The 288358-nt window shown below is 38.5% G+C and overlaps 1 protein-coding gene and 1 long non-coding RNA gene across 2 annotated transcripts; one reads left to right on the top strand and one right to left on the bottom strand.

The window, feature by feature from the left end:
* Positions 1 to 129331: 129331 nt before the first annotated feature.
* On the bottom strand, positions 129332 to 245350 carry anos1 (anosmin 1). Its single transcript, NM_001113688.1, is given in 14 exon segments — positions 129332 to 133695; positions 135680 to 135821; positions 137559 to 137779; positions 139763 to 139934; positions 143397 to 143485; positions 158112 to 158258; positions 159766 to 159910; positions 161700 to 161905; positions 171296 to 171425; positions 175446 to 175630; positions 182145 to 182367; positions 185751 to 185813; positions 208910 to 208957; positions 244963 to 245350. Coding segments are annotated over 14 exon segments (2052 nt in total). The 5' UTR covers positions 245185 to 245350; the 3' UTR covers positions 129332 to 133636.
* A 1790-nt stretch (positions 245351 to 247140) lies between these two features.
* Positions 247141 to 251778, top strand: LOC116408676. Its single transcript, XR_004221143.1, has 2 exons — positions 247141 to 247324; positions 251272 to 251778. It is a non-coding gene; the product is annotated as an uncharacterized LOC116408676 (long non-coding RNA).
* Positions 251779 to 288358: the final 36580 nt, after the last annotated feature.

Here is a 288358-nt window from a genome sequence, read left to right as displayed (position 1 = left end):
TTTGTGGAAATAAAAAAAAAATAATATCCAGCTTAATCTTAGCAATGTGTAATCATTCTCTTGTGGGAGCTAAAGACCTTCCAGACCTTCCAGCAGTGATGAGCAAATGCATAGAACATACAAGGATCAATTCACTTGCTGCTAAAATGATCCAGTTAAATACATTACATACAGTAAAACCTTTTTGTGATTAAAAATACCATTTAAAACATTAAAAAATAGAAATATAAAATCTACCTTTTTAATTTGAGGATTCATCTTAAAAGGGGATGAAAATTATAATTATTTAACCCAATTTTTTACCTAATGAAAGAAATTGTAATTCTACGTAATACTTGGGGACAAACACATACCTATTTCATCTGTCCAGATTAATCAATGACCCCTTCTACATCATATGCCCCACCACCATCTAAAGTATAGGGAACAGTATTGAGCTCCCCTCCAATATTGCTTGTCCCCTTTCCCTAAGACAGCACAGGATAGGGAAACGGGGTTCCTGACGATCCCTGCACTTTTATAAGGTATTACAGGTATAGGATCCATTATCTGGAAATCTGTTATTTCGAAAGCTCTGAATTATGGGCTCCATTTTAATCAAATAATTAACATTTTTAAAAATAATTTAATTTTTCTCTGTAATAATAAAACAGTACCTTGTACTTGATCCCAGCTAAGATATAGTAAATCCTTATTGGAGGCAAAACAGTCCTATTGGGTTTATTTAATGTTTAGAAGGTTAGAAGTTTTGAGATTCAAATTATGGAAAGACCCCTTATCTGGAATACCCTAGGTCCCAAGCATTTTGGATAACAGGTCCCATACCTGTACCATCTTCTCATTTGCACAAAGGGATAAAAACAGGTGCCTTTTAAAAGTTAATATGCCTCCACTTGGACCCTCAGTCCTTAGCCCTTGGTTAGGTAGGTGGTTCTAAACTTTTCTTTTTATATATTTTTAAATAAATAAGTTGGAACTGCAGGCTTTTCCCAACTTAAACTGAAAGGTGTAACACGCCAAACAGTCAGCTCCCTTCTACATATGGCATGACACTTAGCCTACAGAGACATATGGAACATGTGCAAAGGCTGATAAGGCAGTTTCACTTGGGAAAAAAGCTATGAATTACACTCGGCTTCATGTGTGAAAAGCTTTTTTATGTGTGGAAAACTATAAAACAACTTTTATCAACAATTTATAATTGAAAGCACACTTATTGGCGCTAGCTGTTTTGCTTAAACATTGTGCTTGAATTGAGCTTCCAGAACATGAGACCAATTCTGTTCAGATCTTGAATTTCTATATTGTTAACAGAAGTTCACGTTGTTTAATTCATTGCTTTAAACAGGTTATGCTCAAATAAAGAAGACAGTTGTATATGCAAAACAGCACCTTCAAAGCCCCCACTGTATGTGCCTGCAAACCATTTGCTGTGCAGAAGTTTTTTATAAGCTTGGACTGGCTTTTGAGTTTATAAACTGTCACAGTAATGGGGTGGGGAGATTCAATCACTTATGACCTAATAAATAGTAAAGAGTGAATAAAGAGTGAATCTGTTCCGTTTTGGTAAAAAGTTCATCAAATGCAGCTACCACATGACTTTTTTGACGTGTGTGACTTTTTTTTACGCAATCAGGACTTTTTTGGCCTAATTGTGACTTTTTTGCCTTGACTGAGACTTTTTCCTCAGTCGCCGAATTTTTGCCGCTCCAAATTTTTCCTGATGTTTTGCGAAAAATTTGCCAATGGAGAAATGCGGAATTTCGCCGCAAATCCATGCCTGGTGAAAACATTTGCTCATCAATGCTAATGAATTTAAAATGTTCCCACACTTACCAAAGAAAAACAAATAGGAGTTGCGCACACCGATATCCTTCTAAGAAATAGCTGAATTCATTCAGCTATTACATCTCAACATTTCAGGGATGTCCAGCTCCCTTCTTCAGGATCAATAATATGATTGTGAGAATATAAAGGTATGAAATTTGGATGAGGTGTTAACACCAATGTGAGGCTTGGAATACAAACAATTGACAGAAGGCTTAATAAACACCTAAATTAATGATGCCGTAGTCCATAGTTCAATTGTCGCACTCCAGTTTTCAATAGTGCAGTTCAAGTCAGTTATAATATATAAACAGTTATTTCTATATGGAACCAAAATAGCCATAAATATAATAGAAAAAGTTTACATTGTCAGTGGATCTGTTATCTGTAATCTTACTTTCATTACTTTAATTTTTCTATCCCCCATTAAAATCTAAAAAAAAAAAAAAAAATTCCAGTCTTTGTGAGTAAAATGTAATCCTCCAGATTTTCTCCATTTTTCTCCATTTTTGAGAGTGGATGATGTTTTTTCTGCTGTATATCTATGCCAGTGGAGAAAATGCGATGTATGTACTTGGTCTAAATGAATTTCAGCATTTTTGATTAATGTGCTGGGGCTGTTTACTTTTAAGGTAATGGCACAAAGGGTCATTTTGAGCAAGTTTTCACTCAAAAATAATTGCAAAATAATTGTACTCACTGCTCCCAAATTGGTTTAAATGGGAAACACCTACAAGCACCCAGTGCTGTCAGCTAACTGGTGATTAACATTTAAAATATAGCAAAGGGTATATTTTGACTGATAAACACCTTTCACTTAAGAGCTGTCAGGGCCTGTTTGGCCTTTTATGGATTTGAGTACTGGCAGGTGACATTTAGCACAAATGAGGTATCTGAGAGTCTCTTAGTCAATTTTAGGCACAGTCCGGGGCTAGCAAGGGTTTAGTCAGAACAGAATAGCAGAGTCAGAGACCAGTAGATCAGATCAGGAAGGCAATTTAGAACACACCCAGGCAATTGCAGAATAAGTCCTATATTTGGGCATTGAACCCAGGTCTCTGGTGTCTTTTTGCTTTAAATTTTTGTGCCAAAACTCAGCATGATGACTATGTGGCACTGCAATGCTATGCGAGACAGCGACAATGCATTGTGGCCATGGGCGCAGCCATTTTGGAAGAGAAACAGGGCACTCTTAATTGGATCACTCCAGACAGCAACAGGACAAAATGCTCAAAATAAACTGGCATTAGCTGTGAATGGGAGGCCCCTGCATGTACATGGTGGAACAGTATTTTCATATGATCAGTACTTGTCAGCTAAGGACCTGCAAACACTTGGGCAACATAACACTCCAGAATTGCCCTTTGTGGATTTTGTCTCCCTGGTGAAAAAGGTTCTTATCTTGCCTTGTGGCAGAATGGATACATTTATCATTATATATAATATTGTAGAATACATTATATATTATCACAATAAAATAAATTGTAAAGAGGAAATAACTTATATCTCCTGCGATATGAGAAGGCAGTCCAACTGTTGATTGTTAAAAAGAAATTTCAATAAGTGCCTCATTATTTTTGTATCATATAAGTAGTAATAGTATTAGTTAGCTAACGAACTTAAATCAGTCATCAAGTTTGCCTTTAGAAAAATCTAGCAAAGCTTTAGATGAGAATGCACAATGTTTGCTTCCAGCCTTGAGTTGTCATGTGAGAAAATCAGAACCATCCACTAAGTGAAATGTGATCATGTATTTGAGCTGCAAGTTTGAGCACCTTTCTTAAAATAGTATTTGTTTTACTTGCTGAAAAGAAGGAACCTTGACTGCTGCTTTTAACCTTCAAAGGGACATTTACATATACAAGTTCTCTCAGTTCTGCATTGCTGGTATGAGAAGCCGCCTTTTTATAGTTAAAGGTAAAAAGGTTAGTAAATACTTCAACATTAATCATATCACTTGCACGTAGAGGGGTTGGTTTACTTACATCTGAATGGCAACAAAGTGGGAAAAAAATGTTGAGTTTTGGAAAAGGATCTTTCGGAATGATAATACTAGTACCCCATAGAGCAGTGATCCCCAACCAGTAGCTCATATGCAACATGTTGCTCCCCACCCCCTTTCATGTTGCTCCCAGTGGCCTCAAAGCAGGTGCCCATTTTTACATTTCTGGCTTTGAGACAAGTTTTGGAAGCACAGAGACAGTTTTACTCCAAGCAGAGTCTCCAGCAGGCCAGCAGTCCACATGGGGCTACCAAATAGCCAATCACAGTGCTTATTTGGCATCCCCAAAGAATTTTGAAGAATGTGATTCTGGGCACTTTGTTTACTTGCAGTCACATAGAAGATATCGGAGGAGCGTTTAGATGTTTTGGTGGCATTTGTTTGGGATACTTTAAAATGCATCACTTACAAGACCCAGTGTTGACACAACAAGTCATTGCTTATATTGCACATAACAAGGTGGTGTTCTCTCAAATCTTTTTTTGTCGCGTGTGCAACTGTTTTGCAGTGCCACAAATTTTTTCGCAGTGAATTTTCGCAGAAGTTTCACTAAACAATTCGCCAATGGCGAAATGCAGAAATTTGCTGCAAAATCCATGCCTGGAAAAGAAATTTGCTCATCACTATGCTTTCCATGTTTTACACTAAGCACATTTGTCGAAGGGTAAGCTCTTACATTCACCTTTGTTAAATACAACCAATACAACAATATATCCCATGCACATGAATAGGGAGAGGATACATTTTACTCTTGTAGGAGGTCTACTTACAAAAACAATATCCAAACATGATAGTGCTTGCAAAGAGTCATCTGTGCTGGTCATTTGGGGATCTTGAACATTTAGGGGTATAATTATTATAGTGTGCAAGCCAACATCACCGGCGATGTTGCTCATAGCAAAAATCAGAAATTAGATTTGACAAGTCACCTACATTTTGTATGGGGCCCCAGGTTTTTTCATGGCATCCTTGCATGACCTGAATAATATAGCAGAAGGGTGGTTACTACCCCAAAATGTTACACTTTGGGGCAGATTTATGAACATTAGTTTTTTAAAAAATTTATTATATTTGAATATAATAATTCAGCATCTAAAAGTTCATGTAGTCCTGTTGCAATTCTAGTTTAACTTGAATTCTTTATAAATCAGGCTCCCTGTGTGTGTCTACAAAATAAATAGGGTTATACACCTCTCCCTATTCAGTGTGTACAGCTCCTCATTCTCTGCTATACTGAATAAAGGCTGGTGCTGTTCCAGGAATCTATGGGAGGCAACACTGTCAGCTTTTGGGTTGTGTGCAGGAATCTATTCTGCTAAGGTCTAAGGAGCCATTATAAGAAAGAATAAAGGAAAGCTTAAATATATTTTCTAAGTACTTGCTTCATTCTAGAGATCTATAATATTTTACATTATCCCTATGCAATTATGCAAACCTTGCTTTTAGAGATTATATATGTTTACAACTCTTTGTAAAGAGCATTTAGGGTAATAGTCTCAAGAAATATATGTTACTAATTTTACAGGATGAGTTTCATAAAATATTTTGCAAAGCATGAGAAGAAACTTTACTTTTTTAAGTGTAACCATTAATCTACATTTACAGCCATACTCAGCACAGTAATAGTGCAATTTAATGGAGAATAATACTGCTAAATTTTTATGGCACTATTTTACCACGGCAAACATTTTGCACTTAATGTTCTAGTGCATATCATTTCCCTTACTTTAAAGAAAAAAAAAATCTCATATTGCTCCTTTATCCGTGACCGAAAGACAGAAACGGAGGAAACATAAAAAGAGAAGCCTGATTATTGCAAAATATATTTAAGAGTGACCCTCACATTTCCAAAACCAGATTGAAATCTTTGTTGTCGACGGATGTCATTGACTTACATGAAATAAAAAGGCTGTGTTAATCAAAGTGCTGGCTTTTATCATATGAGACAGCTTTGACCTGTTTTTGGTTATTTTGAAGAGATTATTTATGAAGCATAGAAATAGTTGAGGATTAACTTCACAGAATGCTGTAAGTACAAATGCTATTCATTTCCTATTAGATAAAATGGAGCATTTGATGAACACCCCCCATGACACACATGCAGCGCACATTTTCTTGTTACCTACTCTGTAATAATTCATGTCCACAAAAGGCAATTTACCAAGAATAATAAAATAATTTTTTGTTTTTTTTTACCTTTTCTACAAAGTTATAGAGATATTCACTGTTAGCCCTTCTAAGTGCAGCAACAACACGTGAGAAGAAATTGGATTTGGTGCATTGGGTTGGTTCCACATCTTTTCTTTTTTATGCCATCTGTGAGTTTCCCTTAAACTATGCATTGGGAATTAGCTGCAGGTGGGATGTCCTCGAGATTTACAGTATACTTAAAGTTATTTATTGCTGCCATGTTTAAAACGTTTGCACAGTTCTATTTCATTGCTCATTAAAAAGAACAATAAATCCAATAGAGACCCTCAGCTACAGCTTCTTGAGATAAAAATGTTCAAATAATTCAATATCCAGTCATATTGAATTTAACAAATGACTCTAACCAAAATAAGATATTTCTAACTGAATACTTTCTAATGCCAGGAGAACTTGGAATGATTAATTATATTGATATGGGACCTGTTATCCAGAATGTCTGGAACCTGGGGTATTCGGAATAAGGGATCTTTATGCAATTTGGATCTCCGTACCTTAGGTCTGCTAAAAATAATTGAAATATTAAATAGACCCAATAGGCTTGTTTTGCCTCCAATAAGGAGTAATTATATCTTAGTTGGGATCAAGTACAGGTACTGTTTTATTATTACAGAGAAAAGGGAATCATTTAACCATGAAATAAACCCAATAGGGCTGTTCTGCCCCCAATAAGGGGTAATTATATCTTAGTTGGGATCAAGTACAAGGTACTGTTTTATTATTACAGAGAAAATGAAATCATTTTTAAACATTAGAATTATTTGCTTAATAGAGTCTATGGGAGATGGCCTTTCCATAATTCAGAACTTTCTGGATAATGGGTTTCTGGATAATGGATCCCATACCTGTACCTTTGGCACATGGTGCAATGATATAACAGCAGTCATTCATGGCCAAATGGTGTGTGTGAGTCTGAAAACCCACTCTTCTGTACTATAACTTAAATGTTTTGTTGTTCATTTTTGCAAAATTGAATTCAAACTCTGTCCCCCTGGCCTGGGATGGGAATGGGGCAGTCAAGTATTTAAATCTCTCATTCTTCCAGTTAATGCTCACTACACTGTGTATCAATGAGAATCTGAAAACTTGTCCACTATATGCTAAAGGTGTGTGGAAACCTACCTGTCGAACATCTCATTCCCAAACCAAGAGTATTAATATGAAGTTGGTCCTTTACCCACTGCTCTTCTGTGTAGGCCTTTCACTAGATGTTTATTATTGCCATTTGCTTCCTTCTAAACTTAAGAGGTTGGGATCTGATGTTGTTGGATGCTCAGACTTTGTTCACATTGGCATTCTGATTTATCCATAGGTGTTCAGTTAGGTTAAAGTCAGGCCTGTCAGTGCAGGGCTGTCATGTTTTTTCCATCCCCATCTCAGCAAACCAATTTTGTATGGACATTACAATGGGACACTGTGAAATAGGAAAGAGTCTTGCTTAAACTGTTGCCACAAACACATAACATTATCAAGAATGTCATTGTATAGTATAGTGGAACCTGTGCCAACAATGATGGTGATCAGACTAGTCCTTGGATCAACTTTGTGATAAGCACTGATTTTATTACTGCACATTTGCATTTTCATTAATGTATCATGATTATCAAATGATTATCAAATAGCCAAATATATACACAGTAATATTCAAAAGATCAATCACACATGTTTTAAAATTACCATAAATAATGTAGACTTAGATAAACTTCCATCACTACATATACCAATATGACAGTCACGCAGCCTTTTGCTTTTCATTGGTGAGTAGTGCCAAATAATTATTGTAGGAAAAGTGTTACCTTATGAAAGGTAATAGCATAATTGGAATGGAATGACAGCCAGGAAGTTTCAAATTAAGCTGACAACTGGCACAGGCACAGCTTGAAGCAGGGCTTCTTTACTGCAAAATTACAATATGTGCCCTTATTTTATTACATTATACATTGGCACTAAAATAGTGCTCACCTTATACTTGAGCAAAATGTTACATAAGCGCTAATCATATTGAGAAAATGGTTTACTCCTAAGACTTTTATTATATTTACCAAAAGATGGTCTCTCATACAGGGGTCAACCTTTAGAACTTCAAATGATCTTAATGTGTCCTACTGAAAGAGACTAAAACATTGTGAGGCATGTTACTGGTTAATAAAATATGGGATAACAGCACATGGTAAATAATGCAAATAATGAACTAATTAAGGAGCACTTTTTGAGAAAAAAAAAACATATAGCCCAAGAGGACTGGGGGTAAGCAACTGACAATGGTTTCAAGTTTTTGATCTTCAATACAAAGTTTTAAACCGGCTATTATATATAACTCCAATAAGACTCTATACTATGGGAAGGATCTGGTCCTATCCACCAACAGCCAAACTGGCATAATGTTATTAGTTTTCTGGCAAATGACATGGAATTTTTCCGCAAATATTATTCCCACTGCTCTGTATTGTAGGACTCTTTAATTATGTTATTCCTCCTAACTACTGTATGTTAGGAATATACTAAAGTATCTTCTGTTTTATGTTTGAAAAGATATAGCTATGCATTAGATTGGAGTGACTCTTCCCAACTAGTGATGGCATGGATTCACAGCGAATTTCCGCATTTCGTCATTGGCGAATGTTTCGCGAAACTTCCGTGAAAATTCGCCGCGGAAAAATTTGTTGCATGGAATTTGTTTTTGTTGCGCGTCAAATTGGGCGCAGCCGCATCAAAAAGGGCGCAGTCACGTAAAAAAGACATGGGACAGATTTGCTCATCACTATTCCCAACATCTTTTTGTGGAAGCAGCTGGCAAATAAAGCAATGGTTCTTATTAAATGCACCTCTTAGGCCTATGACATAATATAGAGGGACTGATAGAAAAATGTGATGTGTAAACTACATGGAACATTTGCCATCTGACACGAAATTTCTGTCAAACGTTGCATGCTGTGTCCGCATCCAAACGACTTGATGGAATGACTTTTATTTCTCATTGAAATACACTGCCTGTCGGATGTGGACACATGAACAAAAGACACCATCTGGTTTTGTCTGATCTGACTTGCATTACAGCTGTGGGGATCATATTTTGTAGGATCCTACAAAATCTTATGCTGTTGTGTGGGTCACATAAAATTTGAGCCACAAAAATCTGATCAAAATCTCCTGTGTAGTTTATTCCTTACATTGGAGTAGCACTGATTTAATTCATTCTTTAAAATTAAAATGTATATTTAGACCCAAACACCCTCTTGAAAGATTAATAATGAAAGCCTTGGCCAGCTTAAATTTGAAAGTTGATGTTGACAATTCACTATTGTAGCAGAAAGTTGAAGTTTCAAATTCAATTACTCTGCTTTATAGATAAAAGTGACTTAGCCCATAAGAAAGGAAAAGGCAACTGGTGAAGGGCAGATATTGGACTCAGGCTCAGAGATGCCAATGGCTTAACCTCTGATCCTAAGGTCCGCACCTTAGGCATCAAATATTGATTATACACATTCCAGGACATGGATTTACTGGCTACAAAGTTCCACAGCATATGTAGTGAACTGCATATAATTATTAGCACATTGAGGAGGTCCAGCATTACAACTGCTATCTTTACTCACATTTCTGCAAAGAATTTCTAAGAGTGGCCGTGCAACCTGCATGTAATAATTACTTTAGAGGTGGTGGTTGGACTTTCTTGGAAAGTAAAATTGTCCACAACAGTAGAAACTTGGACATATCAATCATATATATGTTGCATTACTTAGAATATTGTTATGTTAGGACTTTATACCAGTGGCCATTCCAGATATGGGATCTATTATTTGTAAATCCTTTACCCTTTTACGTTTGGGCACTTCTGTAGTGTCATCTACTACAGAAATAGTTTTTTTTATATAGTTCAGACACAACAAATATTGTACATATACCACTAACTGTAAATATAGCATATTTTATCAACTTCTAGCTTTAACATATATACTGTATATATTAAATATATAAATATAAATATATATATATATATATATATAAATCAGATGCAACTGAGCCGTAAAGAAATGTGAAACTGATGCCTGAAAATAACAGATATTTATATATGTGCAATTTTTTTTAATGGTCTAAAATAAAGGTCACATTTATTAACATAATTCCCCTGCTTAAGATGGAACAATATATGCCCACCGATATCTGAGTACTGACCTTTGGGAAATTTTCTTAAATGTTAAAGTCAAAGGTTATGCAAACATCATATAAGAGGATGACACTTTGTTCACAGTGTTGACATTTGGGTATTATACTGAGCAATGGTATAATGTGGTTGTGACATTGTGCAAGCCCAAGAGCCAAAAACATATGGTTTCTCTTGAATTAAACATCCACTATTTACCATCTGGTCAACATTTTATAGACTGCTTCTATGCATATAATTTTAAAGAAATATATGATGGATGTATTTCACTGGGAACATGACATTTCTAGCGCTATTATGTTTTTTTTATCTGGGAACCAATATTTTGCCATAGGTTTCAGAAATGCTAAAGCACTGTGATTGAACTTGTCTTGATATGTGGTATGTAAAACACAATTGCTTGAGTTGCATAAATACATGAAAACCTCAACATACTGCTATATTTAAAGAACATTTCATTTAATAATAGTAGGTCAGATATGGGAACATCAAATAAAAACCCGACAGTCATTTACTAGGACAGACACAAAAGCAATAGCCAATGTCTTCAAATAAGATTTATGAAGTCCATTAGACCAATCAAAGTTAAATGCTGGCAGGTTGCTGACGGTTACTCCACTGATACAGTTCCCCACATATTTTAGTAAATGTGCCATTAAGACTGCTATTGAGTCTAAGCCACTTTACGTAGGCCTTCCTAGCATAGAGATTTCAGTCTGTTGCCAGGAACATATGGAGCCTTCATGAGACATTTTATTAAAACTCAGGCAGAAGCAAAGTCAGAGTCAGGCAAAGGTCAGTGGCAGGCAGCAAAGAATTGTAGTCAAAAAGTCAGGCAAGGAGTCAAAACCAGGGAATCAATCATATACATAGCTTAGCGAGGATCTAGGAACAGAGTAGCACCTTTTAAGTTTGAATTTGGCGCCACTAGTGACATCAGCACGTCCGCTGACGTCATGACACATGTTACTGCGTATGTGCGCCTGTGCGCCGAAATGTGTCCACAGAGGCTACACGCAGGAGCGCGCCTAACTGCAGGAGCCCGGGGACCGGTGCGCATACAGGTAGGGACTCGCACCAGTCGGCCAGGGCTCCTTACAGGTGCACTTGGTCCCCCATCTACATTGACGAGTCTATGTCCTTTTAGGTGGTACATTTTTCATGATCTGTATTAAATCAACTATAATTTGAAATACGATAGTTGCTACTTATATGTCTGGACTAATTGATCCAACCTTCTCAACTTGTAATAGATCTAATAGAAACCAAATGCGAGAAAAAACACCCATTTCACCCATTTGGGGTGATGAAAATGTGAGAGAAAGACACAATTGACTTTGGTGAAATGTGGCCGAAATATCACCATTTTACTATAATTTTTCAGCAAAACATAATGGGACAGTTTTGCTTATTTCTACTAAAGAATAATTGACATGTTAACATAAATCTGGAAGTGAGAGGTCTAGGGGCTATTCAGATTTTTTTAGTGCTAAAAGTCACTTTTCCAAGATTTACTATGCGTCAAAATGGCTGAAAACCCAAATCCGACAATTCACCTGCTAAAACTTGCCGAGATCATGTAGAAGTCAATGGCAGATGTCCCTTCCTTTCTCTGGAACATCCTTCTTTTGCTTCAAAACTTTAGAGATCTCAGATTTTTGATGCTGGTTTTTTGTGCAACAATTTAAAAAAAGTCACCAGTTGAAAAATGTTTTTGCTCTTCTGCGACTTTTCCCACATGTGCTATTTGATGCCATTTGCTGCTTTTTTGCACTGTATTGAGTTTACCCCCAGTGTGTTTTATTTTCGCCTTAATGTAGATTTATTAAAAAGTTATAAAATGTGATGACAAGCTTCCCGAAAAACTTATTTTAAAAGGGATATATATTTTTTCTATATATATAGGTTCCTTATGGGAATTTTTTTCAACTCCGAATAAAAGGGAAAGCACTGAAAATATTACAACTTTTCATGTGATGTGGTGCAATCAAGCAAACATTGCATGCATTTTAATGTGCCGCCTTAAGGTGTCAGCCAAAAGTCAGCTGGTCATAACCTCATCTTCTCATTTACACATTTTCCACATGAATTGTTCCCCTTGTATCTATTCTTCTTCTAGTTTTATGTGTTAATATATTGGAATGTTAAATGTGAAGTAAAAAGTCAATTGAAGGGCTAGACTTCAACAATAGTAATATACTGTATTGGTACCAAATATTAGTGTGTAAAAACATTGCTGTAAAAAAAAAAAAAAAAATATATATATATATATATATATATATATAAATAATATAGTGTAAAATGTGCACACCATTTGCAGCAACAAAACCTGGGTGCTACTAGAAAGAACAGAATGCCGCACCCACAGGTACTTCAAAAAAGGCAAAAAATGTTTTATTGATCCAACGTTTCAATATTTATAAAGATAAATCTTCAAAAGAACCAGCACTCCATATACCCGCACTATATATAGATATAGAATACATTGCTTATGCAATAAAAGGTGGAGCAGCGCACCTTTGCTTTTAAACAGGTAACCAATAAAAACTAACTGTTAATTGGTTGGTATGGGCTACATGACCTGGTACAAGAAGCCAATATTTCATCATTTTACTTGCATTCCATATCAAAGTACTGGGATTAATCTATCCCTGATATCCTTTTTGATAAAACAGAAAAAGTGCCTATAGATACCAGCTCTGCATGTAGAAAGAGGCATCCCTTAGGTGTAAATTTATTGATAACGAAATCGACTGAGATTTTGCCACTAAACATGGCATAATCTGCATAAACGGAAACCCCTAATATTTTTGGAAAGCTGTGATTTGCCTCTTTTCCTATGATTTTGCTCAGTTAAAAACAACTTGAAAAATTATAAATACATTTGGTACCTAAAATCTGTCAGAATGGTGTAAAATTCAAAGAAAAGGTATCTTCACGACTCAAGCAAATGAATAGGAAAATGTGATTTGTGGCTTTTCTGCTATTTACGCTTGACTTTATTTGAACATGATTTACTCATTCTTGATTTTTCATAACTATCTCTTGCGATGGCAAAACCATGAATCAAAAATGTAACGGTTGTTAGTTAGTCCTGACTGGTTATGGTAACGGTTAATTAGTCCTGATTGGTCATGACTAGCAGCAACTTGTTTACTGTCATTTTTCATAAAGTATAGGATTGCTTTTTAATGGCCTGTTTGCTCTCAGCACTACAGGGTTTATTTCTAAAAAAAATACCCACCCCTAATGATGAGTGAATGTGTCCCGTTTTGGTTCGTGAAAAATTTGCAAATCTTTTTAAAGATTTGGGAAACAGCGAAAATGTTGCGCATAAAAAAAAAAATGTAAAAGAGTGCGCAACATTTCTTTTAGCGTGGGTGACAATTTATTGTTGCTGGTGACAATTTTTTGACATGTGGCAAATTTTTCTACTACAAATTTTGTCGCCGGTTTTGTGAAAAAAATCCACCAACAGCGAAATGTGGAAATTTGCCACGAGTCCATGGTTGCCAAATTATTTTGCCCATCTCTACCCAACACCTTAGATCAGTGCTGTCCAACTGGCGGCCCGCGGGCCGCATGCGGCCCGCGACCCCCCTCTGTGTGGCCCCCCACCTGTCTGGCTGCTTTGATGGCTAACCTTTGTGTATTACCTTTAAATGGTATCAGTACTGAGATTAACTGCCCCCCTGCATTGCTCACACCTCAGATTCAGGCTGTAATCCCCCTGTATTGTTTAATCATGTAATCCCCTGTACTGTTCACACCTTTTAATGCCTTCATTGTTTTCCCCCTGCAGTGTTCACACCTCAGGCTCTGGCTGTAATCACCCACATTGTTCCACTGTTCACACCTCAGACATTCCCTCTGACACATCCAGCATTGTGTCACTGTATGCTGCCTGTGTGTGCAATAGGGCAGGCATAGTATGGCACACATAGGCAGGGGAGGGCAGGAATAGTATGGCACACATAGGCAGGGGAGGGCAGGAATAGTATGGCACACATAGGCAGGGGTGGGCAGGAATAGTATGGCACACATAGGCAGGGGGGGCAGGCATAGTATGGCACACATAGGCAGGGGAGGGCAAGCATAGTATGGAACACATAGGCAGGGGAGGGCAAGCATAGTATGGCACACAAAGGAAGGGGAGGGCAAGCATAGTATGGCACATATGCCTCCCCTATGCTGCCTGTGTTTGCCATACTCTGCCTTTCCTATGCTGCCTGTGTGTGCCATACTCTCCCTGCCCTATGCTGCCTGTGGAAGGTGAACCTGGCAGGGGTTTGTTCCTGGAGTTTGGCATTTGGGAATAGTTATTATATGGTCCCCAAGGGGTGTTATTATATGCTGGGGGGTTGCTGTGCTATCCACAGAAGAGGAGGAGGCATATCGATTTAAGTGTATGACATAATATAATTCTTTCATATATAAATTAAGGGTGATATCCCTTCAGTGAGCACCAACCATTGGGTTTTTGCTGTGTTGCCACCATTAATGTGGGGATGGTCTTAAAAGCTCTTGTGATAGCATGGGTGTAGTTTGAAGTGGGTGTGGTTTAAAAAAGGGGAGTGGTCAAAACTGGCTTCCATTATCGGCCCTCCACCATGTAGGCAAGAAAAATTCCGGCCCTCGGTACCACAGAAGTTGGACAGCACTGCCTTAGATAATTTATCTTTATGCTCTGCCCCCAGAAGTCCCTCAATGCAATTTATATTTTTTGCTCTTAAATTTGGACCCATGATGGTCCCATCATTAATTATTTTTTAAAACCTTAATTATTTAATATCTAAATAATATTAAATATGTATTTCAAAAATAATTATGTAATATTAATTATTAATTAAAATGCACAGCTAACCTGTTATTTTTATTTTATTACATTTTTTACATCATTTTCCTCAAGGCTCTATAATATTTGCATGGCCCTGCAGAATTGTAAGGGCCTAAGTAAAGCTTATATGCAGATAAAATATTTTATTGTTAGCGGAGCATTTTATTGAGACATTTACACAGAATAATAACTTTTATTTTAACTGACTTTGTATGCTAGTGGAATTTGACTTGGCATTGCATTGTGTGTATACCTGCCAAAAATGATCTGGTAAATGTATTATATTGAGAAATATTTTCTTTTGAGAGCTAAATTGTATTTTTGTATTATTTCAGTGTTGGTAGTTGAATAAAGAGGTTCATGCCTTCTATTTATCATTGCCACCAAAGAAGTCAGACGCCTACATTCTGAATTTTTTTTGTAACAAATTAAATTTTATTGTGCATTTCTTGGAATTGTTCATATAAGATTTCTTCTTAAATATGTCCCATTATTGTAATGTAGGCTGAGAATGTGTTTCAGTGCAATATGCACAGATCTGTGATCACTTGGTTACCTAATTCAAAGCAAAAGTAAAGACATCACTTAAGATGGCCATACATACAGTATTAAGACTGTATCAGCTTGATTTGCCACTGCCCAATATGCACAAACTCAGGAGAAAATGTCTGAAGGTACAGGTATAGGATCTATCACCCAGAATTCTTTGGACTAGGGGGTTTCTGGATTGGGGATTTCTGTAATTTTAATCTTCATACTTTTAATCTACTTAAGAACATTTAAACATTAAATAAACCCATTAGGATTGTTTTGCCACCAATATGGATTCATGCAGCTTAGTTACCATCAAGTACAAGGTATTTATTTAATATTACAGATTTTTTTATTGAAAAAAAAAACACTTTTGCTAAATTAGAATTATTTCCTTAAAACAGACTCTATGGGAGATGGCCTTTATGAAATTTGGAGCTTTCTGGATCAGTGGTCATGTGTACTGCTGCACGTGACCACTTTCTGCTGTTTGTAAGTGATGTCACTTCCACCACATGATGCCCTTCACTCCCCAAGTCTCTGGTGGAAACTTGGGAGATTAAAGCTGCCTCTTTATAAATATGGCCCTGTTCTTTATACCAGGTTTCCAGATAAGGGTTCCCATATTTGTATTAATATAAGTTTCATTTATGTGTAAAGAATTGTTTATACCTTGACCATCCCTTGGATTACTGCCACCCAATATCATATTTTTTTTCAAGCAACAAATTGGCTATTCCGGGTCTTTCAAAGAATAAGCTAAATCTGATATGTTGAATTGTGGAATACAATAAGCAACTTTGTTACTCTTCCTCAGCATTTGTCATGACAGGTTTTATACATGTAGGCAATTCTGACTTGTCAGTAAAATGTCAGAATGAATGACTGCTAAGAATATGGAGCAAACGGAATAATTTGTATGTGCACCAACAAGGGGGCATTTAAAGCAATCTGAAATGCTGAATATTTTAAATTGGAGTATATTGGCCGTAATGTGGAAAAAAATCAAATGGCTGTAAAATTGTGATTTGTCAATTACATCTGCTTATAGAAACTAATTTTTTCCTGAAGGATTTCCATGCATTGGTTTAGTTGTCATAACATATTTAACAGAGACAAAGCTATGAACATTCCCAAAGAACAGAACTCAAATAACATTACAAGCATTCAAGCCTGCTAAATTCCTTTGCGTGACATACATTTTGACTTTATCAGGGGTATTATTTAGGAATTATACATGACATCAGTTGGATACGGTAACATTAGCTGACTAAAATGAGTTCACAAATCCACTAGAATGTCTAACTTTTGTTTCAGTGTTATTCTCTATTTTTCCTGATTACCCTGGGTCAGATTTAACAGGTCAACGTTTTCATAAGGATTCAATCTAATTAAATGTCAGCGAGTACTGTTGCTGATGGTTCTTTGATCTGAGATTAATATATAGTCTAAACTCTCTTTATCCTGCCATTTTGCATTCTTAAAGACTTTGATTTTAGGAAGCATGCCCTGAACTTTTCTTTCGTAAAAACATATTCTGTTGATTTCTCTGTTAGTTTGTCTGCTTTAAAAAATTTAAACTATGTAATCAACAATTTTACCTTCAGAAAATAAAGGCATAAAAAGAATCACTACTGGGGATTTTCACTGTGTAAAGAATAAGTGTGCTCATGCAAACAGTTCACCCATTGACTTGCCTGACTGAAGCTGATGAACTGATGCAAACAAATTAGGTTAAACCATCTGGCACAAACAGTGAACTTACTGGCATGTCTATGGTTAATGTGCTCATAATCCATTGCTACAGTGATCTTAAGCACATCCTTGAGGTTAATGTGCTCATATTTTTTTCAGTAATATAGCTGGCATGTCTGGTTAATTATGGTTAGAGGTTGCGGTAAAAGATCTAAAAAGGTTGCTCTAAGCACAGAGCATTTTGTGGGTCCCCAAGCTTCACTTTCACGTAACCTTGACACAGCCCTGCTTGTCTGTAGTAATGAACGAATCTGTCCCATTTAGCTTCACCCAAAAATTTGTGAACCTTTCAAAAGATTTGCGAAATGGCAAAAATGTTGCGTCTAAAAAAAAATTGGCATGAGCGACAATTCTTTTAAAGCGGGACAATTTTTTTTGGCGCAAGGCATTTCTTTTTGACACGAGCGACAATTCTTTTGACATGTGAGACAATTCTTTGATATGTGAGACAATTCTTTTGCCATGGCAAATTTTTCTGCTGCGAATTTTGTCGCCAGTTTCACAAAAAAAATCTGCCAATGCCAAAACATAGAAATTCGCCCCTAATCCGTGCCTGCCCATCACTATTAGTCTGTGTACATAGCAGAGGGTGGGTGGCAAAAGCTAACAGGAGTGGTGGTAGTGTACACATCAGTGGGTGCTCTTATGTTTTTGGTGAGCCACAGTTACCCCTTTAGGCATGACCTACATGGTTGCTCTGTGGCCAAGAAAGCTGTGTTCTGCACCTTCTGCATCCACATGTAGGTACTCAGTACAAAAGCACTAAGGGTTGTAATTAGGCACTCTTTATTCCTCTTGAAACTTTTTCCAGCCATTAGTAAATTACCCCTGCATTCCTACACCAAGTGCTGAGGTGGTACAAAATAATGGCATAGATTGTTGATTCGGCTTGAAAAATAATGACAAAAAACTCTTTAGAAATAATTCAAAAAAAAAATAATTCAAATAAATAAATAATTTGAATAAATAATTCAAATAAATTCAATGATCATGATGTATGGTGTAAATAATTGTGTGAAGGCATTTATTTGACACCTTTTTTAGTCAATTAACCAGACTTAGAAACATGCCCTTAGTCCTGTTCCCTTGACTGAATAGTTCAGGATCCTGCCCATATACTGTACATAAGTCAATAATAATACACAGGAAATACCGCAGAAACAATGCAGTTACCATAATGAACATGCCAGCTAAGAGTCAAATTACTATGTAGGGATCCACATAAACCAGAGGTTTCCAAACATTCTGGGATCCAGGCCAATGCAAGAGGTAAACTGGCTAAAACATGAGCATTTTATTTATCCATGTAAAAGCACTGTAAAATTGTGCAGCTTAAAAAGCACAAACTGATGAGAAGTAGAATGTGGCAATTATCACTTATGTCACAGTGAAGAACAATGGTGTTGCCCAGTTGAGGTAGGTCAAGGCACACAACTTTTTTGTGATTTGTTGAGCTGATATCAGTATACTGTACATGAGTTTCAGAAAATAAAAAAATGTGCTACAAATAGGACACAATCTGCTTTAGATATTGGACAGTAATCCTACTGTTTGCACATACCCATTATAGGCCTACTGCCATTTCTACTGGAGAGCCAAGCAAGTTATGTGTGTTTATTTAGAAATGCATAGCACTACATGTTTCAGACCTCTTGGGTCCTCCCTCTGGTGCAGTACTGCATCAGAGGAAGGACCCAAGAGGTCCGAAACATGTAGTGCTATGCATCTCTAAATAAACACACAGAACCTGCTTGGCTCTCCAGTGGAATTTGGTATTTTTCATATTATATACTGAAGTGAACCTGGCAAACCCACAACCACCGTTGGATTGAGCCCTTCACTGAACTTCACATATGTAGTATCTTACTAAATAACTTGCCTTCTTTTTGTTCTGCCATACAAATGATCTAAAGCTTTGTTGTACAGAGAGAGACTCTCTATTAGACAGCTGAGTGAAAATGCTATAATAATACTATACTATGATGCTTATGACTATTCACCATGACTGTTAACTGAGATTATGGGGCACATTTACTTATCCACGAACGCTCCGAGCGTTCGATCAGTCCAATCGTATTTTCTGTGACTTTTTCTATGCTTGTGCAACTTTTTCTACGCTTTCGCGACTTCTTCGACGCTTGCGCAACTTTTTCGGATTTTTAGTGTGAAAAAATCGGTTTTGCCGCTGTTTACAATCGTTCGGTACCAAAATTCCGTGACTTTCGGATCGCCAATACGATATTATCGTGACTAATACGATTTTTTCGTAAGCATTTTCGTGATATTTGCGATCTTCAGAAATTTGTGTTTCCAATCCGAATTTTTCCCATTCGGGATTCAAACTCGTCTTTTGATAAATCTGCCCCTATGACTGTTAACTGGCCAGATTATTACATTACAGATCATAATTTCTGTTAATTTAAAGATGATTACAACAGGATTTTTTTCCCTGACCTTGAGCCATTAATAGAAAGATCAGTGCAGATTTATTGAGGATGTGGAACCAGAGATGAACTAGACTCTTATTTGTTTTACATTTTTGTGGCTACATCGCAGTGAGCATGTGTTTGGCCATGTCTGCAGAATAAGAAGTATCAGATGCTGTACAAAATCTAGTGCCAGGCTAATCCAGAGCCGGCCAGGAAACATCCCAGAGGAAGACGATTTGTTCATTTGCACACACCCATTCACTTAATCTACATCATTTTGAAAACATTTCTTTACATGATTTACTGTGTTTAGACAAACCTTCAACCGACATATCTTGTAGCAAGGATCATTTTCATTGATTTGTTTCATTGATTTGTTCGGCACTTCAGTTTAATCGTTATTTTTGCCTAACATATTCATTTAGTTTTGTGCCCATAGGCATCTGCTCCTGCACCTACTAAATAGGCAACAAGTAAGGGATGTTGAAGTGGATGCCAATGCCCCACTCTTGTCTCACCCCTTACATTGCAAGTGCAACATGTACCCAAATACACACTTTCCCAACCATAACACCATGACTGAAATGTTGGAAAAAAACAATCACTGTGGGGATTTGCCCCAGTTGCATTTTGTTTTTCTTTAATAAATGACCACAATATTATTTTATTTATTGCTTTCTCAGGAATTAATAGCACATAGACTTCTTACATCACCAGGGCTCTTTTCCAAGTGCTAAATGATAAATGAGCCTTCAAATTCTTTAAACTAGACCTGCCAGTGGCTGTGAATAAAAAAAAAGTCAAAACATGACGGCAGGAGATTGTGACAGGACTGTGCTTTGCAAGAAAAACACCTTGTGGCTCCCATTATCATCATACAAAAGTTATATATACTACAGTAAGCAAACAGACACTCAAGTAGTGGGTGCTCTGCTGTATTGTACTGTTATTCAAATATAAAAGGCAACTAAAAATCCATTGTTTTAATAAGATATTAAAACAAGATATGTGGGAATTTTTTCCCTTTATACTTTATGCCTGCATCTATGTATTGCTGCACAGGGATGCTAAGGTAAAGTGGCCTCATACTGGGAAAAATATAGCCCTTCTTCATTTCTGGGTGCACTCATTTCCCACTGGTCTTGCTTCTTCACTGAAGATACAAAGGTTTGCATCTTCTGGAGGTGAGTTTGATCTTTCCACATGTCCCATGAGTTCTGAATTGGACTTTTACATGATATTGCCAAAACGGGTGACAGATATGTTACTATGGCTAATTTAACTGAAGTGAGATTAGTACTTCATTAGCTTTTCTAAAATAAATATCTATTGGTACTATAATGTAAATTAAATAAAGTTCATGTAGAAGTTTAATGATATATGGTATAAATAAATAAAAAAAACAGACCAGACTTCTGGAAATTCTTCTGGATCCGCCAATGAAATGTATGCAAAGTTTGTTGACTGATTAAAGCACCTATTTGAGTTTTAAAATAAATGGCACCCAAGTGCTCTGTTGCCAGCTCTGTATGTGCCTTTAAAGTTCTTGGTATGGCCCAAAATATATTTTATATATATATAATAATATATAATTATAATATAATAATATAATATCATTCATATCATTCAATTTTGTTTTAGTTAAAATATATTTATAAGGATCAAGCATACATTTCTCTACATTTAAGGTATGCACACAGGTATATAATTCTGTAGGCTTCTTTCTGTATTTTTTAATTCCAGAAAATTATTTTATATGGTATAACCATTATATATAGGACATTAAGACATTCATTTCAATATACATTTTTCACTGGAACTAAGCTTTATCTGCAACTTGCTTTCAAGGTTAAAATGCCCAAATGTTTGCCCTTTTAATTGGCCACTAGTGATGAGCAAATCTGTTCCGTTTCGCTTCGCCGAAAAATTCGCGAATCTTTAAAAAGATCCGTGAAACGGCGAAAAATTCGCGAAACGGCGAAAATGTCGTGCAACAAAAAAAAATGTGTCGCCCGCGGCTATTAGTTTGTCGCGCAGCTATTGTTTCGTCGCCCGCAGCTATTATTTTGTCGCGCGGCTATTGTTTCGTTGCCCGTGGCTATTATTTTGTTGCGCGGATATTGTTTCGTCGCGCGGCTATTGTTTCATCGCCCGCGGCTATTATTTTGTCGCGCGGGTATTGTTTCGTTGCACGCGGCTATTATTTCGTCGCCCGGCTATTGTTTCGTCGCCCGCGGCTATTATTTCGTCGCGCGGCTATTATTTCGTCGCGCGGCTATTGTTTCGTCGCACGCAGCTATTATTTCGTCGCCCGCGGCTATTATTTCGTCGCGCAGCTATTCTTTTGACACGCGCCTATTCTTTTGATGCCCGTGACAATTCTTTTTTGACGCCGGCGACAATTTTTGGACGTGCGGTGAATTTTTCCGCAGCAAATTTTTTCATCCGTTTCGCGAAACAATCCGCCAATGGCAAAACGCGGAAATTCGCCGCGAATCCATGCCTGGCAAAACATTTCGCCCATCACTCTTGGCCACCACTGAGATACAAGAAAGTATATAAAATAATTTTTAATGAAGCAGTGAGTGTAGGACTGGCCAGACCAGCGACAATTTGAATATATTGAAATATATGGACAAACAATCCCTGTTTTGTTTAAAGGGGAAGGCATTTTTGGTAGCTTAATGCACAGAATGTCCTAATGCCTTTATTGACTAGGGGTGAGTGTAGAGGATCTTTTGTCTCGTCTGTATGTATTTTGTGGCCACAGCCTCATTGCACCCCCACCTAATAGTTTAAAATTAGTGGTGAGCACAACTTTCCTTATTTCTGCTATATTTCAGATGGTAGCATGAGGTTACTGCTGCCAAAAGCTGTGCTCTTGTCTTTAGCCACAACAGTAGGTGGCTCTTGGGTTGCCATTGACATTGATTGACATTAGAGGATGTCAGTGTAGCCACACCATGGCTAGAGGCAGGGATTAAAGTTCTAAAAACAGTGTCATAAAAAAGAATAATTGCAGGACAAAATGCTACATTTAAAAAAAGAAAATAAAAAATAATGTATATAATCTTCTTGTATTTTATAACACTATGGGGCACATTTACTAATCCACGAACGCCCAAAAGCGTCCAAATGCGCTTTTTTCGTAATGATCGGTATTTTTGCGATCTTTTCGGCGTCGCCTCGATTGTTTCGTAATTTGCGCAACTTTTTCGTCGCCGTTACGACTTTATCGTATATTTTTCGCGACTTTTTCGTCGCTGTCGCAAAACATTCGGATTGGTTTTTCCACTGTTTACTATGGCGCAATACGAAAAAATCGTGGCGGCGACTAAATAATCGCGCAAAATACGATAAAGTTGCGACGGCACCGAAAAAGTCGCAACAAATACCAAACAAAAAAAAAATCGCAAAATTTTCGTTTCCAATCCGTTTTTTTCCCATTCGGGATTTCGGATTCGGGGATTAGTAAATGTGCCCCTATGCATTCCTTAAATGTAAGAAGCCCATGCCAGAATCATTTTAATAAATAGTTATACAGACAGTACATAGGGCTGGCACTACATACATTTATATGTTCAGATTTCATTGTTAGAAATAGATTACATGTACTTGCAAATGTTACTATTTCTTTTCTCTATCGATTCTTATATAAGTAGTTCCACATGTAAAGTCATTTTCTGCCGCAGTTAATTTGCTATTGAAATGTCACTTGGATGTTATAATTTTATGATGCTGCTGCTAGTTTTAAGCCAATATAAAAATGATAGATTTTTAGCTACTTTTGACATATAACTCCAGGAAATTAGTCATTACAGCTGTGTTTTGGATTCCAGGAAGGCAGCAACTGTGTAATTAGCCTTTAAATACTGTATAATGGATGAAGACAATTTGCTAGGAATTGTCAAAATGTTCTACTTCTTTCCTTTCTACCTATTGAAAGTTAGACAATGCTTTAATACCCACTTGAGGCAAAAATTCACCAGGTCTACAGGTGTGTTTTTTTTTCTTCTTCCTCTGGATCCACAAAAGAGTTTTGTAAAAGGATGAACTTCGTAGACTAATTAGCCAAACCGACAAACTATATTTCTATGAATCATTCTAATGAGCAGAATTTTTGTTATAATGTCCACCCGTTCTATTCATTGTTCTAAATATTTGTTTAAATAACATATTAAAAGGCTCCACGCTTTGCTAATTGTACAGTTTCACATTAAAGTGTATGGAATTTAGTAGAATAAGTCTTATAAACAAAACATTCATGCATTTTGTTTTGTTTACATTGTGATGTATATTGTACTAATACTACTGCAAATAGGAAGGCAAAATGTGGAAAAGGGCATATACAATCCTCATTGTTATTTTCCTTAAGTCATTTAGACATGTTTCCCAGAAATCTACCTCTTCCCATTATAGAAATGACTGTCAATCAGATGTGTTGGGTTGAAGTTCTTGACATTCTAAGCCCCTTATGTTATTCTAAAACAGAAAGCAAGATATGAGAATGACTATTTATAGAATTTCCCATCACTCCCTTTTGCAATAAATTATTTATTTGATAAAAAAAAAAATCTGGTATTCATGAATACTGAAATCCTGTCTGTTCCTGGAGGTAGCTAAACAAGGCTCAAGGTTTATCAAAGAGGAAACAGTGTCCATAGTGCATTGAGAATAATGGACCTTGAGTCATTGGAAAATGATAGGAAAAAAAAATGAAAAGAAAATTATAAGAATGCAATATATAACTTAGAACCTAAGATAAACAAGGATACAACATGTCAACTTGATTGGCCCTCTATCCAAGTCAATAACTAGCCAGGGATTGGCTGTCAACATTAATCAAACTGTGGATATTCTTAGATCATGAGTAAACTATAAGATGATAATAATAAGGTCTACCCCATACCCCACTGTTACCTACTTCTTATTTCCCATGTCCTTTTCCTTATTTGAACTGTTTTGTTGTCTTATATTATGTAAAACATTGGTTTTAAACAGGAAATGTATTTTTCACAATGTGATGTTGAGTTTTGGTAGCCTTTCTGTGAGTCACAGTAGCAAAAATGAATAAGCAGAATTGTAATACTGATTGGGATTTTTCAAATGCATGAAGAATGGGTCTGGACTATAAAGTGAGTAGAGGTAATCACAAGTAAGGTGCATACAATGGGACATCATTGCAAAAGCGTGTCGATTATTTTACTCCCTAAAAAAATTAAAATATGAAGTAAAAAAAATGGTGCTTTTATAAGGATCTGTTATTTTTCTTACATTAACTTGCATTAATGCTATGCATTGCGATCACTCAAATAATCTTTTACAAAGAGCTAATGTGCATATGTATAAAGCTGTAGGTACAATCAAGTCATTATTTTATGCCACTTCTGACTTGGTGTAACCCATTGAAGTCAGTAAAATGAATTCAGGCAGAAAAGATTTTCTGCCATGGCATTAATGTAAAAAGTTGTGTAAAAGAAATGGCACTCAGCACTTTTTAACAGAATTTTATACTGGCTACACAAGTTATCATTGCACGGTTTTATAAATATGGATTATTTTACAGCTGGTACCATGTGTATGACATGTCTGTTCCCCCAGTTGAGGCTTCCAAGATGGTTGCTCCCATGGACAGCATGTGGTTTCCTGTCAATGGAATGCTGGCACCAATGCATGACATCATTATGTCATGGTTTGCCCCTAAATTAAAAAAAAAAGATGCCAAGGACCCGGGTTCAATGCCCCATTGTAGGTCTTTCTGTAAATTCCTCGGCATGCTCTAAATTGCTTTTATTTTTTGATTTAACAGTTCCTGACTCTGCTATCCCATTCTGACTACTCCGACTGCCACCTGCCCTGACCTATGCATGAATTTATCTAAGAGATGCTCTATACCCTTTGCATTACTCATTTTGAACTTATTCTGCCTGCCTGAACTCCGCTTCCTCTTTGATCCAGACATCAACCCCGGACTGTGAGGTTTTGACACTGTTATGTTAAGGTGGGCAAATATGCTTACCAGCTTTTACACTGCTTTTTTTCTTCTTTACTGAAAAATTGATTGGTAAGCGTTAAAGTTCAATTGATCCATAATATTTTAGTCTGCAATTAATGCAATTGATTGTTTCATAGCAATACATGCTAAATCTGCACCCAAAGTTCATATTAAATTTATATTCACCATTGCTCAGCATAACTTGCAATGAGCTGAATATCCTACAACTACAGGTACGATATCTATTATCCAGAATGCTTGGGACCCGGAGATCTTTCTGTAATTTAGATATCCATGCACTAAGGGGCAGATTTATCAAAGTGTGAAATAAAAGCTCACTACAGAAAAACTCACCCATGTTCTATTCATTAGTATTAGTGGTTGTATATACTGTATGGTTTATGTATGTGAGTGTATGGATTGGTAAGTCTGGGTTGTGTGTGCTGGGTTTACTTGGAGGGTTTGAACTTGATGGACTCTGGTCTTTTTTCAACCCTATGTAACTATGTAACAAGGTACTGTTTTATTATAACTACATATAAATCAGATAAAAAAGAATCTTTCAGTCAAAATGTTAAATCTTCAGGGTATCCTGTTCTAAATTAAAAGATCCAGACACCTTTTCCTACTTCTTTGTAAAAAGTCACCTCTTCTATACTGGCTATTTATCTTGTGGAATGTAACATGCAAACATTTTCCATGGTGCAATTCTGTAATATGTTTGACAATAGCTCCATTCTTTTTATTGACACTATCATTGTTTGGAAGGTCATCAGGTTGTTCCCTCAACCTTTCTTTCAAAGGTCTTAAAGTGTGTCCCATATTGTATGACAAGTAGAAATCCTTTAAGTAAACAGGCTGAATGAATTTCACACATCCATATGGCTGAATATGTGGGCTTATCACTAAGAAACAGAATATGTCGTCAGAAGCCTCCACCTATTTTTGTAAAACTGACATAAAGCCTGTTATCTACAGTATATTATTTAAGATATATTATTTTATCTAACAATTACATTTCTTTTCATAGGGACAAAATGAAATTTGCACAGCAAAACAGCATCTATAATACATATACAGTATATGTAATGCAGATATTATTACTACTGAGAACTTGTATTGCATGAGTTATAATACTATACTATTATACTGCAAAAAATGATAAATGAAGAACAAAATTAATTAACATCAAATCTACTTTTACACTAAAAGGTAGTGTGTTGGGTGTTCCATTAGTTAAGAAGAATCTGGGGATTTTTGTGGACGGCAGAAGTGCAGTGTGCTGCAGTGTCAGTAAGCAGCTTCTACAAAAACAAGAATTAATTCAAGGGATTAAATTATCATTTTGCCTCTTTATAGGTCCCTGGTAAGGCCTCACCTTGAGTATGCGGTGCAGTTTTGGGTTCCAGTCCTTAAGAAGGATATTAATGAGCTGGAGAGAGTGCAGAGACGTGCAACTAAACTGGTAAAGGGGATGGAAGATTTAAACTATGAGGTTGGACTGTCACGGTCGGGGTTTTCTCTGGAGAAAAAGGTGTTTGCCAGTGGACATGTTTGCGCTGTACAAGTACATTAGAGCACTTTATTAATAGATAGTGTAGGATCTTTTTCTTATAGAAAAGGATAAAGAACAAAAGGCCATGTCCTTTGGCATAGGCAGAACAAATGGTAGGCAAAAGAAGCCCATTCCTAAGATGCAACAGGTGGTGGTGATAACTGCTTACCCCAGTTTGGCTTTTGTAAATTGATACTGGCCAGCGATGTAATCTGTGATGGATGCGATGTGCCCTCGCACGTCACCATGTGCATCACATCCATTGTGTATCACAAACCCACCAATGCCACTGCTTCACAGCCCTATCCTCAGCATCCCCCCAACCCGCTTGTCACTTTATTGGGGTGGGGAGTGAAGGTGCTTGCCTTTGGCGCCGCTTACACTGAGCCCGGAAATTCTCTTTAGGATTGAAGAACGGAAGCAACACAATTGATTCTGTGGAATGCCTTTCTGGGAAATGTTGTATTTATATATATATATACACATGATACAGATTTGGAGGCAAAATGTTGAATAAGCCACTTATTTATTGTAAAAAAAAAAAAAAATCCCATTAGCTCGTTTTGTATAGGGCCCTTAGCCTGCACTCAGGCATAACCTTTTTTGTTTTCTGTATGCACCAGTTGGGACTTTTGTATTGAAGGGTTGAACCTGGTAGTTGTGAATCTTTTGACAAGTGCATTAAGATATCCATGGGCTTCAACATATTATGTACCAGGTGCCTGCTGCTTCCAACAGTTCCTGTAATGGTTGGATAACAAGAGCCTTTGGGCCCCAGCCTTGGGCTTATTCCCTAGGAGGTTCTCTGCAATTTATTTGTTATTCACTTTTGGTTAGTGTTGCCAGGAAGTAAATCCAGAAGAACTTTAGGTCATTATTGCAGTGTGTGTCACTGTGACATTTGTGCATTATAAATTAATGTAGGAATAATGATAACAATATTAATTTCAGAATTAAGGCAGTATTAAAATAAATAGCTTCAAAAGTAAATGAATATCCCTTTTACAAAAAAACCTTATTTAGTTTGTTACATATTGCTGAAATGCCTTATCTTAAAAATGATCCTTGTTTTTCAAAGCAATCTTAGTCAGAATGTATGAAGCAAATTTTTAAAAAAGAAATTGTTAGTTTTAAATGAAAAAGTCCCATCCATCTCATAGGTCCATAGATGTATTGTATTACTTCTTTTTCCCTAGATGTGAATACACTATTCATAAGATTAACATTGTTACCTAGAGCAGGTTGACAACATTTGATTTGCTTGTTAAAAAAAGTCACAGCTCAGTAAGCACTGGAAGTAACATTAGCCAGAATGGGGAAAATCCTTCCAACTGCTTTAATATATGTGATGAAATAGTGATGACATGAAATGAAAGAAGAGAGAAATTTGGTTGTGGTTCAGTAGCTGCGCACTGCCAACCTTTCCTTTTAACCTTGCACACAAAAAACACAGATTTTCTCTTTTTTCTTACTTTTAGACCAATAATGAAAAGAGATTTGGATAGTTGTAGAGCATTTCTGTTATATTATTATTATAGATCATATAACGCCTCCTGTTTCGGTTGCTGCTTTTTAGTGCTGTGCATGCCTACAGTTAATGAACCTGGGGTGGCCCTCACTGCCCCCAACTGCGACTTATTGGCATATTTCCACCCCTACATGCTGCTACTACTTTAACACTGCCCCCCACTGCTGCTACTTTCAGCCTGTCCCCTAGTTGCCATGTTATGTGATATCAGAGTTGGGCAGGCCAGACCAGGGCAGCAAACTTTACATGTGGTATACTGATCCCTGCACAGACGGAAATCTCACAGATCAAGCTAGAGAGCTTGAAGAGAAGGAAATCTGTGAGATTTCACAGATTGAAAGACAGGAGGGGGACAGAGTGACCCTACAGAAAGTAAAAGGAGACAGCTCTCTCTGTTGGATAATAATGCACCACTAAATTGATGAATATATTACAAGTCACCTTGAGTTCCTTGACCTGTATAAAAATGCCTTTAGCCTCTTGCATTTATATCACATAGGTTCTCTTGACCTCTAATATCTTCATAAATTACAGTAGCGGGTGCGTTATTCATAAAATATGTGTGCTGCTTTTCTTTCCTTATCCAACATTCAAGTGCTCCCAACTGATAGAGAATCTATGGTAGGAGAGCTAATGTTTCTTGATCTTCTCTGCATACTTTTACCTGATCTACCTATGGTGAATGCAGAAGGATGTGTCTAACCTGCCTGGGTAATTTTTCACACATAATGCAGGCCACCTTCCTCTCATGTTACTGTTACCTGCACCTAAAAATGGTGATAGGTCAATGACTGGCAATGAGAGGGGAATGGTGACTCTCAGGGGTTTGGCATTTAAAGCTCATATTATCAATTAACTTTAGAAACAAGATTCTTTCCATGGAATATTGTACAGTTGCAATGTCCATTATCAGAACTATAAGGACACTGGAAAAACAAATCATGCTTTGAATTCAGAGCCTTTGTGTTTTTTGCTGCACTTTATTACTATTTATATCAGTACCTGTAATATTATTAATGACAACAGTTAGTCCAAACAGCAAGCAATACTTTCATGTTACATCAATGATTATCCAGATAAAAGACTGTACCCAGATGTTTGAATGAATTTGAACTTCCTTGAAAAAATGGGATGTGATGATAAGTAATGATATTGTTAGAGGAGTTACCTTCTTTATCATTTCCCAATAAGAACAGTTTCCTAGAAACAAATGACCTCCCTCAGGACTTTTTGAATTGAAACAGTAGGAAATACATTTAATCCAATATGTGATTTCAAAACACAAAGAAAGAAGCATTTCAGCTCACTAATCATGACCCCACTGCTTTCTCTCATACAACAACTTTGACTCAGATGGTTATTTATACTTTGATCCTGTTTCAAGGGTCCTGCCTCCCTTTAAGAACTGCATTGTTCCTAATAGTGTGCCAGTAAATTATGAAAGCAAACATCTAAATAGTTTCTATGGTTCATTGGACTAAGAATAGTTATGTTACAGATCCTCATAGTTATACGTATATATATATATATATATATATATACATTCCAATTGACAATGCGCACTCCTCATTCTTTATAGTTCATTTATTGTTGCATTAAAAACATCAACGTTTCGGTCCAGGTCTAGGACCTTTATCAAGATGTTAAACATCTTGATAAAGGTCCTAGACCTGGACCGAAACGTTGATGTTTTTAATGCAACAATAAATGAACTATAAAGAATGAGGAGTGCGCATTGTCAATTGGAATGAATATGAGCTACAACCATGTGCAGCACCCTTGAATTGGATATGGAGTAAAGTGAGTAATGTGCGGACCTAGTGATACTATATATATATATATATATATATATATATATATACAAAGGGCAAATTTTAACTTGCTTTGCTAACACACATCAGCCTATCATCATTTAGTTTAATAATTAAATACACACAAGGAAAAACTGTTTGGCCAACGGAAAAATTGTTCACATTGAGCATATTTTGTTCATTAAAGACTTTAATTCCATCCCCCCTTAGTTTACTGAACACTTTGTGACAGCCGTAATTTTCATATTATTATGGTTTGCACTTAGAGGTGGCCCTGTGAGCCAAGAGGCCAAGCCTGGAAGGGATGTGGCATCCACAGCGGCAGGTAACATGATACAAATTACTGTCTCCCTTTGTAATGCTACCCTGACATAGATGTTTGTAAAGCCCTGTTGAAAAGATGTTGAATATATCCCTACTGCATTGCAAATATGGTGTGTTCTATTTATCTGGGATGGTAGCCAAGTACAAAGACAAGGGGAACCGTTTTGCAGCATTATTCCACTACTTAAGCTTGTAAAGGTTATTTGTGCAGATAAATATAAGAAACATGTTACATGTGAATAAAGCTAAAGATTTAATTATAGAAGCCTGGAACTTATATCTGGCGTGTAATGTTATTTATGTGATTGTCTTTAAAAATAACATCTTCTGTTTACACTACTAAACCCGGGCCTTGCATGTAGCTTGCCACTACATCCATTGGATGCCATTATCATTATTGAAGATCTAGACATCAGCTAATGGGGTCAGTTACCTCCATCCTGGAGCAGGAGTGGGCATCCTTTGAAGTCAGGTTTTCTGTTAAGGACAGTTTTCACACAGCCTTTCTTATTGGGCAATACATTGGTTTAATGTACTGTATCTTTTAGTAAAATATAAGTACTTACTATAGTTTTTTTTTATATTTTTAGCCTTTATGTATGTACCTGTAGTACCAACATTCTATACAACAATTACAGAGATTAAGACATTCACATTAGTCACTCTCCCTAGTTACAAAAACCTATCAGTATGTTTTTGGAGTGTGGAAAAGAAACTAGAGATGCACCTAATCCACTATGTTCAGATTAGGCCGAACCCCCAAATCCTTCGTAAAGGATTTGGCTGAATACCGCACCGAATCCTATTTTACATATGAAACTAGGCATTTTCATCTCTTTCTGTATTTAGGTCAAACAAAAGCATATTTTCAGTTGATATTTCTGTCCTTCAACCACATCAATCTGAAATTCTTCAAGTAATTCCAGTTTGTCAGACCTGGTTTTTATAAGCAGGACATTTCCCATGTTTGTTCTCTCCTTTAGGTTGTTTTATTTTTTACAATATTTACAGTAAGTAATACAATTGTTAATACCACAAGATCTAATCAAGCATATAGCGGATACCAAATTCTCTTTGATGCTACATTGGAATCAACAATAAAAGCATAATTGCTATCCCAGTATTAAGAGTAAAGAATAGAGCACTTCTGCAATATTAATAAAACGAGCCATGTATGGCATGCCTAGTTAACACAGAACTTCAATCCTCATTGGACTTAATTAAAATGGTGAATGAAAATATTTGCCCCAGGGAAGCCAAGAAAAGTAAAAGAAGCATATTTTACATACTGCTTAACATTAATTGCTATTCATTTCATTGTACATCCTGCAATGTATTCCTTACAAGTTGTATTAAAATATTCATAGCGCAAAATCAACACGATTTGCTTTAAAGTAAACGCACCATGGTAGATGATCGTTGATTTATGGTGTTTTCTCATATCTTCTTGATCAACCCAGTTGTACACTGCACAGGTTATATATACCTTTGGCATTCACCTAGTATGTACAGGTATCAGACCCTCTTATCTGGAAACCCATTATCCAGAAAGTTCCGAATTACGGAAAGGCCATCTCCCATAAATTCTCTGTAATAATAAAACAGTACCTTGTACTTGATCCCAACTAAGATATAATTAATCCTTATTGGTAGCAAAACCATCCTATTGGGTTTATTTAATGTTTAAATGATGTTTTTAGTAGACAGGCAGGAGATCCAAATTACAGAAAGATCCTTTATCCAGAAAACCCCAGGTCCCGAGCATTCTGGATAATGGGTCCTATACCTGTACAGAATAAAACATTTAGGGAGAAAACAAGGTGATGGCTATCTGTTGTACTGGGAGAGCCTGCCATCCTTGTTAGAATTCAGTGTAATAGAGATTGTTCTCACAGCAGAGCAATATAACCCTTTCCTGAGTGTCATTATGGCGCCATCATAATCTGCAGTGCTGTACAATAGCAGGGCATGCATCTGCTTTAGGAGTCAATTCCCAGCATGCTCTTTAAGAGCAGTTGCACTTGGGGCAGTTAAGTGCTGGGTTTTCAGAGCCCTAAGCAGCTCTCATAGACTTTAATGTACCAGGCCTAGTTAATGTCAGGCAAAGGCAGCTGATGGGCTATTATTGCCAGGCTACACCCACATGAGCACATTGGCTGGTACAGTCTGTGGGGGGGCTGCTTTGTCTGACTGAGGCTGCTGGGAAATGTAAAAGTTGCTGATGATGTTACTCAGTGCTCCATATGCTAGCGTCCAAAGGCAGTCTGCCTAGCCCCGGCATCTGGATGGATTATACTGTCTCCTGTTTGTCGTGGGCGGTGTCACATTCTGATCCCTGTGCTGCCACGTTTATATGTTAATCTTTGGGCTGGGCCCTAGCAACCCATTGGCTTGTACAGAGGCCGGGCTCTACCACTGGAAATAGGATTATGTGCGTTGGCTTGAGTCGGCAGCGTTGGTTGCATGCCCAGCATAGCGTTCTCCAAAAGCCAGAGATAGTAAGGATTAAAAATACACGTTGCCGCTGAGCTCCATGTTGAATTCTCATATTTCACATTTCCCCGCATCTGCTGGTAACTGGAGGATATTTACAGTGTTGATTCCAAGGCTCCCCAGCTTTCTTCCCCAGAGCTCTTGTAATATTTTAGGCCTGATAGACCCAGTTTTTACTGATATAATTGTGCCTCAGTGTCCTTTCACTTCTATTGCCCTTTATATAGTGTTGGCGTATTAAGCACAGCCTTGCCTTAAGGAATGTGAAGAATTTGCCCTGTGTGACAGTGGAATATTGTTGTTATATTGTTATGACTGTTGATGATCAATGCTGTAAGCATTGATGGTGCCTGGGTAAAATGTATTACAAGTATGGGACCCGTTATGCAGAATGCTTAGGACCTGGGGTTTTCTGGATAAGGGGTCTTTCCGTAATTCATATCTCCTACCTTAAGTCTCCTAATAAAATTATTTAAACCGTAATTAATAGGATTGTTTTGGCTCAAATAAGGATTAATTATATCTTAGTTTGTATCAAGTACAGGTACTGTTTTATTATTACAGAGAAAAGGGAAATCATTTAACCATTAAATAAACCCAATAGGGCTGTTCTGCCCCCAATAAGGGGTAATTATATCTTAGTTGGGATCAAGTACAGGTACTGTTTTATTATTACAGAGAAAAGGGAATCATTTAACCATGAAATAAACCCAATAGGGCTGTTCTGCCCCCAATAAGGGGTAATTATATCTTAGTTGGGATCAAGTACAAGCTACTGTTTTATTATTAGAGAGAAAAAGGAAACCATTTTTAAAAATCTGAATTATTTGATTAAAATGGAGTCTATGGGAGATGGGCTTTTCGTGATTGGGAACTTTCTAGATAATGGGTTTCTGGATAAGGGGTACTAGTAAAATACCAAATAAAGACTATTCATATTAATATTAATGTCAGTACTATTAAATAACATCTTGCTTTCAATGCTTTTAATTTATTCTGGGTGATAGTCATTTATGATCTCTGCTGTTATAGTTTTGAACATCTTTTATTCTGCTCATTTATCAGTTCTGAATGAAATACTGATCAGCTTTGCACTTATACTGTGTTTGGCTTCCTGGATCTCTAATGGCCTCACTGGGAATGGTCGCTAACTCTAAGGCAAGTCTTTAAACTCAATAGAAAGTACTAAATTTCTCTTTAGCATTGTCACCAATTATTAAATTCACATTTTAGTTAGATTAAGTAAGGTCCAATAAGTCTGGTTGAAATGGCCGAAGCTTAGTTACAACAGTTATGGCAATACATTTTGCAGCCTAATATAGTTTTGTTCTGTTGCTATAAATATTCACAGTATAATCCATGCAGAATATTGCCCTTGGCTTGTGCTGTCTTTTGTTTCATCGCATCTTCCAGTGACATTATAAGATTCAATACAAATCTAGGCTTCTGGCTAAAAGTGAAAAATTGTAAGACAGCTTGAACCGTTGCCAAGTCAGTGAATAATCTCTTATCTTTACAAAATTTTCTGAAGTTAAAATAGAAAACTATATGGCCTTTATCCGGGGGGTCCATAGCTGTAGTTAATCAATGTATAGGCTTATTTGCTTATTTGTTCATATAGAAATGCATGATACAGTGATAAACCATAGAAATAATTTACAACTCTTACATGATGGACGGAGTACCAAAGCATATTGGCATCTACTAAAATAAAAGCCATTTCCATAATCGTCTCAAGAAAAAGTCATCAGAGTAGGTCTTCGCCTCATTACCTTTGCATTTACAGCTCTATGGTTGAAAATACAATACTGCTTAATATTGCCACTGTGACATTTCTGCTAGAGAAAAAATGGCAAATTTCTCATTTACAGCCTGTGCCCTGATTGACCCACTTAGGATGCCATCAGTGGTAATCAGTTGAAACTAGATGAGCCCTGAAGACTTAGTTAATCCCTGCCAATCTAACCTGATCCTGATTACAGAGCTCAGGCTTAAATCCATGTCTAGGGAGGAATACACAGGGGATACTGATGTAAGTAAGCTTTCTTGCAGTATACAATAAGTTCTTGTAGTGGAGCTTTGCAAAGAACAATAGCTCAGTTCATAATAGACGCAGATATTTTTAATAGAATAGGAAAAAAAGGGGCCATGAAAAACACTAATGAAGTATGGGTACCATCATAGAGACATAAACATCAAGGCTTAAAGGTGCAGGGCTGTCATATTGGGCAGCTGGGACTGCTGTAGAAGCTTCTGAATTCAAGGGCTAGGGCAGAGATCCCCAACCTTTTTTTACTCGTGAGCCACAGTCAAATGTTGAAAGACTTGGAGAGCAACACAAGCATCATAAAAGTTCATGGAGGAGCCAAATAGGGTTAAGATTGGCTATTAGGGAGCCTCTATGCACACTATCAGCTTACAGGGGGCTTTATTTGGTAGTTAATCTGTTTTTATTCAACCAAAACTTGCCTCCCAGTCAGGAATTCACAAATAACTACCTGGTTTGGGGGCACTGAGAGCAACATCCAAGGGGTTGGGGAGCAACATGTTGCCCCTGAGCCACTTGTTGGGGATCACTGGCCTAGGGGCACACACACAACAATTATTTTTTTTTATTCAGCCCTGCTTCTGCTACTGGGCAAGAATAAATAGTGTTATAGACTTTCTTTTACTAATACAATTTTAAAAGGTTAATAGGAAGGCCCCAGGGCTTGCTCTATCTATCTATCTATCATCTATCTGTCTGTCTGCCATAAAGGGTAGAGTAGTGTTGGTCATTTATTTGACAAAAGTTGAATCTCTGAATTACCCCTAGAATCTAGAAAATGAAGACAAAAAATGCAGTCTTGTATGTATTCTAATTGAGCAAAATATTGAATATTTACCGTATTTTTCGGACCATAAGACGCACTTTTTTTCCCCCAGAAGTGGGGGGGAAAAGTCCCTGCGTCTTATGGTCCAAATATAGCCTACACATATACTTTAAAAAAAAGTTTTTTTACTTGCCCGGCTCTGTGCGGTCTCTGTGCAGGGCCGGCGCTGTGCGCATGCATAATAGACACTAGCGCGCCCATACGCATGCACGTCATTCAAACTATGGCAGCCAGAGGCGCTGGGGTGCAGCGGTGTGCAGCTGTGCTGTGCGGCGGGGAAAACCATCCTGAGGCCTGAGCAGGACCGCTGGCTGGGAGTTTACAGGTAGGCTGCTTTTACAGGAAATGGGGGCAATTCTTGATTGCTGCTGCTGGTACAGATGGGGGCAATATGTTAGGTGCTGCTGGTTTTAATGCACATAAAATATTTTAGGACACTATTTGTTTCAGAATCTTTTTTTCTTCATTTCCCTTCTCTAAAAACTGGTGCGTCTTATGGTCCGGTGCGTCTTATGGTCCGAAAAATACGGTAAATAAAAATTGTCACCACAACCTGTTAAAAGGGATGTTCACCTTTGAGTTAACTTTTAGCATAGAGAGTAATAGTCTGAGACAATTTGCAATTGGTTTACATTTTTTATTATTTGTAGTTTTTTTTGTAATTATTGCATTTTCAGTTCAGGAGCTCTGCAGTTTGGAGTTTCAGCAGTTATTTGGTTGCTAGGGTCCACTTTACTTTAGCAACCAGGGATTGGCTTGGATGAGAGACTATTGTATGAATAGGATAGGGCAAAATAGAAAAGAAAGCTACAAAAGTAAGAATAACAATAAAACTGTAGCCTCACAGAGCAATAGCTTTTTTGGCTGCAGGGGTCAGTGACCCCCATTCATAAACGGCAAAGGGTTTTAAGCAGAAGGTACATTATTCAAAAACTATAACAAATAAATAATGAAGACCAATTGAAAAGTTGCTTAGAATAGGTCATTCTAAACATATTAAAAATTAGCTTGAAGGCGAACCACCCATTTAAGATTCTATACAAGTCAATGGGAATATGGTTTTGGCTAGATTCCCTAGTTCCAAAGGAAGCAAACATTAAAGCTACAGCATACAATTACATTTTTAATTTCATGCTTACTATTTTGTGGCAACAGTTTCAGTACAATAATGCCCCCTTGCATAGAGTGATATCGCTACCAGACGCGCTTGCTGGGATGGGGGTGGAAGAAATTAACTGTCCTGCACAGAGCCCTTATGTCAACCCAAATGAGCACATATCATGTATATTTATTCTGGTTATTATGTGATCACATTCTAGTCAGGTCACAATAGTATCAGTTTTGTTTAAATCATGTTATTTATTTCCAGATAACCCTTTTTGTGGGATTGCCTGCCTTTTGATGTTGTTTGTATTACCGCCAAGGCATAAGTGCCACAGTGTGTTGCATAGCGGCCTCTTCTCATGAGCTGTGTTTGTTTTAGGTAAGTGACCTGGACAGCTTAACAGTTATATGCTTTGATATTTTATCACAATTACATCACTTTAGCATTCCTCATTGATTAGCACTGCACTAAGCAGTAGGTATAATGTATCACTTTTGCAAGGCGTATGTTTTTAATGGAACATGATATAATTATTTTAGATTTAAAAACCCAAGGAAAGGTCACTATATATATCCATTATTGTAGAATTAAAGACAACAGAGTGAGTAAACTCACAGAGTGAGTAAATATATAGAGATTTACACCCACAAAGCATTAGCAATTGCTAATTATATAAAGAGAAATCCTTCAAAGGGTTATTCCCATATATATATTGAAACAGTGTATATTAATCAAAACCCTGGCAAGGCCTATTATAGTCAGATGGGCCTTAGCTGTGTCTTATATTATACCCCCTAGCTGCAAACACACATAGACATATGTACGTTATTATTGCTCGTAACATATTAAAGTGGTCCTCCACCCAAAACCATTTTTTTTCATAATTAAATAAAATATAATTAAAGCAACTTTCCAATACAAATTGATTAAATATTTTCAATGATTTTAAAGTTATGTGTAAATATAATTCTTATTAAAGGCAATATAGGGCTCATTTATGTCCACAAGTGCGGTGAGCAAAATCGGCATGTTTTTTTCCCCACAATGCAGCATTTTTTCCAAAATTCCAGCTTCATTGCATCACAAGGGGCTGATGCACACACAACCGAGACAAAATTGCATCAGATTTGCCTACATTAATGCATTTGTGCATGCAAGTGGACACAATTGCACAAAAGCGAGCTTGATGTTGTTTCTGGTGTTAGCTATGAGAGTGATGTCTTCATCCATTTCTTTAAGTGTAAGTGTGCCTTGCCTATTGACAGGGGGTAAGAAGGGAACCCTGGAGCTACTACCTGGTCAGAAGGTAACTCAGAGTTCCCCTGCATATATAGGTGGCACATTGCTTAAATGGAAATGGAAGGCAGAAATAGGTGAGCGGCGTTGAGCTAGACTGGGGGGCATACTAGACTGGGGGGCATAACATAAGACAGAGAACATCAGACTATAAAAGGCCTTGAGACAGTTGATTAGTGTACAATTTCAATATATATGTGGGATTCAACAATAGACCTTTTCAAGTTTCCATATTGATCCAGTGCTTCACATTAAAGAGGTTGTTCAACTTAAATTAACTTTTAGTATGACAAAGATATTGATATTCACAGACAATTTGCAATTGTTTTTCATTTTTTATGGTTTCTCAGTTATTTACCTTTTTGTTCGGCAGCTATTCAGTTTGGTATTTACAGCTATCTGGTCTAGGGTCTTGTTTACCTAAGCAAACAGGTGGTGGTTTGAATGAGAGACTGGAATATGACTATGATAGGGACTGAACCTAAAAATAAGGAATTAAAAGTAACCATAATAATAAAATTGTAAGCTCACAGAGCAAGTTTTTTTGCCTGCTGGGGTTAGTGACCCCCATTTGAAAGCTGGTAAGATGTCGAAGAGGAAGGCAAATAGTTCAAAAACTATATAAAAAAAATAAATAATGAATACTAACATTTTTATTTAACCAATTTGTACCACATTCATAGAAAAAAAATCTCTAAGCCCTTTACTGGTGTTTTCATCTCCTCTCCCTTCCTATGAGGCCTTTCTTTACGAACCTTGGATTCGAATCTGCTTGAAGACAATTTACTGTAGAGAAATGAAGGCAAATGTTGAAGTCTAATTCATAATGTATTTCCTTCATCTCTTCAATTATTGTTTCCACCTCCTAAGTTGTCCCTCCTTCCCCATTTTTTCTACTGTCTGTTTCTTCCCTTCTTTTATCTTGTCTACATATCTTTCTCACTGTTTTATTTGTGACACTGTCTTTTTTGGTGAGACTCTAGTTCTGTTCTCCTCTCTCATTCTATCTATGTATGGCTTTTTGTTTCTCTTTTTACATCTATCTACATAGATGATCCACTGGTTTAGATGCTTAGTTGCACAAGTGCAACAAGTTGCCCACTACTGCAGTTGTGCTAAACTGAACCAGTACAGGCCTTTGAATTCAATTTTGTAATAATCTGATCAAAAATAATTAGTTATAAGTTATAAGACCCCCATTTGAAAGCTGGTAAGATGTTGAAGAGGAAGGCAAAAAAAAAAATAATGAATACTAACATTTTTATGTAATAATCTGATCAAAAATAATTAGTTATGTTTTATATATACTGTATATATTACTTATATAAATAAAGTGTTATTCTGTTAACTTTATACTGTATATCTTCATAGATCTTCTGTAAGAATCAGTAAAAGCCACATGAGTTTGCATTATCAAATTTCAAATTTGTTGTTGCATCATCATATTTTTTGCTTACATTTTTATTGCATTTCTGGGTGTCACAATGACACGCAGAGCATACAAACATCATATCAATGTTTTCTTGTGAAGGTAATTTTAAATTAGGCAAGGCTTACAGGCCAACGGAAACATGTACAGTATCTGTCCACGAAGTAAGCAATAACTCCTCAGGACCAATGCAAAAACTTTCAATATCCAGTTTGGTACTTAATCATCTCTAGGAGAATACTATCTGTAATATGAATGGGTTATCAGGATATTTGTGTCAGAATTGATTGTTTCCTCTGGTGTTCTGAGTTCCAAGACTATCGGGCAGGGGATGTATGTCTTCGTTTCCACCAAAGCCACCTTCCTTCTGTTTGTTTCTCCGTGTCTGTATCCGGCAAAAGTCTGCTCATGTTTCTGTGTCTGTATCTGTCTTCGTTTTGTAGGATAATACCTTTCAAAATATGAATTATTCCCAGAAGCTTTAACATTCTTCTTTTAAAATATAGCACATATAATCATCTGTTACCAATACACACTCCCACTGACTCCGGGTGTGCAAAGAGCTCCTCCATGTAGCAGCTAATCAGTAACATGATTTATATTTCAGACTCCAGGCCACTATTAAAGTTCAATGCAAAACTAATCCAAATATCTTTAAAATATGGTCTTGTTTAGGTAGGACATTCACAATATTGAGATTAAATTCAGAGTGTCAAATATTGAAGAAAAAAGTTTCTTTTCTGAGTGAAAGTGAAAATGACTACTTTTAGAAAATGATTTAAGAATGAAATCAGATTTATATATATATATATATATATATTTAATGCTATGATTTTGTTCTGGAAATATATGCATGGAGTCCTGGAAGCATATAACCTGTAAACCTATAACATTTCAGGTTACAGACATTTTCTTACAGATTACAGTATATACCACAAAATAAACACTGCCTCACTTCCTGTAAGATGCTATTTAAGAACTCCTGGTTAGTTCACTGTTTTGATTATTTAACCTATTGTAACAAATATGAATAAAGCTTAATACTACCTTTTTATGAAAAGTTCAACTTTCAAAATGAGCAAACACAGATGTTTGTAGACCTGATAGAAGTCAAGGGACGTGACACTTGCTCATTTAGGCGAGAAGATATTGTGGGGAAAAAAGTTAATCTAGGTCTACGTTTCAGAAAAATCTCAGCTTCCGGTGTTAGTGATTCTTATAACCTACTTCCAGAACTCTTTTATACTCAACATGATCCAGTTAAGAAGATCTTGCAATGCTTACTGGTATGATCCAAATGGAGACCTTGTGCAGACCCCATCCACAGTTAAATAGAGACATAAATGATAAAAGGCTTTGACTGCATAGTGTCCTTTGTCAAGCTGACTGGTTCAATAGAAGATCAGCAGGTTATACTCCTTGGAAGGAAACCTAGTTTCTGTTGAATTGATGTGCTTCATTTGGTAGAACAGATCCATCCACAGTTTTATGCAGTTCTTGTCCAGTAATAAATTCCATTCTTCCCAAGCAAATGCTAATTGAATAGGTCATCATTTGGTACCATAACAGGCCAAGCTTTTGGGTTGGCTGAATTGACCATGTTGGCAACCTATCTCAAATTGTTCATGACTATGTAAAAGAGAAACAGATCTTCATATAATGAGTTCTTCCCTTCCCCTAATTGCTACCTCTTTTTCAGACTTATAGAATAGTTATTATGCATAAGTAAATACCATCTCCCCCTCCCACAATTTATTTGAAGCACATAGGAAGTGCAAGGACAAGCATAGCATTACTGTTAAGTACAACAAATCCAGACATTATGGGGCAGATTTATCAAAATGTGAGATTAGAGGTTAATACTTGAAAATTTCTATTCATTCCTATGGGATTTTTAGAAGCATATTTATCAAATGGTGAGTTCACCCATTGATAAATAGGCTTGTAAAAATTCTATAGAAATGAATAGAATGTGGATAAATTTATATCTATTAAGCTCTAAACTCACATTTTGATAAACCTACTCCAACAAGTAGACACACTGCATATCCAATTTTAGTTGTACAGGTATAGGACCCGTTATCCAGAATGCTTGGGACCAAGGGTATTCTGGATAAGGGATCTTTCCATGATCTGGATCTCCATACTTCAGTCTATTAAAAAATCAATAAAACATTAATTAAATCCAATAGGATTGTTCTACTTCCAATAAGGATTATTATATCTGTTTTATTATTACAGAGAAAAAGGAAACCAGTTTTAAAATTCTGAATAATTTAATTAAAATGGAGTCTATGGGAGACAGGCTTTCCGTAATTCAGAGCTTTCTGGATAACGGGTTTCCGGATAAGGGATCCCATACCAGTATTTACTAAATTTGAGTTAAGCACAGGTAAATCTCACCCCTTTAGTACAAGGGGACCTTATAGAAAGACACACGCAAACTTAAATCCTTAACCTTTTTGTAATCACAATAATATTGCTTCATTGAAACAGAACAGTCACTGCAGAGCTAATATGTCAATAACAAGATTTAGAGACTCATTATGTTTCCCACCTATGTCAGGAGATGATCAGTAATTCGTTGTTAACTTTATTTCTCCAAATAAATGTGGCTTCTCTAAAAAGCTACTTTGCCCAGGTATTAATGCAGCTACAAAATATCACCCAAACATTCTCTTGACTAACATTTTTGATTAAATCATGATGCATAACTTTTAAAAAGTACTGAGCCAATTGCAGAATTAGTAGACCATCAACATTTAAGAAGTTTTAATTTTCCAGTAACCTCATATCAGTTTAAGGATCCTGCCAGCTCTGTCAAAAACTCATTATATTTTACTGGTGTCAATAAGGTCCTTGCAGGATGCCTACGCAGTAAACATTCAATATTTATGTTCACATTATCGCCTTTTTTAATTGACTTATAGGAAATAAGATATAAATCAAGCTTTTATTAAATGCTTTTGCTCCATCCCACACCCATACATAGGGTAGCGGAAATGTAATTTGCTTATCAGAGAAACTCCAATTCATGCTTAACTTTCTCTATGACCTTCATTTTTAACAACCAAATAGAATTCAAAAGCAAAGAAGTATAGGGCTCATTTAGTTACACAAGTCCATCTACAAATCACTAATAAAGACACAACTGTAAACACATAACCACTATTCATAAAGGTAGATTCCTTCATACATGTTTCTTAGTAAGATGTGAGAGCAGGAATGAGCCAATTCAGGTTATTTTGATGAACTGCATGGAAATGATTTTATAAGACAGTACAATTATGGATTGCAGTTAAAGAAAGCAGAGTATATTTCTGATATTTATTGCATAATATCCACTTACAATTGTTCTAACTTGTAAGTGCATGTTTTTCAGTCTAAAACTGCAGACATAATAATAGGCAGAAAATGTCTACTAGCATCAGTTGTTTTGCTCAGCCATTCCACTAGGGGTACAAAGGTACAATAGCAGTGTGATAGTAAAGGCTCAAGAAAAGGCAAGAAATTACTTCATATTGTGGCCACCCCAGCATATTGGATGAGGAGTAAAGCAGACAAGGTTAGCTGAGACCACAAGAACACCAACAGATCCATGGCAATCAGCTTTGTAACCAATGCAACAAGGAAGCAGGTCAACACAAGTCCTCTCCAGGTAAAGGGAGGGTATTAAACACAGGGCATGTGGAAGAGGAGCTCATGGAACACAGAACATGGATCACATCTTTTGTTCTTTCAGGTCAAAAAATTTGCCTTTAAAATAAAAGGATTGCTCCACATTGTTTCTGTTTGAATTGTATCTGCAATCAGGCTGTTGAGCTCTGCCACCCCCAACAACCACATACAACTCTACTTTTTTTATTTAGACAAAGAAAAAAATAATATAAAAAACCTTGAAAAAGACTTCTGAATATCAGTATCTACAGTACATTTTACTAAAAGTTAATTCTAACAGAAAGTTCCCCATTCACATTCTAAATCTGTAAATAGAAAAAATGAATGTGGTATTGATTCTGAACAGCATCTTTGGAGCATATCTGGTCTCTATGTACTCACATACTGCAACTACAGAAATGTAGGATCAAAGATGGATCAAAATAGATTTACATCAGAAAATATCTCCCAATTACTGGCCTCAGCAGTTCAACAGTAAAGAAAGATAGTGGCCTCTAAACTGGGGCCAGATCTGAAATCAGATCATTTAATTAGATTATCTCTAATAGCTGTTCTGTTTCTCATTCATCATCATGTATTGCTCAGAATAGACCGTTAGGGCTAGGTACAGTCCACGCAAAAACACTGGGTTCAAGGAATTCACTGGAGAGCTCTTGGCTTGTTCTTTTACCCCCTGTTTTACATTTGATATCACTTTTATCTGTTTCTCTCCTGCTATTTCAGATAAGCATGCTGAGTGTTTTGAAATATGCCTATTCACTTCCTCAACCCTTTGAATTCTTTTTTAAGATAAAAGGAAAGATTTAAAGATGCAAATTTGTGATGGTTTAGTAGGGGCCCTCAATGGGCAGAGTGAAACAGAAAGAAAGAATCTATGCCCTGCATTAAAGCAAACTGGACAACTTCCATTGCTGATTCCAGCTCAAAATCAGTACAGTACTGGATAATTCCTGAATCTAAACTAAACACATGGGTGATGTGTGGCTCCCAGAATAAAGGCCACAAGATCATTGATGATGTGGCCTAATAAAATGTTGCATCTAGAACACCTCTGGTGCTGTGTTTATTACTTGGAAATAGCAATAACTCCAGGGTTCCCTTTGCAGGTTGTATCAGTAGACCCATATAGACCCAATAGAGCTCATATACCCAAAATGTTGGGCATAATGTTGTCCTTAACTGACGTAATACATTTATTTAGTGTTTCACACATACCAGATAATTGGAAGTCCAGTCCTACAGTGCCTTGGTAATATTAATGATATAATATGGGAGGTGATCAGCTGACTTCTGTATACAGATATAGTTTTCTAATAGCCATATGATGTATGAAGTGAATCGGATGCTAATCAGACTCTAATACAGCTACTAATGCCCCATGCTGGAAGGGATACAATTTAAATATACAGTGGGAAAAAATGAGTGTCAAATGCCACTAACTTGCATTCAATAGGACCAATAAGTATTAATAATAATAATAATAATAATAATTTGCCTTTAAACAGGTAACTAGTAAATGATACCTGCTGATTGGTTGCTATGGGTTCCTGCACCTGGGAAAAAATTGTGCCTTTTACTAAATAAACCCATAATTGGCATATGGGTGCTTGTATATGTAGGAGCATATTAAAGACCTGCTCTCTACATTGTGTTAAGATGACTGAAGCAATCAATCACTCATTATTTATTATTAATAGAAATACAAGTATGTTCACAGAAAATGGTATAAAAATACAGCATGGGCCCACAGGGAAGTAGAAAGAAAGGCTACAAAATAGACATCTGCTGATCAACCCTCCAAAAAACCCTAAACAAATAAAAATATAGTAAATGTCAAATCATGGTTGTCAGATCTGCCCTAACAAAGAAATCCAAAAAACACTAGAGAAAAACTTACAAGTGGCCTAATTTTCTAAAAAAAATGGAAGAATATTTTCTTGAATTCGCCAAGCAGTGACTTTTTTTATCGTTCTTCTAACTTAGCCAAAATCAATAAAAAACTGATAGTGTTCTAAATCCACAACTTCCCAACATAATATCTATTAGTGAATGGCACAGGCACATATTTAATCTTCTCTTTGCTACACAGTAAATTGGCCAAGAAATCCTGGTTTTAATTTCTTCTTGTAAAAAGCCACTAGTCAATGTCTTCTCCAAAAGCCCCGTGACAGGATGGAAGTCATCCCACTAGTAATCATCTTTTCATTAATCATTAAAGGGGCAAATTTCTTTGTGCCTGGTTAAGACTTGTCTTTTAACAGTGTATTATTCATTTTGCTGAGAAGGCACATGGACACGCAGACACAGGATCTGAACCAGGTGCCTGACCTCCCAGGAAACACAGAATTTCCTCCTAAAGTAGATCAAACCTCAGCAACTGAATCCACTCTTCAAAGGGGATGATACCTAATATAGTATGGAGCGGGACAACACCCAACTTTTCATGCATTCAATGATTAACCTTAATTTAGTACATACAAAGAAGGTTGGCTAATGAATCCCAAAGATAGGCCATGCTGTTGCCCAGAATCATATATCAGGTTATGCTCTGTTTTGGCCAGCAGGCTGTGTACTTTATTATATCATAGCGAAAGTAGGGGCCTCAAATGCCGAAGTCTCTTTAAAGCTTATATATTATTTTTACTCTAAATGTTTGCCCTGGTTTCTGGCCAAAGTTGTTTTAATTTTTCCCTCATCTAATCATAGTTCAATTTTCTGTGATGAAATGTAACATACCCCAAAGAATTTTGAAATCATACACCCCGGTTTATCATTGATATACTCCTTAAAGAATTAAGGATGACAGTCTGTTTTTGATTGTAGAGTTAAAGCTCAGAACTATTCCAGTAAAATATTGATGTAATTGATGTAAGACTAATACAGCCAATGGAGGGAAACAATGTGTATGACATCTGTAAGTTATAAGGTCCATCTTGCCACTACCTTAGAAGTAATCGCCATAGCTGATAAAAGTATTGAAACCAGAGATACCTCTCTGATGTAATCTATAACCTCCTGTCTCTTTTTGTGTGCAAGTGTCTTTAATAAGGTAGAGCACATAACTCATGCATGTAGGACCTGTTCTGAATCACCTCGTATGGCTATGAACGGTCTAAAGTTAGGTTTGTTCTCTATATTTGTCCAAAGGCTGTGCAATTAGAAACTGTTTAAGGTCACTCATTTATAGTATTTCCATTTTATTTCTAGATAGACATTTAAATTGCAATACAGATATGCAGTATTTTTAAAGTGTTAAAGCTTGGTTGTATGCACTCTCAAACCCCACAGTGTGCACTGTGTAAACTCCAGACAGAATGAAATGAATTTGGAGGCACAATTCAGTCTTTAGTATTCTACGCTCAGGGCCCTTTCTAAGTCTGCAATAGAAAGAAGACCCCTAAGCTTATAGACTGACAAACAGATTTGAGACATGCAGCAGAAAGCAATGTACACCAGGCTGAACAGAAACATGTGGTTCTATCTAATCTGTAAAATGTTTTCTGTTAGTTAAAAATCCTGAGCCAAGGATGTGTAAAATAATGGCAGTAGTTTTAACTGTCCTAGTTATGTGGAGGACATTTACCCAGAAAGAGAGAGAGAGGGAAGCATGAATGTATTCAAGAGGACTCACCTAGAAACAACTTGAGTTTGCATGTTCATTGCCTCCAGAGTCAAAGACAAACATAAACACTCTCTGGACTAGACAAAAGATTATGCATTAACGTGTTCACCACTTATTGGTTATCTGATTCCTTTCTTTGGCTTCTTAGCATTGGTGATCAAATGTATAAGACAGGTATAAGTGTTCTTATTACAGCCAACACAATTGGGGGGTCTGTTTCATGAGTCTACGTAACCTGTAAACATCAGCCCCAGATGGCTAACTTCATTCTGATGCCCTCAGCCAGATCCCACTCCATTACTATGCAATGACATGTGAATGTGCGCCTCTTAAAACAGGCTTGTAGGGACAAGTTTATCTATTTTTAGTCTTACTGCTCAATTAGCAGTATAATTGGGTGATAAACTCTATACAGGTATAGGACCTTTTATTTTAGAATGAATGGGACCTGGGGTTTTCCAGTTAAGGTATCTCCTATAGTAATGGGCAAAATTATTCGCCAGGCATGAATTTGCGCGAATTTCACCATTGGCAGATTGTTACGCGAAACAGGCGTCAAAATTAGCTGCATGACAAAAAATTTCACCCCTGTCCAAAAATTGCCGCCCATGTCAAACAATTGATGCGTGGGACAAAATAATGACGCATGTGACAATTTTTTTTTTGACGTGTGACATTTTTGCCGTTTTGCTAAATTTTCGCCGAAGCAAAACGGGACAGATTCGCTCATAGCTCATCTCCTACCTTAAGCCTACAAAAAAAATTATTTCAACATTAAACAAACCCGATAGGGTTGTTTTACCGCCAATAAGGATTAGTTATATCTTAGTTTGGATCAAGTACAAGCTACTGTTTTATTATTACAAAGAAAAGTAAAACAATTTTTAAAATTGAGAATTATCTGATTAAAATGGCATCTATGCGATATGGCCTTCCCATAATTTGAAACTTTATGGTTAATGGGTTTCTGGATCATGGATCCCATACCTGTTCAATGATGATTTATTTTTAACTTTGAATTCACTAAAAGGTATGTCTAATTCTATTCCAACACATTTCTATTGACTATAACAATGTTTTCCATGTCTATCTTCCCTTTCAGTGTGTAGTTAGACACTGAGCAGACTGAAGTGAGAAACATGCACTAGTCTACTATTGTTAGCAAAAACGTTTTGGCAAAGGTAATTCTGAATAGACATTCTAATTTAATGTCATATTTGTGTTTATTCATATTAGTATTAGATGATTGCTCTGGTGAGGAAGTTCTGTATAAAGCTCCTAAACAGTTTCTAGCAGCCGTTTTAATAGGATAATTGTTTTCAAAAACTATGCCACACAAAAAAAGGATTGGATTATGGTAACAGAGAGTCTGTGTAAAACGTGAATTAATTTTTATTCACCGTGTGAATTGTTACTGTTGAGGCTGAGCGGCAACTGAAGTTCTTTAGGGCAGCAGCGATGGCTTCACTGCAAGGTGAAGAATGTGCATATGCTTCTCTGAACAGCAAACAGAATTTTCTATATAGCATGAGTATTAAAATAGATTTGCTTTTTTTCTTGAGCATAATTCAGCTTTTATTAACCCAGTTTTCAGTACTTTATAATGCAAAGTGTATTTTTGTATCATTATACCTGAAAAAGATATATTTTGAGACTCAATGTTCCATCACATGGGCATGTAGTGCTAAAGGAACCCTATATATGGAACTTGAAAATATAGTAATTATTTGATGGCAGATAATCTGCCCCAATGTCTCTCCACAGCCTTTTTGTGCTAATATTTTTTTTTGTAATTAGTTTTGGCATTGGCCATTTGGGGATTGGGAAAAGATTGGCTGCAGTATTTTAAGGTCTGTCTTTCAATGCTTTTTAAAGTAGACTTAGTGCTGGGTCCCCACACTTACCATCCTCTTGCAATGGATCGCCTGTGTGGTTTTGACAGACTGGTTGTTCAAGGTCCTGTCTGGGTCAAAACCTTTTGCCCGTCTTTTTGGATGTTGAAAACCCTCTGCCCCCAATGATATCACGTTGCCGAAAACGTCATCACATGAAGTCATTGTGTGATGACATTTCTGGAAACGTGATGTCATTGGGGGCAGAGTTAGTTTATCCGCCGGACACAATGGTGCTTTGCATGATGACTGCACGCCGCCAACGTCATCCCATATGCCCCCTTTGATTTGGTTTATAACCCGGCAAAGGTGGCAACCCTACCAGAAGAAGTCCTTTGGAAAAGGCTGGTACCAGACGGGTATATCCTGTGCCTGGAGAGAGAAAGATCCTGGGATGAATCCAAAATGGAAAAAAAACCACCTGCAGGGGGATCCCAATCTGAGCATCTAAAGGGGCTGGTAGTCACACTCACATCTGTAAGTGCTGGACTTGCCTAAAGATTCCATGTAAAGCACCTCAAAAGACTTTGGACAGAGTATTAACTTTTAAAGTGACAGTGTGCTAAAGGAGCACTTAAAGGTTACAGAGACTGTGTTTTGGGGGCTACATTAAAACACTTTATTCCTTTCGTTAGTGATATAGATTGTGCTGACAAAGTAAGTTATTGAGACCCTTATTGCCATTATGCTTGGAGTGTTTCATATACCTGTATGTTTCCCCTTTCATTTAAGATAAACAGTTATTGAGTTTATCAAAGACTGTGTGTATTATTATTGTTCCTAGTGGCGCCATCTGTAGGAGCGTTCCTGGATCCCGCTAGGTGGAGGCACTGTGCTAAAAAGTACCAGGGACCCAGTCTCTCACAATACCAATGATTCAGGTTTGTCCCACACATAGGGGAGTATTTATTAACATTGAAGAAGAGCTAATCTAGACCAATATTTTTGTATTGTGGGTATCAGATATGACATGTTGCATAATGTTTTCTGCCAAAGCAGTAAATCTGCCAGTTAGTAGGGGGCCTCAAAGTAGGATGTGAAAAGAAGCCACAGCTCCTCCTGTAGTGTTGATCAAGTTGTTGGCCTCAACAAATGGAATAATAGAAAGGTGCCCATACCATATATCACACAGTATCTGTCCATTCAGCCCACAGCTAATGTGTGGAAGATGATGCAGTAATGTACAGCCACCTTAAGCCATAAGCAGGGTGGCATTACACTTTCTAGCAGTCTTTTCTGTTCCCCAGGCCGTACTATCTATCTGGAATGTATTTAGAAAACTTAAAAAAAAAACGTCATGATTTTCTAGAACTTTGAAATATTTTCAATGCCGTCCAAACCCAGAGAAGCAAAAGCTGTATCAACTTGCTTTTCCCAGGGAATATAATATCAGAGCATTGTCTGACCTTATTAGTGTTAGATATGTTTAAAACAATATGTTTCATGTCTAAACGCTTGCTGTTGATAGCTAACATAATAAAATGAAAGACATGTCTAAAGGAGAGCAACTGACAGTTGTTTTTGGCACACAACACACAAATAAATCACATCTTCTTAAAATGCATAATAAACAGACGGGATGATTCTCACCACATTTAGGAGTGTGGTGATCATTCATTTTTCTATTGTGTCTTTAGACTTGTGTAAGAACAGTAAGGTTTTGAGGGCATTTGTACTGTAGGAGACACAAGAATGTGACACTTGGAATTACATGAAAGAAGAAGACATATGCTTTTCATTACAGCATCCCAGAGCTGACTGTAGATGAACCAATTCTAACATTGTCTGTGACATTTCATTTCTACAATATTTATCGTTGCCTTCAAAGTATCTTATTGTTAGTCAGTTATAATTAAATTAGGTTAGCATTTAGCAGTACTTGCTCGGGACAGTGTGACTGGTGTGAATTAAAGAACAGTGTTAATTTGACTCTTCCATAAACATACATAAAGCAAAAGGATTGCACTTGTCACCACTCCGAAGGGAGTTAAAGCTTGTATGCTGGTAATTTTTATTATTTTGTTACTCTTCTGTCTTCAAAGTCTCAATATAAGTCTCTATATTTGGTTTGCACAGAAAACAAGCTATGTACCATGTGAAATTAACCATATAGTGATGAGCGAATATGTCCCGTTTCGCCATAAAATGCGCTAAACAGCAAGAAAATTTGCGAAACGCATTTGTCGCACAATTTTTTTTGTTGCCCACATCTTTTTTGTCGCCCGTGTCTATTTTTTGTCGCCCACGCTTTTTTGACGCGACCATGCTTTTTTTTACACGACGTGCCCTTATTTACGAAACCGCGCCCAATTTGACGCACCCACGCCCATTTTGAAGCGACTTAATTTTGGCGATTTTTCGCACGATTCACTATAAGCATACTCGCGCCTTTTTACGCGCGATATTGCAAGCGTTATTTAACTCGCGAAAGACTATTTCAATGCGGTATTTGCCTGTACATGCGCTAAATTACGCAAATAATCACCGAATATGAATGGTAGCATAGAAATAGTGTATAAAAATTGTCGAAGCATAAAAATGGTGTATATAAATATTAGCCACATATAAATAGTAGATGCTTATAAATAGTAGCCACTAGTGATGAGCAAATGTGTTCTGGTTTCTTTAGTGAAAAATTAGCAAATCTTTCGAAAGATCCCCGAAACGGCAAAAATGTTGTGCGGGCAAAAAAATTGTTGCCCATGACTATTATTTTTTGACACTTGTATCAATTTGTGGATGTGCGGTGAATTTTTGCGTGGCGAATTTTTTCATGCGTTTTGCCATTGGCGGATTGTTTTGCGAAACGCATGAAAAAATCCGCCATGAAAAAATTCAACGCACGTCCAAAAATTCGCTGCGAATCCATGCCTGGCGAAACATTTCATCACTTGTAGCCAAATAGAAATAGTTGCGCAAATGAACGCACGCCATGTTAGCCATACACGCCAATACTTGCGGAAAATTACTGTATTAAAAATGAACATTTCGCTGCAAACTGGCGGCTGCGTCACTCTAGGGGAAACACATACTTAAATAAATAACACTGTAAGTCCATATTTTATTGCAAAAAATCATTTACTGTACTTTTGTATAATTTTTCGCCTGCCTGTAGTAGGTGTTAATTTTCGTATAGCCGAATGCGATATTTAGCGCGCAAAAGTTATAGTGAATCATGCGATCGTATTCTTTTCAGTGCGGAAATTAACGCAAAACGGTAAAACTAGTGCGAGAAATACCCCATGCGAAAATGGCGATTTTTCACACGCGATAATACTATGGTGAATCGCGCGCAAGTTATTTTGCGTTTTTTAACGCGAAAAAGCGTGCGATAATTTTTATCGCCCTTTAGTGAATCAGGCCCTATGTATGCTAATAGCATATATATATATTATTTATATACATTATTGAAGACTGCAACCTTGTTTGCAAAGTGTATTTTCAGATGCAACTCACCATTTTTTGTACCCACAATGCTGCCTCTTTCCCCCATAATTCCAGTGCAATAGTTCCCACTGCAATTGCATCCACTGCACTAAAAAGCATTCTGTTGTACTTGTGCTTTTGGGAATTGGATACACTCAAAACTGAGTGGGGATTGCGTCATTGCTTTACATTCGTGTTGTGGTAGCTCCAGGGTTCCCTTGTATCAATACTTGGGCACTATTCATATGAACAGACGGGTGCAATGAATCTTAGTGCAAATATGCTGAAGAGGTGCTAGCTAAAAATTGCCTATTAAATTGCCTTACTTATAAAAAAAAGTGTATGCATTTTGCTAAGAAATATTACACAATGTTACATAGACAAGTGCTTCCATTTATCATCATAACACATTCAATAAAGATAACCAGAGCACCACAGGTCTATGTTATGACAAGGAGTAGATCTATTACAGACAGAACCGGGGAGTCTATCTAAATCCATCTGAATACTGGCTATTTATCAAAAAAGAATGTTTTGTTTTCTTTTGATTCTTTTGATTTTACAAAAATTGACAAGTTTATTTTTAGTTTTAGTCGGGCATATTGGAATAAAATGCAAGACTTGCTGTTTCTCTAATTAATATGCAATAGTTATTGATATTACATGGTGGAATATAACTTTTGGAGGCTTATTTATCAGTTTTCAAATTTGTGAATTTTAGAGGGGTTTTTTTTTCAATTCGAATAAACTTGAATTTTTACTAAACTGAATTGTTGCTTATTGATATATAAAAAATTGAATATAAAAAATTCAATCAAACAAAACCATGAAAAAAAACTTAAATGCATCAGCTTAGTTTTCTTCTTGACATTTTACATGGGTTTAAAAAAACGCAAAATTTTGCAAAGGAAAATTATTAATTTTTTTGTGCTTTATAAATATTTTTATAAACATTTGAGTTTTGAAAAAACATACCGTATTTTCCGGCGTATAAGACGACTGGGCGTATAAGACGACCCCCAACTTTTGCAGTTAAAATATCCTCAATCTCCCCCCCGCAGCATCCTAAAGCTCGTCCTCCCCAACATCATCCAGCTACCCCTAGCGTCCTCCCCAAAATCATCCAGCTCCTCTAGCATCCTCCCCAACATCATCCAGCTCCCCCTAGCATCCTCCCCAACATGCTCCCCCATATACTTTAGCTCCTCCCAACATCCTCCCCCACATACTTCAGCTCCCCCCAACATCCTCCCCCACATACTTCAGCTCCCCCCAACATCCTCCCCCACATACTTCAGCTCCCCCACATCCTCCCCCACATACTTCAGCTCCCCCCAACACTTAAGCTCCCCACATCCTCCCCCACATACTTCAGCTCCCCACATCCTCCCCACATACTTCAGCTCCCCACATCCTCCCCCACATACTTCAGCTCCCCACATCCTCCCCCACATACTTCAGCTCCCCACATCCTCCCCCACATACTTCAGCTCCCCACATCCTCCCCCACATACTTCAGCTCCCCACATCCTCCCCCACATACTTCAGCTCCCCACATCCTCCCCCACATACTTCAGCTCCCCACATCCTCCCCCACATACTTCAGCTCCCCCAAGTGTCCTCCACCACCCCTGCTGCGTCCGGCTGTTTCCTCCGGCTTTAAACGTAATGGCTTCATCCACCACGCTTCCCGATTGCCTGCTGCTTCCTCCGACTGCTTAGGTTGCGCCCCGTGCGTGCTGACGTGACGCGTATGCACAGGGCGCAACCAATAAAATTAACCGCTGACCCCTTTAAAGCGTTACAGGCTCATTGGTGGTCAGCGGTTAATTGGTTGCGCCCTGTGCATACGCGTCACGTCAGCGCGCACGAGGCGCAACCTAAGCAGCCGGAGGAAACAGCAGGCGAGCAGGAGGGGTGGTGGATAAAGCCGTTCCCTTTAAAGCCGGATGAATCAGGCGAGCGGGAGGGGTGGTGGAGGATGCTGGGGGGCCCTGCAAGCAAGTACCCGGCGTATAAGACAACCCCCGACTTTAACCCAGATTTGTCTGGGTTAAAAAGTCGTCTTATACACCGGAAAATACGGTAATTCAAATTTGAAAGTTTTTGCTCAAATAAATTTGAATCATGGAAAAATGTTGACTTTGTTGAATGAGCCCATTGTTGTTTTGATAATACTGGTATAGGACCCATTATCCAGAATGCTTGGGACCAAGGGTATTCTGTATAAAGGATCTTTTCATAATATGGATCTTCATACCTTAAGTCTACTAAAAAATCAATAAAACATTAATTAAACCCAATAGGATTGTTTTGACTCCAATAAGAATTAATTATATCTTAGTTGGGATCAAGTACAGGTACTGTTTTATTATTACAGAGAAAAAGGAATCATTTAACCATTAAATAAACCCAATAGGGCTGTTCTGCCCCCAATAAGGGGTAATTATATCTTAGTTGGGATCAAGTACAGGTACTGTTTTATTATTACAGAGAAAAGAGAATCATTTAACCATTAAATAAACCCAATAGGACTGTTCTGCCCCCAATAAGGGGTAATTATATCTTAGTTGGGATCAAGTACAAGGTACTGTTTTATTATTACAGAGAAAAAGGAATCATTTAACCATTAAATAAACCCAATAGGGCTGTTCTGCCCCCAATAAGGGGTAATTATATCTTAGTTGGGATCAAGTACAAGGCACTGTTTTATTATTACAGAGAAAAAGGAAATCATTTTTAAGAATCTGAATTATTTGATTAAAATGGAGTCTATGGGAGACAGGCTTTCCATAAATCGGAGCTTTCTAGATATCGGGTTTCCGGATAACGGATCCCATACCTGTAATGATATAACTGTGTAACTCCTAACTGTTTTCTATTGTGACGCACAGTTGCATTTATGAACATTTTCTCCTCTCTGTCACTGTAATTACAGTAGAAATGATACAATTTTATGCACCCACTAACTTTTACTTTTCTAAAACCAGAAATATTCAACAAGAAACAGTGAAAAAAACGTCACCTTTGATTTACATTTAACAAAAAGCGGAAAATGCACAAAAAATGATTTTTCCTTGTTTGCTAAATGTAAATCGAAGGTGGCATAACATTCTATTGGCAGAACTATTCTGTATTGCATAATGAAAGGAAAATAAAAGGGAGAATGAAGGCAAAAATGACTCATTTTTATCAGTAGTCATCTTCTATAATAAAAAGCATGTGACCTAGAAGGTGATACCATAGAGATAAAAGTATGATTTGCATTATCAGTCCAAAGAAAATGAACCCAAGTGGCCTAAAAATGAAAAAAATATTTTTAAACATGGAGAGGCATGCATATCTGCGATGTGCATACAGGAAGGGTATTTGAAAGTTGAATCTCGCCCATGAGTTTTCATGTAATAAACATTCTCACTGAATTGAATCTGGCTCATTATGTGGCAAATTTACAAAAACAATTTAAAAATTGTGAATTTTAGATTAAGAAACAATTTTAGTCTGAGAAAATAAATAAAACAAAAACACCAAGAACAACTTGTATCTCACTTGTATTTCATTTTAGTGTAAATATGTAGTGGATTTTTACATGTGAGAGGCCAATTTACATATTTTCAAGGCTGAGGAAAAAACGTGCTCATGTTTAAAAGAAACTGCAAAACATACAACTTTTTTTGTGCAGTTGTATATTTTTTTGATTTTTTTATTCAAATGTCATTTTTATTATTTTCTTATCAAAGCTTTATTAAGAATATGAGAATACCGCATATTGTCCTGTTACAATCAGTAGCCATATGTAATGTAAGCAGGTTTAGAAAGATAATGGAAGCCTGACAATGACAACAAAATGCCGCTATTACATTTGTTGATCAGAACAGATCTTTTTTACAAAGTGCAGTGCAGGACTTTGCAACCTGTTCCACGCTTAGTTCTACAGGAGCAGGTCTTTGAACTCCAATGCACAGACCTGCGCCTCTTCTGTGAATACAACACTGCATTTGGCAGGACTGGTTTCATGACACTCGGACTGGGTTGGCATTTGGACATCCCTTTGAGAGTAAGTTGCTACCAAAGCTACCAAAGCAGAAGCAATTGCCCCAGGCACACCAGGGAAGTGCATGGGCTCTAAAGAGTACATTGCTCCTTTGAGCTCTTGCACTTGCACCTGGGGCAACAGTAAAGGAGTCTAAACACGTTTCAAGCTTAGTTGACCTTTATAACTTTTTTATACTGAGCTCAATGCATATAATGGGCCAAATACAAAGGGGCTGGACAAAACTGCAAGAACACTAAGGGTTAAAAAAAATTGTAAACCTTATTGCACAAGGAGCAGAGTGCAGTGTCAGTGGTAGCAGGGCAGCTTTATTCTAGTTTCCCACCATAGGGGGAGGTAACAAATCAAATGACATGGAAGCTGCAATGTGTACATAAAAAATTTGGTTCCCCTTGTCACCTGAGCCCTATGAACAGATAAAAGATGTGGGTAAAGGTCCCCATACACGGGCAGATTGTAGCTGCCGATATCGGTCCCTTGAACCGATTCGGCAGCTTATCTGCCCATGTAGGGGCAGAAACAAGGGGCCTGGCCAACCGATATCTGGCCTGAAATTGGCCAGATCGATCAGCCAGGTTAGAAAATTCAGTCGGGTCGGGGACCGCATCGGCTCGTTGATGCGGTCCCCAAACCGACTGCCCCTTGCCGCCAATACGATCAAAATATTTTTTTTAACTACACGCTCCCTGATATCGCCCACCCGTAGGTGGGGTGTATGGGGACCTTAAGGGGTAATTAAAAATAGGATGATTTTCCTACATCTCTCCAAGTTCCACTTCTTTCTTATTATTCTACCCTAATGTTGTTTGAGTACAGTTGTTTCTTCCACCAAACCAGACTAAAGATTTAATATAGACTTTAAAAAAAGTCAGGAAATCAGGAAAAGTCTGTTACTTTATTAAAAAAAAGATGTAACTCTTAAAGCAGTGATTCTGGTAGAAAGTTTGTAATGGAACAATGATCATAACAAGGCTCAACATATGGTAAATTGAAGTTACAATGGCCATTGCCATGGTGCCAGTACTTCATTGACTGCATTACTGCAATACTCTATTGACTTTTTCATACACTGGCAGTATTTATGTTATATGTTTACTATAAGAAATACCAAGGTTAACTATATTGTCCATGGCAGTTTCACTATTCCAATAACATTGGCAATAAACATTCACATTTACATATAGGTATGGGATCTATTATCCAGAATGCTTAGAACCCAGGTTATTTTGGATAACAGAGAAAAAGGAATATCAGTTTTAATAATTTAAATTGTTTGCTTATAATGGAGTCTATAGGAGATGGCCTTCCTGTAATTCGGAGCTTTCTGGATAATGAGTTTCCAGATAATGGATCCCATACCTGTATATGCACAGCAGCCCAGTGTCTCTGAAGCAGACAAGGAAAAGGAACTTTGACATTATAGCAAACTTGGATCATTTCCAAGCCATCACAGTCACCTTTGCTTAATTAAACAATCCTTTAATGAACAAGTCCCAATACAAAAGCTACAAATGTTCTTAACAGGTGCACAATTGACGTCCGTAAAGCCGCACCACTATACTTTCTGTCATATGAAAAAGCAAGTTGGCAATTATTTAAGGCCATTGGCAGACATCAAAATGTGCATTTATGTTTTGTAGAAATATATTTCGTTATTAATGGAAGATGTTAAGATAATCATTAAGAAACCAGTCATTCATTTATTTTATTCTTCCAGCAGAAGTTTAATGACTAAGTTCTGCATATATTTTTTCTGGCTATTATAGGCCAAGACAGTAATTTAGATATGTGAAACAATGTTAAACAGAACAGAGCGATTAAACCTTAAACATTTACTGATTAATACCTTGCTTACTGAAGAGGAAAGTGGCAATAAAATAGGTCACGTCAGTTATTTTATTATGTGAAGTATCTGCATATTATATATTATCAATCAGGAACCATTTTAGCATCACTGAAGTTCTATAACAGAACTGGAGAGTTCATTAAGCACTTCATAAAGCTACGAATCAGTAAAGCATATTACATTTGCTTGTTATAGAGGTTATAAGGGGTGCGATTTAAAATCAGCAGAACAAAGTAAAATAAAAAGGTTGAGCAAAAAAAAATATATATATATATATATAATTGTATATATATATACAGGGACCCGTTATCCAGGGCCAAGGGTATTCCGGATAAGGGATCTTTCCGTGATTTGGATCTCCATACCTTCAGTCTACTAAAAAATCAATAAAAATTAATTAAACCCAATAGGATTGTTTTGCCTCCAATAAGGATTATTTATATCTTAGTTGGGATCAAGTACAGGTACTGTTTTATTATTACAGAGAAAAAGGAAATCAGTTTTAAAATTCTGAATTATTTGATTAAAATGGAGTCTATGGGAGACAAGCTTTCCATAATTCGGAGCTTTCTGGATAACGGGTTTCTGGATAAGGGATCCCATACCTGTATATATATATATATATATATATATATATATATATATATATACAGTATATATATAGGGTATATATATATATATATATATATTTATATGTTACTGATGAACTTAACTTCCCCATAAATGGCCATGTTTTTTCTTGCACCAAATGCATTGGATTCAAAGGGGAGGGGGTTCTTTTTTGCATTTTTTGCCAGTGTTAATAAAGCACACAGTGGAATTCTAGGGCAGATTTGTGAAAAAATTCACTAATCATGAAACTTGCCAAAAAGTTGTTCATTCCTAGTATATAGGTATCCCAATGGTGGCCAATAAAAGGGTAACCATTTGGGGGTTTGCAATTAGCAGGTAAAAGTTATTCCCTATGAAAAATGTATATTGAAGCAGTAGAAATCTTAATGAATCAAATGAAAGAGAGTGCAGGACTGGCCAGGCCAGTGATGACTTTGATGCAGTTGACCAGCTTGAATTATATTGCAATATATGGACAAACAATCCCTGTTTTGCTTAAAGGGGAGGGTATGTCTTAGTAGTTTAATGCACAGAATGTATAGTTATCATGCTATGTTAAAAAATAATTTTCACCTCTCCACAGTTAATTACATTCAGATTATAAACATTGATATGACCATTTGAGTGATTTATGTCACATTGTCAAAACAGATACAAACACAATTGGATCAAATAATTTATTCAATTTTTGGGTTAGGGTTAATCTGTACAAAGGAAGAGTAAAAAAAAAAGACAGCTGCAGGGAAAGAGCAAATAAATGTTATAATGCAAGAAAGCTGCTAATTTGAACTGAGATTGCCTTAATTCCAGCTCACAGTGATTATTACTTTTACATACAGTAAGTACGATAAATGAGCAGGATAAAGTCGGGGAAAGACTTCTTTCCAAAGATTCCTGGCAGCCGCACAGCATACTTTCTTATTTTCAGATCATCTATTTTAACTCTTATTAAGGAGTTCACTCTTGCTATCTGGAAGAGTCTGCAGCCAAGGTATGTATCTGTATGCCAAGATATAATAAATAACATTGGGTATACGCTGCCAAGGAATTCTGGAAAGCTGAAAACTTTCTTAACAGGATTTCTGTACTGGAAGACAAACATATCGGGATGATATTGTCTGTGCAATTACTGTAGGGTCACATTTCTCTAGTTTGGTATTTTTGTCCCCTTGCCCTAGTTTATTGAATTTTAATGGATAAAAAATTACACACTGTGCTTTCCCTTAATAGTAATAAAAGGGGTCATTTACTTTTCCCCTGGATGTAAGTACTAGAGCACTAAGGAATGCAAGAGGAATGTTCGTCTCTTCAAGTACTTGCACCCTGGGAAATGCTCTGTATACTGCAAGCTAGTGTCCTATTAAAAATTCAGATGTAAGAGGCGAAACATGGTAAACGGAGGTGCAGGCCAGCCCTGTCCTTACCGCCTACCATGTTAGGGTTGGGTAGGAGAAGTTGGTCAATTGCTCAGTGCACACCTATTTAAACATCAGAAAAAAGGAATAGCAGATGGTATGTTTAACATATAATGCTCTTTATATAGTAGATGTTCACAAAACAATTTTCAGTTTCAATATACATACCACCAATTGGCCTAAGTGCAGTAAAGCAGACAAAGCAGACACGTATGGATTGGGAAAACTCCAATTTTTCGGAACCCAGTCCTTTGTCAAGGGGATAGAGTAGGAGACACAACCAATCCAACTGTAAGGAATGCAGTCAGCATTGTATTTGTGGGTGCAGTTTTACGTCTTTGAAATAAAGCGCAGAGATCTGTGACAATTCAGAAAGACCAGAAAGCAGTGTGCCAAAGTGCAAAACAATGGCCAATTGGGGGCCTTTTTGACACTTTGCATACTGGCTTCTATTACATTAATGACCTCTAATGTTATACACAGTCCAATAAAGCTGCAGACAGATCACTTCAGCAGCTTATCTGCCTGTGTATGGAGGTCTCCAGTAGGCCAGATATTGATCAGACAAGTCTAAAAATCCTGTTGGGACGAGGAGCGCATCCCCTTGTTGAAGCGGTCCTCGCTCTGATGGCCTGCATCCCATCAATGTCACCTGATATTGGGGCATAGGGTGGGCATATGAGGGAAAGCGACTCTTGTTTGGTGAGATTCCAGTTTATGGCCAGCTTTAGTTGTATGTTATCATATATAATGTAAAACCATCTTTCCACCTAGAAGAGCAATGTTGTATTTGTCTGGCATCCTGAGCACTGGGAAGCCATGGACTTGTGTGTGAGGCATGAGTCTGCTTGAAATGTTCCACTATTGGGCCCTTCTTTTGTGTTGATGTCTATGGGGAAAACAGAAGCAATGGACATTGATAGCAATGTAAATATATTATTAGGGTCAGTCTGTGATTCTGGGGGCCCACAAGAAAACCTTGGACCATGGGACTACTCTCTGAACTATTATTCCTTCTCTCCTCCTTCAAACTCTTTATTAGCCTAGTCTCTTTTCTCTACATACTATACTCTTTTCTTCCATCTGTTTAGTCTGTAAGTTCCCATGCAGAAATAGGAAATGACCATAAAAACAGGTCAAATAGAAGCAAGAGCATTTGTAGGAAAATACAAGTTACCCTCCATCTCTGCTCCTCGTGTTCTCATTGCAAATGAAACCTTGACCAAACTTATTGAGACCTTGTCTTTCAAAAGGTGTAACTAATGATAAGGCAGCCTTTAGATGAACAGAGCCAGGGGAATAATGGTATGCACTCTTGGCATGTTCCTAAATAAATGGTAATTGTTGCAAATCTCTATCCTGACAGCACTGATGACATTGTTAAATGTTGCAGTGTGTAGCACGGCATTGTGAAAAATGATGGAATGGAATACATCGACTTGTTAACAACTAAAATCTTGAAAATTCCAGGTGGTCAGTTTAGTTCTTTGTTAAAAAAGACACATTTTATTAGTATACTACAAAATTAACTTGAAGCATGTGTTCCTCACATTGTTAACAGAATGCATTTTCACTTCTATAACATTTGTTTAAAGATTAAAAGACACAGCATATTGCAGTATAACAAAACAATAATTGGGGAAGATAGCTTTGTACAAAATGAGATTAAAGTGTGGAATGTGAATTCTTTAATAATGACCTTTCCTTTGACTGAACTCTTTCCAGGAAAACTCACTTACCCATGTTGTACTGTAGCGGCGTGTCTATATATAGTCTATATAGAGTCAGTTGCAAAGGAATAGAATTCAAGAATCATGCTTTTCTGGATTTTATTGGATTTTGAGGATTATGCTAATCAATTTTTCTTTTCTTAGTACTCTAGTTGGGTTTTTTTTTCAGACACTCTAGTTGCCTCTATAGATCGGTGGCTGAAGGCAATTGAAAAATCCATCCCAAACCTTTGAAATTAAATGTTATAGGTCACTTTACATTACATTAAAGTAACCTATAACAGCATTCCTCGGTGATGTGTAAAGCTAGGAAGGTTTAGCCAGTGATAGGACCCTTGTCCTGGTTTAAGGTGCTGTAGCAGCTGAATTGGGGGGGCTATGCAAAGTGAGCAGCCAAGAATCCAATGAGCAATGGTAGGTAGTCAGTGTTACACACCAGTACATTGAGTGGATAGATGATGGAGTAATGTAAATATCTGAAGAGTAAGAGAGAAGTAGTTGAGAAAGAATCCAAGATCCCAGAGATAGACATAATTAATAGTGTGCTATTGTCAGCAATGTTATAATGACAGGGAATGTACCAAGCTATTAATAATGTTCTTAATATTGCTTTTGATAGTGGTATATTTTGCCAGTTTGTTAGATTAAACCAGACATCCCCAACCTTTTATACCCATGAGCAACATTCAATTGGAAAAAATATTGGGGAGCAACACAAGGATGCCGAAAGTTTCCCAGGGTGCCAATAAGAGTTATAATTGCCTACTTAATTGCTCCTATGTAGACTGGCAGCCTACAGAAGGCTCTGTTTGGCATTATACTTGGTTTTTATGCAGCCAAAATTTGGCCCAAGCCAGAAATTTAAAAAATTACACCTGCTTTGAGGCCACTGAGAGCAACATCCAAGGGGTTGGGGAGCAACATGTTGCTCATGGACCACTGGATTAAACTAAAGAATGGTCATTGATGACATTTCAGTGTGCAAAGTGCAAATTCCGATATCCTCTTTTTTTATCCACAATACAGGATTTCCCCCCACAATTCCAACTCAATCCATGAAAAATAATAAAGTTCATTTACAAATCAGATGCAAGTTACGGCCAAAATGGTTAGACTGAGAATTGAGTAATCTCTGATAAAATTACATTTGCACCTGATTCTTTGTACAGAATTCTTTGGTGCCTACTGATGCAACACTGTGAGTAGTATGGAATTACGGCAACATTCTGGGAGGAGGTAGCTCCAGGGTTCATTCGCTGTGTCATTCAACAGAAAAATGCAGGACAATGGGCACTTGGCATAGTTATACTGAAGTACAAGGAACATGTTTGGGTGCAAGTAGTTTGGATGAATATGCACAAAATTGCATCCATTTTATCATGACCACACTTGCTGTGTGAATAAGCCCTTTGGTTTACTACTCTATAATCACAGGTACCCCATAATTTAGTGTAGGGAAGTTTGCACAACATCTCTAACTATGGAAGTAAGTGGAACAGGTCTGTGATGTAATCCACATTTTATTTCTACTACTAGAACAAAAAGATAGGGGTTGTCAGATATTTTCATTTCTCCTGAACTACAACTTCTACAGTGTAAAAGCTGTCAGTAATGAGGACATACTTTGAGTTGTAGTTCAGCTGGGAAAGCAATAGGAAACGGACCTAATGTTGCATGTTGGGAGCTGTGTTCCAGCAGTTATTGTGTATCAGGTGCTTGAGCCTGCTTTGTTGCTCTCCACATCACAGATTATAATTCTTGCTCGGCTTAGGAACATTCCGAGGGTTTCCATGGTATAACTCATTTCTCAGTTGAAAAGCGTACAGTAGTATCTCAGTTTATAACTCCTATGAATGTGTCACATTGCCTATGCTAAAAAAGATTTACAGTACCGCACAGATTGTGTAAGGAGAATATCAATGGAAAATGAGAATTTTCTCAAAACATTAACCTCCTCTAAATGTTCTTGACATTCCAGTGTACGGGGGCCAGACAGTATGAAAATCAAAAGTGAATACTGTAGTCTGAATAAACTGTCATTTATTCTAACCACATTCCATGGAATGGGAAGTCAAATAAAATAAAAGCAGTAAAACTCAGTGTAAGCCAGAACGGATGGGGGGTGTGTGATTTATATTTAAATACACAAGCAAAACAGAATAGTTACATTTGGAGCATATTGCTCAGATTTTGCTCAGGCTCCTCTCAGCATACAGTAAGCATATGGCAGGTTATTGCTTAGACAGAACAATGTTATTTTATGTGTTAATAACATTAGATGGGGCCATTTATACAGAGGTGCAGTGAGATACTGAGATATTAAGCACTTGGCAGACTTCATACGTGTCCCAGACAAGAGATAAGATGTATGTGAACTAAATATCTGGTATTTACTGTAACTTGTGTGGGCAAGCTAGCCAAGCATTTGTAGAACTGTTTTGTGCAGGCTTGTGAAATACGCACGTGTCTATCTGGGCTGGGGGCAGAATGGAAATTTTGGTGACATCAGGTGGTAAATGCTGCCAAAACACCTGCACAGATTCTGCTCACTGGGAATGCTCTATACTGAAAAGAGGAAAAATAACACAAATCTTAAAGGACGGGATCAAATAATTTCCTCTGGGTCTTACCATGCACCTCATAAATCCCAGTAGCCTGATGCTATTGGTAAAGAGTGATGACATTATTGTGCAATGGCCAGGTTATCTGCAATACAAAGCTATAATGGGTTTGAATAAATACAGAGACAGCAGCAAAAATCAGATCAGTTGCACTTCCATTGTATTTGTATACTTTATTTAGCCTTGGAGTGCTCCCACAACCTCTTTTTGTGTATTTATGTATTTAGCAGATTTAATTCTGCAGGAAGAATGGCCAAACTTCCATGTGGGTTCAGCACCCCCACACCCGTCCCTTTAATGGTGGTCTTATGCCTTTAACAAGAATGGGTGTTGGTTAATGGGCAGTCTTCTCCTCTACAAGCCGCAAGCGGGGGAGGATTTGGTCTGGGGAACCAGGCAATCTCTCTCTATATAAGCAAAAGGCATGGGAGTGACTAAGCCCTCTGATTCAAACCAGCCCCCAGGTCAAGAATGGGAACAGTGCACGGGAGTGCCAGCCTTTGAAAAATATGACCAGAGGTAAATAGATAGGACCACCATACGGGGTTTACCTTGACGTGGTATTGTGGCTTACCCAATCTTATGATCATAATTTTGTAACTAAAAACCCCTGTTTCTTGTCAATATACTGTACGCACTAGCATGAAACTAATAGACAATTTACTTATGAAACAGGGGACCAGGGAATGTGCATTGATCAATCCCTTTTGTCTTTCTGTATGTTTGTAGTTAATTTGGCCAGATCAGTTGCACTTCCATTGTATTTGTATACTTTATTTAGCCTTGGAGTGCTCCCACAACCTCTTTTTGTGTATTTACAGCAGCAAAAATGGTTTTATCCCGCCCAGACATGTGGGGAGTGGGTCTTATATATATATAAAGGGTATAGCTGGTAACAGTCAGATTGCCACATAAATAATTATAAAAGCCTATCCCCATATGTAATACAAGACACTATGGGGCCCATTTACTAAACAATTTCAAGATAAATTCGTATTTGTTCTAAATTATAGAACATTTCAGAATGTATGCGGAAATTTCTGGAAAATTCCTTGAATATTTTCGTGGTTTTCGGTAAATTCCCACAAAAAATCGTATTTAGCGCAAAGAATGCAAACATTTTGGAATTTAACGCTTTGGTTACGCTTTTATCGGGACTATATTTTCACCAGGTTTGATCTGTCCTGTGCCATTGAGTCCTATTGAAGGTTTCCAAAGACAGCAATGGAAAGCTTCAAAGCCAGAACTGTTTTCATGGCGTTTATGAACTTAACGGCCCGAAAATTTTGTGCCTTTCGGAACGCAATTGCAATATTTTCATACGAATGATAAAAGTATTGTCGAGACATTTTATAACTGCAGAAATTAATGTGTTTACTTCAAATTTATACCATATTGAGTTTCAAGGCCAGAAAAAAAAAACAATTTAGTAAATGTGCCCCTATGTTTTCCCAGGAACAGTAACCCATAGCAACCGATAAGATGTTTGCTTTTAAACAGGTACAAAAGTAAGTGCCTTATGTCACATAACCCCATATGCAAGTTAACAGAGCCGTGGACTCCTCAGCTGATCTGTGACAAACTGTTCAACCTTTGATAAATATCTGCCTCTTTGAGTATTTAAGAAATTGCCACTTTGAAAAACTTTAAAAATTTCTAGATTGCACAAAAAACACAATTGCACTAAATAACATTCCACTAATCATTGTAATGAGTCTGATTTCATTTTGAAACTATACCTCCAATTGAATTCTATGGAAATTTGCCAGCTTTTACAACAATCAGGCCAGATTTAATAAATCTAGATAAATTCTGGTTTGCAAAACCCAAATTCGAAAATAAATTGGGACTTGGAATCATGGAAAAAAAAACAATCTTGAATTTGATAAATCAGCCACTTAGTATTGTAGTAGGGAACTTGGATGCAGGGCCGGAACTAGGGGTAGGCAGAAGAGGCAGCTGCCTAGGGCGCAACCATTGGGGGGCGCCAGGCAGGAACCCCTCCTGCCTACCCCTAGTCTGCTCTCTTAGTCATTGCCCCGCCGCTTGTCATGCGGTGGGGGCAATGATCTACCGCGTCGCAAACCCCGCCCCCCCTCGACTGCGCATGCGCGAAAGTACACGGGGGGGGGGCGAGCTGGCTGACCGAGTTGCCTAGGGCGCCCTGTCGGCTTGGCCCGCCCTTGCTTGGATGTGAAAGCTTTCATCCTGGTATGGCGTCTTGGGCTCCCAACCTGGATCATATTCATGTAAACTCTGGAATAAGGCCCTGCACATTATCATTTGCCTGTATTTTGTACAAAACAGACAGCCTCTTGGTCTTCCCGCCTGCCCCATGTCACTTCTTTTTTAGACACAAGTAAAAATAGCACCACATTTAAGATTGATCATTTCCAAATTTAATGTGAAGTACAAAGTGTCATGTGTTCTGGAAGAAAAGTACACACTAAACACTTGCTTTGTTTTTACTAATTATCCAAATAGTTTCCAGAAGTCTAGATACTTAATTTAAGAAAAAGCAGGAAGCCTGAGCCAATCATCTTTTCCCAGAGATTAATAGAAACATAGAACTAGCATGTTGCATTGCCAGAGGGCTTTCCACTGGACATTTTTACTCACAGATAACAATTGTGTGGTTTTATGGTGTGAAAATGGATAAGCTTTATTTTTGTAGTCATCTGTACTGATTCCAGGGCCCCACATATTTTACTACTTAAATTATGCACCCATGTGGCAGTGTTTATAATTCAAGTTTAATAGGAGCACGCCTAAGATAATAAACACTCCAGGCTTTAGTAAATCTATCCCTATAGAATGCTCTGCTTCATCTTGCCACTTAGTGCTCTCATAACCTTACTGAACATCTCTGGTAAGGATGCAGCCCTCAAATTGACTTTTGGCCCCATGCTCAGCATCATACTTGGGTGTGCGGAGCCAATCGGGGCTGCCATCCCAGGGGCACCCACTTGATGACTGCCCAACCCCCCCCGCCCGCAAATTATACAAAGTTTTAGTGATCAGGGAAGGAGGGTCAGTGGGGGAGCACCAATGGATCGGGTATGGGTCAGCAGGGCCCAAGAGGGTCAGGACCCACTGGGTCCATTAACGGTCTTGCATAGAATTATTCTTTTCATGTATTCTGGCTGGAAAAGTACAGCGAATGTCAAAAACGACTTACTAAATAGACAACATTAAACAGCATCTACAGCGTCAATCCCCAACCAGTGGCTTATTCACCAAACCTTTTGATGTTGCGCCCAGTGGCCTCAAAGCAGGTGCTCATTTTGAATTTCTGAGCTAGTTTTAGAGGAATAACTGTGTACTGCCAAACAGAGCCTCCTGTAGGCTGCCAGTCCACATATGAGCTACCAAATAACCAATCACAGCCCTCATTGTCCACTTAAAACATTTTTCATATTTAAAAGTTGCTCACTGGTTAAAAAAAAAGTTGGGGACCCTTGATCTAGAGGATAACATGTTGAGTAAGTAGTAATAAATAAATACAAAAATTCTTTTGAGTGCAAATGTTCCCTTTTATTTTAATGGCACACTACTGTAAAGTGTCAGTACATTCTAAGTATAAGTGAATCCACATTTCCAAATGTTTTTTTTTTTTTTTTTTAAATTGGCCTGTAAAATCCATTTACAGTGAAAATTCCTTTCTTAAAGGAACAGTAACACTAAAAAATAAAAATGTTTTAAAATAATTAAAATATGATGTACTGTTGCCCTGCACTGGTAAAAGTTGCATGTTTGCTTCAGAAAGTCTACTATAGTTAATAGAAATAGCTGCTGTGTAGCCATGGGGGCAGCCATTTAAATTGAAAAAAGGAGAAAAGGCACAGGTTACATAAGAAGATAACAGATAAACTGTGTAGAATACAATGGGAATCTGCTACTTATCTGTTATCTGCTTAGTAACCTGTGCCTTTTCTCCTTTTTTCAATTTAAATGGCTGCCCCCATGGCTACACAGCAGGGTATTTATATAAACTGTAGTAGTGTTTATGAAGAAAACACACAACTTTTACCAGTGCAGAGCAATAGTATATAATATATTAATTATTTTTATACACTTTCATTTTTTGGTGTTACTGTTCCTTTAAGAAAGTGGTACCTCTTATAGAAGCAAAAATGCACAGTTAATTATAAAGAGAATAACTATCTCATTATGACAAAATATTAGTGCCTCTTCTCTCTCTACTATTTGGGTCACTATTTTCACCATAAAATCATACCCATTTTGAATCAGTTTTAATATACGGTATACGCCCTATGCCTGCAAACTCTAAAGGGCTGATTTATGAATTTTCAGTAACTATGTAACTATGATGTAACTTTGATGTAATTGTGGCATCACTGGAAGCCAGTGTCACTGCAAACTGATTTGAATAGGGCAATTTTTTCTGCAAAACAGAACAGATTTGCTTGTTGCTAGTACGGAATAGCTTCAAGTATAATATTCTGGCTAGTAGCCTCAGCTCATTCACCTTCGGCTCGCAAAAAAATGCTGCCACATTAATTTTTCTTTTACAGGCCTGCGGCATTCAGTCTTCGACTGCACGAGAACCTAGATCCAGATCATTTCTGGGTGACAACCAGGCTGTAGAGTAGAGTGCAAGTCTTGAGCGTAAGTTTGTGTGCACTCTTGTTCATATTTTTTTTTTTGTTTTCACAAATTGTGGTTTTTAGTACAAAAAATCATGGATTTACATAAAAACTTGAAAAATTTATGATAAATTAAGCAGAAAAAAAGACAAAACTACACCATCTAAAAGATGTCAAGGTCATGTAGAAGTCAACAGGAACTATCCTAGGCAAAGTGGGTCTCCACAATGATTAGAGTGTTCTTCACAATTCAAATGTAAGTAACAGCAAAACCAATAAAACATACTTCTACGTGAATCCTAATTCATCAATACTGAGCACTACCATTCTAACTCGCGTAGTTAATTTATCATCAACCTGTGCAGTCTTTGAAATGAATGCTTACATTGAATCAGAAGAATAAGATAAGATAAGGTCTGTTGCGGAAGTGTGGGAGATGGGCTTTGACAACAGCACAAATAAACTGTCTATCTCAGTGTACAATGGGGAAATGCTGAAATAAGCCTAGTGTTGTAGTTTTATCTTCACATTAGTATTTAGAATAACTTGATAAAATGTGCCAAGGGATGGGTGCTTGTGTGTAGGATTATCTTCCAGGTTCCAGGTGCAGAGACAAGAATAAACACTCCCTTATCATTTAATTGCTAAACCTACTGTACTTATAAAAACATGTTTTATTGATGTCAGGTGTGAAGAGTAATGGGGAGTTACAGGGTTTTTCATGCTGAAGTGAATAAGCAGTTGGAATTAATGTCTTTATCATTTGGGATTTACATTTATCACAAATTTGGAATTTCATTATTTTCACATGAAATGGTGTTAGTATTGGTAGTTCAGCTGGGTATGATTAGGCCACACATTCACTCCGTGTGTCATAACGCTGATGGACTACTTTGAGGAAGAACTATCTTAATTAGAGAAAATCCTTCTACTGCCTTTTAGCAGGCGATATGGGCAGGGTCTGACGCTCACTGGTGCTGCGCTCTATAGCAATGTGGGGTTAACAAAAATTCAATCCGACCCTAACCTGCCCTCTCCCAACCCCACTGCTATTTATATACACGTGCCTGACCCGCCCCATCTCTGATATCATGGAGGGGGCAAGGCAGGCACACGTATATAAATATCTGCTGCTGGAGCTGGAGCTTGGGCACAGTTAGGTTGTGGGCGGGGAGGGCAGCAGGACTCGTACCAAACCCGTATGCAAACCGAGGAAGTTGTGTAATAGCCTGAACCTGTGTGACCAGTAGGTCCTGCGAGTTGTGGGCTGGCCTGCACATCCCTAGCATTCTCTAGATTTCCAATCTGGCACTAAGTGCAGAGCACAGCCTGACCCTGGGCACAAGTACTTTCAGAATAAGCATTATGGGGCACATTATTGCACTGATAGAAGAAAGGCACTCGCACACTCTTACCTTTCCAACTTATGAGGCTGTCCGGTGGTTAATGATGGAGGGATCAGCACAACCCACAGCAAATTCACAGACACAACCCTTGCAAGTTTATTAGCAGAAACTGCAATGATTTGGTGTCATACCTCTATGTCCCTTTTGCCCCTTATCAGTACTATAGTTTGCATCATGCAAAAGTTTCATGCATATAACATGCATCAGAATCATGATAATAACGTAGAATTGTAATGCTGAGAGAAGCAACCTGCAATGTTGTAAATTTAGACATGGGTCCTGCAGCATAACTACACATGAGAGGTTTGTGACAACAAACTCAACTGGTTTTAGCATTTAGACATGTTTCATCAGTTGATATAATATTACTGTGGTTAAACCTGCATCTGTCTTTAAAGTAAAGCTTATTGGATGGGAAATAAGAGTTCCTGGGCAATTTTTCAGATTTTCATTCTGATTTATTAAACAATCAGTAGGCCTTCTAGATGAGATGGATGGTTAAGGAAACTATGGGCATGTATTACACCAAACTGGAACTTTCTCCTGGCTCATTACCTATGTCAGAGTTATTCAAAGTAAACCAGTTGTTGCCTTCTTATCCTACTGGGAAGCACAGCACTCTAGGGTTGGACAAGGAATTAGAGTACCTGGGCACATGTTATTTTTCAGGTTTTCATTCTGCTTTATTAAACAACATAATAGGTCTGTATGATGAGATGGATGGTTAAGGAAACTATGGGCATATAATACAACAAATTGGAACTTTCTCCTGGGTCAGTACCTATGTCAGTGTAATTTGAACTGTAACAGTTGTTTCCTACTTATCCTACTGGGAAGGAAACCAATCTCAGATTTTTTCTTTTTCAGTAGTTTCTCATATTCTTTATGATTTATTGCTTCATAATTAAATTTCCACCTAATGAACCGTCAGTTATTTTTAGTGTTCAGTTTCAGACTGGGCACTGGGAGAAAACCTGGTGGGCCCCAGTCCTTATGGGCCCTGCCAACCCAAGACTGCTGCCCTCCTCACCCAACAATGGGCCCCAACACCCCCTGATGTCCAGGATCTGTGCTCCCACCCCTCCTGCTCAATGAAGTGCGCTTGTCCAGGTGAAGAGAGGCGGTTATGCAAGTGCAATGGAGCCAATGGACACTCTTTTCTTGTGCCAAATGTGTTGGAGTAAATGGCTGTTTTTTGCATTAGTAAATGTATAGGTGCATTTTTTGTGTATTTATATCTTGCACAAAAACCACATTTTTTTCCCAGCGAAACAAAACACACGGCAAAATCATAGCGCAGATAAACGTACATTTTCACTACTTGCAAAACCACAAATTCTGCCATAAATCTGTATCAGTCAGAAAATGTGTTTATCCCTAGTGATGAAAAATTACTTTTATCATAGTTTACTGGTAAATATCAATAGTGGTAGTACAGATACCTAAATCTGTACTACCATTATCCAGAAGGGGTCTTTCCATAATTTTGATCTCCATACCCAAAGTCTACTAAAAAAAAAAATCATTAAAAAATTGAATAAACCCAATAGGCTTGTTTTGCCTCCAATAAGAATTAATTATATCTTACTTGGGACTGTTTATTATTACAGAGAAAAAGGAAATCACTTTCAAAAATTAGAATTATTTGATTAAAAGGGCATCTGTGGGAGACAGCCTTCCTGTAATCTGAAGCATTCTGGATAATGGGTTTTTGGATAACGGATCCTAAATCTGTATCTAAATAATTCTATAACAGAGGAAAGAAAGTTGATGTAATGGCAGACAGTAAAACCTCAATAATATATAAAGGTTTTAATTTAATAATTCACAATAACATTTTGTTGTGTATTTGTTGTTGATATTGTTACTCTAGTTTGTAAGTTGTCTAACCAGGCCTGGATTTGTGGCAAGGCCACAAAGGCCGGGGCCTAGGGCGGCACAAATTTAGGGATGGCATGCTGCCCTGCCACGCTTTAACTTCGCTCATATACAGATAACTGGGGGTCTAGGTGCGCTGGGGATTTCTGTGCTTCCAGTTACCAGTGCTCCCTGTGCGAGACTAATAGATATGCTTCTGCGCAGTCCTGAGGAGGGAGTGAGAGGGGCGGCCTCTTGGCACTCATTGGCCAAATCTGGCTCTGTGTCTAACGACACATTCTCTCCGTTTTGATGGCAAGTTGTTTGTTATAGCGTAAATATTATTGTTCCCAGTGAAAGATTCCGAAGACATCCATGCAGATACATATAACAGGTGCTTTGAGATTTTTTTTTCTTTTTTTGGTGGTGCAATATGTGCTAAAGGTTATTATGGTATGTAGAGATCTCGATGCATGGAAAGTCTCAGAGGCCTTTGTTAAAGAGCAAAAATGTGGTTCGTATAAAATTTATGTACTGCAGAAGATAACTCCAGCTGCGAATCCATATCCTTATTAAAAACACATGAAGGCTGTTGCCAGTAATACAAAAGGTTGTTCTACAAAGCATAAACAAGGGACATGATGGAACACAACACAGCCTTTAAAATGTCACTGTTATGCCAAAGGCTTAAACTCTGCTGAAATCATTTTGCATTAATACATTATATTAACGAATTTAGCCGCACCAGGGACCCTGTTTATTCTGGTTATTTTGAAAAGGAATTGACAGGATCAGGCACAACCTATTTGTACATTTTAAACCTTCTGAATGAGATGCCATTTTACTTTTCTTAATGAAATGGAAATTCACAATTTAATTACATTAAAGATTGCCCTGACTCAAACTCTCGTTACAAATGTATTCAGTAAGTTGCAAGATATATAGTTGACTTTATGCTGTTTTTCTCACACTCAATGCTACAAAGTGATGTCTGGTATCTCTTATATTTACACAGAACAGATAACAACTGCAACTTTCCAAAAGTAAATAACCCCTTAAAGTTTATGTCACACAGGGTGTTGCTGCCATGACCTTTCTCAGGAAAATAAAAACCATCGCCAAAATGTGACTTGTCACAGACCCCTTTTGATTATAGTCATTATAGTTAATGGGCATCCCCAGGGGTACGGAAAATGCAAAAATGCAAATTGTGACTCATAAGTGTTCTGTGCTCCAGCGGTGGCGCAGGAAAATGTGTTTAATGTCAGTGAGCTGATATAATGAAACTAGGGAAGATGCATGCTGCAGAGTACATTGGCTGCTATGTGAAATGTGTTGTACCAATTAGTCATGCAGTATAGGTATTTTATACATTAAGGTTATCAGATTTCCAAAGATAAATCTAGGCACAGGTAGGAGCCATACCCACTTTTTGGCTTAACATCACAACCACATATATTGTAAAATATTTCCCTAGAAAAGCTGCAAAATAATTGTATTCATACTCTTTCCTTCAGAAAAGCTGGCGTGGGAAGTTTGGATGATGGGAAGGGGGTCAGGTGACAGAAGATCCTTCCTCCTGTCCAGGAACAGCAAAGAATGGCTGGGAGGGCAGCACTTGTGCCACAGGGATAGCCAATGACTGCTTTTAGAGGCAGGGACATTTGCCAGAGTCAATTTTCCTCTGTGACAGGCAATGTAAAGCGGGGTCAGCCCCCTGAAACGGGAACTGGTGGTAATGTTATTGTAGATGTAACTGTTTACCATAAATTTCTTCCACATTCCCTAGGCTTACATACAGTTTAAAATGGTCTCTCACCAACATGAGGTGGAGTTTAAAGCTAAACGATGCTTTAATAGCTGTCCTATTTAGTGATGAGTGCAACTTTCCCGTTTCACTTTGTTAAAAGTTTGCGAAACTGCTGAAAAGTTAGAGACACGACCACACAAATTTTTTGACAACCGCAACTTTTTTTTATGCAACCGTAACTTTTTTTTATGCAACCGCAACATTTTTGCCGTGACCACAAATCTTTGTTGCAGCAAATTTTGGCAGCAGTTTCACAAAAAAAAATTCAGCAATGGTGAAATGTGGAATTTGAAAGGTGAAACTGCTTGCAGTAGAAGTTAATTATAGGGATCTTTGTACATGAATTACAGGACTATGAGTAGTGAGGTACACTTGTGCAACTTGGGGTAATTTGTCTGCAAAGACAAAATGTGACACGCCCATGCAAGGACTGTTACAAGATTTATTTTTTTAAGATTTCTTTATAAATTCTACCTTGAGGTCAATACCAATGCTACCTACATTGTATGTTGTTCCTATAAAAGGAAATGTGGTGCATTGTTCCTGTGGTTGGGATACCTGACTTATTCCATTACTATCACTTTCAGCTAGCCATGCCCCAATGATGTCAGGTCGCACCCCCTGCTGGCTTCTTATAATGGGATTGTGACATTACAGGAGAGTAAAAGGCGGCGATAAGGAAGGTTATGGGCAACCTGAGACTAATGTTAAGGGAAGACAGGCATTTCAAGCTAAGACAGCAGCAACTTTACAGAGGCAGGGAACCACAGTGAAAGGGAATGATACAAAAATAGAGAACATTGAAAAATGAAGTACTCCTTAGAATGAGTTCCTTTTGTCCTTTAGCAATAAATATAAAGAAAGGCAGTTGTATTTCAGTATCTTGTCAGAATACAGCTTAGACCTTATCGTTCTGAGAATTTGCATTCAAAGTTCCAGAGCTGCCTTGGAATATTATTATCATTTTTTATCAGGCTTGCTTAGTAATCTAAATGTGTTCTTCATTGAGCAATGAAACGTCTGTTTTAAGTATTTATAATATCACCACAAAGTGAAAAATAAATAAATAAATGCATTAGCCTTTTGTCATAGTCTAAGTTTCTGATAAGGCTAAATAATACACTTTAATGTTAAGTAACCAAAATGCAATGCAAATCCTTTAATGCAACGCTCACCAAGCTTATCACAACCTTAACACTTAGGTATAAGCAAAAAAAATTTGCAAGGGTACAGATGTTTCAATTCACTCATTCCAAGATGTAAATGGGTACAAAAAAGTGTCCTAGTTTTGTAAGAAAACATTAAAAGGCAATTTATCATTGTTGGGTGTAGCTGGGATTAAAGTCGTCACATAAGTGATGTGGGGAAACCAGTCAAGTTAATAATAATGGAATATGATTGAAATGCGCTAGCTGCACTGCTGCTCCATACGATGCCTACATACAACCTGAAGAAGGTATTAAATACAAAGCTGTCTGCGCCTGTGCTGCCACCCTTACAGTATAAAGGATCATAGATAGTTAACCCAGTAGAATGATGGGTAAAAGCAATAGTGAAATACACAACTGGCATCCAAAGCTCTGTAGTCCCTCCTAAAGGTGCCCCCCAGACCCTGCTCACAAATAGAATTAAAACCCTTTTTGCTTTAAATACTGCAATACCTCTAATTATTCTCTCATGCTGCAAATGTATGTTAAACTTTTAAGCAATCTCTACTGATCTCTTGTGAAACTAGGATTTACAGCCCACTTACTTGAGCTGAAATTAACCCTGAGAATGGGTTTTTGTGCCCCACCGAAGATAAACTTTCCATTGCTCACCCTGTCAACACGGTATATTATCAAGGGAGACACTGTACAGGCCGAGGATAAATTATTTCTGATATAACTCAAAGACTCCGTAAGGGATTATTTACTCTGTGAAATGCCTGTGTGAATTTGCGTATGCTCGAAAATCAATATTTAAGTATTATGCTGGGACAGAACATACATATATAAATACATACTTTATATTGCGTGTGAGTCCTGTACGCAGCTATTTTGTGATCATGCCATTATTACTCTGTGACAGAAACAACTTTTTCAGAAAGAAATTCCATTTAATTTTAATTTGAAATGGTAAATGCCCAAGTGTTATGAACATGTATCTTATTTATTTATTCATTCATTCAGTTATTCATATAGCTCTGACACATTTATGCAGTGCTTTACAGAGATTTTACCTTAGCCCCTGCTTTATTGGAGCTTACATACTTTTACAGTCTTTTTGGGTTGAAAGGACAAAAATCCATCAAGTTCAATTCCTCCATCTGTGCACATTGTATCATACATCTATACAGACCTATATATATATATTCACATATATACTATACTATACAATATATACTGATATCTATACTAAACTTACTGTAGATATTAAGATCACTATAGTCTTGGATATGATATTATGTTTATCCAAGAAGCTATTCAGGCCACTATTAAAAGCATTAATGGAATCTGCCATAACAACATCACCTTTACAATCTAAGGTGATATAATATTTATTTATATCACTAAGAATAGAAAGCTGCTTCAGATAACTAGGCTCCTATTTGTCTGTGTCTTTAAGTAGAGGGAGTGGGGATGATGGTGGACTTTTCAGATCTGGAACTATGGATATGTAGATGAGACTCGGGTCACATGGGGGTGGGGGGGGTGCTTGGACCTTAGACACATATGTCTTCTGCCTAGTCATAGTCCTAGTTCTAACCCTGTGAAAAATGAAGAGCATTTTTTTGCTTTAAATATCAAAAGTAAAGGTGGCACATGTAACCAGCATAAATTCATTCACCAAGTCGACTAGGTGGTCTGGGTGCACCAACAGCAGTGGGGAAAAAAAGGGGGACATCCAGGCACCCAAAAATAAAAGTAAAACTCATAATTGGCCCATACGTTTCATGCCCAAATGGCACTTGTCATAGACTGTCATCTTTTTTTGCTTCCAGCACACCCGGAAGAGAGACACCTTGGATCAGACTTGGAACTGTGCAAGTGGCAAGGTGCTGGAAAAGAGCAGCCACTAAGTAGCGAGAGCAGGTAAAGTGTTGCAGGTAGTGAGAGATACTACTTGGCTTGACTCTGGTGCTTATCAATTACCCTGTTACCTCCTTCTACTCCAGACTTCTTAGATCCCATACTGTCTGACTGAACAGAAAAACACCATCTCAGGACATTCTAACCAGGAAACAACACCCTCATATGCATAACATAGTGCTTGTTGGATAAGCACCATCCAGCTCCAGCTCTTCCACCCATCAAACAACCGTTGGAGTATCACATCAAACTGTGGCTTAATGCTGCAGTATAGTAAAGTGGCCCATTGGGTAAAAAAATCTCCACAACCTGTTCTATCCGTTTTCAGACCCATCCTTAAATGAAGGTTCATTTAACATTACGAAAGAAGAATATTTTAAATAAGTTCCCTGGAAAAATCGAGTAACTATAATGGTTAAAGAAATTCTATTATACAATTGATAATAATAAAATCTTTCTTTTATTTGTTCCTCTGACCAGATTGCTTCTTCCATAGACTCCAATTCCAATGTTTAAAAATGATTTATTATTTATCTGTAATAATAAAACAGTACCTGCATGAATCTATATTGGTGGCAAAACAATACTATTGCATTTATTTAAAGTTTAAGTTTTTATTTTTAGCTGACTTGTGGCATGGAGATCCAAAGTACGGAAAGACCCCCTATCTGGAATACCCAGCTAGTGGTCAAATACATTTGCCTTAAAGGAAAAAGAAAGTCAAAGTCACTTGGGGGTGCCAAAATGTTAGGCACCCCCAAGTGACTTTGACCACCTACCTTTTACCCCGGGCTGGTGCCCCTGTGAGGAGAGAACAGCACCAGCCCGGGGTAGCTGCCGGCGCTTACTTCTTCCCATTCGCTGCGCGCGCATGCGCAGTAGAGTGAAAAGCTGAACTTAACCATTAAAGTCGGCTTTTCACTCTACTGCGCATGCGCCCACCGCTGGCATTTCAGCAACGGAAGCAGGAAGAAGCGATCCGCTCCAGGTACCCCGGGCTGGTGCTGTTTTCTCCTAACAGGGGCACCAGCCCGGGGTAAAAGGTAAGCAATTAAAGTCACTTGGGGGGTACCTAACATTTTGGCACCCCCAAGTGATTTTGCCTTTCGTTTTCCTTTAAACAAGGCTGCGTCTACAGTCAAAGCTACTGACAATTACATAAAGAATATCCAAAATATATTTTTACATTCTTTTTAAGAAATATAATATATCCAGCAAGTTTAAAATGTAGAGAAATAAATCCAACACATGCATATATTACATTTCCTTCAAAGCTTATTTTGGTTGTTGTTGGTATTATGAAATCCAATGCAAACATCAGTGCATATCCCATAATCATCTCGCACTGAAAGATATATCCTTATCACACAACAGCTCATTGACTAAGGGAACTTGGACTCCCCACAGTTCAGATGTTCACATAGCAAAATGAATGGAAGCTTTCTTTCTGCAGATCTTTCTCCTGTTACCTGCCTAGAGGGAGTAATCTGAGTGTCCCAATGCCCCAATAAAACAGCTAGTTAACAGTTAAAAGCTCACAGGCCTGAATCTCATCATGAAAACTCTGTCTGAGAAAAAAAAAAAAAGCTTTCAGAGAGGTCATCTATAAGTAATATATTCCTTTTCATGTGAAAAACATTTTCTAAAATAACGAAATGGTAATAAGAAGTTTTTCTTCACATTCGAATTGTTACATAAAAGCCAAAAAAAACCAGTAATTGTGATCTTACATAATTCCATATTACATTGTATTACTTTTATATTCAGTCAACTATTCAGTAATACAAATGTTCATATTCTCACTGTCTCTATCTCTCTCTCAGATAGGGATAGAGGTTTGAAGCAGTGCAGTTATATTTCATTTTGTTACCCTATCTGATTATTCTTCATAATCTGCCTCTCTTAGAATTTCTATACAATGTTCATGCACACTGGCTGCAAATAAACCTGTTATGTTACACTGTTTAAATCTAAATTAACTCCTTATGCCTTTTTTGGACTAGCCATAGCCATATGCTTTGGTTAGTGAGGGTAAGTAAGCCTTAGCAAAGAGAGCGAATGAATAGAATTTATGGAGAACTGCCACATTATCAAACTGATAAACTCATAATTGATGATAAAGATGCGCGCTTCAAAAAAAGACGTGTGCGATAAAAAATTAGCTTGACAAGCGCGGTTTGTGGATTTTTCGCCGTTTTACACATTTTTGTGTTGTTTTGTGATTTTTTCAAGAAACGGGACAGATTCGCTTATCATTAATCACAACATCACTAGGAAGGGAATTCCCCAACCTCACTGCCCTCACCATGAAAAACCCCTACGCTGCTTCAAATGGAAGCTCCGTTCCTCTAATATAAAGGGGGGTCTCTGGTGCGTTGATTGTTTTTATGGGAAAAAAGATCCCCCCCAATCTACTGCACTTGTAAAGAGTAATAATGTCCCCTCACAAGTGACAGAGAGCCCTTAACAGTATAACTTCTTCTATCACTTTTACCAATTTAGTCACAAGTCTCTGCACTCTCTCCAGCTCATTAATGTTCTTCCTCAGGACTGGAGCCCAAACCTGCACCGCATATTGAAGGTGACGCCTTACCAGAGACCTATTAAGAGTTAAAATTACGTTTTCATACCTTTTATATGCAAGACAGCACTTAGTTTTTAGCAGTCATGAAAAGACACTTCCTGGAATTAGACAACTTGTTATCTACTTACGCCATTATTAGCACACAATTAATAAAAAAATGCAGTTTGTACCTACACAGAGGCTCAGAGCCGGAACTAGGGGTAGGCAGAAGAGGCAGCTGCCTAGGGTGCAACGATTGAGGGGTTGCCTAGGGCGCCCGGTCAGCTTGGCCCGCCCCTGCAGAGGCTTGATTTACCAATGTTGGTGGAAGTTAATGTAGGCATTGGTACATCACATGTAAATTCCACCACGTTCTACATTGCAAGGTTTGCAATTGCTGGAATTCTGGGATATAACATTGCATTGTGGGTTAAATACATCTCCAACTGCTCATTTTGCACCTCTCACTTAGCACTCCCTTCATAAAAGAGCCCTTATATATCACTAATATAAACATTATTTGTCATTCTGTTGTATTGTGAATGTGTATGAGTAAGGAAATCTAGACACAGCTCCTACTGGGCTAGTAGAACAACTGCTAACGAATATCACAATAGCAGTCAAAGGTCTCTAAACGGAAATAAAAAGTATTTCTACAAAAACAAACTGTTGTCCACATATATTCTTGCCTGCAGCTAACTTCTACAGCAAAGCGCTAGGTTATCTTAATTCATGCATTTGACCCATAGACCATGGCCATGTAGCATCAAATGCATGGGATAACTGACTCGGCTTAATAACCCCTGTACCGTAAACCCATTACTAAAAGAAATGAACAGTACTTAAAGTTGGTATTGAAGAGCTTTATGAAATGCCAACAAACTCTGAACCCTTATTCAAGTGACCTTATCTATTTTGCAGAGGGCAAGCTGCAGTAGGACTGTACGGCCTCATATAGACTGCCTGTCTTTTTAACAGGATAGTTGCCCCCAGGCTCTGAATCTCTAAACTGGAAACCTGCCCATAGTATTAAGTATGGAGGCATCCATATGTAATAAATCTGCATAAATTAAATACACACAGATGCTACTAAAAAATTATTTTTATAAGAATGCATTTAAATAGATATAAGCATTGATGCAGGGAAATATTTAGAGACAATCAGCAGATGATGCTTTAAACAAACAAACATTTCTTGTCTCATAATATTTCGGGGTACATTTATCATGCTATGTTAAAAGTGGAGTAAGTGGAGCCCTGGGCAACATCACTTTTTACACAGCATAATAAATATACCACTTAATGTACTGTCTATTAATAATCTAATTCCTCATTCACTGTAAATGATGAATTTTGACTCAAGGAACTATATTGTGACATACTGCATGTATATACAGGTATGGGGCCTGTTCTCCAGAATGCTCAGGACCTGGGGTTTTCTGGATAAGGGGTCTAAATCTCCATATTTTAGGGGGCAGATTTTTCAACATTTTAGTGGTTTTAGGGTTTTTTGAAACCAAGAATAAACTCATTTCCAAGAAAACCACAAATGTCTAGTCATTTATTAAAAGATCCAATTTGAAAAGGTACCAACATATTACATTGCTGAACAATAAGAGAAAAAATACAAAAACCACGCATTTTTCATGGTTTTTACATTTTCCTACAAAGATTGTTACAATTTGCCTAGGGCAACTCCCATTGGCTTCTACATGACCTTGACAGCTTTTAGATGGCAAAGTTTTGTATAAGTGGTTTTCGTGGTTTTTACGCTTCATAAATTATGGGAAATTCATGTTTATTTTCCATGAAAAAATCGATTTTTAGAGCAAAAAACCATGAACCATGAAAAAAATGAGAACGTTAGTAAATGCCCCCCCCAACTCTTCCAAATAAACATTTAAATGTTAATTAAACCCAATAGGATTGTTTTTGCCTCCACTAAGGATTCATTATATCTTAGTTATGATTAACTACAAGGTACTGTTTTATTATTACAGAGAAAAAGGAAACAAAATTAAAAAAAAAATGAATTATTGATAAAATGAGTCTATGGAAGATGGCCTTCCTGTAATGCAGAGATTTCTGGATAAAGAGTTTCAGTATAATGGATCCCATATTTGCATAGAATTGTGCAATGTTATATAGGCTACAGTAAGAAGTCTTCACTCTGCCCCAAAAATAGACAGAATTAATGACTAAAAAATATTCATAATTCCCCTTCTAGCAAGGGGGTCTATAATTTAAAGGAGAAGGAAATTCATTCTGGCATTTTACTGCCAATAGATTTGCCACAATAGTGCTACCTAGAACAATATATTTATTCTGCAGAAAGCATTACCATAGGTAAAGAACCCTAGAATATTTCTCTGTTTGTTTAAGACAGCAGCTGCCATTTTAGCTTGGTCTTCATAGCTTCCTGCTGCAGCTCTAGCCGTTATAGCTCAGATAACACATTTCTAAGGGAGGGGGGAGGGAGTTCTTAGCATTCTTGAGGGAGGAGGGAGCAGGAGCGCTGTGCAGACTTCGGCCCCGGGAATGAAGGATTTTTCTCTAAGAACCCTAAGAACATGTTTACAAAAAAGGAGACAAGAAATCCTGTGTTTCTTTTGATAGAGGACTCAGTGCAGCTTTTCTGTGAGTGCTTATGGCTGTATTTACATAGACCTTTCTGATAAAACTTACTTAGTTTTTACCTTTCTTTCTTCTTAAGAGGTAGAGGATAATCGTTACATTCAGGATGCAAATAAAAAATCCCTTTTGCCTAAAGCTCAACAAAGCAAAGTTATCTTTAATATAGGCTTTACTTTGCCTTTTAAATAAATGAATGCTTTAACATATACAGTAGGTTTACAAGCAAGTTAATAACCCCTCAAGTACTCAAAATCTCTGATTTGCTGACCCTTGCACTTGGGCAACTAAATTACTCAAGAGATTTAAAGCACCTTATACAAATCAAATATGAATTATAATACCAATTAGTGATGAGCAAATTTTTTCGCCAGGCATGGATTTGCAGTGAATTTTTCGCATTTCGCCATTGGTGAATTGTTTCACGAAACTTCCCCGAAAATTCACAGCTGAAAAATTTGTTGCACAGCAAAAAAGTTCATGTCAAAATAGGCACAGCTGCCTCAAATTGTGTGTGGTCATGTCAAAATGGGCGCAGCTGCCTCAAATTGTGTGTGGTCATGTCAAAATGGGCGTGGCTCCATAAAACATGACACACAAGTTTCAGTAATTTTCCTGTTGTTTCGCAAATTTTTCAGCAAAACAAAGTGGGGCAGATTTGGTCATCACTAATAACAATTATTCTATACAGATACTATTGCAGGTAAAGCCGGCTGGTGATGATTCTGACTTAGTCATAAATATAAGTCAATCTAGAGCCAGTGTTGATTCACACATCTTTTACAAACATGAATTATGCTGTTTAGTGATGAGCAAATTTTTTGGCCAGGCATAGATTCACAGCGAATTTCCGCATTTCGCCATTGGCGAATTGTTTCACAAAACTTACGAGAAAATTTGCCACTGAAAAATTTGCTGTGCATCAAAAAAGTTGCAGTGGCGTGAACAAAAGTAGGGAGTGCATCAATAAAGGGCATGGGTGCGTCGGAATGGGTGTGGGCGACAAAAACGCCGTAAGTGACAAAGAAATTACATAACAAACACATTTTGTGGATTTTTCGCCATTTTGCGAATTTTGCTGCCATTTCGTGAATTTTTCGGTGAAATGGGACAGATTCGCTCATCGCTAATGCTGTTACAACTTTCCACTATCAAATCAAATTTTTTTTGCAGCTTTATTGAAATTACATTTTTGCATATCCAGAAACGGAGCTTTGTTTGGTCCTGGTTTTTCCTTATATTAACCAACTTCAATTCAAAAATACACATGGCTTCCAACTGTGTCGGCTTCCAGTTTATTCAAGGATAAGGCCTTGTTGTGATTAATGTTATAGGAAGAGCTATTATACTATTTTATTAGTAATAAATTAGTCTTGATTTCCTAGTATGAGAAGATTTTTTTTGTCATGAAAGGAGGTCTAAAAAGCTTATATATTATTGCTTTCATTTAGTGATACCGCTAGGCATTACTGCCCCACTTAACTGGCTTAGCCAGGGTTAAATAAGGATATTTGGGGCAGAAATGTTTATAAATGATTAGATGGAATGAAATTACATTACATGTTAAAGACAAACTCTAGATTTTCTATTTGAATTATTACACATAAACCCACAATTAAAATGATTTCTTCAACGCTTTCCCCAATTCTTTAATTTTTCTATAGACAGTTTATTGGAATTTAGCTAAAATAAATGTTAATAATAAAAAAAAATACAACTACAACTTATGGTAAAAAAAATAAATTCCAGGAAAATCAACTGTCTAATAGGAAATTATTTTAATAGTTTTAATTTTTATCTGAATTAAAAAACAAACTTTTGCACTTTTGTTTATACCAAGTGGCCTATGAATGCAGAGTGTGTGTTTAAAAGGCATTAAAGCAATTTATTTTGTAATCCTTGCTATAATAAATGCTTAAACAGACAGTGGACATATCATGGACTTCTGAGGAAGCAATTTATTTTGCTTGAATATAATAATAAAACTGTGCTTGTGAAATACTTTAACCAAACACTTTATATAGGAAAGTAATAAAAACATACATTTGTTAACAGATACAAAATGAAGGCCTATAAAAATAAATACAATTAGTCTGGAAACCCACATGTTGCACCATAACTAGACAGTATAATCGTTTAAAAGCCTGGGGAAGCAATAATGCAAAGAGGATCTCTTTACTATGATTATATTTCAAGGTTGCCCTTTAATAAGAAAGATCCACCTCAAGAAGGGCTGGGGCGCAAGTTCTATCTTCTGACTTTGAAAACATAATATTGCAGACAGGATTAGTCCTTAAGTGAAAAAGAGGCACTTCAAGAATGTCTGTTGAATTTAGGGAGCGGCAGGTAAACTAAAGGTTCGGGTTTCCAGGCTCCAAAAAGATGTACTTGACATCTGCATATGGGTAGAGATGAACAAGCTACAGATCTTTTGTGCGAGAATAATGATTGGTATACAATTTAAAAGGGTAGTTCACCTTTATGTTAACTTAGGGAGGCCTTTTTATCAAGCTTTTAATTAAAAACCCACCAAACTCAATGTGTGCTTATTTATTAAAACAAATCTCAAAAATTTGGTCAAAAAGGTAAAAAAAAAAACTTAAACACAGCTCCAAAAACTCAAAAATCGCTTGAATTTTGGTTCTACATGAACTCGCCAGCTTTTATATGGCAAATTTTTACATTTTCAGTTTTATGCACTTACTAAATCTTGCAAATTCAGAAACCTGAATCCAAATTTGGGAGTTTTAGCACAAAAAAATGTAAATCTTAGCTAAAACTTGAATTCTAACATTGAAAAATATGCCCCTTAAGGTTCTAAGGTTCTAGCTGGCGATATTGGTCCCTTAGACCGATTAGGCCTGTGTATGGGCACTAACAAATTTAGGCCAGATCTCGATCGGGCAGGTTTGATTTTTCGACGGATTGGGGATCGCATCGGCTATGTGATGCACCCCCTGAACCCATGGGCGCCTATACCCCAGAGCCAAATGACCGAATCAACCCAATATTGCCCACCCATAGGTGGTGATATGGGGAGAAGATCCGCTCGCTTGGTGACCTTGCCAACCAAGCAGATCTTAGCATGCATGGCCACCTTTAGTCTTCATTTGTTTATTTTTTTCAATTATTTAGCTTTCTGTTCTGCAGCTTTCAAGGTTTCAGTTTATCTTAGCAGCCAGGCAGTAGTCCCAATGATATACTGGTGAAGGAGTGAGTCTGAGTAAAAAGGTAAGTAATAAAGAGTAACAATAACAACAATATATATAAAAGATATAATAACCAAATAGCATTTTAAACTTCATGCTGGAAAGAAGCAGAAGAGGAAGGCAAATAATTAAAATGAAGACCAACTGAAAAGATGCTATAACATTCTAGAAGTTCAATTAAAAGTGAACTATTCCTTTAAAAATACAACATGCTATACAAGCCCTATTAAATATATTGGTCCTCATTTATGTAATCCTTTTCTCACAGTTATAAAAGTTTAACGAAAAGGATTGATATGTCCATTTGGCAGAATTTTTTTGGCTCCTTTGAGCAGCAGAACACCATTGTTCCCTGCTGAGTGGTTGTGTTTAGTGGACCCTAAATACTTTTTTTATATTAGCAAACTTCTTTCTTATTAAAATAGGAAATAGATACAAATGAAGAAAAAGATCTTGTCTGTGAAGGTCACCAAATGGGAAAAGTTCACACAAGGCTGGATGAGTTTATTTCACTTAAAATGTTTTATATACAAAGGGTGGAATATTTCTGAAAATGATATGGTTTTAAATATGTGGTAAGGGAGAAAAATAAATAAATCCTTACAGGAAAGAAAGTTATACAGTACATCAAACTGAAATAAAATATCCAACTTAAATTGTCCTGTCCTGAAAACAGCAAGTACTCAAAATTATTCCTGCAATTTGAAAAACACATTTGTTACTGTTCCAAAATAATGTCATTGTTTGTATGAATTTTAAGCAATATATATATATATATGTGTGTGTGTGTATGTACAAGCATGATACTCAGTATGGTGCTTTATTCACATTAAACTGTGCATTTATGTGCCTATGGGTGTGTAGGGACCCCTGGTGTTTAGAGTCCCTATGGATGGAAATCCCCTAAAAGTGCTATTTCCCTAGTTACTAGGCAGAAACCTGTGTATCTATAGTAAGTTGTCTTATTTAAATATCTTAGTTATTGGCCCATATAGTTAGTGACCACTTCCTGTCACTATAGTGATTGGAAAAGGGTTGTCTCTGGTCTTCTTCTTTAGCCTTCCATTTTCTGAATCTAGATGTGTCTGAAGAACCTGGGGTCAACAATGCCCAGTACAGAGTTCTGCCCTAGAGAGAGACAACCCTTCTAGAATAAGTTGGGGAACAGGGACCCTGTGAATGAGGTTTAGTCAGATTACAGGACTAGTTGTGTCAGTAGTACGTTCTAGGAATGTAAGATAGTAAGGTATAGCTAAAAAGAGAAGCCTTGTGTTCCTCCGAAGGACTGATAGCTGGAGGTATCTCTCCTTATGCATTACTTGCCTAAAGTGATGCTTAGCATATTGCTTCCTAAACAGTTTCTACTGGAGGGGATCCAGACCACTAGCTGGTAGCCTTAAATGGGTGGTTCACCTTTGTAATTACATTTATATATGGCTTTCCTGTGCCAAAAGAAGCATGTTTGCAATATATATGCATTACCAAAAATGAAAAGTCTAGGAGCTACTCGCCTTGCTAATTCCCAGTGACCCACAATAACCTTTCTGAAGACTGTTGCGATGCAGGGGGATTGCTTACACCGTTCCTCAGTCCTCCTCAGCAGGGCTTTCATCACACTCAAGTTGAGCTCAGGCTTCTGCAGTCGCTGATGCAGTCCAATGAGTCGGTGCATAGATGACAGAAGAGGCACGTGAACATGTGCATCAGTGCTTAAAACTGGCTGTGTCCAACCTGCTCATGATGGAAGCCCCACTGTGGAGGACTGAGAGACAGTATGGCCAATCTTCAGAAAGGCTTATTGTGGTTCACTGGGAATTACCAAGGTGAATATCTCCTAAATGCTTAATTTTTGGTTATGCGTGTATATTTCAAAAATGCTTTGTTTGTATACGAAAGCCATATATACATTTTATGACAAAGGTGAACCACCCCTTTAAAGTGATGTTCCTACATTTGCTCCTGGACTCCCTTGAGGACATTAGCATCCAGGACAACAGTTACCTGCCTTGTATCTCCACAGTGGTGTTACAACCCTGCCCTCCCTGTGACTGTGTCTGATCGCATATAATACTACCTTATTGCTTTGTGAGTCTTAATAAATAAATAAATAAATAATTTGATAATAAAGCCTTTTTTTGTTTGCAAGAACCTCTGGCATCCTATTTTTGTTTCCACACAGCAGCAGAGTAGTATAATTGCACAACCCTTTAGGGAGGGTCTATCAGGGTAAGAGATTTCGGTTTGACCCATGTTCTGCTATTACTAGCTGGAAAGCCATTTTAAGCCAAGATAGGCTTACAGATGATGTTTTTGCTTATATTATATGTGTAAGGATACTTACTGTGTTCGGCGCTCAGTCCGCCGTCGGCATGGTTTTCGGCGCTCAGTGCGTGCCGCGACCTAACCGTCGCGTCGTGCGTACTTGCGCGCCTCGTCCTGGTGCACGCGCGATTATGCGCGCGCATCCATTGAGACGGGTCGCACGCACGGCGACTTTTTGCGAGCACGTACGGCGAAATTACGTGCACGTATATCGTTTACACGGCGTGCGTCTTGACGCACGTCATGTGCATTGCGTGCGTCTTGACGCTTCCCCCTTGGGCTATATAAGGCTGGTTACAATGCCTATCAGTGCCTGGTTATCACGGTCCACTCCCAAGATACCTAGCCTGTTCCTGTACCCAGATACCTCGGGTTGACCCTGCCCTGCTTTTGACCTTCCGACTTCTCTCTGTTCCTAATTTTGGCCTGTTTATCGTTTAAGAACCTCTGCTGCCTGACTCGACCCAGATCTGCCTGACCAAGTCTTCGTCTCATCCCTGTGTACCTCGTTTCCGGCCTCACCGGCTACTCGTCACTCCCTCAGCTCCCTGTACCATCCTCAGGTGAGCTTGGGGCTGTGTGGGGCGCTCGTGGGTCTCTCTATCTACACTCCTGATCCTACCCGGTAAGCCTGAAAATATGGTCATTTAAACAAAGACACAGAAAACCAAGTTTGTGTTTGGCCATTTCATGCTCAGACAATCAAGAAGGAAATCTGCGTGAGATTCCTAATTACGCAGGTTTTCATACCAATCATAAATGTTCAACCAAACCGAATGCAAAATCTTAAAGTTTAAAGACTCTAAAGACTTTAAAGCTTTGGACAACTAAATGTAAAAATTATTTGTTTTCAATGGATGCAGTTTTTTAATGTCTTAAATTTAAATTATGGCTTGGATTCGCTTTCCTATACAAACAAATCTTTTGTGAAGGATTTGGTATTTGGCCGAATTAAAACAATGATGATTCGGTGCATTCCTAAATTTTAGAACTTGCTCCAAGCCAACAGCTCCTACTTGCCAACAACTCTGACTTAATTAAGCTAGTTAAATCATATTTAGCCATAACTATAATCTGGTATTATAAGGTCTCCTGCAGTAGCTTTGTGGATGGCACCATAGCAATAAGGATCAGACCAGGGTATTGTCTACATGAAATTTGTGTTTCTCTCTGTCTCTATGCAGTATATTTTGTATTATTTCCAATTATAGATTAATAACTATTGATTTTAGGTTGTTTAAAAAAGATTGTCATAAAGTCTGAAGAATTGTACAGTATGTTTTTGTAACCAATAAGTGTATTGAGAATATACCCTGACCTTTTAAATGCACTTGAACAATTAGCCCCATTTTACTGAATTGCATATACTGTAATCAAAGAGAAAACGATAGGTGCAACTGGTTCTGTACAGGTTCTGTACATATCTTTTAGGAAACCTATCTCATCTATTTCAGTTATTATTACTAAAGTGATATTTATGTTACGTAAACAGATGTTAAGGTATAGCTAAAGATAAAAAAGAAGAACAATTCATTAAGGCAATATGTTTACTAATTGATTTCACTACAGAGCAAAAGCCTGGGGTGTTGTAACAGATCCTGAATGGAGAAAAATAGACCTATAGAAATACTTCAAAAGGGCTTAAAAGCCAAACCATGTGGCCAATTTCCACAAAAAGAAAAAACTGCCTTGAGTTAGATGAGAGTATTTAATAGGTGAAAGTTTAAACTGCATGGATCATTTTCATTGTTTGACAATCTCGCTTGCAGCAATTTGCTATCGTCATTTAATTATGTCACTTTTAGATACTGAGTTGAGTACAAAATTCTAATTTACTGTAGAAAGAAAGGGGTAATATACTTCTTTGTTCAAACTAAGACAAATGCATGGGACTTGCATTTAAAAAGTGTTTCATATACCTATTAAAGAACCATTTCTTTACTTTTCTTTTCATTTAATACAGTACTTGTATATAGCATAATTAATAGGGAAGGTAAAAAGTCTTTGGCTGTAGGCTTGGCATATGTAAACAAACTGGTACCAATCTCAAATGAATGTTCACTAGTGCTAGAATCTTGACTGGTAATATGTTCAACCTTGAGTTATTGTCAATGGAAGAGCAGAATGATGTAATTTGTATACAATACAACAATTCACATAACAGGAAGTAAATCTTGAAGGGGTGATTTTGTATGTAAATCGAATATGAAAAAAGAAGCTGAAGTGGGAATAAGGCTGAAGACACATGGATACATGTTGTAAGCCGATAGGTAAGTAAATTGTATGTTATATGACTCCTCCTTATGTAAGGAAGAAAGATCGAGGTTTAGCTCCAGTAAAAGAAAAGACTGCTTATTTAATGCAAGTCTTCTGGAAGGGAATAATAATATATATTCTGTTATCCAGAATTATCAGGACCTGCGGCTAAGGGACCTTTCTTTAATAAATCATTTGAACATTAATTAAATCCAATAGGACTGTTTTGTCTCCAATAAGGGGTAATTATATCTTAGTTGGGTTCAAGTACAGGTACTGTTTTATTATTACAGAGAAAAAGAAAATAATTTTTAACTTTCATTAAAATGGAGTCTATGGGAGATGGCCTTCTAATACTTTGGAACTTTCTGGATAACGGCTTTCTGGATATGTATCCCAACCAGAAATGGTGTTACATTAGCATTTAGCAATCTTACAGATCATTAGCATTTAGCAATTACAAATGTGCAAGCAATGAAACAACTTGCTAACAATGACCGCAATATTGTGTCGTTTTATGTATATTGCTAAAATGAAACTTACAACGGGGCAACAAAGTCACCTCACGAAAGCATATTTAACCACTTTAAGATCATTAATTTAAATTAGGACAATAATATATCAGCTAAAAACATAATAATTTTGGGTACAGGGGTTATATACCGCATATAAAGCATAAAGGAGCCAGTGTTACAGGTCTGCTAGCATGGAAAGTGAGGCCCATACAAATTGTTAAGCAAAATTAATACAAACAAGAATGCAGGCAGGGTTGGACTGGGGGGTACAGGGCCCACCGGGCATTTGGATGTTATGAGAAATGTTATTAAGAGATCAAAATCAAGATTATGCCTTGGAGAATGACATCGTAAGTAGTATTCTGATTGGTTTTATGAGGGACAGTTTATGTCAGACAAATACTTACAGTTTACTACAGTGCCACATATTTGCTTGCTTTCTAAACTAAGGTCTGTTGGTCATGGTGGTGCAATCTGTTCATAGATAAAGATATGATTAGTGATGAGCGAATCTGTCAAAAGATCCACAAAATGGCGAAAAATTTGCGAAATGGCGAAAATGTTATGCAGCAAAAAAATTGTCGCCCACAGCTATTGTTTTGTCGCCCGCGGCTATTATTTTGTCGCATGGCTATTATTTTGTCGCACGGCTATTATTTTGTCACGCGGCTATTATTTCACCACACGGCTATTCTTTTGATGCCCGCAACTATTATTTTTTGATGCCGGTGACAATTTTTGGACGTGCGGCAAATTTTTTTGCGAATTCTTTAATCCGTTTCGTGAAACAATCCACCAATGGCGAAACGCGGAAATTCGCCGCGAAGCCATGCCTCGCGAAACATTTCGCCCATCACTAGATATGATGACTAAAGGATTGTGTAGGATTGAAGTAGTGTTCTCCAGGGTTCTGCATTTGGCCCACTTCAAATTAATCTGTTCATTAATGGCTTAGTATTTGCTGGTCCAGAACAGCAGTAAACAATAGAAAAACAACAACAGAAGAACAAAGTAAATGAAAGAAGGCACTTTACTTGGTACGCTGAATATTCATGGCAGATGACTACATCACAATAGCTTCACGTGGGTATTTATCACACCCAGTATACTAGAATCTCTCAGTGTTGGCTCCAAGGGATTTCACACACTACCCTGAGTCCCAACCACTGGAGTGCCTACAGTTTAGTGGTTTTCATCTGGTTAACTCCCCTGCACTATATTATCCTTGGTGGCCCCAACAACTGCTCTAACTTGCTCACACTCCCTAACTCATACTTTTAGAGTGTTCTAGAGGAACTACCCTGCCATTAAAGAACTCCTTCACAGGGTTCCTTTCCATAACTATCACTAAAGTGTCTGGCCTACCTTTGTAGGAAAGCCATAATCACACTCCTACATTGCTGTTTCCCATAATCAGAAGACATTAATATGTCCTCTACAAACAAGCAGGCACACACTTTCATGCTTAACCAGAATCAGGCCAGCCTGGTTTTGGGTGATTTCAGAATTATATATAATATATTCCTACACCATCTTTAATATGTAATAAAAGACACCAAGTAAATACTACCTGCTGATTAGTTGACGGGAAAACTTTTTTTGTTTCTCTCAAAACCCTGGAAAAATTCCCACACTGAGCAGGTCACTGATAGTGATGGTTTCTGAGAACCAATCGCACAGGGGAGTGTGACTGCTCTTAATTGGCTGGAATATCTTATCTATGCTACTTATTTTGATGGGATCAAAAGTAAACCAGTTGACATTCACATTTGTTAACATTTCAAGTTAATTCAAAGTAGAAAAAAAATGAACATTTCACAAATATAAATTCTGATAAATAAAGCCAATAGTCTGAAATTGATCCTCCAAGCAAATACATACAGAAATCCTTCACTAATATTGGAAGCTATATATTTCTAGACCCCCACCTTTTTTAAGAAGACCGATAGTAACAAGTTTCTTATCACAGCCCACACTATCTATGTGAACATTCCCACACACCATAACAAACACAACACCATCCTGTACATAAAAGGAATGTGCTGTTTGCAGCCTTTACACCTGTTTCAGTGTGGGGTACTTAGTGAAGAGAACAACATGCAAAAAAGGAGGCTTTTATATAAGAGAGACCGGACAAAACCTCAGAAGAACAAATACACAGCATCATTGTGAGTGGTAAAAAACACACCAGTTGGAAATCATTTCAATGGCCCTAACCACAGCCTGAAGGTCTTAAAAAATGACTGTGCTCATAAGTAATGTCAGGAATGCATGGAAATACAAAGAACAGTCATTAGGAGTCTTTATTTCTCTTTTCCCCACAACAAAAAAGTCAGGCAAATGACTAAATAGTAAGACTACCTTATTGGCAACATAAGCCAAATGCTTTCCTGAATCCTCAGTGCTTTATTTTATGTTTCAGTAGAATGGCGAAATAGAAAATAAGGCAGAAGCGGAAAGCACATACATAAGTATTAAGGAAAGAGGTGTTGGAATTGAATTGTCTAAATGCTGTACAGTTATAGGCTTTATGGACTGGATCAAGCCAAGGAAGGTGCAATTACTGGGAAATTATGGATGTAGTGGTGTGATAGTATTTTTATCCTGCCTTTAAACCGTGTCGTTACAAGCAACCCACATCCGATAACATGCACAACATGAATGGCATTCCTTTTATTGTCGCTCCCAAGCCAGCAATAAAACACAAATCTTTATATGTAACATATGCATGGATTTTTCACACAAGCTACATCACAGATAAAGAAAGTCAATATACTCTTTGATACTCACACATATGCACCTGGGCATGTTGTACAAATGGGTCTCAATGCATTTACCCCATTAAAAGAAAATAAAGAGAGAGAAAGAGGAGAGGAGAGAAAAAATACAACTCACAACTGCCTATAAAGTTTCCATATGTCTCTATGGTTTATTGTTATAAACTGTTTAGCAGACCATTTTTTTCTTCAGCATCCTCACCCTGAGATTACCTATAAAGTTTTATGGTTTATCCCAGTTTTGATTGTTCAAAGAAGGCTCTGTGTGGGACACAGGATGCTTCTCACAGAGCGCATTTGGACAATGGTGTTACTTTTGGCAATTGGCACGGCCCATATCCAGGGAAATTAACATGTAAAATATACCACAAATTATTATATTCCCTTAAAACATAAATGCATTTTTTGAATTAACTCACTTTATTTATTTATTTTTTAGGGTAAATCGAATGGTGGTTCCATATACATTCCATCATGCTCATGGTAACCATGCATTTGAAAGTGAAAGTTTTTAGGGCCCAATATTATGCACAGTAGAGTGCTTATTTACTATAGCACAAAGCACATGTCTGGTGGGGGTTATTTTATTATTTTTGTTTTAAACTATTGTTTCCCCAACCGGAGTGTGGGTTCTATTAGCACACACTTCTTGTGGGGGAAACATTTTCACAGTGACAGAGGCCCTTCAGGCGGCCATTGCTGCTCAGCACGAAGGTACAAAGGTACATTTGCTAATAACATTCAGTAACTATTTAATAGTAGTGATGAGCAAATCTGACCTGTTTCGCAGAAAAATTTGTATATCAATTCGCAAATCTTTGAAAATATTTGTGAAACTGCAAAAATGACACACATCCAAAAAAATGTTGACGCGCGGTACATTTTTTTGCAGAGAGCGTCATTCTTTTGACGCGCACAGTGATTATTTTGGATGCTGTTCTTGTTGTTGCCGTGAATCCATGCGTTCCGAAAAATTTCGCTCATCATTATTTATTAAGCATGTAAGCACTTTGTTCTTGGGCTTGCATTCCAAAATGGACCTTTTTTATGTGCTATTGTCCCGGGTGCAAGTACAGCATAAGCTGCATTAAATTCACCCCTTAGAGTCTATGCACATAAAAGTTGTAGCTGCAGCAACACTGTCAGACACAGGGGATTGTTATATTGAATGTAACACGCAACAAGGCATTCCAACGGGTGCACTTATGCCACCCACCATCTACTGACTTTGAATAGGGTACTGCCAAACATTTCATTCAGAAAGAAGCACAACTGTGTTCACTTCATTGCATATAAACTCTAATGGATCAAGAAGGCAGTGTACAAAGAGCAAAAAATCAGCACAATCCACCATTCTTTTGCACAAAACCTTCTTCTGTACTTAACTTGTTGCAGGTCTCTGTGATTGATTTCAGTGCACAGAGACCTGCAGGTGTCCCCATAAATACAGCATTACCTGCATTTAGCAGCACAGTATTCATGAACGCATTGGTCTCCCAACTACTACCTGTCCCATAACTTGCATATCATTCAGATGCACAGAGAGTAGCAACAGACAGTAAGGGCCGGGCTGGCCAGCTTCCCACTGATTCTACCCTATGCACCTCATGACAGATTTTTCCGTCTGTTTCTATCTGTTCGGTCTGTTTATGAGCACTAAAGTAACCCCCTCTTGCACTTCTTAGAGCTCTTGCACTTCTACCCGGGGTCTACATAAGTGACTCCTCTAATATATATCTTTTGCCACAGTTTACAGAGATATACAGTAGATTCATTGAGCCTCTTTCACCATATGGAATTCACCTGTGCTGGTTTTACTATGGGAAAATGTTAAAACTGCCAAGTAAATATAGTTTCCCCTGGCTTGCTATTTGCATACTTTACATATATGAAGGCAAAATAATTGCTGATTGATAAGTGTGCTTTTGTTTCATCTATTAATTGGGAACTCCATATGGTATGAGTTAGCTCTGGCTAATGTCTATTTAATGCCCTGAGTGAACTTTTTTCTCTTTGTTTAATTTATCTTGCTCTAATATGTAGGAGTCGTCCTTAGAATAAGTAGAAGCTATTTCGTTTAACCAGTTAATATGTAATGCATTTTACCTTAAAAGACTGTGCTAAGCATCGCAAAAGTTGTGAGTTAAAGAAATAAAAAGCGCCCATTTGTCACGGTCATGTATAACATGCTAGGTATGACCTGTTGCGCAGTATTGTGACTACCACAGTTAGAGACCGAGACTTTAGTAACATGATTTGCAGGAGATATGGTGATTAAGGCTGTTCCACTTGATGAAATATGAAGAAGAAGAGAGACAAAGGTTAGGATGGTATTGATGTCTGAGAGGAAACACCAGCTAGGGACAGCTGTGGATCAAAGTGCCTACCCTTTAACTGTCATGTCTTTGCACTGCAAGGCAAAAGAGGCCAACAACCCTAAATTAGACGACTGAAAACAGAAGTCCAAGCAAGACGGTGAGCAGGAAGTGTCATCAAGTGCAGCTCATTAAAAGCTTCCTAAAACTGGATACCGGCTTCAGGTTAAATTGAATTAAATACATTATAGACAATTGGGTTCATGTTCTGCACCTTAAGGTTGCCATACACGGGCAGATTTCAGCTTCAGATTCGGGTCCTTGGCAGCGTATCTGGCTGTGTATGGGGCCCTTCGACAGGCCACCCAAACCAATATCTGGCCAAACATTGGCCATAACATTGGCCAAACGATTGCATTAGCACAATAAAGCCCAAGGTGGGTCAAATGAGCAAATCTTACCATGTATGGCCACCTTTTCAGAGTTTGTTTACAAAGCTGTCAACCTCACCCCTCCCATTTTGTTGTGAGTTGCTCAATTTTGGTGGCTTTTCCCCAGTCTCCCATCTCCCAATAGCATTCTCCTGATTTTTAGCAAATCCCCCAAGGTCCCAAGGTGAAATCTAGCACGCATGCACAGTAAGCATTTGGCGACATCGCCTGAGCGAATTGCACATGCGTGGGTAGAAATTTGCAGCTTTGGCGCGACTTATGCACATGTGTGTGACTTCCCTTTTGGAAGTGTGGCCCTGTATGTGACGTCACTTCCGCCTAGGGGGAAAAAAAAATTCATTTCAGTGCATCACAATAAAACCCCTATGACAACGAGCAGTAAGTTGACAGCTCTGCATTTACACAGCACTTGCGTCATAGGCATTTGACCAGCGTTTATAAATCCTTTACTAATAAATGGATGTAAATACATTATACACACAAATTGCACCCCTTTAGCATCCATTCATTGATCACGTGCCCCATTTGCTGCACCTGGCAGCTTGCAAAGGATCAAATATGGCTCAAGGTATAAAACAGAGGTCTCTCAAACACAAAGGAGCGATGTATTAATGTCTGCCATGTGTGGGCTCCCTAGCACCTGTGTCCATTGCATTTCCCTAGCTTGCACAAATAGATGTTTCACAAGGCTGGGGTTTGTCCTAGTGGATACCTGAATGCTGCCCCCAGAATTCCCATCATCAATACAGTGCAGCATTGCATTCATGGGTTAGGGGCAGGTCTTTGTGCTGTACTCCGGGCCACGGTGTCTTGTTACATTCACAACAGCCAGAGATGAGGATGTGAGTGGTATTTTGTAGGTTTAAATATTATATTATTATATATATTATATATCTTTTATTCCAATTGAAATTACTGCAATTGCAGCTATTGGAACTCTACTAAAGCATAACATGCTATGAATCAAAATAACACCATCTTCTCAGTGTCGGATTGGAACCCCAGGGGCCCACCAACCTTAGACCATGGGCCCACACTCCAAAAAAAACCCATAATAAAATTACACAGATAGGGGCCCATTTACTAAACTGTTTTCAGATAATTTCGTATTTTTTCTAACTTTTTTTTAACTTATAGAACATTTCGGAATGTATGCAAAAAGTTGGTTAAAATTCCATGACTTTTTCGTGGTATTTTTTGTAGTATTTTGCGCAAAGACTACAAACAGTCTTTATAGCTTTGGTTAAACTTTCCTCAGGACTATCTGTTCGCCAGGTTTGATCTGTCGAAAACCATTGAATCCTATGGATGGCTTCCAAAGCCAGACATGGTCGGCACGAAAATTTTGTGACTTTCGGAACGCAATTGCGATATTTTTGTACGACCGATAAAAGAATTTTTGTGACATTTTAGAACATCAGAAATGATCATGGTTAGTACAAATTTTTACCATATTGTGATTTAAGCCCAAAAAACAATCGGATCTTAGTAAATGTGCCCCATAGTATCTAATTTCAAACCTCTAGCAGGCGTTTCCATATACACAATCCAATAAAATAATAGCACTCGTCATAATGTTATTTTAGGATTGTGAGCGATGCTTAGGGCTCAGTTGTAAGCAGACTTAAATAAAAAAAAATAACCCTCCTGATTAAAATCATATATTTTCAGCTAAAATAATGAGCAGAGCCATTAAGTTAAAGCAACACACTGCCCATGCAATCTCAATAGTACAAATAATTGTTTTTTTAATTCTTCATTTGGCAGCAGAATAAAATGTCCTTTTCTAAAAGCGTAACTTTCAAATGAAAGCTTTAAACAAATAAACCAAAATGTTATGCTTTTCACATAATTTAATTCTGAATATATATACTAAACACAAGCTACTTTTTTGCTACATTTACAAATTAGCCACTTTTAGCATGCTGATTTAAGTTAATTCCCCCTGGGTATTCACTGGAACTAGTTGCCTTTGGATTCTTTTGGAGCTTGTTGCGGGAAAGAGTAAAAAGTGTGCTACCAAAGATTCTCTGTACAGGTATGAGATCCCTTATCTGGAAACCCGTTATCCAGAAAGTTCTGAATTACGGAAAGGCCATCTCCCATAGACTCCATTATAAACATATCATTTTAATTTTATAAAATGATTTCCTTTTCTCTGTAATAATAAAACAGTACAGGTATCGGACCCCTTATCCGGAAACCCATTATCCAGAAAGCTCCGAATTACGGAAAGCCCGTCTCCCATAGACTCCATTATAAGCAAATAATTCAGAATTTTAAAACTGATTTCCTTTTTTTATGTAGAAATAAAACAGAACCTTGTAATTGATTCCAACTAAGATATAAATAATCCTTATTGGATGCAAAACAATCCTATTGGGTTTAATTAATGTTTTATTAATTTTTTAGTAGACTTAAGGTATGGAGATCCAAATTATGGAAAGACCCCTTATCCGGAATACCCTTGGTCCCGAGCATTCTGGATAATGGGTCCTATACCTGTACCTTGTACTTAATCCCAACTAAGATATTATGAATCCTTATTGGAGGCAAAACAATCCTATTGGGTTTATTCAATATTTACCGTATTTTTCGCCCTATAAGACGCTCCAGAATATAAGACGCACCCAATTTTAAAGGAGAAAAATCTAGAAAAAAAAGATTCTGAACCAAATACTGTAGTAAAATATTTTATATCAACTGGATAAAGTTAATTGTCTCTGCATCCTTCAGCTTCCCCCAGGCCCCCCCCCCAAGTATCCTTCAGCTTCCCCCAGGGCCCCCCCAAGTATCCTTTAGCTTCCCCCAGGGCCCCCCCAAGTATCCTTTAGCTTCCCCCAGGGCCCCCCCAAGTATCCTTCAGCTTCCCCCAGGGCCCCCCCAAGTATCCTTCAGCTTCCCCCAGGGCCCCCCCAAGTATCCTTCAGCTTCCCCCAGCCCCCCCCCAAGTATCCTTCAGCTTCCCCCAGGGCCCCCCAAGTATCCTTCAGCTTCCCCCAGGGCCCCCCCCCAAGTATCCTTCAGCGTCCCCCAGGGCCTCCAAGCATCCTCCAGCTCCCCCACGGCACCCCCAGCATTCTTCAGCTTCCCCCAGGGCCCCCAAGCACCTTCCATTTCCCCCCTAACCTACCCCCACCGGCCTCCGGCTCCCGTGATGTCTTCCTCTCTGTGCCGCGGCTCCCAGCAGCTTCTGTGCTTTTATAAGGTTGCGCCCTGTGCGTGTGACGTCACGGGCGCAACCTTATAAAAGCGAGGATGCGGCACAGAGAGGAAGACAGTTCACCGTATAAGACGCACCAACTTTTTCCCCCCAGTTTTGGGGAAGAAAAAGTGCGTCTTATACGGCGAAAAATAAGTTAAATGATATTTAGCAGACTTAAGTTATGGAGATCTAAATTACAGAAAGATCCCTTATCCTGAAAACCCCAGGTCCCAAGCATTCTGGATAACAGGTCCCATACCTGTAGCACTTTATTCAGCACTGCTGTATTCATGTGGGGAGGTCTGTGTGCAGCACATAGGAGTCCCCTTGGATGCTCCTAACTTGTGTGTCTTTAGCTGTTCTGCATTATTTATGGAAAGTTATCAAAATCAATCTGTTAAAAGCAGACCCATATAAAAATGCACACTGCAATGCAACAGTAATTTACTGTATATGCACCCATTGCTACTCATGTTAACTAATGAATGGAGAAATATCAGCATGATAGTTGCAATAGGTCACTATGACCACTCTTACACCCCAATGTCTTCTGTGAATATTATTTATAGATAGAGGATATGGATAGAGGAGCTAGCCTCTCAATTCCCATCATTTTGCAAAGTGTGGTCACATTAAGTAACCTAGGGGGGCATTTCCTAAAGGTCATATTTTTTGTGCAAAAAATACTCAGAAAAAAGGTGTGATTTTATTCATCATTTGTTATGCAACAAAACTGCAACAAATCCAGATCATGTAAAATTAATGGTGGGTGTCCTTTTTAAACTAGAAGATCTTTTTTTGCTTCATGGTTTTAGAGGTTCTCTAGTTTTTTGTCACTTTCATTTGGGCGCAATGCAAAAAATGTGCGTGTTTTTATGGAAAAGTTGTTCAATGAGATAGCAGGCAATATTTGCACGCTTTTGGCTTAATTTAAGGTGCAATAGGGGACAATTGTTGAAGAATGCTATTATCCCTAAATTCTCATTTATAAAATATTTTGATGTAATTCCAAATTCTTATTTTAAGTAGTGGGCAATTTGCTGTAACTTAATGTACTCATTTTACAAAAAAAAATAAAATTTTCAAAAAAAAAAGCACTTATGTTGTTTCCTATGCAATCATTCTCAATTACCCTGATAACTAATCCTCTTAAGAGTTTAAACTCATGCAATGGTAAAGGTAAACATCAAGTTTAACATTAAGATTATTTGGGAAACTATTTATCAAAACTCAAAACTTTTTTTTAATATTAAAGGAGACATCATTGAAAATCTTTTTAATCTTGTAGTAGGCAATGATGAATAATATATGTATAAACTTTCATTCTGGGCTAAAAATAATCATTATCTTTAAAAATGTCCCCTTTACTGGAGTTCCCAGATAGATCTGCTACATGTCTGTGTTTCAGATGAGGGATAGGCATGTCCCTGCCAAAAGCACAGTAGGAGGAGGATAGCCAATCACAGCCCTAAATTAATACAAGTAAAGGGCAACCTAGGGGGAGCAGACTGAACCCAGTAAAAAGAGGGGTCACGTTCCTGCAGAGGAAAGAGGGAGGGTTAGGGATGGTTTGTCCAATTGCTTTTTTTGACATGTTCTTTGTGGGAAAACTGTGTCAGGTCCGGGGTTTCGCCTTTTATCAGAGACTGGAGGGAGGGAGGTAGAGTGAAGGGGGCCTGGATTGGGGGGGGGGGTGGTATTTTCCACAGCATATAGCTTTGGGTCTGAAGCTCATAAAGAAATGGCACCTTAGTTTGGGAGATTTAGAGAACCTCACAAGGAGGCAGCTGTATGGGCTTTGTGGGACTGTACTATTGAGGAAATAACCTGCTGCCTGAAGTTTCTGAATGGCCATAGACTCCCCGGGAAATATGCAGATAATGCTTGGTTAGCCTTCCAAGGGAAACTCTTTGTCAAGGGTAACCTATAGGTCCCCATACACTATAAGATCCGCTCGCTTGGCGATGTTGCCAAGCGAGGGATCTTCACCCAATATCCCCACCTACGATAAATAAAAATAATCCCAGGGCCAAACGATCGGATTACATTTGCGGCCATGGGACAGTCGGTTCGGGGACCGCATCAACGAGCTGATGCGGTCCCCGATCCGACTGGATTTTCTAACCTGGCCGATCAATATCTGGCCAATTTCAGGCCAGATATCGGTCAGCCAGGCCGCTCGTTTCTTCCCATACACGGGCCGATTAGCTGCCGAATCGGTCCAAGGGACCGATATCGGCAGCTTCTATCGGCCCATGTATGGGGGCCTTAGTTACCTGAGTGTGGTGAATAGGTTCTGCCCATGGGATTGTGGGAAGGAAGAGACCACTGAGCACTTTCTTTTAGAGTGTCCAGTATCAGAAGCCCTTTATAGACAGGTTCTGTCTGACCTGGGAATAGGAGGAATCACCCGCTGGATAGAGAAACGGTTTTTATTATTTTTACAGTTGTAAGGTTTTTTCTGTGGTTGATGCAATGTAATAAGTCTTTTGGAAGGGAGGAGGGAACCTTTGAACAAACTGTTGGGAAAAAAATAAGAGAATTATTATTCATTAAAATTAAAGAAGTTTCTTTAAATACAAAATGTTACCACATTTTGATTTCTAACATGTAATTTTTGATACTGTTGTAAGTTGTGAATTGCTGTATTTTGCAATGATGAAAGTTTTATTTTGTTAATGTTTTAATTCTTTAATAAAAATTCCTATCAGGACAACCTAGATGCTGATTGGTTTCTGTCCTACAGTTCAGTTTGCTAAGTGCCGCAGGCTCCCCTGCATGGCCTGGAAAAGAGGCAGCATAAAGTGGAATGCGGCAGGACTAGTAGGGTTTTTGGAGAAATTTTCAATAAATTAGCCTGAAACAACTTTTCTAAGCACATTCATCCTATATTTAGAGGGGCATAAATCTTATTTTTTACACAATATGTCCCCTTTAAAAAACACAGCAGTTTTCCTTCTATATGGCTTCCCTGCTGAGGGTCTTTGTATCAGTAGAAGCAACACAAGCTCTTAGCATTTGCTAAAATTATTCAAAAGAAGCTCTTGATGACTGTGGCAATCTGACTGTATGCATAGAACTTTATGTGGTCAACATGTTAGGAAATCAGAGACCCCTACAGACAACCAGGGGCCCCTGGCCTTTTTTAGGGTTTAATGAGGACTAAGACAGAAGCTGAGCTGGGAAACAGGGAGGACAGGTGTTTGACAAACAGAAACAGTTTATTAAGCACAGGCTGGGTTAACAAGATAGGCAGAAGGTAGGCTCTGGAACAGATAGGGTTAACTGACAGACCAGGCAAGGTACACACTGCATTGCAGAGCTAGCAGAGAAATAACGCAAAGCAGGGTGAAGGAACAGCAAGGAAAAGCCCAAGGCATGGCACACACACACAGGGATTAACAAGGTCCAATATACAGGCAATAGGTCAGGGCAGACAATGCACAGGCAGAGTCAGGAACATGCAAAAGTCTTATCAACAATATCATGATAACAAGATTAGCAGATATACCTACCATGGGCAAAATTACCTAACAAGAGAGCATTGGTGTCCAAAGGCCCTTTATATTTGCATTTTGCACTAATGGGTGGTGCACTGGCAGTGTCCCTGGTGTCTAGAAGTGTGTATGTCTAGAAGTGTGTATGTCTAGAAGTGTGTATGTCTAGAAGTGTGTATGTCTAGAAGTGTGTATGTCTGGCGGGGCCATGATGACAATACCCAAGAGCTCCTGGACGGAAGTAATAGACATTTTTGCAGGGTGGGAGGAAACTCGTGTACATGGAGCAAAGCACCCCAAGCATGCAGAGAACATACAGATTCTTTGCAGCGTTGTGGCTAAAAATGAACAGTGGAGGTGCAAATTATTATACTATAGGGTTCTTTCCCTTTCCCCCTAGTAACTGAATGGCTGTTAAAGGATAACAAACAGTTTAAAACACTGGGGAGTTACAATATGTTGTGTAACCTGCTGTGAGTCTAATCCCTTGGGAGGATGTGTCTCTTCCATCAAAACTGCACCAGGGTACTCCCGCTTACCCGAGTATCTCCTGCCCCAATTGGGCATGCTTCAGAACAGTACAGTTATTTGGCAAAACTACTCTACTCATGAACAGAGTACTTCCCATTGAATACTCTTCAAAAAGGTACCCCAGGCAAGTGCAATTTTAATGGAAGATATGCACTGTTCTGGGCCATAAGGTTAACAATTTGACTCACTGGGGGCGCCAATAGGTTATATTTGCTTCTCTTTTTATGTCATAGGGATGATTGGTGGCCTAACACATTTATAGAAATGGTATTTTAAAACAGCAATGAGTTAGTTTCTCAGACCTTTGCCTTAAAAAACATAACAGTCCGATACTTAGTGCACAATACACCAGGTGGATAAGCAGCTGTAGTAATTAAGAAATAGAGCCAAAAATCATAACATGGGATTTTTGTTTCCAAATGTGTTAAAGATTATATTCAATGATTTGCCTGCAAATTGTTTAGTTTAACCGATCATCCTCGTAAATTCCTTTGATCCTTATTCCTCTGTCCACAGGAAATGTCAGCATTTCTTCATTTCAGCTAATAAAGTCGATTCCGATGTGCATCAGATCTACTGGGAACAGAAACACTTTTTCTCGGGAAACAATAGGAACAGCATAAATTCAAACAGAGTTCTGAAAATGTGGGTCAGGTCTCATTTGAGCTATCAAATTATATTAGTACGCCTCAGTTGGAGAACATTTCAACATTGCAATGTGTAGCTACAATAGACATTAATAGAAGGAAATGAGAATACCTTAAGACTGAATTACAGAGGCCTTTTCAATCTTCTTTCTGGCTGTTTTAGTATCAGTAATCTCCAAGCATGTAATAGAATATCTCTAGAATATACATCACACACAAATAGTCCATCAAACAAGAATACTAATAGAATCTCAGCCATCATTGTTGATGTTTTAAGATCCCATCTTTGTTCATAATGACCCATGTAACAGCGCAAGAAGTGATGACAGTGCTTAGTATGGTATTTAGCCAGATTCCCTAACATAATTAATAATCATTCCCACATGGTTAAATTGCAAAGTCCTGCATGCTGCTATGGTCTGATACATTTGAGTTCCAATATAATATGCCAATACAGGATCCCATACCAGTAATAACAAAATACTGGTACAGATACTACAGGTAAGGGTCTCAACTCTAACCAAAATTAGCAGAACCAGTAAGGAAAACAACCCCTGGAGGACCCCATACCTGTATTACAAATTACAGTAAGTTAAGGGCTCTGGCACACGGGGAGATTAGTCGCCCGCGAACAGGGAGTTTTGCCGCAGGCGACTAATCTCCCCATGTGCCAGAGCCCTAAGAGCTGTTACAAGAAGAGTTTCAATTTACCCCAAAATCAAGTGCATTTGCATTGTTATTTCTTATAGATTATAGAATCAGTTTGTTTTAAAAGGGGTAGTTCACCTTTAAAGTGACTTTTAGTATGATGTTGATGTATGACATTCATTCCAAGACAATTTACAACTGCATTTTTATTTTTAATGATTATTCAGTTATTTGGATGTTTGGTATTTCAGCAGCTATTTGGTTTCTAGGTTGCAATTTACCCTAGCGACCAGACAGTGGTTTGAATAAGAGCTGGACATATGAATAGGAGAGGTTCTGCATAGAAAGATGAGCAATAAAAAGTCACAATAACAATAGAATTGTAGCCTCACAGAGAAATTGAAAGCTGGGAAGAGTCAGAAGAGGAAGGCATATAACTCAAAAACTATAAAAAATAAATAATGAAAACAAATTGCAAAGTTGCTAGGAATAGGGATTTCTATAACTTAATAAAGTTTACTTAACCACCCCTTTACTGTTTTTGGTTCCCCTGAACTGTATATACTGTATGTTAAGGGATATAATGTGTTTGGAACAATGGATGATGGGGGATTTCAAGGGAGGTTTTAAGTGAATACCGTGTGTCAGTGTGGGAATATGCCTGACTTATTAATGCAGAGTTAGACAACAAGAAAATTCCCACATCAGTCAATATGCGCCCATGTCTTTGAAGCAACAGCAATGACTTTCCTCTATGACAAACATCCAGTTAAAGATGGCACAGCATTAAGTGAAGCAGAAGAATTTGTTATGTAATACATCATGCCCATATGCAAAAGTAAAAAGCAGCCTAAGGGGGTTTTATAATAAAAGACACTAAGGGGAAATCATATATGAAAAGAGCAAGAAAAAAATCACAGCAACTGCGACTTTTTCTAATTGTCGCTGCGAATACTCAAAAATTTCAAATTGTTGCACCCAAACCTGTCAACACAAAAAAACAGCGTCAAAAATCTGAAACCTCTAAAGTTTCAAGACAAAAGAAGGGTCTTCAAGGACCTGCATTCACTACTCACCTGTTTTAAAGCAAACGTTGTATTGGCTGCTATTGGTTACTGCTCCTGGGCAAACTTAGTGCCTTTTATTACATAAGTGGGTAAGTGCTTCCCTTTACCTTCCATGAATTCCATTTTTGTCTCGTACAGCATTGATGTTGTTTGCCCTGCAAGCAGTCAGCTCCTAGTAAGCAGCAGCACAAATGTTAGTATTTTAGTACTTTATACTGTACTGATGGCCTGCCCATGCACTGTACTTAGAGTAAATGTTTATTTTTGTACTAAGCAGTTTTTCCTGAGTTTAGAGAACACATGGATGAAAGTGAGCATGCTCTTGAACCACAGGAAGGGATTGAACTACTTCTTCTGCACTGTTTGTAACTTGATTTATTTAGTATTTTTTTAATGGAACATCCTCCAGGGCTGTACAACGTGGGCTTGGGCTGATTGCATGTACCCTGTTCCGTTAGAATAAGGAGAACAGAATGTTTACTTACTAACAACATGGATAGTGTTTACTTTGCTGGAACTGTTTAGCTTTTTCTGTTTGAAGCTCACTTTTTTATTTGTTTTTATTTAGTGGAAACTTTTCCATGATTTAAAAACCATTTACTGTCGACTTCCCATTGCTCTGCATTGACTTTTCTATACAGTGTTAAATGACAAATCATTTCATGTGGATCTGAAGGAGAACCAGAGAACCAGAGGAGCGCTGACTTATTTATGGAGGATGCTAGCAAGACAGGAAACTTGTCTATAATTGACTGAACTTCTGATTTATTTTCATCCAATCTCTTTGTAGAACCTACACTGTGCATGGTAGTAACTCAGCTTCCCTAGCTCTATATTTGAATTTAAGGACTCTGTACTTAATGCCAGCCATATACTTGATCTGGATCTTTTGATCTATTTCCTTTGTATAAAAACACACATATTAAGGTCCCTGAATCTCTCCAAGATCTAAGATAATCTTTTTTTCCATTGATCTCTGTACTATAAGGGCTGTGGCACACGGTGATATTAGTTGCCTGCGACTAATATGCACCTTTTCCCCCAGCATGTTAGCATAGGAGCAAGTAGCATCTGTGCATCGGTTATGCAACAATCAAGAGTCCAGTCTGGCAAATCACAAGTAAGTTACTTACTGCATTTGTGTATGTGTCAATAATGGCAATAGCATCTTCTTAAACTGGTGTCACTTAGAAAGCCACTAAGACCGCCATGCTAGTTACCCGGACCTTATGTCTCAGCCCTCCCTTTTAGAATGTAAGCTCTTGCGAGCAGGGCTCTCCCCCTATTGTCTCCGATCCTCATCCAAATGTAACTGCAATCAATTTTTGTGAATTGTTTATATGTACATGTTAACTGTTCTGTCTTTTGTACCCCTCTATTCTGTAAAGCGCTGCGTAAATTGATGGCGCTATATAAATAATAATAATAAAAAGAAGAAAATATTAAAGTTATTGCCATATCAAAACTGCCGATAGTTTCAGGGTGCAGCTGTAAGCAATTCATTGGGCAGATGCATTGGGCTTGCTGTAAGCCACAAAGGACCATTGTGTATAGCTTTAATGTGCGTCCATTATAGCACTTTGCATTTGTGTTTGTGTTTGTAAATGAGCCTTCAGGTATTAATGTTGCTCCAGCACCTATATTATTGATATATAGGTTTAAATGCATGGATAGCGCAAATAAGAAACCATGCTGAAAAGAACATGCCTCCATAATAAATAAGCCCTCGTGGGTAAATAATAATAATAAATACTAATAATAATAATCAATACCTTGTATAACAATATCCAGTGGGTAATGGTTATCTGTTATCTACTATGTATGGCGATGTTTCATTGTATTTTCAAATAATTTATATTAGAAATATTCTATAAATGTATTGTTTTAATGTAGTGTTCCACATACAAGTAAGGCTATGTCAATATGCCTACATACATTATGACTGTTATTTGTTTTATTTCAGATGTTGCAGAGTTACATTGATGTTATTATCCAGCTTATAAACCTTTAATTTACTATGGAGAGCTGCACTGGTCACTAGGAACACAAAAATAATATCACCAAGAGCATTTGGTTCAAATAATCTCCCTGTATGTCAATCAAAATGATTGACTGCCATATCAGTGCTTCAGCTGAGATATCATTATAAACCTGACTTAGAGTCCCTTGAGAGCTGGATTAGTGGCACATAACTGTCTCATTTTATTGCTCCATTGGCGACAGGACATGTAGGAGTCTACTGGCAAATTCACAATATGATCCAGTATCATTTTACAATATATGTTATTAAAGTTAATAGGAGCAGGTCTAGCCCACTTGTTTTGATGTTTTGACCTGTTCTTAGATGCCCCTTCCCCCAACAGGTTCTTTTTTTAAAATTTCCATGCAGATTAATCAATAATCCTCATGGATGCGTCTGAATTAGTCACATACTTATCAGTCCATCTGTGCTCCTCTGAGGATATCCAAATCTTGCTCTCATGGTGAAAGGGGATGAGGTCAGGTTTGGAAATTCTTCATATTCTGACCAGTCTAATGAGAAGCAGAAACATGGGAAAAGCTTTATATTTGTGAATTTAGTCTCGTAGATTTAGGACTTCTTAACAATGCTCATTTCATTTAATAACTCCTGAAATGAAGCAAATTAAACCATAATGACTCTGATTTAATACAAAGTTGGCAAGATTTCCCCACCATAAAATAAGATTCTTACTGTAAATGGGCTACAGTTTTATATATATTTTTATGATATTCGCACACATATACATATAAACAAATCACCAAATTGCTTCTGTAATATTCATTGTTCTAATTAAACTGCAAAATTGAATAACTGTTGTTTTTATTTTTATAGATTTTAATTAAAAGATCCATGTGGCCAACCAAAAGCCCTCAGGTAACTTTATCACTCCCATGACTCCCTTGGAAAGTACTACCAGCTCAAAATCCTCCAATATCATAGTCCCAAATCACCAAACTGCCTTACAGTGGTTGTCCAAGGGCACATAACAACTCTGCATGCCCAAATTATTTGGTATTATATACAAAGAACTCGCTGTGAACAAAGGTCCCTCTTGATAACAAGCCTCAGCCCCACCCATTTAACAAAAAAACTAAATTTTTGCTTTTGTTTGGGACCAGTAATATTGTATTTAATTACAGATGAATTGTATGTACATACCTGGTGGGATGGAGTGAACAATAAAGTTAAGGCCTAGGAAAAGGGGCTGGTGAAAGAGACTTGTAGTGGATATTAGTGAAAAAGTTCAACCCACACCCAACACTAACCCACAAAATGTTGCCATTGTAGGACCCACACCCAACCCGTACCCATGTCTTTCTGTTCTGTACACTACTATTGTGTGCACCTTAGGTTCCAAGGCAGGGAATCTTAAGGAGAAGAGGAAGAGTGTACGTCCCCAGTCTGACCCGTGCACAACCAAACCTGCAATGGTTGCCCAAATTTCAAACCTAACCCGCTGACTTAAGTAAACCAGCAGGTCCCACAGGTTGCGTGTCAACCCGCACATCACTGGTGGATACATTTTGGTCCCTATTGGGACCTTTTTATATAAAAGGATCATAACACAGTAAAGAGTGACTAACTCAAGAGACAATAGAGCTCATTTTTTAATATCCCACAGAGAAAATAACAAATGCAAGATGGACACCAATTTGCAGCACTTAGGACCAATACACTGTACATTTGCACACATAGGACTTGTTGTGCTTTCCATCTGGATGGCAATCAAACCAGGGGGTGTCCAAGGGGATACCTACATGCTGCCCCCAGCCATCCACCTCATGACTACAACACTGCTGTATGGAGGCAGTACCATATTTATGTGAAAGGCATAGATCTTTTCCCTCTATTCTAGGGTGCAAAGACCTCTGTTTAAAGTGATACTGACTACTTTTCAAAATATTAATGTACATTAAAAGTTATTTATAGGTCATATTGATGATTTTTTTTTTTGCTTCTGTAAGTAATTGTTACTTGAAGTTCCTAAACCTGACTGTTTTGCCAACCTGACTGTCCCTTCTCAACCTGTCAGTTATAGCTTCTAATGCTAACGGGCTACTGCTGCACAAATATGGCAGCCCCCTCATAGAGGAGCAATGGGAATCAGTTAGGTAATGTTAATGCATTGGGCAAATACTTTGATAGCAAAATTCTAAAGCTCATGCAAGGACAGTGTAATGATATATTTAAAAAAAATGTTTAATTTCAGGTGTCAGAATCTCTTTAAAGGGGACCTGTCACCCTAAGAAATAATTCAAAATTATTTTCTATTGTGTTTGTTAAGCAAAATAAACTTCACTTACATTATATAAGTAATAGAAATCTTGTTTCCTTCAGTCCTGGAATTACACAATCACATCAAATAGGCAGGTGCCATTTTGTGGACACTGTTATTAAGGCAAGCTTTGTCTCACCCCAAAATCTTGTGTATGTGCCAGAATGGGGGACCAGATGCCCAGGCCCATGCACTGGCTACACAATTAGATGGTTAGGATGGAGGGGAAAAGTGAGAGCTGAATTGGAAGTACTTGTCTGCCCCGCCTCTATGCCTAAGGTACAGAGGCGGGGCAGGCAGTATATGATTGACAGCTGGGATTTTTAAATGTCTTTATAATGGGTATGGATGTGTTAATTTAAAAATAAATTTGGGTTTCTTGTTTAATTTGAAAAGGACTTTTATTAAACAGCTTTATATGTCTGGGTGACAGGTCCACTTTAAAGGAGTAACCTGCAGGGCAGGCTGAAAAGTGCAGAAAACATGGCACAATAAGTCCAATTATTGCACTTTGCACCCTGCTCCAACATTAGTAAATTAGCCCTTTAGTCAGCCTGTGTATAAGCAGATTCAGCAAACATCATTTAGTAGTAATGTCCTGTGCCTTTTTCAAAGCAACCGTGCAGTATATGGGGCAGGGGGGCCTGTATGCTACAATTCCAATCAATGCACAGAAATGGATGAGTGCATACGCACATAGTGCATCTGGAAACCCGAGAACATTGCTACCAAACCTTTACAGGGTCATAACTATGTAAGGTTACCTCAGTCCTCCTGGGACCAGCTTTATGTGTGACAAAAAAATAATAATAAACAGGGTTTGGAATGATTGACAACCTGTAGCAGAAATGTAACCCTATAAATGTTTACTTTCTTTTGGAAAGTAGATATCAAAGGAAAATAATACTCTGTGACATTTGTTGCCTCAAATAATGATTATGAAATCTATTACTTATATTGGGGGTTTTTGTGCAATTAAAGGTAAAATAGTATCCTTGAAATATGCCAGATATAAATACTACATATTTACACAGCTTTTTACTTTACTATATGTATTTCTACAATCTTCAGCACTATTTAATGTAATACAAGTGTAGTCTAATTCACACTGTGTGATATTGTGACTGTACCTGCTGAACAACAGCCAAATCAGCTCTTGATCTAAATCTCGAGGACTAAGTTTGTAGAACCATAATACCAGCTCAATGCAAATGCATAGGAAGATAATATAAGTGGAATAAAATATATGCATCCCTGTTATAGTTTTCTTTACAGGGCATTGCAGGGCATTCCACAAAATCAGTGCCCTCGCTGATTATATTGAGTCACTGTGTTTTCTGGTGTAGAAGATGCTTTGGTTGAGTTAAGTGTAGTCCACAGCAAGGTTATTACAGAATCCATAGTGGTCCGTTGATATGTAGTGGGTTTTGAGACAGAGCCTAGTCACTGCAGTGGGCTAGTGAGACTGTAGTTTGGGGTCAGGAGCAAGGAATTTCCCCAGCTCTGTTGTTCTATGCATGACCCTAATATTACATGTTACATATTACATGAAGATATTTACTGATGATGGTAAGTTCTAAAGGGACACCAAAGTCCAGATCCAGACTAGGATTCAAAATAGGCCCTGGCATTACACATACACAAGGGCCCCCACCAGCCCCATAAATAGTGACTGCCTATTGGATCTTACAGCAGCCACTCTGGCATTTGCCAGAATCCACAGATTGCCAGTCCAAGCTGCCTAGGTTCCCTCAGAAGTATCTTTTTTTCAGATAAGGATTTTTAGCCCTAAAACTCAAACAACAAAGTCTCCAATTTTCTGAGCTTACTATCCATCGTAAAAATCTGAATTCACCAGCTAAAACTTGCCCAGATTAAGTAGATGTCAATGGCAGATGTCCCTTCCCAGGAGTATCCTTCTTTTGCTTCAGTACAGAAGTTTTTCATATTTGACGCTGGCGGGATAGCACACGCAGCGGCGCGATTTCTGCAAATTGCCCAAAAAAGCCTCGTGAGGCAACTTCGCCGATTTGCAGAGATCGCGCCGCCGCGTGTGCCATCCCACCAGCGACTTACATTTTCACCGGTGGGATGGCAGGTGATGCCAACTCGGGGAGATTAGTTGCCCGCGAACAGGGAGTTTTGTCGCGGGCGACTAATCTCCCCGTGTGCCAGAGCCCTAAAAAGCTATGAATTTCAAAGCTTAATTTGAAGGTTTTGGTGATACAGGTAATACGGCCATAGGTCTGTGTTGCTAAAAAGCTCCCCCAGACTGTATTTTGCTGTACAAATAAAGCAGCTGTTTTGCTTAAGAACCTTATCTCTGAGTCTTGTTATATAAGATAAGGTTCTGGTAGGTAGTAACAATGCCTATATATAACCTGCCTAACTGCTGGTTGATCCAGAGGAAGGCAAAAAACCTCATCCGAAGCCTCTATCATTTGCCACAAAAGGGGAAAAAATTCCTTCCTGACTCCAAGATGGCAATCGGACCAGTCCCTGGATCAACTTGTACTAAGAGCTATCTCCCATACCCCTGTATTCCCTCATTTGTACTGAGAGCTATCTCCCATACCCCTGTATTCCCTCACTTGTACTGAGAGCTATCTCCCATACCCCTGTATTCCCTCACTTGTACTAGAGAGCTATCTCCCATACCCCTGTATTCCCTCACCTTGTACTGAGAGCCTGTATTCCCTCACTTGTACTGAGAAAGCTATCTCCCAATACGTACCCTGTATTCCCGCATGTGTTTCCCTAACCTGTATCCTCATTGAGAGCTATAACCCTGTATTCCCAATTACTAAGAGCTATCTCCTTACCGTATTCCCTCACTTGTACTAAGAGCTATCTCCTATAACCCTGTATCCCTTCACTTGTACTAAGAGCTATCTCCTACCCTGTATTCCCTCACTTGTACTGAGAGCTATCTCCCATAACCCTGTATTCCCTCACTTGTACTAAGAGCTATCTCCCATAATCTATCTCCATAACCCTGTATTCCCTCACTTGTACTAAGAGCTATCTCCTATAACCCTGTATTCCCTCACTTGTACTAAGAGCTATCTCCTATAACCCTGTATCCCTTCACTTGTACTAAGAGCTATCTCCCATACCCCTGTATTCCCTCACTTGTACTGAGAGCTATCTCCCATACCCCTGTATTCCCTCACTTGTACTGAGAGCTATCTCCCTACCCCTGTATTCCCTCACTTGTACTGAGAGCTATCTCCCATACCCCTGTATTCCCTCACTTGTACTGAGAGCTATCTCCCATACCCCTGTATTCCCTCACTTGTACTGAGAGCTATCTCCCCTACCCCTGTATTCCCTCACTTGTACTGAGAGCTATCTCCCCTACCCCTGTATTCCCTCACTTGTACTGAGAGCTATCTCCCATAACCCTGTATTCCCTCACTTGTACTGAGAGCTATCTCCCATACCCCTGTATTCCCTCACTTGTACTGAGAGCTATCTCCCATACCCCTGTATTCCCTCACTTGTACTGAGAGCTATCTCCCATACCCCTGTATTCCCTCACTTGTACTGAGAGCTATCTCCCATACCCCTGTATTCCCTCACTTGTACTGAGAGCTATCTCCCCTACCCCTGTATTCCCTCACTTGTACTGAGAGCTATCTCCCATACCCCTGTATTCCCTCACTTGTACTGAGAGTTATCTCCCATAACCCTGTATTCCCTCACTTCCATCCAGCCCCTTCTTGAAGTTTTCTAATGTATCAGCCAGTAAGACTGGTTCAGGGAGAGAATTCCACAACTTTCCAGCTCTCACTGAAAAAAATCCTTTCTGAATATTTAGACAGAACCTCCCTACTAATCGGAGTGGGTGCCCTTGTATCTGCTGGAAGGACCTACTGGTAAATAAAACATTAGAGAGGTTATTATATGATCCCCTTATATATTTATACATAGTTATCATGTCACCACTTATGGCTCTGGCACACAAGGGAGCTTAGTCGCCTGTGACAAATCTCCCTTGTTGCGGGCGACTAAACTCCCCGATATGACATCCCACGGGCGAAAATGTAAATCGCCGGTGGGATGGCATACGCAGCGGCACGATTTGTGGAAATCGAGAAGCAACTTCGGAGATCGCGCCGCCGCGTATGCCATCCCACCGGCAATTTACATTTTCGCCGGTGGGATGGCAAATCTCCCTATTTGCGGGCGACTAATCTCCCCGTGTGCCAGAGCCCATAAGCACCTCTTCTCCAGTGTAAACAGACCCAACTTGGCCAGTCTTTCTTCATAACTGAGACTTTCCATACCCTTTACCAGCTTAGTTGCCCTTCTCTGGACCCTCTCTAACTCAATAATGTCCCGTTTGAGCACTGGAGACCAAAACTGAACAGCATATTCTAGATAGGACCTTACTAGTGCTCTCTAAAGTGGAAGCATACTCCTCTCCTCCTGCAAACCTTGTTTGCCCTTGCAGCTGCTGCCTGGTATTGCTGTCTGTAAAAATGAGCAAATGAGTGCACCCCTTAGTGTTTATCTAACAAGGAGCTTTACCCCTGGGAAAGCTGAACACTGCTCCTTGTGCTGTGCCACAGGTTAGGCGATAACCTGGGAGTCTCTGGCCCTGAGGCGATTCCTGCAAAGCTGCCCCCCTATACCCCCTGCGCTTACCTTTACAGTGCCGGAAGGAGTCTGGGGTGGGGCTGCATGGTTAGTGTAGAGACCTCAAATTCGCTCTCTTCACTAGCAGAGCTGAATTTCCAATATAAAAATTTGTCTCTTAAAGTTCTAGGAGTGACTTAAAAGTATAAATCTTTTTACTTCTAATTTTTCCCAAAAGTCAATATGTGTTAGAACAGATGTCCCTAATTGTCACATCCCCTAAATGCATAGGCCGCAGGGAATACTGAAAGTGGTACAGTGAAAAGATTATTCCTCTGACACAAAACATGCTTTATCCAGTTTAGGGAGGCACTGAATCCAGGATTCGGTTCAGGATTCAGCCTTTTTCAGCAAGATTCGGCCATATCCAACAAGTGCCTGGCCAAACCGAATCCAAATCCTTAAAATCATGTGACTTCTGGGTACACGAACACAGAAGAAAACAAAAAATTACATGCGCAATTCTATTTAACCTAATTTGAATATGCAAATTCGGATTCGGTTCGGTATTTGGCCGATTCAGGCTTTGACCAAACCCAAAAATAATGGATTCGGTGCATCCCTAATCCACTTGTACATACATATTTATCTAAGGTTTAAACACAAATGTAAATGTATTATTTGCAGAAAAAAAAGGATAAATACTTCCCAAAGTGCATTATTATGTTTAATTCATGTACCAATTACATTGTAAAGGTATACTAACTTGTTTAATTAAACTGGTTTAATTTAAAAAAAAAAAGAAGAATATAAATATATTCTGGTTGCAGTATGACTATGAAGATTTTCATTCATCCAGGTCATGGTACATCTAGTATAAATAAATCTAAAGCAACTGGACTTACTTAACAAGTCCAGTTGCTTTAGATTTATTTATACTAGATATTCTGGATGCAGGTGTTGTTTTCCCCAAGCTGTTTATTTACGCTTACAGATTGTGACTGGTCTGTATATAATTATTGTATTGTTTCCCCCCTGATAATCCTTATAATTTCTTGCAGATCCTTTGGCAAGTAATTTGCCAAGGCAATTGGTCTGCGCATCCACCTGTGTGGCCATATTTTACAAATATGTGACCAAATGTCATCCCAGGTGTGGCAGTTTAGAATCTGCTGGGATAATCCTCTGACAATAGAATGAGTTCAGACTTGGGCTAAGGAGAGGGGTATAACCTACCATCGCAGGGAACAGAAGCAGAAACAAAGGCACTTGTAATAACACAAAGCATTCATAGCCCCGTGAACTTGCTGTTTGCCTGGGCAAATGGAGAATGGGTTACGGATGCAGAGTCTTTAACACGTTCAATAAACAGGGAAATTACAACATAATTACAACAGGGAAATAACTAACATAATATTCTGATTTTTCTGTAGACTACTGGGGCACTACTGGGGATGATGGCATATCTGACAACTTTTCTTCCCATATCCTAAATATGGCCCACACTAAGGGGCTGATTTACTAATCCACGAACGGTCCGAAGGCGTCCGAATGCGTTTTTTTTTCGTAATGATCGGTATTTTGCGTTTTTTTCGTAAATTGGCGCTACTTTTTCGTAGCCGTTACGACTGTTTCGCAAATTGTCGTGACTTTTTCGTAGCGTTATGACTTGCGCGAATTGTCACGACTTTTTCGTAGCCTTCGCGCCGAGTACGAAAGTTTCGGATTCATTCAAGCTTCAGTATAGTGACTTTCCTTGGGCCAGGTTGGAGCTGCAGAGTGCCATTGAGCCCTATGGTTGGGCCTTGGAGCTGCAGAGTGCCGAGCCCTATGGAGACTTTCCTTGGGCCGGGTTGGAGCTGCAGAGTGCCATTGAGCCCTATGGGAGACTTTCCTTGGGCCGGGTTGGAGCTGCAGAGTGCCATTGAGCCCAGACTTTCCTTGGGCCGGGTTGGAGCTGCAGAGTGCCATTGAGCCCTATGGGAGAGCCGGGTTGGAGCTGCAGAGTGCCATTGAGCCCTATGGGAGATTGGAGCTGCAGAGTGCCATTGAGCCCTGGAGACTTTCCTTGGGCCAGGTTGGAGCTGCAGAGTGCCATTGAGCCCTATGGAGACTTTCCTTGGGCCAGGTTGGAGCTGCAGAGTGCCATTGAACCCTATGGGAGACTTTCCTTGGACCGGGTTGGAGCTGCAGAGTGCCATTGAGCCCTATGGAAGTCTTTCCTTGGGCCGGGTTGGAGCTGCAGAGTGCCATTGAGCCCTATGGGAGACTTACCTTGGGCCAGGTTGGAGCTGCAGTGTGCCATTGAGTCCTATAGGAGGCTTCCAAAATCATGCAAAGTCTGAAAGTTTTGCCCGCCGTTTACGAGCGCTCAATACGAAAAAGTCGCGACAAGATACGAGCAAATCGTAACGGCTACAAAAAAGTCACGACAATTCGCGCAAGTCGTAATGGTTATGAAAAAGTCGCGACAATTTACGAAAAAGTCGTAACGGTGACGGAAAAATCGCAAAAAATACGAAAAAGTCGCAAAATGTTCGTTTTCTAATCGGAATTTTTCCCATTCGGATTCGTGGGTTAGTAAATCAGCCCCTAAATGATATTTGCACCACAGGCTGAATGGACAGATGGCTTATAAGTGGCCATACATGGTATGACCACATTTCCATTGCTCCAATCTGCTGTCAGCCTGAATGATCAGAACTGAAGGAGATGAAGAGGAGTTGTGGTTCATTAGTAAATATGGTGCATCAGCAGATGAAATTTACCAGCATGCCCCATCAACAAACCAACTGATTTCCATGGAAGACATAGGGTAAGATTTTTGCCCCAGTATACTCGTAACAAAACTGTATGAAACCTTATTTTGTGTGATTTCATCAGTATGTATATGGCCAGCTTATATCAACAACTGGTGCCAAATTTAAGTTAAAGGGCTCACTGACACAAACAACTGTGCTGGACCGTTTGGGTACCCTATGTAAGTGTACCCTGATCTATGGGGTTGAACTTGGCCTGTTACCGACCCTGCATTGTATTCTGCCTACCTTGACCATTGACTTGGACTTTAAGTCTGTTAACCCCTTGAGTTGGTTGTGTACTTATGCCAATCAGCCTTTCTTGCCTGTGAGCCGTATTTGCCTTGTCTGTATTAGAACCTACAACCTTCTAAATGACTACTTGCCTTGCCTTTGTATTCAAGCATCTTTCCTGGCTTTATCTCATTTCTGCTTTCTCCCTGGTTTATATTTCATCCCTTAAGGAACAGTAGCTAGCAATGAGCAAATCTGTCCCATTTTGCTTTGGTGAAAAATTAGTGCTAAAAAATTCACAGAACAGTGAACCTCTTTGATGCACTCAACTGTTTTTTAATGTGACCGCAGCATTTTTTACACAACCACAAATTCTTTGTTGTGGTGAATTTTTGCGGCAGTTTTGCAAAAAAAGATGCAGAATTTTGCATCGAATCCATTCCCGGTGAAAAAAATAAATCATCACTAACAGTAGACCCTGGAGGTCCAAGTTGGCCCCTAGTTTGTGACAGTATACCTAAACTAGTGATGTGTAGGCCGGGTTCGGGCCAACCTCGGCACATCACTTGTGGGTCGCAGGTGGGTTAGGGTTGAGCTCTTCCACTCACCCTCTCCGCCGGCTGCATCTTCCGGCTTCTGAATTTATAGGCGTGCACCTGACATGCCCTGCCCCTTTTGTGACATCATTGTGGGGCAGGACGAGCACGGGTCCATAAATAGAGGGGAGAAGCCAGGTTGGGTTCGGGTTGGGAGGAGGCTGGTTAGGGTTGGGTGCGGGTTAAGTTTTTCTCGACCTGCGCATCACTTACCTGAACCCATCCCACACATAGGAGTTTGAATTCCAATTCTACAGATTTACAAAACAAAAATGTAAATAATTAAAAAAATATGTTAAATAAAAAGCAACTGAAATATATTTAAAAGCCACTCAACTGACAAAGCTGTCAAGAGAGATGATAACCTGACTTGGCCATCAACAGGCTGAGCCAATCAGGGCCAATGAATGGATCAAACATCAAAGTTGGATCAGCCTTTAGTGTTTTTTTCCAGTTTAATTTTGAGTGTGACTCTTAATCCAGACCTCCATGAGTTGATAAATTTGATTTCCATTGATAATTTTAGTGTGATTTTGTTGTCAGCACATTCAACTATGTAAAGAACGAAGTATTTAATAAGAATATTTCATTCATTCAGATCTAGGATGTCTTATTTTTGTGTTCCCTTTATTTTTTTGAGCAGTATATATATATATATACACATTACAATGCATCGTACTTTTTTCCCTTGCAAATGTGTTTTTCATTTTCTTACCTCACCTATTACTGGAATCTGCAGTCATTTATTTTCATTTGGAAGTTGGAGTCTTTAAAATGCTCAGATGAATGACTAGCTTTTATCCTAAACTATCAATAAAGAGACATTTTATTATTTCTTATTTCAAAATGTTCATTAGAGGCAGAATGAGAATTTGGATTTATGTTCAGTGCAGATTCCCTACTGCTGGTTTGGATTCCTGACAATTTACTGTAATCTGACCGACATGCAAAGAGAAAACATAAAGGCTATTGGGTTATTCTAGTGGTCGTCTCTGGAGCACAACATGGGTCGATATACCTTGATAATAAGCTGAATAAAAGGACACCCTGACATTCTCTGGCTTTCCACCTATGCCTTATTCATTTGTTATTTTATGTTCAATAAAAAAGCCCTAGTTCTGATGAGCTGTTCTTTAACAGGCAATTGCAACCGTGAATATGGTGTGAATGATGTGCGCTCCAAACTTAACATGCAAAATCACTAATGGCTAAAACATCTGTGACCACGGCACTTTTGGAAAAGCTAATGTTGGATTAGACAGCTGTTTCTCTGGAATAATATAGGACCCCACACCCGCTACATATATAGGCCAAACCACACACACTAGACAGGTAATCTAATAACAGGCTTGTTAAGTGCCATCTATTAGTTGCTTTATTAATGACCAGAGAGCAATTAAGGGGTTGCTTTTAGAAAAAAACTTTTAGCCAGTTGGCTGTCTTAGAAAACACCCATGCAGGGTCATAAAAATGGCTTATAGACTTGCCAGCTAGAAGTGGGGTTTTAAACATTAATTAAGAGTCTAAATTAGCCAGGTAGGTTATACTAACTATAAAGAATATTGCTGTAACTAGGCAATAGGAGTTAATAAGATTTGCATTTAATTCATATTAAACTCAGCTATTTTTAAAAATGGAAGGATCTTTATGTTAACATATAATTGGACAAAATGTGTTCTTAAGTTCCCATATCAATTGATATTCATCAAGTCAAGATTTTGCACAACCCTTTCTACCAAAAGTAAGGGAAAATAATCTAGATCAATCACTGATTACAAATACATTTATATTATATAATCTGAATTCAAATACCAAACCTGCAGGACTTAATCAGAATATTTTTATTTTTTTTTAGAAAACAGGACTATAGTAATTACAAACCATAACAACTAGTTATTGCTTGAGCAATACAATTTCTGTGCTTTTGGACCACTGCTAGTAGGTAGCTACTATAGGTAGCATTTACACAATTCAAGAAAATATTATTTTGAGAAATTTACCAGTATGAATTAAATGATGATATTTTAGTTATTTGTAAATATAAGTGTTATTGAAAGCTGGGTTTGCCTCTCTTCACTGCTAGTCCTACAGTAACTGTATATACCACTGAAACAATGTAGCTCTGCTTTAGATAAGGCTCCATTTCCAACAAGTTGCTGCGTTTTATAAAGAATTTTATAAAGCATTTTATGGCAATTTTCATGCCAGAAATTCTTTGCTGCCTAATTCATCCCATTAAGTTCAATGGGTTAAGCTGGTAATACACGCTGCTGATGGCAATTACACATTGCCTACGGTATATACATTCTATAGAAGCACATGTACAAAGCACAGTACTATACTAATACTTACTGGTCATTCTTCTGGGGTAGTTTCTAGTGGTGTGACCAACCAAATGCCCCAAAATAAAATACATGGCTCTTATACACTTTGTTTTACTCATGTGGCAGAACTCCATGTTTGGAGCCTCTGGACTTCTCTAAAAATGATCTCTGACTATCTTTTATTCATACATGTGTAGGATCTAGTCCCCCTCCACTTCCACTGAGGTCTGCTCTTTTCTCAGTACTTTCTCTTCTCTACATCCTGGCATCTCTGTACCAGTGGGGCCCTTACCACTGCCCACAGGGCATGCCTAAGATGGATGTGGGTTAACCTATGTCCCACCAATGCTTACACATACCAGTGTCCTATATAGGTACTATGGGGAATAACAACCACAGGGGAAAGCTTTACGTTTGCCCAGTAGCACATAGCAACCAATATTATGTTTGCTTTTTAAAACAGGTGACCAGTAAATGCTACCTGCTGATTGGTTGCTATGGGTTACTGCTCCTGGGCAAACTTAGTGCCTTTTATTACATAACCCCTTAAATCCCTACTTCCTTACACAAAGAAACAACAAGACCACTTGCATTCACTGCCCACCCCCATAAGTCCCAAGTAAGGAATGTAAGCAATGAATGCAGTCTGCAATGGTGATATCAAGGGATTACTTAGATTAACACTGTCTGACTATTCCAGTGGGCCTGTCATATGATATACTACATGACTGAGGGCTGGATTATATGTAAAAAAAAAAAAAAGGAACCCACAGACCTGTATTCTGTCTATTTTATATGGCTGTGGGTCATTATCCCTTGGAGGCCTCCAGTTGTACCACCCTGACACTTAAGGGCTCCTACTATGGCATTGCAAACTATTGGCCATGCACATGTGGTATTTTATCCCAGAATTCTACCATAATAGTGTATAAGTGCAATATATTGCATGCCACAATATTTATAAAGCAGGCAAAAAATAGCTATTTTTCCTAGTGAATATGTAAGTATTTTCACTTCCAGTGTGGTGATTTCATTAATAATGCCATTGTTGTGCCACACAACACACAGAGTGTGTATTGGGAGCCCTGGGAATACCACCTCCTTAAGGCAAGTTTTTACCCCAGGGCTTCCTGGGATTGTGGGCCCTGTTATCTACATCTCACAAGCAATTTATCAAGGCTGAACCTGCAGACTGGCACTAGTCACAAGCTGCATGGAGGGTGCATAGATGCAAATAAACTAAACTTAAAGGATAAGTAAGCCTTTTATTTTAAAATCCCCTAAAATTACTCTAAATAGACCCCAGAATAACATACCTTTTCCATTGCATGCAGATTTATTTTGTTTCCCTATTACAAGCAACTGAACGGATTTCTTGTTTAGCATCAATCTCTGCCACCTTTTGCTTTCTGAGCATTCCTTCCCTATGAGAAAAAGGTGCCTATAGAGCATTCTCACTGCCTCTGCTTCAATTAAAATCAATCAGGCACATGCAGTAGGCACCTCTTTGAGGTCTTCATAGCTCGGAGAGAGAAGGAATGCGCAGAAAGCAAAAGGGGGTGAAGCTTCACACTAGAAAAGGAAGTCAGGAGAAGAGCTGTAGTTAAACTGGCTGCAATAGAGAAACAAAATAAATCTGGGTGCAGGGAGAAAGGTATGTTATTTTGGGACTGTACAGAGTAATTTTAGAGATTTAAAAAAAAAGGTTTATATATATAAGGTTTATAATGTGCAAATGTCCATTTTGCTTAAATCGTAAGCAGTTAAAAAACACTTATAAAAGGAAGCAAAATCCCTCAAGAGGATTATCATTCTGCATTGGGTCACTACATATGACAGCCTTTATTCACTCCCTCCCAAGTTTGTTAAATGATGCTAAGAGCATCTGTGCCAAAAAGATAGCAGCGATGTAAATATTCTTTCTAGTGAGTTAAAATACAAATTGCCAGAAATAACTAGCAAGATCTTTATGACTATACAAGTACGGATTTATTCTACAGACCCTGTGAAATGTGATACAGAAGAGTCTGAAATACGCCTGCGTTTGCTTGAAAGTCCATTAACAATGGAGGTCAGCATCTTAAATGAAGGCTTATAAAGCTGCTACTTATTAATTTGCTACTTATTAATATTCCTAACATAGCCATGTTCTTCTGATTCCATCCAGATATATTTTGGAGCTGCTAAATGAAGCCAAAGACCAGATATTGTCATAATGAATTGGTGGCCCATGTGTGTATTAACTGGGAGGGTTGAACTCTTTAATCTTTGCTTATGACCGTATGAAAGGCAGTAACTAAGTCAGGAGGTCTATGGAGCAGCCATTACTCTATACATTGTACATTGAACAAATATGTTCCCGGCTGATTCCTGATCTGATTAAGCTCTGGAAGCTGTATTTTAGGCCTAATAATGAAATCCATCAGGTAACAAGTGATTAAATCAGACTTTACTGATGCTTATTTATAGCTGCAAGTCTGGGAAGAAACGTTTGCTTTCATATTGTATTTTGCATCAGCGTAGATCACAGACTTTATAGATTATCACAATGTAACTGGATATGTTGTTACAGGAAAATGCAACCCAACAACTTAAGTAATGCCTTTAAATATAAGCAAGGCAATTAATCTCCTAAACCCAAATACTTACAGAAAAGGATCTAAATACACAATAAAACAGGAACTGTCAGCATCCCTTCTCCGGCATTTTCCCCTATATGGCCAAGGCTTGATATTTCTCTAAAATATTTGACTAAAAAGTTTATAAATTGCATTAGGGGAATTCTGTCATTGGCTTCTATAGCCTTTATACTAGTCACAGGTACTATAAACCCACCAGAGAGCAGTGAGCTGATTCAATAAAACCTGAATCAACAAAGTATGAACATATTGCTCAGTTCAATAAAATAAGAAATGTGACCATACAAGCAGAATACTAATATGGGCCTGCTTGGGGAGGATTTTACACTTAGGGGGCCATTTACTAACGCTTGGATTTTTTTTTCAGATTTGGATTTTTTAGAGCTAAAAAGTCAAACGAAACAAGTTGAGAATTTTCCGATAATTACTATACGACAAAATGTCTAAAAATCTGACAATTCGCCAGCTAAAACTTGCCAAGATCATGTAGAAGGCAATGGGAGATGTCCCTTCCCTAGAGCATATCTTCTTTTGCTTTGAAACTTTAGAGGTTTTGACTTTTTTTGTATGACAATTCAAAAAAGTAGAGGTTTTGGTGCGACAATTAAAAAAAATTAGTTTCTCGAATGTCAGACATTCTTGGAAATTAGTTTATTCTGATTTTTAAAAAGAAAAAAATTAAGAAATGTTAGCAATTTAGGGGGTGATAGGGGCCATACGTTCAATTCAAGTTTATGAGTTGTATTCGAGTTTATTCCGAGTTTGAAAATCGAGTATTTGAGTTATTTTTATTTGCACGAGTACCACTTAAATAAATAAATGTACAAATTCGAAAATTGCCCCTTATTTGGATCTTCATACCTTGTCTACTAAAAAATAATTAAAACATCATTTAAACCCAATAGGATTGTTTTGCCTCCAGTAAGGATTAATTGTATCTTAGTTGGGATCAAGTACAAGGTACTGTTTTATTATTACAGAGAAAAAGGAAATCATTTTTTTAAAAACTTGGAATTATTTTATAAAAATAGACTCTACAGGAGATGGCCTTCCCATAATCCAGAGCTTTTTTTTAACGGGTTTCCGGGTAACGGATCCCATACCTGTATACAATCAAATCTGCCTACAAAAAAAGAAATCAAGGGGTTTTTTTTCTAAATAACAATATTTATTTTAAATACAAGCTAGTTTGCCTGCAGAGCAGAACTTACCTGGAGGCAATGGACTTTGGCATCATATAGAAACAGAATGTTGCCTTTCAGCCAAACAGCTGGGAAGTGCTGCTGCAGACTAAACTTACACATTTTCATTTATTGCCTAATCTGGGCCCTAGTGTACATTGCCCGGAAACATAATGTATAGATGCACGTGTGCAAGATGTGTCCCTTGTCCTGTATTGCATCGTCACTATAGAAGGAAAAAGGCATTTTTTAAACAGTGAGCTTTATACAGAACTCTGGGGCAATGGTTTCAGATAATTAGGCCTTAGTTAAAATAAGGTGAAACTCTCCCATTAATATTTACTATAATGCTAATGAGTTCGGTAAATCTGTAATTGCGGAAGCCACTTTGTTTGCGTGAGTTACTGAATTTGCATCAGAACCGGCCATCCTGGAGAAACTGGTGCCACAGTACATTAATTACTAATTACCCAATATGTTGTTATAGGGAACGGAAGCTTTGAGAACAGCTGACATAGTAGCTTCCCATAAAACAGACAAGGACATGCCAATATATGTCATTGCATATTTATTTTCCTGAACACACAGCTCCCAATGTTTTAACATTAACCTTTCAAATTTAAACAGTGTTGGTACAATGAAACAGCAGCGCTTTATCTTGTAGGTGTTAAAAAGGTCATGTGAAAAATGCTGCGCTACTGCTGCTTTATCAGTTCTTTTCACTCCTATTTGCTTTGGCAGAGTCTCCTTTTTCTTTGGTGAAATCGCATTTCCATTGTGAAAAAAATCAGAGCAGTTTTAAAGAATAATAGGGCCAATAAAATGAAACAATTTTGCATCACCATCATTAAAGGCAATGCAATTGCAATGTATTGTTAATGGGACAACTTTTCCATGTTTATTAAAGTGGTTTCAAAAGTCAGAATCAGAGAACAGAAGGGACAGACAGATACTACTTTCTATATGGTCATTTTTACAAATACATTGATTGCAAAGTTTCTTAGAATTAATTTTTTTTTTATCGGGCAAAATATTATTTTTGGGATCATGGCTCTTTAAAGAAAGTTGTTAGGTAAACATTTTAAAGAGTTGAAATCCTGCTCGATTATTATTTTGATGCCCTGTTATATAGTAAATATAATATTCAAGTCAACACCATAAGGAGCAAAAGGGATTTATGGGCAGGTAGGATTTACTGGTCATCTGTTGAAAACTATGGGTTACTGTACTTGGGCAAATTTAAGGGAGTATCTACTAAAGTGTGATTTTTTTCTGGTTGGGCTTTTTGTTCCAGAAAAACCCAGTTTGTCGTGGTAAAAACAAACAAGAGTTCCTTAAACACTAGCTTTTGTTCAACAATATGAAAAAGTTGCGGTTATTGTGTGATAAGTTGAAAAAAGTTGCAGTTTACATTACTTTTCTGCTACTTTTTTGTCATTCGTGCTTTTTCAGTTCAGATGAACCGCCATTCGTGGAAATGTAATCATTTCAACAAGAAATCTGAAAAAAAAATTTTATTACAGAGTGTATAGAAGTGGAATTCAATATTTGACTCATTCTCATGTCACTGTGTCAAGAATGAGCTTTGTCTGTTGGACTAAACTATGGAAAAGCCATTACTCCTAGGCACTGTCAGATACATTTTCCCTCAACCATATTTACCTTCTCTGGTTACATCTTCTGTTGTGCTACATTTTAAAAGAACATGCAAAAGAAGAGGAAATGTTCCCCCTAAAAGCTGTTTTTCTTTGGGATGGTGTCTGGGTGTAATATACTTTGAAGAGCACAGGGATCAAATCCATCATCTGTAGAGTAAAGTCATGAGATACTCCATGAATAGCCTCAGCTCTGTGATTGACAGGTAATTGCATTGCATGCTGGGGTATGAGTTCAGGTGGCCACCTTTAGCCCCACACCATTCAAAGCTGCTTATGTAAAATGAAACTGGAAGTTTCGTAGGTAACATTTGTCTGTTTGCCAGTTCATTTAGTAAAAAGAAATGTTATGATTAGGTTTGCCAGCTTTAACACCACTGAGAATGTAACACCTTAACAGAATGCTGAGTGCTTAGTACTGTAAAGAGACCATTCCATTCCCCTTTATATATAATCTGCTCTTTAATACACAATTTTGGATGTGTGCTTTGTCTGTCTGACAATAACAGTTAGAAAGCTTGTTAGGGACCTTCCCAACAAACAGCTGTGAATGTTTTAACTAAACATTCTTTATAAAAGCTTGTAAGTGCTTTCTAGTGTTAGACTTCCACCACGGAACTTTCCAAACTGTCAGGAAATGGACCCCCTACTCCCCCTGGAGCAGGGATCCCCAGCCTTTTTTACTTGTGACCCACAATCAGATGTAAAAAGTGTTAGTGAGCCACACAAACATGAAAAAAGTTCCTTGAGGAAGCAAAATATTGGCTATTTGGTAGCCCCATGTGGACTGCTGGCCTGCGGGAGGTTCTGCTTGGAGTAAAACTGCCAAAAATGTAAAAGTAGGCACCTACTTTGAGGCCACTGGGAGCAACACTAATGAGGCCACTAGTGAGTACTGATGGGCAAAATAATTTGTCAGGCATGGATTTGTGCAAATTTCCGCATTTCGCCATTGACGGATTATTTCACAGAAAAAAATTGCCTAAAAATTTGGTGCGTGACAAAAATTGTTGCCCGCGCAAAAAAAATGAGGTGCGCAATCATTTTTTTGATGCCCTACATTTTCGCCGTTTCCGAATTTTCAAGGTTTTTGTGAAAATATTCCCACATTTTTCGGTGAAGCGAAACAGGACAGATTCGCTCATCACTACTAGTGAGCACTATGCACAGGGGATGCACCGAATCCAGGATTTAGCCAAGATTCAGGCAGGATTCAGATGATTCTGTTGAATCCAAGGGGCACATTTTCTAAATAATTTTAAGATAATTTTCGTATTTTTTCTAACTTATAGAACATTTCGTAATGTATGCAAAAAGTTTATTAAAATTCCACAAGTTTTTTTGCGGTTTTGTTAAATTTCCACAAAAAATCGTACTTTGCACAAAGAATATGAACATTTTGGAATTCATTAACGCTTTGGTTACACTTTCCTCGGGACTATCTTTTCGCCAAGTACCATTGAGTCCTATGGAAGGCATCAAAACCAGAAAGGTTTTTGTGGCATAACAAACTTTTTAGCACGAAAATATAGTGACTTTGGCAATTTTGTATGAACGATAAAAGCATTTTCAATACATTTTAGAACTTCAGAAATTATCGTGGTTACTCTGAATTTTTCTATATTGTGCTTTAGGCTGATGCCACACGTGGCGTTTTTACGCTGCGTATTTTCTAATTCTCTCGGCGGCTGAAAAACGCACAATATCATCATCCATAGAAATAACTTGAAAAGACTCGAAGCAAACCACACAATACGTAAATACGCTAGAAAACGCCTTACCACAGATTTTTCAAGCGTTTGCCGAAATAGCAAGCTATTCCTATGTATACACAAAGGCAGCTGCCAGACCTAGCGGAAATACGCAGCGTTTTTACTATTTCGCACTATTAGCACCATGGGAAACGGGATTTGCTACGTCACCAGTACTAGGCTGAAAAACGCCATAGTCAGGAGCTGTGTGGGTTGTGTGGCGTTTTTAGGCTGAGAAAATACGCAGCGTAAAATGGATGTGCCCCCAAGTGTCTGGCTGAACCATATCTGAATGCTGAATGACTTTTGGTCATGTGAACATGGAAGTAAAAAAAGTTTTAAACCCTTCAGCAGCCTAAATTAGGATTCCGTTTGGTATTTGCCTGAATCTTTTACAAAATACAAAATACTTCATAAAATGAACTCTAATATAAAGAAACATAACACATAACATTAAAATCCATTTCCCTCCGAAATAAACCACAGATTTTGTTTTTTTTACATTTAAGGACTGTTTATTACATAAACATTATGTACAAATTCTAACATGGAAATGAGTTATATAGGAGAATATTTACATTTACAAATTTCTTTACAAAATTCTCTTTACACTATCTTTAATTACTTCCTAAACCTTATCAGCGGGAAAAAGGTTGTTACATATATTTAAATAAATATGTGCTTGTCAGGATTTCTACATCCAAAGAGATGCAGGTTGCACTCTGTAAATTACAGTAATGTTTATGCAAAGAACTTAATGAGTTTACATACATATTCTCTTACAGCATAACTTGACTTATACTTTCCAAATAAATTTCGATGTAAACGGTTTTTTTTTTTCAAAATCATGCTTATGACCAATGACACATCTCGACATGCAAACCAATAGAATTAACATTTGCATGAGTTCATTTACAGTTGATAACAATGGTATTTGCCATACATGCAACATTTTATTCACACAGTTGAAATGGATACGATATATATTATTGCATAACATCAATAAAAATATTGAGTTAACACATGTACATTTGTAATGGGGACCATAAAAGGCACCCCAGTAAGGGGGTATAATAAATACCAGAGAAAAGGAAGGAAGAAAAATAGTACACTTCATACAAGAACTAGGTTACAACCATGGATAGAATGATGTTGACAATATTTACCCATACATTCAATGAACACTACGCAGTTTTGTAATGAACCAGCTACATTTCTGTAATATGAAATTCAAATAAAAGAAATAACAGACATTGTCTGTGGGCTGTTAAAAGGCTGCTCCCCCATTATAAAACCTGGTGTCTTCAACAAATTACTTTTTTCAGTTTCTTTCTACATGTTTTTTCAAACACATTTTGTAAAAAAATCAGGTTTATTCCCCACTTTCCCAGCACAGTATTTCTGGCTCTAGACAACATTTGTGCAATATTCTGACTTTAAACTCAAGACCACAAGGGTTGTGTAATCATACTGCTTGGGCTCCTAGACAGTGGGGGTCATTTATCAAAACTGGGCAAATTTGCCCATGGACAGTAACACATAGCAACCAATCAGTGATTGGCTTTTATCAGCCAGCTGCAATTAAACAATATATGCAACAATTTGATTGGTTGCCATGGGTTACTGCCAATGGATAAATTTGATCAGTGTTGATAAATTACCCCCACTATTCTGAAACCAATTAAGCGTTTAATAGCAAAGTCTATGAAACCACCCCCTCCCCCCCAAAAAATATTAAGATCAAACAAAAATTCCTTAGAAGTAAGAAGAACATATTAGGTGACCCTACTAAAAGTCTTTTGTCTAATTAATGTCTTCTTTGCATGGTTTGCATGTTAAGATGCAATTCTGCAACGTTGAGTATTGGACCACAATGATTTTTCCCTTACTTTCGGAATCCTAAAACAAAAACACTCCACTTCCCAACTACCCAATGTCTCTAGTTAAATAAACACAGTGCAACAGGGCCAAAAACAATGCCATATTGGATATAAAAATGGTCTTCCCATGCAGTGGTTCAAAAGGATAGCACTACATTCCATGCATCACTGCATGCATATTAAGACATAATACATTGTTACTAAATAGAGGGTAGGACTTTTTTGCAGAACGAGAAGATACACAAGGTTTAATATAAGAGTCCAAGGAAGGTAACTTTCTCTATTCAGATGTGTAATTCATGATGTGAAGTGACTAATTTAATCTGATGATATAGTAGAGGAAAATGTATAGTGAATATACAGTTTTTCTTCTTAGATTAGGCCTTTAAACACATTTTAGAAATCATAAACAATGTATGCCTTTTTATTACCCTTTATTCTGGGCTACAATGCTTGATAACATTTTCTAGCAGAAAGATTTTTGTGTGTATTTCAATACCTGGGACCACTGATTTTACTGGTAATAATGGTTTTACCATCTCTTACCTCCTAGAAAGCACACTGGTAAAAAAGGACAAAAATACTCCCAAAACAGTTTGATCACATTATTACAGTTATAGCATAGGTGCCTTTACCGTTATTTGCATTACAACACTATAGAAGGTGATGAATACACATGACTATTTACCTAAGACTGTTCATGCTATTTGGACAGATTATTGATGAAAAAGACAGAATTATAATTATTTATACTGAGCTGAAATATTAAATGGTGATTTTAAATTCAGTTTAAAAGGACTTTATAATGATTATGAATTTGGATAAATATATATATATATATTTAAAAATATATTTTTTATAGCCATCATGGTATCAGTCTTGGTTAAATAAAATGGATCCCACTACATTAAATTACTGCTATTTTTATTTGGACTGGCTGAACACAACCTTACTCATCATCTCCCATGGGTATCCCCATACGTTAGCAGAAATGCCAGAGGAGTGTGGACACTTGTTTCATTCACAGAGGTGTCAACCTTAAGTGTAGTGAAGGCAGGGGATGCTGATACAAAGAAATGGCGTCATGTTCACATGTGCGCTTCCGGAAGTGACGTCATACATGCGCAAATGCCCAGTTGATGACGAAAAACTGCATCCTCCCCATGCGCAAATACTTTGGAAACCATAACTGATTGCTTACTGCGCATAATTTGACGCAAATTTTGGAAGATAGCCAAAACATTTTGAGAATAATACTGGGTGAGGGTAGACCAGGGGAAAGAAGGTAACTCCCAAAAAAATAGGGGGGGGGGGGGTTGACTGCTCTGCATAAGGGACATAGTCAACTAAATGGGGCTAAACAGAACTCTTCTTAGTGGGACAACCCTCCATAAAGCTATGATGTACCATTAAACTATGCCAGCATAGTTGTTCCCTGTTACTAAGCACAATTCAGCAAAGATACTTAATGATACAGTCCCCAAACGCCATGTCAGCATTAACACTTAAGACACAGTAAGTGTGGGGCTTGTGTGTGTACATTTTTTTGGTTTATAAAGTATCTAAATATTAAAATGTGCTATATTAATTCAAAACCTAAGTTCACATTCAAAAGCATTCAGTTCAAATACATTTACCAACACATTGCCTATTTATTAGCCTACAAAGCCTTCAACAATGTTCCAATGATGAGTATATTACATGTGTAAATGACTATAATATGTAGTTTCAATGTTTACATTTTCCTCTTGGCACATAATATAAATGTTATTATTAAGAGATTTCATTCTTTGCAATGTATAAATTGCAGGTACTGTTCATACTACGCTATCATTTCACCTAATGCATACTGTGTAACAAGGACTCGGCAGTGCTGAAACATGGGTAGCAAACATTTTAGTTGTTGACCTTAAGGGCAAAACTGTTAAGAATAAGCTTCTTAAAGGGATTCTGTCATAGGAAACAAGTTTTTTTCACAAAATGCATCAGTTAATAGCACTCCTCCAGCGCAATTCTGCATTGAAATCCACTGTTTAAAAGAGAAAAGAGATTTTTTGTATATATTTCATTTTGAATCTGTGGAGCTAGCTATGTTCTTAGTTTTCCAGGTGCTCTTAGCTGCGTGACTTATGCTCTGAAAAATTTCAGTCACTCTTTACTGCTGCAAGTTGGAGTGTTATCATCACCCCTGTGTTCCCCCCCTCCCAGCATCCAATCAGAACAATGGAAAGATAACAAGATAATAGCTCTACCCATGCCCCACCTAGTGGTAGATATGAGAGCAGCACTCAATAGTAACAGACCCTAGTCTGACCATGACTCCTCCAGTTACATTGAGTTAGAGAAACAATAGCTTATCTCAAAGCAGTTGCATTGTGAAGTGCTGGCTCCTTCTAAAAGCTCAGAATATCACCAAATCTTTAAAGAAGAGAAATACCATTGATAGTAATGTTTTACCTATGCAAATAGTAGAAATGCTACATTATTAAAATTAAAAAAGTGTAATAGAGAAAGGAGTGAAGTCCAGCAATACATTACACCCTACATACATACAAGTATATGTAGTATATCCCCACAAACTAACTAGTCATTTCTTTTTTACTTCAAATTTGCCTTTATATTATGGAAAATTTGGAAGACATAGTTTGAGGACCAAAGCAATGGTATTGCCTCACAGAAACGCACAGTTGTCTGCCAGTCTGTGCATCTCTATAACTTCCAATTTAATGCATAATTATTGCATAAAAACTGCACCCAAAAAAACAATGTTGTATTTAGTGATCTCATAACACTGGGCCATGTAGCATAAGATCATGCTAACACCTTAGTCTCTGTCCTTGACAAAGCATTGTCTATGATATTTAGGTAAATTATTGCTTTCATTTTAATTTTTTTCCTCAAGTTCCTGAAAAATTATTTTATGAAACGTTTACGTCATATATACAATATGTAGTATTCACAAACAGATAAACTACCGATGTTATTCATGAAATAAATTGCACCTTGAAAGTCTTATTGAAATACAGGAACAAAGGGAGACACTAGTAGCTGAGAGTAACCGTCAGTATGATGAAAGGAGGTGCTACGCATTGCATACTGGGAACTGACGAGAAATCATAGCTGAGGACATATTGATTCAACCATCAACCTATGATATGCTCAAGAAATTCTTCCCGCCAATGGCTTCCATCGTTTCTTCCTGTATTTTTTTCATGCACAATTTTTTTCTAAGATGGCTGTAATTCAGTATGTGTTCAGTACTTCTCTGGGGATGGTTTGAAGTGGTTAGGTCGGTGCTGTTTAAGATGAGGCCCTGGGAATAGAAATATAGAAATAACATTTGTTAGAACTGAAATGTTGTCTGCATCCTAACAGTGATGTAATAATAATTCTTAGAAACAGAAAGGCTCCGATTCCATATTTTTAGCATTCGGCCAAATACAAAAACCTTCCTTTATAGGTTCAGATTGTAAGATAAAAGTTCTAGTTACACTTTGGGGTATATTTATTATGCTGTGTAAAAAGTGGAGTAAAACATTACCGTGATGTTGCTCGTAGCAGCCAATCAGATGCTTTGCTTTGGTTTTTTAACTGTTGAAATCTAAGTTCTGACATCATCGGTAATGCTTCACTCCACTTTTTACACAGTTTAATAAATATACCCCATTATGTCAAAACATAAGATTAGAACCCCTAGGGCTGTGACACATGGGGAGATTAGCCGCTGCGCGACAAATCTTCCTTGTTGCGGGCAACTAATCTCCCTGAAATGCCATCCCACCGGCTAGAATGTAAATCGCCGGTGGGATGGCATATGTGGCACCGTGATTTCCCGAAGTCGCCAAAGTTTCCTCTCAAAGCAACTTCAGTGACTTCAGCAAATCACGGCGCAGCGTATGCAGTCCCACTGGTGATTTACATGCTAGCCGGGGGGATGGCATTTCAGGGAGATTAGTCGCCCGCAATAAGGAAGATTTGTTGCGCGGCGACTAATCTCCCCGTGTGTCACAGCCCTTCAGTTTTAAACAAACACATTGACATTGCAGAAAATAGCCATAAAGAGAAAATATACCCCCTTTTTGACATGAGCTCATTCATTTGAACTAGAGAACGTGCATGAACAAGATCTCATCTTCCAGTTATGAATATAAATGTATTTTGTTTTTTTACACAAAAAAAGTAAACCATGTAACCTGACAAAACCATTTTCCAGCATCCCTTTGGGTTACAGTTTAATAAAACACCTCATACACCTTGCTTCATTGGGAAGTGATGGATTCTGGGGCTTGAAGTCCCTTTGTTTTCCATATTGGGGTGCCCAGATTCTCTGGAAACAGGGGAACTTCAAGTTCTAGAATCCATCACTTCACAGTGGAACAGGGTGCGGGAGGTATTGCATATTTCTGTCATTCTGTCAGCCTATGGTTAGGGAGTTGGTTTTTGCAGTACAGACAGACTATCATGGTTTCCTTCTGTAGAATCTCAAACAAGGTGAGGGAGGAGTTGCATTTTGCTCATCATTTGTAATTAGGTATGTCTGTGTAAAAATACATTTATATCTATTTTTGGACATTCAGATTTATGCACCTTTTGTACAACTGATTGAATTCATGTCAGAAGGGAAAGGGGTATTTATGCTAAACATGGCAACCAAAATTGTCAGCCACATACACACTGCTCCTCAGCGGCATCAGGGATGTAAATGCTTTACTAATCTTTCCTAGGTAAATATTCCATTCTATAAAGAATGTAAACAAAACAAAAAGAATTTAGCAACAATGACAGCATTGGCTGTGATTGCCAATGATTTCTATGCCGCTTTACACAATAATACACAATTATAGCTTATGCACTGGATATTCTGCCTTTAAACTCTATTTTGTTTACGTTGTATTTATTCATTAGCATTCCACAGGCCTCAGGGGTAGATTTGGAATGTATTTTGATTTGCTGTTTAACTAGCCTGGTTTTTGAGATTATTTTTTATTTGACATTTTTAATTACTTCCCAACATATATGTATATATTTATTTTCTGATGACGTCACTGCATTCATGTTTAAATGACATTTGTGTGATGCATCATTGGTTTACTAATGTGCATATGATTACTCCAAGAGGCAACCGGCAGCTTATTTTAAATACATTTTTCACGTAGAGATTCCAGGGAACATTTACATTTTAAAAAATGCACTTTTCCCTCCATTTTCTTCAGCCAAATAATAATAATAATAATAAATATTAAAATAATTTTATCAAATATAAACTTCAATCTTCTTTACCAGCACTGCTTACTTACGGTGAGGTAGAGGGGGCAGAACATCTGGTGTTCGGAAAGATTTTATTGTTGCTGGGCCTTCTCCTCCGGTCGTCAGTACCTGGACTTCCAATTTATAAAGCATTGATGGTCTAAGATTGTGAACTGTCAGCATGTAATGATCCTGTAATGAGTAAAGGTCAAATAAAATCATAAATAAAAAAAAATACATTTAATTTAAAATGTAAAAAGTGGTCTAAATTATATAATGACACTAAATAAACCAATCAAATGAATTTTCATAATGATATCCTTTATACAGTGCACAACCGAATACTAATTTGTGTTTAATGTACAAGCCTCATGAATAGTTGCTTGTTTTTTATTACCTTAATATAAGAGGGCTAAATGCTCTTAGCACAAAACATTGACTGAACATTAATATATGTGTATAGCTAGTGGTCAGTGAAATATAGGGGCACATTTACTAATCCACGAATCCGAATCACGAATGGGAAAAAATCGTATTGGAACGAAAATTTCGGAAGATCGCAAATATCACGAAAATGCTTACGAAAAAATCGTATTAGTCACGATAATATCGTATTGGCGATCCGAAAGTCACGAAATTTTCGTACCGAACAATTGTAAACAGCGGTAAAACCTTTCCGATTTTTTCGTGCAAACGTCCGAAAAAGTTGTGCGCCGTATGAAAAAGTCATGCGCTGTACGAAAAAGTCATGCGGACGCCCGAAAAAAATGGTGAAAATACGCTCGGAGCGTTCGTGCTTTTGTAAATGTGCCCCATAGTGTTGTTGCCAGTGTTGTCAATGGAACCTCAGCCAGGACAATGATTCTACAATTCCTACTCACAATGTTTAATGGAAGCCAGTTCAGTAGGCACGGTGGCTTGGTGAGTAGCAAACACTATGATCAATTTAGTCAGAATCTAACTGCAGTGCTGGGATCCTGAGCTCAATTCCAGCCAGGGCACTATCTGCAAGGAGTTTGTATGGTGTCTCTGTGGGGTTACTCTGGTTTACTCCCACACTCCAAAAACATACAGGCAGGTTAATTGGCTTCTGACTAAATTAATCATAGTGTGTGTGAATGTGATAGGGACCTTAGATTGTAACCTCCTCTGGGACAGGGACTGATAATGGATAATCCTGTAAAACACTGAAAAGTGTGTGTCAGTGTTATATAAATATAATGCACCATAATTTACATCCTTCTATATGTGCCAGCCTTTTCTCCAACCCTATAAAAGGACAAGAGTTACCCCCGACTTGTTATAGTGCCTTGTACCAGGCCTACCCCTTTACCTGATGCCACGGACAAGTGAATGCAAAGGTGATGCCACCTGACATCAACAGGAAAAATAAAAAAAAAAATCAAGGCCTGCACTCCAACAATCAAAATAGGTCAAGCACAAAAGTAAAACAATCTTTATTTACATAAGCAACATGCAAAATAAAAGCCTATGATTTCTAGTCCTAGGAAGGCACAAAACCCATATAGACTTTTATTTGACAAATTGCTTATTTTAAACAGATTTTTTTTACATTTTGACTGGACCTTCCTATTGGAGTTTGTTGGAGTGCATTGTTGGAGTTGATTTTTTCTTTACAGCATTCCAATCCTCTAAGCTGTAGGTCTGGTGCTTTGCACCCAAATCCAACATTTACATTGGGAGTCTTCACTGCTTCCATCAATTGTGTATCAATTTCTTTATTATCACAGGAATAAAAAGTCAAAAAAGGAAGCAAGGTGTGGCTTCTATGGCAGAATTACATCTGAATCAAGCATGGGCTATACAAATTGCATCATTTAGTACTGTTTACTCAGCAAATACAATAAATAGCACATTTCAGTTACAGAAATTATATAATATTAAGAATATTATATAATATTATCTTACCGCTGGCAATATCTGGGACTGAGAAATGATGCTGTTTGGCAAACTGTTCTGTCGGCTCTCTGTTGTTACCTCTGCCCATGTGACTTGAAAGCCTGTCATAGGCTGATGAAGATTGACTTTGGAGAGTTGCCAAGAAAAGTATCCAGTAATATTAGCCTCTTGTACATTGAAAGTTGCAGAGAGGTTTTCAGGTTTTGCAAGTACCTTGGAGACAACTGGAGCTGAAAGGTATGAGAAAAATGCTAAATACTTGCATAAATAAAAAGTAGAAGAATCTGATAATGTACAGTGCAGAACATATATATCTCTGTTCATCATGTTTGCAACTTATTATTTATTGTACTTTGTATTTACAAGATCTGAATGATACTTTATAAGCAATATAATAAGAAAATACTCTATAGGCATATCTCACACCAAGGTTTGTTCATAATAATTTCCCTGAGATTAAGCAAAAATCATTCAAGAAACATTTTTTTTTACTGTTGGCCACATTTACAAAGGCCTATTACAATGTCTCCATTAAATCAAGGCTCAAAGTTTGTTTAGAGCTGCCCTGTGCTCTAACACCCCACAGAACAGATTGTCAGGACAGTGTTGTTTATAAATTTCAAATGTAGAAGTTAAGATGTAAAGTTCAAGAAACTAGCACTGTTTATTTGCCTATGCTGCACCTTGCCTCTGCTCTTTTACACCTGCTACTATGTGGGAAAATATTTGCCTCTTTGGTATGGGGCACAAAGATTTGAGCTTGACTGTGAATTTAGCAGCATCCCGTGATCAAGACATGGATAGCTTTTATGTAGTGGTTGTAAAGGCAAGGTGAATCCAGAACTGACCTGAAGGGTGAAATCAGATGAAGGTCTCCTTTGGTAACTTGGCCACACAAGCAGGCATGAATAGCTATCTTGAGATTAGATATGGCAGCCCTGGAAACTATATTAATAAGTAAATACCCACAGCAACCACTCAGCAGGTAGCCTTTACTGCTCAGCTTGGTTGCTTTAAGTGGCTAGACTTTACACTTGGGGGCAGATTTACTATGCTTTGTAAAAAACGGCAACACAATTCACCACACATCGCCAGGGTATTGTGTGCGTAGTTGTGCAGAAGCTGTACCAAGTAGTTACATCTAGACTGGAACTAGAAAGTACTTCTGTTGGGATTTTTGTTTACATATATTTTTATTTTATATTATTTTATTTTTGTCCCTTTCTTGTGTTGTGACACAAAGATCACATTTATTGATTGCCTGTGCTGGAGGGAACCCCAACGATAAAGCATTTAATCCCTGCATAGAGGTATTTTACTTACTCTGTAAGGATCACACTTTGGGGCTGATTTACTTACCCACGAACGGGTCGAATGGAGTCCGATTGCGTTTTTTTCGTAATGATCGGTATTTTGCGATTTTTTCGTATGTTTTGCGATTTTTTCGGATTCTTTACGAATTTTTCGTTACCAATACGATTTTTGCGTAAAAACGCGAGTTTTCCTATCCATTACGAAAGTTGCGTAAAAAGTTGCGCATTTTTCGTAGCGTTAAAACTTACGCGAAAAATGCGCAACTTTTCGCGTAAGTTTTAACGCTACGAAAAATGCGCAACTTTTTACGCAACTTTCGTAATGGATACGAAAAACTCGCGTTTTTACGCAAAAATCGTATTGGTAACGAAAAATCCGTACAGAATCCGAAAAAATCGCAAAACATACGAAAAAATCGCAAAATGTTCGTTTTCAAGTCGGAACTTTTCCAATTCGGGTCGGATTCGTGGGTTAGTAAATCAGCCCCTTATTGTTCTTTTTAAAGACTTCCACTGGCAAGTATTGGGTGGCAGGCTTATTTTTTTAATTCCGCCACACATTATGCATCTTCTACACAAACTCCAGGATGCCAACCCTTGTAACTAGGTACAACTGACCAATGACTTAAATGCAAGTGCTAAAGCTCCAAGAAATTTTTAGATTCAGATCAATCCTTTCTTCTGACAATATTTTAGACTAAAGGATAGGATAAATCAGGATCCAAAACCTATCTATGATCTACATGACATTTGGAAAATTGATAGTTCAACATGAAGCCCTTCAGCTTTCCCTGAACTACAGAATTATATGAAAGCCTTCAGCTCAGTCAACTTCACAAAACAGCATCTGGAGGACTAGAAAGCAAATATGTTATAATTAAGACACTTCCATTCTTTTACCTGTATCAGATGGGCAATTTATTTGCTTGTGGGTTTTCCCTTTTAGTGTTGAACAGGGTGGTGTTGTAAAGAAAATACTTTCAGCCTTTAAATGATCTTTGGGTCTTGCTGGATGTACAGTTACTTTGTATTTGCAGGAAAACAACAGAGCCGGTAGTACTATATGATGATCCTATTGGAGAAGATACATAGAAACATTCATAACATACTAAAAGCATATACAATATTGCAGAGTTATTTTAGATCAGAACTCCCTGAATGCTATAGCTCTTGACTCTTGTTAGGTGCCTTAGATTGTTCTTAGTATAAATGTTTTAAAGTGCACATGTATAGTGCAGGTACCACAATTCCATACCATATCAATGCAAAAGTATACAGACATAATGAGAAACCTGCTTAATAAAAGAGATCCTTGCCTTGAGCCCCAATAGTTCAATTGGCATGGACAAGAATAAAAAACATGGTTGCATGTTCAGTGTCTTGTAGACAAAGACATATTTGGGGGTTCAAGAAAATATGCTGTTTAGTCTCTTGGCAATGAGGCTTTAGATGAATTAAAAGAAGCACTCTGGGTATCTGTTATAATGGATGCAAGATAAAGCATGAATTCCAGATAATAGATCAGTATTAGGAAATACAGGATGAAAATGTATTGAAATGCGAAATCCTAAGTTTAAGAAGTAAACAACAGAGATGACAGAGAGAGAGATAGATGGATAGATAGATAATCAATAGATAAATAGATAATTGATAGATACAGAGAGAGAGTGAGAGATAGATAGATAAATAGATAGATGATAGATAGATAAATTTCATGGTAAGTCCCTGCCCTTGTGAGTCGTGGCTTGGCATTCCCCATCCAACCAGCAATTTCTTATTTCCACCATAGATCTCAGTTATTCCACTGATGGGTGAAACTCTACTCAGACTCAGCAAGTTGGCCAAGTCCTAGTTGTGGGCCTCTACCTCAAAACCAACAAAAGGAGTATTTACAACTAGATGTAATTTCAATACCGCCAAGAGCTCTGATTTAATATCACTCAAGATTTAACTCAAGCTACAAAACTCAATTAAAGGTTAAAAAATGATTTCAGAACTATTTGTCTCAAATGCTTTGTAGGTTTTAGAGTATTTGCCCCATTACCAACAAGAACAGGAGCCAACAGAAGCCATTAGTCTGCATGCAATATAGGTATATATTTTTAATGTTTTTAAAATGCCTTACTAAATAGTATTACCCCCCCCCATTTAAGCTAAAAATGAATGTTTTTGAGATCCTAACATTTTGATAAATACTGCAAGTGCCTACATGTTCTGCCAATCATTTCTAATTCATGGTAGTCTAGTTATAGCTGCCTCTGCTAGTACCATTTTCATTTCTCTCTTTTCCTTAGCATTTTAAACACGTACATAGAGATAGAAGAGATTTCTCTTTACATGGGAGTTATGTATGATGAAAGATGAATGGTTATACATCATGTGACCATGGACTGAAATTGGAAAAAGATGTAAAATGATGGATTACTTGCTCTGTGTAAATAATTAACAGCGAATAGGGCACACAGGAGATATTGGTTTTTAATTTGTTTTGATGATAAATGCAGATGTTAAAATTAGAGTTTTGATCAATGATAAACCAATGGAATACACCCATTAACATGAAAGAAATGAAAGAAATGTCTAAGGGACATAATGTTTCTCCTCCGAGTCATTACACATTTTCTTTATGTTTCTTGCCACCCGACCTCCAGTCTTTAGAAAATAGACATTTGTCAGATAACCGGAGAGATCCACATTTATCAAGCTGACACTAAGTTCTCACCAGTAATATCTTTTCTCTATGAATATCCTTGATGAAACTGAAAAAGGATCTTTGCAACCTATTCTTTAGGGACAAATTATTATATATTTTGTCATCCACTTTATCATCAGATAAAATCTATTTAAACCTCTACAATGCTCTATGCAATATGTGATGCACTGAAACTTACTGCAATAAACTGTACGGTTCTCCTAGCAAGCTCATTTGACAGCAGTTATTCTTATCCTGTACAGTTAATAAAGTTTTATTTATAGCAGAACTTATTTTTTATTGCAATCGGCTGTATGCTCTGATGTGTTTAGACATCGCTTTTCTATTGTCTAGAACCTTAGATAATACGTATTAATAATGTGGGCTACAAATTCATGCAGAGGTAACTACAGGCATTTCAAATCTATCTATCATCTATCTATCTATCTATCAATCTATCTATCATCATCTATCTCTCATCTATCTATCTATCTATCTATCTATCTATCATCTATCTATCTCTCATCTCATAGATAGATAGATAGATAGATATCATCTATCTATCTATCTATCATCTATTTATCTATCTATCTATATATCTATCTATATATCATCTATCTATCTATCTATCTATCATATATCTATCTATCTATCTATCTATCTATCTATCTATCATCTATTTATCTATCTATCTATATATCTATCTATATATCATCTATCTATCTATCTATCTATCTATCATATATCTATCTATCTATCTATCATCTATCTATCTATCTATCTATCTATCATCTATTTATCTATCTATCTATCTATATATCTATCTATATATCATCTATCTATCTATCTATCTATCTATCTATCATATATCTATCTATCTATCTATCTATCTATCATCTATCTATCTATCTATTTATCAGGCTTTCTAGAAATGGTGCAGATTTAAGGTGCTAATTACATAAGCAGGATGATATACTAACATAGGTGCTCAACTGAAAGAGGCCAGAGGCCAGAAGCAGCCAATCAGCAAGAAGGAGCTGATTGGTTAACAATTATTAAAGGGAACCTGTCACCCAGACATAAAAAGCTGTATGATAAAAGTCCTTTTAAAATTAAACATCAAACCCAAATTCCTTTTTTGATTAACACATCCATACTCTTTCTAAAGGCATTTTTAAATCCCATATATTGCCTGCCCCACCTCTACGCCTTAAGCATAGAGGCAGGGCAGACGACAACTTTCACTTTCCATGCAGCACTTACTTACCCCCCTCCCTCATCACCATCTAATTGTGTAGTCAATGCATGGGCATATGCATCTTGTCCCCCATTCTGGTGCATACACATGATTTTGGGGTAATACAAAGCTTGCCTTAATAATAGTGTCAACAAAATGGCACCTGCCTGCTTGCTGTAATTGTGTAATTCCAAGAATGAAGGAAACAAGATTTATATAATTTATATAGTGTAAGTGAAGTTTATTTTGCTTGACAAACATAACAGGAAAAAATTTTGAAATATTTCTTAGGGTGACAGGTCCCCTTTAATAGAGGAGTTAATGATAGCAAAAATGCTATTTTTCACACTGGAGTTATTAATTCCAGTGTCAGAAACAGCTTACTGATTAGCATTGGGGATAAACAATTTGGATAGGCCATAGAAGGCAGTACTGACGGCCACTGAAAATGAATGTATTTGGTTGCTCAAAGCAGTGTAGTCCTTTGGCTCAGATTACTGGCACTAAAGGAGCACAGAACTGGCTCTTGGTTTGGCTGGTTGTTTAATCTATGCCACAATCATGTTTACATGTTTGTATAAAACCATTATTTCAATACCACTTACTTGAGTTACTGCTTTTTCTGGCCCTTTGGTCTCATTATGTGCACACGATTCAGGAAACCACTGGACATGGTAGAGCCCTAACATTGAATCTGAAAGTAAAATACACAAGTAATATTAAGAATAATATCAATTATAAGCAAATATATCCTGCAAAAATTCTAGGTAGATAAATTAGCTAGAGATTATAAAAAGCATTAGTGCCATATTTGGTCCAGGGGGTTCCAGTTACCGATGGTAATTATTTGTCTCTCTATAAAAGTAACAAGTCAGCTGCTCTGAAGATACATAAATCCTGGTAGCTGCAATAAATCAAAAGCTTATCAAAACAAATATAGAGTGGAACTATCATTGCAATGGTTTCAATATGTTTTAAATACTTTCGTAAGTAGAATATATGAAAATGATGATGAATTTTCAAGATAATTAGTGTCAACTCCCAACTTCCAGAAGCAGCTCTGATCTCCTCCGAAATGATGATGGTGCTGAGGCTGCTTCTTTGGAAGCAGAGAGCACTGCCTCGAGTGTAGTACCTTTAGAGACAACTGCCCTGCTTACAGTATCCATCTGGGCAAGAGCTTTTACCCCAGTGATCCCCAACCAGTGGCTCAGGGGCAACATGTTGCTCCCCAACCCCTTGGATGTTGCTCTCACTACCCCCAAACCAGGGAGTTATTTTTGAATTCCTGACTTGGTGGCAAGTTTTGGTTGAATAAAAACAAGATTTACTGCCAAATAAAGCCCCCTGTAAGCTGATAGTGTGCATAGAGGCTGCCTAATAGCCAATCTTAGCCCTTATTTGGCTCCTCCATGAACTTTTATGGTGCTTGTGTTGCTCTCTAAGTCTTTTTACATTTGACTGTGGCTCATGAGTAAGAACGGTTGGGGATCCCTGATTTACCCAGATCAGTACAGTGAGAAGAGAACTTGTCCCCATAACAAGCCTGCACTGAAAGCTGCTAACAGAAAAATCAGGCAACAGTCCCAGTCACATTGTGCCAGAGGACATCAGCACTGCTGCTGGGGGTGGAAAGGTAGTTACCAACCAAATATCTTGAAAATAGCTCGTAATTTGTTATACATTATATTTACAAAGAACCTTAAAATGGGATCATTTGAAACATATTGCAAATCATTTTAATTATAGTTCCCTTTTAAGCTATTAAATTAGTCATTGACGTCCATTGAAGTAAGCATTCACGGCACGACTTGTACTTTTAAGCCCAAATGATGCATTCTTAGTTGACCTTAAATGTGATCTTCACTGCTGTAAACCATTTTAAAACAAGGGGAATTCGATTAACAAGGTAAAAGTCCTAAATAGCCTTTCCATGTTGTACAACTGGTGTTTGATCAAAGAACAAAAGGCTAATTTAGAATTTCATGGCAACGGTATGTACAACAGCTGCCTCGCTTTAAAATCTATCTTAATGACTTTCATCACCATTACTGGATCAGAGATTTATAAGATGCATAACATTGATGAAGAGATATTGACTGAGTGAGATTTTATAGGAGAAAATGAAATACTGTTCTGAATATTGACTGCAAGATGCACATTTTCCATTTGCCAATAAAATCATTATACCTTGAGATTTACTGTATATAATAGATGTAGTTATGCTATTTTGTGATGCAGAGGGAGGTAGCTTAGTAGTGTTATGATCAAGAAAAATCCACAAGGAGGAACAGACTGCAAACATGGACCCATCATTAGGATTTATCATTCCATTTACAGTACATATTATTATTATAAAAGTAGAAAGGCAGAATGTTCCACACAATCAGTTGTTATCCAATTAAAGGTCATCATGCAACCAAAGTGATTACCTAAAAATGACAAAATAAAACATTTATTTTCACTACTTTTTATCTTCACACTATTCTGTCTTCTTACAGTTGTACTAACATCATTTTCCACAAAGCATTTCATTCTTGGAGAATGTAATGAATGTAATTACCAGCAAAATATGTACAATATGAGCAATTTTATCAAAAGGACAAGGAAACCCTGATTCACTGGGAAAGTGCCAATATGTTAGACATCCCTCAGTGAATTGAATTGCTAAATTTTTCTCAGGCGTTGCTAGGGTAGACTTAGAAGCTTATTTATCAATGTATAATTTTTTAAAATTTGTGAATTTTAGAGTTTTTCTTTTCTTTTTTTTAATTTGTAAAATTTTGATTGGATTTCTACATAAGTCCAACTCTGAAATTTACATTGGTTATATATGTGTTAACATATTTGGCAAATAATGAGCATAAATCTCAACATACTGTTGTCATACTTAAAAGGGAAAGGATACAAGTGTCTATGCATTGTCTATTGTCCATAGTGTCTTCAGCATTGCAGGGAGTTGGCGTAATTTTCTAGGGCAGTGATCCCCAACCAGTGACTTGGAGGTAACATGTTGCTCCCCTTGGATGTTGCTCTCACTGCCCCCAAACCAGGTAGTTATTTTTGAATTCCTGACTTGTTTTGGTTGAATAAAAACATGATTTACTACCAAATAAAGCCCCCTGTAAGCTGATAGTGTGCATAGAGGCTGCCTAATAGCCAATCACAGCCCTTATTTGGCACCTCCATGAACTTTTATGGTGCTTGTGTTGCTCTCCAAGTCTTTTTACATTTGGCTGTGGCTCACGAGTAAGAAAGGTTGGGGACCCCTCTTCTAGGGGAAGGGGAGAAATTCAAGACAGAAAGTGCTGTTTTTTATATGTCATCTTTTAGCTGCATGTCTCAGTCTAAAAGGAAAGGCTATCGTCAGGCAGAGTCACATATATTCAGTTATGAGTATTATACAATTGTTACCTAATGTACTAACCATACACATAGCTAAAATGGGTTTTTTTTTCAATTTAAACAAACATGATTGTTTGCTTATTTATTAAAAAACGTGTATATAAAAAAACTTCATCAAATTAAACAATTAAATAAAACTTGAATGCATTAAATTTGTTTCTTCTGTTCATTTGCAATGGGACTACAAAAATTCGAAAACTTGGGGAAAAAAAGGCATATATTTGCCTAGGATAACTCCCACTGACTTCTACATAAACTCACAAGCTTTAAGATGCCGAAGTTTCACATTCAAGCTTTTTGGATTTTTTGCACTTAATGGAAACCATAATTCTATACCATAATAAAAATGTTACCTTACTGTGCATCCGTAACTCAAGGAAGCAGATATCTGGACAGCAGGATTGCAGCACTGTGTTAAATTTTCCCCCCACAGCCTTGTATTGTTTTGCTAAAAAAAGCACCAGTCCAGTGGAAAAAACTTCCATCCACTGGGGGGGGGCAACATATTGGCACCCCACAAAGAATCAATGTTTTCTTGTACTTTAATATAGGTTTTAGCAGCACATCCACCAGAGAAAAAAAAGTGCATATCTTCTAGTTTGTGCCAACTATACTTTCCCACGAGTGATTTCCCTGTTGATATGTTGTAAATCTGCACCAAATGCTTTTTAAGAGCGCAGCTGCAACTCTACTCAGTTCCTCTGCAACTGCGGTATTTTTCCTCTTCACAAAATGTGCCCTATAGGTGCCAATATTTCCTATGGAAACATTTCTATGTAAAGATTAAATATATCCTCACTAGATTATGGTGCTGATTTACTAACCCACGAATCCGAATCCGAAAAATTCCGATTGGAAAACGAACATTTTGCGACTTTTTCATATTTTCTGTGATTTTTTCGTCGCCGTAATGACTTTTTCGTAGCCGTCACGACTTGCGCGAATTGTCGCAACTTTTTCGTAGCCGTTGCGATTTGCTCGTATCTTGTCGTGACTTTTTCGTATTGAGCGCTCGTATACTGCGGGCAAAACTTTCAGACTTAGCATGATTTTGGAAGCCTCCCATGGCACTCTGCAGCTCCAACCTGGTCCAAGGAAAGTCACGATACCGAAGCTTGAATGAATCCGAAACTTTCGTACTCGGCACGATGGCTACGGAAAAGTCGCGACAATTCGCGCAAGTCGTAACTCTACGAAAAAGTCACAACATTTTGCGAAAAAGTCGTAACGGCTACAAAAAAGTTGCGACAATTTCCGAAGAAATCGCAAAATACCGATCATTACGAAAAAAACGAATTCGGACACTTTCCGGACGTTCGTGGATTAGTAAATGTGCCCCTAAATATGGCTGCTCCAACTGACTTAAGAAAAAAAAGGCCCCCTGGGAAGACTATGTCAAGGTATTTTATTGAAAAAAAGAGTGAATGTAGATTATGAAAAAGTATGGAAAAGAAATAATTTTTTGAATGTGGAGAAACACTTTCACAAAAATGTTTTCAGTTTTTTCATGTAAAAACTCAAATTTTTCTCCATTTATGAAAAATGCAAATGTAAAAAAAATACCATTTAAAAGCTGTCGAGGTCATGTAGAAGTCAATGAGAGTTGTCATACAAAAATGTGAGGGTTTTTGTTAAATCAGCCCCTTAACAGCAAATAACTAGTGGGCAACTGAAAAGGGGACTGGCAAATTCATATTGCGTACTGTAAACTGTACAACAGAATTGTTTTACTTGGTTTTGCAAAGACCTAAACCACCTATTGGGAAGTCTCATTAACCAGAGGGCTGTGTTTACACAGATAACATCTTTCTGCATGAATGTGCCACATAGTGGGAATAAGCAAAGGCAAAAAAAAAAAAACCTACCGGGATCTAAGCAGTTGTCATAAATCCGACACTTTTTTAATTCAGGACCAGTTTGAGTACATATAGGCTCTCCATACAGAAGCCCTTTCCCCCTGATGTCTCACAGCATGCTTAATCTAAAACTTCCCAGCCAGTGTGATAAAAGTCCTGAAATATAGTATCTGACGTTTATACGAATCTGAGAACCCTTTCACTCTATAGGGATTTGTCATAGGAAAAATGTTGAATGTTGTCAGAAAGATATTAAAAATGCCATCCCTGAAACCAAATACTCTGAGAAACATGAAATTCTTACTATACTCCTCAGTCTCCCGAAATCACTCTGCAGCCCAAATATGACTAAGGTTTTTATTTTGTTCAAAACGCGTAGAGCATTTTTAATGGAAACCAAAGGTATCTGTACATATAAGTGAGTATTCGGTTGATAAAACGCTCCTTCCCGTGTCACTGAATCAATTAAAACATACAGACATTATTTTGTTAGGATGTACTAGAAGCCTGATTTATTCTACAACATGGATATCCATCACAGATTTCAAAAGAATGACAACAAAGATTTTAAGGCATTCAATAATGCTTTGAAGATATCCCAGGTTTTATCCATATGTGTACACACCAGAAGTTTCAAAAAATCTTTCGTTTGTGTTTCTTGTAAAGAAGGAAATCTTCCATAATTGTTCTAAATGTATGCCTATATATTCCAAGTCAGGAGTGACAAGGTATATCTCATCAAGACCACATGTTTCCAAACAGAATGGGTGGCCCTGTTTGTTGGTTGAATCTACGTTTAAATTTCATATATCAGATGTATTAGATGCCATCTGGGAATGTGCCACGTGTGTCTACAATAAGATAACAGCAATACATCATTTCTTAATATTAGCTTTGATGTTTTTTTGTACTGTAGCTATGCATACACCGCTTGCTACACAACATAAAAAGCCCTCTATTCGAATGTCGATAGCTAGTTGATGTAGTTTGTTGTTTTAGTGCTGGCTTTGAAAAGCTAAATAATGTGTACATTGTGCTTCTTTTTAGGGAAATTTTAGACTCAGACCACAAACTGTAATCAGCGCTACCATATACAGGTATGGGATGCATTATCCGGAGACCTGTTATCCAGAAAGCTCAGAATTATGGGCCATGCCATTTTAATCAAATTTAAAAAAAAAAATTAAAAAAATGATTTCCCTATCTCTGTAATAATAAAACAGTACCTTGTACTTGATCCCAACTAAGATAATTAATCCTCATTGGAGGAAAACAATCCTATTGGGTTTAATTAATGTTTAAATATGTTTTTAGTAGACTTAAGGCATGGAGATCCAACTAACAGAAAGGTCCTCTTATCCAGAAAATACCAAGTCCCTATCATTGTGAATAACAGGTCCCATACCTGTATACATATCTCCATATGATGCTAAAAACAGGTTCTGCTTACCTACAATATTATAACTGAATATCATCACTACACATTACACCACAACATATCATGGCAATGTCATATAATGTCATAGAACTAATTTAAATATTAATACAGTGGTATTGCTGCTCATTGTGAGTCATTTGAGCCATAAAGTTTGCTCCAACTGTGCAATGGGTGCTATATATGTCAGTCACAGAGATAAAGGAATACTATGTTTATTAATGTTGCTACTCTCTTCCTTGGGTAAGAAAAAATCCGCTTGTACATCTAATTGTTCTCAAAAAGATTACAAATTGCCAGATCTATGTATTGTGCTCAATGGCCAAACACATGAATCGCTCACCACTTTGACTAAACCAATGTTTGGCCAAATCAGGCAAAACCAGTCTAGATCCAGTTTATTTGCCACCAAAAAAGGTGAGATTAGTTAAGGAGACAACCCATGCAGCTAGTGATTATATGGATACATTGATGATATTTTGAGCTAAACAGATGAACAAAAATATTAAAATGGGATTTGCCCAGTTCATACAAATTCTGATTAGAAAGTGGCTTTAAATGAACCAAGCACATTGGCAGGTCAATGTAAATCAGCATGATTTCCCAGCATTATCTTACTGTGAGTAGCAGCTTTAGATAACTTTACTCAAAAGTATTACCTAGTTAATGGATTGCACAGGATTTACCCCCGTTGTGCTAGATGAATGTATCAAGCTATCAGCTAATAATACACAACTGTTAACATTTCGCTAATCTATCAGCTAAACCCCATAAGCTTAGATTGGTGGCACCTATAGCAGGGCAGGCATCTGAAGGTACTTATAATGTATTTATTTTTTAATGATACAATTTATTAGAGGTAATTTATGACTGCAAGTGCAGTGAGCAATTGCAATTTTGAGTGTTGAGATGGCACTTTAAATTCTGGTTGGCGTTATTTCTGTTCTGTTCTTTTGGCATCTTAGAGTTTTGCGACCATGATATTAACATTCTTTATTGTAATCATATTATTTTGCTTGCATTTGCCATTATAACTGGGTCCTATAAAAGTAAGCTTCATCTAAGCGAAGACAACTTAAATGAATAGCAGTACATTAATGACAAAGCTAGGAATATCTATATATTTATAGGCAACAGGAGGAAAGCACAAGGCAGACGAAGGGAAATATACAAGCATATGTGTTTTGTTAATTTTTGTAGGCGCAGGAGTTTTAAATATTTTGGGAGATAAATAAATCTCTGCCATGCAGATAAGACACATACCAGAATGTTAGCTTACATTACATCATTCTCATGAATATTTTCAAACACAATATCCTTTTTTTATGCTTTGTGATTAAACAAACCCATGAATTCTGTTTTTAATTATTTCTATTTAACGGATCCTGCTATTCTGCCCCCAGTTTCCCTTTCTTTTCTTTTCTGGACATGATTTAATCAATCAATCTGCAAGATACTTTCAGACATAGGAAAATCTGTTGTTTTTACTATAATGAAGTCTTTGTGTGTACAGCTCAGTGACATGTCTCGCGAGGCTGCATAACACACAGACAAAATGTTATGTAGGAGATTGTATGGAAGATTAAATAGACTGACGGAAAACAAAAACATTTACAAACCCAATAATAAAACCCATTGTTCTATTTATTATATGTAAAAGTACAAATCAAACAGGGTCCATGAGAAGATATATGGACATATTTGTTTAATGTATAACCAGTACTGAATTCATATGTGGTTAATTCCATTGGAGGCAATAATAAAGGGACCAAAAATGTCTACATAAAACATCTTATGCTGTAATACAGGGGCCCCTAACCTTTTTTTACTCGTGAGTCACATTGTGAGATGTAAAAGTGTTTGCAAGCCACACAAACATGAAAAAAGTTCTTTGGGGAAGTCAAATAAGGACTGCCATTGGCTATTTGGTAGCTCCTGGTCTACAGGAGGCTCTGCATGGAGTAAAACTGTGTCTTTATGCTTCTAAAATTTGTCTCCAAGCCAGAAATGTAAAAATGGCCACCTATTTTGAGGCCACTGGGAGCAACACCAAAGGGGGTTGATGAGAAACATGTTGCCCACAATTCACTGGTTGGGGATCACTGCTGTAATGTTTCTCCTATAGAAAATCACATAGCAAATAAAAAAAGGGCAGAAATGATTTTTGTGCCATTATCAACACTTGAATTCACATTTTTTGCAACCAAAAGTCCCAAATTATGGTTTTAAAAACTTGAATGTTCAATACTTAATAAGCGCAAAAATTCCAAAAAGCTTAGACTCATATTTGGCATCTAAAACCTTTCCAGTTCATGTAGTCATGAGTCATGTAGTCATGCTCAATTTAAGTCATTTAAACAATTTATTCCTGACCTATTGAAAATTATGGATAGAATACAGATTCAATGAAGTCAAGGTTTTTTTTTTCATTCGATCCAATTTTTGTATTAAAATTATTAAAAGTTATATAAGCAAACATTCGATTAGTAAGATTTTGAGTTCACTCGAATTGAAAACTCTAAAATTGACAAATCTAAAAACTAATAAATGAGCCTTCCCATCAGTACATTCAAACATTGTATTCAAAAAGTGAAGCGATATTTCAATTGGAGTTTCTTTGTGAGTTAGTAGAGTTAGTAGACCCATTAAAAATGATGGATAGAATACAAATTAGATGTATCCAAGTTTTTTGCCATTTCCTTTGATAAAGTTTTTTGTATTAACATTTTTCAATAAATAAAAAAACATTTATGTTAGTAAGGTTTTGAATTTATTCTAATTAAAAAAAAATCAAATCTGAAAATGATCAAATTTGAAAATTGATAAACCTTTCCATTCGTATACAGGTATAGGACCCGTTATCCAGAATGCTTGGGACCAAGGGTATTCCGGATAAGGGGTCTTTCCGTAATTTGGATCTCTTTACCTTAAGTCTACTAAAAAATCAATAAAACATTAATTAAACCCAATAGGATTGTTTTGCATCCAATAAGGATTATTTATATCTTAGTTGGGATCAATTACATGGTACTGTTTTATTATTACAGAGAAAAAGGAAATCAGTTTAAAAATTCTGAATTATTTGATTAAAATGGAGTCTATGGGAGACGGGCTTTCCGTAATTCGGAGCTTTCTGGATAACGGATTTCCGGATAAGGGATCCCATACCTGTATTTGAACATTGTATTCAAAACGTGCAACTGCCTTTTTTTTTTGTTTTTCAACATTTGGCATAGAAAATCTTGCAGATCCAATTTGATGAATGTAGTTCCATGCCAAATATACAGGACTAAAACAACTCTGTGATATGCCTGCAAGACTTTATCAGTTGTTTTGATCGTCAGCAGCTGTCATAGACATGATATCACCCATTCATATGAAAGGGAAATGACTGCCAGTAGGTCAGTGGGTTCTACTTGAGAGGAAAGCGGTGATCAAAGCACCCCATGTGCCATCAGCCTAAGGCTCCATCCCAAAGTCTAACAACAGATAAGACTGTTAGGTATTTCACATTCAGTGACAGATTCATATGTTTAAAGTATCAGCATATTTCACAATGCTAACTACCTTATTAACCATTAAATATAACTCAAATTACAGTTGAAAAATGATTTACCTACACAACTTTTAGGTTTGAAGAAGCCAAACGTTCGGCAATTTTAACCCTTGCTCAAATAATTCCTATTCAATTTCTAGTTTAGGTGAAAAAGCAAAACAAAAAAAGTAGTTGTATTCAGCTTAATGGAATTATTATGTGTTATCCTCAAGAGCATTCATTCTGTTAGACTTTGAAATATTTTTTATTATTCATTTTTTTTTTCATTATTGCAAATCAAAAGTGAAACGTAAATGCAAGATTAACCAGGATCCAATAGCAACCTACTGGCATTTAGCTTTCAATGGATCACAGCAGTAATTAGAGTAGATTAATAAAAATTAAAAGGGGTTATTTACAACCGTGGATCAAAATTCCAGTGCTTAGTGCATAGAGCAGCACTAGAATAATGCACAAGGTAGGGGTGGGTGGGAGAGGAGGACACCTACGTGCCTCTCCCCATGCACCCTTTTTGATACTGGTGCAGCCTAACGCAGTCCCCACTAGATTCAATAAGCAGTCTGTAGGTCTCTGTGCTCTGAGAGCAAAAGTCTGGAGCTAATCGCATAATGCTCTACACAGTGGCCAAACTGGCCGATTTTTGGGCACTTTGACAACTGCATAAGGCACTGTAAAGGAGCCCTAATATCTGACTGGTTTTTCCCATATATTCCATCAAGTGTTTGGTCATTCAGTTTGTATTTGGGAGTTACTAAACACCATGTGCCACACATCCAGAAGCAAGACATACAGTAATACAGTATTTGTATTGTGCTGATTGCATTAGAAGCTCAGCAATCCCTCTGCTGCTTTGCTACTCTGCTACGGAGCAATGATTTTAATGTTCTAGTAAGTGTCAGTCTCTTCAGACACCTAATATATAGGATACCCTTAAAGGGTAGTGTGCCAGATAGTGTATCAACCTACAAGCTAATAATACACAACTATTAACATTTCCCACAAATAATAGGTCAGTACAGTCATTTTACCCTGTGCCACACATGCTAAAGAAAGACATAGAGTAATACATTTCTATATTTGTATTGTACTGATTACATTAGAAGGTCAACAATCCCCATAAAGATTCTGCCCACCAACTCTGCTTTTTTTTACACTATGGAGCAATGTTTTTCATGTTCGAGCAAGACGTCAGTCTCTTCAGACGCCTAATATGAATTATATCCTTAAAGGGTACTAAAAATAACAGGTTTTGCTTACTAGTCTCAGACTTTGTTCTACGAAGCATAATAAAGATATATCAGTGCAAAATAGGCATTTCTGCTCTCAAGCTATATTTACTTACCTGTTCCTAAAAAAATCTATTTCTAGGATTTCCTTGAGTCAAAACATCGGGTCAGCAGATAAAAACAAGCAAAGCAATTCCCTTTCAGTGTAAGCTAATACTATTAAAATAAAGGCTGTGCATTATAGCCAATAAATACTGTTGGTATTTCTATCCACAAAGGATTCTTGGTGTTCTCTAGTTTTACAATTTTGTGATCTATTTTCTCTTTCTTGCTTTGAAAATCCTTACGGACATAATTGCCGAACCCAGCCTTCCTCCCTGATTAAATAGATTCAGTACAGAGCAGAACCAATTACTGCAGCCAATTTCTAATTCAGAGACTGTGCATTATGTTGTGCTACATTTTCCTGAAGGCATAAGTACAGGAATTATTTTTGTATCTGTTCTGCCAATAAAGTTTGCTTCCAGCCATATTTATACAAATATGGCCCATTTCTTATGCCAAGCTTCTTAACTTTAAAACATCCAGCAAATGTCAAGATGTAATAAAACAGAATAACTTAGTTACCTAAAATGTTGTTTAGTTTCCAAAGGTAGAAATAAACTACATATGTCTGTATAAAAGCCAAAACAAGTTTAAAAAGACATGATTTTTTTAAATTAGCATTATATATACTCCCACATATATATATATATACTGTATGTGTGTATAATATTGGATTGATAGTATCCATTCAATACAAAAAGTGAAAATAGCAAAGAGTTTATTGGTCCTCTTAGATTTGATAAACGTTTAGATAAATGTAGGGAATATGAAATGGCCTTGTTTCCTGTAACACTATTTTGCAGATGGCCCACTGTTTGGTTCCGAGAGCCTTCCTTGTTTTTATCCAAATTGGACTTGCCCAGTTTCCAAGTCTCTGCAACTCCTCATAGAGCACATGTTACAAGGCACGTTATGTCCTAACTCAGGTTGACCATTGCTCTACTGGTGAAGGAAGGGTTAACCACGCTTACCCTAAATAGCCTCCTCGTTGGAGCATCAGATTGCTCTTCTAAATACCTGACCCTTTCTCTCACTTCTAGATCAATCTGTTACAAATCAATCCTAATGCTGTGTTCTTCTACTGAGGCTAAAGGTGCCCATACACTATAAGATCCGCTCGCTTGGCGATGTCGCCAAGCGAGCGGATCTTTACCCGATATCCCCACCTACGGGTGGGCGATATCGGGTAACAAGCTGCTTTAAAAAAAAATCCGATCGTTTGGCCCTGGGGCCAAACGATCGGATTACATTTGCGGCCATGGGCAGTCGGTTCGGGGACCGCATCAACGAGCCGATGCGGTCCCCGATCCGACTGGATTTTCTAACCTGGCCGATCGATATCTGGCCAATTTCAGGCCAGATATCGGTCGGCCAGGCCGCTCGTTTCTGCCCATACACGGGCCGATTAGCTGCCGAATCGGTCCAAGGGACCGATATCGGCAGCTTCTATCGGCCCGTGTATGGGGGCCTTAACTCTGCCTCAAGCTCTTTTGGCACCAACCACCCCCTCCAGCAAGTGGGGTCCAAAGAAAGAGGCCAAGCACATGGTGGCTTCCCTTTTAAAGACATGGGGAATCCTGACACCCTTGTCCAACTAATAAACTGCCATGAAAATACTTTTGACATGGACAGGGAAACAATGCACCCTTCCAACTGCAAAACAGGACAAGCACTTAGATGTCTTTACCCTCATGGGACTGCCTGAAATAAAGGTGAGCAAAACTTTTACCATCCTACATTACCTTTTTTTTGTGATCTTTTTTTTTAATTTATTTGTTATTATTTAGATAATTACAACAAACCTTGAGAAAACAAGCAAAATATACATTACCTTTTTACAAGTAATTTAGTGCCTTTTCCAGTGGAACTTACTAAATTTGCTGCCATATTCATACAACACACAACAGCAAAGCTTATGAGGAGTCATTTAACTTGCCTGTATGTTTTTAAACTATGGGGGGATACCAGAATATCCAGGAAAACATATGGGAAGAACATATTTCAAAGTGAATTTGTGCTCAGTAAAACATGGATTGTCCCAAGTTTCCAATAATTCTTCTTCAAAGGTTGTTACTTAGAAAATCTAACAAAGCATCCTGACATTTTTGAGGACATATAGGATTGTCTACCATTTAGACCGTTTACTAACAGCCAGATACAGGCAATTTATTCCAAACTGGCCCTGAATTGTTTAAGTAAGAACATTTAACAGTTAACCTTGTTAAGATCTGATGGCTGGCCTGAGTAATTTGTAGAATCTGATTAGATGTGACAATAGGAAAGCAACAAATTACTCTTCATTATCACTCCCCTTAATAAGCACTGCGTACATTTGTGGTGCTATGTAAATAAGTACCATACAATACATTAGGTCACAGGCAGGCAAATATATGACATTCAGATCCGCAGTTAGATGCAGTAGTTTAAAGGTGCCCATACACGTTAAGATTCGTTTGCTTGGCGAGATCGCCAAGCGAGCGGATCTTCACCGATATCCCCACCTATGGGTGGCCCTGGGACCAAACGATCAAATTATATTGGCGGCAATGGGGCAGTCAGTTTCGGGGACCGTCCCCGATCCGACTAGGTTTTCTAACCTGCCCAATCGAGATCTGGCCGATTTCAGGCCAGACATCGGTCGGGCAGGCCCATCAGTAGTCTCCATACACGGGCCGATTAGCTGCCGAATCGGTCTAAGGGACTGTTATCGGCAGCTAGAATCGGCCCGTGTATGGGAACCTTTAGACTCAGCTTTGCTGAACAAAAGATACAGAACTGACAAATTACTGAATAAAGGGAATAGCACACATAGGCTTTGTTCCTCTGAATTCTTTCTCAGTACCAAATAACAGGAATTTAATCCAGTCCTATTACAGTGGGGGGTAAATTCTTTCTTTGCAAACGGTTTTCTGCGACTTGTCATATTGCCCACAGAGTTGTAAATAAAATGCTATAATTTGGTTATGGACTATTCCAAGATGGTGCCTTGTGTTGCGTATTATATTCACATATGCTAGCATTTTATACTCTCACCATCACCATTAGTCAGAGTTCCAAAAAATGTATGTTTCGCAGAGACCTTAAGGTATTTAGACAAGTGATGTGTGTTGCGTGAATGTGTTAGGGGCCTTATACTGCAAGATCCACTGGGGCAGGGACTTATGTAAATGATAAACATCCCTGTAGAGAACTGCGTAACATGCTGGCGCTATATAAATAACAGGGTAATAATGACAAGTTAAACCCGCATGCAGTACTGTGAATGTGTATATTTATTCAGCTATGTATTCCCTAATTTTCATTCCAAGCTGTCCAGAAAGTAAGTTTATTTATCTCTCTGGTTTTTCAGTCATTGACAGATGCCTGTGATTGGTCCACATACTTGTAATTATGAGCTCCATTCAATTTATGATAGCAAAGGATTTATAAACAATGACATAGAAAATAGTGGGCAGTTTCCTAGGTTAGGCTCCCTGTGAATAAAGGGAAATTGTTAGTAAAATGAGATTTACACTTCCCTCTGTCAGCTAAAAGGTTAAACGAAAGGGAGAAAGAAAAAAAAATAATGGATTTATAACCATAATCCTGTTTCCATTTGAAAACAGATGGCACCAGGTTTTAGCCACAAATGGTTGCAAAAGAAATGTTTTTGCTACAGAACTGCACAAGGTTAAACAAATAAGATAACAGCATGTATCTGTTAATGTTAGGATTTCCAAAATAAACTGTCTCCTCACCTTCAGTCTTTTTCCAGTATACTTTGACCTGCAGTTGATTGTCTTGGTAGAACGGAGCCCCGATTTCCAACATGCGAGCAGTTCGCTTCCTTTGGGGCGGTGCTAATATATCGGTCTTCATTTTGCTTATTTTTGATATTTGATCCACTGCGGAAAAAAATAAGAATTTACTGAAAATACATTCAACTTCAATGATATGAATATTATATCAACAATTAACACCACAACAGAGATTTCTCAATTTCTGCACCAGTGGCCTTTGCTGAACAGTTTAGAACACTTAATATTTGTATATGGAGTTTAACAATCTTTTCTTAAAAGATAAGGAAAAGCCTGAGACACTGAAGGTTGGTGCCAGTTGGCGGTGCCAGGCCTAGCAGTGGGGGAAAGCATGCGGGTACATGGCAGGGGACAGGTACTAGTGTTGAGGGGGCAGTGAGGGATAAGGGCCCAGAGTAGGGGGAAGGCAGGCAGCAGACATATATGCCTGGAACCCCATCGTTGCCATGCCTCTTCTGCCTACCCCTAGTTCTGGCCCTGCCAGTTTGTTGGGCACCCCCCAGTGTCTCTACTTGCTTGCCTCCTAACCCAGGCCAACACTCCTCCTCCTCTTTTATAGCCCTCCAGCTAGGGTGTTATTGTGCAGAGTAGGCTGCTGCCATCTTCCCCCATGTACCACTTATGTTGCCACCTTTCTGCAGTTTAAAAATTCCAGTCACTCTGAGAGGGGCAGGCCCTTGGGCAGAACAATCCCATAAAGGAAGGGGCAATGATGCAAAGGGGGATGGAGGCAACTTGGGGGCTGTATAGCAGACATTTATGGAGCATGGAGTATATGCCTGAGCTGGAAGAAGGTTTTGGGGGCCACTACATTTGTAACACTGACCAGCTAGGCTGGTGAAATACTTGCCAGGTGACAGCCCTATGTTCCTCCTTAAGACACAGCATAACATTCTATACTGTGCCAATAAGATGCAGGGCATGACAGAGAAGTTGAAGGAAGATTGTGGGAGCCCTTACTGCAGAACAGCAACTGCCCCAGTGACTCAGACTTGCCTTGTCCTTTAAGAAAACATTGTTAAGTGCTATATACATATATTACAATTAACAAGTGTTTTAAACCCAGTAGGTAGTGGTTTAGTTGTCTGCAGGGTGGGTAGTAGGTATCTTGCCCCTGTTTTTCAGTCAGCCTGCTCTACCAAAATAAAGCCCAGGCTGCTGCACTTTTGAGAAGGCCTGAGGAGCTGTGCTGGCCTAAGGTAAGAGGTAAGTCATTAGGGCTATATAAGCATATAAGCTCTCTTGTCCGTTTATATGGATAAAACACTTAAACAGATAGAAAATAGATAGAAATGTGATTATTTAACAAGTTTTGGACACCTTAAGAGTAAGCAAATTTGCCTAGGTCTAGTATCCCACAACAACCAATTAGATGTCTAAAAACCAATACATGCTACCTGTTGATTGGTCATTATGGGTTACTAGACCATTAGCAAGTTAGCACCTTTTATACAATTACTTCCATTGGGTCTACTGAGATATGCAGTGCAAAGAAACAAATCAATAAGGCATCAGGTACACTAATGCAAATAAATATTTATCCCTCGTCATTAAAATCAGATATGATCCATGATGCCAGATTATCAGTACTTACAGCTTGTGCTTGGGGGGCTGGTGGAAAAGTAGAGTGAGACCTTGCCACTTTTCAGGCGCACTTGTCCCCAATAGGTGATGGCTTGCAGCTCAACCATGTAGTTGCTATTTGCTTGGAGACCGTCCAAAGCCACAGAGTTCTGAGACTACAATCAGCCACAAAAATAAAGATACAGTGAGAAAAGAATGTTTCAGTTCAAAGAGACGCAGAAATCCAGTGACTGCACTGCTAGGCTTGCTTTAAGGCAAGCACTAATGAACAAAAGCATAAAGTGAGCCTACTCCTCTCCCTGTTTGTATTACTTGGAACTTGTGCGGAAGAATCAGTGGATATCATTTCCTCTTTGATGTTGCCTTTGACTAATGATGGCATCATAATATATTTAATGAGGGGTAACAACTGTCATAAACAAATTCTAGGACAGCGGAACTGAAGGTGGCTGTACTTGCTATGTAAACTGATTTTCTTTAAAAAAAAAAAAAAAAAAAAATCACAAGACGGATGCAGCAGACATCAAAAGAAGTACGGCAGGGATGACACATTTCTTTAGTAATTACTGAAAGTCTGTTTTGTTTTTTTAAGGTAAGCTTTCCCTTTAGTCCCAATTGTCCCGATCTTTACAATGCGTGGATTTAGGGATTTCCATCGCTATTCTTTTGATTTTCTAAAGCCTATTAGTGTATAACAAATGTAGTAGCAAAGAGTTCACCTTCTTGTGGCATTACATCACTATGACTAACTAAAATGTGCACCCACACATATAAGGGAATGTATTAAGCCACTCGTCTGCCTCTAGAAGAAAAAAATTCTATGGTAAGCACGTAATAAAACTTCCCACTAGAGAATTCATTACTCCAGATCCAAGCCGATCTTTAAAAAAGCACATAGCACATAGCTACCATGTACAGAGGGTCAGGAAGTAACCTGACCAACAAAATCCCACACATACACATATACTACCTTCATGGATTGGATTTTTACTACTATTATTATCATTTACACTGTAATTATAAATATTTATTCGTATATTTAATCAATTATGTTGAAGAAGACTGTGCTCTCCAAGGCTTTATTATACAGGTATAGGATCCCTTATCTGGAAACCCGTTATCCAGAAGTTCCAAATTACAGAAAAGCCATCTCCCATAGACTCCATTATAAGCAAATAATTCTAATTTTTAAAAATGATTTCCTTTTTCTGTGTAATAATAAAACAGTACCTTGTACTTGATCCCAACTAAGATATAATTAATCCTTATTGGAGGCAAAACAATCCTATTGGGTTTAAATGATGTTTTAGTAGACTTAGGGTATGGAGATTCAAATTACGTAAAGATCCCTTATCCGGAAAGCCCCAGGTCCAGAGCATTCTGTATAACGGGTCCCATACCTGTACTCTATAGCCAGCATTTAATGGTTACTTAATGTTAAAGGGCACCTATCACCTAAAAATTGTGTGGGCTCTGTTAGTCTGAACCTCTGTCAGAGGAAACTATTTTTAGGTGATAGGTGCCCATTAAGGTCCTTCTTCTATTTTAGGATTTATTATGAAATTGAAATAAATGTGAAGTATATTTGTCACCTTTGTGCTATGGTTCTGTGTTAAAGGGCTATGGGAGGTATATACTGTATGTCTAAATGACAACACTCAATAGAAAGTCACCTATAGTGACACCAGCCATGAATGATATTATAGCTACATTGTATTTATAGTATAAAATCCACCAGAAAGGAGACTGATTCTATAGACTTCATTCTATGGCACCATAATTTAAATATAATCTGGCCCTTGAACGCTTGGTATGGGATTAATCGGCTCACAACTTGTAATAAATTGGACATCACTGTGTTAAAAGATATGAAGTGAGCCTCTACATGGAGCAAAGCAGACTTATTTCATATTATTCATCTCACAAACACCCATTTTCCTTTACCCCTTCTGTTGTCTTTCTCCTTTTCTTTTTAGCTGGGACGACAGATTTCCTGTTAGCTGTCCAACTCCAGAAGACTTTATAATGGTGCACAGGGATATCCGGCTCCTCTGGGAGATCCCATGTGATCCTAACGGACACAGTCCCCTCATTGTTTGTAGTTAAATTGGAGATCCTGAGATTTGTTGGAGCTGGTGGAGGCGAAGGATCTATAAAAGGGAACATTATTGTCAAAGTTCAAATAAAGCAAAGCAGTTAATTCCCTAACTGCAGAGCACTGACCCCATGCAACCCCGCTTCAAATCCGTAGCACCATATTTGGTAATGATAATATCATTGTGAAGGAGGTGTAAATTGTGGCCTCCACTATGGCTGTGTTATGGGGCCCAATAATTGCCTACTGTACCAAGTCAAGCAATGAAGATCTGTGATTGCACAATCAGTCAGACCCACAAAGAATTCTGGGCACAAAGCTGTACTACTATTGATGAGCAAAATTTTGCACCACGTGTGAATATTCTGCATTTTACCAGTGGTGGAAAAAATTTTGCAGCAAAAATGTTCATCACAAAAAATGCCCCCTATAAAATGCCCCTTATAAAATGCCCCTTATAAAATGCCCATAGACTCCAAAGTATCCTGGTGTGAAAAAGTCACTGCATGCAAAAAGCTGGCCATAAAATAAAACTCCATTCACTTCAATGTGTTTAATGAATTTTTTATGGGACAGATTTGCTCATCACTACGTACTAATATAGGGCAACTATAATAAAAGGTGCAAAGTTTGCTGTTGGTCTACTAACCTCTATCAAAAGTAAGTAGCAGTTAGTGCTCCTGATAAATGATCCCATACATGTAGTCAACATCTCTAACTAGTGGGAAATACACCCAATGCTCTGTATTTTACTACAGTTACAGTGACCTACTGCTTCAAATAAGAAATCTTTCATTCACCAGGGCTAGAACTAGGGCTAGGCAGACAGGCATATGTCTTTGGCACGGTGCCCAGGTGGGGCACAATTCCAAGATCAAAAGCCATCTACTAGTGAGGAGGAAGTGAGGCTCAGTCAGGAAGATGGGTTTAACTGGTTAGCAAGGTGTGTGGCAGCTAGTATTGCCTTGGGTTTTAATACTACTTGCCTGGCCCTGCATAAAAACACAGTAAAGTGCAAACATGTAGATCAATTTGTACACCTATTATTCTTGTTTGGCATGTTTCCATTCATATTAATATGATTATTAACCTTGCCTTATCTGTGATATTCCCCATATTTAATAAAAGGAAATACACTATTAACTTGTGCATACAAAAGAGTACAGTTACAGTTTCTATGGGTAATATTCAAGAATATTCCAGCCAATCTCCTCCAAGGCCTGCAATCCAACTAGTGTCACCGATACAAAGAAATGCACTCATGCAGAAGGAGAATGTAGTTATTCACGTCTTCATACTTATTCTGTGCCTTATTTTCCTACTAAAAATAGTTTAATAGCAATATATTCTGCAGTACTACACTATTCTTGGTAAACTAGCGCAATGCTATAGTGCTACTTCCCATTCCCCTACATTTACTAAGGTTACAAATGTCTCTTGACAAGCAGTGGATATCAAAACCATCCCAGTCTCATGCAATAAACCAGCACCCATCACCCTGTCACTAACAGGTAGAAAATGCTAAAAGCAGACCACACTCGCGCTTCCCACTGATTAATGACATCAGCTCTCTCAGGCCAACTATAAGCCGGAGGATCTTATGCTTATTATAAAGAATGAGCACTGAAGTCATCACTAGATATGGGAGAAGGCTAACGAGGATTAGAAAAAAAAAAAAGATTTCACCATATTATTTTGAAAAAATCATTAAATGAATGTGAGTCGAACGTACTCAAAAGCATATCACATGAAATCTTCCCCTTCTTGACCTGGCGCTAAAGACTATTGACGTCAGCAGCACCATTATCCTGTTAACTGAAATAACCTTTAAGAAACATCAATAGCCAATTATGACTGTGTAAATGTTTTTGTTTTCCTGTTCCTGTCTACATCATAAGAGGATCTCTTCTCATTGTGATATATATTAGCAGGGCATGTCCCTTTCTTGCTCTCACTGTCTCTCTTTTTCTTTCTCTTTCTTCCGTCTAAGTCTCTCTATGCAATAAATGCACACGAGGGAGTTAAGTTTAGCAACCAATTTGCTAGTAATGACTCTGAGAGTTTCCATTTATAGAATGCGTCTACGGTTAATTTGATATGCTATAATACAGTCACAAAAAGAATGTGAGGCTCACTCAGAGCAAAAAATAGCTCGGCCAAGGAGTGTCACTCCTACACTGAGAACAAAGAGACTCGCAAGTTGAAAGCATTGAAGAAAAGCATGATGTCAGGCATTCTATCACTTTAACTTGCACCTGGGTGTTTCTGTGGTGCCTAATTAGCTTGTTAGCATTCCCACACTCACTGCAATAGTCAAATAAGCAAAATAATCACTGTGGCCTCTATGCGTTTTTAAGGTAACCAACCCTCCATTACAGAGCTAAAGGTCTTATTCTTAGCGCAACAGATGTGGGGTGGGGGATTGATGAGATACAAAGAGAAGTAACAATTATTTCTGTCTACGGTGACTAATATAGCTCATCAGTTATTTAACTATTTCTGTTTTACTTAAGTAATTGTGTAATCAGTATTACAAACAACAGAAAAGGGCATTTATTTTATGTCAACATATCATTATAGTTCTATTGAGGATAAGTTATTGTTTGGAGGAACATATTAAAGTGCAAGTAAAATGTAAGCCAGGTATGTATTATTAGGACTAGCATTGGGTTACTGTCTATTCACACAACCGGCAGACCGATGTATGTTAAATTACAACCCATCCCCATGTAACCACATTTTTAGTCTAGGTTCCTTCATTCCTTCTCCTCCTCTAAACCCAGAGCGCCCAGGATTCAGCATGAGAATATCACATACATATAAGGTACCTTTCGCCACATGAATTATGTCTCAGGCTTAGACTGGGTGGATGATATACTACACGTTATCAAATTAAAGTCCTTCTGTCACTCTTTTGCCCTATAATCACAAAATCTATTTATTATATTCCACCAATGATCCTCCACTAATGGATTCACAACCCCACTTTTTATCACTCCCAGTGTGTCCAACACAGGGCAGGAAGAGAAGATTCAGTGCCATGCAGTGTTTGCACAGTTGGAACTCTTACATAAGTTTCCACTTTCATCTACTCCATTAGGAGTACAGTAGGCAAGGAAGGGTCTTCTCATCATTTAAACAGAGCAGGACCTATTTAATTCTTGTATGGGTTATGTAATCTGGTGCCCTGGGCAATTTGCCGTCACCTTGCTACACCCCCTTTCCTTACAGTCTAAGGTCTCTGTCACATTTATACACACTATGGTCAGAAGCTAATTAGCCTGCCTGTATATTTTTGGATTGTAGAAGGAAGCCAGAGTACCCAGAGGGTTTTCAAGCAGACATGGCTGGGATTGAAGTCAGGACACATACAAACTCCATGCAGATAGTGCCCAGGCTGGGATGGAACTCAGGACCCCAGTGCTGCAAGGAAGACTGCTACCCACTGAGCCACCATGTATACATCCATCTATTGTGCAGTAATGATATGAATAATAATAATGATGATATCACCGACATTATTAACATTATTATTATTAACATTTATTTAAGCTCCAACATATTCCGCAGCGCTGTACAATAAGTAGGTTTCATACATTGGGCATACAGAGTAACATATAAAGCAATCAATAACTGATACAAGAGGTGAAGAGAGCCCTGCCCAAAAGAGCTTACAATCTACAAACATTTACTTTGACCTAACAGTACAAATGCTTACATTTGGGAAACAAAGAAACTCTCTGTGTACTTGGGATATGGACAAAAAGTGGCACTCAGGACATACCCTCTTGGTGCATTGGTAGCTTGGTGGGGAGGCAGATAACAGATATTAGATTCTAAATTATAGTAATACTGGCATGAATGGCCTGTAGCCCTGTACAGAAGTAAGGTATTTGGCTCAGTTGCACAACTGGCACTTTGGCACACAGCTCCAGATTAGCACAGGAGTTTTTGTATGGAGTTTTAATGTGTGCCATTATATACCAATATAGCACCTTACACTGTGTTTAAATTGAGGAAATTGCTTCTTAAAACTGACTATAGTATGTGTGAACATGATAGGCACTGTAAGCTTCACTGATCCACAGACCGTGAATGATGTTTAATGTTTAAAAAAGCAATTCTACTGGATTACTTTTCACTAATTATAAAATAACTTCTGAAATGTGGTAATTGTTGCCTTAAAAAATCAACCCAGAATACACTAAAATGAAACTATTTTTATAAAGGCTCACTAGCAATTTGCATGAGAATCCTGAGTTTGTTATGGCAAGGGCGAGCCTTTTTATCTTTAATCATCCTGACCTTCAGACCTTGAGTCTCACAGCTATGCTAAAGACACGTTTTCTACCACTTAGAAATGTTAAAGACATATCTTGCGCTATGACCAGCGAGTGACATATACAAGCCAGCTGCTCGACATTAGAAAATCATTAGTCCCAAGAGGAAGCGAGAAAGAGTTTTATTGAGGGGAGTGGGTGTCTGTTCTGGTTTTGCTAACACTTAGTAATATGCCCATGAAATCACTTTAACATGGGACTTTACTTCCATGGAAAAAAAGGAATTGGCTGCTTTCTTTCCTAAAGAAGAACGAGAAATATATATAGCAAATTTCTCTCTCTAGACAGTATACAGACTAGGACAAAATCAGGATATTCCATGGATGTTTTTCAGCTTTTACATGATAATGTTATAGGATCTGTTATCCAGAAAGTTTCTTTTTCTCAATCATTATATCTTGTACCTGATTCTAAGATATAATTACTCCTTATTGGAAGCAAAATATCCTGTTGGGTTTATTTCATGATTTTTTAGCAAACTTAAGGTATGCAGATCCATCTGGAAGATCTATCTGGAAAACCAAAGGTCCTGAGCATTCTGTATAACAGGTCCCTTGCCTATATAGTTTATACTAAAGCATTGCCAGCGTTACCTCAACCAGACATTTGCACCTCGAAGTCTTCTAACTGTATATTGTATTTTTATATAAAAATGGTATAGTCAAACCTATACTGCAAATATCGCAGTTGCCTTAAAGATATCCACCATGAGGCAACAAGATTTCCCTTTCTGATGATAAATAATACAGATAGTTTTAAGAGTTAAGAGCTATTAATGTATATTATATACAGTGAATAAACAGCATGCAAAGACAATGTTATGATTTATGTAAAATAGGTTTCATTTCTGGTGTCTGTATTTCTTTAAGGATACCCCTCACATTTATATTATTTCTACCAAAGTGCATAACTTTGTGCGTTTCAACATTGAACCTGATTTTCCATTTTGCTGCCCAGTTTTCCAATTTTGCCAAATCAGCATCCTGCATGGAACTTATAGTTTTGCACAATTTAGTGTCATCAGCAAAAATAGAAACTGTACTGTCTATGCCCCCCTCCAGGTCATTAATAAACAAGTTAAAAAGCAAAGGACCAAGGACTGACCCCTGTGGTACTCCACTAACCACACTGGTCCAATTAGAAAATGTTCCATTTACAACCACTCTTTGTAATCTATCCTTCAGCCAGTTCTCTATCCAATTACAAATATTATGTTCCAGGCCAATATTCCTCAATATTATCATTAACTTTCTGTGAGGTACTGTATCAAACGCTTTAGCAAAGTCCAAGAAGATGACATCCACTGCCATTCCAGCATCAAGGTCCCTTGTTCATCATAAGTGAAATGATTAGGGCTTGTGCAGGACATAATTTTGCCCACTGTTTGAATCATAAAATCTATTTCTTTTTTGTTATTTCTTGAGCTAATAAGGGCAAACAGGGAAACTAGAGTTAATCTGTGTTTTATCCTTGCAAGGCAGATGATCAGATCCCCAGTGAAAAGATAATCCCCTGCATAATGGTCTCCTGCTGACAAAACATCGACAACAAAGGGTGAGGGAAGGGATTGTATACCAGTAATTTAATCATCTACATCACAAGGATCAAAAATAGAGAATTGTCTGTGTGCTCCCTGTTTATTAAGAGATAACAAAAACAAAACAATAGGCAAAAAGTATGTTGGGCACAAGCCCTATTCATTAAACTCATGTTGACAAGGGGATATTTTATTTGTTAATTAATGTAGAAAATACAGTAAAGCAGTTATTGGGCAAACTATAGCGTATTCGTACTTTTGTAATACAAGGACTCTAATAACAATAAAAGTTTGTTTGTTTTGAAGAAAAATAAACTCAAAACCCCCAAACGCTGCTGCGCCGAGTGCACCTGTTTTGCCATTAAGAGCAGCTTTTTCCATGTGTCATATTTCTAATAATCTTATTTACTTTTCCCTTCCTGTGCATAAGAAACAGGGGGAATATGTTTTCCCTGACCTAGCCTGAAATGTTCGTAAGTGAAAATCAGATATTTAGCAGATGGATCTGATCTGTATTCCTTTATTATAAAGGCACTAACAGTAGGGGGTTGATGTATTCAAATTCGAAATTGCATTTTTGCTGTGATTCTAGAAAATCAAGGCAAAAAAAAGGAAAGTATGCAGGTATGGGACCTGTTATCCAGAATGCCTGGGGTTTTTCGGATATGGAATCTTTCAGTAATTTGGATTGCCATACCTTGTCTACTAAAAAAACAATTTAAACATTAAATAAACCCAATAGGGTTGTTTTGCCTCCAAAAAGGATTAATTATATCTTAGTTGGGATCAAGTACCAGGTACCATTCTTAATGTATTTATTATTTTTATTTTATTAAAGGTATAGGATCCCTTATCCGGAAACCCATTATCCAGAAATCTCCGAATTACGGAAAGCCCGTCTCCCATCGACTCCATTTTAATAAAATAATATAGAATTTTAAAACTGATTTCCTTTTCCTCTGTAGTAATAAAACAGTACCTTGTAATTAATCCCAATTAAGATATAAAAAATCCTTATTGGATGCAAAACAATCCTATTGGGTTTAATTAATGTTGTATTGATTTTTTAGTAGACTTAAGGTATGGAGATCCAAATTACGATCCCTTATCCGGAATACCCTTGGTCCCGAGCATTCTGGATAACGGGTCCTATACCTGTACTTTGCTTATTATAGATTCTATGGGAATAGATTCTATTGCCTTTTGCAATCATCAGAAATTATCAGATTTCGTGATTCAGATTCATACTTTAATGAATGTGCCCCTATGTGTTCAGGAGGACTTCACAGCCAATCCCTATAGCCCCAGCGAGATCATCATATAAAATTATAAAGAAACAAGTAATCTTACTGTTAAGGGCACCCTTATGTTAGAAACAAAAAATAGCCATTGCATGTCCGTATTCTCTTTCTTGTGTAAAGCAGCTTTATGCAAAGCCCTTCCCAATCCTTAGCCTGCACATAGCAGCAACCAAGAGCTACATTCAGCAATGGAGGTGCCCATTATGTTAGTGGGTGCAGAACAGATAGAACCAGGGAAGGTAAGTAGAAACATAAAGAATGGGGACTTCTATAGTACAGGTCTGGTATAAATGAAATAAAATTGTACAGCAGCCCTATATACTTAAATCTAGTGACAGCCCAATCTCCTCTTTGCATTACTAAACCATCTGTGTCCTCAAAATGTACACTGTTTAATAAATAAAACAAACTAAAAAAAAATCTGAGTACATTTATATATTTGATTTTCAGCAGTTAAGCAAACCCCATAACTAAATGGGTACTTTGTCTTCTTAATGGACACTTGCTTGTGCAATGTATTGATTTCTCCTCCTGTTTATGTCTGACTGTTAGCTGGAGTGTGAGAGCAGATAATGGCAGGACGGCAGCTGACACAGGGGAACATTTGACCTGGCTTTATCTCTACTGACTAAGTTGGAATGCTTCCTGATTTCAGGATTTATTCTGTGTTATGAATTATTGCTTTTCCTGACAGAACTTGGCTGACTGTGCTACCCCAGTGAAATGTTTGTTTTTATACACGGCCCCTTTCAATTTTATAGTCTTCCCTTTCCATTCACCAGCTGCTGTGGAGAAAAAAAACTAAATAAGCCACCTGAAATAAACTGCTTTAGCAATAAGAAGAAATAAGACCTGGTGTTTAACTTAGAAAGGACTAAATATATCTTCTGAAAATACTGTAAACCCAACATATTGATAATCTTTTATTACGGCACTTGAGCAAAGCTATCATTTGTCTGAAACAGCCCCTCCCCAAGCTCCAACGCCGAGGCTCTTGGAACTGGAAAAACTTGTCACTAAAGGTATTCTGTCACTCACTCAAAAAGAAACAAAGACTGATACAAAGAAAGGAAGAGCGAAAAAGTGACACAGTTCTTGGTACAAACAAACGATATGACAAAATGCAGCATGCACGGATCATGTGCAATCCTGTGGTGCATTCTCCTCCCTTGATCTTCAGTTTGACTCAAGTACAGTGGGAGGTTCAGGTTCCTCTATGATTAAGAATGTCATGAAAAACTGAGATATATTATGCTGCCATGGTATTATATCCCAGCAAAGACTTATACTGGAGGGATAATTCTAATAATCAGGCAGGTGTTTTTATTTTAAAGGAAACATATTGTTTAAAAACAAGAATGTGTTAGTGCATTATACTGCACTAAATATAGAAGGAATGTACTTTAAAAAGTTGTGTTTTGGACTGATTTATTGAGAAATTGCCCCCTCCTAGCACACTGGACAGGAACCAATCATTACGGTGCCTTTGGATATTTATAGATAGCTGGAATCAGAGGGGACTTTGTCCACTGGCTGATGGGGCAAACATTAATAATGCTTTGTTTGTTTAGAAAGTTTAGATATTCTTATCATCCCAGTTTAGACTGCACTATTTATGAGTTACAGATTTCCAAACTATGACACCCTCGGTGGGCACAACACACCGACTGATATGCAAAAAAAATCTGAATGCCAATTTGGGTGAGATGATCAGTACTGCTGTAATGATACACCTAAAACTATAAGTGTATTACTAAAAGTGCAATGTTTTCATATACTGCACTTGTATAACCTTATAGCTAAGCTAAGAGGAACCTCTTCAAAGGGGACTTGAGCATGAAAGTCTAAAAACCAAAATGTAATAGCTATAGCTGCTTTAAACCTAGGTCCCTAAGTGTATATTTTCTCCTTTCCTATTGCTAGTATAAAAACATCTACAAATGGAGCGTGAATTATTGCAAACAATCACACACCAGTGAGCATGGGTGTTTATAACCCTCCAAGAGCTGCAGTTGCTCAGCGAGCGCTAAGACCAAAGCTCCCCTGTTAATTACTCACTGTGTGTATGTTTCCTCCATACAGAAACCATTTTTTCTTTCAATTAGATCTTAAACTTAATGAAAAATTATTGTACTGCAACTCTTGCACACTGCAAGACTAAATACAGAAAACATGTAAAATTAGCCCCATACAGATGTAATCACTGCAAATTGATCATATAGATGGGAAAATAAATAGGCAGAGAAGAAGCAAGGTATGACACTTACCTTTGGATGAACGGAAATGTTTGCTTGGTGCCGTAAAACCCCGGGTACCATGGACATTGACAGCAGCAACTCTGAACTGGTACCACCTGCTTGGTCTGATATCAGAGAGCTGCACTCTTTCATCAGTTATCTGGTAAGGAAAACAAAGGGTAAATTAGCAGGTAGCTGGGAGAAACAGGCATTTCATTTCTGCATCAGGTAGAGCAGTGATCCCCCAACCAGTGGCTCAGGGGCAACATGTTGCTCCCCAACCCCTTGGATGTTGCTCTCAGTGCCCCCAAACCAGGTAGTTATTTTTTAATTCCTGACTTGGGGGCAAGTTTTGGTTGAATAAAAACAAGATTTACTACCAAATAAAGCCTCCTGTAAGCTGATAGTGTGCATAGAGGCTGCCTAATAGCCAATCACAGCCCTTATTTGGCACCTCCATGAACTTTTATGGTGCTTGTGTTGCTCTCAAAGGCTTTTTACATTTGACTGTGGCTCACGAGTAAGAAAGGTTGGGGATCCCTGTAGGTTATAGAAAATCTTCATGTATTCAGGATGTGAAAGCTTTTAATAGACCATTATGTGTTTTTGATGGTACCGCCTGATTTTTTTTTACTAGGGATGGTACAAAATGGTATTACTTTACCCCACATAAGCTTTAACAAAGAGAATGCAAAGTGTAAAATCCCTATATCTGTAAGGAACAAGTATTTTTCCACCAGAATTCCAACAACGTTGTGGGCGCTGTGCCTAATTAATTTAAGGGAATGTTCACCTTTTGCACCAACTGCTGCAATCTAATATCTGTTTTTACAAACTGGGTATAAGTTGTGACAGCCATTAGTGAGGGAGGTGAATGTGTCACTTCCGGCAGGTTAATATGCCACGCAGTGTTGATAATGGTGCTAGTACTGGCTGCCAAGAGTTTCAGCGTTCCTCAACCATTGATACACTTGCACTCTACTTATTATAGGATTCTGGGCAGTTACCTTAGCACGCTGCATAAGTAGCTGCAAGTTGCTAGGATCATGTATGGGTGTAAGTAACTATTGCAATTAGCGTCAATACACTTGATTTGTACCTGTAATTATCACATATATATATGTGTTTTTTCACAAGATGTTAAAGTTTTCCTTTTTTGTGAGCTACAAAGCTAGGCGCTACAGTGCCTTTAGTTGTATAGAGAGGATGCAATGTCATGAGAAAAGGTTGCGGGGGAATATGTACTGATATATATTCCAGTTTGATAAGAATTTAATGGGGCCCTTATTATATGTTGGTTAGTTACTCATTCTGGGGGTATAGTTTTCCTTTAAGCCCTAGCTGCCAGCATCCATTACACAGCATTACTGTTCCAGGCCCCATGTAATTTTGCGTGTAATTGCAGATGATTAGGTCATTATTCATGTGACCAAATGAACTAAATCCTGCAGAAAAGAGTGTTTGCAGACCATCTGAAGGCTTTTTAGTTTTTTCCTTGAGATTAGTGCGTGATATAAGAAAGCCTTTGATCTCGCAGCAATGAACAAATAACGAAAACGTGCAAACACATTTGATCACACACGTTTCGTGATGACAGCCAATGCTATACAGATCAGTACAGAGCGAGAGACACTGGAGTGGGATCAGCATGCAAGATGGAAACATATGGTGGGTGTCAGAGTGAGATTACTGGCAGCAGCCAGAAGGAATGTAAGTGTGGCAAAGAGAAAGGAGACATTAACAGGTAGGAAGCAGAAAATAAGACAGCTATGGGGGATTTGTGTATACAACAAGCTCCGTTTAATAACTGATAAGGGCTGTCAGTTGAAGAGTCACAATTGCTAATGGAGAACTCCCAGCGTGGAAGAAAAAGCAGATACAGAGCAGATCGGCTACTATCAACAAATAAAAGCTTTGTACAGGTTCTCACAGGTTTCAGTTTTAGTTAATGTCATGTAAAGTATTAGAACATTGTGTGCGTGAAAAATAATGTATTTGAACATAGTGTCTGTGCTTTGTGCCCTTCCCTTTTCATCTGCTATGGAAACTACCATATAGAAAAGAGTATATGTTGCTAGTGAATATACATTCAATCATAAATTTTGTAGCCAAGGCAAGCAATACGCCAGTTCCTACCAATAACATAGAAACTAAAAGCTATTTTCCCCCATATTTAAGTCTTTCATCCAGAAAACTAACCCTGGTATATTTTTTTTAAACAGCTGTAAAATTCAGATTCAGGATTTGAATTTTCATAGCAAAATTGAGTCATGCAAAAAATCTATAGGTAAAATATGTTTTTCTTATATCAAAAGAGTAACATTCAAACATTATTATTTATGCCGAGCTTTTTCAGCTTTATTGATCTATAAAACAACTAAACCCACTGCTACTGCTATACATAATGTCCAACCAAGACCTGCACCATAAATAAGTGCTGTTAGAGATTTTTTTTCTCCCTTTTAATTCCAGAAAAGAATAAGTCTTATACACTGAACCTACGAAATGCATAAGGTGGGGGTTGAGAAAGAATCTTGGTGACAGCTATTAAAAGAAGACAGCACCATCAAAGCTGATATGCTGATGGCTGGATATCTCTAAAAACACACCAGAGCATGTATATGCCCGAGCCCCTTGAGAATAAACTGACAGCAGCCCAGCAGAGGCTGCCTAGCTTTGGATCTGCCAAGAAAAGGAGAATATTACTACAGTCCTTCAGTACCAATTTATCAAAATGGTTTAATAACGTTAGGTTTATAACATCGAACTAAAGATGAATGCTTCCAGTATGCTGCCCTTCTAAGCCCCTAAACTGACCAACATGAATTCACATATTACCATTTTAAAATAGACTCTTTATCTCTAAATGGAAGATCATTTAAAAAAAAAACTAGTTACATAATAATCCCATCCCACTCACATGAAAACATTATTTCAGCACTCAATGCATGACTTAAAGAAAGACTTTTGACAACACATAAAATAATCCTCTTCATTAGAAGTAAAGCAAGGGAACATCTATAGCAGTGCTGTCCAACTGGCGGCCCGCGGGCCGCATGCGGCCCGCGACCCCCCTCTGTGTGGCCCCCCACCTGTCTGGCTGCTTTGATGGCTTACTCTTGTGTAAGCTCTAAGTGGTATCAGTACTGAGATTAACTGCCCCCCCTGCATGGTTCCCACCTCAGATTCAGGCTGTAATCAGGTTGTATTGTTTAAATATGTAATCCCCTGTGTTGTTCACACCTTTTAATCTCTGCATTGTTCACCCCCTGCAGTGTTCACACCTCAGGCTCAGGCTGTAATCACCCCCATTGTTCCCCTGTTCACACCTCAGGAGCAGTAGAAACCCACAAATAATCCCTGCACACTGCAAAAAGAACATATACTGAGGTGGTACTTCAATTAAAAAGTTTTTTTAATATATAGTTATTGTGCAGACTGTAGGAGCAGTGCCAGCATTTTGTCACTGTAGGCTGCCTGTGGCACACACAGGCAGAGTATGGCACACACAGGCCAAGTATGGCACAAACCAGCCAAAAATGGCAAACACAGTGAAAGTATGGCACACGCAGGCAGGGTAGGGAAGGCAGAGTATGGCACACACAGGCAGGGTAGGGCAGGCAGAGTATGGCAGGTTTTTGCTGTACTACAACCATTAATATGGGTATGGTCATGTGATAACATGGGTGTGGTTTCAAGTGGGTGCGGTTTCAAAAAGGGGAGTGGTCAAAACTGGCTTCCATTATCGGCCCTCCACCACGTACGTCGGAAAAATTCCGGCCCTCGGTACAACAGAAGTTGGACAGCACTGATCTATAGAGTTTATTATGTTCAAGAAAATATACCAAAACCAAGATTTAATAATCAGATCAAATTGAAAGTGTAGCAATACTCTTCCTTTATGAGTAATATCAGAGTTAGGGGTATCCCTAAATGCTAAACAAAAGCGATGAAATACTCTAACTCCTGTTTGAACTCATGCTGCCCGATGTTTGTAGTTAGTAAAAGACTGAGTCAAGAGGTCATTGGTGAAGCCTACAAACCTGGAAACGCCATCTTCTGGACTTATTTATCTCAAGCAGAAAATATTGAGGCTAATATCTAAATTCAGTGTGGTTTAAACACAGCAGGCCTTCTATATTTATGTTCTATAAGTGCCTTTTAACATTTGCAAACCAACCTGTGCCATTGTTTGCCAGTTACTTGCATCATCCTCACTTGGGTGGATGCCATAGTTCCATCGCCTTTGTACCACATAGATCACTGGCTCAACTGAAATATTGAATTTAGAAGACCATTTAATATCCAGGTGTCCAGGCTGTGGTTCATCGAAGGTAAGCTCTTTCCTAGGCTTTAAAGGGACACCTAAAAGCACAAAACACAGAATTAAAGGTTGACCCACAGATACACACAATAAATAACTGTGACTAAGGGGCACATTTACTAACCCACGAACGGGCCGAATGCGTCCGATTGCGTTTTTTTCGTAATGATCGGTAATTTTGCGATTTTTTCGTATCTTTTGCGATTTTTTCTGCGTCTTTACGATTTTTGTGTAAAAACGCGAGATTTTCGTAGCCATTATGAAAGTTGCGCAAAGTCGCGATTTTTTCGTAGCGTTAAAACTTGCGCCTTTTAAGTGTTAATGCTACAAAAAAATCGCGACTTTGCGCAACTTTCGTAATGGCTACGAAAAACTCGCGTTTTTACGCAAAAATCTTAAAGACGCCGAAAAAATCGCAAAAAATACGAAAAAATCGCAAAATTACCGAAAAAGTTGCAAAATGTTCGTTTCCAATCGGAATTTTTCCAATTCGGATTCGAAATCGTGTCTTAGTAAATCAGCCCCTATGTGTATGACAATGTATGACTTCTCCCAACGCTTTCATTGTTTTACCTTTATATAAAGGCATTATGAGCTTGTCAGTTTTAATTCTGACAAGTTAAACTTTGCCAATAATTACTGTGTGCCATAATTCAGCAACTTGTGTGTTGAAAAGTGCATCGTCTGTTTTACATTAGTGTCCAGTGGCCTCACTTGATTGGACGTAACTCAACCTCACTCTGTTGCCTGTAATTGTCAGCAGATGGACAGCGCCCACGTAAGAGGAAACAAGTGCAAGGGTCCATCGGTTTTACCTCTGAAGAGTCAGAACCACGAACTCCAAAAACAGATGTGCCTTAGACCCAAAGACTTGTCGGTATGTTCTTCATTATGTTAATGACCAATTCCTTAGTATCACATTAAGGAAATTTGTTTTTGAAAATTGGCTTTTATGTTTGACTCAGACATGTCTGAGGCTTTATTTTCAGCAGTACTTTATTTATTCATTATAATCACATGAGATTGCAAGTTGTGTCCAGAAATGAAACTGTAGGTGCTGAGTCTATAATAAATCATATATTTTACTGATTTATACCTGACACTATTCATCTATACTCTCACTGTCTAATTAGAATGTTCAAACACTAGGTAACTAGGCCTAACATTAATATAATTGAATTTGCAATTGAATTTGATTTTAACACCAAGTTAAGAACAGTTATAGGATCTGTTATCCAGAATGCTTAGGACCAAGGATTTTCCAGATAAGGGGTATTTCTGTGAATACCCATACCTTAAAAATCATTTAAACATCAAATAAACCCAATAGGATTGTTTTGCAACCAATAAAGAATAATTATATCTGAGTTGGGATTAAGTACAAAGTACTGATTTATTATTAGAGAGAAAAATGGAATATGTATTAAAATTTTTAATTATTTGAAAAAAAAATGAAGACTATGGGATATGGACTTCCTTGAATTCGAAACTTTCTGGAGAATGGGTGTCTGGATAACAGATTCAATACCCGTATTGGCTAAAAATGTTAAGGGATTTCCAAACAGCCAACCAGTCATCCTAGTTTTTTTAACTTTGCTTCACAGTAATGTTTTTCTGCATTAATACTATTAAATGATAAGATAAATCTAGACATGTAACTGTAAGTGTATTAACTATTACAATCATTAACTAGTATATATGTAAATAAAAAGCAGAGAGGGGGTGCAAGGAATTATCCTCGGCCTTGTCCTTTGCTGAGTATGAACGATGCAGGAAAGATCCAGCGCAGGATAAAACAGGGTGAAACACCCTAAAGGCTAATTTAGAGACTTGTTGTGAGATGAAGTGCCAGAAACGTCACACTGCCATGCAATTCATCAGAGCAGGCTGAACCGGTGCACTGAAAATCTGGGTAAGTTGTAAGGAGCATGCACGTTTATGAATAAGGAGTAGTCACAATGCTGTGTCCTTTGTCTGAACTAGTAAATTGCACGCAAGTTGCAGTTGACATTCTTTTGCAGGCACCAACTATTATACTTGAATTCTGGGGAAACGCTGCATTATGGGTAAATAAACATGGGGTTTTGTATGCGGTTTAGCATCTAGTACATCTAGGGGCACATTTACAAATCCACGAACGCTCCGAAGGCGCCCGAATGCGTTTTTTTCGTAATGAACGGTATTTTTGCGACTTTTTCGTCGATGTCACAACTTTTTCGTATTTTCCCCGACTTTTCTTCACCTTACCGAAATTTTCGGATTGAACGAAAGAAAGTTTGTTGTGCAACGAACGTTCTTTCGTGCGCAAGTGCACTGATCAAGCCCATGCAGACATGCACTGAAGGATCAAAGTCAGAAAGGTTTTCCAGGCGTTTACGATCGTTCAATATGAAAAATTTGCGACGAAAAGTCGTGAAAAATATGAAAAAGTCGCAACGCGACAAAAAAGTTCAGAAATTTTCGTTTCCAATACGAATTTTTGCCGTTCGGATTCGTGGATTAGTAAACGTGCCCCCTAGCATTCAATGGAAGACTCAAATTGGAAAAAACTAATTACAGACTTAATTCAGTATTATTTTTATGTAAACATCCTCTATTTTCCTGATAATTTGGCTTCTTTTTCTATTTGCACCATAATACAACTTGTGTTTTAGAGAATCATATGACCGAAATTACATCACTAAGCACAGGTTATAACTGATGAGATCACTAAGCAGCATTTATAAGGATATAATTTACAGGATAGTCATGGGTCTTGTGTATTATAATAATAATATGGTACTGCATTTTGAGTAGTATTGCTTTCAACAGATAACCCTTTACAAAGCTTAATTTTATTTAATGACCGCCAATTTGACTTTTTAAAATGAGTATCTACTGTCACCCAACAAACCTATTTATTCGCAAATGTGTCATGAATATATTGTGTTCTCCTAAACCATGAAATCTATTGAAAAGGATTTCCCCTTGGAATGTTTCCTTTAGCTCATAGGAATACATTAGTGATGGCATGTGTCAGGCCTTTGCTGTTACACCAATATGAACCACCAGATGTGGACATCTCATTACTGCTATTCAGCTAAGTATTTCCTTTAATTCATGAAGTGAGAAAACTGTGAAATATCTCTCTGGCATTTTGGCTAGAAAATGTAATGATAGTGGTCCTTTATTTGCTATTAAGTAATTTGGATTTTTGCCAGCTAACACCAAAAAAATAAATGTAAATGAATCTTGCTACGGTCATCTTGGTTAACGAACGTCCTGCTCGGTGTGATCATACAATGCGGTGATGTTAGACTTCAGCGGAAAAAAAATAACAGAGCGATTGTCCTATAAAGTTGCCCTGAAGCTTCCAGGATATTTTACATACTCAGTGTCTGAGGATGCAACAGATGTTGTTTTTTACCCCAGTATAACTATGTTTCTAGATTAGCACACAATTAAAATACTAATTTACTATACTAATTTATACTAACACATAAAAGAATCATACCACTAATTATTGTTAATTAAATGTAAATGGTGGTTGACCAATGTGATCTTCTGTACTCTAAAGGCAGGGGATCCCAAGGATGTAGAGGACTAATAAGTAATGGCAATACATGTTTGCTGTGGAATTAGTGTCAGATTGGGCTGGCAGGACAAAGGGAAAAAATCCAGTGTACCCCGCCGACACAGTCACGCTTCCAGGGCCGCCATTGTGGGTATTTGGGTGTTAGGGGGACACGGCTGTGATGCACTTACTCGATTAGCCAGGCCCCCCTGCTGTCAGTGAGCTGTAACCTTCAGAAGTGAGGGCAGTAGCTCCAGTGCCTTCTTTCCTCTAAGTCCTGGTAAAGCTGCATGGGGATAGGATGGGCTGGAGGGAAAGTATAAACTTCACCCATCCAATCCCTGTAGAGCTCTACTGGGACTAAAATGAGCCCCCAGAAAGCTTTGTAGCTGAAAGAAGATGCAGGCACACTAGCTCCTGCTCCCCCTTCCTGAGTCTGCAGCTCACTGACAGCTAATTAAGTAAGTGCAGTACTGCAGGGCCCCTCTTGGGGGGAAGGTTCGAGACTGGGGTGGGGGCCCCTGAGGTGACAGCCCCAGTGGGCCCCAGGCACCCCAGTCCGACACTGTGTGGGATCCAGAAACTTGTACTTAATCCACTGTCTACACTGTCTTCATTTCTTGACATCCACAGATAGATAACAGAGTTAAACCTGAATGAATAAAAATGCATTTTTAAATTTGCCTGATAACGCATTACTTGTACTATAATTGAACATAAATACAGGTGTTATTAAACATTTTTTACAAGCAGTGAATACCACTCATAAAACAGATAACAACAGTTGGTAATTATTAAAATGTCCGAATGCTTTCTCCACACGTGAAATATACATGAGGGGGTTTCAGATAGGTATGCTGTGCACTAATACCCTATAGGTTATTGATCCCCAACCAGTGGCTCTTGAGCAACATGCTGCTCGCCACCCCTTTTGCTGTTGCTCCCAGTGGCTGCACAGTAGGTGCCATTTTTACATTTCTGGGTTTGAGACAAGTTTTGGAAGCACAGAGACAGTTTTACTCCAAGCAGAGTCTCATGTAGCCTAGCAGTCACATGGGGCTACCAAATAGCCAATCACAGCCCTTATTTAGCATCCCCAAAGAACTTTTTTGCTTATGTGGCAACATACATCCGTGCGTGGCTCACGAGTAAAAAATGTTGGGGATCTCTGCTATAATCAGTCAAACACATTCTGTTGAAATGATACCTTTATGTGCGTTGATAAATGTGTTGCTTCATTAAAACTTCAAGGATTGTTGGGACAGTTTAGATGAATCCAAAAACATCTGTAAACTGCTATAAATCTGAATTGGTGATAGTTTCATTATTTACTACCTTGTGGAATAAGCTTTTACATCTGAAGGCATGTGGTGTGATAGGGAGGTCATGGGCATGGGTCATGAGCAACTTTCTGTTGAACCATGAAAAAGACACTACCACACCACCCCTCTCCAAAAACACAGATCAAAGTAATACCCACCACCTTCATTAGAACTTGTGGCTGACAGTTTTGGCAAGCCTGAAAACACTGACAACCTTTAAATATATGTTTTGCTATGAATCATACTTACTGGGCATTACTAATGGTTCTCACCATACTTCCATCATTACAGCACTTCCTCCACAGGTGGTGTGGTTAGCTGACCAGAATGTATTTGTGGGTGGGTGGATGGTAACGACCTTAGATTTTAAGCTCCACTAAGGTAGAGACTTATAACCAATCTCTGTAAAGCACTGTGCACATAACAGGAACATATATATACATATATACAGTATATATATATATATATCTATCGACTGTGTATGTGCACCCGTGCAAAAGAAGTAGAAGCAGGAAGGGGATTGCTCCGCTGTGTTTTAGCAATTTTCAGTATTGTCTATGGCAAGGTATTTCATGGTTACTAAGTCTAGTAGCCGTGAAATAGTAGCTGCTATTAGTAACTCAATGTGTCTTTACCCTAAACTATGGTGCAACAATCAGAACCCATATTTTCTAAATTCCTCATGTTATTCCATGCCCATTTCAGAGAGAAATCTAGCTGCTAGAAAGAGTGGTGGAATATTGGAAGTATGGAAGAAACCAACAAGTAGGACATGCTAAACAAAAGAAACAATATTTTTTGTTCAGTAATGCAGCTTGGCAGGACTATTGTCAACCATAAGTTTTACAAAGGGAGAGAATTATTAACCTGGACTATTTTCAGCAAATTATAAATATAGTTATTATAGTGGACCTGGAGGTGGAAAAAGTCCTATGCATTTAAAAGTGTTTGCTAATGGGGAAAAGGGGTTAATAAGCCTTAAGTACAATAAACAGAGAATGACTCTCATATTCATTCACAGATGTTACACCTGCAAAGTGACAGCTCAAAAGCTAATACCAAATGAGGACTCGCGGTTATTTAGTCTGCTGTGGGTTCATTAACAGTGCAACTGCTTACTCTACAGCTTGGCTATTGCAATCAAATGACATAATCGATCAGCTAAGATGAATGAGCGTGCTAAAACATCAGAAAGGTAAGGGGCGTAATGACCTTGTGCTCTAGCTGCCAAGCTGGTTACTGGAAACAAGTGATAAATGTACTGTAAGTGCAGATAAAAAACAGAATTCAATAAAAGTGGAGAGCATGAATGTTGAAGGCGGACAGGGGGGCAAGTGTGCAATGCAATTATGGTCCCACTAAGAGAATAGGCTTTCAAATCAATATGTATGATCTATTGGTTGATCTATTGCATACGGGCAGGCAGGTGTGACAGGTGGGACTGCTCGCAACAATAAACATAAATACTAATGCCAAATAATTCATGGATGAAGCTGATATCCCTGGTGACAGGTGTTAATGCATATAGCCATATTCAGTAGTAACTTCCCAGAGCTGCCTAGCAGGAATACTGGGGGATACAGTCTTTCAAGTTAACATCAATAACATGAATGAAAATGGTGTCATTTGATTGGATGCAAGTGTTTATTGGGGATTTGAGATCTCTTTTAAAATTCCTACCTTTGTACAGATTTTTAGGAACTTGGCACGTATGGCCACATCCATTGGAACAACACTTCTTCACCCCTGAGCACTCATTATCGGCATCACAGCTTTCAACGCAAGCAGCCGCAAAGCCACTGGCCTTCTCCGGAGCGGGGCAATCTCCCTGCTTCACTGACAGAACTGATTTCAGGAACTCGCAGCTGGTTAAACATTCATAGTGCTTCTTGGGGAAAAGCGGCTAAGGAAGAAAGGGGATAAAACAGACCATGAATACATTTCATGCTTCCTTCTCAAATGTCATGTTTAAATGGTTCCCAATATTAATGAAATGCAATATATGGATAGAATCTGCCATGGGTTTATTAATAGAATCATTTCTCTCACAATATGTACTGGGAAAAGTAAAGGCAGTTATCTTTAAAAATAAGTTATAAGTTGTAAGCTCTCTGGAGCAGACAATTCAATTTTCCAACAGCTCTTAACACATGACACTTAAGGGCAGATTTATCAAAATGGGAGTTTAGAGCTTAAAGGAACAGTAACATCAAAAAATGAAAGTGTTTTAAAGTAATTAAAATATAATGTGCTGTTGCTATGCAAAAAACTGGTGTTTTTGCTACAGAAAAGCTACTATATAAATAAACTGCTGTGTAGCCATGGGGGCAGCCATTTAAGCTGGAAAAAAGGAGAAAAGGCACAGGTTACATAGCAGATAACTAGTAGATAAGCCCCATATAATGGGGGTTTATCTGTTATCTGCTAAGTAACCTGTGCCTTTTCTCCTTTGAATGGCTGCCCCCATGGCTACACAGCAGCTTACTTATATAAACTATTGTAGTCTTTCTGAGGCAAACACACCAGTTGTACCAGTGCAGGGCAACAGTACATTATATTGTTATTACTTTTAATCACTTTCATTTTTTGGTGTTACTGTTCCTTTAATACATAAAAACCTCACCCATGTTCTATTCATTCCTATGGCATTTTTATAATGGTATTTATCAATGGGTGAAAGTTAAAACTCACCATTTGATAAATGCGCTTTTAAAAATCCCAAAGGAATATATAGAATGTGGGTGAGTTTTTATGTATTAAGCTCTTGACTCATTTTGATAAATCTGCCCCTTAGGGGGCCATTTACTAATATTCGTATTTTTTTCATCATTCGTGCTTTTGTTTGCGTTAAAACTCAAATGCTTCATGTAAAAAATGTGATTTTTTTTTTGCCATTTATTATGCATAAAAACTGTAAAATGCCATCTAAAAAGCCGCCAAGGTCATGCAGAAGGTCAAGAACAGGTGTCCTGTATCCAATTGGAAGATCTTTTTTTGTTTTCGGATTTTTCGGATGCTCCATTTTTCAAAAAAATGCAAAAAAATTCAATTTTTTTGCGTTTTTCCCCCAAGTTTTTTGGTTAATGGTTTTTCTAAGAGGCCGTTTAATTATCCACTTGGCATTACTGATGCATAAACCTGATGGCATTAACCTGATGCATAAATGGGTATTTGGAGATGTGAATTTTTATAATGTCCTTTTATATAAACCCCCACGTATAATAAAAGGCACAAAATTTGCTCAGAAGCAATAACCTATAACAACCAATAAGATGCTTGCTTTTAAACGAGTGACTAGTAAAATGCTATGCTGATTGGTTGCTATAGGTGATATGAAGTTAGACAAACATTGCTCCTAATATTAGTTAACGCCAAAGGACTTTTTTATTTTACTTTTTGTGTCCCTTGTGGATACTTTGAGTGCCTTTAAGCCCATATTGTTGCTGTTTATAGATGAAGGTCATCAGCCAATCAAATGTTCTGTCCTGACAAACCAAATGGGACTGTCTGCATGGCCTCTGTATATTCTGCCTGTGTCTTAAAGGGTTTCATCCGGGTGATTTGGACTTTTGATGAAACTGACCCCAGTGGTAGGGACCTTAAACAGTGAGGGGCATATTTATTATGCTGTGTAAAAAACGGCGAGAAAATTCGCCACACATCGCCAGGCTTCGCCTTGTAAAAACGGCGTAATTTTTTACGCGTTTTTTCTTCCACCGGAACTTATGGAAAATAACGGCGTAATATCCGGCATAATACCCGGCGTTCAGACGGCGATCTTTTCCATTTATTTTACACAGCTTTTTACTCCGTTTTTTTGGCGAATTAGTCTTACACAGCATAATAAATACGCCCCTACGTTCCACTTACTTAGATGTGAGGATAAATTACCAGCACGGTTACCAAGAGCAACCAATCAGATTTTACTTTCATTTTGGACTGCTGAAAGCTATTTGCTGATCAATGATCGACAATTATTCAACATCCATTTTGTTACTAACAATGAAAGTGTTAAATATGAGCATAGAGCAAATTTGCAATTGAAATTTAAAACAGAAAATGTGTTAATCAAAAAGAAAGTTTATTCTCTCTGGGGGCCCCAGTTTGCCCTGGGAACTCTTCATCCTTGCCCTATTTAGCAGCTTTTCTTTCCTTCTTTTTAAACTATGCCATCGAGCACGCTTGTCTTCATTACCAGACTTTGAAGTTCTAAATTTAGCCTTAGTCACTAATCAAAGAAGAATTCTTACAGATATAAACAACATTAAAAAGTCTGCAGCTGCACTGCAAGCGCTCTTAGGCAAAAGATAGATGGCTGTATAGCTAGATTATACCTAAAATTAAAGGGGGACTTCTCCAAACCAAAATTTGTTAAAGAGCCCCACACAACACAGAAACCCCTTATATACCTATCACTGTAATCTGTATGAATAATAGCATTTTTATATGTTGAAATCCAGTAGCAAAACAGTTCTTCTCTTTCTGCATCATTTGAAATTCTAGGAGGGGAGGAGGAACTAAAACACTGATGTTACAAATTGTAACAACTTCTCCACAGCTTACAGACAGCATGCAGGAACTACATTACCCACAATGCATTGCACTGTGATGTTCCTTTCCTTATTGACATCACCTGTGCAGAGAATTGTGGGATTTGAAGGATGCAGGCTGAAGGCAGGTTGAGGACAGTCAACCACTGTTCCATTTTATTTAAAAATCTAAAAGTAGTCAGCCAGATCAGCAGGAGAACAGGGGGCTGGGCTTAGGTATCTGTTCCATATTATTAAATGAATCATGAAAAGGCTGCATATTTTTTAACTGATGTATATTGCAAATTTGCTTGAAATTCTGCTTACTATTCCCAAAGCTCAAGTTGTGTTTGGGTGACATTCCCCTTCAAAATAAAACAGCAATAACAATGAACCAAAAAAGTACAAATAAAAGCAGGGGACATGCTGCATTATAATTGTATCATTTAGTAATATATTATTCCCATAGTTCTTATAAGCAATTTATTCAGGGTAGCTGGGCAAAAATTACATATAATGTGTCTTTTTTATTCTTTACCTTGGAGCTCTTTACCCTTTGTCTAATCATATCTAGCCTGGGTAGATGATTATAACATGGTTATTTTTAGCTTATTTGATAGTAAGGTGCGGAAATTGAGTGAGTAGAGGAAATATTTAAAAGAGGATAAAAGAAGGGGTTTTTTTTGCTTTTTTAGTCATATTTTCATACCCACTTTCCTTGAGATATATTATCAAAACCAAAATAAATGGAACATACCTCGCAGAGATTATGGCAGTTATTCTTTCTCAAATCCCAGGTTTCTTTGCAGGGTTCTAAACACTGTTGAGAGATTAAACAGACTTCTCAGAAATTGTCTTTTTCAAGCATGTTCCTTGATTTTAAGAAGTCGAAAACCCACAAAGAAAAAGTTATATTGACACAATAGACACATCACTCACGCGCTCGCTCCATGTTTGTCAGCAAACAAACTTCAAACCAAGTGAAAAGAAACGCAGCCATAATGTAGACATAATATACAGTATTTCTACGCCACTGCTGCTTTTTCTCTCCTCTTTCTTCAAGTAATTAACATGCCACCCGGGGCTGATTGAGTCTTTATTTAGCAGCCTAGTCGTAGATGTTAAATACGTGTTTATGTAATGTCTTTAACCTGAATATCACTGGGTTTAATTTTAAACGCCAGATGCCAAACTAATGTCCCCGTGATTGAGCTGTTTGACAAAATGTATTCATCACGGCATCAGCTGAACATCACTATAGTCTGTGACATGGTAAAGAAAAATTCAAAAATAATTATGGCTCATTAAAACATAGAGATGGACAGGACAGAAAGGTGATGAATGTTTGGCTACTAAATATTTATGACATTGATTTTTTGTTCTGGATGTGAGAACTTTTAATATTTAAAAGGAGGAAAAAATCCCTATTCTTGAAGCCCAAGTCGCCCAGTTACTTTATTCATTCTTATCCCTATGCTTTTAGATCAGTGATCCCCATTCAGTGGCTCATAAGCAACATGTTGCTCACCATTCCTCTTTGATGTCCCAGTGGCCTCAAAGTAGGTGCCCATTTTTACATTGTTTGCTTGGAGACAAGTTTTTACTCCAAGCAGAGCCTCCCACAGGCCAGCAGGCCACATGGGGCTACCAAAAAGCCAATCACAGACCTTATTTGGCATCCACAAAGAACAGGGGATGAATAGGGGACTATACAGTAAAAGTGAGGTGACTGGCTGCTCTTAGACAATAGAGCAAAGGGCAGTAAGCTTGGGAAGTAATGCAACTGACCACCCAATGTCGCTATTCAGAATAGGTCAAGGGTTAAGGAAAAAAAATAATCACTGTTCGGGACTTCTTTTGAGATTTAGTCTTGTAGATTAGTTCTCAAACCACCAACATTCTGGGTGTGAAATAGGCTGTCATAGGCAAAATTCAGTTCACCCAAAAAATGTACATATTTTCTTTATCATGTATTTGCATTGTGTATAAATCGTGCTTCTATTGAATCCTACAGCTGATGGCTTTCCTGTGCTCTGACCTCTTGATATCATCAGAAACACCTTAATAGGCAGGGTGGCACTGGGCCTTTTTATTGTAGTTCTGTTTCATGTCTCACTGTGGGAGCAACATTTTAATAAAATATCCAAACGACGTGATCTCTGTCGGAGGTCTAGTTATTTAAAGCATAGTTTCTATTAATAATTTAATTTCTATTTCTATTTTAGGAAGAGCTCAACATTCAATCAAGATATGATATCAGAAGAGGGTCTGAAACTTTGTAAAAGAAGCAAAAAGTGATGATCTTTCCTGAATGAAAGTTGAATAATGATTCTACTGTCCCAGAACATCTACATTTCCTTTTAAAGACAAATGGCCTATTCACAGGCCCAGACTGGCGATCTGTGGATGCTGGCAAATGCCAGGTGGCTGCTGTAAGATGCCATAGACATTCACTATTTATTGGGCTGGTGGGAGCCTGTCTGGGCCACCGTGTGCTTGAAATTTTGAATCCCAGTCTGGACCTGCCTTTTTGTGTAAGAGAGAGACTTTTCTCATTCTACAATACCAAGTCTTTTCTAACCATTGGAAATTATATGTTACATAGGACGGGCAGTCATTTCAAAATGACTTCTTTTCATAGTTTCACCAACACAGTAATTGGGGTTCTATTTGCTACACTGGTATACATAATGGGTTTTAGAGAGCTCTTACGGGAAGGGTACACATGCTATCTTGTCTGTCCCTACTGAGTGACAAAAAAGTTTTTTTTTTGATTGCAGATAGCCCTCAGCCTACATGTTCCATGGCAAATAATACATTGCCATGGAGGAACAAGCAATATATATGACGGTGAGCTAGCTAATGAGAAGTATATATGCAGCCTACTGAACATGTCCCCTAAAGAAATAACAAACCAAATCAAGTCTACTTGTTCCTGGAAGTTCCTGATCTAACAGGCTGATCTAACAGGCAGGCCTGCAAAGTATTATGAGTGAAAACATTAACCAAAAGACTACAATATTTTACAAACATTATGGGATAGGGTAACATTTATGTAAACTTTGTGATTCTGACTTCATTCCAACAAGTCAATCAAAATGATTACAACATACCACACCCAGGGGCACCCTTAAACTAATTCCAGAAGAACAGAATCATCAAAAACATCAAGAAATAGGCAGAGAAGTAAACATAACTAGATTTCTTCCCCTTCTTTGAGGACTAGATGTTGCATTGACTAAAAACATAATAATAAAGCAGACACAGCCAACAGTACCAGTATTGTTTGGGATGGTTGGTAGCAAAGAAGGGGAACAGCAATGGGGTTCTGCAAGTATTGATATTTATAGAACTTTTTCTACATCTTGAAAAATAAAAAATAAAGAGTATCTTTTCAGTATGGGTCAGGTAATTGACTTTGTGCTGTAGTTTAAGAGACGAAAAATGTTGAAGTGCCATAAGGTATAATGGTGTTATTGGCAATAAAAAAGTTTGTATAGGAGGGGAAAGGAATAAGTTGCACCCCCCATTCATATCCATTATCCCCATATCCCTGTGAGTATACTTAAAAGAACACACTCCCTATTACTTGTATAAAAATAAACCCCTTGGCCTGAGGCCTTCAAATGGTTTGGTCATGGAATGCCTCAGTGACTTCTGATATACTATATTTTACTTTGGGGGGTGGACATTATTCCCAATATAAGCCGTGTAAGATCTCCAGTGGATGGCTGCCATACAAGATATCATATGGACATCTGTATTATGACGTCTTAAATGCAAAGTTTAGGTACTATCAGTATTTGGAGTCCACTGATGTAAAGCATATGCCAGGAATCTTTGAAAATACAAAGCCCAATGCAGGAGCAGCAATAGCTGGTGAACTGAAATAAAAATCACTTTAATGAGCTAACACATTGCAACAATTAAGCGCCCCATATGCAAGTGACCTTGAGGCTCACATTTGTATATTTATGTATTTTAAGGAATTAATTGGTTTTCTTTGCTCTTTCTCAGCTAAGTTCTTCTATCTTTCATTCCAGCAGCTAAACACCAAGCAGTTTCTCAGACAAGTTTTTATTCATTTTCAAGAATTAAATTTACTACTTACCATCACTGACTGTATTATATACACAATATGCAATACTATAGTAATTATTTGCCTAATGTCATAGCCTAGAATTGCATTGTCTTCTTCAAATTATAATGGAATGTTTGAGGTTAATTTTAGGACCCCCCACTCCCCAAAAAAATGGATTGATTATTATGATATGAGTTGAGTGTGCAATGTTGTATGCACATGGTTTGATAGACACACATCAGGTCAATGAGTAACAAGTATAAAGTGGTCTAATACGATATTCAGATACCATGAAAGTAACTCTTATGTGAGATTTCTCTTTTCTGTGCATCAAACCCCACTATAAATCCTGCACGGTGCAGTTCGGTCTTATTTAACAGCTTTTATGTCAGTTTTTATTACTGTGTCAAAGGGACAGCATCAAAGAATTATAACATATATTTCTTGTAGAACTTAAAGACCTCTGAATTTATAGACCATTTCCCCTCTCTCCAAAAAACACAAACCATGAAGTATGGCTGCTTATACAGAAAAGTCTAATGAAGTTGTTTTTCAAGTCCAGAAACAGCAGCTGCAAAAACACAACAGTATTTGAGAAACCCCAAGCTGCAAATTATAACACCAATCAAACGGCAGACATATTTATTTGTCAAGCACTTAATCCCTATTCCAACGTACTGACAGACGTTATGTATGTGCTTGCTGTGTGCAATAAGCCCCTTGTTCCAATGTACAGGAAGATTTTTGCGGGATACAGGCAATGATTCCCATTTGCGTTTGAAGTATTATACAAAATGATGCACAGATGTGCTCCGTGATTTACGTGTTCTGAAACAATAATCATTTATTTAAAAGAAAGATCTAGAAATGAGACACAGCTTCAATTATATATATGAAAGGTTCAAGAATTGTGGTTCCAGTCATTGAGAAATTGAATCAATATTTGGAGATATGTATTTTGAGCAAGATATGGACATAACACATAAACCGTACAGTGCAGTCAGTTTTCTTTGATGATTCTAATTTATCATGACTGTGATGGTAAACTATGACTGAGATAATGCAGAGAATGCTTTCTTTTGTATCACAATGTTTTATCGCTATCCATTGGTTGTCGTAATCAGAAGCAACACTACTTCCATAAAGATGAAACATTTTAACCTCTCTAAAATATATCAGACAACTATTTTAGATGCGGATTTTTTCTACCACTAATTGGAATCCTCTATGGCAGGGGTCCCCAACCTTTTTTACCTGTGAGCAACTTTTAAATATTAAAAAGATGGGGGGAAAGGCAAGCATAAAAAAAAGTTCCTAAGGGGTGACCAAGAAGGGCTGTGATTGGTTATAGCTCAATGTGGACTGGCAGACTAAAGGAGGATCTATTTGGCAGTACACATGGTCTTTATGCCTCCAAAATGTGTCAAAAATTAAAAAACAACTACCTTTTAGAGGGCACTGGGAGCAACATCAGAGGGGTTGGTGAGCAACATGTTGCTTGTGAGCCACTGGTTGGGGACCACTGCTCTATTGTAAAGTACCGTGGTGTTCCATGGCGGTCTACACAATGTAAAATGGTTCTGAAGCTGTAGTTGGGAGTGTGCGTCAATGTTCTCAAGCTGTGCTTGAACTTAGAGGTAGATATATTAAAATCTGAATAGGCAATGCTACACAGAATGTGCAATGATGCAGGTTTTCAATTCATTCAATCAGATCGAGTACCATTGAACGTTACTGATTGACCTTAAAATGAACTATGTTAAAAGACACACATATATATATATATATATATAGAGAGAGAGAGAGAGAGAGAGAGAGAGAGACAGATGGGCTCACTTACCAATGGTACCTTAACCATTCTGTCTTTTGAAGTGACACTAAAAATGGTGTAAAATTGCCTTTACTTTTTAAGACATGTTTTGCTGAGACGACCCATGGGGCAGTTGCTGGAACCACTTACAGTTCTGGTACACTGCTTAGGCAAGGCCAGGCTTGCACCTTACATCACAGCAACGGCTGTTCCTAAATCTTTCCCTATTTTGCATGATTTTGGTATCTCCCCCACAAAAGACAAAGGGGCCCAGTTTTATAATATCTTAAGCAGGGTAAATCTTTTGTATACAGTACCGGTTTGGGATCCATTATCCAGAAACCAATTATCCAGAAAGCTCCAAATTATGGAAATGCTATATTCCATAAACTGTATTTTAATCAAATTTCCTTTTTCTCTGTAATAATAAAATAGTACCTTGTGCTCTATCCCAATTAAGATATAATTAATTCTTATTGGAGGCAAAACAATGCTATTGGGTTTATGTAACGTTTAAATGATTTTGTAGTAGACACAAATTATAGGAGATTTAAATTACAGAAAGCCCCCTTATCTGGAAAACCCCAGGTCCTGAGCATTCTGGGTAACAGGTCCCATACCTGTAATCTCTGTAATGCAATATTTTTTTTAAAGTATCATCTATTATAAGGCTAATGGTTCCCTGCAAAAATCATTTGCAACACCTCTAAATATATATTTTTGAGTCCTGGCATGCCACCCAAACACACTTTATGTCATGTGCTATCTGGCTATCTCCTAATTGAATTAACTGTACTTCAGTAGCATTCCCATCCGCTCATCTTTAGAAATTGAATTCCTCTACTGTCGACACCGTCTCACATCACCGGTGTCATGCTCACATCATCAATGGCTCTAATCACTCTTTCAGCAAGTCGAAGGCTTCTGGACAAACTTATATATTAGCTGGTATCTTCATGATGGATGTAGATATGATTGCAATCTAGTGTGAATACCAACAGGCAATCTGTACACTCATTCCAATTTTAAAAGCGGGATTTGGTTTAAATAAAGAGGCCTCGCTGTCCTCTGGTTCAAATAACATCTTGAGAGCAAATTATAGAATGATACACGGTTCTAAATGCTTTGGTGCAGTTGGATATTTAATGCCTCTCTGTAGCAAAACCCTACAGACCTCTTAGCACTATGTTAAGAATTTGACAGCTAGAGAAAAAAGAAATTGCCCAAGATCTGACACAGAAAAGCATATGTGCTCATAATCACGCTTACCGCATGGATGAAGAATACAGGCAAATAATAAGGCGAGTGCCCTATGGCATTTTTGTTATTACAATATGTACATCATATATTTCAACAGTCATCTGTTCTTAATGTTATCAAGCAAATAATAAAACAGTATATTTCATATCCAGCTGAGCAGAAAACTGGACATTTTTTTTTTTATTTGCTTGGCAGAAAGGAATCTACCCTAGGGCAATGTAAAGGATAAAGAATAAGACTAATAAAAGCAGCAGAGTGTAACAAAGTTATAGAAGTACATGAAAATAATTGGTTTGAATGAACAATCCCCAAATGAAATTAATTACTTTACATGATTACACAATGAACACTGGGAAACATTGCAAGGTCTCCACAGAAGTCCTATTGTAGTGCAACATCAGATAGCTGGGTTTCCTTTATTCTTTCCCCGTCTGTCAGAGAACATTTCCATTGTAAATAAAACGAATGCCCTGCAGCTATGAGGGGCAGCATGATAGAGAATTCCAATAGCCTGAAGCCAGACCGCTCTGATTACATTTAAAGACTAATAGTCACATTCAGAGAGAGCTATGCACAGGAATTGGGGTGGAGGAAAGCACGGAAGTGATCTCAGAGGCAATTTTTATAGCTCTTTTTATGGATCACTCCATGTATGCGTGGGTTTTCTTTGGGTACCACATTCCAAAAGTATATGGGTAGGTTAACTGACTTCTTATTAGGCTAATGCAAGGTGGGACTGGTTCTCGGCCTATGGATAAACACAGACTGAGAATCAGCCCATACGCTGGTATCAGCCTTTCCCTGAGCCTTCACCCGCAGCCACTGCATTGCTCAGGGTGCCGACACAGTCAAAGGCTGATGCCAATATAGGGGCTGATTCTTGCTCCGTATTTATCCATAAGCTGAGAATCAGCCCTGTCTGGCATTAGGCTTAAACTGTATAAACTGGTGTTAGGCTTAAATAGTATATTCGTGGACTGTGAGAAGAAACCAAAGCTGGAGGAAGGCCACACAAGCACCCAAAAAACACACCATCTCCCAGCAAGCAGCAATGGTAACTGTTGTGTTGTCTATCGATTTCTTGGGAAACAAGCAGCCCAACCAGGAAAACTTTAGCTATTTTTCATTAAAAAACTTGTGCTGAAAGTAAAGAATGAGGTGAATATTTGACAAAGGTCTCCCTAAGCTTTATCTTGACCTAAAAAAGGAGAGCCAATGCATGCAATAGGGAACATCACCATTCCAAGTAAATCAGTAGACTAAAGGTCCCCATACACGGGCCGACTATAGCTGCCGATATCGGTCCTTTGGACCGATTCGGCAGCTAATCGGCCCGTGTACGGGCAGAACAGAGCGGCCTGGCCGACCGATATCTGGCCTGAAATTGGCCAGATCTCGATCGGGCAGGTTAGAAAATCTGGTCGGATCAGGGACCGCATCGGCTCGTTGATGCGGTCCCCGAACCGACTGCCCCATAGCCACAAATGTAATCAGATCGTTTGGCCCCAGGGCCAAACGATCGGATTATTTTTTTTTCAAGTTACTTTCTACCCGATATCGCCCACCCGTAGGTGGGGATATCGGGTGAAGATCCGCTTGCTTGGCAACATCGCCAAGCGAGCGGATCCTATAGTGTATGGGGACCTTTACCTGAGATTTCACCAGTTTGCCTGAAGCTGATGAGAACCTTGCCCAAGAATTAATTTTAGGATGAGAAATAGTAAATACATAATATAAAAGAAAATGTGAGAAAAAGAACTCTCACTCCCAAAGTGAAAAGGGCATTATGTGAACATTATTTGTAAATAACAGCATCATTTGGGATATACCCACTTTGTTATACACTTATTAATAATGCTTCAAAGGTAGCTGTTGGGTTTACATATTTACATAGTTAATTTGAGTTGAAAAAGAAAAGAAAACAGTAACACCAAAAAATTAAAGTGTTTTAAAGAGATTAAATATAATGTACTATTGCCCTGCAATGGTGCAACTGGTGTTTTTGCTACAGTTACACTACTATAGTTTATATAAATAAGCTGCTGTGTAGCCCCGGGGGCAGCCATTCAAGCTGGAAAAAAGGAGAAAAGGCACAGGTTACATAGCAGATAACAGATAAGCTCTGTAGAATATAATGGGGTTTTATCTGTTATCTGCTAAGTAACCTGTAATTTAGCAGTAACCTTAATTGTTTTGTGTTACAGTTCCTTTAACTAGGGTTGGCACCTAGCCAGTATTTTACCGGCCTAGCTGGTAAAATACCAGCCAAGACCAGGGCTGGAAAATTTTCAACTATCTGTCATTATGCCCCTAGCCTGCCCTCAACCAGCCCTAAATTGCTGCTTCAAGCCATTTTTCCCATACTTACAAAGTTACTGTTGCTCTGCCTGCCCATTTATGTCACTGGTCCAACCCCTTTTGCATCAACCTACGCCATTGTCCCATCCCCTTTGTTTTACTGGTCTGCCCCCTCAGGGTCCCGCCCACCCACTTTGTTTAAGAGAAAGGTGGCAACCTTCCAAATGAACTCCAGCGTCCATGTATCACACACACATATACAGACCTATCCAGACACTCACATATATAAACTGTATAAATAATTGAAGTTATATTGAAGTTATATGCCCTTCCTAAGTTCGGTCTCTGTGAGAGTCCCACACATACTGGTGATGCTGTTGTCTATATGTGTAAGCGGGGAGGTTATATAGTGCCAAAAACACAGGTGGAACCACAGGATTCTTCACACAGAAATTAAAACTAATCACTATTATTGAAGACATTTATGAATTTTGTTTGGCCAGAGGCATCATTTTGTGTTCCAATGTTCTGTTAACGCTATAAATATTTCAGCACCAAATAATTAACATTAATTGTTGAATTTATTGCTTTATCTAGTCTCTCCACCCTTACTCAAACCAATAGAGTCATTTGTCAGCTGTCATTTATACATATTCCCAGCAGTAGCTTATGACCCTGGCCTAACATATATAAAAAAGAAAGCCTTCAGAACTTGTTACATCTGCATCTGCCACCCAGTGAGTGAATAATGAGGCCTACAAATATCAATCAACGGGGTGGTTCAGAACCAAACAAAAATTAACAGCCGTAACCAGACAGAGCCATTCCTGCTGGGCACAGTCAACCTCCCGTCAGCTTCTACACCACCCAGAATCATCTCCGCTTTGCTTTAGATAGAGAGTCATGGCTCTGCTTTGTACTAGGTATGGATCTCGGATTTTGGGGGCTTTACTTTGGTCGAAAATGTGCTAGAATAGAATAATAATTGAAACAAAACATAAGTGAAATAAAAGAGGAGCACAAATGAAATGAAATTTAGGGTTACAAGTAATATTGTTGAACAAGATTTAAATCTTTAACACACACAAACCTCCAGTGATATGGTGTGATAAGATTATTATTATGGACTTTATTTCTACATATATAAATATATATATATATATATGGACTAAATAAATTTGCTCTAAGTGAAGTGGCTTAAACTGACACTTGCAGGCTCCGTACTAATTTGCTTTGCATCTCTGAAGCACTATCATTTGCTATAGAGCGGGATCACACGGTTCACTGGTAATTGGGATGCTGCGTGACGCTACTTAATCAACTACTTTCTAGGTGGGTAAGATTTACAGTTGATTGGTCGGCACAGTTCATTTGCTTTCCCAAACCGTTCTAAAAAGAGATTATTTTTGTGCCCAAATAAGACCACAGAATGGAGAGGGCTTGCTCTGAGACTGCATTGTGAATGTCTCTTGAAGCCGTACAGAGGGTTCAGTGAAGCAGATAAAGCAAACTTTAGCATGCATTTAGTTCCCAAGCATTACTCCATTAATTCTATGTCCGTTATTTTCTTTTCTCCTCCATTACCGAGGCTCCTTCCATTTATTTTTGTGCAATCATAAAATACAGCACTTGTTGAGAAGAGACCCCTGTACGGGACAATGATATGAGAAAGGAACAGACCAAACTAGGAATGTTCATTCCTGTTTATTGGTGAGGACATTCAGAGCAGTTTTATTCTTTCAATAATAGAACTAATACATCATTGTCTGAGTCCTTTGAATTTCTAAAAACTTACCCTATAAATTGCATCAAGCGCTGAGTTCACTTATAGTGAACTCCTATTTATCTTTTAAAGGGATATGATCACAAACCTATAAATGTAGAAATAACAGAAAAGCTTATATATTCATTTAGGTTCATATAGTCATTGTACCCATAATGCAGCATTTTACCTTGTATAATTGCTGCTGCATGAGAAATTGTGTGCAATTGAAATTCGCTCATTAACTCATTAATATGGGTGAAAACCTTTGGTCCGTTTGGTAAATCTGTCAATAGATGCGGGTGTCAATGTGGGCAAGCCACAGTGAGCAGCATCAGTGATGGTTTTTGCAACTGTAAGTTGGTGCAATTAGAACATCTGGAAACCACAGACTTAAGGTCCGGGATGAACCCAGTCGGCAGCTAATTGGCCTGTGTACAGGGCCCTCAGACAGGCATACCTGACCAATATCTGGCTGAGAATTATCCAGTTATTGATTGGCAGGTTTAAAATTCCTGTCAGGACGAGGAGCGCATCTGCTCGTTGATGCAGTCCTCGTCCCGGCGGTCTACATCCCGTCAAGGTGATTGGATCATTTGGCCCTCAGCCAAACAACTAAAAAAAAAAAAGATTGTGTAAAAAATAACTTGTACTGTCTATGCTTGTTTTATGAGTACAATTTGAAATACAGATATTAGAAATCAAATAAAATGTATCTGAAAATGTGCCAAAATCCCTGCCAAACTAATACTATATTTCTGTATGATATGCATTTTGATTTTACTGGGATATTTCAACATTTGCTTCAAGCCAAGGGTAAAGTGCCTGAAACAGAATATATAAGTTGTACAAAAGTACACTAAGTACACATTGTAATATTTTTCTCAGTTTTTACAGTACAGCATAACAGTTTATTAATGTTATTTAACTTTTCCATACTAAAAAAGAGACGACTAAGGAGTCATTAATTATGATCCTGGATGCAAGTGCGAGAGTAACCGACATGCAGCTTAGGGAACATTCAACAAGCACCAAGGTCTCTGGCTATGGATTAGATATCCAGCATTAGGTGCAGAGTACATTACTGGCCTGTGCAAGTTAGCCCTGTCCTTACCACCTGCTATTGGGCAGCCCTAGCCTTACTACCAGCCATTGGGCAGCCCTATCCTTACTACCTGTCATTAGGAAGCCCTAGCCTTACTACCTGTTATTGGGCAGCCCTAGCCTTACTACCTGCCATTGGGCAGCCCTATCCTTACTAACCGCCATTGGGCAGCCCTATCCCTACTAACCGCCATTGGGCAGCCCTAGCCTTACTACCTGCCATTGGGCAGCCCTAGCTTTACTACCTGCCATTGGGCAGCCCTAGCCTTACTACCTGCCATTAGGCAGCCCTAGCCTTACTACCTGCCATTAGGCAGCCCTAGCCTTACTACCTGCCATTAGGCAGCCCTAGCCTTACTACCTGCCATTGGGCAGCCCTAGCCTTACTACCTGCCATTAGGCAGCCCTAGCCTTACTACCTGCCATTAGGCAGCCCTAGCCTTACTACCTGCCATTAGGCAGCCCTAGCCTTACTACCTGCCATTAGGCAGCCCTAGCCTTACTACCTGCCATTAGGCAGCCCTAGCCTTACTACCTGGCATTAGGCAGCCCTAGCCTTACTACCTGCCATTAGGCAGCCCTAGCCTTACTACCTGGCATTAGGCAGCCCTAGCCTTACTACCTGCCATTAGGCAGCCCTAGCCTTACTACCTGGCATTAGGCAGCCCTAGCCTTACTACCTGCCATTGGGCAGCCCTAGCCTTACTACCTGCCATTGGGCAGCCCTAGCCTTACTACCTGCCATTGGGCAGCCTTCGCCTTACCACCTGCCATAGGGCAAATCTAAGTACAGGGCCTGTTGTATAGCCATACAAGTTAGGGGACAGGAAATAAACAAGAGGGGATGATGCCTCTGTGTCTTCCTCCATCTATGAATAGAGCTCAGTCAAAATGAAAACACGTGGGCAAAACCCATGATGGATTGTGTCTATGTTTTCACTTTGTACCTACCCTTCCTTGCACTTTGTAAAAGTGCATAAACCATTAGCAAAGCACCATGTTTTTGCCTACAATGCAATGCATCTTTTCACAACCTTTGCGCTCCAGTCCTCTGGCACCTCATGTGAGTCAGGGCATGCAAAGGGCTCTGGAGCACCACTAAGTACATGGCTCTCGTGTGCCTGTGAGCACTGTGCTCTGCAAATGCAAACGCTAGCTATCTTACCATGAAGGTTTCTAGGACAAGGAACTTGGAATGTCTCAGTCTTTAAAGACTAATGATCTTCCAAATGCCGACTAATATGTGTGATAAAAGTCTCCCAGCATGAAAGCACAGAATGCTTAGCATAAGAATGGCTTTGCTGTGGGCTTGGCATATCACTGACACCATCCCTAGCTGGGCTGAGGCTGGAGCCATGCATTTTAACCTTTCAATTAAGTGGCCTTTGACTGACATAAGGGAGCAGGAAATCTGCTGAAATTATTAACTCATCTTTTCACCTGAATTACTTCTAAAAGTAGCTGTCCTGGAAGTATAAAGCAACTGAGTATATAATGGACACTACTTTTTTATTCAAAATTATGTATTCTAAGCCACCACATTTATATACTGCTTATATTGCATGTTTCTGTGTGCGACACTTTCTATAAAGCAAATATGAAGAGCTGTTTGTTCTTTAATGAGACAGTGAACTCTGAAGGATTTCCTTATATTATTATTCTTATCCTTTATTTATATGGCACCAATATGTTTAGCAGTACTTTACAGGAACTGTTCATCATTTACATATTCCCTGTCCCTGTGGAGTTTACAATATAAGGTTCCTACTGCCACTTTACACCAATGCTAACCTCTAAGCCAGGGTGCTACCCATATGTATAAAGCCAACCTTCTTGTTCACTAGACATTCACATTTATTTAATGTAAGAGTAAGCCCTATTGTTCCCCTCTGCTATGGTAAATCTGAAAATCTCCAATAAATAGCAAAGGACTTTACTGTGGCTTAACTACCATACAGCAGACCCTGTAAACACAGGGGTGGTTGTGTAGGGTTGCCACCTGGCTGGTATTTCCACCGACCCCTGGCACACCGCTGATCCACCCCAAATCCTGTATCCAAGAAAACCCTTTAATATTCAGCTCCCATAGCGATTCTGATTGCATGGCCCCTCCCTGTTTGTGTCATTGCCACACCCCTTATGTCACAGACCTACCCCCACCCTGGCCAGTAATTTAATGGCCAAAAGGTGACAAGCCTATGGTTAGAGGGCAGAGGGGCCAGGACCACAGGGTCTGCTGCATGGTAATCACACTTACCAGGGCATTTTGCAGATGGCCAAGAGGGGGATGGAATGAGCTCAGACTGAACAGATCAGGACGCCAGTAGCGTCAGTGAAGTTTTTTTTTCCATTTGGGCAAAAAACAATAATAGAAGACATTCAGTATAGAAAGAACACATTAGCAGATGTCACACCCAGGGCACCCCAGTTATGAGCTAAATTCCTCTATATTATAAATAAGAATGCTTCAGATTAGCCAGACAGAGTAGCAAAGCTGTCTGAGTGAAAATGTTTATGTCAAAGAACATATTGTACACATTAAGTATTACTATGCCCGTATATTTTATATAGATGTAATGTAATATGTACTGGTGACATAGAAACCAAATAGGTTCAGGCCAGGTTTATGCGAGTTCTGGAGAAAATGTCTACCTCCTGGAGGGGGAATAAATTACAGAAACCACAGTCTCTGTGGCATTAAACTGTGCAATCATTAGCATATATAACCATCAAGTATTTTCATGGCTGGGGTCCTAGCAAAGCTTCCATAAACCATACAGATAAAAGTTTGCTTTATATTACTTTGTATGCCTCATTTATTTATTGTTTATATTCCTGAGCAATAACAACCTCAGGATATCCAGCAAGCTGCAACTGCCTATAGAGCAGTGATTGTCGGACTCAGCTCAGGCTCCCCTTGGAGCTCCAACCTTTGGTCAGGGACACCCCCATTAGCCCATAAAAAGGTTACAGATATAGGAAAATATTGATTTATTGATCAATCAGCCATAGTTCCAAGAATATCTGGGACAGCAAATACATTTTCACTCCAAATATCATCCTTATATACAGTACCTTCAAGCTTCATACCTTCAGGTCTATCCAGGACAGAAAACAGGCATTTTCCCCAAACCTTTCCCTAACTGGCCTTTCATCTGTGCCCCCTTCCACAGTGCCAAGTAATTTTTGGGTGCAGTTCTTAAAACTTAAAGAACTGACCCCTATAAAGGTTATACAATAGAGTCACATACAGTCATAAACATCTTCTATAACCTCTAAGCACTTACAGTATGATAATATGGTACCTGTCTCTCTCCAAAAACAACTGCGATGCAGCAAACTCATATTATTCTAGAATTTCTCTGTCACTCATGTACCTCTCTGCAAACCAAACACAGGAATGAAAACCAACGGTGCAGAAAATCTACATCAATCACTGAGGGAAAAGGGTATTTCTGCTAACGTCTTTATGACTGTGTTTAGCATGGAGAAATGATAGCTTCTCTGTGAGCAAATTTCATGGTTTCATTAAAACTGAATGTAAATCATATTTAACCTTGCATCCAAATAAATGAGCATTATGAATGTTATTAACTGAGAGGCAGAGACGCTTTAAGGTACCAGTGGACCCTGGGCAACATTTCATTGGTGGGCCCACACTACACAGAGAAAATAAGGATTCATCTTGGGATTCTTGTAATTTTTGTAAGCTCTTTTGGGCAGGGCTCTCTTCTCCTCTTGTATCGGTTATTGATTGCTTTATATGTTACTCTGTATGCCCAATGTATGAAACCCACTTATTGTACAGCGCTGCGGGATATGTTGGTGCTTTATAAATAAATGTTAATAATAATAATAATAATAATAATGTAGATTGTAAGCTCTTTTGGGCAGGGCTCTCTTCGCCTCTTGTATCGGTTATTGATTGCTTTATATGTTACTCTGTATGTCCAATGTATAAAACCCACTTATTGTACAGCGCTGCAGGATATGTTGGCGCTTTATAAATAAATGTTAATAATAATAAATAATTCAGCCGGCACCCAACACTTTTTACAGGACTTAGATTTTGCCAAATCCAGCCCTAGATACCTAAAGCCAAGTGACAGTAAGACTACAGTAATGCAGCCTTGTAATTTATGTTATTGTGCTCAATGGTAGCCCTGCTGCTTCTAGGTGCTGGAATGATTCCAACTAGGGAGGTGCTATCTGACGTAAAATGCCAGTTGTATGTCTGAGTGCGTCTTCTTTTAATGATGCATTTCCCTCCCACAGTTCCGAGGTAGTTTTAGAGCATTTATTCCCATTGGTGTGATTTACTTAAGGGTATGTTCCTGGCAGTCACATGACAGCAACCGTGGCGTACTTTATGACACGGATTCTAGCAATCTTTCTAACAGCTTTAAGACACAGAAGAGTAACGATCCTCTTGAGTGCTGTTCAACTTTCCAGGTACTGGGCTGTTTATGTGATGGATGGCATGTTCATGGGCTGGCTTATATTAAAATGATGATGTCTAACAAGAAAGCCTATGCAATCCTCAGTTAGACTGAAGGCTATAAAAACCTATGGAGGGTCAAATCTGGCCCTCAGGCCTTGAGTTGGAAAGCCCTGCTCCAGCTCATGATCCCCTATACAAAAGAAAGAATGTAACATAGTCAATCAAATTGTGGGAGAAAGATCAAAGCTTAACAAACACAATAGGAAATCTACAGTTTTTCTAATATGTATATATACTGGAACTCACATGTAAAAGAAAATAAACCAGAGCTGTATTAAAAAAAAGTCTTTTTCAGTCAAAATGACATGTGAATAGAAAGATAAACAGAATAGTATGGAACTTTTGCCAAGTTTTTGAATAAACTACACCTTGTTACTTATTCCAAATGTCATACAACAAAGTCCCATCCAGACAAGTTTCTGTGTTCGCTGTTGTGTCTACCTAATAATTTAGATGTCTGGCTTTCATTGTTAGTTAAGGATCTTTGCTTGACGTATAAGTGGTTCTGTTTGGGAAGTGTCGTTCTTTCAGCAAAGCTCAAAGAAGTAAATACTGGAAAGGACCCAGAAGGCACCATTTAATCAATTATTAGGATGTTTGTGTCTAAAACATGACATCATCACTACAATAGTTGCATATGCTTTTCAAGTATTGCATTATTCATGGCTTTTCAGCTACTTTTCAAAGCATACCTCTGGAAGGCTCTAAGCAGCCAGTCAATAAATCTTTATTAGTTTAGACTACGGTTGGACTGCTAAAGCTGAGTTTTTAATGTTATGAGATATATTAGTTCATTTCAAAGGCTAGCTACAATCCTTATTCTGATCTGTAAAATGATGCAAAACGATCATATAAAATCCCCTCTACAGACACTTCTTCTGTATTTTGCTTTTTAATAGGAAAGTGCTAATATCAACATGTCCTTTACACTTTTTTCCTACTCCTTACCCTCATTTTATCCTATCTGTACCTCCTGGTGCATAATGTGGCTACACAAAGCATAAAGTTTTTATACAGTGCTGGAAGATGTTGGAAGAATGAGAGTAACTAAGGAGACAGTAGTGCTCATGTACAAAGCAGAATGCAGCGTGTGAAGAGCAAAAAAGGCTACAATCAGCAATTTTTAGCACTTTGCTAACTATGTTCTGCTGTTGGAGAATGACCACAGGCCTCTGCTCATCATTTCAGAGTGCAGATACCTTCGACTAGCCCCTTGAATAGAACGCTGCCTGCATCCTCCCGCCCCATACCCAGACAGTGTCGGACTGGGACCCCAGGGGCCCACCAGAAAACCTTGGACTTTAGGCCCACATTCCAAACTATTTTTCCTCCTTTCCTCGCCCAACCTGTTTATTCTCCTAGTCTCTTTTATTTACATGCTAGCATCTATTCTTCCATCTATTTCTCCTCTTTGTTCCAATACAGAAATAGGGAATGACCATGCTCTTGCACCCCTACGATCTTCAAATGAACCCTAGTATCACCAGTCTTTTGAATCCACCCATTCCCCCTTCCAGGTATGATGGTATAACAGCATATATAAAGAGAAGAATTTCAAATAAAAGTTCATGACAGGTTTATAAAATTAACTTGAACCTTTTTTAATAAAAACAGGAAAGTGGTATAATTATTTTAAAAGTAACTATATTCCTATTAACAGCAAAAAGAACCCAAGCAAGAGTTAAAGTTAATGTCTAATGACTCAGTGTTAGATGGAGCAAAGTCTAAGCCAGAACTAATGGTAATGGTGAAAGGTTTTGATTAACAGCTCATATTGGAATTAGCCTGAACCTCTCCATAAGATTCATGGGATGAAAACAAGACAGTTCTCGGCTTATTCTTGACACTGTTTATTTTCAAAGTATCTGCTCAGCAACCTGGAACTTATCTGTTTCACAGCAAGCAAGACAGAACATTTTCTACCTTAAACGGCAGGAGTTGTAGCCAATATTTCATCTTGACAAACAGCCTAATGAAACCTGTCGGCCATGAGCATCTGTTCATAGAACAAACTCAAGCATGCCATTTCCTTCTGTCAAAGCAGAGTGGAAAGTACATCCACTTAAAAGAAGCCAGGTAAAGAGCACCAGTTTGTATATACTAGTACTATTCTTTGGTTGCATCAAGCCATGCTTTGTCTTACGGAAATGCCCAAGGCAATATGGAATCACAGAGAAACACAACAGCGGCCTCAGCATCACAGACGATTTGCAATGACTTGCTGCTTTGTGCTATACTACTAACAGGGGTATAGACTTTTCTCATTCAGTCTTTTTTCTTAGAGCTTGTAAATGTTAACTGTTATAAAGGTTCTAACAAAAAGTGTATTTCATCATTTTTTTAATACATTTAATGCAAAAGATCTGTAGGAGTGCTTATAAATGAGGTTAATTTATGTAACTGACAATAGTTCCAAAGACTGCTGTGAGTATTCCTCCTAAAAATAGGAAATAAGATTTGGACCAATGGCAAGACAATATGGTAAGTGCAGTTCCTATAAGTTTATATAAATTTAACTGAGTTGCTCAGACTCATTTCTATTATGTTATGATTTCAATTCTGACCTACTCATTATCTGCATCTGTATGCTCTCCTAGTGTCTAGTTAGGTTCTTCCATGCACTTCAGTTTCCTCCCAAACTTAATGTAAGACTATCCTATCACAATAGTATTCTACATCTTCCAAAAAGATCACCTTAGCAATTTTGGGGACAATCTTCACAATCAAGACACTACGCACTTACTCAGTGTTAGTGGATGTAATATTACCTGGTCTTTACATTCTTCTTGTTAGTCTTGACACTACAATTCTGTATATTCTAAACTACACATTTTAGGATACAGTATGTAGCTCCACAGAAATCATTCCTGTTGGATTCATTGGAATCTGTTATTATACGCCAGCGGTCTTCAAACTATGGTCTTCAATTTACCCTGCCCCCCGCTGCGTCCTCACCCCTGGCAGCGGAGAGAGTGGGATGGGGGAGCTGAGAGGGAGGACGGATGGCAGACCGGGGGGAACTGGAACAGGTAGGACTCAGCGGGAACGAACAGAGCGCCGGGGGGGGGGGGGGGCGGGCGACCAGTTTGGGCCACAGTTTGCCACCGCCGATGGGGTGGGGGGAGTAGAATGCAACTAGTTTGGGCCACAGTTTTCCGATGCCGGGGGTGGGGGGGTGCTGGATGATGGCGGTCCAGTCCCCCAACAGTCTGAGGGGCCCTTAATATGGCCCCTTGGTTCAGAAGTTTGAGGACTCCTGTTATACGCATTATAGTGAGAGGCAGCAGCATTCCCCTATGTGCGCTAATTTGTATATGCAATTCATTGAGGTTAACAAAGGCATCTTGGACTTTTTTTTGTGTCTTTAGCACAGAAAATACTTTTAAATTCACTTTGGATTATGATTCAATTCTGTGGACATCAATGGACATTTTAATGAAAAACTATCAATAAGTAGAACTGTTGTATTGCATTGTATACAATTTTTGAATGCTCAATAAAAGAAATGTTAAAAAAAGCAATAGACACAAACTTAAAGCAAACTTGTACAGCAAGGTCAATGAAAAAGACAACATTTTACACTTTCATAATTACCCCCATATATCCTGAAGTCTTAATTCCTTTATTAAATATGACACAATTCACAAGTAAACTGGACCATCAGTTGCATGATAAACAGATTTAAACACAATGGTTATGGACATGAATAAATATTGACATATACTTGATACAAGAATGGTATTTGTGTGCAAGTATAGTATAGCTAGTTCACAAATTGAAACATTATTCAGAAACACTGGCATATTTTACAATCTCATTTGCCAGATGTACAGAGCTTCCAGAATCCTCCCATGTTGGCTTATTAAAGAGCAAAACATTGGAAAGATTATCTGGTAATAATGTTATCCAAAAGAGAAATGTTACAGTTTACTTACAGAATCCAAAATACATTTTGAAGCATTTCTCAATCTACACTGCACTGAATGTAACTATTTCATTAAGACAGTTAAGCCACATGGCCTAAATAGAGACTTAAGTCTATTTAAATGCATGTATAATTAGGTTGGACTATTTGGACATATTGATACTGTCACTCCTTTTGTTTCAGTCTTTATTTTTTTTAAAAATAACTGAACATGAACAAATATGAAGTATAAATACCCCTAAAGCAGTAGCTGTTGGACTGTTTAAGCCCCTGAGTTAAAAAATTGGGAAACCTTTGCAGTATCTGGCATGGTTCCAAGAATACCCAGCAGAAACCTCATTACAACTTATCTTGGGCATTCTACCCAAATCATGCCAACATCCCTGCTCCAAGCTGTCTAAGGGGGTATTACATATAGCAAGAATTTCTTGGGCACCACATGGCTGACACTAAAATAGATATCTGAAATATACTTATATAAAATATTTATCACAAATATCAGTCACACAGACTATTTTTTGAATGCCTGATTTGCAAGCTAAAGAGAGTTGTTAGTCCCCTCCCTTTTCTATGCCTTAACCCCTCCCGTGGCCCCTTCCCCCTCCCATTCCTCCTCCCACTTACCATCCCTTTCACTTTACGATTTAACAAATACAAGGACTTGTTGCTTCAGGCTTCATAAAGGTCCCAGAGAGGCCAGAAACTTCTTTTGTATGTCTGTTTTTAGCAAATAGACTACAGGCTTGGCACTTTAACACTTGTTCTGGGTGTTGTGATCTCCCACACTTAAAAACATTCAGGCAGGTTAGTTTGCGCCTAATGAAATGTATTGCAGTGTGCTTGAATGCATAGTAGGACAAAATAAAATAAACCATGGATAATATGCAAGGATTTGGAAAACAATTCTGCAGATTCTCGCTGTTTATTACAATTCACATACACATTTTTATTAGTTTATTATCATAATACTCAGAACATAAAATATGTCTAAATGGAAGCCAAGTATTAAGCTGTCTAAATTTAATCTACAGTAAATTGGCAGGAAGTAAAATAAAAGCCTATCCATGTATATTCTTCCGTATTAGCCTTATTCATTTCATCAACTTAGAAATGAAAACAGAATCATATTACTGCAAATGGCTGGCAAATTACAAGCAACATGGGATATGATTAAGTCAACAGATTGTATAAATAATATATTAATTCTTCTGTAAAGTCTCTGACATACCAGGGGTCCACCAGAAAACCCTGGATTATGGGCCCACTCTCAAAACTTCCTCTCCTTCCGCAAACTCTCTATTATCCTACTCTCTTCTCTACATACTATACTCTATTCTTCTATCTATCAAGCTTCCTTGTCCCATACAGAAATAGGGAATGACCATGAAATAGGCTAAATAGTTAGAAGCAAGAGAGCCCACTGGCATCTGGGCCCACCGTGAGTTTTCCTGGTATCCGGGTGGGCCAGTCCGACACTGGGGGAAATATAGGGAAATCTCAGACACAAGTGCAAGAGCACTGAGGGGTGCAAAAGTGTGGCCTTTAGTTCTCATTCAAAAAGGGTCTGGCTGAGCACCTCATGCTATATAAGTGCAGATCATAGTACAGACGGCTGAAAAGAAAGCCTGTCCTTAAAGGCTGCCACAGGGCAAATTTTCATTTTAGATAAGGTCCCTAAATGTAGCCCTATAATAGGCTCTATAATAGCCCAGATTCATTTTGATGAGAAAAGCTTATCTGCCAATTCAATATCAGATTTTTCAATAGAGTCAGATGCAGTTCAATGAAAAATTTTTTACTGTGTATCACATGAAAACTCTAGCCAGGATTGGGAATAGGCATAAAGCTGCACCTGCATCCCTTGTGTGTGGCTCATCACATTAAAGTCTACCAGTTTGCTTTCTGCTTCCACTAACAGCTGTATTAACCATGCTTTGGAACGTATGGCAAGCTAGAAGAAGATTAAAGGGGAGGTTTATCTTTAAGTTAACTTTCAGCATGTTATAAAATGGCCAATTCTTAGCAACTTTTAATTTGGTTTCATTTTTATATATTTTGTACAGTTTTTGAATTATTTGCCTTCTTCTTCTTCTAACACTTTCCAGTTTTGAAATTGGGGCCACTGACCCCGGCAACCAAAAAACTATTGTTATTGTTACTTTTTATTACTTATAGTCCTATTTAGGTCTCTCCTATTCATTTTTCAGTCTCTTATTTAAACAGCAGCCTGGTTGCTAGGGTATTTAGTGCCAAAATTCCAAACTGCAGAGCTGCTGATCAAAAAGCTACATAATTAAAAAAAAAAACAATAATAAAAAATAAAGGGCAATGGCAAATTGTTTCATAATATTTCTCTACATTAAATTTAAGTTAATTTAAAAACCCCTTGAATTTAGCCAGTAAAAGGAGCTAGTAATTATAAAACATTGCTACAGTCTGACCATATCGAGCATAAGTACAAGGGATATAAAACACTGTACAATCATTGGCTTATTATGTGAGATCTTAGAAAACATACAATAAAGAGACACTAGCTTTAATAAAATTTATCTCACACACTATCCTGACCCAGTTATAAACCCTAAAAGATATTTTAAGTCGAATACTATAGCTAATTGCTCTCACTGTCTCACAAGAACTTGAGCAATTCATTAATTTTGGATTTAATGTGATGCATCTCCTTTTTGAACAGATTAATGAGATTCGTGTCACACAGATTCAGCTGCTTGTTAGTGTATGTGCTGCCAGGGTCTTGGGTGTCACAGTATTATAATGAATAAGGCACGTACTTGCCTTTATCCCCAGGGAAGAGAAAGGTTAGCAAATGAATAGCACTCTCTTCACTATAACTAAAGGGGTTAAATGAGCAAGGGAACTTAGAACCATTATGCACCTGTCAAGCCTTGAATAAGCACTAACCCAACAAAGTACTGTCTAAATGGAGTCCTCAACAGTGAAGGAGTTATTATAGTGCTTAAACAGCTTACAAACCAATGACAGGAGGATGGACCCTACAAAGAAAGGACATTTTTGTTCACATCAACTATATAATGCATCCCCCCCTTCCCAAACACACACTCTCACACACACTTTTTGTCTTTCATTGTATTTGAAGAAACAGCCATCAAAGTACACTGTAACACAAAAGCACCACATTTTAGCACTGAATACCCACCTTTGAACATTGCTTGTGATTCTGACACCAAATCAAGGAACCATTATTCTGCAACAAAACAGAAAGAAAAATAACTTTACTCAGATGAAGATATCATCAAAGCAATAATTGGAACAGTAAAAGCTCAGCTGGAAAGAACTAAAGCAAGTCTTGTTTTCCACAACACAAGAGGAATTTATATTATTTATATTAAATACATATAATACAGTAAAAAATATATCCGCCAGACACATTTTGGGACTACACCTAAAGGAACACTAGAAATCGACAGTTTATTTTAAGATTGTGTTTGATACAGGAGAATACCTCTTGTGATATTGTTTTATTATATTTCTTGAAACCGTGTGTAAGCAAATTTAGGGGGTTGTTCTTGTTCCTTTATATGTAAAGTTCTGTTTCTGGATTTGTGGGCTGGTTACTAACACTAATTCTGTGAGATCTGCTTATATTAGTATTGTATAGTATATTATAATATAGTCTTATTCAATTAAAGATAAAAAAATAATATGGCCTCGTGTGTAGCTACATACAAAACATATTAACCCTCAATATATTATTATTATTATTATACCATAGCACAAAGAATCTGTACAAAACAGAATCAAAGCCCCTAGACACTTGTTCTAAAGGAGAACTATGTTTTGGGCTTCTGTATCAGCCCAGGGCAACCACAGCCCTTTAGCAGGGAAGATCTGTGAATCCAAAGAACCAGTGCAATTGGCATCAGAAATTAGTAATCGGCCCTGTAGCATCAGCTTATATGACAGGAAAACCTCATTTTCTGCTTGATAATTTGCGACAACCCCTAAACTTCTCAATAGCTGCCCAGAGCACACTGAGCATGTGCAGTGCCACTGACAAACCTAACAAAATCCAAGATCCACCTGTGACATCTTTGAAGGCCTGGCTCATTATTACTATAGAGATGCTGAAACTTTAGGTTGGTGCAATATGTATAGTACATAAAATATAGCATTTCTAGCCAAATTAAATGTTGGGGCTTGGTTCTCCTTTACAAAACACTAACCTCTGCTTTAGTACTAACCAGCTTCTTTAACTGTGTGTGCTGTATGCGTGCATCATTTATAGTTTACACAAGGGGTGCAGCCATTGGCACTTATGTAATAGGTCATGTTTTGTTATGAGATTCACTAGGACTGCTTATGTTCTTATATACTAGAACGCATGGGAATGTCTATCTATATTGGTAGTTAGATAGTAGTAGATATTTGGTAGTTATTTCAAGTTGACTTTTGTTTTTCCTTTAAGATGTGCATCATGTTTTCAGGCCAGATTTAAGAAAGAACATCATGTCATACAAAGAAATTTGTGGAGCTCATGGGCTTCTTTGGGGAGTTCTAGTTCGACAACCTTCACTGTTGGAAAAAGGGGAAACTAATATTCATAGGCACAGAATAATGAGGGTTTGGGGGAGGCTTAGACTCCCTAAAATGAGGCCTGCTGCCATATATAAATATATCCGTATTTTCTCTATTTTAAAGGAACAGTAACACCAAAAAATGAAAGAGCTTTAAAGTAATAAAAATATAATGTACTGTTGCCCTGCACTGGTAAAATTGGTGTGTTTGCTACAGTAACACTACTATAATTTATATAATAAGCTGCTGTGTAGCCACGGGGGCAGCCATTCAAGCTGGAAAAAAGGAGAAAAGGCACAGGTTACATAGCAGATAACAGATAAGTTCTGTAGAATACAATAGTGTTTTATCTGTTATCTGCTATGTGCCTGTGCCTTTTCTCCTTTGAATGGCTGCCCCCATGGCTACACAGCAGCTTATTTATATAAATTATAGTAGACTTTCTGAAGTAAACACACAACTTTTACCAGTGCAGGGCAGCAGCACATTATATTTTAGTTACTTTTATACACTTTCATTTTTTGGTGTTACTGTTCCTTTAATAAAACAGAACCTTGTACTTGTACTTGTACAACTAAGCTGCATGAATGTATATTGGAGGCAAAAACAGTAAATTTGAGGTATTCAAGTTCTTTATCCAAACAAGTTTTCCTTATAAATAAGTAAGCAAGTATTCAATATACAAATTAATTCAATTTAGAAAAACAAACTCAAATTTACAAACTCAAAATTTGATAAATAAGCCCACTATAGAAAAATGTTTGCAATATTGTCAGCAGGAGTTTGCTTCTTGCCCCTGACTAGGAGACTAGTGGAAATCACCAGTTCAGGATATAGGACATGCCTTCCAACTTATATCAAGCTTTAGTTTAAAAGCTCAAATACATACATGATCACTGGACCATTCATTCGTTTTTACAATCTTTTCTGTTTCCTGAGACAGCAGAATTTTTTGGCATGATGGTGTTATTCTTATAATCTTATTGTTCCTTATCGTGTCATTAATGTTTAATTGCCGTTTTGAATGCACTGATGACAAACATCTAGAACAGGCTTCAATTCAATTTCTCTCAACAAGTGATCATAAAATACTCAGCAATAAAGAGCGAGTACATAAAATACGCATTACGGAAGCGACAGTAAAAAGAAAATGAAATCCCTTAGATTTGCCAACAAAAACATTCCCATTCATATCCATGACATTCAGTAGTCATAAAAGGAGAGGCTTAGAAATCTAAGAATTTAGGGAAATGGCTTTAGGTTTTGTTTTAACTTATAGTTAAGAAACGAAGATAATGTTGCATTTCTCAAAAAAACATAACTTTTTTTAATTACTAAATAAATATGTTGAATTTTGGGCTAGATTCAGTTTGATGAGAAAAGTGTATCTACTAATTCAAATCCAGATTGTAAATCAATGAGAAAAACACATGTTGTATAAAAACTGTAGTAAAGTCTATGGGAATAAATTAGACCATTCACTTAGGAGAGAAATTTTTTCTTCTTAAATCAAATCTTTCCCAAACATTTTCATGTGATGAACCATAAAATAACGTTTTATCATGGAACTGATTCATGGACCAGATTCAATTTAATGAGAAAAGCTTATCTACTAATTCTGTTCCAGATTTTCCCATAGATCCAGATGCAATGCAATAAGAAAAGCTTATCTCACTGTTTATAACATGAAAACTCTATTGGAATCTAAGGGTGAAGACACACAGAGCTACTAGCAGCTACTTTTCCATGGCTACTAAACTCCAGAAAATACCCTGCCATAATCAATACTGAGAATTTCCTTTGCTAAAACACACTAAAACACACGTAGAGATAATTATCAGTACATGATCAGCATTGACTATTTTAGTAGCCACGACAAGTGGCTGCTACTAGTAGCTCTGTGTGTCTTCACCCTAAAGCTGCCCATACACGCACTGATAATATCGTACAGAACCTCGTTTCGTACGATATTCAGTGTGTGTATGGCAAGTCGGCGAGTCGACCAATATCACAGGAAGCTGCTGATATCGGTCGACTCGCCGATCGGGCCAGTTAAAAGATTTTGATCGGGCGCCATAGAAGGTGCCTGACCAAAATCTGCCTTCAGCGCTGAATCGGCAGAAGGAGGTAGAAATCCTATTGTTTCTACCTCCTTATCTGCCTGTTTCAGCGCTGAAGGTTAGTGGCGGATCTGACGATCTTTCGTGCAACCGATGGTCGCATGAAAGATCGTCAGATCGCCACGTGTTTGGCCACCTTTAGGGGACAACTAGAACTGAATTAGGAGAAATGTTTTTTTCTCCTCAATCTAAATCTCACCCATATGTTTTCACGTGATAAACCATAAAATAAATTTTTTTTATAGAACTGAACCTGGTCCTTTACTTGTAAACCATCCAACATAGATAATACACTAGAGACGGAAAGATTCTGAAAAGTAGTGATAACATAGGGAAATGTAAAGTTCAGGACTCACATACATCTGAACAAAAGTTGGCAGTGTTTTATTCTAAGGTTCTGTTAATAGTCAAACCATAATAGTACAGCCTTAGTAATGTTGGCCCCATTTTGTGGCCAGTAATTGGCAAACCAAGACTGAACTAAATGTTATTGCTGGAACACAGACAAATTGTTTAAAATAAATGCAACCTGGATTTTAGTTCAATGTTTTAATTTTAAATCTAACAATTAAGTTGAAATTGACTACAATTTTGAAATAAAAAATGATCAACCTCTAGAATATTACTGGGAAACCAGGCCAGCTAACAAACATTCTATGTTGTAACCTTTACAATTATATATTCAGCTGTCATGTAAATGGCTTCACATAAGGCAGGACTGTATAAGGTGTATTTCATTTCTGAGTTGTGAGTCCAACGGGTATCTGGAGACAGGAGTCAATGGAAGCAGATGCGTGCAAGGTTAAAATGTCAGAGAATTTCTGATTTGAGGAATATTTATTACCACAAGAGGCAACTGGATGTTTCTGTTCCCTGTTGGAAGAACAGCATGTGGGATATCATATATCAAGTTTTATTAATGTAAGAAAATGTTTATATACATGTCGGTGATTGTCACAGCATGCCCTTCCATATGATCGTAGGTTTCCTTTTACCACTTGTGATCTTTAAAGGGGATTTTTCATTTTGTTTGTGAAAAAATAAAGGAGTGCTAATTACTTCAAGCCCTCACATAAGCAAGTTTAACAGCATGGAAAATGAAATAATTGCATAATGGAAGTAACCTAACTTGGAATATTATTGGGAAAACAGGTTTTCATCTTTATAGCCCATTTCTCTTGGATAAAGGCAGAACTCCTGGCCACAATACTCCCACATGAGTTTTACTGGTGAATCAGCTAGTGGGCAGAATACAGGAAACTGGTGTATGAATAGAAAGGCAGCCATTGTGGCAGGAAAAATCAAATCATGACTTAGTGGAAACCATACTTCTAAATACCTTTCAGCGGGGGAGAAGCACACATCAAGCACATAGGATAGTGTGCCCATAGCAAAACAATTCTAAAATACCACATTATTTTGAAACAGACCTTTCCCATGTTCTGCATAACAAGACCTCCCCTGAAATTGGCATTGGTAGGCGATTTTTTTCCAACATTAAAAAATTTAATTTATATAAAAGAAGTGATATTTTTCCATTTAATATACAATAAGATGAAACAATATGAGTAAATAATAGGGATGCAACAAATCAAGGATTCGGTTCGGGATTCAGCAAAGGTTCTGCCATTTTCAGCAGGATTCGGATTCGGCCAAATCCAAGCGTTTGAGCGACTGAATCCTTAAAATCACATGGCTTTTGGTAACATGAAAACTATAGGCCTGTTAGTCTGACATCAGTAGTAGGAAAACTTTTGGAAGGGGTAATAAGGGATAGGGTACTTGAATACATTGCAGTTCACAATACTATTAGTTTGTGCCAGCATGGTTTTATGCGTAACAGATCTTGCCAGACTAATTTAGTCGCCTTTTATGAGGAGGTGAGCAGGAACCTTGATGCTGGAATGGCAGTTGATGTCATCTACTTGGACTTTGCTAAAGCGTTTGATACAGTACCTCACAGAAGGTTAATGAACATAATATTTGTAATTGGATAGAAAACTGGCTGAAGGATAGATTACAAAGAGTGGTGGTAAATGGAACATTTTCTAATTGGACCAGTGTGGTTAGTGGAGTACCGCAGGGGTCAGTCCTTGGTCCTTTGCTTTTTAACTTGTTTATTAATGACCTGGAGGGGGGCATAGACAGTACTGTTTCTATGATGACACAAAATTGTGCAAAACTATAAGTTCCATGCAGGATGCTGCCACTTTACAGAGCAAAGTTATGCATTTTGGTAGAAATAATATAAACGCAAACTATCTACTGACTGGTAGTGTGTTGGGGGCATCCTTAATGGAGAAGGATCTAGGGGTTTTTGTTGATAACAAGTTGTCTAATTCCAGGCAGTGTCATTCTGTGGCTACTAAAGCAAATAAAGTGCTGTCTTGTATAAAAAAGGGCATTGACTCAAGGGATGAGAACATAATTTTGCCTCTTTATAGGTCCCTGGTAAGGCCTCACCTTGAGTATGCAGTGCAGTTTTGGGCTCCAGTCCTTAAGAAGGATATTAATGAGCTGGAGAGAGTGCAGAGACGTGCAACTAAACTGGTAAAGGGGATGGAAGGTTTAGGTTGTTTTCTCTGGAAAAGAGGCGCTTGCGAGGGGACATGATTACTCTGTACAAGTACATTAGAGGGGATTATAGGCAGATGGGGGATGTTCTTTTTTCCCATAAAAACGATCAACGCAGCAGAGGTCACCCCTTTAGATTAGAGGAACGGAGCTTCCATTTGAAGCAGCGTAGGGGGGTTTCTCACGGTGAGGGCAGTGAGGTTGTGGAATGCCCTTCCTAGAGATGTGGTAATGGCAGATTCTGTTAATGCCTTTAAGAGGGGCCTGGATGAGTTCTTGAACAATCAGAATATCCAAGGCTATTGTGATACTAATATCTACAGTTAGTACTAGTGGTTGTATTTATAGTTTATGTATGTGAGTGTATAGATTGGTAGGTGTGGGTTAGGTGTGCTGGGTTTACTTGGATGGGTTGAACTTGATGGACATTGGTCTTTTTTCAAACCTATGTAACTATGTAACTAACTATGAACACGGAAGTAAAAAAAAATGTATGCGTGTGCTTCTATTTAACCCTTCAGTAGCCAAATTTCCATATGCAAATTAGGATTCGGATTTGGTTTAGTATTCACCTGAATCTTGCACAATGGATTCAGGGTTCAGCTAAACCCCAAAATAATGGATTTGGTGCATCCCTACTAAATAAGCTTAAATATTTTTACTATAGTCCATGTAGACTCTATTAAAGCAGTCATTTCATTTATTTCCAACCCTTACTGTAAGACAAAGGGCCAAATTCAGTTTAATGAGAAAAATATATTTTCTAGTTCAATTCAACAAGAAAATTCAATTCCAAAATTCCAATAAGGTTTTCTCATCAAACAGAACCTGGTCCATTATTTGAAGTCCTACATGATATTAGATTCAGGGGGAATATACAGTACCGAACTGTTTATCTGTACGATGGCCTTAAAAGCTAAGATAGGCAACAATTCTACCTCTATCATTCACATGCAGATAGCAAACCTAAATTACTGCTTACTAGGCATATTTCAAACTCTGGAAATATAAAAGCTTGGCTGTAAATAAAGGAATAAAAAGGCCTGGTAATGTCTACACTGCATTTATATACTACCAGATAGGTTTGGAAGATAGCTGTTTCCCCTGATGGTCATGCAATAAACACAGGCATATATATATACAGCATATTATATAGAGTTCATACATTCTTAACCCTTATACTGTATACTAAATGAGTGTCATATGAACATTTTTATATGAATTTCCTTTTAAGGGTTTAGAGATCATCCCCTAGTTGCCAGCACCTTGCGCTATTGGCATTGCTCAAACAGCTGCCTACAATAGAGGACTTTCAATCCATGTTTCAATCCAGTAGATACCATAAAGAGTTAAGTAAACAAGTAAATCATAACCAGTATAATCTATCTGTTGCTATAAGGAACATGGCAGCTTTGTCCTGGTTACTACAAAAACCCCCTAAGATACCCATACACTGTAAGATTTAGATCTCTGGGCACCATTCCATGAATTTTGAAAGTGCTTTTTGATTAAACCACCTTTTAGGATATTTCAAAACAATACTGCCGGGTAACTTTATCATCCTCCACTGACCAGCCCCAAGTGTTCCACAAAGAGATTCTGAATCAACATATAACATTTATCCTCTAAAAATGATTAGGCTAAATGCCACACCAAAACAGAACCCTAAGTTCCCTATTCAAATTCAAAAAACATAAAATAAAATGCATCAATTATGGACAAAAAACGTGGTACGTTCAACTGTCCAGAACTTTAAATGCAGATGACTACAAGTTTGGACTCCTTTTGACTTACACTGATATCAACTATTTACTATACCATGGAGAAAAAAACTAATAAACCATCTTTTGTTTTTGGATAGACGTATGAATCTACAGTAAATGTGTGTTGGGAGAGTAGACTAAGGTTTGTACCAAATATCATTAGGTTTGTATCCTACTGACAGCTTTTTATTAGCAACCAGGAACATTTCATTGCGAAGTACATTCCAGTCTAATGATGTTCACATGGAAACATTTAACAGTACATCAACACATTGTCTAACACTTGCCTAATGCTGATGTACAGTTCTATAAAAAGATAACCTTAACTAAAATGATTTCAGAGGCTACAGTAGTCCACAGCAATCGCCAAGACCCCTCTCTGGTTTCCTACCATGTGAAAGTCCTTCACTACTTCATCAGATTTCTGTAACACCAGATTAGGTCTATGACAAACTATAGCGGGTGCTTTCTACAGCTTTCTTCCATGATGCTCTTCACAAGACACCACATCCTGAGATGCACAAGTTTTTATCTGTACATGGAGATTACAAGGCCCATATCTACAATAACATATCCAGCCTCTCAAGTTTGCAGTAACACATACTGAATTAGCCAGGGGCCTTCATTGGCTGCCTAATAAATAATACCAAACAATCCACCTAATTCAAATCCAATCATGTCCCAATCAACCAATAACCTTTCTATTTTAGAAACACAACAGCAGCTGGAAAGCACCCCTATGAACTGACAGGCACACACTAGCCAATCAAAACTTATCCAGCATGTGTTTTCTATCTACACAGTCCATTCGTTTACAAAAAAATTATTAACTAAACAGCGTACACTTAACTTAGTTATACAAATAAACTCTGTATTTAGATTCTACAAAAACATTTTACACTGCAAAGGATTATTACAGTAAAACACATTTTAGAGTATTCTTAGTTTAATGTCTTAGGTTGTCGCAGAAGCTTGATCCATACATCTGTAGCCTTCTAATTGTTCCTCTTCTTTCTTTTAAAGAAACTGTGGACTATATATTCTTTAATTCATCTGATCTATGGTTTCTAAAGGTTTCACAGATCAGTAACTTGGTTAATTTGCATTAATCAGGCACCAAACTGATAAGGGTGAAGACACATGGAGCTACTAGTAATAGTTACTTGTCACGGCTACAAAAATAGTGTTGATCATTTACTGATAATTGTCTCTATGTGTGTTTTAGCAGAGGCAATTCTCATTATTGTCTATGGCAGGGTATTTTCTGGCGTTTAATAGCTGTGACAAGTAGCTGCTACTATGTAGTTCCATGTGTCTTCATCCTAAATGCTAACAACTGATTAGCTGTACTATTTATCTGTACACTGGGGTAGCCGAGTCCATTATACTCAACAAGGAGTGTGCAACATTTGTCTGTTGGTGGAGAAACCAGCTTGTTGCATAATAATAGCCTCTCCTTATAATCTCTTCTTCAATATTTGGGATAATATTCCCTTGAAATTCAGTATGAAGTCTTTTCTGAGTAAGTTGTTTTTTCCCAATTTAAAAAAAAATGTCTTACATTTTGACCATATTATCTTGCAGAATACCCTGTATTTTGGTCAAATCCCAAATTAAAATCCTGGTGTCCATGTTTTGCTACACCCCAGAAAGAAATTATGGACAACACCATAGTTATGTGTCAGAATGGATGCACATTTGCCCCCCCCCCCAGTCGCAGGGAGGCCCGGACCACAGAGTCTGCTTCCATCAGGGGCTGGTAGGGTTTGCTACTCTGCACCAGGCCCCTCCAAAGATTTTTTTGCAGAGGGGCCTGGCCCAGAGTAGTCACGCTGCTGTAAGGATCTCTACCACGTATATATAGAAAAATGAATTGATATTTTAAAATCTTTTATCATAAAATTGTCATACCTGACAAATATTCTGAATCTGACAGGGCAATACAGCAAAAGGGTTAGGGGGTTCCCTAAAATGAGATTTGTACATGAGTGGATTTGATTTTGAAGGACCACAGAAGATCAGGATGGCAGCATTAAATGTCCTGGGATTTTGTGTTGAAATGTGGGCAACTAGGAACTTGCACTGCACAAATATAGAACTCACGCACACAATCTGCAGGGGACGTCGAATATGCCATCCAATCCCTTAAGGTATCACTTTTACCCATCTCATTAAAGTTATCTGTAAATAAGAAAGCTAAAAATAGCCTGTTCCTACTTAAAGCTGTAAATGATTCTTTTGTGTCTTCCCTAATCCCAGATGGGCATTCTGTATAATGCAAAGTGGTCTGACGACCTCCAACCTCAAAGAGCACCACTGCCTCTCCCTTTTATAGCTCAATTTGAAATTCCATTTGAAAACTCCACTAACATTTTTACAGTCCTTGACCACATATTTATCCTGTGTCCCTAACCCTTAACCCCACAAGTACGGACTGCTCCAAATCATAAATCGAACATTATTTGTGACAAGCAATTCTTTCTATTGGGGAATCTACTATATTTCCTCCCACCCACAGTGTTGTACTGCTGGAGCACAGCCTGATGTAGCGTCAGGACTACTGTAGCTGGAAAAATAAAGGCTGGGTGTTTTCAAACAGAAGGAGAAATACTTAAAACAATCAAACACCATTTCAGTTAAACTGTAAGAGGAATAATATCATATGGAAAAAATCATATGGAACTTTATATGGTAATATCTAGCCCAATCAGTGGTTTATGTTTAGCACTACAAGACCACCTAAAGGTGGGGGTTCTGAAGGGACCAAACACTGCAAGAATGTAAATCTTTTTATCAAATGGTCTTTCATGGTCTGAGAATAAGGGGTTAAGCAACAAGGGCAGATATAGGAGAAAGGAAATGTTGATTACTAGGGACACCAAGTTGTGCACCTAGGCCTTTGGCATTAGATTTCATTGACTTGTTGCTTATTATACCTTAACTTGACAATAAAATATAACACCATGATTCTTCCAATGCACGCAGAATTCTTTCTTTGCATATCTATATTTATCCATATAAGTGGGAAGTACCGAAATGCATGCCTTGGCATGGATATTTCCATAGATGTCAGTACAACAGAATGCCCAGTGGTCAAAAAAAACCTGTGCAGTTTAACTGATGCCTATGAAGGATGCCTATGTCAAGGCAAACAACCCTGAAAAAAAACGACCTAACATTTTGTGTTATATGGCAATTAAATTGTGCCCTGAGACCAGAAGAATATTTGCTGCTATAATCCCTCCACCAAACAGGTATTAGGTATTGGAGTATTTTGCAATGATTGCTAATTAATGATTGATCTGGTAAAAGTATAGAAATATAAATTGCAATATGATGGTTTGAAAGGATATTTGTTGTCAGTATTGCCGGCCAGAGGCAAAGGTCAGATCATGCAGACAGCTGATTGCAAGTCGTAAAGTGGTCATAAAAATTCTATGTGTATTCTATGAGATTCTTCTTGCAGATAATCACATGGCCAGTATAAATATCGATTTTGTGATTGAAATACTAATCAAAGATATATACTACCAAAGCACAGTTAATAATGTCATATTTAACAAAAAGGCCTATAGATGTATCATATAAAATCTTCCATCAAATAAAACACATTTTTATAAAATTATGTTATTTAAGAGAAATATTGCTTAGCAATATCTGACCCACTCAGCCATTAGAATACTGGCCAATGTATAGGGCCAACACAACAAAGGACTTCAACAGGGCATTGATACAGTCCTTTCCTGGCAGATCTCCATACATGTTTTTGGATGTACCATGGTACCATAAGATCTAAAAAAAACTTGGGCTGGGGGCCCCCCACCAGATGCCACTGAACAAGCCCAAGCACCAGTACCAGCCTCCCTACTGCACATCCCTTCTCTCTCCCCACCACCTGCAAGTGATAACAGGGAAGAGACATTTTACCTGGTGTACCAGTGGGTCAGTCCGACCCTGTCTATAGGCCCCTATTGTAATCCAGTCATTAGCCTATGGGCTTATTGATCCAAGGTATAGGCCATTTAAAAATAATCTGTTCGGAGAGGGTGCCCTTTTAACAACACTACCAAGATACCCATGTGCTTATAAAATTATTATTATTGAGAAAAACTGCTTTGCAATCGATGGGACATACTGGCTTAGTATGTTTTAATTAAATTCAATGCTTTGGCCATGTCACATGACCTTCATCTCATATTCCATACGCACATATGTGTATATATGTCTTGTAAACGTTACAAGTTAGATATATTTTCCACACAGTGTTTGTAAATAAAATGCTTCATCCATAATCAGAAACTGAATATACAACATTGCAGGGTACAACTAGATGACATAATCCTATCAAATGCCTATAATGTCTGTTTACAAGAAATGTATATATTACATTTTTATCCTTGCCAAAGGCTTATCAGACTGCTTCATTTCAAGCTGTAATAGCTTTCTTGCCATATGCTTCCTTATTTATTCACATTGTAAATGACAGATAAAGCTTTCTTTGGCATAAATAATGCCTTTTATTTTTTTCCCATTTGTCTGTTTTGTAACGAAAGGGTGAATCCCTAAATTACGATTGTGTTTGCCTCTGCTAACACATAATTAGAAATGCTGAGGGTAGGTATAATGTAAGCATCTCTGTTGTTAATTACTCTGACCACTATCTCTAACAGGCCCACCAGCTAAATTCACATAACAATTATGTTTGGCAATTTATAGAGCACTTAAGGGCTCCTTTAATTACTTGAAGCTATTTGCTCTAAATTATATTGCAGTCTGTGCTATTCATTCACATTCTTGGAAGTTAAACTGAAAAGGCTCAATGTTGTATTACTTATCAGAGCTTATCAGAGCTCAATGTACTCTATTACATAAGTATATGAGCACATATGTATCAGTAATTACCAAGTACTGTCCCAAGCTTAAGGCTCATACCAACAAATCCCTGATGAATCCCATGAAGGGTCTCTGGAATATAGAGGCATTTGAAAAAAATGTGTTTTTACCTTATATGTACTGTATGTATATGCAAATATCTGGCGTGTCATGGACCTCAGGGGAATAGAAGATGGGGCAATTTGGCCACCTCTTCCCTCTGGGGATGCACAGCAGAAGTCGAAATACCCCTGTCTGTCTATCATGGCTTCCAATACTGTTGAAATAAAAGTGCCATTCTAGACACACATGAGGACCTGGGGCAAAAGTGCTCAAGTGAGCATTCTGGCACTAAAATTTGCTGTTACCATGGCCTGTTGTGCTATAATATCACTGCATTGTAAAGAGTCCATGGGGGTTGCAAATGGTGCTTCTCATATTAGGGACAGCTCCCTGGGTTTCCCCATTTGTTTGTATAGGGGAATAGCATAAGACCTTGACAGTACTGAATTCTGTTGTAAATTGTGAATTATAGAAATGTAAGGTACTCTCGGCAGGGTCCTCTTTAAAGTTATCCTGTTGTTTCTTTATCATCATTTATATATAGAAAGAATATAAGCAGTAAATGTATGTGTAAAAATCTCATTGCCTGATATTTTCTAAACATGCAGACAAGAAGAAAGTTCACCATGTTTGTTCCCAAGATGCGGCATTATTTCACATAAATTCCAGTGCAATGGAGCTTTCAATTTTTGTGAAGCCAGCAAATGTCACATAAATCCAATGTAGATCATTACAAATAGGTGCAAGCACTCTGTGCATGTTGTATCATTGGGCTCAGCTCTGCATCCATTTTTGAGGCTATTGCTGATCCTACAGACTTGAGCCTTAAGCCTTGAGCTACCAAGAAATTAAATATTGCTTAGGGCTGTGACACTCAGGGAGATTAGTCGCTAAATCTTCCTTGTCGCAGGTAATCTCCCCGAAATGCCATCCCACCGGCTAGAATGTAAATCGCCGGTGGGATGGCATATGCGGCGGCGTGATTTGCTGAGTTTCCTCTCAGGGCAACTTCCACGACTTTGGCAAATTGCAGCGCCGCGTATGCCATCCCACCGGCGATTTACATTCTAGCCAGTGGGATGGCATTTCGGGGAGATTTGTTGCACGTCGAGTAATCTCCCCGTGTGTCACTGCCCTTAGAGTTTTTGTTTTTAACCTGCCAAAAGGGACATTTGCTAGATCTGGCACTAAGGATACAAGCTCAATACAAAGATTTGTACAGATGACAAGGGAACATTTACAGAAACTGGAAGGCAAGATATTCCACTAGAATAGGACATATCTCATTATAGCAAAAGGCAGTCAAGCCATGGAATTAAATGCCTAACAAGCTGTAGATGAAAAGTTTATTGACTGGGCCTGCATATAGCCTGGGTTCCTTTCTAGCAAAATTGCCAATTGTGATTATTAAGTTAAATCAATGGTTACTGATTCAGGAAATTAGGTATAATTGGCACAAATTTCTTTTGCAGGTTACTGAATTGTGCACAACATGTGGATATAACATAAAGGACAGCATGCAAGTAGGACAGGGGAGCACTAATGCCACTTCTCCCTTGTGAAGAGGGTGCCAGCCTAAATAGGCAGAAGGACTGGCATTTAAATGGTAACTATTCTATTACCATTTTAGCACCTGGCGCTGCACTGAAAAATAATACATGAGCCATGTCAGCCGTCACAGAACAATTTGTATCCAAAGCTTAGCATGTAGAAATCACTTCCACCTACACAAACACATACAGCAAATAACTAGTTATTTTAAAGTCTGCTTTTTAATAACCGAACCGAACATGTTCTCATCTATGCTAGCAGGTACCATCAAGCTGATGAGGTTACTAGATACCCAGCAATTATGAACAGAGCTGAAGAACAATGCATCAAGACCCATTTAGTTCTCTTCTGTCTAAACGCAGATTTAAAAATAGATTGTTTTGCCTAAAAAAAGACAAGAACGGAAAGTTTTGCACTCAGACGAGCCCAAAGCAAACAAACAGGCAAGATAATGAACTGACTTTCATGAAAATGTTGATGTTCCACAGTGCGAATCCAGGCTGTATTACTGTCATTCGGTGATCAATGCCAATGAGCTGTGTTTACAGCTGTTGTTGATGTAGAACTGTCAGGGCTCTGTCTCTTAGCTGCAAAATATACACACACCACTAACAAGTTCCAGCCGACCAGCACAGAAAAATATTTGGAAATACACTGCTTTACAACAGATACACATCACAAAATCCATGTTTTAGAAACGTTGTTCCAAAGCTTAAACCAAAATATAGTGGGCTGTAGCCATGCTTTATAAAGTAATATCTTGCTGACATTATCGGTCGTCCTCATGTTACTCTTTTGGAAAGTTTTAACCATATTATCAACACTTTTATTACACAGGGGGCTGAGCATGATGGAACTTTGTCTCTTTACAGCCCTAACTGGCTAATCACATAGTAAGGCTGCTTCACCTGAAGAAGGCTGTTAGGCCCAAACATTTAGTTGAAGGTATCCCTGCAATAAAAGCACTTTGATGAAGATATAATATGTGACTTTCTCTCCGGGTATCATGTCCTCTCTATTCGTAAGGCTGAGGGCGCAGGGAGCGTTTGCAGGCTGACAGAAGTGGATCCACTCCGTTACACACTTTAGTATATGCACTGCGGATCAATCCCTGCAATCCCTGCTTCATGTTGCCAAGGCTGTACTTGTCAATGTAGTTTTACTAAGGTGCATAAGGGAGCGGATCCACTTCTGAGAGCAGTGGAGCAAACATTCTGCGTGCCCTCAACCATAACATTGTAAATCACTTGATAAGGGCAGCGTCAATTCTGTGGCCCTCTCTAATAACCCCTCACCATTATGCTTACCTCTTTGCACCTACCATAGACACTCACACGACAACCTTTTTGGATAGAAAAGGCAGCAGCCCGTTTATTTGCAACAGTATCAAATTTGTGTAACAATAACATATTAATGTCATTAAATAACATAACTTAGTCTCTTGTTACATAATAACAATAAGCCGCTGAAGGCTTCTTTGTGGAAGCTGTATCTGCCCCCACCGTAATCAGTTCCCTAAATCCTGCCTCATTCTATTACGGGGCCCCTTCTTAAGAGGTTATTGCAAGTATATAAAATGGAAGACACTTGAGGTGTTATGTAATTAAAGACATTTGGGGTATTTTACAAACCTGAAGGCAGTGTAAAGTTCCAAAAAAATTATGCATTTTTTTCTCATTTTTTTGCACTGCCTTCTTCCCAGCATGAATTGCCACAAGCTGCATGAATACAGCACTGAGTTTGGCTGCACTGTATTCATGATGGAAAGGGAGACACATCAGTCTACCACCCCAAGCACCCCCCACCTATGGCTAAAGGTAAGAACAGAGTTGGCCTGCATCCACTGGTGCTGCTCACTGTACCTCGCATGGATTTCTTATCCAGCACAAGATGCAGAGTGCAGTAAGACCAGGAGCAGAAGTGTTCTTTGCATGAACACTAAGGGGTGTGCTCTTGCACCCTTAGTATTTTTGCAATCCCCATGTCTTAATAAATGTGTACTAAGTGTGTCCAATGCAGTAACCTATAGCAACCAATAAGCAGGTAGCATTTAATGGTCACCTGGTTAAAAGCATGCATCCAAATGGTTGCTTCGGGTTACTGCACCTGGGCAAATATAACATATGGGGGTTTAAGGTTTGTGATGAAATTATAAGAGAAAAATAACACTCACTAATTCACTAACTAAACAAAAAGTTTAGACTACAAAAATGTATGTACAGGTATGGGAAGAGTCTCTTATACGAAGAGTCTCCCATAGACACCATTTTAATGAAATAATTCAGAATTTTAAAACTGATTTCCTTTTTCTCCGTAATAATAAAACAGTGCTTTGTACTTGATCCCAACTAAGATATAAATAATCCCTACTGGATGCAAAACAATCCTATTGGGTTTAATTAATGTTTTATTGATTTTTTAGTAGACTTAAGGTACGGAGATCCAAATTATGGAAAGACCCCTTATCTGGAATACCCTTGGTCCCGAGCATTCTGTATAACGCGTCCTAAATATATTTTTTTATATGGCAGAACTTGTATACACAGCACTGCCCATTTTTACAATACAAGAGGAGGCAGATTTAATAATTTTCCTTATGGAGGAACTTAGGGGCTGATTTACTAATCCACGAACGGTCCGAAGGCGTCCAAATGCATTTTTTTCGTAATGATCGGTATTTTGCGATTTTTTTTTGTAAATTGTTGCGACTTTTTCGTAGCCGCTACGACTGTTTCGCAAAATGTCGCGCCAAGTACGAAAGCCTTCGCGCCGAGTGCCATTGAGCCCTATGGGAGACTTTCCTTGGGCCAGGTTGGAGCTGCAGAGTGCCATTGAGCCCTATGGGAGACTTTCCTTGGGCCAGGTTGGAGCTGCAGAGTGCCATTGAGCCCTATGGGAGACTTTCCTTGGGCCAGGTTGGAGCTGCAGAGTGCCATTGAGCCCTATGGGAGACTTTCCTTGGGCCGGGTTGGAGCTGCAGAGTGCCATTGAGCCCTATGGAGACTTTCCTTGGGCCGGGTTGGAGCTGCAGAGTGCCATTGAGCCCTATGGGAGACTTTCCTTGGGCCGGGTTGGAGCTGCAGAGTGCCATTGAGCCCTATGGGAGACTTTCCTTGGGCCAGGTTGGAGCTGCAGAGTGCCATTGAGTCCTATGGGAGACTTTCCTTGGGCCAGGTTGGAGCTGCAGAGTGCCATTGAGCCCTATGGGAGGCTTTCCTTGGGCCAGGTTGGAGCTGCAGAGTGCCATTGAGCCCTATGGGAGACTTTCCTTGGGCCAGGTTGGAGCTGCAGAGTGCCATTGAGCCCTATGGGAGACTTTCCTTGGGCCGGGTTGGAGCTGGAGAGTGCCATTGAGCCCTATGGGAGACTTTCCTTGGGCCGGGTTGGAGCTGGAGAGTGCCATTGAGCCCTATGGGAGACTTTCCTTGGGCCAGGTTGGAGCTGCAGAGTGCCATTGAGCCCTATGGCAGACTTTCCTTGGGCCAGGTTGGAGCTGGAGAGTGCCATTGAGCCCTATGGGAGACTTTCCTTGGGCCAGGTTGGAGCTGCAGAGTGCCATTGAGCCCTATGGGAGACTTTCCTTGGGCCGGGTTGGAGCTGCAGAGTGCCATTGAGTCCTATGGGAGGCTTCCAAAATCATGCTAAGTCTGAAAGTTTTGCACGCAGTTTATGAGCGCTCAATACGAAAAAGTCGCGACAAGATACAAGCAAATCGTAACGGCTACGAAAAAGTCACGACAATTCGCGTTAGTCGTAAAGGCTACGGAAAAGTCGCGACAATTTACGAAAAGTCGTAACAGCGACGAAAAAATCGCAAAAAATACGAAAAAGTTGCAAAATGTTCGTTTTCCAATCTGAATTTTTCCCATTCGGATTCGTGGGTTAGTAAATCAGCCCCTTAGAGTTGGAATTTAAAGATGTATCAAGATAAAGAGTTAAAATGGGAGATGTCAGTGGAAAAGGGTGGTGTGACCAGGTGGTGGCTCCGATAGAAACAGAAGAGATAACCAGGAACATATGGAGACATAAGTGAAACATTTAGTGAGCTGAGTGAAGGGCTTTGAAAGTTACCAGAAGAATTTTGTAAAATATTCTTTGCATTACAGGGATCTGTAATATAGATTATAGAAGCAGAGATCAGATTATTCCTTAAGTGAAGGGAGGAGGAGGAAGTGTTTAGCAGCAGAGTTTAATATAAATTGAAGGGGGGGGGTGTCTGTAAATTAGTAGTAGGTCGCAGAGTAAGTAACAGCTTGCAGGAGGCTATGTAGGATGGAATAAAGGCATACATGAGTAATTTTCTCTTTGTGTACAAACTTTCTTTCTCTTTATGAGTAATTTAGTAGTTGCTAGAGAGAAAAAGGAATAGAAAACGTCTCTGTACTATTTCATCATTTATGTTATCAATACCAAAAACAACTCTTAATAACATACCTGATCTGATGTACTTAGTAGCAGCTACTATAGGTCATCATCAGCTTCAAATTCTCTCTTGGTTATATGACGAGCTATTATACCCGTATTACTTCTCAGTTTTGTGACATTTAAGTTTTTCTTTTACTCCTGCTTCACCCAATAGGCAACATAGCAGCATCAAAAGCCCCCAAGAACTGTACTAATGACATTATGGCCCTCAAAGGCTTATATGAAATATGCCAAGTATCAGACACCACCAAGGGCACTGGTTACCTTTCAGTCGGCAGGTTAGACCAGTGACAGAGATTTATGGCCAATGTGTATAAATTCCCATCTAAGAACTTGATTGCATTTTCTTATACACAGATCTGAAACTTAATAACACCATAGAATGTATTTTAATTAAGCTGCTGAAAACAGGCCTTACTGACTTACATGTAACATTATACATGTTCTTCTGGAATCTCACCCATCCAGTCTACATATGTCCACACATTCAGTATATAAATATGAGACACTGAGTGTTGAAATCTCTTTTACTGCAATTAATGTCTATATAATTAAACCTTTCTAGACATATTCATATGCATAAAGGCCCGGAAAAAATTACATCGGCACATAAAGAATTCTATATTCAATCATATTCTCAAACACATTACAGGTATAATGATATTAAACATGCCAAATACATTTAAGTGGTTTGGTTTGGTATTTTAATCACGTATTACTGACATTACAAAATAGAAGTGAGCAGTCTGGTTTATGCTTTAGAATACAATTGAACTAAATTTGGTTCACTAATGCAAAAAAAGATGGTTGATTCTAAAGGGAACGGAAGTACATGAATAAATATATTCATAAAGCTCTGTTATCCAGATGGCCACTAAACAATATGCCCTGTGCAATACATTTTTCCAGTCTGATATTAAGAGGACTATCTTCTGCCTAATGGCCACTGTCACAAGTCAAAGAGAAATGTGTCGTACATATGAAACTGAGGGAGCCCCACCACCACAACTCTTCCAATTGCTCATGTAGACCACATTTTTCTATTTTTTAAGCTTAGGCTCAGGGAAATTGAGGTACCAAACAGTCTTTATTAAGGGGCAACATTATGAGATGACTCTAGGCCAGAGTCCAGGCTATACAAATGTAAAAACAGTTGGGGAGCAACAAGAACATAAACTTAGTTCTTGGGGTGCACAAATATGGGTTGTGCTTGGCTATTTGGTAGCCCCAATGTGGACTGGCAGACTCTTTTTGGCAGTATACATGATTTTTATGCAACCAAAACGCCCCAAGCCAGGAATTCAAAATCAAGCATCTGCTTTGAGGGAGCAACATCCGAGTGGTCTCTTATGTAAAGAATCAGTAACTAAAGCTGGCCACACACACACTTATATTATCGTATGGAACCTCGTATTTGGCTTGACGAGATGACCGATATCGCAAAGGCTGTGGATATCAATTCAGTTGTATCGGTGGGTTAAAAGATTTTTATTCATGATCTCCTTTTCTCCCCCTCCCATGGGATCCAAATTTCGCCTTTTGTGCATTTCTCTTTTTTTTCCCTTGTCTCCCCTTTCTTCTTTCTTTTCATTATTACTGGCAATTGCAATTATTAATTTTATATTTTACTGCCAATGATCAATGATAATTTTTAATTGACAGGCCTGCCCTGTATTTTGAGATATGGTCAACTCAGCTGACCCACATAATTGTACCGTTACATCACTACTACTGACCTACTGAATGCCTGTTATAATTACTATGCGCAAAATACCAATAAAAATCCAAGTTACAAAAAAAAATAATTTTATTTATCACCGTTGAAGGCGCCCAAGCAAAATATAAGTTCAGGGCTGACTGGAAGGTGGATATAGAATCCATATTGTTTCTACCTCCATATCTGACGATTCATCCCTGAACGTCAGGGGGGAACTGAACGATCTTTTCTGCGACCAATGGTCACAGGAAAGATCACAGTTGCTACGTGTATGGCCACCTTAAGAAACCAAGATAGGCAGAAACATGCTCTTGCAGCAGCAGCAGATGCCAGTTTGGGCAAAGGATAACTCCTGGAGGTCTATATTAATGGGGTTCTGGCACTAAAGACCAGCATCTGTGTTGCAGAAGTTACACAGGGAACGTGCACAGTGGACAAAGGGAACTGGCAGTATGCTTTTCAGCTGGTACATGCAGAGAAGCTCGCACATTGGCAAAAGAACACACCGGACAGCCAAGTGTTGGCATGCTGGGAAATGAACACATCGGGCTACAATATTTTAAACCTTCGCTGGGGTCCACCACTTAGTACTTAGCCTGCTGCTAACTTCAAAAACTTTAGACAAATCCATTCTGCGCCTTAAATAACATCAGTTGAGATGTGTGAACAGCATCTAGATTTGAACCTATTTCACTAAACATTCCGGCCTTCCAACAAACGATAACATTGTAAAACAATACTAACCACTTGTTCCTGTACACAAAAGAAGTGAGCAGAAATCTGAGATGACAGTCCAGCTGTCTAGGCTTTAGTGCAGCTATACCTAATGTCCCATGTCTTTTTTAACACTGCTCTAAAGTGGACAAGGATTCATCTCTAAGATATGGCAGATGTGCAGTTTTGTGGTCATTTATTTGAAGGGTCTCAACTGCTGATGGTAGTAAATGATCCAAATATCAAACACGTTATCCAAACAATGAACTGAATAAAACTGAATTCATAGTTCAAGCAATAAATAATCCTGATGAATGAAGGGTAAAACTAAATGCTATTATTTATAAGTATTTTTAAAAGAAAAATTCAGCTGAATCCCCAATACAATAAAACCCTGTTTGTATTAATCTATTCTATTGTACAGTGCTGCGTACATAAGTAGCGCTTTATAAATAAAGATATACATACATACTGTACATACAAGTTAAGGTGGCCACACACGTGGCGATTTCCGATATTTCGTGCGACCATCAGTCACACGAAAGATCGTTCAATCCGCCACTAACATTCAGGGCTGAAACAGACAGATAACGAGATAGAAACAATAGGATTTCTACCTCCTTCTGCCGATTCAGCCTTGAAGGCAGATTTTGTTTAAGCGCCTTCTATGGCGCCCAATCGGCGAGTCGACCGATATCAGCAGCCTCCTGCGATATGGGTCGACTCGCCGACTTGCCATACGCGCACCAAATATCGTACGAAACGAGGTTTCGTACAATATTATCGGTGCGTGTATGGCCAGCTTTACTTGAACAGAGAAAGAATAAGTGCGTTAGAATACACTCCTTGCATTTCCATATTGTTGCGCTCGCTCCACTCAGTCCTTCTTGCCTTCCTTTCCAAATCTTAGTCAGTTTACTGGCCTGGTTATTAAAAATGATGATTGCTGACAAATAGGGAAGAAAAATAAAACTATATAAATAGGAATATAGGGTCGGCAACCCTAGCTACACAATGGCATACATCCCATTCTACCTTCTTCCAATCATAGGATCCTAGTTGTCTGTAGCATAAAATTAGGCAACATAAGTGGCCCTTATCTAAATCACTAAATCCTGGAAAGATAAGAACACGTAAGGATGTTCCAATCATCTTCTTTTGTTTGTTTTTTTAATTTCCTCAACTTATTTAGTGTAAACAAAGCCCCAGACTGCAGGGATGTATCTCAGTCACTAAACCATGTCCCTTCTATATATATATATAAGACTAGGCTTGCCTTGTCATTTTTAGAGCAATTGATGGGTGAGCTGTTAAAATATTTCATTACTGAGTTGACAAGAACTATATGCTTTTACAGGTTGCAAAAGTTATTTCCAATACAATAAAAATATATGGCTAATGCAATGACGCCCCTTGGCTGTACTTTATAATAATGACTTTGTATTCTGTGCTGTGCTGACGCATATGATATAAAGCAGGGGCCTGTCACTTAGACAGCAAGTGAAAAATGAGTTTACAGAAAATTTCACAGAGGAAAATATTTCTTATTGATTTAATCTTCATCCAATGTATTATTCCTCGGTGAAGGCAAAAGTCATTATTTACCGCATGAAGTGTACCCAGATTATTACAAATATGCGCTGCTCTGCACCTCAGCCCTCATATTACACCAGTGACAACACAATGATTTAGAGAAAGAGATGACAGTAAGGTGTTTGTGTAGCCGGGCAGGTTTCTCAGTTTGTGCATTTGTCACAATCAATGACTTGTAAATGCAAACTTATACAAAAAAAAAAAGGAACGGAAAAAGAACCTTAATAAAAAAACAACAGCAGGGTCTTATATGCAATTTGCAATTCAACTTTTTATCTTAAGCACAAGGTATTCATTGCAAAATTATTCATAGATCAAACACGCAGAATTAATACCTAGTTATTATATTTAATAACAGACCAGCAAATGTACACTTGAGTTTCAAAAAACGAAAGTGATTGCCTATAAATTTGTAATACCCTATAAATCCCTCCCTTCCCTGTTCTCTCCGCTGCCAAATTAGCCCTTATAAGGACAGGCCTGTCAATGCCCCACACATTTCCCTCCACCCAGTGGATGACATCGCCTGCCCTGTGATGTCATCACCCAGCCCCCATATGATGCCACCGCCCACCACTCAACCAAAGACTGGTATTATTCAATCTGCTGTAGGGCCAGTAAGTACCCATTGCAGCTTGCACCGTTGTCTCTCTTTTACTTGCTTGTCTGAATGGTGGATAGGGGGCAGGTAGGGGGATGCCTAAGTGCTTCCCCTGTTCTGCCCCTCACCAATACAGCACAGACTAGTGCATGAAACTTTGTAGAAATAAGCATTTGGATATCTGCCTATATAGCATAGTTTCTTTAAATCATGACTTTTGTCTATAATTATAAAGAACTGTAATCAGCAGAACAGAAAGCGGCTGCAAAACCAAACTTGCATAGAAACTGGTGCAGTCGGTAAAATACAAGTTTACTATGCAGTTTTACTAAGTACATTTCCTTATGTACAAGGATACTACACCTGTTTAGCTTAGTTTCTGTCACTTCAATGGATTCCAGGGTATCTCTGGCATACATACTAGTGTAGGCAATGGAACTTACATCTTCTGCATCATTATACACACTGCATCACTTTTTGGGCCTAAAATAAACTTCACATCTTTCTAAATATACTCTGTAGTAACTTAGGTTGAAAACCATACATCCAGCGAAGAATTCCATCGGAATCCTTTCTAATTTGCCTCAGAGAGGGAAAAAAATTCTTTCTGACACCAACATACCAACATGGACAGCAACTTTGTGCTGTAATCTAAATTTGGAAACCTTGTATTTTCTCACTTGCTAAGAAGGCATCCAACCCTCTTGAAGCTACCTAATGTATCTGCCAGCACGACTGATTCAGGGAAACAACTCCTCAGCTTCCCAGCTCTCACTGTAAAAAAATGTTTTTAAATATTATGACAGGAACCGCCTTTCTTCTACTCTCCATGGATGAGCTCATGTCTGCTAGAAAGACCAACCTTGCAAATATAACATCAGATTTATTATATGGTCCCCTTATTCCTCTTCAGCGTAAATAAAGGGGAATAACCAAGACTTTCCATCAGTGCCAGAGCTAGGGGAAGACAGAACAGGCACATGCCTTGGGTGCAATTTCAGGGAGAACGTTCACCCAGGGGTGGTAGGAGGGTGGCAGAGTGGAGCAATTACAGAGCAGGTGGACAAAGCAGCAGGAGAGGGGGCTGGCTAGGGGTATGTAGGGTAGGTTTCAGGCCAAGTAGTATTGCTACTACATGGCCTGGCTCTGCTTTCCATACCCTTTACCAGCTTAGTTGCCTTTCTTTGGACCCTCTCTAAGTCAATAATATCCTGTTTGAGCACTGGGGAACAAAACTGCATGGCATATTCCAGATGAGACCTTACCAGTACTTTGTAAAGTGGAAGAATGAGCCTCTCGTCCTGCAAATCCTTTTAATACTGGTTGCCCTTGCAGCAGCTGACATTGCTTGCTACAGCCAAGTTTCATATCTACATGAACTCCAAGGTCCTTCTCCATCATGGATTTGCCTAATGCAGTCTCATTAAGGTTATAAATTATTATTATTATTATTAACATTTATTTATAAAGCGCCAACATATTCCGCAGCGCTGTACAAATATAAATGGCTTGTTTAGTCTTACATACCAGGTGCATAACCTTACACTTAGCTGCCAGGATTGCCAGTTTGTCACCTGTGAGCCGAAAAAGGCCAAATTGGCCAGTCGGTCAGATAACTAGTAACATGGTCATTGTGCGTCTAGATATACATTGTTAGACCTTAACACTGTTGTAGCATGGATCACTGCTCATTAAAGCCAAATAAAGTAAATATATTATATTTACAATTTGTACATTATTCCTTCTTATATACTGGCCCAAAAATATGAGCAACATAAAATAAAACCAATAAAGAAAATCCTGCGCACACTTTTCAAAAAGTGACATGACAAGAAGAATTGGTGCAAGCAGTAAAGTATGCAGACGAGAATAGTCTCAAGATTAACGCGTCTTTCAGAGCCACCATTCATACAGTGCATCTCACACCAGATGAAAGGAAAATGAAGAATAGAATAACTGCATTCAATAACTCCTGAAAGTATTTAAAAAAAAAAGTGAGAGAAATATTTCCAACCGCTTGTAACTCTTTGTAATGGCTTTTCAACTAGTCTTTTATGCGAGATCAGTACATATTTCAGCAAACAAGAGAAGTGGGATTTAATTCCACTGCTTCTGAGGGTGTTTGTGTGCAATGAAATCCATTAAATACCAGCCCCTGTTTACATTAGTGTGGAACAGCATGCCACAACAAGCCACCGTTTGGCAGGATCAAAGATATGTCTGCTGGTGCCTTTATTGCCATATATGATCTATATATATATTTATGTATACACACTAGCCTTTATTTTGTTTTAAAACCAGAATAATGCCATTATTATATTATTTTACCCCACCTCAGACCTGGTGCAACTCATAGAGGATGGTAGGTTAAATTAAGACATTTTGGTGTGAAAAGTGGCGTCATGGAGGAAAACTCAGCCATGTTTTCATGTATCTGTCTTCAAACTAAGAGCAGTATTTTACATTTAGCTTAGGGTTGCAGGACACTACTTTCCAGGGCCAGAACTAGGGGTAGGCAGTAGGGGTAAGCAGAATGGGCATCTGCCTAGGGTGCAGAGGTGACAGGGCTGCTAGGTATGTACCTCTACCAAAGTATATCATCTCTGCCTGAATGTATCCAATTTAATTTAATCTCAGATAGATTAAATTTACAGTGTTTTTCAATTACTTGCCTTGCTCTTTTCACTCTTTCCAGCTTCCAAATGGGGGTCACTGACTCCAGCAGCCAAAAAAACTACTGCTCTGTGAAGCTATTTATATTAGTTTATTTTATTATTATTGTATTATTTAGTTTATTAGTTATGTTTCTATCTAGGCCCTCCTCTATTCATATTCCTGTCTCTCTTTCAGCCACTGCCTGGTTACTTGGTTGAATTGGACCCTAGCAACCACATAGCTGTTGAAATTCCAACCTGGCGGACCGCTGAACAAAAAGCTAAATAATTAAAAGAAAGTAATACAAAATGAAAACCAATTGCAAATTGTCTCATTATTATACAGGTATAGGATCCGTTATCCGGAAACCTGTTATCCAGAAAGTTCAGAATTACGGGAAGGCCATATCCCATAGACCCCATTATAAGCAAATAATTAAAATTTTTAAACATTTGTTGCTTTTCTCTGTTCTTTTTCTCTGATATCTTGATCCAACTAAGATATAATGAATCCTTACTGGAGGCAAAACAATCCTATTGGGTTTATTTAATGTCTGAATAATCTTTTAGTAGACTTAAGGTATGGAGATCCAAATTACAGAAAGATCCTTTATCCGGTTACACAATCTCTCAGGTGATAATGTCTTCCACACCATTATAAATATGTCCTTGCTTTGCTGAGATATTTTGTAGTCTTTTTACATGTCCCACTGTTTCCAGACAGTAGTTAGAAGGAAACATGCCAAGTGCAATGATGTTCCCTAAAAAAGTCTTCAGTTGTAGCCCAGTTCCGTGCTACATAAATCTCTGGTACAGTTAAAGGATCTGTTATCAGGAAACCCGGTATCCAGAAAGCTCTTAATTACAGGAAGGCCATTTCTCATAGATACCATTTTAATCAAATAATTCAAAATTTTAAATATGATCTCCTTTTTTCTCTGTAATAATAACATAGTACCTTGTACTTTGTACCTTGTGATATAATGAATCCTTATCTGGAAAACCCCAGGCCCTGAGCATTCTGGATAACAGGTCCCTTACCTGTACTTCCTTAGTGGTTTATTAAAAAAAATATAATGAAGAAATTTAGTGCACTTTTTTAGTGTAAAATCCTGAAGAAGCCCTTCTTTCCTCTAGTTGTCAGTGGTGGCAACCGAGCTAAGATTGCTGATACAATGTGGCTTCTCTAAGGCCTAAGATCATTTTTCTTTATCACTGGATTTTACAATAAATCACAGCAACACAAAACACAGCACATTTGTCAAGTGTTCTCCCTGTACTACTATACTATACACTGCTATAATAAGGGATAAGGTTATAACAGGTTGAGTAAAAATCTAATGTAGGTGTGAGGTTTAATGGCCACTCTGTATTTTGTAATCAAAACTTATTCCTTAAGGTGGCCATACACGGGCCGACTATAGCTGCCGATATCGGTCCCTTGGACCGATTCGGCAGCTAATCGGCCCGTGTATGGGCAGGGCAGAGCGGCCTGGCCAGATCTCGATCGGCCAGGTTAGAAAATCCGGTCGGATCGGGGACCGCATCGGCTCGTTGATGCGGTCCCCGATCCGACTGCCCCATTGCCGCCCACATAATCCGATCGTTTGGCCCCAGGGATTATTTTTTTTTTTACCTAAATGCTCCCCGATATCGCCCACCCGTAGGTGGGGATATCGGGGGAAGATCCGCTCGCTTGGCGACATCGCCAAGCGAGCGGAACTGCTGGTGTATGGCCACCTTTATCAATTTACATATATCACTGTAAACTGTTTTACAGATAAAAACTTTCTAAGGAAAATATAACCTCAGTTTGAAAACATGACCCACTTATACAATATGCATCAAAATATGCATGAATAATATATGCATTGAAATGAACCTTAGGGGAAACACACAAAATCTGTTCTCATTTGAGCAGGAACTGGTGTGAATGATGCATAATCTTTGCAAAGCTCTGCAGTATATGTCAGCACTATATAAAGAATAATAATAAATAAAATTCATTTTTAAAGGTATCATATACGATTATTTTTGTTTGTTTTGGGGGGAGGGAGGAGCAGTTGAAAGGATAAATCACTAAATAATAAAGAAGATTAATAGGTCGGTGCTGTATCATTATAAATTGTGAGCCTTCGGAATGTAAAATAGATGTATATAATGAATATATTATTCTCATATATATTGTTAATAATTGATAGTTCTCTACTTGAAAAAAAAAAAAGCCTAAAGTTAGCACAAAGGTCAAGTGAGTTAATGTGTTTGTCATATTATAAGACCAGAGACATTAGCCGGACTAGATAAACAATTTGGTGCAACACAAATGGTCACAGGCAAATGGCCTCTTGGCCTTTGGGGGTGGGTGGGAGAAGTTGCCTGCAACTGACATGCTGGTCACTTAAAAGCTCAGTCATAATAGAAAGCACAGACAGCGGCTCGGCTGCTAAACCCTTAGCACAGCTGTATTTCCAGGAAAGCTTCATGTAAAACAAATTTCCAGTTTCTGTAAGGAGCTAATGGTTTGTAGGTGTCTTTCATTCATATTGAGTCCCTCACCCCATAACAAATGAAATGAATGTCTGACTTTATGCAACTATCCATCCCTATCTGTATCAGTCCATACAACCCAAGGTAAAACCACAGGTTCTATTTAATTCTTACCAAAAGCTGCCCATATACATTTACCTCCTTACATGGGATTTGCCAAGGGGTATCGAACCTGTTATCCAGAATGTTCAGGGCCCGGGTATTTCAGGATAAGGGATCTTTCTCTAATTTAGATCTCCAAAGTTTTATCTCTACTAAAAAATAATTTAAACATTAAATAAACCCAATAGGATTGTTTTTCCTCCGTTAAGGATGAGGAGGATTAAGGAAATAATTGTTAAACATTTTAATTGTTTGATTAAAATTAAACCTTTGGGAAATGGCCTTCCCATAATTCAGGTCTTTCCCAACAACAGATCCCATATGTATATATTTATGTATAACTTTATTTACAAAGCGCCACAAGGGTACGCAGCGCTGTACAATCTCCCAAAATACAAAATTACACACAGGGAGGACAAGTGTTAAATAAATAAATAAATATATATATAAATGCACAGGGAATAAGTGCCATGTGGTATGAGACACAGTAGGAAGGAGGTCCCTGCCCCGTAGAGCTTACAATCTAGCTTATATATCTGTATAAATGAATGGACTGAAGGCATTGCAACATTCATTTAAAATTACATGGTAGTGAATAATTGCAGGATACAATAAAAAAGACTTTAGAAATCCATTCACGTTTAATACATATATTTATTTGATCTAGTGCTGCCGCCATATCTATGAATCTATGAGTTGGCATAAAAGTACCACAGTGCCACTATGGCCAGTATTATTTATTTTTTCCAAAACTAGCAAATGCAATCAAACATATATCTAGATATCTACACATATGTTTGATTGCATTTAGATATCTACACATATGTTTGATTGCATTTAGATATCTACATATATGTTTGATTGCATTTGCTAGTTTTGGAAAAAAGGAATCATACTGGCCGTACTGGCATTGTGGTACATTTATGCCAACTCCTAGATTTATAGATGCCATGGCAAGGCTGGAAGTGTCACAATTGCCATGCTATAATGAATTTCCCCCCAAATTTCAGTAAAGTGGCAGCCATGCTACGGGTTCTGTATACCACAATTGTGTCCAGTGCATTAAACAGATGCATATGCTTTGCAGGTGCAAATTGCATTAAGCATTATTAGAGTGTGAGTTGTGTAATTTCCTGAGTGGGCATTAAAAACATTTTTTGCACCCGCTTCACTGGGCACAAGCTTGGCATGTCTATTGATGCAACCCACTGTTTGAATCCTTGGAGCTACTGTCCATGGTGGTGGTAGCATCAGTTGGTGCGGGCAGGATAAATGCATTGGCAAATACAGGTATGGAACCAGTTATCCAGAATGCTCGGGACCTGGGGTTTTTTGGATAAGGGATCTTTACATAATTCATATCTCCTACCTTAAGGGGCTGATTTACTAACCCACGAATTCGAATCCGAATTGGAAAAATTCCGATTGGAAAACGAACATTTTGCGACTTTTTCGTATTTTTGCGATTTTTTCGGCGCCTTTACGACTTTTCGGAAATTAGCGCGACTTTTTCGTTACCAATACGATTTGCGCGAAAAAACACGAGTTTTTCGTAGCCATTCCGAAAGTTGCGATTTTTTCATAGCGTTAAAACTTGCGCGAAAAGTTGCGCTTTTTTCGTAGCGTTAAAACTTAAAAGGCGCGACGTTTTGCGCAAGTTTTAACACTATGAAAAAATCGCAACTTTTTGCGCAAGTTTTAACGCTACGAAAAAATCGCAACTTTCGGAATGGCTACGAAAAACTCGCGTTTTTCCGCAAAAATCGTATTGGTAACGAAAAAGTCGCGATAATTTTCCGAAAAAATCGCAAAATACCGATCATTACGAAAAAAACGCAATCGGACGCATTCGGCCCGTTCGTGAGTAAGTAAATGGGCCCCTAAGTCTACTAATAAAATTATTTAAACAGTAATTAAACCCAACAGGATTGTTTTGGCTCCGATAGGTATTAATTTTATCTTAGTTGGGATCAAGTACATGGTACTGCTCTATTATTAGAGAGAAAAAGGAAACCATTTTTAAAAATGTGATTTATTTTTTTATTTATTTATTTGAAGTCTATGGGAGATTGCCTTTCCATAATTCGGAAGTTTCTGGATAATGGGTTTCCGGATACAGGGTCCGATACCTGTACCTTAAATTGCACCAGTATTTGCTTTCCACTGATTCTATTTTAGTGTATCCTTTACAGAGAAAGTGCATATTCCTAAACAGCTTATATCTAAAGGATCACCATACACTTGCTGATTCCTAATGAACTGTGCTCATTACAGCAATACATAGGCTGTTTGGATGAAACTTAGGGGTTGTTTCTCTGCTAAATCTGGACAGTTCCATGCCGGCTATTTTTGAACTGATCGTGTCCACAGTGATGTCAAATCAAGCTCCTTTGTCCACTGTAAAGGTAATACAACACAAAAGACAAAAGGAAGGCTAAGGAAGGAGACAGAGGCAGACAGTTACAGTAAAACAATTAAAGTAATGGTACCTACAGTTCTGACTACAGTTCATTGGACCAAAATAATGGGGAAAAATTAATCTCTAGTGGCTCTTTAAAGCTGATGTACATGTAATTCTCTGAGTCCCATGTTATCTGATATTCTACTTCCACGTTTGTTCTTTGCGAGGTGGACTAAGTATAAAACCCACCCCACGAGGTTAGAAACACAGCTTCTATGATTTTTTTATATGAAGAACTTTTTTTATGAAATTGTTTAAAGGCAGTATGATGAAAAAGAACAGGAAAAAAAGAAACTCCCTTAATAGAGAAAGGAATGATTTCCACTGAGGATATCTCATGGCATTTAATGTAACTAAACTTGAACAAATATATGGCAGCCGAATCAGAGAACCGGATTGCAGATTTCCCATTTAAATGTGTATGGTATAGGGCTGATGTAGTGGGGGTCGAAGGATTAGACAGAATTAGAGTACATATTCCCCCTGATTTGTATCCAGTAACAACCAATCAGAAATATGCTTTAATTAGTCTTACTGCTACAGACCATTGAAACCTTAGTGGTAACTGGTTACTATGGATAACAAATCAGAACTAAAATTACCCCAGGAGTAGGTAGTTTCAGTAGACCTCCCAGTGTGTGATACAGACTGACCTAGACCTTGTTGTCTTTGTCCCACTTGATGACACAAATGGCAAAACAAGAAACACATGCATCGTGATGCTGTACTGCCACAGACACAGAGTGACATTAGTCCTAGAATGTATATGTTTAAGTACTTCTCTAAGCTATAAAGTTCAAAATAAGCAATTTAGCCAAATAGCACGATTCTATTGCTTTCAGTTGAAAACCCTTTTCCCCCTGGAGATCCAACCTTTAGCCAGCATTCCCTCAGCTCATAACAAAGATTCAAATATAAGAAAACATGTGTATCAACCAATTAGCTACAGTTTCAAGAATATCTAGGAAAACCAATAAGAGTTCACTCCAACTCTCAATCAAACTGACCTTCTAGCTGGGCTATCAGGGCTATCTAGAAGAGTAACTAGACATTAGTGCAAATCTTACTTTAAATGGTTATCAATTTATTTCTAAATATGTTCCAGAGCAGAAATTGAGTTTTTTCCTGTATGGGGGTGGGGGTTTAGGTTAAAGGTCAAAAGAAGTCAATAAAGGCACTGACATCAATCTGGTCACATCTCTTCTGCTGTTTAGCAGAGACAACCCCTAATAAGTGTTGGGCTAGTAAGATCTTTGATGGATTGAATGCTCTACCTGAGATGTATTTTTGTATTTGGACACCTTATCTGCTCTTTAAAGAAGGGAAATAAGCTCTGGACATGCTACTCATGCTATGGGAATGTACCAGGCGTGGCTTGTCTTCATGTATTATTAACAGTGAAGGCCCCAGTCAAAAGGAGATCATTCTAAATGTTTCAAGATCAAATTGGTTGAGATCTAAGCTTTTCTTATAAAGACTATAAAAGCAAAGGATTCAGAAATCTCAGCTGGCAAGCACGTGCCTGTTACGCATCTGAAACTTTTCCATGAAGAATGCCTCCCACAAAAGACAAAGCATCAAGACGTGTTTAATGAGTAGACTGCTTGCTGGCATAACTACAGAATCTCTGTTAGCAAGAGCTTTCAAACTCATTGCCACCACAGGTGTCCCAAGGCAGTGGCACTCGCTCAGTGGATTAGCATTCGCTGGTCCGAATCATTAAACTTCATTGACAAACAACAAAAGCAAAGCAATCTATAATCAGTGCTAAAAAAACACATTCCCTCAGCCATACATCTGAAGCCCAGAGATGAGTACCAATGCGTAGGGCTTCTAAGATCTAGGAAACGCTGGAAGCAGAATGTGACTTTGTTTCCAAGAATACAGTTTTGCAAATGCTAATAGGGTGTGGGTTCTAAGATTTGTGGAAGGCTGACCGTAACCTTCCCTCTATGCATAATAATCCCCTAAGGGCTACAGCACATGAGGAGTCTTAATTGTAAAGATCTGCTCATGGAAACCTCTAGACATAGCATTCGCATGAACAAATCTCTTACTCTGCTTTGATACTCCTAATACTACAGTGTCAGTGTAGGCATCTCCCTGTAATAGGAGTAATTTATATTTGCTCATTAAAAAAGGAACAGTGAACCTGATCAATACTTTACTTATGTATACAAATAGAACCAATGTGAATTGTGCATCTGTATCAGTGCACAAGGTTAATCCTTCATTACAAAGGGGTAAGGTGAGTGCTAGATATTCTAGCCTCTCTGTTTGTACTGGTGCACAGCAACTTCAGTGGATTTCATGGAAGAGAGGTGAGCAGCTCAGATCTATAGACAGAGCTCTATCTGATATATAGTAACCTGCTCTGGTAACATGCAAGCCATACTAATCACAGCAAGCAAGCGTCTGGAGTTAAAGTTGAGTACAGAAGGCGCCAGTAGACAATCTCCTGTTGTGACGTTGATGTCTAGAAAGACTTAAATGTGTAGGCTGCACTACAGCTTACTGCCACTGTCCAGGGCTGGTCATGCAAGTGGAACTGTACAGCTGCCGGCTGCCGCCACACTCACAGGAGAGTGAAAGGCTCAGGGGGCTCAGGGGTTAGGAGAAAGAGGGGTCAGCAAGCATTTTCAGTTCTTACATGGCAGTATTTTGGTGCTTAGGATAACAAGTGGGTTGACCTGCCCTGTATTAGCAACAGATAAACGAAGCAATGGACAACAACTCTGTTTTTCAACCAGTATTAATTACTATCTATACATAAAGCCCTTAGAGCAGGTCAGGTGGCAAGGTGCAACTCAAGCCCCCAACTTTCTCCATAGCACTGAAAGTCACATATTATTAATGCAGTAATGTTCTGGCTGTTTCAATGTACAGGAGAAAGCCATGGTTCTATATAGGTGCTTCTGCCCAGTAACACTATAAGTAGGAAACATACACTTATCTGCAATATCACATTTGGAGAAATAAGCTACTTATCTTAAACACAGGCTTTTATTTTAAAAAAAAGGCATGCTACACAACTACAAATAGCAGGATCAAAGCAAATATCACATTTTAGCATAAAACTCAATTATGAACAATGACAATTGTTATTGAATCTATAGAATGAGAGCGTGTTCATGATTTCTCAGCAGAATAGCAAAGGATATAGTTTTTGAAACATGCTCAGCCCAGCAGTTCATTACATCAACATCTATAGCTACGGTCAGATGGCAAGAACTCCCCTGCTCTAAGCACTGTACCAGAATATCAGGCTTAGTTTACAAATGAGTAGAATAGGTTAAAAATATCAGGTAATTAACGAGATTTGCAAAGCAACAATGCCACCCGTTTCCTATGTAATGTTCTGCTCAGTGCATTCTAATGCTGGTTGATCCATGATGTCCCCAAAGTTAATCCCTATCTTCTTTACTGCAATTTTCCCTCACTTTTATGACTTCACCAAGCTGCAGCACACCACAATTATGGCATTTGTCACTGTAAAAAACACAACAGGTGTCACACTTCCACAAAAATATTTCTGCCACCCCACTGTGATGTATGTGAAAAAGTGACCTAAGTTCTGTAATACTGTACATAAGTGGTATAAATAGCAGGAGATGTTTAACCCCTTACGTGCCTGGCTAGTAAGCCTACCAATGAACTATATTGTCACACATTTTGGGAATATTAAATTATATTGAGCTTTGGGTGAATTTACTGCCTTATATACTAAAGCTGGAAAAATAAGACTTTTTCCCAGGTGAAGTAATGTTTTATCACTTTAAACATAAAACCACATATAGTGTTTCTGAATATCCCTCTAGCTACTGGCACATAGGGCAATGAAATCACTGGTCACTAACGTATGAAACTTTGGGTTATTCAGAAGATCTTGGAATAAGAGTGTAAGCTCTATGGGATAGCATGATGGCTCAGTGGTTAGCATTCAACTATGACCTGGGTATGATCCACAAAGGGTTTGTTCTCCCTGTGTCTGTATAGATCACCCCCCCCTCAAAACCATACAGGCAGGTTAACAAACTCCTGATAACACTGGTCCTAATGTTTAAACATGATAAGGACTTTAGATTATAAAGTCCACTGGGATAATGACTGATGTAGATCATGTAAAATCCTGTCTAAATGTGTTTGTACTACATATATAAAGCAGATAAAAAAGGATAGGGAGCATTCCATGTAAGTTACAATAAGTATATATTACGGTATGCAGCTTGGACATATTTTAGAGATAGTGTCCCATAGTGCAGAGCTGCTACTCATCACTGGGTGTTTAATTCTAGGAGGAAAAGGGGTAAAAATGAGAACTCACAGGGCTATCTAATGACTGAAAGTTGAAATGGTAAGATATTTGTATATTTCTCTTAAATCAGTATTAAAAAGAATGCCTAGGTGTAAATGATTACTGGAGATCACAGTAGAATGGCACTGGAGTGCAGAGCGCAAGTTCATATAAGTGCAAGCCTGGCTGATCAATATGGAGTGGGCACTACTGCCTTTCTGCCCTATATGGGAATTATGGGGGATGACACTTCTTATCAGGGGACCTTGAATCAAATCCCTGATAAGATGTTGCTGTGGTCATGGAGTAGTTACTGATAACCATGCTGCAATACAGAAACACAGATCAGTAGGGAGCCCAGTGGTGCCCATCTCCTGGCTACAAGTCTTCAGTGCCCTAACAGGAATGGGCAACTGTAACCCACCAAAGTGCTGTTTAATCTCCATTAACTGGACCCTCCAGGGAAGGTTGTAGTTCACTAACAGCAGAATGCTGTTCCATGCTATGTATTTACATGTGCAGGATGGGGTCCCTCCAGCTATCAGCTCTAGCCCTATAACAGCTAAATGATATGAGGTTACCCTGGAGTCGAACCTAGAGCATTGCGATGCCCAGGGCTGTACCTGGAAGTGCTTGAAGTAGGCAGAGATGCGGGTGATGTGCAAGCTGAGGCACCTGGATGTGCATCTGGCTCTGTAGATACTCTGCGCCGACAGCGACTCGTCCTGTTTGCGGGAAGATGCAGCAGCAGCAGTGGCAGTAGCAGCGCATCGGCTCCCCCACACCAAGGTAATCCACAAGATAAAGGTCAGCAGAGACCGGCAGCCTGGCTCCCTCAGCCACATGTTGGGCAGCAGATGAATGAAGATATGAATGGCCGGGCAATCCTGGGCTGGGCTGTCTGTGCCACAGTATAGGCTGCTGCGCTGGGGAAACTAAACAAGAAAGTTCAATCACCCAACTCTATTTGGTTTTAGCTCTAACACTCTCCCTCCTCCTCCTGCTGCTTCTGCTGCTCCCCTCACCACTCCTCTCCGGGCTGCTGAACCTTCTGAGGGTGGGACCGCCCTGACAGCGGCTCCCCTCATTGGTCGGGGGAAGGCGATGACTGACAGCAGCTTGGTGGGCAGCTGGAGCGCAACGTTAGCGGGGCTTGGGGCACTGAGAAGTCAGGAGGCACAAAGTCCCAACACAATAAATAGGAAGGACTTGGGGGGGGAATAGGGAACATATATGAGAGAGAAAGCTGCAGGGTGCCAGGTGGAGTGCAAACTGCATGACATATATTCCTGGTGAAAAGATGGAGCAATTTTAAAGAAGGCAATACATTCAACAGTTAATAAGAGAAGGTAGGAGAGTAGAGATTTAAGAATGCACTAAAATAGTCACACACAAGGAGGCAGATTTATTAAAGGGAGCAATTCCTATTTTCCCCTTTTTTAATGTGCACCAGGTCTGGACTTATTTAATATAGGCCCTGGCATTACAAATACACAGAAGCCGGAACATCCCCTATCAGCCCACTACAGACTGTCTATGGCATCTTACAGCAGCCCCCCCCCCCCCCCCCCCCTGGCATTTGCCAGAATTCATAGATTGCCAGTCCTGGCATGATATGCACCTAATAAATGGTATTATTTAGAAAAGAGAAACAACCTACAAAGTACAGTATTTAGTGCAGTTACCTGTGTGGGGCCATGTATCACAGAGAAAGAGAGTGTGTGTATATGAGAGAGATAAAGAAAAAGATGCCATGTGGCTAGTAGTTTCTGTTGTCTTGCTATTTAAAGTGCCAATGTAGCACCACCATAGACCTGCTAAATAAGCACCTGGTTGCTATGACCAGTAGACATTGCAGAGCTGGAGCTATGGTACCCACAAGGCACTCTGACCCACCACCCCACACTCACCCCAAACTATCACTTTGTCTGGTTGAGTTTGGCAGAAGCTGAGCAGTTGGCACAGAAAGGGAGAGATAAGGGACTGGGACATAAGCTTCTCCGATAATGTGTGGTGCCCTGAGGAATTGCATGGGCCCAGGGACACTGTGGCTATTGCATAAGCATTTATTGCCCAGAAGTACCCACGGAATGTCGAGGTGAACATCTAGCTGTACCTGCCACACTGCTGCTAGAAGCCCAAACGGCCTGCTAATGACAACAAAGCTGCAGAAATCTATATTCATAGAAAAATGAGGATTAGTAAACGCGGTAGCACTGTACCACAGGAACAAATCCTCTTACTGAGTGTAATGTGTCTGTGTGGCACTGTGGAAAACGTGCTGCTGTAGGGCATGTTTATTATGGACATACAGAGGGCACAGCTGTGGGCCCATGTTGTTTGCACATTTTTTGACTCTGCACCTTGGATACAATTCAACTTTTGCCTGAGGTGCACATCTTCCCCCTCAAAGATCACTATTATTACTGCTTGCCCCGAAGCAGAGGCTAATTATAGGGCCCCATATTGCTCATGGAGCTGAGTGCAGGCTTACAGGAGGGTCTTCTACCCCCCCAAGTGCGGCCCCACCTGGTCACTAAACCAGCAACCAATGCTGTGCAACCTCTCAGTGTGCCACTGTGCATTCTACAGGTTTAGAAATAAAAGAGGGTAACATTTCCATGCTAGTATACTTTTATTTACTTGGTGAATATTCAGAGGGCCTATTTCTATAAGACATATTATTGTCACTTGCAGTACCACATGTCACCTGTTGTCAGTGGCAAATAGCAGACAACAGTATAACACAAAACGCCATGAATTTTAAATGACACTTATAGTTCCTCCTCTTTTATCCACAGGATGAGCCAAACTACCTATCAGCACTGGAAGCAAAATTTGGATGTAAAACATGATAATGTCTACCACAGACCTGGTTTTAAAATTTAGCGGTAACACAACTTTCCCTTTTTGTTTCTACCATGGGCTGAAAATTCTCTGACCAATTTTTTACGTAATTGATGCACCAGCTACTTATAGCTACAGGTAAGAGACCTGTTATCCAGAATGCTCGGGACCTGGGGTTTTCTTTCCGTAATTTGGATCTCCATACCTTAATTCTTCTAAAAAATGAACATATAGATATTAATTAAAACACAATAGGATTGTTTTGCCTCCAATAAGGATTAATTATAACTTAGTTGGGATCAAGTACAAGGTACTGTTTTATTATTACAGAAAAAAAATCATTTTTAAAAATTAGAATTATTTGATTTTAATGGAATCTATGGAAGATGGCCTTCTCATAATTTGTAGCTTTATGTTTCTGGATAATGGATCCCATGCCTGTAGATGATGTAGCAACTTGGCTACTGCTATTGTTACTCCCTAGGCCATAGCATGACTGCTGATATGTATTTGGCACACACAAGCATACTATATATAAGGATGTATTTCTGTTATTAACCAGTTAAATATATATGAGGTGGAAAATGTACAAATACCCACTAGAATATAAATATTGATATTATCTAGAGACAGATGTGCTGCTCATTCATTAGGATATGATATCAGCTACATACATATAAAGTGAAATTACCATCACTCTGCTGTGTTAATACATTGATCTGTATGATGAACATAACCCTTGCAATACAGTGCTGATTACCCCAGTGGTCCAACACAGGAGAAAGCTAAATTGGATATTGAAATCCAATGAAAAAAACCTTATGGTCAGTATAGGTTGCCTTGAATATAATCTTAGACAATTACCCACCAATTTCTGCTTTTCTTTCTTTGCACCATTAGGAGAGGAAATACAGTTGAAGACGTGACCTTGGAGCACATTGATTAGCTGCCTTTTCCCCACTGCAACAAAGGTGGAATAGAGTATCAGTTTCTAGTCTGATATTTCACCTTTTCCTGTAGCTTACAGTATATTTAATGTTTAAATGCACATATTTATAATTTAGAAGCATAGAGCTTCTAGCTATAGATTTAAGCAAAACAACACAGATTGGTAGTGTGTATGCTTACTGACTCTTGTATTGTGCTTTACATGGTAAATATAAAGGATTATCCATTACACAGAGCAGAATATAATGCATATGGCTACCGGGCAGCAGTGATTAGTTTGTTCCCAGAATCATTTGTAACAAGCTATTTAAGTAAATTCTGGTATTTAAAGAGATACTGACACCAGAAATGAAACCTTTTTTACATCTATCATAACATTGTCTTTGCACGAGCTTTATAAAAAAAATTTTTCCATTCCTTATCTGATCCCCCATGTTCCTCTATGAGGGGGCGGCCATATTTGTGCAGCAGTAGGCCGTTAGCAATAGAAGCTATAACTGACAGGTTGTAAAGGGACAGTCAGGTTGGCAAAACAGTCAGGTTTAGGAACTTCAAGTACCAATTACTTACAAAACCAGCCCTAACAGTGAAAAAAGATCAACATGACCTATAGGTAACTTTTTATGTAGATTCATAATTTGAAAAGTCGTTTTTTCGGGTCAGTATCACTTTAAGGCTTGTTCTATCTAATCCCCAAAGCTAATATCTTACAAAAATAAAACCGAATACAGGAAAGGAATGCATTACCCAAAAACCCGTTATCCAGAAAGCTCCAAATTACAGGAAGGCTATCTCACATAGACTCAATTTTAATCAAATAATTCATATTTTTAAAAAAATGAGTCCCTTTTTCTCTGTATTATTAAAACAGTACCTTGTACTTGATCCCAAATAAGATATAATTAATTCTTACTGGTGGCAAAACAATTGGGTTTATTGAATGTTTAAATGATTTATTTAGGAGGTTTAAGGTATGGAGACCCAGATTATGGAAAGATCCATATCTGGAAAACCCCAGATCCCATACCTGTAAAGGTTTAACGTACAGTAAGTTGCAATAGTGGTCAGGTGAGGAAAGGAGGACTGTGCCTGACAATGGAGGATAAGGGAAGATACTCCCCAGTAAGGCAGCCCTGCTCTGTAAGTGAAGCAAAGTGCCCAAAAGTTCTGGTGCAGTGTTAGTTCCTCTTTAAATTCATTTAAAGGCATAGCTCAGTGATCCCAACCCCTTAAATGTTGCTCCCAGTGGCCCCAAAGCAAGTGCTTATTTTTGAATTTGTGGCATGGAGGCAAGTTTTAGTTGCATAAAAATCCAGCCAAAAAGAGTCTTCTGTAGGCTGCCAGTCCACATAGGGACTACCAAATAACCAATCATAACTCATATTTGGCACCCCCAGATCTTTTTTTATGCTTGTGTTGCTCCCCAACACTTTTTCTATTGGAATGTGGCTCATGGGTATAAAAGGTTGGGGACTCCTGGTGTAACTAATGAACCGTTACATCTGTCTGGCATAACCCTTGCGCTGTCTGTAGTCTTCCATAGAACAAGACCAGACAGTTATTAAAAAAAGAATGCAGGGGTCTGTTGATGATTATGTATCATCTTTCTTCCAAACCGAGATATATATTACTCCCATTCATAACTAAGAATGCAAATTTGCAAAAAACAAAGGTGTGTTACCTTGCACCTGTCTCTGTTAGGGGAATGGGACACAAGGCTGTTAGCTGGGTGCATGCATTTAAGAAGCTCAAGCTTTAAACTACCTGAAACAGCCCCCCACCATAAGCCAACATTGCAATTGTGCTTGTCAGGCAATTTCAGTGTTGGCCTAGGGGGCGGTGTTTCATTCACTTTAAGCTTATCTGCAGTTGTGGTCCATGGTGGTAATGGACTTTGGGGGTTTTAACACTGTCATGGGAAAACATGTTTTTTTTCAAAACACATCAGTTAATAGAGCTTCTCCAGGAGAATCCTGCATTGAAATCCATTTTTCAAAAACACAAACAGACTTTTTTATATTTAATTTTGAAATTTTACATGGGGCTAGCCATATTCTTCATTTCCCAGGGTGACACAGCCATGTGACCTGTGCTCTCATAAACTTCAGTCACACTTTACTTTAGTTGGGGTGATATCACCCCTCTCCCAGCAGCCGATCAGCAGAACAATGGGAAGGGAGCAAGATAGCAGCTCCCAGTAGGTATCAGAATAGCTCTCAATTGTAAGAAATCCAAGTGCAGCTTGGGACTCCTCCAGTTACATGGGAGTAGGAGAAACAATAGTTTACCTGAAAGCAGTTCTAATATGTAGCGCTGGCTCCTTCTGAAAGCTCAGACTCAAGCACAATGCACTGAGATTGTTGGTACAAGAATAAAATTTTAAATGGGAGAGTGAATTATTTGCTATGTAAATAATGTATCCCTTCAAGTTTCCCCAGCAATAAGCAGACCCTTGTTGCACCACAGGCAGTATTACATGGCTATTTTCTCTCATTTCAGCCAATAGAAAAAAAACAGATTGACCATGCATTTGCTAATTTGAACTGTTCTTCTTTTCTTAATACTAAATAATCAGCTTAATGCTAACATGGAATCTATAGGAAGCCTTTGGCCACCTGAACCATCTAATGAAATTAAAATCATGACCACTAATGATCGCTTTGACTCTTAGCAGTCAAGGGGTTAAAACAAAACGCATATCCCTTATAGCTGCAGGTTCTGTCCTGCAATCTCCAGTAGAATGAACCTGCCATGAAAATCTTCTGGAAAAACCAGCAACCGTGCAGCATTTTTAAAGGAATTAAGTGTAATCATCTTACATCCAAGGAATATTTTAGAGTTTCAATAAATGTAAAAAAAAAAGACTATTTTAAGGCCAAACAGACTTGGCAGATTTGCCATTGTACATCTTTCCTCTGCCATAATCGTCAGTCTTGTTGTGTGCTTAACCAAAATGAGGAATATTAAAATGTTTACAATCTGGGTATCCCCCTGAAAGCAATTGCTCCTGCAGTGTAGATGCAAGCATTAGCAGCATTAAATGGGATAATCATTAGAATCCCCTGGCTCAGGCCTGCCTGCTATCTGCCGGATTAACTACTTGCTTTTTAATTTGTTTGCTTTTTTTCCCATTATAGGGGACCCTGCCTGGATGATAAGAGCAGAGATCCACGTTGCTTCTGATTATGAGATCAGCCGCCCAATCAATGAGATGAGGTTTCCTCGACGCACTTGTTTTTGTCAGATGTAGTGAAATGATATGGGTGAACGTGCAGGCTCAATGTAGCTGTGGGTAGCATATGCCAGTCAGTGGTCTAGGGCCTTATAGAAGACCACCATTAGTCCCTTAAAGAAGGGCCCTTGTTTACCCTTATCTAGAGGTTTAGCACTAAATGAGTATTACTACACAGACTAATAACATAAGATATTAACTAACATTTGTATTACCAGGTATCCAACTAGCTGTTGTTAAACTATAGGTTTCAGCATTTTCTGGGAGCAAAAAAGTAAAGTGCAACAGATGGAGGGTTGGAAGCCAATGTACACTTTTTTTTACTTGTCACTGTAGATAGAAAGTGTTCCATTAAAAATCACTGTCTTCAATAGAAAGGTTATTGGATGTCCTAATAAAAATAACCCTAGTTTGTTGTGTGAATGTGATAGTGACCTTAGATTGCAAGCTCCACTGGGACTGGCTTGCCGGGACACCGGTAGAAAATCCAGTGGCTCCCAGTCCTCTTGGGCCCCATGTATGTAGCGCAGTGTGGAGCGTGCAGGGTCAGACTGGAGCATAGGGTCCCATCTGGGCTGTGACCTCCTCCCAATGTCCGCCCCATCCCCATGCTGCATCCCCTTAACCTCCTGGGGAGTGGGCTCAGGCAGGGGAGAGGGAAGTGGATGAAAGGGGGTGGCCTGGTCAGGGGAGCGGGGGAGCTGTGGCAGTCTGCACAAGGGAGCAGACTTGGGTCAGGGCCGGGGCCCACGGGGTTTTTTCCCATTGTCCCACTGACCCAGCCTGACCCTAGGAGCGTGGCCAGAATGCAGATATCCATAATTGACAGCTAAAATGATCTCCGCTGGAAAGGGGATGGTCTTGGGCGCTGCGCTAAAGGGGGCCCTTAGCTGGGGGATGGGTCTTTATTGTGGGTTTTCTGGTGGGCCCCCACCTCCCCAGTCTGGCACTGGGTGCGTAAACCAATGAGAAAGACGTTCAATGGAAAACGCTGCATAAATGTGTAAATGCTATAATAATAAAGCATTTATGGAAATGACCATATAAAATTTACTAAATACACCAGGGCTATACACATGCCATATGTATACGTGTGTGGGTGTGTGGATGAACACATAGATGTGCACACACATTCTGGCCTGAGGCAACCGGTCATTTGCCCACAAGGTTCCTTTCACTCAATAGCACATAGCACTCTTAGAGGAAATGACCATATATCCTCAAACATCCTGAGGTCTGCAATGTAATTACTAACCACTAAGTCCAGTTAGAACAAGTACCCTAATAAGTACCTATTTGCTTTGTATGCGAATGTCACATGTCACATGGGGTTACACAGTCTGTTGCTAATGTGTCCATATTTACTTATCAATTAAATAATCCAGCATGAGATATTCCAAAACAATTTATATTTTATACCTGAGCCAGGGCCTAAAATATACCCCTATATCTCATTGCATTACCCCGTTTTAAATGCACAAATCAGCACAATGATCACCATTAGGAATTTTAGAAAAAAAAACAAAGAATTGCTAAATCTTCTGACTAAATCCATGTAAAAGGCCAGTCTTGTACTCTGACGGTGTATATCATGTATTTACAGAAATCCCGCTAAGTAGCAGATTGTGAGAGATTGCATTCAGTCACATTCTGGCTGGCTGATGGGAATTTATATTTATATAAATTAAGTTTTCTTGTTTATTCAGCAGAAATTATATAGAAAATTGTTTAGGAAAAGGCATATGAAATTGGAGCTATCGCAGGAAATTTCGGCTTGAGTGCTTGGTCTAAAACTGCTTTTTTGTTTTCCCGTGCTTTTTCTCTTCCAAAATAAACTCGCTTGCATGCAGAAAGGCTACACCCTACCCATCAGAAGTGCAAGCTGTGCGTCTGTTTGTGGATGTAGCAAAAGCTGCATTATTTTTTCCATACGACATCATTTTGACTTTTTGTAAATCATTTGCCTGCATTACTGACTGGTCCCAGGGAAACACAATAGGAAATGCTTCATTTTCTTTTGTAGGATTAACCTAAGTGATAATTAAAATGTACTTAAAGTGGCTGTAAACCTTCCATAACAATACTTACACGTATGTTCCTGGACTACAGCTCCTACTCCAATATATTAAGTCATGAAGCATGCTGAAAGCTGGGGTCCGGCAATATTATGCTGTAAAACTAGAGGATCTTCCAATGAGAATTCCGTGTGCTCTCTGCACAATAGCTCACTGTCATTTGTCAAAACTGGAGGCAGTGAGGCTAATGCTGGAGAACAGAAGTGGTTAAAATGCCCCTGCCTGCCTGGCACCACTTCGGAATGAATGTAAGGTCTTGTACTGATTGTACATGGAGCAGCAGCAAATGGACTTTGGTGCCAAGATCTGCCTGCCACTGCTCCATGCAAATCCAAATACTGTGATTTTGTTCATTAATATCAGAGGCGGTGACAGGTTGTCCTACTGTTTTCCACTGGACGGTGCCCTGTGCAGGTTTAGACTTGTAATCTGTGGGTTCCGGCAAATGCCAGAGGGGCTGCTGTGAGATGCCATATACAGTCACTATTTATTGGGCTGTTTGGGTGAATTTGAAAATCCAGGGCTTATTTTGAACGCCAGTCCAGATCTGGCCCTGTGTGCCACAACCCTAAGGGCACAGGCACAAGGCATCTGGGACACGTTTGCTGTGCATTTGCCTTAGTGGCTAATGTAACACTCAGGATTCTGAGATAATGCTAGAATTTAAATTATTCAGTGCAGCTGGTCATTTTAAAAAGACAGGTTACATTGTTAAGGAAACAGTTGTTCCGTGAGACAGATAGTTTTAGTTATCCTTGCCAATGAAGCAAGTGCTAGAGCACTAACGACCCATGGATTGAGCCCTTGTACCTGTAGCAGTGGTTGGTGCAGATTACACTATTACTGGTGAAAGGTTGCACTGTATGTAACTGCCATAGACAGACAGTAAGTACATGGTTCCCAAGTGCTTGGCATTCCCAGATGGTCTCTAGCTTAGGTGTCTAAGTGATTATGCCAGAGGACACCGATGCCCACTAATACTCATATATAAAGTGCTGGTGTTGCATTGAGAAACGTTTTGTATTTCATTTGGTCAGTGCAATGAGTTGCACATTTGGGCATAAGCTGAGAATATGATAGGGAACAATGCGAAGGGCAAAGATTGCATGTCTTACACTGTGCAACTTGCCCTTCCATAAGACTGAGACAAACCAGACTCTTTACCTGGACAGTAAATATGTATGCAATGTGTCAAATTCATAATGTATAGTTATTTCACTTTGACTTTATTGGCATGTGCTATTCACGTAATGTAATTACAACAATTCATTTGTTTTCTGCTAGTGCATGAAATCACAGGTTTGCTTGGGGAGTATATTGGAATATCTATCTATGCAGATAATGCATGTACCCAAAAGTTAATATTTTATTCTTTTAAATATAGACACAGAGGCAGGGAGGTATATGAAACAGAAGGTTGTATCAACTGGAGTAGAACTGGAGTAGCTTCAAATCACTCTTAATCTTATACAGAAAAGGAAAACATGAAAGGCAAGAACAAAACAAGACAGAGAGGCAAGGAGTGAGGGCTCCTGGTACCTGAATGATCACTTGGGTATGGAGTCAGTAACAAATGCACTTTCAAGGCTTCTTAAAGGCCAAAATATATTTTGACTGATTTGATGTTTTGGTCGTATGTACAAACCTTTCTGAATATAAAATTGATTTGATGCAAGAAACCATAAATGATTGATCTGGGTTACAGCCATCACCAAACACATAAAGTTTGGACAGAGATTTAGCTAAAAGCTAAAAGGGAAAAGGCTAGTTTTTTCTCCCTTTTTATGCTTGCAGGAAGGATTTTTTAATGTCACATAGTGCCATCTTTTGGTGCTGTACAGAATGGCATGCTGCTCGCTTCCCTAATCACTCCAGTCATCTATTTCTTGGACTGTGTTTTAATCCTGCTGAAATTAAATGAACTTCAAAGTAGGTGGTCCTGTGTTATGCACCGATAAATGCCCTCTGAGTAAGCCTGAGTGAGACAGTAATTACTAAAGGCAACCCTGATGACTAATTATAAGACTGAAAGCTCCAGTGAGTAGGGCCCTACTTCCCTCCTGTATCAGTTAGTATATATATCACTATATTTTATATCAGTAGTATAAATATTTATCCATCTATTGCACAGGGCTGCACAATGTGTTAGTGCTTAATTTGTCTATGTGTTAATAATAGCAATACTCAATCTAGCACTTCCAAATGAATTTACAAAGATTAATGGATATTAAAGTTAGCGGTCACCAGAGAAATGTTACCCTCTGGTAGTGAAAGAGTCTGCTGTAACCTTAAGGGGCACATTTACTAACCCACGAATCCGAATTGGAAAAATTCCGATTGGAAAACGAACATTTTGCAACTTTTTCGTATTTTTGCGATTTTTTTCGGCACCTTTACGACTTTTCGGAAATTGTCGTGACTTTTTCCTTACCAATACGATTTGCGCGAAAAAACGCGAGTTTTTCGTAGCCATTACGATGCGCTCGTATCTTGTCGCGACTTTTTCGTATTGAGCGCTCGTAAGCGGCGGGCGAAACTTTCAGACTTAGCATGATTTTGGAAGTCTCCCATAGGACTCAATGGCACCCTGCAGCTCCAACCTGGCCCAAGAAAAGTCACCATACTGAAGCTTGAATGAATCCGAATCTTTCGTACTCGGCGCGAAGGCTACGAAGTAGTAACGCTACGAAAAAATCGCCAGATTTTGCGCAACATTCGTAATGGCAACGAAAAAGTCACGACACATTCGGCCCGTTCGTGGGTTAGTAAATGTGCCCCTTAGGGTACTTGCACATGGGGCATTTTCTGAGCTGCTGCCCTCCAGTGGAGAACAATGGCACTCAAATGTTTACTTCTGTTTTATAATGACAAGCACCCTTGCTAATGCACGTACATTTGTGATAGGTGGGTCTTCATGTAGAAACCCTTAACCCTTTCACTGCCAGCCGTTTTGGACAAAGCGGAACTTCTACTGCCAGACAGTTTTTGAACATTTTGCACTGTTTCACTTTAGGGGCCTTTCCTTGGGGGGACTTTTAGTTTACCCAGGAAAACTATATATTGTTTTTTTCAGGACAACCTAAGCTTTTAAAATATGGTAGAATTTTTGTGTAATTCCAATTCTGTAACAAGATATAGGCTTCTAAATGTCTAAAAAATGAAAAAAAAATCATATTTTCCATAATATAAACACATGCACCAGAAACAAAAATTAGTTTATGCATGGAATTACAACTGATTTGGAAAGTCCCATGTCTCCTGAACGTGCCAATACCAAATATATATAGTTTTATGTAGATTTCTCACTTGTATAGGTCAAAAACTCCCAGCAGTACACTACCAAATTTCCAAAGCACTGCTCCAGAAAGCTGCATACTTTAGATTTCAATGCCAAAATTTCCACTAACAGAAAGTTTATCCCAGAAAATTTTACATTTTTAGAAAGAAGAGATTCTGGGGAATCCAGAATAGGCACAACTGTCTGTCTACTCCAAACTATCAAGTCGCAATGCTTTCCTAAAGTTATTGGTTTTTATCAAAATTTGTGAATTTTTTTTAAAATCGCTTCAAAGCTTCCAGTCTATAGTATCTTAACTCCTAAAGGTCATAAAGTAACCAAATAAAACACCCTAAATATGAACACCAGGGGTCCACTGAACAGTTTGATGCCCAATATGTATAGGTTTGGCTAAGTATGTGGCATGTAGGGGCCCCAATGTGAACATACACCCATATGTACTGTCATTTCTGTCATTTCAGCTTCTGCAAAATCAACATTTACATCATTAGATGTGGGATAAACCTAGTAAAGAGTACATTCACCCCAGAAAGTCATATATTTTTGGAAAGTACACATTCCCCCGAATCTAAAATGGGTACCCATGTCTTTCTACTCCACAGTACCAAGCCATAAAGCTTTCCTAAAGTTGGCAATTTTGATAAAATTTCCAAAAATCCACTCAAAGCTTCCAGTTTTCAGCATCTTATCTCCCACATAGCATTAGGTACCAAGATAAAACACCCTAAATATGAACGCCAGAGGCCCACTGAACAGTTTGAGGCCCAATATGTATAGGTTTACCTAAGTATGTGGCATGTAGGGGACCCAATGAGAACATACCCCCATATGATCTATCATTTCTGTCATTTCAGCTTCTGCAAAATCAACACATTTACATCATTATATGTGGGATAAAGCTAGTAAAAAGTACATTCACCCCAGAAAATCATATATTTTTGGAAAGTACACATTCCCCCGAATCTAAAATGGGTACCCATGTCTTTCTACTCCAAAGTACCAAGCCATAAAGCTTTCCTAAGTTTGACGATTTTTATGGCATTTCCAAAAATCACCTCAAAACTTCCACTATACAGCATCTTATTTTCTACAGGTCATTAGATACCAAGATAAAACACCCTAAATATGAACCCCAGTGGTCTACTGAACAGTTTGATGCCCAATATGTATAGGTTTACCTAAGAATGTGGCATGTAGGGGCCCCAATGTGAACATATACCCATATGTACTGTTATTTCTGTCATTTCAGCTTCTGCAAAATCAACATTTACATCATTACATGCGGGATAAAGCTAGTAAAAAGTACATTCACCCCAGAAAGCCATATATTTTTGGAAAGTACACATTCCCCCGAATCTAAAATGGGTACCCATGTCTTTCTACTCCACAGTACCAAGCCATAAAGCTTTCCTAAGTTTGACGATTTTTATGGCATTTCCAAAAATCACCTCAAAACTTCCACTATGCAGCATCTTATTTTCTACAGGTTATTAGGTACAAAGACAAAACACCCTAAATATGAACCCCAGAGGCCTACTGAACAGTTTGATGCCCAATATGTATAGGTTTACCTAAGTATGTGGCATGTAGGGGCCCCAATGTGAACATATACCAATATGTACTGTAATTTCTGTCATTTCAGCTTCTGCAAAATCAACATTTACATCATTACATGTGGGATAAAGCTAGTAAAAATTACATTCACCCCAGAAAGTCATATATTTTTGGAAAGTACGCATTCCCCCGAATCTAAAATGGGTACCCATGTCTTTCTATTCCACAGTACCAAGCCATAAAGCTTTCCTAAGTTTGACGATTTTTATGGCATTTCCAAAAATCACCTCAAAACTTCCACTATGCAGCATCTTATTTTCTACAGGTTATTAGGTACAAAGACAAAACACCCTAAATATGAACCCCAGAGGCCTACTGAACAGTTTGATGCCCAATATGTATAGGTTTACCTAAGTATGTGGCATGTAGGGGCCCCAATGTGAACATATACCCATATGTACTGTAATTTCTGTCATTTCAGCTTCTGCAAAATCAACATTTACATCATTATATGTGGGATAAAGCTAGTAAAAAGTACATTCACCCCAGAAAGCCATATATTTTTGGAAAGTACACATTCCCCCGAATCTAAAATGGGTACCCATGTCTTTCTACTCCAAAGTACCAAGCCGCAAAGCTTTCCTAAAGTTGGCAATTTTGATAACATTTCCAAAAATCCACTCAAAGCTTCCAGTTTCCAGCACCTTATTTCCCACATAGAATTAGGTACCAAGATAAAACACCCTAAATATGAAAGCCAGGGGCCTACTGAAGAGTTTGAGGCCCAATATGTATAGGTTTACCCAAGTATGTGGCATGTAGGGGCCCCAATGAGAACATACCCCCATATGATCTATCATTTCTGTCATTTCAGCTTCTGCAAAATCAATACATTTACATCATTATATGTGGGATAATGCTAGTAAAAAGTACATTCACTCCAGAAAGTCATATATTTTTGGAAAGTACACATCCCCCCGAATCTAAAATGGGTACCCATGTCTTTCTACTCCAAAGTACCAAGCCATAAAGCTTTCCTAAGTTTGATGATTTTTATGGCATTTCCAAAAATCACCTCAAAACGTCCACTATACAGCATCTTATTTTCTACAGGTCATTAGGTACCAAAATAAAACACCCTAAATATGAACCCCAGAGGTCTACTGAACAGTTTGATGCCCACTGTACATAGGTTTATCAAAGCACATGGCACTTAGAGACCCCCAAATATACCTTGTGTACACTAATTTCATGGCTTATCTTTACCTAATTCATAAACACATGGCAGTTTTATTAGGGGTGGAAGCTGCAGAAATGTAGGGTGACCCCTAAAAACCCTATATTTTTGGAAAGTACACATTCTGACAAATCCAACAAGGGAAAAGAGTCCTTTCTACACCAAAGTACCAATCTGCAAAGCTTTCCTAAAGCTAGTGGTTTTTATGACATTTCAGAAAATCACATAAAAATATTGCAGTTTGCCACATTTATCTCACACAATTTCTTGCATACAATGGCAAATCACCCCAAATAGGAACACCTAAGGTCTACTGAACAGTTTGATGCCCAATATGCATAGATATACCAAAGTCTGCGGTATGTACTGACCCCAAAATTAAAATAGCGCATAAGGATTTCTCGCCTGCCAGCTCAGTTTTTGCACACAGAGCCCCCTGACAGCCTATTATATGCAGTAAGACCCCCCAAACTACACAGGGACCCCCAGAAAACCATATATTTTTGGAAAGTACACATTCTGACAAATCCAACAAGGGTAAAGAGTCCTTTCTACACCAAAGTACCCATCTGCAAAACTTTCCTAAAGTTAGTGGTTTTTATGACATTTGAGAAAATCGCATAAAATGTTGCAGTTTGCCGCATTTATCTCGCACAATTTCTTGCGTACAAAGGCAACACACCCCAAATAGGAACACCAGAGGCCTACTGAACAGTTTGATGCCCAATATGCATAGATATACCAAAGTCTGCGGTATGTACTGACCCCAAAATGAAAATAGCGCATAAGGATTTCTCGCCTGCCAGCTCAGTTTTTGCACACAGAGCCCCCTGACAACCTATTATATGCAGTAAGACCCCCAAACTACACAGGGACCCCCAGAAAACCATATATTTTTGGAAAGTACACATTCTGACAAATCCAACAAGGGTAAAGAGTCCTTTCTACACCAAATTACCAATCTGCAAAGCTTTCCTAAAGTTAGTGGTTTTTATGACATTTGAGAAAATCGCATAAAAATGTTGCAGTTTGCCGCATTTTTCTCACACAATTTCTTGCGTACAAAGGCAACACACCCCAAATAGGAACACCAGAGGCCTACTGAACAGTTTGATGCCCAATATGCATAGATATATCAAAGTCTGCGGTATGTACTGACCCCAAAATGAAAATAGCGCATAAGGATTTCTCGCCTGTCAGCTCAGTTTTTGCACACAGAGCCCCCTGACAGCCTATTATATGCAGTAAGACCCCCAAACTACACAGGGACCCCCAGAAAACCATATATTTTTGGAAAGTACACATTCTGACAAATCCAACAAGGGTAAAGAGTCCTTTCTACACCAAAGTACCCATCTGCAAAACTTTCCTAAAGTTAGTGGTTTTTATGACATTTGAGAAAATCGCATAAAATGTTGCAGTTTGCCGCATTTATCTCGCACAATTTCTTGCGTACAAAGGCAACACACCCCAAATAGGAACACCAGAGGCCTACTGAACAGTTTGATGCCCAATATGCATAGATATATCAAAGTCTGCGGTATGTACTGACCCCAAAATTAAAATAGCGCATAAGGATTTCTCGCCTGTCAGCTCAGTTTTTGCACACAGAGCCCCCTGACAGCGTATTATGTGTAACACCCCCAAACTACACAGGGACCCCCAGAAACCCATATATTTTTGGAAAGTACACATTCTGAGGAATTCAAAATAAGTAAAGTTATTTTTCTACACCAAAGTACCGCATGGCAAAGCTACGCTAAAAACAGATTAGGAACACTTCTAGAGGGATAAAAATGCAACAAAACCACAAAAATTGTGTAAATCGATGACACAACAAAATAAGTCACATGACAGTGTAATTAGTGGTTAGAATAATAGATCCAATAGTCAGGCTGTCAAAATAAAATTTTTAGGGAAAAAAACTAAAGACAAAGGGGTAAAAAAAAAGTAAAAAAAAAAAAAAAATTTGTATACACAAAAAATTGTGTATACATGTGTGCACACATCTAAAATTTATCTGATAGTGTGTAAGTGTGTATATAAGTGTGCTAAAGTGTGCTAGAGTGTGCAAAATCGGACAAAAAAAAAAAAAAAAAAGTATGCTAAATTGTGTGTAGATGTGTGTGTAAATGTGTGTAAATGCCTGTAAATGTGTGTAAGTGTGTGTATAAGGTAAATAAAGAGCACTTACCAGCAGAAGGTCTCAGGGATCACAGGCAGGCAGCCCCTCTGCAGTCCTCGCAGCACAGGAAGTGCGGGGGCGGAGCTAGCAGGAGCAGAGAGCAGAGGCACAGACAGTACAAGCAGCAGACAGCGTGCGATCGGTCTGCTGCTTGTAGCTAGGTCCAGCGATGCGATCGCATCGCTGGACCAACTTGCCAGCCCCCTTGGCTCCTTGCCGAGGGGGTTGGGGGCACAGCTGACTCTCTGCACCGGCGGCTTTTGCCGCTGGTGCAGAGAGAATTACACTAGTACCAAAAACGTAGGTACTACGTCGGTGGCATACAACTGCTTTTTTTAAAACGACGTAGTACCTACGTCTTTGGCAGGGAAAGGGTTAAAAGCATTATGTATACAATACCAACATATTAGGCCTAAATTAGAGTCTTGTGGGGGGGAATGCAACATTCATAGAGATCATAAATAAGGCCTGTTTGTTATAAACATTTACGTATACAACCAAACTGGATATTATTAGGGATATTATAGGTCCACGGCCATATAAAAGCACAAGGCCGAAGGCTTTATACAGGTCATGGAACTCCATGTGACTTATAATATCCACATATTTTACAATAGGGGGTACATTATTTATTATCACGCACGTTCACAATTTGTTAGTTCAGTCAGTCATGTGACAGAATGACATCACTGAGCAGCGATTATAACTTATAATATCACTAAGCATAATTTATAGGGATATAATTTACAGGATATTTAGGGCACTTGTATATACAGTATATATACACAGACAAAAGTTAGCTACCATTTTAGATTGTAAGCTCCTTTTCGCAGGGCCCTCTTTACCTATTGTATCAATTATTGGTTGCTTTGTATGTTAATCTGATGGTTAAATGTATACACTCATTTATTGTACAGCATTGTGAATTATGTAAGCACTTTATAAATATGTGATAATTAGATTCAATATATAATATAGGTTCTGAATGTATAGCTAAAGGGAGAGCAATACGTCATGTTAGTGCTAGGCAGGATTGGGGGCTGAGGGTTAGTGCCAGAACAGAAGTGGGATACAGATAAGCATTTTTATTGCGGGCAGAGCTAAAGTAAATAGTGACAGCAGGGTATGGAAACATCACCCCTCAGCACAGACAAACATGGGGGCACCTCTAGGCCCAGCATACACTCTGTTTCACTGAAGCCATAAAGAGCACCACTTTAGTGACACTGGGAAAGCACTATGAATGTGTATTGACATGGAGGAACATGAGCCTCTGAAACATCTAAGGGCTGTTTTTATATCTACAGTCATACATATTCTATCTACAGAAGCTCATATCTTTACTGCTAAAGGGCTGTAGTGGCCTTGGGCTGGTACAGAAGCTGGTGTTGCTGTCCAGTTTTGAACAACACAATCTGGTTTTTACATGGGCTGTTCAGGTCATAACTCCCTTTCTGATTATCTATCTGTGAAACCCAGACAAAACTCTTGCATTAGGACCTGAGATTTTGGCCAATCCCTGCCTGATGTGCCCAGGTCTGATGTCTTAACGCCACCCTAAACTTCATCGACCTGCTCTAAATGTCACCTGTCCCACCCTCTGATGTCATCTGTCCTGGCCTGCACCAGGAAAAGGTGCCAACCTCAGAGGTGGCCACACATGGGCCAAAAAAGGCTGCCAATTCAGTCCATCCAGACTGAGTTGGAAGTATATGTATTGGGCCCTCAGATGGGCCTGTCTGACTAATATCTGAGCAAAAATCTGTCCAATATTGACAGGTTTAAAAATCTTATTGCGGCAAGTACCGCGTTGTTGATGTTGCCCCGACCACCTGTATTTACTGTCATTGTGATCTGAAAATTTGGACAAATTGTCAAATATTGGGATCAATCTGGTATCACGCACCCTAAGGTGGGCATATTGGGGAAAGCTTTACATAAGCTCAGAGCATTATGTAGCACCCATTACTGTGCCCTGAACCTCCCTGCAGCAGTTAGCAGAGATGCTGCTACAACGAGTCAAATAACCTGCCTCAAGCAGCAGTGCCTCGCAGGTTACCACGGGCAGAAAAAAAGCCACTCTTGGTAACTTTAAGAGGTGAAATTTCATTTTTAAAGCAGAGAGAGCACATTTGTGATGTGTCACCCCCGCTTCAGCATTGGAAAGTTAAGCACAGGGAAGGGAGCAGTATCACTTTGCCACATCAGGGAAGCACAGGGGCCTGAAATGCCTATAAATCAAATAGTTTTATTCCCCAGAAAGGGAAATAAAATCTGCAGCTGTGGGGATCCTATAGAGAGATCCCAGAGTGTATACGCGTAACTGCGACATGCAAAGAGAAGCTTATTTTACTTTCACTGCACCTGTCTGCCCTGCCATCTCCAATCAATAGCTGGGCTCCAAAATGCAAGCACTTTAGAGCTAGCTTTACTACCTGGTTTACATTAATTAAAGGTCTTACTTAAGGCTGATGTCAGACAAGGCATCTGGCGTATAATTTCATCAAGCGGAAAAGCAATTGCTGAAAATACCGCCATCTGCCTCCTACCTATGCCTGCACTGGAATGAATGAGATACGCTCCGGTGCAGGCACATGTAGCCGAAATACGCATAAAAAAACGCGAGAGTTTTTATGTGTATTTTAGCAAAGCCCATTTGAAACCAATTCTCACAAAGACACTAGGGGGCACATTCATCAAATCACGAGTTTGAATCCCGAAATGGGTAAAATTCGGATTGGATACGATAATTTCTGATCATCGCAAATATCACAAAAATGCTTACGAAAAAATCGGAATAGTCACGATAATATCGTATTGGCGCTACGAAAGTCACAAAATTTTCGTATCCAACTATCGTAAACAGCGGGAAAACCTTTCTGACTTTGATCCTTCAGTGCATGATTTTGGAAGCCTCCCATAGGACTCAATGGCACTCTGCAGCTCTTACCTGGCCCAAGGAAAGTCTCCCATAGGGCTCAATGGCACTCTGCAGCTCCAACCTGGCCCAAGGAAAGCCTCCCATAGGGCTCAATGGCACTCTGCAGCTCCAACCTGGCCCAAGGAAAGTCTCCCATAGGGCTCAATGGCACTCTGCAGCTCCAACCCGGCCCAAGGAAAGTCTCCCATAGGGCTCAATGGCACTCTGCAGCTCCAACCCGGCCCAAGGATAGTCTCCCATAGGGCTCAATGGCACTCTGCAGCTCCAACCCGGCCCAAGGAAAGTCTCCCATAGGGCTCAATGGCACTCTGTAACTCCAACCTGGCCCAAGGAAAGTCTCCCATAGGGCTCAATGGCACTCTGCAGCTCCAACCTGGCCTAAGGAATGTCTCCCATAGGACTCAATGGCACTCTGCAGCTCCAACCTGGCCCAAGGAAAGTCTCCCATAGGGCTCAATGGCACTCTGCAGCTCCAACCTGGCCCAAGGAAAGTCTCCCATAGGGCTCAATGGCACTCTGCAGCTCCAACCCGGCCCAAGGAAAGTCTCCCATAGGGCTCAATGGCACTCTGCAGCTCCAACCTGGCCCAAGGAAAGTCTCCCATAGGGCTCAATGGCTCTCTGCAGCTCCAACCCGGCCCAAGGAAAGTCTCCCATAGGGCTCAATGGCACTCTGCAGCTCCAACCCGGCCCAAGGAAAGTCTCCCATAGGGCTCAATGGCACTCTGCAGCTCCAACCCGGCTCAAGGAAAGTCTCCCATAGGGCTCAATGGCACTCTGCAGCTCCAACCCGGCCCAAGGAAAGTCTCCCATAGGGCTCAATGGCACTCTGCAGCTCCAACCCGGCCCAAGGAAAGCCTCCCATAGGGCTCAATGGCACTCTGCAGCTCCAACCTGGCCCAAGGAAAGTCTCCCATAGGGCTCAATGGCACTCTGCAGCTCCAACCCGGCCCAAGGAAAGTCTCCCATAGGGCTCAATGGCACTCTGCAGCTCCAACCCGGCCCAAGGAAAGTCTCCCATAGGGCTCAATGGCACTCTGCAGCTCCAACCCGGCCCAAGGAAAGCCTCCCATAGGGCTCAATGGCACTCTGCAGCTCCAACCCGGCCCAAGGAAAGTCACAATACTGAAGCTTGAATGAATCCGAAACTTTCGTACTCAGCACGACAATACGATTTTGTCGCAAAGTACGAAAAAGTCGCACAAGGTACAAAATTATTGCAGAAAATACGCTCAGTAAGAAAAACTCAGATTCGGACAGATCGTGCATTAATAAATGTGCCCCTAGATATGACTAGTGGTGAGCGAATCTGTCCCATTTTGCTTCAACCAAAAAAACTGGCAAAATGCGGGCACCGTACAACTTTTTACCCGCCTGATCAACTCTTTTTGAAATGACTGCAACTTTTTTTGATGTGACTTATGTGATGCAACTATGAAGCTCCAAATCTTCGTAGCAGTTTTAAAGAAAAAATCACCAGTGGTGAAATGCAGAATTTCACAGCCAGTCCACGCCTTGCGAAAAAATGAATCCATCACTAGCTATGACCCATCAAACCCATGAAAGAGAAAGTGGGGTAGAACATTTCATTTAATGCATTTCTGTTATAGTTTCAAAAGTGAAGCAAAGGTCAGTACATCCAGAAGCTCGTCTATCTCCCCATCAGAACCTCAGCCCATGATCCTGATCACTGTAGACTTTTATTTTGTCTATGGCCTGAGAGTAACTGATTGTGGCTGTGGTTTGAATAATAAGAAGAGGTAGAACGAGGGACTCCTTGCCTTGGAATATCTGTTTGCAATTAAGCGGTTTAAAGAATTTAAATTCACTGGAATACTGGGTAATTACGGATTATTCTCAAAATAAATATAGTGACCCCCTCCTCCCTCCATGTTTTAAGTGAAGGTGCTTAAAGGGGAACTCTGGCTGAGCCCCACAAAACACAGAAATCCCTAATATAACGATCACTGTAATCTGTTCCTTCAAAAAGTATGATGATGAAGTAAATACCATTTTCATATGCTGAAATCCAGCTGTAAAACAGTTCTTCTCCTTCTGCATCATTTGAAATCCTGGCAGGGGAGGAGGGACTAAAACATTGATGTTACAAATTGTAACAATTTCTCCACAACTTACATACATGCAGGAACTATATAACCCACAGTGCATTGCACTGTAATGTTTTTTTCCTTATTGACATCAATTGTGCAGGGGATTGTGGGGTTTGGAAGATGCAGGCGGAGGACAGTCGACTACTGTTATAGTCCTTAAGTAGTCAGCCAGATCAGCAGGAGAACAGGGGGCCAGGATTTAGTACCTGTTCCATCCCATATTATTGCATTGTAAATCATGAAAAGTATTCTTTTACTGGTGCATATTGCAAAGTTGCTTGAAATCATGTTTACTTTTCAAAAAGCTTAAATTGTGTTTGGGTGGAGTTCCCCTTCAAATAAACACACATGCATTATATATACATAAACAGATTTTATATATTCCACACGCATATCTAAAATATTTGTTTTTTTGTGGCAAGCCCTATATAATGCATTATTGAAGTGTAAGCACATCTGCCGATGTTTATTTGATTAGCCACCGCAAATTCAAGATTTGTCATGTAACAGCAGCATTTTTTGTTATTTGTTAACATACAATGCAACTTGTTTTCTCCATTGACCCCCTGCTAACGACTTTTTAACAAAAAACAAAACAAAACACAGGTTTGGAACATTACGCCGTTTGTTTTCGTTTACAGATCGTCCATTAAAGAGATTTAGACTGTGATGCTGCCTTTATAGCAACTAACAAAAGTTTTATGTAAACCATACTGGGGCTTACTTAGAAGTTTATCCAGGTGTGAAAATGCTAAGTTAAAAAGATGGGCAACAAAGCCATCTGTGCACATGTGGCTGGGAGATGAAAGGGGCTGCGTGGTGCATTGTGGTGCAATAAAACTGTGCAATTAGTAGCCTGCTTCTATGAAACGGCACCGGGCATGAACACTGTTTATTTAAGGACTGGTACATGTAATAAATAACGTGTGGAACAGAAAAGGCCTTTGGCCCCCTGCACTAGCAAAGCAGGAACAAAGATATTTGCAGGTGTATGAGAGTTATTTCTACTGCTAAAGAGTAATATTGGCTACACGTGCTGATTCTGTAGGGTCACTGTGTGGGCTTGGGGTGGCACGAATAAAGTTATGCTTCTGTTTGAGAAAAGGCTGCCCATATTCCATAGTTTACCTGGCTTGTGTTTGTATGATTGCTTAATATAAATATCTCAGACATTAAAATCACTTTAGGCTGAAGGAAAAGCTACACTATCCTCCATATGTAATAAAAGGCCCAAAGTTTGCCAAGTAGTAGTAACACATAGCAACCAATACAGCTTTTGTTTATTTCCTGTTATTTATATAGCATCAACACATTACAGAGATTATTCATCATTCCTTGCACCAGAGGAGCTTACAGTCCGAGGCCCCTATCACATTAGCACACAATATGGTCAATTTTGAAGTGTGAGAGGAAACCAGGACACCCACACAGACATAGGGAGAACATACAACCTCCTTGCAGATAGTGCTCTGGCTGGGATTAAATCCAGGACCCCAGCGCTGCAAGGCAGAAGTGCTACTCACTGAGCCACTGTATCAGGTAACAGGTGAGCAGTAAATGCTATCTGCTGTTTGGTTGCTATGGGTTACTGCTCCTGGGCAAAATTAGTGCCTTTACATAGTAATTTGCATTTATAGTTGTCCTAAATGCATCATTTAGGCAACCTCTCTAGTTGTCACTTACTTAAATATTAGTCTTAAGGTGCTCATACACGTTAAGATCCGCTCGCCTGGCGAGGGGAAATTCTAACGGCGGCAATGGCACAGTCGGTTCGGGGACCGCATCAACGAGCCGATGCGGTCCCCGATCCAACTGAATCTTTTAACCTGCCTGATCGATATCTGGCCAATTTCAGGCCAGATATCGGTCAGGTATGGCCATTGTTTCTGCCCCTACACGGGCCGATAAGCTGCCAAATCGGTCCAAGGGAACAATATCAGCAGCTACAATCGGCCCGTGTATGGCCAGCTTTAGTCTGGCCTTAGTGAATTGTTTAAATTCATTAGATTTAAAGGGCTAATCTAAACCGAAAAAAAAATCAATTGAGGTCAGTTTGGTCAGGATGCTGCTCTGAGTACTTTTGCAATTGACATTCATTTTTAGTGATGAATGAATTTTTTCACAAGGCACGGATTCACAATGAAATTCTGCATTTTGCCATCAGCACTTTAGCCTTTAAAAGTCATGTGTATAAAAAAAATGTCACATGCTTAAAAAAGTCATGCATGCAAATTTATCAGTTTCGCAATTTTTTCAGCAGCATTGTGAATTTTTCGGTGAAGTGAAACAGGACTGATTTACTCATCACTATTCTATTCTCTTTTTAACAGTTTTTGGCCCTGTCAAAGGTGGAAGAAGTACATCAGAGCAGTGTCGGACGGAGGTGGCAGGGGCCCATCATATAACCCTGGACTATGGGCTCACTCTCAAAACTAATGCCTCCTCTCCTCCCTCAAACTATTATCCTAGTCTCTTTTCTCTACATACTATATATGTTCTTCTATCTATCAAGCTTCCTTTTCCCATACAGAAATAGGGAATGACCATGAAACTCTGACGAACATAAAAATTTGACATGAGCATCATCTCATGGAAATAAGGAACTTAAATATAAGATTAAATTGATTTCTAATTGATTAAATATAATCAGTTAGAAATGCGGTACTGTTTCTAAATAATCAAGTTAAGCATTAGAATCCCCACCCCATCAATCTGTCTCTCTTTATTCTCTCTTCATGCAGGCTTCAGATTTTGACTGACAGCAAATGAAAAAACATTGTCTAGGCACAGGGAGCACTCGCCAATGATGTATTAGAGCTGTCAATCAAACTCTTCCTCTGATTCCTGCATGAAGAGTGACAGATTGCTGTGACAGTGGAGATTATCATAATTATTTTAAAAACAGTAGATAATTTTTTTACCAATTTCATTTAGAAAGTGTCTTCTTTTCATAAATTTTTATTTTCACAATACTCTGAAATTCACTACTACATTTTCTGTAAAGCACATTGCCCGTCCACAGGAGAAGATACTAGTAAAGGAATTGGGTAATTGCACAAAAATGACTATGTGATTTAACAACCCATCAATCAAAGCCCTGGATTATGTTGGATTTACAAAGAAATGTAATTATAAAAACTAATGGGGTTATGTAATAAAAGGCACTAAATTTGCCCTGAAACAGAAACCCAATCAACAGCCAGCATTTACTGGTCACCTGTTTAAAGGTGGCCATACACGCACCGATAATATCGTACGAAACCTCGTATGGTATGTCGGCGAGTCGACCGATATCGCAGGAAGCTGCTGATATCGGCCGACTCGCCGATCGGACCAGTTTGAAAATTTTGATCGGGCGCCATAGAAGGCGCCTGACCAAAATCTCCCTTCAGCGCTGAATCGGCAGGTACCTCCTTACCTGCCCATTCAGCCCTGAATGGTGTGTGGCGGATCTTACGATGTTTCGCGCGACCGATGGTCGCGCGAAACATCGTCAGATCGCCACGTGTATGGCCAGCTTAACAGAAAACATCCCCTTTGCTGCTTTGGGTTACTGCTCCTGGCCAAACTTAGTGCCTTTTATTACAAATGGGGTTAAAAGAGTTATGCAATATAAGGCATGGGGGTTATGTAATAAAAGACACTAAGATTGCCCAGGAGCAGCAACCTATAGCAACCAATTAACAGGAAACATTTACTGGTCACCTGTTTAAAAGCAAACATTACATTAACATTTATTTATAAAGCGCCAACATATTCCGCAGCGCTGTACAATAAGTGGGTTACATACATTGGACATACAGAGTAACATATAAAGCAATCAATAACTGATACAAGAGGTGAAGAGAGCCCCGCCCAAAAGAGCTTACAATCATCTTATTGGTTGCTATTGATTACTGCTCCTTGGCAAATGTGGTGCCTTTGATTACATATGGGGGGTATTATCTATGGTAACTTATCAGCAGGTAGCATTTAATGGACATATATGTAAAATCATCTAATTGTTTGAAATTGGTTTTTAAATCAGAAGGTTTAAGGCTGATGCTACACATGGCGTAGGGCTGATTTTTTCGGCAAGCGGAAGAACGCTTGCCGAAAAAATCAGCCCTACGCCACGTGTGGCATCAGCCTAAGAACAAACATCTGATTGGTTCCTATGGATTACTAGGTATTAGCAAGACTTTTAATTATATAATCCCGATAGTGCCTAATAATTACAAAAGGGGAATAAGAGACTTGGAAAAATATAGCAGCACAATGTATTTGTGTCCATTAATAATATGTGGAGTAGACTTTCTGAAATCTCACTAGGAGCTCTGGATCCTGAGCAGCCACCCTTAAGGATCTGTTACAGATACCATAGCTGCATACCTTTTTTCTTTAATGCCCCACTAACATGTCCCTCTTTCCTTTTAGTCCTCTTTTATAACTATACTAGCTTGAAAATCAAGGAATAAATTGCATTTTCATATTCATATATGTCTTGAATTGTAGGGTAGTTGCTGCTGTATATGTAGATAACTTGCCTTTGCTTTATATTATCTGTAACTTTTGCTAAGATAGTACCACACTTGTAGATTAAGTTGCAGACACTAGCAGATTCGGCTGTAATCGCTAAGGCAGACGGAGCGATAAGTCTCCACAACTTTTAGGAAAACCCCAGCTTAAAAATTGCGATAACTAATTGCCCCGTCTGTCTACGCCCTAAGGGTTGCCACAACTTGAGCCATGGTAAGATATAATTGTGACTAAAGGTCCCCATACACTATAAGATCCGCTCACTTGGCCAAGCGAGCGGATCTTTACCCGATATCCCCACCTACGGGTGGGCGATATCGGGTAGCAACTTGCCGACTGGATTTTCTAACCTGGCTGATCGATATCTGGCCAATTTCAGGCCAGATATCGGTCGGCCAGGCTGCTCGTTTCTTCCCATACATGGGCCGATTAGCTGCCAAGGGACCGATATCGGCAGCTTCTATTGGCCCGTGTATGGGGGCCTTAAGGCTGATGCCACATGGGCCTGAGCAGCAGAATTCTGTAATGCAAGTGGTGAAAGAGGGCAGCCCTTAGTGCCATTCAGCACATCAAGTGGTAAAGACCACAGTTTTTAATCATTTTTTTACCGTCTGCCATAGGTGACAAGGACAGGGCCCCATTGTTCCAGGGAAGTTAAGTGATGGTTTGGGCAGCCATATGACATCATGTGTCATGTGATGCCACATGTTGTGCTATAAGCTGTTTCCCAAGTGTTTCCATAAGAGATCTGTGTAACCATTTGATATGTAACACTTGAGAAAGAGCTTATAGCTCAAAACATGTCCTGTTAAATAAAGAAGACAGCAGCACAGTTTCTGCATCAGTGTCTGTTTCCTCGTGTTTATTTACTGGCTGACCACTGCGCCATTCACCTCAGAGTCCTGTCTGAATTTCCAACATTTGAATGTTTTCAAGGGGTAGAGTGCTTGTTACATTGCACCATTAGTAAGACCAAGTACTAAGTGAATGGTGACCATTAGCAGGCCAGTAATTGCATCTACCCAATAGAAAATAAGCCCTAGTTTGCTCTATACTTATAAAGACAGATAGAAGATATTGGTTACTCATCTTTGCAAATGGAGTAGAACCACATAGGGCAGGGATCCCCAACCTTTCTTATTCGTGAGCCACAGTCAAATGTAAAAAGATTTGGAGAGCAACCCAAGCACCATAAAAGTTCATGGAGGAGCCAAATGAGGGCTAAGATTGGCTATTAGGGAGCCTCTATGCACACTATCAGCTTACAGGGGGCTTTATTTGCTAGGAAATCTTGTTTTTATTCAACCAAAACTTGCCACCAAGTTAGGAATTCAAAAATAACTCCCTGGTTTGGGGGCACTGAGAGCAACATCCAAGGGGTTGGTGAGCAACATGTTGCCCCCGAGCCACTGGTTGGGTACTGACATAGGGTATATACAATTTCTATGCATCAACTGTAAAACCCCTGAAAACCCCAAATCTACCATTACAAATGGCATGGCAGGGTGCAAAAAACAGCTGCAAGCTCCCATGTATTTTGCACTTTGCACTCTGTCCCCTTTATCTTTTTTGCTCTCCTTAGTGCTCTAATAATCTCATTCTGTTTTCCAACATGTGTTAATGAGTGAAGAGATAATGGCTGTATATTAATTGCCCGTGGCCAATTATATTATTGGATAGAACTCCTATTAAGAATAACCAAAACATATATATTACTGAAAGATGTTTTGAACTAAAAAAAAAAATCCTTTAACCTTATGGAGAAACAATATCAATCAAGTGTTTTGAAGCGAGCAGCTTTGTTAGATTAACTGTGCCGCGTTTACAAGGAGAACGGCTCGACATAAATCTTTGTGAAATCAAATTTAAGTTTACAGATTTATATGCAACTTCCAAAGTACAGATGTATGAAGGTTACAGTAACACGTGAGGGCAATTGCAAGCATCATGCATTGACAGTAAATATTTACTCATATTATTTTCACTGTATTATTATGGAAACATGTACAAAAGGGTTTTGTTTCCCAATAAACTATGAAAAGAAATAATCAGCACTAAGTATTTTAGTTTAAAAGATTTCTGATTCCTGTATATCACCAATATGGAAACAGAGGGGCAAATTTGTCCATGGGCAGTAACCCATACCCATAGCAAACAATCAGCAATTGGCTTTTTTCAGACAGCTGCAGGTAGAAAAATGAATGCAACAATATGATTGTCCACGGGTTGTAACCCTAGAGTTACACCTAAACACACAAGTGACTGGCATTAAGTGAATTGGACACCTAAGCTGGCCATACAGGTACCGAAACTGTTGTACTTTCCACTTGTCTATCACACCCCTCCTCCTCCTCTGCTATTTACTCTCAGCCATCAGTCTGGCCGATCCTAGGGTGTAAAAATTAAAGATTGCCGTGCATTCCACAGTGGAGCACTTGGCCATCTTGTAGGTGGCTGCCTTACGGACCCAACAGGATTGGGGCCCACTGGGAATTTTGGTGGGCCAGCCAGACCCTGCTTCTGATCATCCAGGCTATCTGCCCAAACAGTTGGAACAATAGAAAGGTAGCTGTGAATTATCTATCCAGTCGACCAGGGGTTGATTGGACAGATAGCTATGGAGTATGGCCACCTTAAGGACTCTGGCACATGGGGAGATTAGTCGCCTGCGACAAGGGAGATTTGCAAGGGAGATTGAGAGGAAACTTCCGCAATTTCAGGGAAATCGCGCCGCCGCATATGCCATCCCAGCCGGTGGGATGGCGTTTCGGGGAGATTAGTCACCCGCGACAAGGGAGAATTGTCGCGGGCAACTAATCTCCCCGTGTGCCAAAACCCTAAATGACAAGTAAAAGTAAAGTCAATGGGGAATGACAATTTGTTTTTCATTTATTGCATATTCTCGGTCAACTCCTTGTTTCCAGCAGTCTTTGGAAAAACTTAGTTCTGCACATGTACCAAACCTGAACTGCCATGGAGGGTTGCCTGGAACAAGATGGCAACCACCAACCCGGCCTTATTAGTAGTAGTAGGTGATTAACATCACCTTGGCATCGCCTAGTGACTTTAAATGTCATTGTCCCTCATTGCTGTTATTGACACTGTGCATATTATTAACACTATCCCCACTAAGGAAAACTTGTGATTCAAAAAGTGAATGCTAATTTGCCTCCGCATTAGCACCCAAGCAAGCACACGACATGATGCTGGAATTCTGTTAAAAAATAATCCATTATGTATTACAGAAATAATGAAAATCAGTAAATTGTTAGTGTATATACATATATTTATGAACATTGCATTTTAATCCCCTCATTTGTGCAAACCCCATGACACACTCACAATATAAACAAGGCTTTAAATAGGGCATATTTTAAAAAAAGATTTTTATAGAACTCTGGGAAAAGTTGGTTTTTAATGGTGCAAGAGAATCTCTAAAGAAAAGGAGCTTCTGTTTGCTCTTAAATCAAAGTCTTGGTTTGTTTTCCTTCACACCTAGCCTCCTACAGAGATTACACAGTGAAGTGCAAATCAGAGAATGGAGACTAAGGAAGCACGAGGTGGGATAGCAAACCTTTTAGCTGTGCAGAATTGAAGTTATTGTACGGCTTGCTGGGTTTTTTTTTCCTTTTCTTTGTATCAACACAAGAATAAGAACTTTGTTAAACATAATAATAAACACAATTTGAATTTTGTGGCTGCACAAAATATACTCCCTAAGAACTTTAACGAGTAAAGTGGTTTGGGATAATGGGCCTGAACAAGTTGCCTTCCGATGCAAAGTGCAAACAGGGAATGTTTTTGAATGAGGCACAAAGTGCAATGCAAGAGGCAAGTACAGTTTTCCCTCACTGCTCTGCATCCATGGGAATTATTTTTTGCCGATGGTTAGTGAATCCATTCAACATCCTCTAGGGCAAGAATATGACCATACATTGGCCGATACCCTTATGAGTGGCCATACTGTTATATGAATCCATACTGAGTAACTTTATTCATGCATTTAGAATCAATATGATATTGGTCTACATAAGAACCAAACAAAATTAACTATAGAAGAATAGGACTAAGTAAAGTAGCACAAGTTGAACTCAGAGAAATGGCATAACCATGTAAAGTTTATAATGAAAAGTCTCCATTACTGGTTTCCTTTTCGGGGAAAAGAGTTTTCATATAACTCTTCCTGAACACCAGTTCTCAGTTTGGATGGAAACAAAATCCTCATAATTCACCTTTTCATTTCAGTTCCAGAGCAGATGTTAGGTTTCTGGAAGGCAATACTTTATATTCCAGTAAAAAATGATGTTGTAGTGAGGATGGCAATGTAATGTGCAATATGCTGGCTATGGCCTAGATTTACTGGCTCCGGTTAAGTAAGAGACGTGTCAGTGTGTATGGTTTCAGCATTGGATACGCTAAGATTTCCCATTCTGCATTAGTACATATATATCTGGTTCTGTTTAAAAAAATATAATGGAAAGCTGGCTGGCAACCCAACTGGCCTTGGCACGCTCAACTTTAAAATCCGGCCCTGTTCCCTCCCCCTTTCTGAACCACATCACCAGGGACTCAACATACACCATCCATTGCTTTTCCTTGTTGAAAAATGCAGAACAATGTAGCAGAGTTGGCAGGCAACCCTGTCACTGCAGACAAAGAGCATGTACAGTTAAAGCGGGTCCAGACTGGCTTCAAATGGGCATGCTCCAATAAAAAACACCAAAGTACCCGAAGTGGTGCGGTGTGGCGTCCACCAACTCCTCTATGTTACTCTGAATTCTTCAGCCAGAAAAGGTGATATATGGTTTCTGGTGAGTGCCTGGTGGTGCAGTGCAGTGTGGGGTTGTCACCAGGCTTCCCTTCCCCTTTAATCATTAAACCTTTAACCCAAGGTGATTATTACAGATTCACATACTGTACAGTGGGTAGCGTTTCAGTCCTTATTATGACAGGTGCTTTCCAGTCAATGTCATGTGTGCCATAAGGCATATAGCTGTATTTCCATCTTATTTCCTAGCTTGCTACACACTTAAATTAAATTACACAATAAATAGTATATGCCATTAATGATGGGCACATTTTTTCACCAGGCATGGATTTGCAGTGAAATTCCCATTTTGCCACCGGCAAATATTTTTAGCACAACCACAGCAAAACTTCAAAGCAAAAGTTTTAATTAGCTGCAAAAAATCATGAGAAAAAACTCCCATTGACTTCAATACATTTGTCATGAGAAAAAACTCCCATTGACTTCAATGCATTGCAATAAGAAAAAACTTGACAAAAATCCTCATTGACTTTAATACATTTGGAATGAGAAAAAAATGCTATTGACTTCAATGCATTTGTACTTTTTTTGAAAAACAAATGTGGTGAAAAAACCCTCATTGACTTCAATACAATGTACAATTTTTTTGTGAAACGGGACAGATTTGCTCATCCCTTTATACGACCTGAATATTATATTACAAACCCGTTATCCAGAAAGCTCAGAATAAAGCAAAGGCCATCTCCCATAGACTCCATTTTAACCAAATAATTCAGATTTTTAAAATTGATTTCCCCTTTCTCTGTAATAATAAAATAGTACCTTGTATTTGATCCCAACTAAGATATAATTAATCCTTATTGGAGGTAAACAATCCTATTGGGTTTAACTGAAGTTTTAATTATTTTTTAGTAGACTTAAGTACAGAATAGTTGCCTTAAATGGAAACCCCCCAGGTGCCAAGCATTCTGGATAACAGATCCCATACCTGTATATAATTGAATCAGCTGCCACCCTATGTCATTCTGTTAATAGCAATGTTCGTTGGTGTCCCATTAGAGCACCACACAGGCTTCCTGCACACAATGACTCTGGGAGATCAAAGTGTAGATGCTTTATTGACTGAGTATTATTCACAGGATATGTCACGCTGGCTTACAGTGTATACATCCACTGCTGACTGCCAAGTAATACCTTTCCAACAGTAATCCAATAATAGGGAAGAAAAGCTGTTAACTGATGCATTAACTATTATTTTCTCCTGACCTCAAAGAGAAAGTAAATATTCAGGGGAATTCATTAACAATCCCCACATCTTGTTCTCGGAGCAAAACACTATGATCTATTAAAAAGTACTTTCATACCTGCTGAATGCAAGGTGTTTGCTTGTATCTGATGTGATGCATCCTGCTCAGTTTATACATTCTCACCGCCCTACTTGCTTACATAAACACGCTATTCAATGCAAAATGACACACCATGGGTTTCTATTCTCCAGGAAGGAACGATTTGCTGTGGTTTGCTATTGATTGCCAATGGTTTCCATGTTTGGATTTAAGTGGCAATAGCTATTGTTGATAGGTACTGAATGTACTGCATTCAGCAGGTTTATTTTCCAGTAACTTTCCACACCATTACAGGATCACAGTGAATCAAGAAAATGTACTGGTCTCATAGTCAGAGGCTTCAGACTAAATAAAAATAACAACAACGTCTTGGTTTGTAGAGATACAATTGCAAAGGCTGTGGTGTTAGGAAATGGGTTGAAAGGCCAAAGGTTCTATATTTTATCACATTTGTTGTCCAAAGTGGGACAAATAGTACTGTAGGAGAAGCAGGGCCGGAACTGGGGGTAGGTAGAAGGAGCATGTACCTAGGGCACAATGCTGGGGGTGGGCGCTGGCCACGTACCTCTTCTATTGCCCTACTCTGTGCCCTCGTCCCCCCACTGCCTGCTCATTACTGGTCCTGGAATGTTATTGTGTCGCGCTCCCACCTTTACGGTGCATGCACATGGAAACAAATGGGTGTTTACAGTAGAAGGGGGGCAGTTGGTTGTGCAGTGGGTAACGTGGTCAGCCAATTTGCCCAGGGCGCCTGGCCGGTAGAGATGTAGCGAACCTCAGAAAAAAAGTTCGCGAACCCGTTTGCGAACTTCTGCCAAAAAGTGCGAACTTTTGCGAACTTTGCGAACCCCATAGACTTCAATGAGAAGGCGAACTTTAAAACCTAGAAAAGCCATTTCTGGCCAGAAAACTGATTTTAAAGTTGTTTAAAGGGTGCCACGACCTGGGCAGGAGCATGCAGGAGGGGGATCAAGGGCAAAAATTTCTCTGAAAAATACGTTGTTGACACAGCGTTGCGTTTTGTGCTGTAAAGGGCAGAAATCACACTACATTTCTAAACCTGTGTAATAAACTGCTTTAACAAGGACTTTTGGGTTACAGCAGATGAGATCAGCAGGACAGCTGTCCCCACAGCTACATACAGAGCAGTAGAAAGTAGATTACTAGTTAGCAAAGCTACCTAAACTGCCCCTCAAACCCCTGCACAGCTCTCTCCCTATGCTAACTCATCAAGCACACACAGGCAGATGTAAAATGGCTGCTGGGCTTCGGTTTATATATGGAAGGGAGTGGTCCGAGGGTGGTCCAGGAGGGAGAGCTGCCTGATTGGCTGCCATGTATCTGCTGGCTCTGGGGTGAGAGGTCAAAATTTGGCTCCAGCTAAGGCGAACCCAAAATTGCGAACATCGCTAAAAGTTTGCGAACTTGCGAACTTGCGAACACCCGATTTTCGTGCGAATTAGTTCTCCGGCGAACAGTTCGCCACATCTCTACTGGCCGGCTAGGCTTGACACTAAGGAGAAGCATGGCAATTTGCACCAGTTTTTGCACTTATTTCCTGTCATAAATGAGTCCTGCCCAAAAAGAACCAACATAAAATGGCTTTGTAAGGCTACATCTTTATGATATTAGTCAGAAATGCTTTGTTTATTGGCTGGGAATACAATGGGGCTCATTTATCAACACTGGGAAAATTTGCCCTTGGGCAGTAACTCATAGCAACCAATCAATAATTAGCTTTTTTACAGCAGCTGCAAGCAGAACAACAAATGCAGCACATTGGCAGGGGTTACTGCCCACTGGCAAATATGCCCAATGTTGATAAATGGGTGTGTTCAAGTTATGTTTGAAGAAGTGTTCTGGAATCCAAGGCTGCCATCATCTCACCCTCTCCTACAGAAATGGGATGCCTAAACCTACCAATTACTCTTTAACAATGAATGTACCAGTTATACTGATACTAAATATGCTTCCCAAATCCCATGCATATTGCGTCAACTTGGTAAATGAGCCCCTTTCTTAACCTTGGAGTATATTTATCAAAAAGTGAAGTGAACACTCCACTAGAGTGATATTCCGCCACTTTCTATTCATATCTATGGCATTTTTAAAGGCCTGTTTATCAAAGAGTGAACTTTCATTTTCACTCATTGATAAATACTCCGAGAGACATGAATGGAGAGTGACGGAGTTTCGCTCTAGCGGACTGTGGTGAGCTCTAACTTCACTCTTTGATAAATATACCCCCTTGTCTTTCTGATGATTGTGGCAACCCCTAAGCTTTGTAACAGCAGCCCAGAGCAGACTGAGCATGTGCAGAGTCACTGACACTCCTAACAAAATCCAAGCTTCTGTGCACAATTTTGAAGGCCTGGATGATTACTGTGACAGAGATTCTAAAACATTAAGCTGGTTCTGGTAATTTCAATACATAAAATGCAGCATTTCTACCCATATTTGTTTTTAGTCCTTGGGTTTGGGGTTTAGTCCTCCTTCAACGTGCAAGGGATTTCTCATAGTCTTCAGTGGGTGGGCAGTAACAGCCAGAAATGTCTGAGGCAGAGGGATGGTAGGCAAGCAAGCTGGCTATCATTACCCTCACAGTAATTCCATGTCTGCAGTGCTGCCAAGGTAAATCACCATTCTTTTTGAAAGACCACAAATGTCCACTCGCAAATGCAATTCCATGCTCAGATACTGTTAGCACTCAAACAACATAAAACATCATAATGGATAAACTCTAGCTCTTTTTGCACCCATATCAGATACACAGAATCATTAATTGCTTACACTGAACCTCTAATCTCTGGGTGCTCCTGTTCCTGTAGACCCAAGCACCCAATATAAACGTGAGCCCAAGTACAAAACATTGGCTGGTTACACACAGCTGCCCTGTGTACACTTATTTGCCTATTTTTTTTGTGTGCGAGTCCTTGAATTTATTTCTAGGCACAGTTTTTGTGTGATATCCCTGCTTAATTTATATGCACAGGATACATAGACATCTTGATTTCCATTCATATTAATAAGAGAAACCTACAGGAAAGGCAGGTTACACCATAGAACTAAAGGTACTTCTGTTTGCTTAAATTTGATCCACATCATAAAACCTCCTGTCTGCAGTGGCAGCATTTAAAGGTTCATTATTATTTCATGGGCTTGTTGTATAATTTAAAATGTTTTGCTATTAGTGGAGGAAGCCCTTTATAAATATGAACACTTGTATTTCATTAGAAATGTTTATACATTATTAGCCACACATGCACACATTCTGTAACATACTCATTTACAGGGGAAAAGGATGACCTCTAGTGACAAATAAAAGAATTGCTTCAAAGCATTAAAATGTATAAGTAAAACATGCATACTGAGCGACTTGATGGCATTTGAAATGTAGATTTTTTTTTTAATTAAACATGGGGAAAAGGGTGTTTATATAGGCAAAAAGCCCCGGGCCTAGGGCAGCACAAATCTGCACCTGAAGCTGCTTGTTTGGTTCTACACTGGGAGCACTGGGGACTGGGCCTCAATAGAAATCTTTCCCTAAAAGCTGGAGTCGTCTATAACCTCTAAGCCTTGTGTGCACTTTTCTATATTGTAAGAATGTACAGTGCTGTGTATCCATGTGATGCTCTATAAATAAAGTTATATATACATACATCCTGCCCCCTACCTTGCACATCAGAGACACAATTTAGTGAGTGCTAGCAGCCATGGGGTTCTAAAGAGCCCTTTCCTTACAACCTGACCTATAGGATGTTTAAGAAGGTGCAAGGTGTATAGCTCAGCAAGCCCCTGGGCGTAAGTCATTAATGAATGAGCACTAATGTTGCACCCCCTTCATGTTCTAGCATTGGCATCCTGGGCTTAGTAAATGACCCCTCGTCTGGGTTCTTTGGCTTTACACTGGTTGAGTCTATTATTATTATTAACATTTATTTATAAAGCGCCAACATATTCCGCAGCGCTGTACAATAAGTGGGTTTCATACATTGGACATACAAAGTAACATATAAAGCAATCAATAACCAATACAAGAAGTGAAGAGAGCCCTGCCCTAAAGAGCTTAGAATCTAAACCTCTCGTTACCTCCTTTTTTAATTGTTCTCCATGGCCGGTTACTTATTTTATTTAAAAAATTAAATGATATTTATCCCCTCTGAGAAAATGCACTTTTGCAGTGAATTCATGTCGTTATGTTTTCATTTAAAACACAGTTGAACACTTAAAGGTGCTCAGATGTGCACCTGCTGATTCTCATCCCTATTTAATTGTGCCTCATTGGTAAGCAGCACGTCTGGACTGGGATACAAAATGTTCTCTGCCATCATACCTCCCCATTTTGGCAGGTTATGTAAAGTTTGAACATATTTCTGGAGGTTTTAGGGGATTTTACAGTTTTGCTGATAAAGGTGAAATTGCCTGTTAAGATGTGTCTCAGTTCCTCCAAGAGACCTGATGATATTATTAGTTACAACTGTATATAAGTGCAGGCATTGATGGTTAAGTATTCTGGGCTCAGCCAAAAGCCTCCTTATCTAATTAAGTTTAAGAAACTTTGCATCTTTTTTGGCATTTAGTGCAAGAGATCTAAGGGAAATGAGGGACTTTTCAATAATAATCCGGGACTGCGATGCAGTGGCTCCGGGTGCAGACGGGTGAGCAAATGGGTTGGTTCTCGGCTTGCACTTAACGATCCTCTCCCTTCTTTTTCATTCTTTGTGCAGGTGTGAATGCGAAGTAGAGTGCAAGGCTGAATTTTTACAAAAAATCCAGCATTTTTCCTCTGCTGCACAAGTGTCGGCAAGGGAGTACTGAAGAAACCACTCTGTGGTGCCCACACAGAAATGCCCTAGCCTTGTAGATTGTAAGCTCTTTTGGGCAGGGCTCTCTTCACCTCTTCTATCGGTTATTGATTGCATTATATGTTACTCAGTATGTCCAATGTATGAATCCCACTTATTGTACAGCGCTGTGGAATATGTTGGCGCTTTATAAATAAATGTTAATAATAATAATAATAATAATAGGCCAGTGCAGTTTTCTGCTAACATGAGCACCGCACCGGGGTATCAGGTAAGTGATTACAATCACTGGGATGTGCATAATATTTGGCAACCCCCAAGGATTTAGACTTTATTTCTCCTTTAAACCTCTGACATTTCACATCAAAACCCATCTCACCATACATTATTTTTAAAGACAGAAACAAACCAAATACATACTCTTAAATGCTGCTACTTAAACTAGATGGAAAGAGCTTCAGACTCCATGAAGTCCAGTTAGGCTGATATTTTGGCAGAATGGATTTTTGCAAGCCTAGATAACTTTGGAAGCCACGCTTGAAAGTAAATTATACTGAACTATTATTTTCTACCCTAGATATTCTTAATACTATGGTTGTATCTGGATCATAAAAGCTTCTGATAAATTAGGTAAGCCCAAGATGGAAAATCCCAAAAATTGTATTATGTATATGTGATACACGTTGAGTTGTGACACTTTCCTCTACTGGGACCTACCAGAAAATGTCAGTGGAGATACTGTGGTCACAAAGTGTATGAGAACCCCTGGCCAATCCAAATCTAAACTTCTCAAGGGTGAGAATTCATATTCATAGATGTGTAAAACTCAAACTAATTATCCCTGTAGCTAATAACTCTTGATTAGTTCCATCTGTGCTTAGCTCTATTTTTTTTTTTTTTTGGCAATTCTCCAATATTCTCATTGTTTTATTCTTTTCCTTAGTGGTCCCAACATATCTGTCAGGCAGTTATTTCAACCTGTATTTCTGGGGCCCACACAGAGGGAGCCAGTTGGACAGCACTGCTCTTACTGTTCTAAATTATTATCAACATAGTCTGCCCATTTATTTTGTAGATATGATTGAAAATCGTCCAAATGAGCTAAATGGATGCAAAAAATCCATTGTCGTGGTCTGGACTCAATGGTATAAAAGACAAGCACTACTAATATTAATGCATGGTCAGATAAAGAAACGTTATATATTTTGGTATGGGACAAAGTATCAACCAAGGCCTAAGAAAGCATGATGTCAATTGCTCCAATTTGTTTCCTGTAAACAAACTACGTGTGCATTTAGAGGTCTGAGATGCATTTGAAACATTCAAATAGGTACATGATAAAGGCAAACGAGTGCCTCTGTCCCTCAGAGCTGCAGAACTCGCTCAAATAGGGCGGGTCCTCAGGAGAACATGGCATGTAACATTCAATTTGAAAATGGTGCCAAGATTTATTGTATCATACAGTATGAAAAAAAAAAAACAGACACGGTTTAACAGTAACAAATTATTTTTATTAAAGAAATACAAAACATGGACATTTACCTTTACCATTAAATGACCATAAACCCTAGTAAATCATAACATGAATGTATTTGTGCATATTAAAGCTTTGATATAATATTTATTAAACAATACAAAAAGTAAATACAAAATCATACAGATAAGTATATGGTGCTTTAGATTCAATGGTACTTAAAACAACATTTCGTCTTGCAGGCTGTTTTAATGGCACAGGTGACTTATTTTTAGATATTCTCTATGTGAACTATTGCCAACAACTGATGGTGGTATATTCAACTCAGCGAAGGCGTTCCAACCCCGTGGTATTTTACATGCAGCAACATAACTTTGGGTATCAGACATTTCCACATTAAATTGGTGGGGGATATTGGTGGGTATATGTATATGTAAATCCTGCTCTGCTCGGAGTTTCACTATACACGGTCTAAATACTGTTTAGGAACTAGGTACATTTTTTTTAGCGTAGTCCATAAGTGATTAGTGTAAAGCTCAGTTAGTAATGGTACAAGCATATCCCAGCAAGGGCCTATGAATCCTCAACATAAAAAAACTCATCGCTAAGTGACTGCCAACATGAACAAAACCAAACAATGTTATCAGGCTTATGTGACAACAGTATATTAGCATTGTACAAAAACATTTCCCTGATTTAGATGGACTGGCTAATATACTTGAAAAAGGGTGTTGCAGCCTAGTGTCCATGATGAGTGAAACCAAATGCTACACTAATATGTCCTCCCGTCAAGTATCTTTTATCAGTAGGGGACAGGTCAAAAGCTTTTTCTTCTTAACAATATCCTCTCGACTAATCACAATCTTTTTTTTTTGATGATCCAAATTTTTGGGATAGTCCAGCACCAAATCCTTTGAATTATTCAAATTGATCAACTGGATATTTTGGGCAATTAGGGTTATGCCTTTAAGCTTTAATGTAATGTAACTCCTCGTTAGCTTATAGCCATATGTTTTCAGCCATACACATACAAATGCTACAACAAAAGTAACAGAATCAGTATTGTGATAAAGGCATTGGCCATTCAATTTATGCAAAATATTTTATAACTCTAGTGTATGCTGTAGTGAAACATTCTATAAATATATTGGTGTTGCATAAGAGAGTGTGATATTCCCTAGCATACTTCCAATTAAGCATTAGTGTGTCATCATCTAAGAAATATAAGGATCATATTTGGATAAAACTGCATATCTAAAAAAGGATCACAATGAATTCAGAAAGTTTTGCTATCGGTCTTTTGGCAGGGTTTTGCTTTATGTTCTTTCCAAAACACCACCCCTTCTTTTTAAAAGTAATCATCAATGTACTTTGTTTTTTTTTTTGCCTCACTGGTATACCAACTGGAGTATCCTAAAGGTCCCCATACACGGGCCGATTCTAGCTGCCGATATCGGTCCCTTAGACCAATTCAGCAGCTAATCGGCCCGTGTATGGGCACCAATGACGGGTCTGCCCAACCGATATATGGCCTGAAATCAGGCAGATATCGATCGGGCAGGTTAAAAAATCTAGTCGGATCAGGGTCAGCATTGGTTCGTTGATGCGGTCCCCGAACCGACTTTGCCTATAACCGTCGTTATAATTCGATCGTTTGGCCCCAGGGCCAAACGATCGAATTAGCCTGGATTCTCCCGATATCGCCCACCCCGTAGGTGGGGATATCGGGAGAAGATCCACTCACTTGCCGACATCGCCAAGCAAGCGGATCTTAAGGTGTATGGGGACCATAAGCTTCCTGCTTATCATGGAGATGTACTCAGTGGCACAATCAGAATGGAAACATTAGTTTGCCATTTATCTTTACAGGGAGCACAGGAAAAAATAAGTCTTAAAGGGGAAGGAAAGGCTAAGTCACTTGGGGGTGCCAAAGTGTTAGGCACCCCCAAGTGACTTAGATCGCTTACCTTGTACCCCGGGCTGGTGCCCCTGTTAGGAGAAAAAATCACCAGCCCAGGGCACCTGCAGGAAGCGCTTCCTCCTTCCTTTCTCTTCTACCGGCGAAATCCGTCGGCCGGCGCATGCGCAGTAGAGTGAAAAGCCGACTTTAATGTTTAAGTTTGGATTTTCACTCTACTGCGCATGCGCGCGCAAGCGAAAAGGAAGGAGGTAGCGATCGCTGCTACCCCGGGCTGGTGCTGTTCTCTCCGTACAGGGGCACCAGCCCGGGGTAAGAGGTAAGCGATCTAAGTCACTTGGGGGCGCCTAACATTTTGGCACCCCCAAGTGACTTAGCCTTTCCTTCTCCTTTAAGGAGGATGGACTTAGCAACGCCAAAGTAATTATCGAATCAATTTTCACAAATAATTCTAGGGTGACGTTTAGAGTATTTTTGGTTTTGTTCACAAATGGGTACAAACTTGTAAAATCGTAATAGTGTATTTGCTCACCAGGTGCAACTTTGTGGTACATCTTAATCACATTTGTGCGAATGCCATAAAGTGCATCTTGGGGTTGCAATGGCTGTGTAAAGTTCATTTCTAAAAGGAATGCCTTTGGCTCTTTGTCAGATTCTAACGGAACATTCCAATCATGCTCCCACAACTCCCAGACCTCAAAACCCATTGACTTTAGATAGTGAATTTCGACTTGGGTTTTGTGATTCAGTTGACCAAAAGTGGTGCCAGTTACTTGATAAAAGCAACCCTGGAATTCAAATGCTACATGTTTACCATTAACTCTCATATGTAACTACAGGTGGCTCTTCATTCCTGTATGAGCTATATTTTTTCACTGTATTATTTGTCGTCGTTATTAAGCTGTCTCTATAGCAAGTGCATGCTTATTTTAGGATTTTAACATCTCAAATTCAGTACTTTGTAAGCTCTAACTGAAAACACCTTGTTTTGGTTTTCTTCCTAACAGGATATAAATTTAGCCTGTTTGTCAGGCATCATACATTCCTAACTGTAAAATTCTTTGTATGGTGGCAATATATAATGTTGATATTCTTAAGTGTTAAAGAATTAAAAAAAATAAACCTTGTAATCATGAAAACCTAATGGTTTAGGTAATTTGCAGAGTTTCATTTGTAAAAAATTAAGAGAGTCTATAAACCGGATACCAGTTACAGTCACACATAACAATTTACCACCCTGAGCTGACAAGTCTTTTTGAATATGTTCTTTCACTAGCTGCTGTACCACAAAACATGCCGGACAAGGTCATACCAGCCGGCATTATGCGCGGTAAACATAAAAACGCTAAATTTTTTTTCTATGAATGTGGTGACAAAATCACTCAGACATGTAGGACCCTGAAACTCCCAATAACCATCACTGGTAAGCAGCAGCGGTATGTATGCCCATCTCTTGCATGCATTCAAAATCATAAAAAAGTACAGGTATGGGACCCATTATCCAGAATGCTCGGGACCTGGGGTTTATTGGATAAGGGATCTTGCTGTAATTTGGATCTCCATACCTTAAAAAAATAATTTATTAAATAAACCTAATAGGATTGTTTTGGCTCCAATAAGGATTAATTATATCTTAGTTGGGATCAAATACATGGTACTGTTTTATTATTACAGAGAAAAGGGAATCATTTTTAAAAATTAGAATTACTTGCTTATAATGGAGTCTATGGGAGATGGCCTTTCCGTAATTCGGAACTTTCTGGATAACTGATTTCTGGATAAGGGATCCCATACCTGTATATTTTTCTCCAGGGTCAGTCTCAGGTTTGATTTGACTCATGTAGCTCATTTTTTGGATGACCCCGAAGTGGGAGGGGCCAACAACAGCCAATCAAATTTCACCCAATGGGGAAATTGAAACTGCTGCCAATCTTACAGCTTTGAGGCTACACTCCCCAAACTTGAATCACACAGTCATGGGCTCAGACTGAATGAAAATATAATGATTGTTGGATGCCCAAAAGTGGCCTATTGACTTGGCAGAAATCCAACCTGCTGCCAGTCTCACAGTAATAACACCGGGGTCCCCAAACTTTGCAGGGTTAGGCACCAGGTAACTGCGGTTTAAGGTTAGAAAAAGTGGGTGGAGCCACCAACAGCCAATCAGATTTTAATTATTGATTTTCAATTGGGAAATTCAACCTGCTGCCATTCTCACAGTATTAACACCAGGGTCATTAGGGGACTGCATTTTTAGGTTTTAAAAAGTGGGTGGAGCCACCAACAGCCAATCGACTTCACCTATTGATTTGTTTTTGGTTTACAGTTAGAATGCTGCCTTTCTCACACTATTTATATCAGGGTTCCTAAACTTTGTACAGTAAGTCACTGGCTGACTACGTGTTCAGGGTAAGAACAAGTGGGCGGAGCCAACAACAGCCAATTCATTTCCACCCATTAAATTTCATTTGTTTATATTTAAACTAATGCCATTATATAAGTATTAATTCCAGGGTTGTTAAACTTTCCAAAGTTAGTCACTGGGTATTTGCCATTCAAAGTTAGAAAAAAATGGGCAGGGCCACCAACAGCCAATCACATTTACTTTCAGTGGTGAATTGTAAAAGCCAATAAGATTTCATCCACTGAATTTTTTTGGTTTAAATTTAAAATGCTGCCATTCTCACACTATTTATGCCAGGGTGCCCACTGTTTGTCACTGGGTGACTTCGACTCTAGGTTAGAAAAAGTGGGCACATCCAC

This window comes from Xenopus tropicalis, chromosome 2, assembly GCF_000004195.4.
Source record: "Xenopus tropicalis strain Nigerian chromosome 2, UCB_Xtro_10.0, whole genome shotgun sequence".
Lineage (NCBI taxonomy): Eukaryota > Metazoa > Chordata > Amphibia > Anura > Pipidae > Xenopus > Xenopus tropicalis.
The sequence above is the reverse complement of the archived record's forward strand: the minus strand, read 5'-3'. Positions and strand labels throughout refer to the sequence as shown.